The sequence below is a fragment of the Atractosteus spatula genome, chromosome 9, assembly GCF_055471065.1.
Source record: "Atractosteus spatula isolate fAtrSpa1 chromosome 9, fAtrSpa1.hap1, whole genome shotgun sequence".
In the NCBI taxonomy this organism is placed as follows: Eukaryota; Metazoa; Chordata; class Actinopteri; order Semionotiformes; family Lepisosteidae; genus Atractosteus; species Atractosteus spatula.
Window position 1 is genome coordinate 6,508,956 of NC_142714.1, and position 281,444 is coordinate 6,790,399.

The 281,444-nt window shown below is 45.3% G+C and overlaps 14 protein-coding genes, 2 non-coding genes and 2 pseudogenes across 23 annotated transcripts in view; 12 read left to right on the forward strand and 6 right to left on the reverse strand.

The window, feature by feature from the left end:
- The first annotated feature begins 6,838 nt into the window (after window positions 1-6,838).
- On the forward strand, window positions 6,839-10,855 carry LOC148828014 (acyl-coenzyme A thioesterase 2, mitochondrial-like). Its single transcript, XM_088925952.1, has 3 exons — window positions 6,839-7,492; window positions 8,128-8,330; window positions 8,461-10,855. The coding sequence occupies exons 1-3, from the start codon at window positions 7,024-7,026 to the stop codon at window positions 9,061-9,063; spliced, it is 1,275 nt and encodes a 424-aa protein (XP_088782078.1). The 5' UTR covers window positions 6,839-7,023; the 3' UTR covers window positions 9,064-10,855.
- Window positions 10,856-14,259: 3,404 nt separating this feature from the next.
- LOC148828015 (acyl-coenzyme A thioesterase 1-like) lies at window positions 14,260-16,763 on the forward strand. Its single transcript, XM_088925356.1, has 3 exons — window positions 14,260-14,915; window positions 15,538-15,740; window positions 15,871-16,763. Exons 1-3 carry the CDS (start codon window positions 14,381-14,383, stop codon window positions 16,471-16,473), a joined length of 1,341 nt encoding a protein of 446 aa, XP_088781482.1. The 5' UTR covers window positions 14,260-14,380; the 3' UTR covers window positions 16,474-16,763.
- Window positions 16,764-18,672: 1,909 nt separating this feature from the next.
- LOC148828016 (acyl-coenzyme A thioesterase 1-like) lies at window positions 18,673-23,531 on the forward strand. Its single transcript, XM_088924428.1, has 3 exons — window positions 18,673-19,478; window positions 20,897-21,099; window positions 21,216-23,531. The coding sequence occupies exons 1-3, from the start codon at window positions 18,890-18,892 to the stop codon at window positions 21,816-21,818; spliced, it is 1,395 nt and encodes a 464-aa protein (XP_088780554.1). The 5' UTR covers window positions 18,673-18,889; the 3' UTR covers window positions 21,819-23,531.
- Window positions 23,532-23,638: 107 nt separating this feature from the next.
- LOC148828017 (acyl-coenzyme A thioesterase 1-like) lies at window positions 23,639-27,232 on the forward strand. Its single transcript, XM_088925953.1, has 3 exons — window positions 23,639-24,755; window positions 25,604-25,806; window positions 25,928-27,232. Exons 1-3 carry the CDS (start codon window positions 24,191-24,193, stop codon window positions 26,528-26,530), a joined length of 1,371 nt encoding a protein of 456 aa, XP_088782079.1. The 5' UTR covers window positions 23,639-24,190; the 3' UTR covers window positions 26,531-27,232.
- Window positions 27,233-34,511: 7,279 nt separating this feature from the next.
- LOC148828018 (acyl-coenzyme A thioesterase 1-like) lies at window positions 34,512-36,554 on the forward strand. 2 transcript variants are annotated; one of them, XM_088926099.1, is made up of 3 exons: window positions 34,512-35,088; window positions 35,628-35,860; window positions 35,952-36,554. In XM_088926099.1, exons 1-3 carry the CDS (start codon window positions 34,512-34,514, stop codon window positions 36,552-36,554), a joined length of 1,413 nt encoding a protein of 470 aa, XP_088782225.1. The 2 variants fall into 2 exon arrangements, with proteins under 2 accessions (XP_088782225.1, XP_088782226.1); XM_088926100.1 differs by having other exon boundaries at window positions 35,658-35,860.
- A 2,358-nt stretch (window positions 36,555-38,912) lies between these two features.
- Window positions 38,913-41,732, forward strand: LOC148828019 (acyl-coenzyme A thioesterase 1-like; annotated as a pseudogene). The gene is made up of 3 exons (XR_016091715.1): window positions 38,913-40,002; window positions 40,632-40,834; window positions 40,941-41,732. The product of XR_016091715.1 is annotated as an acyl-coenzyme A thioesterase 1-like (transcript).
- Window positions 41,733-44,725: 2,993 nt separating this feature from the next.
- LOC148828020 (cytosolic phospholipase A2 zeta-like) lies at window positions 44,726-57,417 on the forward strand. Its single transcript, XM_088925452.1, has 20 exons — window positions 44,726-44,946; window positions 45,536-45,608; window positions 45,980-46,116; window positions 46,430-46,561; window positions 47,446-47,486; window positions 47,800-47,842; window positions 48,786-48,840; window positions 49,122-49,273; window positions 49,668-49,811; window positions 49,952-49,986; window positions 50,219-50,354; window positions 50,711-50,847; window positions 51,412-51,634; window positions 51,961-52,078; window positions 52,340-52,477; window positions 53,169-53,276; window positions 53,791-53,976; window positions 54,257-54,423; window positions 54,799-54,985; window positions 56,346-57,417. Exons 1-20 carry the CDS (start codon window positions 44,830-44,832, stop codon window positions 56,561-56,563), a joined length of 2,547 nt encoding a protein of 848 aa, XP_088781578.1. The 5' UTR covers window positions 44,726-44,829; the 3' UTR covers window positions 56,564-57,417.
- Window positions 57,418-57,458: 41 nt separating this feature from the next.
- On the reverse strand, window positions 57,459-114,780 carry sptbn5 (spectrin, beta, non-erythrocytic 5). The gene is made up of 73 exons (XM_088925451.1): window positions 114,741-114,780; window positions 110,879-110,995; window positions 108,810-108,977; window positions 107,797-107,913; window positions 107,179-107,336; window positions 106,467-106,695; window positions 103,261-103,895; window positions 102,659-102,797; window positions 102,036-102,259; window positions 101,440-101,593; window positions 100,913-101,113; window positions 99,827-100,033; window positions 98,887-99,067; window positions 98,570-98,706; window positions 98,086-98,295; window positions 97,761-97,913; window positions 96,572-96,702; window positions 96,003-96,254; window positions 95,573-95,860; window positions 94,676-94,916; window positions 93,876-94,015; window positions 93,624-93,723; window positions 92,968-93,138; window positions 92,438-92,602; window positions 91,834-92,060; window positions 90,663-90,849; window positions 90,074-90,274; window positions 89,630-89,746; window positions 88,916-89,082; window positions 88,572-88,704; window positions 88,024-88,169; window positions 87,315-87,429; window positions 86,765-86,875; window positions 86,105-86,284; window positions 85,270-85,473; window positions 84,132-84,281; window positions 83,605-83,709; window positions 83,215-83,406; window positions 82,813-82,968; window positions 82,263-82,454; window positions 81,617-81,712; window positions 81,069-81,187; window positions 80,675-80,789; window positions 80,140-80,253; window positions 78,857-78,978; window positions 78,540-78,702; window positions 78,030-78,218; window positions 76,531-76,608; window positions 76,058-76,230; window positions 75,848-75,938; window positions 75,148-75,294; window positions 74,283-74,420; window positions 72,609-72,865; window positions 71,998-72,184; window positions 71,391-71,603; window positions 70,930-71,126; window positions 69,848-70,052; window positions 68,966-69,142; window positions 68,182-68,337; window positions 67,047-67,264; window positions 66,482-66,671; window positions 65,888-66,064; window positions 65,054-65,161; window positions 63,739-64,380; window positions 63,428-63,499; window positions 63,030-63,116; window positions 62,813-62,904; window positions 61,533-61,709; window positions 60,206-60,313; window positions 59,608-59,756; window positions 59,161-59,247; window positions 58,566-58,712; window positions 57,459-58,423 (listed from the first exon to the last, which is right to left on the reverse strand). Exons 2-73 carry the CDS (start codon window positions 110,987-110,989, stop codon window positions 58,299-58,301), a joined length of 12,411 nt encoding a protein of 4,136 aa, XP_088781577.1. The 5' UTR covers window positions 110,990-110,995; window positions 114,741-114,780; the 3' UTR covers window positions 57,459-58,298.
- A 1,277-nt stretch (window positions 114,781-116,057) lies between these two features.
- On the reverse strand, window positions 116,058-136,074 carry ehd4 (EH-domain containing 4). Its single transcript, XM_088925084.1, has 6 exons — window positions 135,668-136,074; window positions 133,121-133,297; window positions 128,527-128,624; window positions 122,278-122,690; window positions 120,432-120,596; window positions 116,058-119,251 (listed from the first exon to the last, which is right to left on the reverse strand). Exons 1-6 carry the CDS (start codon window positions 135,895-135,897, stop codon window positions 118,694-118,696), a joined length of 1,641 nt encoding a protein of 546 aa, XP_088781210.1. The 5' UTR covers window positions 135,898-136,074; the 3' UTR covers window positions 116,058-118,693.
- Window positions 136,075-136,874: 800 nt separating this feature from the next.
- On the reverse strand, window positions 136,875-137,152 carry LOC148828023 (signal recognition particle RNA; annotated as a pseudogene).
- Window positions 137,153-137,874: 722 nt separating this feature from the next.
- On the reverse strand, window positions 137,875-137,948 carry trnai-aau (transfer RNA isoleucine (anticodon AAU)). Its single transcript has one exon. It is a non-coding gene; the product is annotated as a tRNA-Ile (tRNA).
- A 351-nt stretch (window positions 137,949-138,299) lies between these two features.
- On the forward strand, window positions 138,300-138,372 carry trnak-cuu (transfer RNA lysine (anticodon CUU)). Its single transcript has one exon. It is a non-coding gene; the product is annotated as a tRNA-Lys (tRNA).
- A 560-nt stretch (window positions 138,373-138,932) lies between these two features.
- On the forward strand, window positions 138,933-149,161 carry znf839 (zinc finger protein 839). The gene is made up of 8 exons (XM_088925183.1): window positions 138,933-139,992; window positions 140,655-141,623; window positions 142,344-142,571; window positions 142,664-142,756; window positions 143,336-143,488; window positions 144,636-144,764; window positions 146,918-147,062; window positions 147,403-149,161. Exons 1-8 carry the CDS (start codon window positions 139,018-139,020, stop codon window positions 148,407-148,409), a joined length of 3,699 nt encoding a protein of 1,232 aa, XP_088781309.1. The 5' UTR covers window positions 138,933-139,017; the 3' UTR covers window positions 148,410-149,161.
- Window positions 149,162-149,282: 121 nt separating this feature from the next.
- Window positions 149,283-152,093, reverse strand: cinp (cyclin dependent kinase 2 interacting protein). Its single transcript, XM_088925184.1, has 5 exons — window positions 151,985-152,093; window positions 151,533-151,710; window positions 151,088-151,220; window positions 150,725-150,854; window positions 149,283-149,665 (listed from the first exon to the last, which is right to left on the reverse strand). The coding sequence occupies exons 1-5, from the start codon at window positions 151,989-151,991 to the stop codon at window positions 149,463-149,465; spliced, it is 651 nt and encodes a 216-aa protein (XP_088781310.1). The 5' UTR covers window positions 151,992-152,093; the 3' UTR covers window positions 149,283-149,462.
- Window positions 152,094-152,116: 23 nt separating this feature from the next.
- On the forward strand, window positions 152,117-183,609 carry tecpr2 (tectonin beta-propeller repeat containing 2). 4 transcript variants are annotated; one of them, XM_088925186.1, is made up of 22 exons: window positions 152,150-152,317; window positions 153,355-153,424; window positions 153,685-153,782; window positions 154,152-154,402; window positions 155,099-155,227; window positions 156,184-156,315; window positions 156,499-156,656; window positions 157,221-157,533; window positions 157,726-157,858; window positions 158,081-158,575; window positions 159,039-160,000; window positions 161,310-161,493; window positions 162,350-162,523; window positions 165,400-165,580; window positions 166,830-166,971; window positions 167,306-167,546; window positions 168,430-168,519; window positions 168,832-169,065; window positions 176,437-176,585; window positions 180,843-180,984; window positions 181,269-181,418; window positions 181,833-183,609. In XM_088925186.1, the coding sequence occupies exons 4-22, from the start codon at window positions 154,184-154,186 to the stop codon at window positions 181,988-181,990; spliced, it is 4,386 nt and encodes a 1,461-aa protein (XP_088781312.1). In that variant the 5' UTR covers window positions 152,150-152,317; window positions 153,355-153,424; window positions 153,685-153,782; window positions 154,152-154,183; the 3' UTR covers window positions 181,991-183,609. The 4 variants fall into 4 exon arrangements, with proteins under 4 accessions (XP_088781311.1, XP_088781314.1, XP_088781313.1 ...); XM_088925185.1 differs by lacking the exon at window positions 153,685-153,782 and having other exon boundaries at window positions 152,117-152,317; XM_088925188.1 differs by lacking the exon at window positions 153,685-153,782 and having other exon boundaries at window positions 152,117-152,317; window positions 157,224-157,533.
- Window positions 183,610-186,187: 2,578 nt separating this feature from the next.
- ankrd9 (ankyrin repeat domain 9) lies at window positions 186,188-187,909 on the reverse strand. Its single transcript, XM_088925189.1, has one exon. The coding sequence runs from the start codon at window positions 187,297-187,299 to the stop codon at window positions 186,448-186,450; it is 852 nt and encodes a 283-aa protein (XP_088781315.1). The 5' UTR covers window positions 187,300-187,909; the 3' UTR covers window positions 186,188-186,447.
- Window positions 187,910-202,064: 14,155 nt separating this feature from the next.
- On the forward strand, window positions 202,065-243,268 carry rcor1 (REST corepressor 1). 2 transcript variants are annotated; one of them, XM_088926061.1, is made up of 13 exons: window positions 202,065-202,538; window positions 202,646-202,705; window positions 220,617-220,697; window positions 229,535-229,587; window positions 231,692-231,853; window positions 233,158-233,276; window positions 233,481-233,559; window positions 233,667-233,717; window positions 236,124-236,327; window positions 237,617-237,694; window positions 238,304-238,361; window positions 238,512-238,747; window positions 239,664-243,268. In XM_088926061.1, the coding sequence occupies exons 1-13, from the start codon at window positions 202,373-202,375 to the stop codon at window positions 239,703-239,705; spliced, it is 1,389 nt and encodes a 462-aa protein (XP_088782187.1). In that variant the 5' UTR covers window positions 202,065-202,372; the 3' UTR covers window positions 239,706-243,268. The 2 variants fall into 2 exon arrangements, with proteins under 2 accessions (XP_088782187.1, XP_088782188.1); XM_088926062.1 differs by having other exon boundaries at window positions 236,124-236,381; window positions 239,664-239,732.
- Window positions 243,269-245,888: 2,620 nt separating this feature from the next.
- Window positions 245,889-281,444, forward strand: part of traf3 (TNF receptor-associated factor 3) — a 37,067-nt gene continuing 1,511 nt past the window's right edge. The window contains exons 1-11 of one of the 2 annotated variants that reach the window (XM_088926000.1): window positions 245,889-246,264; window positions 265,819-266,087; window positions 266,955-267,006; window positions 267,320-267,424; window positions 269,145-269,309; window positions 272,080-272,160; window positions 272,639-272,713; window positions 273,173-273,265; window positions 277,416-277,556; window positions 278,495-278,669; window positions 279,754-281,444. The exon at window positions 279,754-281,444 is cut by the window's right edge and continues 1,511 nt beyond it. In XM_088926000.1, coding sequence (XP_088782126.1) covers window positions 265,822-266,087; window positions 266,955-267,006; window positions 267,320-267,424; window positions 269,145-269,309; window positions 272,080-272,160; window positions 272,639-272,713; window positions 273,173-273,265; window positions 277,416-277,556; window positions 278,495-278,669; window positions 279,754-280,325 — 1,725 coding nt within the window. In that variant the 5' untranslated portion in view covers window positions 245,889-246,264; window positions 265,819-265,821 and the 3' untranslated portion in view covers window positions 280,326-281,444. Of the gene's footprint in view, window positions 246,265-262,418; window positions 262,556-265,818; window positions 266,088-266,954; window positions 267,007-267,319; window positions 267,425-269,144; window positions 269,310-272,079; window positions 272,161-272,638; window positions 272,714-273,172; window positions 273,266-277,415; window positions 277,557-278,494; window positions 278,670-279,753 lie in introns of those variants that run through there. The other variant, XM_088926001.1, reaches the window with a different exon arrangement.

The following is a 281,444-nucleotide window of genomic DNA, read 5'->3' on the forward strand; positions in this document are numbered from 1 at the left end:
TATCATTGACCAGCAGTATTTCTCTTGTCATCATGATTACCTTATGAAGAAGTTATGTAGATTTCCCGATAAAGGAAACTGACCCTATTATGAAGACTTTACAAAAATATTTATTTCCTGAGGTATAGATGCCTATCAGGAATTTAGTGACGTACACAATTTGCAAATAGTAAAGTAAAAAATTATACAAGGACAGTCCCACTTGACTTTACTTTAGGTTAAAACTATTGTTCCGTGTCACGCTAAAGATGTTTTCGTGTCCTTTAAATCCATTGCGCTTCTATGTACAGTATTTACAGTATTTACAAACTGTATTTACAAACAAGGTGTTTCAGAGGCCTAACATTCTGATCACCCAGAGAACCCCAGACAGCTACTAACCATTCAATTCATAATGCCCACAAAGGCCACATAAGAGATGAGCTGCCTTCTAACTAAATGCAATACAGCCTGCAGTTAAATCTCTTTCTCTGCACCCTGGATGACAAAAAATAAATGGGAGCCTATCTGTCACGATCGCTAACCCCTCCTCTTAAGGGCGCTCCAGCCCTTCCTGTTACGGATTCGGTCAGTGAAACCGAAACCAAGTAGTGAACCCACTTGCGGGAGCCGACAGAGACGAGTCGTGATCCTAATACCGTAGCCGAAGAAGAGAGCCGAGAGTCCAAGGGAAGCCAGTGATCCAAACCGAGAGGGACTAGCCAAAGCCAAACCATAATCCAAAACCGTAGACGAAGGGGAGAGCCGAGAATCCAAGGGAAGCCAGAGAACCAAACTAGAAGAAAGCAACCGAAGCCGAGCCGTAATCCAATAGACGTAGTAAAAGGGGAAAAACCAAAGTCGGAACCAGAACAGTACGAGGAGGTTGAAGGCGTAGCGCAACTAAGAAGCTCGAAAGGGAAACCAATACTGAGCGAGGAGGTAGGGAAAGACTAATGCTTAAATACCAGATGAGACGGAGGTGTGGTGGTGAACGCGTACCGTGATAGGTGGACTGATGAACTAAGGCTACGCCTTCTTCTGCTTCTTTCGTTGCCGAGAGGCAGGGATCGTAAGATTACCCCCCTCTCTATGGGCGGCTCCCAACGCCCTAGCTGGACGATTAGGGAAATTCTGATGGAAATCCCGGATCAGGTTTGAATCCAGTATATCTCTTTCCGCTACCCATGACCGCTCCTCTGGACCGTAGCCTTCCCAATCCACTAGGTATTGCAGGGATCCATGAGACCATCGGGAATCTAAGATCTTATTTACGGTGTAGGCAGGAAGTCCATCAATTACACGAGGTGGTGGGGGTTTTTGTTGCGGTTTAGACAGAGTGGATCTGCGAAAGGGCTTAAGGAGGGAAACATGGAACGTAGGGTGAATCCTGAGGGTAGGAGGCAAGGCCAGCCGATAAGTTACAGGGGTAACCTGGGTGAGGACACGAAAAGGGCCGATGAACCGGGGAGCAAGCTTGCCAGAAGGTTGCTTTAGAGGAAGATTGTGGGTAGATAACCAGACAAATTGTCCACGTCGAAATCTGGGTACGGTTCGACGGCGCCGATCCGCCGCGGTCTTCAGCCGAGCTGCAGTGTGAAGAAGGGCGGCTTTAGCCTTCTTCCAGAATTCCTGTAGGTTAGTGATATATTCTTGAACAGAAGGAACTTCTGTGTCCGGTGGGGAGTCCGGGAAGAGAGGGGGCTGATAACCTAAGGCACACTTGAATGGTGACATGCCGGTCGAGTATACAAAGAATTATGAGCATATTCTGCCCATGGAAGCAATGATACCCAGTTATCTTGGGTAGATGAGATATATGCCCGTAAGTAGGTTAGCAGTTCTTGATTCATACGTTCAGTTTGACCATTGGCCTGCGGGTGGTAAGCTGAAGTAAGCGAAACTGAGGCTCCCAGTGATTTACAGAAGGCCTTCCAAAATCGTGAAATAAACTGGGGGCCCCTATCGGAAACAATGTCTTTAGGGATGCCATGAAGACGGAAGATATGCTGTACGAACAGGTCTGCTAGTTCCCTAGCTGAGGGCAAGGAAGGTAGGGGAATAAAATGGGCGGATTTCGAGAAACGATCTACTACAACCATGACTGTCGTGTATCCTTGGCTTGGTGGAAGGTCAGTAATGAAATCAACTGAGAGGTGGGTCCAAGGACGGTCGGGGATAGGTAAGGGTTGAAGAGGGCCTGCCGCCCTCATCCGAGAAGACTTGATCCGGGAACATATTGAGCAGGCTTGGACATACTCCTTGACATCTTTAACCATGGTTGGCCACCAGAAATCTCTAGAGATGAACTCCAGGGTACATCGGAATCCAGGGTGTCCGGTGAAGCGGGAGTCATGTCCCCATTGCAAGACAGAAGATCTGACTGGGGTCGAGACAAATAACTTGTCCTGAGGGCACTGAGGAGGTACTGTTTGTCCAGCCAAGGCGCGTCTAACTATGACTTCTATGTCCCATCTGACCGCTGCCAGGAATCTACCAGAAGGGATGATGGGTTCCGGAAGTAGTTCAGCCTCAGGGGGGTCGTGGATCCGTGAGAGTGCGTCAGCTTTGATGTTCTTAGAGCCTGGAGTGTAGGTGATAAGGAAATTAAATCTGTTGAAAAAGAGGGACCATCTGGCCTGGCGAGGACATAGACATTTGGCCGATTGTAAATACTCAAGGTTTTTGTGATCTGTGTATATCAAAAAGGGATGATGAGCTCCCTCCAGCCAGTGCCTCCATTCCTCCAATGCTAACTTAATAGCCAGAAGCTCACAGTTACCAACATCGTAGTTCATCTGTGCAGGAGATAACTTCTTAGAAAAGAAGGCGCAGGGGTGAAGAATCTGTTTTTCTCCATGGCGTTGAGAGAGAACAGCGCCCACACCATGGCCAGAAGCGTCCACCTCAACGACAAAAGGCAAAGAAGGATCAGGGTGTTTCAGGATGGGGGCGGTGGTGAAAAGGTGTTTCAGGTGCTGAAATGCCTCTTCTGCTTGAGGGGTCCATTTACCTTGTCTGGGTCCTTTGCGGGTTAAACAGGTTATGGGAGCAACCACCGAGCTGAAGTTTCGAATAAACTTTCTATAGAAGTTGGCGAAGCCAAGAAACCGTTGTATGTGTTTAAGGTTCTTGGGTGTGGGCCAATCAGTAATAGCGGAGACTTTACTTGAGTCCATTTCCACCCCTTCTGGAGAGATGATGTAACCTAAAAAGTGAATCCTAGAAGCATTGAAAGTGCACTTCTCCAGTTTAACATAAAGTTTATTCTTTATGAGCCGGGTGAGTACTTCTCTGACATGTAGAACATGATCCTGGAAGGTATTAGAGAAAATTAGAATGTCATCAAGGTATACTAAGACAAACCTTTGTATCAGATACCGAAAAATATTGTTAATAAAGGTTTGAAACACTGCCGGGGCATTTACCAAACCAAAAGGCATGACCAAATACTCGTAATGTCCATGGGTTGTCATAAACGCTGTCTTCCACTCATCCCCTTCCCGAATACGGATTAAATTATAGGCCCCCCGTAGATCCAGTTTAGTGAAGATCTTGGCCCCATGCACGGACTCAAGTGCTGCTGGGATTAGGGGCAAAGGGTACCGGTTTTTAATAGTGATTTCATTAAGGCCACGATAATCAATACAGGGACGGAGCCCACCATCCTTCTTTTCCACAAAAAAGAAACTGGCACAAGCAGGTGAAGTAGATGGGCGTATAATTCCAGCCTTTAGAGAATCTTGTATATATATTTTCAGGGCTTCAGATTCCGTATTGGAGAGCGGAAATATACGACCCTTAGGAGGAATAGATCCAGGCAAAAGGTCTATGGCACAGTCATAGGGTCGGTGGGGTGGGAGAGCCAAGGCCTCTTGCTCATTAAAGGCTTCCTGTAGATCAGAATATTGGGGAGGTATCGTAGGAACGCCAGAAGGGGGCGTTTCCGTAAGTGCAACTCTTACAGGCAGACGACAGCACCTACCAATACATTGGGGTCCCCAAGTTAAAATTTCTCTACGGGACCATGAAATGGTAGGGTCATGCTGTTGGAGCCAGGGAAATCCTAGTACAAGAGGATGTGATGGGGTCTCGATGAGATAAAACCAGATATCTTCTACATGTGTGGCGCCAATTTGAAATCTTATTAGATCAGTTCGCCATCTTATAAGTCCTGGAGACACTGGAGAACCATCAATAGATAGTACACGAAGAGGAGGAGTCACCTGGGTCAGGGGAAGTTTCCAAACTTGAGCTAAGGAGACGTCGAGGAAGTTCCCCGCTGCCCCCGAGTCAATAAAAGCTAGAAGTGGGATCTGTTTATTACCCCAAAACAAAGTAGACATAATAGACAATCCTGAGGAACACTTAGAAGATTGAGTCAACTCACTCACCCCAGGATCTTGAGCAGTTGGGAGGCGCCTCAGAGACGAACATAAGGCAGGGCAGTCAGCTTTAAAGTGTCCTAATTTTCCACAGTACATACAGCAGCCCTCTCGTCTGCGTCTCTCTCTTTCTTCAGGAGTTAACCGGGCGTGGGCAATTTCCATGGGTTGTTCTGAGTCTAGAGTGTTGGTAGGTGGTGGCCGAGGAACCTCTTGTATCTGTGTCTGAGACCTTTCTCTATTCCTCTGACGAAATCTAAACTCTAACTCTAACACCTGGGAAATCACTTCCTCCAAGGTTCTGCCCGACTGTGGCATAGTTACCAGGTGATCCTTTATTTCTTCACATAATCCTTGCAGGAAAAAAAAATTTGGACCTCATTATCCCAGGGAGTCTCTGCTGCTGCCACTTGAAAGTCTATGGCATAATCCTGTGCAGACCTGCAGCCCTGACGGATAGATGAGAGGCGGTAGGCGGAGTCTTGACCAGCTGCGAAACAACAAAAAACGCCCTTGAATTTCTCTAGAAAGAGATCATAGTCCTGTACCTCAGGAGCCCCGCGATCGAGTAAGGCAGTAGCCCATTCCAGAGCACGGCCAGTTAACAGAGAAACTACGAAGGCAATCTTGTCTTGAGGAGAAAAAAAAGCTACCGGATGGAGCCTGAAAACTGCGCACACTGTGCCAAGAAGCCCCGGCATTTTGTAGGGTTGCTGTCAAACCTGTCAGGGGGTGTGAGTGGAAGAGGTCGAGGAGGAGGTGTAGAAGCTGGCGGAGGCGGAGCCGAAGTGGCAGCTCCAGCGTTACTTACACTATTACCAGTAGGCGGCATTGCCGACAGGTGCGCAGAAATCTGTTGTACGGAAGCCTGTAACTGGAGTAAGGCTTGCCAGTGCTGATCCAAAACCGAGCGAATCTCCTCTTGCTCCGCTGGGTCCATGTTAAGAGACTCAGTATTCTGTTACGGATTCAGTCAGTGAAACCGAAACCAAGTAGTGAACCCACTTGCGGGAGCCGACAGAGACGAGTCGTGATCCTAATACCGTAGCCGAAGGAGAGAGCCGAGAGTCCAAGGGAAGCCAGTGATCCAAACCGAGAGGGACTAGCCAAAGCCAAACCGTAATCCAAAACCGTAGACGAAGGGGAGAGCCGAGAATCCAAGGGAAGCCAGAGAACCAAACTAGAAGAAAGCAACCGAAGCCGAGCCGTAATCCAATAGACGTAGTAAAAGGGGAAAAACCAAAGTCGGAACCAGAACCAGTACGAGGAGGTTGAAGGCGTAGCGCAACTAAGAAGCTCGAAAGGGAAACCAATACTGAGCGAAGAGGTAGGGAAAGACTAATGCTTAAATACCAGATGAGACGGAGGTGTGGTGGTGAACACATACCGTGATAGGTGGACTGATGAACTAAGGCTACGCCTTCTTCTGCCTCTTTCGTTGCCGAGAGGCAGGGATCGTAACACTTCCTTGTTCTGCCCCATTGTCTGCACCTGGTCCCTAATCCCGCTCCCCCTTAAAAGCCAGACGCGGACCTTACTCCTGGTTCCTCATTGATTTCCACATCATGAGAGCCTGGGGTCTTGCTGCGTCTGGCTCCGTTATGCTTTTAACTTTCTGTTCCTAGTTCCTGGTTCCCCTCGGCGGTTCCGACCCGGTTCCTGTTCCCCCCCCCTCCGGATGGATCGTTTGGCTATGGACTTCAGCCCTTGTTTCTGATTTCCCGTTTGGATTTCCTACATGGATTGTTCGCCTGGATTCACTTCCCCTGGACACCTGCACTGCATGGACATGCCCCCCGTCTCCAGACCCATTTCCTGCATGACCATTTTTCCCCTTGTGTCTTCACTATTCTGGATCATGTCGTCCGCATAGGGCCCGGAAAGAACTGTACGTGACACTATCTCCATATTCTAGAAATGCACCCACAAGCAGGAAAGATGTTTCTAACTGAGCTATCTTTTACCCTAAAAACCCAAGATCCCTAAAAACACAGAATAGCAAGCTAGCAAGGTTTAAATACTTAGCTCCAGTCAGGTTTTGGTAGGTTTATTGATTTGTAAGTCAAATTGAGTAGGCTAAAGCAATGTTTTCATCAGTACCAAGTTCAAAGTCAGTGAACGATGTTGCTGCTTTTCAGCCACTTAAGAACAGGAGTCTCGGCAGGAAAGTCGGCTATTTTCTGTTGTAATGGAAAGTTACTGAGAAAAAGTGTTTTATCCTAAAAATGTTGTTTACAGACAGAGCTGTGCTGCAGAAGCAGCTGGATACTTAGAACAAAGTGGGATAGCACCTGTCTTCCACTCATCCCCTTCTGCTGCTTGAAGAAGGGAGTATGAGAAACTATTTGAATAACTGCTCTTCTTTGCTTAAAGCAAAAACCTATAAGGAATGGAAAATTACTGCTTTGCCTGTCCTTGAAGTGTTGCATCATCTTAAAAAAGATATAAAACAAGGGCTCTTCCTGCTTGCTTTTGAATCAGCTTTCACTTCTCTGCACAGACGGTCGATGGCTTTTTCCCATATTGCAATATGAATAAAGACCTTACTAAGTAATCGAGAATACTTTCTGTGGCTCCTTTATTCTAACCGCAAATGTTTCCATGACACTGTTTCCATTGGACCTGGAAGCGTTTTTTGCACATCGGTACAAGAGCGACCATGAGTCCGGTCAGAGTTAAGGTGGAGCCCGACTCGAAGTGCCTGTTTGACAGACCCGTGACGGTGAAAGTGAAGGGGTTGTCTCCTCACCAGCCTGTCACTCTCCTGGCGACTCTGACGGGCGACAAGGGCGACGTGTTTGCCTCGGCCGCCCTCTACCAGGCGGACGAGAGGGGTCTGATAGACCTGTCCAAGTCTGCGTCTCTCGGGGGTGATTACACCGGGGTGCAGCCCATGGGCTTCCTCTGGGCCCTGAAGCCCCTCAAGCCCCTGAGGAGACTAATGAAAAGAGACATGGCCACCCCGTTCACAGTGCACATCGCCGTCCACGGTCAGGCTGCAGGGAGTGTGGAGAGCACCGCCCCTCCGCTGGCCTCCTGCCTTCATGAGCGGAGCTTCCTCGGGGAAGGAGTGAAGAGGATACCGGTGAGAGAAGGACGGATCCGGGGGACGGTCTTTCTGCCCCGCGGTGAGTGTTTAGAGTTAAAACACAAAGTGGGAATTAGTGAAAATAACCTGGAAATGGTAAAGAGTTTTTAAAGACGTCTGCAATAGAGGGTCTCAGCAGTTTATAAATTCCTGTATATAAATTGTTCTAGGATGGCATAAAAAGGGAAACCCACTGACTTGAAAAACTTACTGCTCGTAGTAACAAATCCTTAGGCTCAGGATACTGAAAAATTAGTTTTGTTAAATTCATCAGATTAGCCAGATTAAAACATATCCTATTGTTTAATTAGGCTACGATGGCTCATCCATATACCCAAATACTTAAAGTTTTATAGACTCTGTATAATCTAAAGATTTACCTACATCATTTTAGAACGCCTAAGACTTGTTTATCAAATGTTTAAATATTTTAAGGAACAAACAAGAGTTATTACTAACATTAGTTTATTATACTTTGGATGAAAATGTCTATATAATATATAAATGCAAGTAGTATGATTTATTATAATTAGTACTATTATTATTATTATTATTATTATTATTTTAGACAAAAATGTTACAATAGTTATATAAACAGGTGTGTTAACTTTGCACATCTGGGTGGCTATTTGTATACTGTAACAATGTCAGAGCTGATGGACAGGTTTTCCTCAGGAGACGGTCCGTTTCCAGGGGTGATTGATCTGGGAGGAACAGCTGGAGGACTTCTAGAGCATCGAGGATGCCTCCTGGCCAATCACGGGTTTGCCACAATGGTACTGGCTTACTTCGGGTTTGAGGACCTCCCACAGAACTTGGAGGAATTCCATCTGGAATACTTTGAGGAGGCTCTCCACTTCTTTCAGGCAATTCCACAGGTATATCTGCATACAGATGTGCACACAAGCCAAAGTATTATATTTTCACTTATTGGAGGGGTTTTCATTTGGTTCAGAATACTTCAGTGCCCCCTGACATGACACCTTTTTATCCTTTTAATTCCTCCAGGTGAGGAAGAACAGCGTTGGTGTACTGGGCCTCTCTAAAGGAGCTGACCTGGCCCTGTCTATGGCTAGTTTCCTGAGTGGTATATCTGCAGTGGTCAATGTGTCTGGGTGTTATGCTAATTTCCAGTGGCAACTGCATTACAAAGGCACAACCCTGCCAGCGCTAAAGTGTTACCCAGAGAAGATCAAGGTGGATCAGGCATCTGGCTTACTTAATTTCTCTGAGGCCTACGATGACCCTCGTGATCCAGGATGCCAGGCAGTAGTGCCCATAGAGAGGGCCAGTGCCCGGTTCCTTTTTGTGGCAGGTGAAGATGACAAGGTCTGGAATGCCAGTCTGTTTGCCAGTGAAGCTGCAAAGCGTCTGATCTCACATGGCAAAGAGAGGCCAGAGGTCCTGATTTTCCCTGGAACAGGACACCTTATAGAGCCACCATACTTACCTCACTGTCACTCCTCCTTCCACAAGGTGGTAAACGCCCCTGTACTGTGGGGAGGCCAGGCTGAGTCCCATGCCTTTGCCCAGGAGGAGGCCTGGAGAAGGATCAGGCAGTTCTTCCTGGATAATCTAGGAGCTGCAGGAGGTAGACAGAGCAAGCTTTAAGTTTAGCCATGTTAGAGAGTATAGATGATCTAATATCAGTAATATCGACAGCTATGCTACAAAAAAGGGCAGTAAATTCACTGTGTTTATGTATAAGCTATGGTAAAAATATTATGCATGTCATTTATTCTGTATATATAATGGATCTTTTCATGTATGCCCCCTCATACATGTGCATTTGTAGCATAAAAATGATCTTGTTATGATCCGAATGAAACATGGAAAAAAATAGTATTTAAATTAGGTTCTCTTCATATTATCTTTACTCCGCGGAGTGTTGCTGGCTCAGGAGTTGGACACCTAAAACATAAATGCAGTCTTTCCAGTATACCACCATTTGTTCACTGGCTGGTTCCCTGTTGAGTGACGCCAGAGGCTCAGTGGTGGGGGACTGACCTGAGGTGGCAGCGGCGAGGGCGCATACCCACGTGAACCTGAAAGCGATACAATACACAAGGACATGAAACTATTATAACATGATGGCCCACAGTCCCATACTGTACCTTGAGTGGACCCCATTCCTCACACTCTACATGATGCCCATAGATCATTACAGCACAGTGTCCCCCACCATTATAAACAGCTGTTACCTGTTACCTTAACAGTCTGAATGGACTTTTTGTGTTTAATACTACATGTACTGAAAGTTGGCAAATGAAAAGCATTTTTTTTATTTCACACACATATGTGATAGAATAGCTACTCAAATCCCCTGATGTCCTAAGGAGATGTTCTAGCGCAGAAACAGCCAGCCTGAGCACTTCTCTTCCATGACACTGCAGGTTTTTAAACCTTCCTATAAATTACTACATTAATCCTTAATTGTCTAATTGGTGCAGCCTAGCAAAGACTTACAAAGGAATGGTAGAATCATTGCTGTGCTAAATCAGTTATACTTTGTTCACAGCAGTGTTACAACCACTCTTATAAATGCAGTGAGTTTATTTTCAGGCGTCTTTTTACTGGGGCCCTGGGTTCAATTTTGGGCTTCTGTAGCTATGCTACAGAAAACCAGAAGAGGGCAGTATTTTCTGCCATGTTTGTAAATTATTCATCGTGTTTATGTATACACTGTGGTAAAATATTCTTCTTCTTTTTTATAAAAGTTATAATAATTGCTTACACTTATATAGCGCTTTTCTGGACACACCACTCAAAGCTTCACAGGTAATGGGGACTCCCCTCCACCCCCACCTGGATGATGCGATGGCAGCCATAGTGCGCCAGAACACTCACCACACATCAGCTATCAGTGGGGAGGAGAGCAGAGTAATGAAGCCAGTTTATAGATGGGGATTATTATGAGGCCATGATTGGTAAGGGCCAATGGGAAATTTAGCCAGGACGCCAGGGTTACACCCCTACTCTTTTCAAGAAACGCCCTGGGATTTTTAATGACCACAGAGAGTCAGGACCTCGATTTTACATCTCATCTGAAGGACAGCGCTTGTTTACAGTATAGTCCCCGTCACTATACTGGGGCATTAGGACCCACATGGACCACAGGGTGAGTGCCCCCTGCTGGCCCCACTAACACCTCTTCCAGCAGCAACCTTTGTTTTTCCCAGGAGGTCTCCCATCCAGGTACTGACCAGGCTCCTACCTGCTGAGCTTCAGTGGGTTGCCAGTTGTGAGTTGCAGGGTGATATGGCTGCTGGCAGTATATAATTATATATTATATAATTATACAGTAGTGTATAATAGTTTTTTTATGGTTGTCCCCTTAAACTTGTGCATTTGTAACTAAAATGATCTTCAAATGATTATTATGAACCATTAAAAATATGAAATGACGTTTTCGCTTTATTATCCTTCAGTCACAAAATGATGCTGGCTCAGGAGTTGAACACCTAAAACACGAATTTAATCCTTCTAGTACACCCACTGTTCACAACATGTATTTGCGATGAAAGACAAAACAAGTTCATATTAAAGTGTTGTTTTTCTGTGCGGTCTGTCCAATCCTGGAATATACAGTAGTGAAAAACATTTGTTAATAGTGTAGCGTTTTCGAGTTCGCGCAGAATAAAGGACAAGTGGAGACAAGACGAGAGAGATAAGCTTTATTCTCCCATTCAACCCCACACAGCTTTTACACACACATAAGGGAACCGACGGAACACTACACAGCTTAGGGTTGTAATTCGTTAACAGAAGACTATACACTAACAAAGCTACACAGGACACTTAAACTACTATAACACTATTAACATAAGCAGGGTCAGCTGCTGGTCATCGTGCTAACCCTCAGACTCCCCCCCCCCCCCGGCTACATCTACCAGCCTGCTTCGCGGTACCCTGAGTGCCTAGGTGCGCTTCCACCACACCACCGGGCGAGGGCGCTACACTAGTAAAGTACAAATAAATGCAATAGGAGTTCGACTTCGCCTTTAAAACAACTGTTCTGCGTATTTACAACCTACAAAAAAGTTTAAAGTAAATAAGCGACGATGTTGCTTTGTTCGGGGTTCTCGGCAGGAAAGTCGGCTGTTTTCTGTTTCCATTGGACCTGGAAGCGTTTTTTGCACGTCGGTACAAGAGCGACCATGAGTCCGGTCAGAGTTAAGGTGGAGCCCGACTCGAAGTGCCTGTTTGACAGACCCGTGACGGTGAAAGTGGAGGGGTTGTCTCCTCACCAGCCTGTCGCTCTCCGGGCGACTCTGACGGGCGACAAGGGCGACGTGTTTGCCTCGGCCGCCCGCTACCAGGCATTAGGGGACATTAGTTGACAGTTTCTGGAGAAGCCGCGTATGCTACGAGCACCATCAAACTGGGGGATTACAGGCGCGGCCTGAAACCCAGGAAGCTTTTCAACGCAGCCTGTGTTAGTGTTAGTGACCAGCTCTAACTCTCACGGTGATGCACAGATTTGTTATTAACAGAAACAATCGATTCAGACAAGTGTAATGGTGGAAATAAAGAATAAATACTTCAAAAATGTCAACAACGGGATAGCTGAAAGGTAGAGCGGTCTTCTGCTTCCATCGTAAAGTAAACGATAATAAAAACCCAGCAGGGAAATTGTGTGGAGCATACCCATGAGAGAAGCACCAATTCCGGCGATAGTCTTTTAACCTGCCGGTGTGTGTTTACTTTAGCGATAAAACAAAAAAAATTGTGAAAATAAAAAGTGGCAGTAACTCGGATATGCTTAACAGTTTATATATATTTATATTAACATATTTAATTGACTCCCTGAACATGAATGTGCTATTACTTTACTAAACAAGCAAGTGCTTTATTTGAAAAGACACGATAGATATATACTGTATATAGACGATTACGTGATAATTATGCTAGATATAACCTAATGTGAAAACAGGAGGAAAGCTAACGTGCATAAAATTGAATTTTCTCGGCTGTTCCTTGTCTGGATGTAGTTACAACGGGGCAAACACTAGAGGTCGCCACGAAGACCCGGTTGAGTGTATTAAGCTCACCCGTGTGTAAATAGTTCGCGCTTGTCATTGATCGTTTAATGGTATTGGAATGTTTACAGGCTCATGTGGGCTTGCTTCTCAGTGAAAAGAGAGTATTGTAGGAGGGAGATTTCAGCGACGGAGAAGAACATGATGTGGCTCTGTTTAAAGAAAGTAACATTGCAGATACGAGATTTAAAAAAGAGAACTTTGTCTCAGACTCGTCAGTGTCTAGTCAAAGAATCAGCCCAACTCCTAAGAAGGGCTATGGCAGTATTACAACCCTTAAAAGAGTAACTGAATTAAATTATTTAATACCATGTCCCCATGTAAACTTTGTACACATTAGTGCTACAGCCCACAAGTCTTGTAAATGGAGTGAGAATCTGTCCAAGCGTCCTTGACCAACAGTATATGAGTATATGAGTGTACCAAACAATACTGTCCACTACACGCCTGCTTACCAGTTTTAAATGAGTTTTTATACATATGTATATTTTTATTGTTTCTATATAAGCCATGAACTAAAAACAATAGCCTCTCAAAGTTGTTCATATTTAACATGAAATGACCTTCATGTGATTAAACTGAATCATTAAAATTGTGTCCTCAGTTGATTGTTTTTCCTCTGCAAAATGTTGCTAGTTCAGGTGTTGTTCAGATGTTGTACACTAATTCAGTCTTTCAGGTATATTCACATTGGTTCACAAGTTTTATGTGTGGTTATTGTCAAAGTCTTACAAGATATCTGGAATAGTTTGTAATTAACACAGTGTTCCATTTAACCTGAAACGCACTGTCCCTCTTAATCTGTTAGAATCTGTACACTGTAAAACAAAAATAAATGAATTGCATCATCCATCATTCACAAGCTTTGTACAGTATGTGGCTAAAAGTCCAAACAGATTTGGACTAGATATCTAGCATTTTGCTTAGTTAACAGTGTCACATTTATCCTGAAAAATGCTGTTCCTCTAATCTGTTAGAATCTGGTAAACAAAAGTAAATGCCTATACAGCCACAGCGCTTGATACTTACCAGAAATGATTTCTCCTATTTTATGAAAAATATGATTTGTACAAATAAATTACATTTCTCAAAACAACACGATTTCCTTAAGCAGAAGGGGTGTAGACTTCCAGATAAGGCAAACTGCTCCTATTTATTTCTTTGGACAAATGCCATGCTAGAATTTTATGACGTACACAGTTGTAACTTAAAAAAATACAGCCAAACTCTTTACTGACTTTTCCCGAAAAATAAACTTTTCCATGTACCGCTTCGACACTTTGTTTTCGTGTGGTTTCCGTATTTGTATTTTAAATTTTCTTTTATTGATTTGTAAGTCAAATTGAGCAGGCTAAAGCAATGTTTTCATCAGTACCAAGTTCAAAGTCAGTGAACGATGTTGCTGCTTTTCAGCCACCTAAGAACAGGAGTCTCGGCAGGAAAGTCGGCTGTTTTCTGTTGTAATGGAAAGTTACTGAGAAAAAGTGTTTTATCCTAAAAATGTTGTTTACGGACAGAGCTGTGCTGCAGAAGCAGCTGGATACTTAGAACAAAGTGTGATAGCACCCAACTCGTCAAGGGCACGGGATGTTTTAACAAAGTTTATCTCTGTTGCTTGAAGAAGGGAGTATGAGAAACTATTTGAATAACTGCTCTTCTTTGCTTAAAGCAAAAACCTATAAGGAATGGAAAATTACTGCTTTGCCTGTCCTTGAAGTGTTGCATCATCTTAAAAAAGATATAAAACAAGGGCTCTTCCTGCTTGCTTTTGAATCAGCTTTCACTTCTCTGCACAGACGGTCGATGGCTTTTTCCCATATTGCAATATGAATAAAGACCTTACTAAGTAATCAAGAATACTTTCTGTGGCTCCTTTACTCTAACCGCAAATGTTTCCAGGACACTGTTTCCATTGGACCTGGAAGCGTTTTTTGCACATCGGTACAAGAGTGACCATGAGTCCGGTCAGAGTTAAGGTGGAGCCCGACTCGAAGTGCCTGTTTGACAGACCCGTGACGGTGAAAGTGGAGGGGTTGTCTCCTCACCAGCCTGTCGCTCTCCGGGCGACTCTGACGGGCGACAAGGGCGACGTGTTTGCCTCGGCCGCCCGCTACCAGGCGGACGAGAGGGGTCTGATAGACCTGTCCAAGTCTGCGTCTCTCGGGGGTGATTACACCGGGGTGCAGCCCATGGGCTTCCTCTGGGCCCTGAAGCCCCTCAAGCCCCTGAGGAGACTAATGAAAAGAGACGTGACCACCCCGTTCACAGTGCACATCGCCGTCCACGGTCAGGCTGCAGGGAGTGTGGAGAGCACCGCCCCTCCGCTGGCCTCCTGCCTTCATGAGCGGAGCTTCCTCGGGGAAGGAGTGAAGAGGATACCGGTGAGAGAAGGACGGATCCGGGGGACGGTCTTTCTGCCCCGCGGTGAGTGTTTAGAGGTAAAACACAAAGTGGGAATTAGTGAAAATAACCTGGAAATGGTAAAGAGTTTTTAAAGGCGTCTGCAATAGAGGGTCTCAGCAGTTTATTAATTCCAATATAAAAATTGTTCTAGGATGGCATAAAAAGGGAAACCCACTGACTGAAAAACTTACTGCTCGTAGTAACAAATCCTTAGGCTCAGGATACTGAAAAATTAGTTTTGTTAAATTCATCAGATTAGCCAGATTAAAACATATCCTATTGTTTAATTAGGCTACGATGGCTCATCCATATACCCAAATACTTAAAGTTTTATAGACTCTGTATAATCTAAAGATTTACCTACATCATTTTAGAACGCCTAAGACTTGTTTATCAAATGTTTAAATATTTTAAGGAACAAACAAGAGTTATTACTAAGATTAGTTTATTATACTTTGGATGAAAATGTCTATATAATATATAAATGCAAGTAGTATGATTTATTAGAATTAGTACTATTATTATTATTATTTTAGACAAAAATGTTACAATAGTTATATAAACAGGTGTGTTAACTTTGCACATCTGGGTGGCTATTTGTATACTGTAATAATGTCAGAGCTGATGGACAGGTTTTCCTCAGGAGACGGTCCGTTTCCAGGGGTGATTGATCTGGGAGGAACAGCTGGAGGACTTCTAGAGCATCGAGGATGCCTCCTGGCCAATCACGGGTTTGCCACAATGGTACTGGCTTACTTCGGGTTTGAGGACCTCCCACAGAACTTGGAGGAATTCCATCTGGAATACTTTGAGGAGGCTCTCCACTTCTTTCAGGCACTTCCACAGGTATATCTGCATGCAGATGTGCACACAAGCCAAAGTATTATATTTTCACTTATTGGAGGGGTTTTCATTTGGTTCAGAATACTTCAGTGCCCCCTGACATGACACCTTTTTATCTTTTTAATTCCTCCAGGTGAGGGAGAACAGTATTGGTGTACTGGGCATCTCTAAAGGAGCTGACCTGGCCCTGTCCATGGCTAGTTTCCTCAGTGGTATATCTGCAGTGGTCAATGTGTCTGGGTGTTATGCTAATTTCCAGTGCCAACTGCATTACAAAGGCACCACCCTGCCAGCGCTAAAGTGTTACCCAGAGAAGATCAAGGTGGATCAGGCATCTGGCTTACTTAATTTCTCTGAGGCCTACGATGACCCTCGTGATCCAGGATGCCAGGCAGTAGTGCCCATAGAGAGGGCCAGTGCCCGGTTCCTTTTTGTGGCAGGTGAAGATGACAAGGTCTGGAATGCCAGTCTGTATGCCAGTGAAGCTGCAAAGCGTCTGATCTCACATGGCAAAGAGAGGCCAGAGGTCCTGATTTTCCCTGGAACAGGACACCTCATAGAGCCACCATACTTCCCTCACTGTCACTCCTCCTTCCACAAGGTGGTAAACGCCCCTGTACTGTGGGGAGGCCAGGCTGAGTCCCATGCCTTTGCCCAGGAGGAGGCCTGGAGAAGGATCAGGCAGTTCTTCCTGGATAATCTAGGAGCAGCAGGATGTAGACAGAGCAAGCTTTAGGTGCAGCTATATTGAAGAGTCCAGATGTTCTCACTGTTATTATGTGTGGTGTGAATTGTTTTTCCTGTATCATGTTACATAGCTTACACCAAATTGATCCATAGGTTTTAAGTAATGAGTGACTATTAAATTGGATCATGATGTCCTGCTGTTTGGTGTTTGGATGTATCAATATATCAACAATGTGATATGATCTTGAAATATTAAACATAAAAACTTCAATTCAGATGTACTTGAACTTTGTGGCTTTTGTAAACATGTAAGACAAATAAAATTTCATTTTAACCAAACTGTTGAATAGATGACTCTATTTTTATACATTAAATGTATTAAAACCTGAAATAATGAAATACGCCACATCACTGTTTGTTGAGGAGCCTTTAAAAAGTAATGATGTTCTTTTCTGGTCCTTGTGGGGAGGAGTTCAACAGGCAGGTTTTAGAGTCATTTATAATGGGTAAACACTTGGAAACAGTGGTATTATAAAACAATTAAGTACAATCAATTCAAATGCAGTGATTCAGGGTCCAGGGAAAACCAGGAGATACTGAGACCATGCAGGACCAGGAGTGAACATCACAATGCATCGGGAGGATGTGAACCTACATGAATGGAGCAACAAAAACTTCTCCAGGAATATTCTGGACCTCCTGATTCACCTATACCTATTCTTTCTGTAATACCACATGCAGTACACGAGTTTGCTACAGTGATCATACGTTTTTAATATTTGGTTCAATGGTAGTATGATCTACATGAAGTGCCACATTCTAACTTTTTAAATAGTTTCTTCTATAATCCCACATCACACTCAAGAAATATCCACACCACACCAGTGGGTCAGGTCTCACAATTAGGAAAGCCTGTTCACATACACGGGCATCAAAATATTATAACATGACAGCCAAGAGTCCGGTCTCAGTACTGTACCTTGAGTGGACCCCATTCCTCACACTCTACATGATGCCCATGGGTCATTTCAGCAGATGTCCCCCACCATTATAAACTGCTGTTACCTGCTTAACAGCCGGATTAGACCTGTTGCATTTGGCACCACATTGATTAAAAGTTCAAAGCTGAAGAATAACACCCTGTAATTTTCAATAAATACTGTATGGTAAAGAATTGCCTACAATATAACCTTCAAATATGGAAAAATGTAAAGAAGCCAGGAATTCTTTTAGAAAATATAACTACTTTTTGGATTTACTTAAAATGTTATACTTACCTTTTTATTGTGGAATGTTTGAAAATGAGAATTATCTCAGTTGCAAATTGATTTTGTTTTCAAAGTCCAAACTTTCAAACTTGTCTCTCCCCTCTCTCCTCTTCTTCTTGTTTCTTGTTGTGATCTTATGTTGTGTGTTTCTGTACTGCTCAATAACACTCATTAACCTAAACCTTACCTAGGTACGATATACCAAGGTAAACTTTACAGTGGTTTCTGATCAAGGGACCCCCACATTTCAACAAACATCCTCTCTGCTTTCAAGCTAGAAGTGTTCACTCTGCCAAGTGTCACAATCTTTATCTAAAATCTTAAGAGACCCTTCTCTTTCACCTAAAGCTGTAACAACATCTTCAAGTGTCCTTTATGGGCCCAACACTACTACCTGCTATACTACGGAATACCAGAAGAGGGAGGTATTTTCAACCATATCGTTTCTTGTTCATCGCGTATACAAATATTTTGTGCCACAATACCGCCTCTTGACTGTTTATATTTAATAGAAAATGTACTGCATGTGACTGATCTGAATCCTTAAAAGTAGTTTAAAATCACGTTCACAGTTGATTGTTTTTCCTTTGCCAAATTTTGCTGGCTGGGATGTTTGGATTTATTGCATGATTTCAGTCTTTCAGGTGCATCATCCATCATTCACAAGCTTTGTACAGTATGTGGCTAAAAGTCCAAACAGATTTGGACTAGATATCTAGCATTTTGCTTAGTTAACAGCATCACATTTATCCCGAAAAACGCCGTTCCTCTAATCTGTTAGAATCTGGTAAACAAAAGTAAATGCCTATACAGCCACAGCGCTTGATACTTACCAGAAATGATTTCTCCTATTTTATGAAAAATATGATTTGTACAAATAAATTACATTTCTCAAAACAGCACGATTTCCTTAAGCAGAAGGGGTGTAGACTTCCAGATAAGGCAAACCGCTCCTATTTATATATTTTGGACAGATGCCATGGTAGAATTTTATGACGTACACAGTTGTAAATTTAAAAAAAATAGTCACTCTTTCCTGACTTTTCCCGAAAAATAAACTTTTCCATGTACCGCTTCGACACTTCGTTTTCGTGTGCTTTCCGTATTTGTATTTTAAATTTTCCATTATTGATTTGTAAGTCAAATTTAGCAGGCTAAAGGAATGTTTTTATCAGTACAAAGTCCAGTCAGTGAACGATGTTGCTGCTTTTCAGCCACCTAAGAACGGGGGTCTCGGCAGGAAAGTCGGTTGTTTTCTGTTTCCATTGGACCTGGAAGCGTTTTTTGCACGTCGGTACAAGAGTGACCATGAGTCCGGTCAGAGTTAAGGTGGAGCCCGACTCGAAGTGCCTGTTTGACAGACCCGTGACGGTGAAAGTGGAGGGGTTGTCTCCTCACCAGCCTGTCGCTCTCCGGGCGACTCTGACGGGCGACAAGGGCGACGTGTTTGCCTCGGCCGCCCGCTACCAGGCGGACGAGAGGGGTCTGATAGACCTGTCCAAGTCTGCGTCTCTCGGGGGTGATTACACCGGGGTGCAGCCCATGGGCTTCCTCTGGGCCCTGAAGCCCCTCAAGCCCCTCAAGCCCCTGAGGAGACTAATGAAAAGAGACATGGCCACCCCGTTCACAGTGCACATCGCCGTCCACGGTCAGGCTGCAGGGAGTGTGGAGAGCACCGCCCCTCCGCTGGCCTCCTGCCTTCATGAGCGGAGCTTCCTCGGGGAAGGAGTGAAGAGGATACCGGTGAGAGAAGGACGGATCCGGGGGACGGTCTTTCTGCCCCCCGGTGAGTGTTTCTTAAGGGATACAACAATACAAACTGAAAATAAAAAAATAAAATGACTTGAATGGCGTTAAAGTTTTGTAAAAGTTAATAGTGTAACGACTACGCCCCCTGTGAATTAACTTGGGTGACCAGACGTCCTCTTTTTGAGGCCTAAAATATCGGTCCGACCGCGATTTATAAAATTCCAAAAATTGTCCGGGATTTTGTTTTGCTCGTTACTCAGACTAAACAAACACAGGCCTACATTTTTTCGTTCCTTCCATACATTACCGGTAGATGTTTTGAACTTACACGCAGCGTAGCTTGAAAAGGGTTTGTGTGTGTGTGTGGCTGTTTTTATGGCCATGAGAAATAACGATGCTTAACTCGTTTCAGTATATCTCAGAATGTTTCGTTAAAATTGATCATTTTTGCAACCAATGAGGGCTTCTCCTAAGTTATGATGTCTTCATTTTAAAATAAGGCTGTATTTTTGGTTTTTCCTTGTTTGCCATTATGGAAGAGAAATGGCAATCCTGCAACTGTTTAAAAGTTTACTAAGAAGTTTAAAAATAACTAGAGTTTAAATTGATTTTTTTTTCATTATAAAACGTCATAAAGATTCATTACTTTGGAGGATTGTGTCGAGTGTCGATTTCCCCCCGTCCTCTTTTTTGAAAACCAGAATATGGTCACCCTGCTTTAAGCTCAGCCGACAAGGTCCTTGTTGTGTGTCGCCGGAGACCCGGGTTCGAGCACCAGCGGTGCAGGACCGACTTGAGATATGAGCGGCGAGGGCACATGCGCAGAGAACCCGTATCCGTTGAAATAGGGACGTCTAGTACGGTGCATATAAAATGCTGGTTTAAATTGCTCTTAGACTGCATAAAAAGTGACCCAATGACAGAAATACAACCCATTTGTAGGAACAGACCTCAGGCTCTGGCTGCAGAAAAAAACTAGTTTTGCTGAATTCATCAGGTTTTACAAATTAAAATGTTTTCTAAGTTTAAAGTGAAGTCATTTTTCAACCACTTAATGGCTTGTTTCCTGAGTGGTACTGTATATCTGCAGTGACCAGTGTATTCCCACATCATTATAAATCCTACATACATAAGAAATCTGATAATACCTATACTGTTTTTTTGTTTGTTTTTCAAATTTTCTAATATCTAACAAATAAGCAAGTGTTATTACTTAGTTTAATTTAGTGTATGTGTACTGTAGGTGATTTAAGATACTTGAGATGAAATTATCTACAAGAACATATTATAATGTATGGTAATATTATTCTTATATTCTTTTTGTAAAAAATATAACAGCAGTGGTACTGCTATAGTAGTAATAACCCTATATTTACCCTATAGTAGTAGTATAGTAGTAATAACCCTGTTTGAATACTGTATCAGTGTCAGAGCTGATGGACAGGTTTTCCTCAGGAGACGGTCCGTTTCCAGGGGTGATTGATCTGGGAGGAACAGCTGGAGGACTTCTAGAGCATCGAGGATGCCTCCTGGCCAATCACGGGTTTGCCACAATGGTACTGGCTTACTTCGGGTTTGAGGACCTCCCACAGTACATGGTTGAATTCCATCTGGAATACTTTGAGGAGGCTCTCCGTTACCTTCAGGCACTTCCACAGGTACTTGTATATCTGCATGCAGATGTGCACACAAGTCATGGTAATGTATTTTGCATTTATTTTTCAACCACTTCCACCAGTCTTGACTTGACATTTTGTCTGGTTAATTCCTCCAGGTGAGAGCGAACAGTATCGGTGTACTGGGCAACTCTAAAGGAGCTGACCTGGCCCTGTCCATGGCTAGTTTCCTGAGTGGTATATCTGCAGTGGTCAGTGTGTCTGGGTGTAATGCCAATTTCATGTCCCAATTGCATTACAAAGGCACAACCCTGCCAGCACTGATGTTTTCCTCTGAGAAGATCAAGGTGGATCAGGCATCTGGGATATGGAACTTGTTTGAGGGCTATGAGGACCCTTGTGATCCAGGATGCCAGGCATTAGTGGCCATAGAGAGGGCAACTGCTCGATTTCTTTTTATTGTGGGTGAGAATGATCAGCTCTGGAATGCCAGTCTGTATGCCAGTGAAGCTGCAAAGCGTCTGATCTCACATGGCAAAGAGAGGCCAGAGATCCTGAGTTTCCCTGGAACAGGACACCTCATAGAGCCACCATACTTCCCTCACTGTCACTCCTCCTTTCACAAGGTGGTAAACGCCCCTGTACTGTGGGGAGGCCAGGCTGAGTCCCATGCCTTTGCCCAGGAGGAGGCCTGGAGAAGGATCAGACAGTTCTTCCTGGATAATCTAGGAGCTGCAGGATGTAGACAGAGCAAGCTTTAAGTTTAGCCATGTTAGAGAGTATAGATGATCTAATATCAGTAATATCGACAGCTATGCTACAAAAAAGGGCAGTAAATTCACTGTGTTTATGTATAAGCTATGGTAAAAATATTATGCATGTCATTTATTCTGTATATATAATGGATCTTTTCATGTATGCCCCCTAATACATGTGCATTTGTAACATAAAAATGATCTTGTTATGATCCGAATGAAACATGAAAAAAATAGTATTTAAATTAGGTTCTCTTCATATTATCTTTACTCCGCGGAGTGTTGCTGGCTCAGGAGTTGGACACCTAAAACATAAATGCAGTCTTTCCAGTATTCCACCATTTGTTCACTGGCTGGTTCCCTGTTGAGTGACGCCAGAGGCCCAGTGGTGGGGGACTGACCTGAGGTGGCAGCGGCGAGGGCGCATACCCACGTGAACCTGAAAGCGATACAATACACAAGGACATGAAACTATTATAACATGATGGCCTACAGTCCCATACTGTACCTTGAGTGGATCCCATTCCTCACACTCTACATGATGCCCATGGATCATTACAGCACAGTGTCCCCCACCATTATAAACAGCTGTTACCTGTTACCTTAACAGTCTGAATGGACTTTTTGTGTTAAATACTACATGTACTGAAAGTTGGCAAATGAAAAGCAATTTTTTTATTTCACTCACATATGTGATAGAATAGCTACTCAAATCCCCTGATGTCCTGAGGAGATGTTCTAGTGCAGAAACAGCCAGCCTGAGCACTTCTCTTCCATGACACTGCAGGTTTTTAAACCTTCCTATAAATTACTACATTAATCCTTAATTGTCTAATTGGTGCAGCCTAGCAAAGACTTACAAAGGAATGGTAGAATCATTGCTGTGCTAAATCAGTTATACTTTGTTTACAGCAGTGTTACAGCCACTCTTATAAATGCAGTGAGTTTATTTTCAGGCGTCTTTTTACTGGGGCCCTGGGTTCAATTTTGGGCTTCTGTAGCTATGCTTCTTCTTGTTTATAAAAGTTATAATAATAATTGCTTACACTTATATAGCACTTTTCTGGACACACCACTCAAAGCTTCACAGGTAATGGGGACTCCCCTCCACCACCACCTGGATGATGCAACAGCAGCCATAGTGCGCCAGAACACTCACCACACATCAGCTATCAGTGGGGAGGAGAGCAGAGTAATGAAGCCAGTTTATAGATGGGGATTATTATGAGGCCATGATTGGTAAGGGCCAATGGGAAATTTAGCCAGGACGCCAGGGTTACACCCCTACTCTTTTCGAGAAACACCCTGGGATTTTTAAATACCACAGAGAGTCAGGACCTTGATTTTACATCTCATCTGAAGGATGGCGCTTGTTTACAGTATAGTGTCCCCGTCACTATACTGGGGCATTAGGACCCACATGGACCACAGGGTGAGTGCCCCCTGCTGGCCCCACTAACACCTCTTCCAGCAGCAACCTTTGTTTTTCCCAGGAGGTCTCCCATCCAGGTACTGACCAGGCTCACACCTGCTGAGCTTTAGTGGGTTGCCAGTTGTGAGTTGCAGGGTGATATGGCTGCTGGCAGTATATAATTATATATTATATAATTATACAGTAGTGTATAATAGTTTTTTTTATGGTTGTCCCCTTAAACTTGTGCATTTGTAACTAAAATGATCTTCAAATGATTATTATGAACCATTAAAAATATGAAATGACGTTTTCGCTTTATTATCCTTCAGTCACAAAATGATGCTGGCTCAGGAGCTGAACACCTAAAACACGAAGTTAATCCTTCTAGTACACCCACTGTTCACAACATGTATTTGCGATGAAAGACAAAACAAGTTCATATTAAAGTGTTGTTTTTCTGTGCGGTCTGTCCAATCCTGGAATATACAGTAGTGAAAAACATTTGTTAATAGTGTAGCGTTTTCGAGTTCGCGCAGAATAAAGGACAAGTGGAGACAAGACGAGAGAGATAAGCTTTATTCTCCCATTCAACCCCACACAGCTTTTACACACACATAAGGGAACCGACGGAACACTACACAGCTTAGGGTTGTAATTCGTTAACAGAAGACTATACACTAACAAAGCTACACAGGACACTTAAACTACTTTAACACTATTAACATAAGCAGGGTCAGCTGCTGGTCATCGTGCTAACCCTCAGACTCCCCCCCCCCCCCCCGGCTACATCTACCAGCCTGCTTCGCGGTACCCTGAGTGCCTAGGTGCGCTTCCTCCACACCACCGGGCGAGGGCGCTACACTAGTAAAGTACAAATAAATGCAATAGGAGTTCGACTTCGCCTTTAAAACAGCTGTTCTGCGTATTTACAACCTACAAAAAACTTTAAAGTAAATAAGCGACGATGTTGCTTTGTTCGGGGTTCTCGGCAGGAAAGTCGGCTGTTTTCTGTTTCCAGTGGACATGGAAGCGTTTTTTGCACGTCGGTACAAGAGTGACCATGAGTCCGGTCAGAGTTAAGGTGGAGCCCGACTCGAAGTGCCTGTTTGACAGACCCGTGACGGTGAAAGTGGAGGGGTTGTCTCCTCACCAGCCTGTCGCTCTCCGGGCGACTCTGACGGGCGACAAGGGCGACGTGTTTGCCTCGGCCGCCCGCTACCAGGCGGACGAGAGGGGTCTGATAGACCTGTCCAAGTCTGCGTCTCTCGGGGGTGATTACACCGGGGTGCAGCCCATGGGCTTCCTCTGGGCCCTGAAGCCCCTCAAGCCCCTGAGGAGACTAATGAAAAGAGACGTGACCACCCCGTTCACAGTGCACATCGCCGTCCACGGTCAGGCTGCAGGGAGTGTGGAGAGCACCGCCCCTCCGCTGGCCTCCTGCCTTCATGAGCGGAGCTTCCTCGGGGAAGGAGTGAAGAGGATACCGGTGAGAGAAGGACGGATCCGGGGGACGGTCTTTCTGCCCCCCGGTGAGTGTTTCTGCAGACATAAAACGCAAGAAATGAGACGATAACTCGAGAACGGTTACCTTTCTGTGGTCGTTAAAGAGAACCGCAGAGGGGGGTCTCCTCATTATATTAAATACGGTTTTAAAACTGGTTATAGCCTGAATGTACAAATAGTGAAAACTACTGACTGAAAAACAGATTATTCATGGTACCAAATCCTCACGTTCCTGCTGTAAAAAACGTATTTAACCCATTAAAACAGGCTATGATTACTTTTTGACAAGTGCACCCCATTAAACAAAGTTTACACACTGTACATAAAAGTAAGGATTCATCATAGCAATTTGATGATACAACTTTTCAAGTTTACATACTTAAAAGAATAAGCTAGAGTTACTGCTAAGTTTAGATCACTGCAAAAGTAAAGTGCTTTGAGTTGATTTGGGATGAAAAGCACTGTACAACCTTAAGGAATTATACTTCAGCACTACTGAAGGGATCTCCCCCGGTTTTCTTTTGCATAGAGAGTGGGGCATACAGTAAATAGAGGCAGGAGACTGGAACTACAACTCACTCGTTTATTATCTTTTTCAGGTACATGGGCACGCTAGTCACTCAGGAAGGAGAGGCCAGGAGGAGAGAGAGAGAAGAGAGAGAGAGAGAGAGAGAGTGTAACAACTGCAACTGCCCATTTTGGGGCTTAGATGCCAGAGAGGGTGGGGAAAAGCAGAGGGCCCCCCTATTTATAGAAGAGGGGAGAGAGGAAATGAGTCTGCACTTTTTCAACAGTCAAGGTCAGGTGTTCAGGCTCCCAGGCAGTATGTATGCTGTAGATAGCAGCTCAAAGCTGATGGACAGGTTTTCCTCAGGAGACGGTCCGTTTCCAGGGGTGATTGATCTGGGAGGAACAGCTGGAGGACTTCTAGAGCATCGAGGATGCCTCCTGGCCAATCACGGGTTTGCCACAATGGTACTGGCTTACTTCGGGTTTGAGGACCTCCCACAGTACATGGTTGAATTCCATCTGGAATACTTTGAGGAGGCTCTCTGTTACCTTCAGGCACTTCCACAGGTATATCTGCATACAGATGTGCACACAAGCCAAAGTTCACTTATTGGAAGGGTTTTCATTTGGTTCAGAATACTTCAGTGCCCCCTGACATAACACCTTTTTATCCTTTTAATTCCTCCAGGTGAGGAAGAACAGCGTTGGTGTACTGGGCATCTCTAAAGGAGCTGACCTGGCCCTGTCCATGGCTAGTTTCCTGAGTGGTATATCTGCAGTGGTCAATGTGTCTGGGTGTTATGCTAATTTCCAGTGCCAACTGCATTACAAAGGCACAACCCTGCCAGCGCTAAAGTGTTACCCAGAGAAGATCAAGGTGGATCAGGCATCTGGCTTACTTAATTTCTCTGAGGCCTACGATGACCCTCGTGATCCAGGATGCCAGGCAGTAGTGCCCATAGAGAGGGCCAGTGCCCGGTTCCTTTTTGTGGCAGGTGAAGATGACAAGGTCTGGAATGCCAGTCTGTATGCCAGTGAAGCTGCAAAGCGTCTGATCTCACATGGCAAAGAGAGGCCAGAGGTCCTGATTTTCCCTGGAACAGGACACCTCATAGAGCCACCATACTTCCCTCACTGTCACTCCTCCTTCCACAGGGTGATAAACGCCCCTGTACTGTGGGGAGGCCAGGCTGAGTCCCATGCCTTTGCCCAGGAGGAGGCCTGGAGAAGGATCAGGCAGTTCTTCCTGGATAATCTAGGAGCTGCAGGAGGTAGACAGAGCAAGCTTTAAGTCCAACTATATTTGTATATTGTCCTATATACATAAAATGTATGGGCTTTGGTTCTTTATGACACCTTAGCCATTTAGTACCACACTGCACTGCTGGTGGTCTGTACGGCAAAGTGAAACATATGTCATCTTATTTACATAATGCACTACACATTTTTCTCATAAATATCTTCGCAAAAGCAAAACCTTGCCAAATAGAGAAAACAATATTTACTCACCATTTTTCTGCTTGAATCCGTGAAAACATCCGCTTCTAAGAGGGTAAGATTCACAATTAACCTGTTGTGATTTTGGCTGCACCGATAGGCAAAAAAGCTGTCACTCAGTGAATTCTGACCACTCTGAGACTTTGAAGAGGTTTACACATCGCTGTGGTCACTGCTTGGCTGTAAAATGAGTTATTTTGCTTATGCCTGTGCATCACGTGAAAAGTAAACAAAGACTTATCTGTTTACATTTGTGTCTTATCACATCGTTTTCTTCTTTTTTATAATGTTATCATTATTTTATTTTGGAAGATAACCATGTGAGGACCTGGCTTTACAAAACCTTCTGCAGAATTTTTTGGCTTTGTTCTATCAGTTTTATTTATAAAAATGTCCGATTTTCATCCAATGTAGTAGATGTGTTGTTGAAACCTTACAAAATAAACTGGGCCTTTTTATGTGCTACTTGAGAACGTGGCTTGACAAAATGAAAAGCATTTGTTGTTGTTGTTTTTCTGTTTTTCTTTTGGATATTTCTTTCTAGTGTATGTAGGAGACATAAAAAATTGATGTTTTGACCTGAAGCCCAAGGGATTCGTTTCAATTTAAGACTTGAACTAGGCCTTTGCTGTCTGTACTTACAAAGTTGTTACAGTTGTATTTGGGGACATCATTCCAGGCAGAAACTGCCTCTGGAGATCTATGAAACATGGATTACTAAAAGGGTAGAAGGGTGGTAAGCTCACCCTTAACAGTTCTATAGGTTTTAACCAAGAATTACTCATTTATATCAAAATATCCTGCTGTTTGGCCTTTGGATGTGCAGTGCCAAGAAAAAGTTTGTTCAGCCCCTTAGAATATTTATATATTTGAAACCTAAAATCCTTAGAAATAGTTTTGTAACCCTTTCCAGAATAATGAGCACCAATAACTCTTTTCCAGAGGTCCTCAGAGATCATGACATGAAAGGTTTCCACAAACCTGTATGGTGAGGCCAAACTCACGACATTTCGTATCTTTATATAGGGTAAGGCATTCCAAACTCAGCCTCCAAACTCATATCTATGTAATTATTTAAACAGCCAGTTTGCTCATTCTAATTATTCCCTTGACAGAGCTAATTAAATTAGGGGTTCACTTATTTTTTCACATCTCTTGTACCTTGATTACACATTGTTAAATTCATACATCATTTTATTTCAAGATACATGGAATTGATTACTATAAACCCTACAAACACGACCAGTTTTCCAAGAAGCCAGTTAACCTACCAGAATATTTTTGGACTGTGGGAGGAAACCAGAGGAAAGCTATGAGAACCCAGGGAGAACATACAAACTCCACTCAGATAGTAGCCCAAAATTGAACCCAGGGCCCCAGTGCTGTGAGGCAACAACTGAACGTTGGCTAAAGAAAAACAATTTCTTATTTCAAATAAATATGTGATAGAAATGAGCTGCTGGTCTTATTTTATCATTAAAAGAAGAAAATCACATTTACCAATAATAGCAAAGAATTAAGAATTATTTTTTTCAGATTGTATGTAAAAACTGAAATCTCTTCTATATTGCCAGTTATCGTATTTTAAAAATGCCCCTTTCCCACTTCTCTCATCTCAGTTCTAAGAGGAGAGGTTGAACTAGCAGGATGGTGAAGGAGACATTGTGGCTCTTGAATGACGAAATGGGGTAGAGCTGGGGAATGATCTCACATCATCTGATGTCCAGAGGAGATGTTCTAGTGCAGAGACAGCCAGCCTGAGCCCTTCCCTTCCATGACAGTAAAGGGATTTGAACCTTCCTATTACTACATCAATCCTTGATATTGCTACATCAATCCTTAATTGCCTAATTAGCCCATGCTAGTAAAGACTTACAAAGGAAAGGTAGAATCGATCTGAATACCGCTGTCTTAGTGGATACTCCTTTGTGTTGCACTAAACCAGTTAAGCTTTGTACACATCAGTATCATACTGGCTCTCGTAAATTGAGCGAGTTTATTTTCAAGTGTCCTTTGCGGCCTTGCTAATACCTAAAGCTGTACTACAGAAAACCAGAAGAGGGCCGTATTTTCTACCATATCGTTTGTCAATTTTTCATCGTGTTTAAGGATACGCTGAGATACAAATATTATACATCTCGTTTATTCCGTACGTATAATTGTTTTATGGTTGTCCTCTTAAACTTTTGCAGTTATAACATTAAAATGATCTTCATACGATTACGATGAATCATTAAAAAAAAATTAAGTTTTCACTGTATTATCTTTCCTTCACAAAATGTTCTTGGCTCATGAGTTTGAAACTTGGGACATAAAATTAGTCTTTCTGGTTCACCAACATTTGTTCACGACATCTGTGTGCAATGGAAGAAAAAAACAGTTAAAACAAAAGTTGTTTTCCTGTGCGGTCTGGAATACACAGTAATGAAATACACTTACACAATAGTAAAGTACAAATACTGTAAATGCAATGGAGTCTGACTTCACCTTTAAAACACCTGTTCTATATTTTGTTTTGCAATGTTTGACGTATGTAATAATTGCGTCAGCAGAAAAACTGCATGTTGATTGGTGGAGGGCTGAGCGGGAATAACGGTTGCTCAGGGTCACAGGCCATAGTGAATGTAGGAGCTAACGGGTTCGGAGTAACAGGCTAAATAATAAAGAGTTTGTTCGAGTGTCACATCGTCGTCCTGGGTTGTTAATTTCTACACTATACGTGTGCAAGAAACAAGACATGGTGTCAGAATAAATAGGATTCACGTCAGGACAAAAGATTTAAAATGAACGTCGCTGGAATTCCCGCACCACGAATGGATTGGGAGGCGAACAGCTGCCCGGGGCTTGGCTCAAATTCAAGCAGCGTGTGGAGCTGGTGTTTTCGGGTCCGCTCAAGAAGACAGGACAGGAAGAGCACTGCAGTACTCTTCTCCTGTGGGTCGGAGAAAAGGGCAGAGACATATACAACACAGGGACACTCGACGAGAAGGCGGCAAAGGTACTCAAAACCTATTATGACCGTTTTGAAGCGCACGTTAAGCCTAAAACAAACGTTAGATTTGCTCGATATAAATTTCACGAGAGAGTACAGGGAGCTGACGAACCGTTCGACCAATTTGTAACAGAGCTGCGGCTCCTTGTGAAAGACTGTAATTACTCTGATAGCGAGGAGATGGTAGGGGATCGCATCGTTTTCGGAATATGTTCACCGAGAGTGAGAGAAAAGCTGTTGGATGTTGGTTCTGAATTGACGCTAGACAGGGCCATAGACATCGTTAGGTCTCACGACTTAGCGCAAACCCAGCGAGAGCGCAGTACTCGCATTTAATCGGCAGTGCGCCCTGCCAGGGCTGAGAAACCCGCCCGAGCAGGAGACGCTAGACCGGAGTGGGGAGCAAAGTGCCAAGAAGAGTGTGGCTACTGCGGAAATAAGGCTCACGGCGAACAGGACGTTTGCCCGGCAAAAGGCAAGCAGTGCCTAAAATGTGGAAAATTTAACCACTTTGCTAAAGCGCGCCGCTGCGAGGGAGAGGAGTGCACTCCGTGGCAGAGAATGAAGCACGCGATGAATCCGAAAACGTTGAGCTGTACGTCGATTCAGGGTCGCACGAAAATAGACCTCTGACATTGAACGGATTTTTGTAGACATTAAAATAAACGCACAAAAGGTTGTAAAGTTAAAGTTAGATACAGGTGCTCAAGTTAACGTCATTCCTCTGCATGAATATGACAAGTTTAAAAGTGACGTTGTGCTACAGCCCACATCTCGCAGACTGTCAGGTTATGGCGGCGAGCAGCTTGCTGTAAAAGGCGCATGCACCCTGAAATGCAAGTACAAGGACAGAGAAATGTGTCTGGACTTTTATATTGTAGACACTCATGCACCTCCAGTATTCGGACTAAAAGCATGTTTAGACATGGACCTTATTAAATTAGCTTTATCTGTGACCACCCCTCCCACTGAGACAAAGCCAATCTTACAAGATTTTGCAGATGTCTTTACAGGAATTGGGCTTTTTGCAGGTGAATGCACTATCCACCTCAAACCAAATGCAGTTCCTGTAGCATACCCACCGAGACGCATACCTCTTGCACTGCGGAGCCGTCTTAAGGAGGAGTTGCACAACATGGAGAAGTCCGGCATCATTGCCAGAGTCACAGAGCCAACGGAATGGGTTAATGCACTTGTGGTGGTGGAGAAACCTCACATGGGTAAACTCCGAGTATGCCTTGATCCAAGGGATCTGAACAAAGCTATCAAACGTCCACACTACCCCTTGCCAATGTTTGAGGATATTACACCAAAGTTGGCTGGAGCACGCTATTTCAGTGTCCTGGATGCTAGGTCAGGTTATTGGGCTGTCAAGCTCACAGAAGAGTCATCAAAACTAACCACGTTCAACACGTTGTTTGGGTGCTACAGATTCCTACGCTTGCCCTTTGGGGTAATTTCAGCTCAAGACGAGTTTCAGCGGAAAATCGATGAGACATATGAAGGCCTCGAAGGCGTTACAGCGATTGTTGATGACATCTTGGTCTATAGGAGAACCAAGGAGGAACACGACAGGAACCTTCGAACTATGCTACAACGGTCCCGAGAGCGAGGAGTCCGACTCAACCCAGAGAAAAGCACAATCTGCGCCACTGAAGTCAGCTACTTTGGACATCTCCTCGCCGTGGATGGGATAAAGCCAGATCCGGCTAAAATCGCGGCTGTGAAGGACATGGAACCTCCCAAAGACAAAGAAGAGCTTGAAACAATACTAGGCATGGCAAACTACTTAGCAAAATTTGCCCCTAGCCTGTCTGATATCAACGCCCCACTGCGTCACCTCCTAAAAGAATCCAGTGAGCTTGTTTGGGATGCGCAGCAGGAAAAGGCTTTCCAGAAGATGAAGGACCTTATCACAAGGGAACCAGGTCCAGTTCTGGCATACTTTGACCCCAGCAAAGAGCTCCGACTTCAAGTGGACGCATCACAGCATGGCTTGGGTGCTGTTCTGCTACAAGAAGGCAAGCCCATTAGTTATGCATCTAAATCCCTCACAGAAAGTGAAACAAATTATGCTCAGATCGAGAAAGAGTTATATGCTATCCTGTTTGGATGCAAACGTTTCCATCAGTATGTCTATGGTCGTCACATTGTTGTGGAAAGTGATCACAAACCACTGGAATCCATCATGAGGAAACCATTAGCAGCTGCACCCCCTAGACTACAGAGGATGATACTACAGCTCCAGAGGTATGACCTCACAATCCTCCATTGCCCAGGGAAGAGCATTCCTGTCGCAGACACGCTCTCCAGGAGGTCACTATCCTGCCAGGACGACAACCTCAGTGAAGGAATGGATGTGCAAGTGCACACAGTGTGCAGCAGTCTACCAGTGAGCGACACAAAGCTGAATGAAATACGCACAGAAACTGCAAAAGATGCACAGCTCGCAAAGCTCAGAAAAACTACAGGAAGGATGGCCAGAGGAGAGGAGAAAGTGTCCCCAGAGCATTATGGAATTTTGGAATCACAGACATGAACTGTCACAGATGAATGGCATCCTTTTCAAAGGTGAAAAAATCATTATTCCTGCCTCACACAGAGCAGAGATGTTGTCACGCATTCACACAGGGCATATGGGTATGGAGAAGTGTAAACAGAGAGGCCGTGACATCATGTTTTGGCCTGGGATGTGTAAACAAATTGAAGAAATGATTGGTAAATGTTCCATTTGTTTTGAATACTGCCCAGCACAGGTAAAAGAGCCCATGATCAGCCACTGGATACCAGACAGGCCATGGCAAGTTATAGCAACCGACCTCTTCACTTGGGACAATAAAGAGTACATGGTTACTGTGGATTACTATAGCAGGTACTTCGAGCTCGACAGGCTTTACAGTACCACGTCCACAGCCGTAATACATAAGCTGAAAGCAGCTTTTGCCAGACATGGCATCCCAGAGTCTGTGATATCCGACAATGGCCCCCAATACACATCTGCCGATTTTGAAACATTTGCTAGTGCATGGGGATTCACCCACATTACAACAAGCCCACATTATCCTCAAGGTAACGGCCTTGCAAAGAAATGTGTGCAAATTGCAAAAGCCCTGATGGAAAAGGCCAGATCTGAAAAAAGAGACCCTTACCTCAGTCTCTTAGAGTACTGGAACACCCCAATTGACAACTTCAAATCCCCAGCACAGCTACTGATGAGCCGCCGCCTGCGTTCAATACTCCCAAACACCAACCAGCAACTTCAGCCCCAGACCATCCGCTACAAGGATGTACTTGCGAGGAGGACACAGAGGCAGCAGCACCAGCAAAGGTATTACAACAGGTCAACCAAACCACTCCCTCTGCTGCAGGAAGGAGACATTATCCGCATCCAGGAAACCGATCGATGGAAGCCAGCAGTCGTCATTCAGCCAGCCAAAACTGAGAGATCATATTTTGTGCATACTGCAGAAGGTCGGGTGTACAGAAGAAACCGTCGCCATCTGCTCAGCACAAAAGAAATACACAGTGCGCACACTGACACAAGCTTTGTGTCACGATCGTAACCCCTCCTCTTAAAGGGGCTCCAGCCCTTTCTCCTTCTGCTTCATTCCCTGCACCTGTTTCTTGTTCCAGCCTCCTTCCTGTCCCCCTTTAAAAGACATGCCTGTTCCTGTTCCCCTTGCCGGTTCCCACCCGGTTCCTGATTTTAATCTCTTGTTTTGGATGGATCGCCTGGCCATGGACTCTAGCTTGTTTTTGGATTTACCGTTTGGATTATTTTTGGATTGTTTGCCTCGGCCACACCTCCCCCGTGCACCAGTGCACTTTGGACACGCCCCCCTGTTTTCATCCTCGTATTCCTGCATGACTTTTTCCCCAGTGTTTCCTCACTATTTTGGATTGTGTCATCCGCATAGGGTCCGGAAAGAACTGTTTCGTTACACTTTGACTGTGATGAGCAGTGCAACCCCCAGTACACAGACGCTGAACCACTGATCCCAGAAGTGCCAAAGACAGATTCACACTCCACCTATTACCGCACTAAATCCGGATGCATGGTGAAGCCCAGAACCATACTGGACCTATAAATGTAAAGGGTGTAGGCAGATCGCTGCCCTAATAATAATAACAAAAAAATTGTAATTGCAACTGTACTGATAATGTTATGAAAAGTTTTGGTGGTTGTTATTGAAAGGTTTTAAGTCATTACGTAGGAGTTGAAATATACTGATGTCAGCAAGTAGCTGAGTGATAGCCATGTTAAATTATTGTAAAGAGTTGTTTGATTTTATAGCGTTATGATCCTGATGTTAAGTGAAGAGCGCAGTAAGCATTGCTTAACCACATTTTTGCAAAGCAGAATAAGAGGTAGTTATTCTTGTGTGAGTCATTAACTCAAGTTAAAAGAAAGGAGATGTAATATTTGTGTGGGTCAGCAGTGAAACTGCATGTTGATTGGTGGAGGGCTGAGCAGGAATAACAGTTGCTCAGGGTAACAGGCCATAGTGAATGTAGGAACTAACTGGGTTCGGAGTTACAGGTTAATTAATAAAGAGTTTGTTGAAGTGTCACATCGTCGTCTTGGGTTGTTCATTTCTACACTATACGTACAAGAAAGAAGACACGTAGTATCTTCTGTTAGTTTTTTCCCCTTTTATTTTTTTTTCGTGTCCTTTAAACAACTTTTACCCGTGTCTGTTTTTCGCACTTTGAGGCCACAGTAGTCTCCGCTTGGCGGTTCGCAAAACAACACGGCAAAACAGTTCAAAGTCCATGAGCGAAGATGCTGCTTTTCAGCCACCTAAGAACGGGAGTCTTTGCAGGAAAGTCGGCTGTGTTCTGTTTCCATTGGACCTGGAAACGTTTTTTGCATGTCGGTACAAGAGTGACCATGAGTCCGGTCAGAGTTAAGGTGGAGCCCGACTCGAAGTGCCTGTTTGACAGACCCGTGACGGTGAAAGTGGAGGGGTTGTCTCCTCACCAGCCTGTCGCTCTCCGGGCGACTCTGACGGGCGACAAGGGCGACATGTTTGCCTCGGCCGCCCGCTACCAGGCGGACGAGAGGGGTCTGATAGACCTGTCCAAGTCTGCGTCTCTCGGGGGTGATTACACCGGGGTGCAGCCCATGGGCTTCCTCTGGGCCCTGAAGCCCCTCAAGCCCCTGAGGAGACTAATGAAAAGAGACGTGACCACCCCGTTCACAGTGCACATCGCCGTCCACCGTCAGGCTGCAGGTAGCGTGGAGAGCCCCGCCCCTCCGCTGGCCTCCTGCCTTCATGAGCGGAGCTTCCTCGGGGAAGGAGTGAAGAGGATACCGGTGAGAGAAGGACGGATCCGGGGGACGGTCTTTCTGCCCCCCGGTGAGTGTTTAGAGTTAAAACACAAAGTGGAAGTTAGTGAAAATAACCTGGAAATGGTGAAGAGTTTATAACGGCGTCTGCAATAGAGGGTCTCAGCAGTGTATGAATTCCTGTATTAAAATTGTTCTAGGATGGCATAAAAAGTGAAACCCACTGACTGAAAAACTTACTGCTCGTAGTAACAAATCCTTAGGCTCAGGATACTGAAAAATTAGTTTTGTTAAATTCATCAGATTAGCCAGATTAAAACATATCCTATTGTTTAATTAGTCTACGATGGCTCATCATTTTAGAACGCCTAAGACTTGTTTATCAAATGTTTAAATATTTTAAGGAACAAACGAGTTATTACTAAACTTAGTTTATTATACTTTGGATGAAAATGTCTATATAATATATAAATGCAAGTAGTATGATTTATTATAATTAGTACTATTATTATTATTATTATTATTATTTTAGACAAAAATGTTACAATAGTTATATAAACAGGTGTGTTAACTTTGCACATCTGGGTGGCTATTTGTATACTGTAACAATGTCAGAGCTGATGAACAGGTTTTCCTCAGGAGACGGTCCATTTCCAGGGGTGATTGATCTGGGGGGAGGAGCTGGAGGACTTCTAGAGCATCGAGGATGCCTCCTGGCCAATCATGGGTTTGCCACAATGGTACTGGGTTACTTCGGGTTTGAGGACCTCCCACAGAACTTGGAGGAATTAGATCTGGAATACTTTGAGGAGGCTCTCCACTTCTTTCAGGCACTTCCACAGGTATACCTGCATGCAGCTGTGCACATAAGCCGTTAAGTCTTGCATTTGTTTTCAACCACTTACCCCAGTCTTGTCGTCTTAATTCCTCCAGGTGAGGGAGAACAGCGTTGGTGTACTGGGCCTCTCTAAAGGAGCTGACCTGGCCCTGTCCATGGCTAGTTTCCTCAGTAGTATATCTGCAGTGGTCAGTGTGTCTGGGTGTAATGCTAATACCATCTCCCTGCTGCATTACAAAGGCACAACCCTACAGAGGGTGACGTATTCCTCTGAGAAGATCAAGGTGGATCAAGCATCAGGGTTATGGAATTTATTTGAGGCCTACGACGACCCACGTGATCCAGGATGCCAGGCAGTAGTGCCAATAGAGAGGTCCAGTGCCCGTTTCCTTTTTATTGTGGGTGAGAATGATGAGCTCTGGAATGCCAGTCTGTATGCCAGTGAAGCTGCAAAGCGTCTGATCTCACATGGCAAAGAGAGGCCAGAGATCCTGAGTTTCCCTGGAACAGGACACCTCATAGAGCCACCATACTTCCCTCACTGTCACTCCTCCTTCCACAGGGTGGTAAACGCCCCTGTACTTTGGGGAGGCCAGGCTGAGTCCCATGCCTTTGCCCAGGAGGAGGCCTGGAGAAGGATCAGGCAGTTCTTCCTGGATAATCTAGGAGCTGCAGGAGGTAGACAGAGCAAGCTTTAAGTCCAACTATATTTGTATATTGTCCTATATACATAAAATGAATGGGCTTTGGTTCTTTATGACACCTTAGATGTTTAGTACCACACTGCACTGCTGGTGGTCTGTACGGCAAAGTGAAACATATGTCATCTTATTTACATAATGCACTACACATTTTTCTCATAAATCTCTTCGCAAAAGCAAAACCTTGCCAAATAGAGAAAACAATATTTTCTCACCATTTTTCTGCTTGAATCCGTGAAAACATCCGCTTCTAAGAGGGTAAGATTCACAATTAACCTGTTGTGATTTTGGCTGCACCGATAGGCAAAAAAGCTGTCACTCAGTGAATTCTGACCACTCTGAGACTTTGAAGAGGTTTACACATCGCTTTGGTCACTGCTTGGCTGTAAAATGAGTTATTTTGCTTATGCCTGTGCATCACGTGAAAAGTAAACAAAGACTTATCCGTTTATGTTTGTGTCTTATCACACTGTTTTCTTCTTTTTTATAATGTTATCATCATTTTATTTTGGAAGATAACCATGTGAGGACCTGGCTTTACAAAACCTTATGCAGAATTTTTTTGGCTTTGTTCTATCAGTTTTATTTATAAAAATGTCCGATTTTCATCCAATGTAGTAGATGTGTTGTTGAAACCTTACAAAATAAACTGGGCCTTTTTATGTGCTACTTGAGAATGTGGCTTGACAAAATGAAAAGCATTTGTTGTTGTTTTTCTGTTTTTCTTTTGGATATTTCTTTCTAGTGTATGTAGGAGACATAAAAAATTGATGTTTTGACCTGAAGCCCAAGGGATTAGTTTCAATTGAAGACTTGAACTAGGCCTTTGCTGTCTGTACTTACAAAGTTGTTACAGTTGTATTTGGGGACATCATTCCAGGCAGAAATGGCCTCTGGAGATCTATGAAATATGGATTACTAAAAGGGTAGAAGGGTGGTAAGCTCACCCTTAACAGTTCTATAGGTTTTAACTAAGAATTACTCATTTATATCAAAATATCCTGCTGTTTGGCCTTTGGATGTGCAGTGCCAAGAAAAAGTTTGTTCAGCCCCTTAGAATATTTATATATTTGAAACCTAAAATCCTTAGAAATAGTTTTGTAACCCTTTCCAGAATAATGAGCACCAATAACTCTTTTCCAGAGGTCCTCAGAGATCATGACATGAAAGGTTTCCACAAACCTGTATGGTGAAGACCAAACTCACGACATTTCGTATCTTTATATAGGGTAAGGCATTCCAAACTCAGCCTCCAAACTCATATCTATGTAATTATTTAAACAGCCAGTTTGCTCATTCTAATTATTCCCTTGACAGAGCTAATTAAATTAGGGGTTCACTTATTTTTTCACATCTCTTGTACCTTGATTACACATTGTTAAATTCATACATCATTTTATTTCAAGATACATGGAATTGATTACTATAAACCCTACAAACACGACCAGTTTTCCAAGAAGCCAGTTAACCTACCAGAATATTTTTGGACTGTGGGAGTAAACCAGAGGAAAGCTATGAGAACCCAGGGAGAACATACAAACTCCACTCAGATAGTAGCCCAAAATTGAACCCAGGGCCCCAGTGCTGTGAGGCAACAACTGAACGTTGGCTAAAGAAAAACAATTTCTTATTTCAAATAAATATGTGATAGAAATGAGCTGCTGGTCTTATTTTATCATTAAAAGAAGAAAATCACATTTACCAATAATAGCAAAGAATTAAGAATTATTTTTTTCAGATTGTATGTAAAAACTGAAATCTCTTCTATATTGCCAGTTATCGTATTTTAAAAATGCCCCTTTCCCACTTCTCTCATCTCAGTTCTAAGAGGAGAGGTTGAACTAGCAGGATGGTGAAGGAGACATGTGGCTCTTGAATGACGAAATGGGGTAGAGCTGGGGAATGATCTCACATCATCTGATGTCCAGAGGAGATGTTCTAGTGCAGAGACAGCCAGCCTGAGCCCTTCCCTTCCATGACAGTAAAGGGATTTGAACCTTCCTATTACTACATCAATCCTTGATATTGCTACATCAATCCTTAATTGCCTAATTAGCCCATGCTAGTAAAGACTTACAAAGGAAAGGTAGAATCGATCTGAATACCGCTGTCTTAGTGGATACTCCTTTGTGTTGCACTAAACCAGTTAAGCTTTGTACACATCAGTATCATACTGGCTCTCGTAAATTGAGCGAGTTTATTTTCAAGTGTCCTTTGCAGCCTTGCTAATACCTAAAGCTGTACTACAGAAAACCAGAAGAGGGCCGTATTTTCTACCATATCGTTTGTCAATTTTTCATCGTGTTTAAGGATACGCTGAGATACAAATATTATACATCTCGTTTATTCCGTACGTATAATTGTTTTATGGTTGTCCTCTTAAACTTTTGCAGTTATAACATTAAAATGATCTTCATACGATTACGATGAATCATTAAAAAAAATTAAGTTTTCACTGTATTATCTTTCCTTCACAAAATGTTCTTGGCTCATGAGTTTGAAACTTGGGACATAAAATTAGTCTTTCTGGTTCACCAACATTTGTTCACGACATCTGTGTGCAATGGAAGAAAAAAACAGTTAAAATAAAAGTTGTTTTCCTGTGCGGTCTGGAATACACAGTAATGAAATACACTTACACAATAGTAAAGTACAAATACTGTAAATGCGATGGAGTCTGACTTCACCTTTAAAACACTTGTTCTACGTATTGTTTTGTAATGTTTGACGTAGTATCTTCTGTTCGTTTTTTCCTCTTTTATTTTTTTTTTCTTGTGTCCTTTAAACGATTTTTAGCCGTGTCTATTTTTCGCACTTTGAGGCCACCGTAGTCTCCGCTTGGCGGTTCGCAAAACGACACGGCGAAACAGTTCAAAGTCCATGAGTGAAGATGCTTCTTTTCAGCCACCTAAGAACGGGGGTCTCAGCAGGAAAGTCGGCTGTTTTCTGTTTCCATTGGACCTGGAAGCGTTTTTTGCACGTCGGTACAAGAGTGACCATGAGTCCGGTCAGAGTTAAGGTGGAGCCCGACTCGAAGTGCCTGTTTGACAGACCCGTGACGGTGAAAGTGGAGGGGTTGTCTCCTCACCAGCCTGTCGCTCTCCGGGCGACGTGTTTGCCTCGGCCGCCCGCTACCAGGCGGACGAGAGGGGTCTGATAGACCTGTCCAAGTCTGCGTCTCTCGGGGGTGATTACACCGGGGTGCAGCCCATGGGCTTCCTCTGGGCCCTGAAGCCCCTCAAGCCCCTGAGGAGACTAATGAAAAGAGACATGGCCACCCCGTTCACAGTGCACATCGCCGTCCACGGTCAGGCTGCAGGGAGTGTGGAGAGCACCGCCCCTCCGCTGGCCTCCTGCCTTCATGAGCGGAGCTTCCTCGGGGAAGGAGTGAAGAGGATACCGGTGAGAGAAGGACGGATCCGGGGGACGGTCTTTCTGCCCCCCGGTGAGTGTTCTGTCACAGATAAAGATAACCCGAGTACACCAGCATGTAACTGTTCTTAAACGAGAACAGAATAATAGTTTATTAAATGCTCGTTTAAAACTGCTCACAGCCTGAATGCTCAAGTAGAGATTATTAGTGGTAACATATCTTCTGGCTCAGTCTATAAAAAAAGTTATTTTACGGTTTAAGCAGGCTGTGATTACTGTTTTAGATCTGCACAGTATTAAACAGAGTTTAGGTATGTAAACACCTTTATAAAGGGCTTAAAAGAACAAACACTAGTTACTAATAAGTTTTGATTATGTATATGTAAAGTACTTTGAGTTGCTTTGGGAAAACCACTTTACAACTTTAAGGAATTATTTTAATACTGTTCTAATTCTTGGACAAATGAAACGTGCAAGAAAGATACACAGTTTGTGTAATCACTCAGTTTTCTACTTTATGCTATGGGATACTTGAGATGAAAATATTTGAAAGCAAGGCTTGTATTTTATTGTACTATACTATAATTCTACCAGACAAAAATGTAACAGCAGTTGTACAGTTTAATGACTCATGAAATGAACATTTCAGTGCTTACTTGACTACCGTAGCAGTTTGAAAGCTGATGGACAGGTTTTCCTCAGGAGACGGTCCGTTTCCAGGGGTGATTGATCTGGGAGGAACAGCTGGAGGACTTCTAGAGCATCGAGGATGCCTCCTGGCCAATCACGGGTTTGCCACAATGGTACTGGCTTACTTCGGGTTTGAGGACCTCCCGCAGAACTTGGAGGAATTACATCTGGAATACTTTGAGGAGGCTCTCCACTTCTTTCAGGCACTTCCACAGGTATTCCTGCATGCAGCTGTGCAGATCAGCAATGGCTGGAGTTTGGACAGATGTTTTAAACCACGCTCCCTAACTTCACACCTTTTTGTTTTCTTAATTCCTCCAGGTGAGAGAGAACACTATTGGCCTACTGGGCGTCTCTAAAGGAGCTGACCTGGCCCTGTCCATGGCTAGTTTCCTGAGTGGTATATCCGCTGTGGTCAATGTATCTGGGTGTAATGCCAACTTCCAGTCCCAGCTGCATTACAAAGGCACAACCCTGGAAGCACTGAGGTTTTCGCCGGAGAAGATTACGGTGGATAAGGAATCAGGCTTATTGAAGTTCTGTGAGGCCTACGCAGACCCTCGTGATCCAGGATGCCAGGCAGTAGTGCCCATAGAGAGGGCCAGTGCCCGATTCCTTTTTGTGGCAGGTGAGGATGATCAGATTTGGAAAGCCAGCCTGTTTGCTACTGAAGCTGCAAAGCGTCTAATCTCACATGGCAAAGAGAGGCCAGAGGTCCTGATTTTCCCTGGAACAGGACACCTCATAGAGCCACCATACTTACCTCACTGTCACTCCTCCTTCCACAAGGTGATAAACGCCCCTCTACTGTGGGGAGGCCAGGCTGAGCCCCATGCCTTTGCCCAGGAGGAGGCCTGGAGAAGGATCAGGCAGTTCTTCCTGGATAATCTAGGAGCAGCAGGATGTAGACAGAGCAAGCTTTAAGTCCAACTATATTGGAGAGTATTTGTTCCATAGTAACCATTAGAATATCTGTATTCCTTGAGCCCCAGCTGTGGCTTCACGCAGCTGTATTTTAAGTGTAATTTCTTTTACATTATTCTGATTTCTAAAAAAATTAATGACTCATTAATGTAGTTTTTTAAAAAACATTAAAATTCAATTTGTGTTGAATTGCTGCTATTTTGTAATCGTATTTGTTCTTATAGTTCAGAAGGAGGTCATACCTCAGTTCTCATGATCTCCGGCTCAAGGGTTTAAATACAAGTCTATATCCTAATATTTGCCAGCAATCTTTGTGATAATTCCCATGTGCTCTCCTGAAATTCCTGGTCCTCTGTTTATGATTGTCGATGTTTATAAATGCACAAGGTGCAGCTCTCAGCATGAGAGGAAGTGCTGTTGTGCCTGTCACATGTCACCCCTGACGTTTAAAAAGTGGTTTCTTGCTGCACCTTGCAATAGGTCATGTTTCATGCCTCTAAGCAGAACATCAGTGTGACTAAGACGGGGGAGATCATGCTGTAAATCAAGAGGTTTACCGCAAGCTAATAAACAAGTCACGTCTTGTGACATTATATTAATTTTCAAAAGGATACAACTAAGAACTGGAGAAAAAAAAAGTGAAGTCTCAAACCTAGTGTATGTCCAGGATATATAACTTTGATATACATTATAATAGCCATGGCACCTCAAATAAGGAAAAGGCACTACTGTAACAATGTAAAGAGAAGTGTTGTTTTGTTACTGTAAAGGGTTTTTTTTTTTAATTCTCTGCTGTGTAATCTGTTCACTTCCACTGCACTACCCTGGGGGCTATTGGAATGAGTTGGCATAGCGCTTCTTCAGAGAAAGTATCAAGAGAATACAGTGCCAGGGTTCCGCCCACAAATGTAAGTGTCCCATGACATATGAGGGTACTTGCAGCTAATTCTGGACTCTGTGATGTGGATCCATTTGCCTTCTTTTTCTGGTTAGGAAAAGCAGCACTCACTGTGGCAGTATCATTTAGCAACCCCATCCTCAGAGCTCATGCACAATATATTCAATACTTTATATTCCCATAGCCCCTTCTTCCTTATCAGTTTCTCCAGAATACAGAGCAAGTTCTAGCACGTACATCGAAAACAGTCCAGTAGTAACCCGTTCCTCCAGTGACTATACGGTTACCCACTACTTCATAAATTGTTCAGCAAAATGTACCTTTATGATGTGTTGAAGTCAGTGCAGTAGTTTAGTAAAATCCATAAATTGCATAGCACACTAATTAGACTCCATTGCAGAGTCTGCAATCATTTCTAGTTCTCAAATCCATGTTATTTCAGTTTCGAAATGATCCAGGCTACCAAAAATATTTGCATTTAATGTGTGCATTCATTTTTATAGGAACTGAAGACAAGTCTAAATGACGTTTTATGCTGACTTTTCTACAGTTTTCTGAGAGATTAAGTACGTCTGCTGAAGAGTTGACATGCAACTGCATGTTTATGCCAGAATTAGGGCTTTAGTGAGAGATGATCACTCAGATAGCCCTCTTTAACGCTGTTAATGCTAGTTTGTTAATGCTTATTTGGTTAGTTCTTGTGTATTGAAGCAAAACTAATTTTCTAACTAATTAAGGATTAGAGCACATTCTAAACAATTCTGTTTCAGAAGACACTGAATCCATTTTTCACATTGCTTTTGTGCGGTGCAGTTGCTGACATTGTTATGACTGTTGTAACAACTAAAGCATTGAAGTTATTTCAACTGTGGATTATTAATTGGTTCACCCCAATTGGTCTCCCCCCCCCCCCCAAATCAATGAATCAGTACCCCAGATCCCACCCTTAACTAGCGAATCAAACTGATATTTACAAACAGAATTAGAAAGAAAGCAGACAATATGGGCTTTCCAAGAAATTCACACTGCAAACACATAATCACCATCTCTCCACACATAACCAAACCTGAAAAACTCCAGCCACTACAGAACCTAATAAAAAATATTATTCCATACTCTTCCATGCCAATAATTTTATTTTCTTCTCCTTACATTCAGGGGACAATCAGTCTTTAAGTGTTATAAACTGTTATGCTGGAAATTAAGTAGTCATGCTTAATGTTCATTAAGTTATACAGCTCCGTATAAAGTTAAAAAAAAACTTTTGTCATTAACGTGAGTCACGCCTTTTTAAAATTCTTCACATACACTGGAAATCCGTGTTTGTTTTAAAACAACTAAGGCACTTCCACCTGATCAGATGAAACTAAATGCTTTCCAGTAAAGAATTTCTTGAAGACAAATTACAGAACCAAACCATTTACGTAGCCTGCAATAAAAACCACGTTTGTGTAAGAGCAAAACAAACCATAGTGCCTCCACTCTGCATTATCCATTTCATTAGTGGGGACTCATGTTCTGTTCAGTGGCCTTCAGCAGCAGCCTGTTCAAGATACAAAGTTTCACCTCCCAGGCTAGATTTACATTCTATCTTAAAACATACCTGAAACCTGGCTTTCCGATCCTGATCCTGGACTCTGCCGTCTCCTCAAAGCAGCACCACCTGAGGATCTGGGAGAAGATTTTCAATTGGTCCAATCAAGCCAGCTGATTTTGCTCATTAAGAGGTAAATTGCACATCAAAGGCCTCTGCACATCGGTCCCTCTCCCCCCTGGAAAGAATCACACACAGCAAACCAGTTAACCTGCCAATAAGGGACATAAATGGCAAAATCAAATAAGTCTAAACCAAAAGAACAGATTTAATGTACAAAATTGCAAACAAAATCGTACACAGACATAAAATTACACATACAAAACAAAAGTTATTAAATCATCCAGAAGTAATTGTGTCATTATTTTTTATCCTTATCCACTAGATTAGTGATTATTAATTATATCTGAGGGAACCTCTGACCCAAGGGCTGACTTTCACACCAGGCTGGTGCATACTAAATCACTTTCTTGAAGTGAATTGAACAGGCTGCTCTTTAAAGATGTAGAACTTGCCATCGTTTAACTTCACAGGTTAGTTATTTTGAAAGGCAGGGCAGAAACAAGACCACATGATGCGACAAGTGTTCTTCATTCCAATCTCCTTTCTTGCAAAAGTTCCCACTGTAAGACACGCCTCTGAGAGGGTGGGTGGGTCTGGCTTTTTTCACAGGCAGTGAGCGTCGGCCAGTTTGTCAAGGGAAACTGGGCGCTGAGCTGCACATGCCTGCCCTTTCTAGCTTTCCAGGCTGCAGATGTCGGAGGAGCTGAATCCTTCAGTAAGTGTCCCTTGGCATGGGTCCCCGAACTGCATTTCAAAGGCTCGCAGCGCGGCTGGTACCAGTGTTTGCTGCTGTTGTTGCCAGGAAAGAAGATAAGAGAGTACACAAACCACCTGATCCTGCAGCATGGGTAAGAAAGTGAGCTGTAACCTGGCCAGGGAAACTAGGACTTGGTCTTTGAAGAACTGTGCCATTCTTTAACTGATTCTGACTTGCCTGTGAATCTGTACTACTCTACATACTATACTGTCTTTCACCTCTTGCTCTACACATGTAATTCATTTGGAGATCCTGAGAACCTTTACCTTTCAGCACTTCCACACTACTGTCTCACCTGTCTGTCTCTGGCACTCCCTGTTGTGTTACTGTACGTCCTCCCGCCCTCTGGAGCGCCGCTGACACAGGTTCACCTCAGATGCTTGCAGAAAATGTTTCTCTTGAAGAATTTTACGATAAAATTTGCGTTTAGCAAAAGTGGTCAGTCCTTATTAAAACAACATCTACCAGTAAGCAAATATAAAAGCATGATAAAATAATTAATGCTGCAAATTATTTCTTGATAATACGTATCAAATCTATTTGAGAATCTAATCTGTGTATTTTACTGTAATTATGAGCACCACCTCAAAGTTTGTTTTATGCTCTTTCTAGTTGTTTCTAAACAGTGACATGAAACATTTGAATCTTTTTTTTTCTTTTTTTTATCTTTGTGGCTCTAGAGAGAAACTGATCCCTTTTGGAATCTGTCTGTAAAAGTCCTCCAAGGCAAAAACATTCCCAAGCATGATATCTGTGAGTTATATTAAAGACTCCCCAGAATACTGTATGAATAGCATTGAATGCATTATGTTTATATCATGGGTTGTAATTTTTTTAGTTATTTTAACTTGGTTCTACCAGTAAATGATGTGAACTGCTTAATTCCAGGGGTACCTGTATTTTTGTATTTCTGTGTGTCTCATGGAGAGCAAGCTGGGGTATGCGAAAAGACAAATTCCTAATGCAAGAAATTGTATATGGCAAATAAAGTGATCTTATCCTTTAATTTCTTCATGTAAAATGGCATAAAACTTTTAGTTTTGCTATATGGATTCTTAGTCATAGTGCTTTTGTATAGTACCACTGGCTGCTCCTTGATCATGTGCACTGTCGCTGTTGGTTAGGGTCTCAGTCAGATTGCTATGTGACACTCCGGCTCCCCACTGCCTCAGCCAAAACCTACCGCACCAAGACTGTGGCCAACTCCAGCAATCCTGTGTGGAACGAGACCTTCCACTACAGAATCCACAGCCGTGTGAAGGTCAGTATCTCCAAAAACAAGACAGTCAGGGACTCAGGGGAAGGCCACACATATTTAAAACCTGCTTTCCATTTCCTGGGTTTCAACAGTATTAATGTTCAAAATGCTCTATAAAAATGGGTTTATAGACAGAGGTTCCCTGCAACACCGCTCATTCGGGGACAGAAAGAGCCAGGGATTGTTCAGTGTGAGAATTGTTTCTTATTTAGACCTGGTCATCAAAGACCAGCTTGAAAAGTGTGGACAGGGCCAAACAATTGAGACGTATTTCATATGGCTGGCTGTGAAATTTTCTTCTCTTCTTTCTTCTTAGAACATTTTAGAGCTGAACGTGTATGACCAGGATTTGCTTCCCCGAGACGATCTGTGTTCTAAAGTGCTGTTTGACATTGATAACCTTTCACCTGGGAAGACGGAAAAGAAAGTCTTTGTGCTGGACCCTGAGGTGATTTTTCTGTACCCACAGAAAACCACCAAAATAAGCTTTCAATTTATACTTCCTTTTTTTTAAACAAAAGTTTAGTATTTATGGTCAGATAAACTTTTTTTTATTATTTAGAAAACTATTAGATTAATTCTTGATTTTATGTTTTTGTTAATTTAGCTGACACCAACTCCAAACTGACTTACATTTGTACTTGTGGGAATTCTCCTGCAGTAATTTTAGTGAAATCCCTTTGAACCAAGTACTACTGTAGCAGCAGCAGGAGCAGCTCACAAGAGGATTTGAGCTTGGAGTCTTCCCATTGAGTGTAAAGCCCTAAACAGTGCTCCATATTAGTAATGCAAAATTAAACTGCTTCTGCAAACACTGTGCAGAGTCATGAGCATTAGAATGTACTGTATGTGTTGCCTTATTTTCATGGAAATAATTCTTTTTTTTAATTAAGATGTTTGTGGTCAATAATGTGGTCATTTTGCCATCTATAATTAACTGTAGGGTGTTCAATACACATCTACATACATTAATGACTTTACTGTGAATGTGGGTTTAAGCATACTTGTTTCTTTGTGGGTATCATCTACACCTTTATACAGTAGGTCTTTTTGTTCTTTTTCGGAATTCATGCTGACCGCAAAACTGAGGCGAACCATCTTTTCCCTTTAGCACGACATTTGTATATTTTATAAAAAGGAATGAGATGAGTCGTCTTTTAATATCACATCACCCCCAACAAACCAATAAAGAAACTAAAACCAGCATAAATAAAATAATTTAAATGAGTACCATGTTAATGACATCAACAATATGGGATAAATTAATTAAGGAAATATTTAAACGATTTTTCGCATGAATAGATCTCATTCAAGCTCTTCCATTCCTTCCAGAGCAGAGACGAGCTGTGGGTGGAGTTTTCCTTGGAGGAGAGGTGAGTTCAAGGGGAAAAAAAACATCATGGGAAGTATGAGAGGGCAACAAAAGAACAGTTCGGAAAGATTTACAAATGGCATTGCTGTTTAAAATGAAAAGCAACAGTCCCTATTTTGTCACTGAAGGAGTCTTTAACAAGGATTTGAAAAGGAGTCTCTAGTATTCAGTGCGCTGTCTTCATTCTGTTCGCTCATCGTGTCCCCTGTAAGTCACAGCCCAGTTTAAAATGTTTAAGCTTAATCAAGGCCATGCTTAAGGACTGACAACCTAAAACAACAACAATTCAATTTTAATGTCTTTGTTTTTTGAAGCAATGAGCCCCCAAGCCAATATATCACTAATGGAGTACTGGTGGTAAGTGTTTTAATCTACAATTCAGTGTGAGTTGGTTTAAATAAAGTTTTCTCGCTTTTTTGACACTCATTGATTTGGATAAACTCAAAACATTTGCACCCACATTAACTTTGTTTAAGCCCTTGTCATTCGCTATGATGTCATTCATCTGAGGGTCTTTCCAGTCTATAATAGAAAGATGAACTCTGCCAGATTTGATCATAGATGGAGCTGTGTCTAAGCCTGATTAAATCTTTATCTCAATTACGTTTTCCTTTTTTTTTTGACACAAACCAAATAGGAGCTGAATTCAATACACAAGGGAACAAATTTCAGACTGTTCCCACTGTGCATGCAAAAGAAATAAATTTGATTAAAGTAACCGCTGTGAATATGGCTGCTGGCTGCAGAGTTAGTATTTTCAGCCGCGTGTAACTGAATGTGTCCTTTGTCTACTCTACCAGGAAAAGTGACTAGAGCCATTCAGAGAAAGCAGGTTGATAATCAGGTGGACTGACACATTCTGCCTAATCTGCTTTCTTTCAAAATTCACTGTTGAATTTCTCTCACAGCCTAGTGACAATATATGTGGTTATATTTCACTAAGATAATCTATATACCATGTATAGTGAGAGACATTTTTAAAAAGCAGTAAATGCCTTTGATTCCAGTACTAATTTACTGCATTCTTAATGCTACCCTCTGTGTGTGTTTTCCTTACTATCACAGAAAAATGTGCAGATACCCCATAATCCTGTTACAAACAGCTTTAATTATGTGTGCCTCAAGAGTTCTGTTTCTTGCATTGCTGAGGTTAATCAGTGCTTGTTTTGCCATTAATTTAGCAAATGCGCTTATAGGTTGGTGTGACACCGATACAGCTTTAGCAACTGCAAAACCCATTGGTGCATATTTCTGCCAGTGCATAATTACGTCTTGACCGAAAGCATTTCTGTGTTTTTAGGCTGGTCCTTTTTCACTTTTGGAGGTCAAAGTGAATGAAAAATGGTTTAAAGACGGTATGTGAGCAATATATACAGGAATATTTTGTATGTTTTTATTTATATATACAAGTGAAGGAGTTTCCATTAATAATATAAATTCTCACTAAAATTAGTTACTTCAGTGGGTTTGCATCATTGTGAGCCCACAGCAGTGCGCCACCTGTCTGTGCTGAAACAAATCAGCAGTTTTAAAAAATTTTTTTTTCAATTTCTAATGAAATTACATTTTTTTAAATTCCACATTTAAGTGCTTTTTGAATTGCCTGTGAAGCCTTCAGTCGTGTTTATTCCAGCAGATAAAGATGTGGTTCTGAAGCTGACGGGAGCGTACGAGGAAGAGCAGGTTGTGTTCCGTCCCTCTCAGATGTCCGGCCCTCCCCAGCCTCTCACCTTCTACATTAATGGAGACCTGGAAACAGAGCTAAGGGTCAAGCTCACCTCAGCCAAGGTGCTTTGCGTATCGCAGACGTTTTATGAAGATTTTTGTGTACCATTTAGCTGATAGCTACAACTGTGAAGTTTCTAGCTGAAAGACGACCGGACAGGCATCTCAGTCTTTGCTGAATTTTTAAATAAAGTAATGGGTGACATGTCTAACAGTTACAAATCAATGTACTCAGTTGTTACCCCCACGGGAAATGGAATAATATATTTTTTCTTTAAATACTGTATGCCACCACCAATTAATTTTGTTATGGTCGTACTTTTCAAAATGATTGAAATTGATTAATACAGTGGAACACTTCACATAAATATCTTGGTTTTCTTTACTATTCTCTATGATTGAATTGGAGTTACAGTATGTCCTGAAATGCTGTACTGATGTATCTGTTCATCCCTAGACAGAAGACATCAATGAGGAAGATGAAGATGAAGACCAGGGAGAAGGAGAAGATGAAGCTGAGGATACCTCAGGCCTGTCCTCTGTGCTTGTGAAGTCTCTCCCAGCAGGGCAGGAAGTGTTGCTGTCAGTTCCTGTAGGAGAGGTAACCGCGTGCTCCAACATTCTTCCTCTGAATTTCCATCTCCACTCTCCCAAGATCTTCTGCATCATTCTACTTGAGTTACTTGAAACTATTAAAAAAATGTGGGTAATATCAGTAACTTGGTTTTCCCCTGTTTGTAGGAAGACATCGATCTTCAGCTGAGGACTAAAGATTGGTAATTTTTTTTAACCTTTGTGTATATTTAAAATAAAAATCAATAGAGGTAATGATACACATCTTTAAAATACCACCATGCATTCAACGTTATGTGTAACACGTGAGTTATTTTAGTTTGAATAATAGATGATGTATCTTATTTAACAATGCAAGGCCATGTCAGTTCACACCATGCGGTCAGAAATAACATAGGTTATTGTCTTTCTCTGCGGTCCCGTGTACACGTGCAGTTCAGAGGATCTTGATGTGCGTCTGAGTTTTGATATCCCAGAGGAAGAGAAGAAGTTTCTGGAGAAGAGGTCTTCAAGGGTGTGTCAGGGCTTTCAAAGAGCACTCCAGCTGAGTAGCACACCTGATGCCCAGGAGGTACTTCTTGTTTTTCTCCCTGTTTGTAATAAATTCAATTGCATTAACTGAGATGGCAAAGGTTTTTACTATTGGAAAGAGAGCAGTGTGTGCACCAGCATTGGTGAATGGTGATAATAAGCATCATATTTTAAAATCATTGATTGTGGCATGCAATACCTGCCTTGATGTGAAAGTAACAGTGCCAGGCAGAGTGGAATGTTTTAAAAAGACATTTACAATTGACATTTACATTTGAAATGAGCAGCTGGTATTCAGATGAGGTTTTGAACAAATATGAACTCATTGTCCAGATGTAGATTGTCTATACCTATTTAGCAGATTTCCTGTCATGATCATTGCTCCTTTTTCTGTAGGTTCCTGTGGTGGCAGTAGTGGGATCTGGGGGTGGGACTAGAGCAATGACTGCATTTTATGGATGCCTGAAGGGGCTTCAGAACCTGGATATTCTAGACACTGTGACCTACATTTCTGGGGTCTCAGGTTCAACATGGTATGTATTCACACATATACATTACATTTTTAAACAATATCTTTTTAGCAGCTGTTGACATCGCAAAAAAGTCAAATCTGGATATATTTGCTTAAGATTTCCAACTGATGCCACCACTAAGCCATAAGTAACTAACCAGCAACACGATTGCATCTACTAACCAGCAAATATTTTACACTTTCTTTCTAAGCTATAGCTACTGTACATAGCACATAAACTCTGCGTTGCCTGTGACCCAAACAAAAGAAAAACCAATTAAAATTACAACCAATTAAAACCAATTACAAAGTAGTTAGTCTAGCACAACTCAGAAGTGAGATGTTCAGGATACCAGCATCGCAGGTAGGAAGGAGTATTTAGGTTCAGTCCTCTTGGCTTGAGTCTGAAATCTGTGGTTCTGTTTATAGAGTACCACTATGCTCTTTGATTGCCATCAACAGACATATAGCTTTTCACTTAGGTTTTCAAGAGATGAATTTTATAAACTCTTCGTGCACAGAGGCCCAAGGGTAAATATTTTAATAAATATACACTTTCATGATGAAAATGCTCAACTCTTTTCAGGGCCTTGTCCAGTCTGTATGCAGATGCTGACTGGTCACAGAAAGACCTGCAAGGACCAATCATGCAAGCCCAGTCTAAAGTCTGCAAGAGTCATCATGGAGTGTTCTCTCCAGCACAGCTGAGTTATTACTACCAGGAGATCCAGCAGAGAAGACAAGAGGGCCAGCTCGTGTCTGTAATTGATTTGTGGGGGCTTATTATTGAGTATTTCATTCATGGGAAGGTAAATGTTATTCTAAAATGTCCTTGGTATGGAGAGACCCTTAGTGCAGATGGTTTTTAGAAAATTATTTTTTTTCTAAATGGACAGCAATTATTCTGTCCTTTTTTTTATTTTAATTTGTTAATTTGTTGTTTAATTTAGGATAAGATGTATTTAACAATGGCAACAGCAGTTGCAACATTGAAGGTCTTCAGTTCCCAGGAATAAGAATGGTCTGTTTTTCTTTGAACGTCACTGCTAATTTATATTGCAAAGGTTAAAAGCATTTTTGTTTAAAAAATACCTTGCAGTATCCTCAGAATTCCTCATTCCTTCTTCATCTACAGAAAGATCCTCGGACGCTTTCCAATCAGCAGGAGACAGTAGCACAAGGACAAAACCCCTACCCCATCTACTTAGCTGTCAACATGAAAGATGCAATTAAGGGAACAGCAGATACAGCTGGTATGAACCTTTTCAATGTAAAACTTATTTTTTAACAAGACCTTAAGCATGTCTGTTGCAAATTAATTACAGTACATAATCTGTCACAAATATTAGTAGAAGTCTGGCGTTTATTTCTTTAGTTTTAGAAGTGGAGTTCTGAAACTCCTTTTGTTATCTGAACTAAAATGTATTTTTCTTTCAGGGAGTCAATACATACTGTAGCCTATCTGTTGTATTCAATCTAACCATTTTAACTGTAAAGCCTCTTATACCTCTTAGAATGGTGTGAGTTTACCCCACACGAGATTGGGTTCCCCAAGTATGGAGCATTCATCCGCACTGAGGACTTTGGCAGTGAGTTCTACATGGGTCACCTGATCAAGAGACACAGTGAGACACAACTGACCTTCCTGCTGGGTGCGTGTGTTTTTGCTGTATGTGGTAGCACCCGGTTTGGATGTTGATGATGAATAATGCACTTTGTGAGAGTAATATAAATTTGCATTCCTTTAAACTGTCTTTAAATAGTTTCACATACAGTAAATTCATACACACAAATGCGTGCAGAGTAGCATAGTGTGTAAGTGGGCACAAGTCCCTGCTGCACGTACCTTGTCCTTTACCAGTCCACCTAGCTGTGTGATTGGGGACCAGCATTTCCTGGGGGTAGGATCTGCAATGGACTGGTTTTCTATTTGGTGTGGGGGCGGTGAGAAAGAGAGTCATGTGCTGGCTTGGCCACGAAAAAACCAGTATGAGCTCAGCCTCGACGAGTCACTGTGGCTCAAATACTATCTGCTTGCCTAAACGCACACTTGCAACTTGTGGGTTGAAGTCCCCATTATTACATTCTCTGCTTCGCCATTTGCGTTTCTGGTCTCAATGTACTGTAGAAGTGACTCCACGAATTCCTGCAGGAATTGATAACGTATGAAGGTATGTGATCACATCTGTAAGAGGAAGTAATTCCATTTTGAATCGGAACAGGCTTCTCCAGCTTGCGTACAATATTCAAAGTTGTGAAGTTAGAGCTGCGGCTGAAGGGGCGGTTTGAAGAATTGGTGTGCCCTTGTTCACCCGTTTGCTGTGTATCTTCTATTTGCTGCAGGATTATGGAGCAGCATCTTCTCCTTTAACCTGGCCAAGGTGTGGAGCTCCCTCACAGGCTCTGTACCCACCTGGATGCAATGGCTGAGGGACGCTGTGCGAAAAAATGGTATTTTTTCTGGCTTTAATCGTCTCACATCTTTCAGAAATGCTGAAGGAATCTTTACAAAACCTGTCAAATGTTTGCTGTACGTTTTTTGTTTCTTTTCACAAACTGTAACCAGCTCAGTTTCAGAGCTATTCTAGTAGCACCATGGTTTAAAACTATATACAAAGTTCCATAATATTTTTAAGCAGACCCTATCAGTAGGTTTGTAGAAAACGGTTTAAAAAAAAACAGTAGAAGATCTCCCAGGGTTTCACATCACTTGCAGGGGGGAAAAAAGGAAAGAAAAAAACCTTTGAAACACCTGTGATTTCTATTTTGACTTTATCTGTTGTATATTCAAATCCACAAAAAAATCAAGAGATTTGTATGGCACTATGTAGAACAATTCCTGTCATCCTGGTACAATCCAAAGCAGTAGAGTGCTAGACTGAAATCATGAAATCATGACGCGCCACATCCAAGCCAATTTAAGGTTTTCATACCAGTGTTTCTCTCTTACCACCACTCCCACTAGATGAGATCAACCCCTTTGAGCCAACTGCCTTAGACACCTACTTCATCTCTCCAGTCAATGACCTTGCCGAAGTACTGAATGGCTTCCTGACTGACAGGCCAGTCATTGGGCAGAGCTACAATTTCCTGCGAGGGTTCAGTCTGTACTGGGACTACAGTCAGAACAGCAGCTTCATGGCCTGGAAAGGTATGTGATGGAATGGAGACTTGGTCTATTCACGTCTTGCCCTTTCCAGTGTCAATTTGTTCAATCAAGATGCTTATATATTACGGGCAGATAACAACCTGAGTGTTTCCTATCCTCTGGACTGCACTGTTGCATGCTACAGAGGCTTATCACATTTGGTGAACTTTGAAAACTCTGCTGTTTTGTTGCTCACTCATTTCACATCGGTTGACGTGGAGGAGCAAGAGCTTTTGGGCTGCAAAAGTTTGGCTTTGACTAACAGTTTGGTTCTGCTAAACAGACACCCATCCAGACGCCTTCCCTAACAGCCTGACACCCTCCGATTCTAAACTGCACCTAATAGACTCAGGATTCGCCATCAACACGGGCTTTCCGCCTTTATTCAGACCTCAGAGAAAGGTGGACATCATCCTCTCCTTCAACTTCACCTGGGGGGACCAGTTCAAGGTAATAGGAGCCGAAGGGAGGGACGGGTGTAGAACCTCTGTAGAAGTGTGAGAGGAACCTACTCAGAACCAAACCTATGAGTGCAGCCATTTCCTCATTTTCAAATGGCTTGATGTCAGTGGGTTTTTCCCCCTGTTATTTTGTCAGAAGACCCAGAAGGAAGAAAATAAGGTACCAAGCAGATATTGTTTTCCATATCAGTCATTTCAAATGTGTGTCTTATTCCTATGCAACAATCTTTTTTTTAACGTGATTTAGGTCATTTATTGTCGATTTCACATTGAGCATCAACAAGGCAGAAAAAAAAAGAAATGAATCTGTTCATATAATACTTCATAGTTTTCTTTTAAAACGTCTCTTCGTTATTCCCTCTAGGCTCTGAAGCTGACGGAGCAGTATTGTGCTGATCATCGCCTGCCCTTCCCACACATTGATCTCAGTGGCTTGGAAGGACGCCCCCTGCAGGAGTGTTATGTGTTTGCAGATGACCATGATCCACGTGCCCCCATAGTGGTCCACTTCCCTCTCACCAATGCCTCCTTCAGGGAATATCGGGCTCCTGGTAAAACGGCTCATTCTTCCTTCACTTCAACCAGACGCGTTTCACAACAAAGGGGACTGCTGGTGGTCGCATAGACAGTCTTTTACCCAGATTCATATTGGAATTCCGTAACAGGTTCAGAGATTAACAACACTCGGGGAAAGAAGTCCTTTTTGTGACCTTTCATTCCTGATATTTTTTTCTCGATGATCACTCGTTAATCAGATAAGGGGGATTCAGATGGAGTGATAGCGTGAGTGAAGACTGTGCAACTCTTAAAACTAGAAACTCAAGCACATTCGTGATAAGAGACGCTGGATTTCAGTTCTTTTCGTTTCCACATCATGTACCTAAGCACTCCTTGGCCATGCTCTTGACTCGGTGAGAAGGGAGTACGTACAGTGGAATATGTGATAGGAGGAAGAGCTTCTGTAGGAAGCCAGCATCTTGGATCACACCTTAGTTGTGGTGTGGCCTTGGACCAAGATGGCAGCTGAGGGAGTAACTGAAGACAAGGAGTAACTGAAGTTAAGTTATACAAGCATAGGCTCCTAGTGAGGAGCAACCAGACGAGTGAATGCAGTTCCACTAGAAGGAAAGGAGCTCTTGGGATAGGCTGTTTTGTATTTACCCCTGAATTGATGAGAGCCTCGTAAAGAGGGACTTAGTGTTTTCTGCATCTAGACTTGAGTTGAGTTATACAAACCTGTCGAGTTGGCTGCTGCTTTAGGGACAGCAGTCTATTCCAGACTGAATGGGATCAACAGGGGCTGTGAGAGGAAATGAGAGGGATTCTCCTAGTGTGAGGTCATGCAGCTGGCTACGTAGCTGCTTGAGAAGATGCAGCAAAAGATGTTATACCGACTGCAACCACAGGGGCTGGACAGATGAGCTGAGTAGTGGCTTTGTTTGAGTTCCCAGTCCTCAGTTAAGAGGGAGCAGCACACCTTAACACTGTGACAGAGAGAGTTCCAAGTAGATTGCACTGTGCAGTCATAACCACTGCAAACAGACATGCAGGCCAAGATATGCAAACAACATTGACCAAGAGTTAAAGTGTAGGCCTCAAGAAGTAAACTCTCAGAAGGACAGGGGAGGACAGAGTGAAAGGTTAAGAGTTATGAGAGAGGAGAAAAGGGGAAGGTCTGGAGAAGGAAGAGGTCTGCTCATTAGTCCCTGAGGGGGACTGACATAAGACCTTGGAGAAAAATAGCAGAGTCGCAACACGATGTTAACAACATGGTGTTGGACCACGAAAAATGGAAAAACGCATGGAAAAAGGTTAATTAATCACAGTAAGCCAAGGGCTAGCATTGCCTCAGCCAGCTAACCTGGTACTGACTCCTTACAGCAAGTGGACATTGGTCTCCTCTTTTTGAAGGTGTGAAGCGTGTCGGGGAGGAAGAGCTGAAGAAGGGGGAGGTTGACGTCACCAGCACAGCCTCGCCATACAGGACGTACGACATGAGTTACAGCGCTGAAGAGTTCGAGCGGCTCGTGGCACTCGCGGCTTACAATGTTGTCAACAGCGAGGAGGTCGTCCTGGGGGCACTGCGGCAGGCACTGGCCAGGAAGAGACTCGCAAAGGCGGCATCATAGTCTCTAGCCAAAGGAATCAGTCTGGCTTGTGATTAAGGTCAGCTGTTTTCACCACATCGCTGGGATCTTCCTTGAGAAAAATGTTACCTCATTATTACCAAACGTAGTGTTGAACTCTCACATGTGATTTGGAAACCCATGACTGGGACCAAGGACTGTTTTTGACTCTGTCTTTCTCACGCTGTTTGAATGTGTTCCTATATTTAGGAGAAGATCATCTAAACTCAGGAATGTCTTTTTTAAAAAAACTTTATATATTTCCTCAACAATGTAGTAATATTCCTAAATCAATTGTCTGCTGATATTTTATAAAATATCAATAGATTTTTTTCACAAAAGAAAGGCAGCTGATTAACCACCATTTGAGAATATTAAGCTGCTCTTGACTGAGTTAGTAGTTCCTATGACTGTGAAGGAGTCATTTTAAGTCATTAGAAGATCTTGAAACATGCAAATTGATCACAAATTGCTGTAACCGTTGCAGTAAGAAATTGGTGTCCCTCAAAAATACCTGGAGATATAAATGCACATTTCGTTTAAAATCCTAATTTTTATGAATAACTGCTCTGAACTTTTTGAAGTATGTGCTTATAAAACTGAATATACAATAGGGTGAGGTTTTAACAATTATATAAATTAGATCACACTTAAAATTGTGATATGTACTGTACAGTTCTAGGTTCATAACCAGGATGTTTCACATATTGTAACTGGAGTGGGTAAATGGTTTTAGATTTCTTCTGGAAGGGACATAAAATCAATTATAAAATCAATGTTCTGCAATCATGTATTAGATTCATATTTTGACTAATAGAAATCCACTGTCCACCTTGTTTATTAAACATAAAAGAAAACCAGACATTTTAAGCATTTGAAATCTCCTTTGTATCTAGTAGCTTTTTGTAATTTCTTTATATTTACAGGTTTGGTAAAGTGAAGTATAAAACAAAATAAAGTGGTGTTTAAAGGCTTCAGTACCTAAGAAATCTAGATTTAAATCAGAGCCATGCTTTACTCTTCTAAACCTGATATTAAATGATTTGGTTTCCATCATCGCCTCAAGGTTTACAGTTTTCGTCCCAAATGCAATTTGTGTACAGTAATGTTGTCAGTTGAAGAATGCTTGTTATATTCTTGCCTCAAGGTATGCAAAAGAAATGTGAACATTCCTTTATAATTAGTTAACATGTACAGTATGCAGCTTTACAAGTGGGGAGCCACAGTTACACTTTGAGGTCAAACATTACACAGCCCATCTTGCGATAGGGTTATTCTTGCCAGCTAATATTATATTGTCAGTGTTATACAAGTCCAATTTGTTATAGAGCGATGTACTTTAAAGAGAGAAATCTGAATTGAGACGTGCTAATTGCGTTGCCATGGTTTGTAAAAACAATTTCCCAGTCATCGAAGATTTCACTTCCTTTCACGTGGCAGGTGGATACTCTGCACACAGTGACAAACTGCCCAAGACATTCTTGCATCGCTGGCCCTAACCCCTTATCCTTTGTTTGTCCAACATTTGTCCAAATCGTGAATTTGCAACTTGGGCTAAGAGGAAATGGCATTGAATGAACACGAATAGTCACGGCCAATCCAGGGACCTTTCGTACTTTGCAGCGATTCGTCCAACAGGTGCTGAAACACTTGCGTTGGTCCAGATTCCCGTGGGGCTCTCTGCTGCCCCAGGGGGTCCACTGTCTGTCAGTGGCCCCTGCGCCCTCAAGGTGAGCAGTCACTTCTTGAAGAGCTTTCTGAAGACATTCTTCTCTTTCTTTTGCTTCTCCTTGGTGCCGCTCTCCGCCGTGTTGCAGGAAAGGCTCCTCTGTGCAGGAGTCGCAGAGGACTGGGGTTGGCGCTCTGTGATGGAGACACACACATTGTCAGACGTGGCTTGGGCGGAGCTATTGGAGGAGCCGCCTGGAGGGCCTCCTGACTTGGTGTTCACAAGGGCAGCCATGCAATGTACAGGAAGGTGTCAGTGCAGAATGGCACCGGGTACCTGAAAGGCTGTGCGCTCTGTCCGGAAAGCCCTTCAGCTCCCCTCCCGCGGGGTAGTGGTGCACATTGTAGTAGGTATGGGGGGGCTTGGGGGGAGGTTCCATCTCCATGGCAACTTCGGCACCGTCACTGGATCCCTTCTCTTCTCCTGCAGCCAAAATCACATCGATTACCATCAGCTCTATCGATTATTAGGAGATGTTATTTTTTTTCACCTTATGATATGTACGGTTCTTCATAGTTTCAAAGATATTTTTCATCTTTTTTAGCCACTCATGACTTAGGGTTCTCTAAGGGCATGCTCTGCGATGAGGTGTGGGGATAGTGGTGCTAATGTTTTTCTCATTGCAGAAAGAGCTCTTTGCAATTAACTGTTGTTTTAATCGCCAGGCAGGAACAAACCCACTTCTCCTAGATTTTACAGTACCTGTTCACTGTAGCTAAGCTACAGCTCCTGTCATAAAGTAGCCCGTGTTACACCCTAGTCCAGGGAAATGCTGCAGTCCCCAGTACAGCACCTAACCTCTGACCCCAGAGTGGCTGAAGGAGACAGGTGGGCTCTGGGCCTGTTGAAGGCACACAGGGCAGAGGCTGACCTGCTCTGGAAAGTGGGGGACTGGGAGCTCTCCTTTTTGTGGGTCCTTCCACAGACTCAGCGAGGATGAGATCTTCATTACCTACATCTGCAACAAAACATCTGAGGTTAAAGGGATTCAATCCCGCAAGCTCAAATAACTTTCTTTAGTTCTTCCAATCCAAAACGATGGAGGCTCTGACGAGGAATATCCCATTCAGTAACAGCATCCTCCTCTCCTGAAAATGCTGAGGGTATATGAAATCAAACCGTTCAGGGTATTCTCACCAGTTAATTTTATTCAGTGTAATTTGTACCAACTATATGAGCCAAGATGCCGCTGGAACTACTTCAGCAAGTCTCCTGGTCTACCGATTCAGGATGTTTTGAGAGCTGTAAGGTCTGTCAGTCTCATGGGGCATTTGCTGAATTCCCAGCCATGGATTCCTGGTGCCAGCACTGAGCCTACCTGTGCCCAGAGGCTCCTGGAACAGAGGGGTTTCAGCAGACGCCGTCTCCAGTGTTGGGGTTGTGGTGCCAGTCTCTGAGTCTGGCTGCCCGCCAGCAGGAGGGTCTGAGGGCTCGGCCAGCTGCTTCATTTTAAAAGACGGGGTTCTCCTATGAGGCCAGACATACATGTAGAAAGTACATTACTGTAAAAGTAACCTGGGATATATACATATCTGAAAAAATGGTTCTGGAAACGTAACATAACAATGCAGGGCATTTAACATCAAAATCAGCAATAACATAGACTAGTGCAATGGCTCTCTTCCTCTCCCTTATCTTCTGGTACAGGTATGCCAGTCTTTCAAAGCTCTTTGTGCTGATATGCACTTACTATCTGGTATACTTCTAAACTGTTTGAATGACTTAAACTTCCCTCTGCAGGATAAAGACAATACTCAGCATCAGGTCAGGTGAGCATCCATGATTTCCCTTGCTGGAACAAATAGCTTGGAATTCGCCTTGGAAGTGACATAAGAGGCAAAGGCATGCTGGAAAACTGGCGGGACAGGAGACGTTCGCACGTCAGAGAGCCCTGTGGAGGGGCAAGGCAGTCATACCGGGGCAGGATGTCCTTGCTGCTGCTGGGTCTCTCTGCAGCAGCGCCGGGGCCTGGTCCCCTGGAGGCATGCTCTCCTGCCGCAGGGCGGGGACGCGGGAGGGGAGCCCTGCAGGGGGGGCAAGAGAGCTCAGGCATGAGGCAGCCGGGCGGCCGGCGCTCTCAACAAGTACAAACAGGAGAAACGGCGATACACATCTCTGAGTTTGCATTGTGTGCAAAGACTTGAGGTTATACCGCCGTGTTGTCAGACAAGTTATGCTTTAGCATTCTGAGAGGCAGGGCTACAAGAAACAAGCCTTTCCAACCTGGGGCTTGTATTTCTCAAACTCTCTGGATCAGCACTTTTCATCTCCCTTTGCATATGGCGTGAGGCAACTGTTGTTGTTTTTGAAACAAACACTTTAAATGGAGAAACAACCCTGTTTTGAATGTTGCTAACATTCCTGCCATCAACCATCTCTGGTTAATTTTTTTATCCTAGGTTTGCTGGTTCAGAAAGAAACATGCAGCCTGGTTGTAAAAAAAAAATATATATTTTTCGTCTTTTCCCACAATTCCACTATGAGGAATTCAACCTGGGAAAATTCTCATTTTCCCTTATCTCTTAAAAGCAGTGGAATAGATGATAAACAACGCTGCCTCTGAACAGAACCACTCACATTACCTGTTTATACTGTACCCTCATTTTACTCAGTAATGTTTATTTTTATATAGATTATATAGACACAGATAGGTTTCAAGCAAGCCTTAAACTGCAGCCATTTAAGTACTTCAAACAAATAGGTGAAAACCACAACTGGGTAAAATATCACTCTACCATTTTTCAAAAGATAATTTAATATACAGTAAAGGAACAAGTAATAGGTTTATTGCAGCTACCCACCCAAATTAATATACAGTATATGGATCAACACTGTAGATCAGGACTGTGGACAACTGTTTTCATATGAAAATACAGCTTGTGTAAAGTCTACAAATGCAAACAATAAAGCAATGCATAAAATAGTAGCAACGCACTCTGAAATGTTTTAACTTTAGTGTGGAAGCAAAACCAAATCAAAGATTTCTCCCTCTTACAGCAGCCTTCTATAATCCGACTCCCCGTGTAATACATTAGATGTTCAGAAATTCATTTAGACGTGCAAGTTCTCAACAGGCCCTGTAATCACTGTAACAATGAATCACTAATGAATCACTAATAACTTTCTCATTAAACACAAATTGGCTTTGAGCTGGTTTATTTTTATCCTTTGGTCGTTGCATAGTTATACATCAAAGCTTGTACTTGAGCCCAGCCCTACAGAGCATGTGAACCAACTCCTCACCTGTGCAGTGTCAGGCCAGTAGGTGATGTGGGTGACTGTGATCCATTGACATTGCTGTGGGAGCTGTAGCTAACAGGACCGGCCTCAGGGATGGCACTCCGCTGAAGTCTCTCGACCCAGCACTGCAGCACCTCCTGGCTGGGAGCTGAGAAGAGGTACTGACTGCTGTCACTCAGCCTGAAGGACAAGGACACGACAAGCTTTCTTAAGAAGAATACACAGCTCTGCCTAAAAGGCAATCTTCTTTCTATTGCACCTGAGCTCTTAAATACCTAGTTGATCCCAGGTTTATTAAAATCTGGTAGACAGGGAGTCCTATCACAAAATTAATCTTACTGGGGCTCCCAATTGGTTCAGTTTGCTAGGGTGCTTTCTAAAGTGCAGATAGGGCTCGTTGACTAAGGCAGTTTAACCTGGAACACATCAGGAGTCAACTGCAACCAGGACTCTCCAACCAGCAGAGCTCTACTTACAGAAGTGCTAGTGTACTCAGAGTAGGATAGGATTAGTTTGCCCAGGCTCTTGACCCCTGGTGTTACTGGTGTGGCGTGACCCCTGCAGCATCATTGTGCAGCTCTGGCGGTGAGAGACACACCTCTCCAACAATCAACACTAAACCTCCACTTGGGGCTGCATAGCCAGTGACATGTTTATGGGTGGGTGGGGCAGAGGAGTCTGCCTAAATGTGATCATCACTCCCCTGTGTGCGATTGCAGGGTTCATAGCTGAGAGCCAAGACAACAAACATAAAATAGTCATATGCTCATACTACTGGGTCCAGGGTATGGATGTAATTTGAGGGCAATGAGTGCTATTTTAAATATTAGTAAAGGTCTTAAGACACAGACATCCAGTAAAATGGTACAAAAAAGTCTAACGATAGGTAACAATAAAATATGAAGTATATTTAAATATCTTTCATGTGCGGAAAGCACACTTTTATTCATTGAAGAACTATGTGGGGTAAGATGTCACAATGTACGTAAAAGAAACAAGAAGTTTGTTATACATATGATTTTAATGGAACTTTGTGGTTAATTATACTGTGCTTTTTTTCTTTAAATCGAGCAGGAGGCCTTCCGTGATCAAAATAATGTATTTCAAGGTACCCTCAATGTAAATTGCTAATATTCACTGTTGATGAGCAATATAAGAGTTGTAAGAATTTAAAATCTTGTGTAACCAATTAGGTGAGTAAAATGTGCATTCTAGAGAAATGAGATCAGATTCTACTGTATGGCATGCTTTATTTTTATTGTGCCTTAAATTATTTGACTCACGTCAGTCTGAAGACATAGTCCTTCTTCTTGTGGTTTGGAATAACATCACAAACTGCTCCCACAGTGCAAATAGGAGGCAAGCTCGAAGACTCCTGAAACCAGAAGGACAAGCTTAATGAAAACCGCTGAAATACTGGAACCCAAACACCTTCTGCAACCAGCTGCAAAATGAGAGCTGTAAAATGAGAGCTGTCCAGTCTGTAATTCTGAGCCTTACCGTGGTCGCTTCCTCCAGATCTCTGTACAAGATCAGGGTGTCTGCATCCAGGACAGTGTAGAAAAAGCCCCATGGAAGAGCAGAGGTCTGTGAACACAAGAGCATCAGCTGATGAACAAGACATTCGTAACTGCTCACTGTAAACGTAGTGTATTTCATATCGGGTACCAACTTCCACTCGTGGTACAAAGGAATTATATTTCTTCTGCTAATCATATGTGCACTTCACTGCTGTTTTCCAACATTGTTCTAATAGCTCCTGCAAAGCACTGATTGGTTGTTTGATAAGTACAATGCCTGTGTTCTTATTATCAGAATTTAGCATTTTTAATTCACCTGGAGACAGAGAACATATACAAGAGAGACTTGGCTCTTTTTTCCGCCTCTGCAGCTCTTACCTTATTCCCATCAGCAAGAAGTTTCTGTTTGACCTCCAGGGGTCCCTCCAGCTGGGCAATGTCACTGTCCTGCTGTAAGTAGTGAAACATTGGAGTCCATTAACATGTTTTTAAAGGACGCAGTCGACGCTCCTCTCCTTGAAAATAAATCACAACCCCTCTAACATTTAAAAGGCATTTCACTGCAGTTTATGCGGCTCATAAGTGCTACCATTACCAAAACCGAAAGGCGATTCTGATTTTGGGCCTCAGATATGCTCTCGCTACACAAGAACCGCCTAAGTGACACATGAAGGCCGTCTCTCACTCACCTCTGATTGCAGAGCCTTGTCTTTGGGCGGCTCTTCTCCTCCTCCGTCCAGAGCCCTGGGGCGACGAGGCAGCGGAGGCGGAGTCGGGGAAGGGGATTCTGGGGGTCCGCCTCCCGGAGAGGGAGAATGGGGCGCAGGAGGGCCGAGGCCTGCTGTGGACGGCAGGGCAGAGTGGCGCGTGGCACCGGGATGAGACGGCAGTCCGGGCGCTGGGGGCGGGGAGGAGAACGAGCGAGCGAGGCCGTGCGCAGGAGAGGTGGGGGGTCTGGGATTTGCTGGCAGGGAAACGGGGGACTGCGGTACTGCCGGCTTGGGAGGGAGAGGGGGTTTTTGAGGGGAGGTCGGGGAGGGGGCGGAGCTGTCTTTCGCAGCGTGGAGCCCCAGCGGCCTGGGGGGGAGAGAGGGGGGTGTGGCCTCCGCGGGAGACCTCAAGGAGCGCCGGACGGGAGACACGACGGTGTCTGTGTGGCTGGATCTCGGGGGCTGGCTGCGGGGAGGCGGCAGAGAGGGCAGCTTGGGCGTGGGAGACTTGGTGGTTCCTGCAGGGCGTCGGTCCGACAGCTTCCTCCGCAGAGAGGTGACCCTGGTGGGCTTCGAACCCTCGCCCTCCTGGCCCTGGAGCTGCTGCAGCCTCTGCTCCTTCTGTGGAAAAGCGTGGGGGGCCACACAGCAAGCTTACAATGACAATAAAGAGCTTTTTTGTGAATAAGCAAACTACAGGTTAGGGTTCATTTACAAATGTCTACTGAGCACCAACTCAGAAACACTATATTATTAGGAACCATTACATCAAGAGCATTTAAAGATAAAACATAACTATTTTTTTAATACAACAGCAATGTCTCAGCTGGGATATGAACCCAAAAGATTCCAGTAATGAGCCAGGAACCCTGATCACAACTCCACACTGTTGCACATTATTAGTGACATTTTTGAGCAGTTCTCTATAATTACTAATAAAATGCACTAATAGGTCATGTGGGGAGCTGCATCAGCATGTGTAGGCTGCAAAGAAACAAGTAATAGGTTTATTCCAATGTTGAAAAGAGAAGAAAGGAAACACAACATTTCAGCTGTGGAGCCTTCTTCAGGTGTCAGGTGTCTTCTTCACAGGCTCCACAGCTGAAACGTTGTGTTTTTCCTTTTGTTCTCTTTTCAGCATGGAATAGACCTTTAAATGCACTAATATACTGCACATTCTGAATTCTGATGATAGTTTAAAGATGAGAAATGGAAGATTTCGTGTAGTCTTGCTTTTGTGCACATCACTCTCTGTACTTCTGTCTCACAGAGCTGCACCCCTCACAGTTCTCACCTTGGTCCTCTTCTCCTCTAACTGCTTGAATCTCTCCTCCTGCGCAGTCAGCATGGTCTCCAGGTCCTCCTGTCTCTTCATCAGCTCCAGGACGTCAGGCACCGAGTCCTGTGAAGAGAAACGTCCCTCTGAAGCCAAAAACTATCAAGGGTTGTATGTGTGATTCCAATATTCAAGATCCTCAAAGGCACTGACCAAGTTAATGACCCAGCAGACTTCAGCAGAATCAAGAGCGAAACACACACCGGGAGATACAGGTGGAAACTACATGGAAGTGATTTAAAACTGAGAACAGGAGGCAGTTCTTTATACAAAGAAGTGTAAAGAATTGTGAGTCTGGAACAAGGCATCCAACACCATTGTTGAAGCCAATACCCTGGCCTCCTTCAAGAAATGGCTGGATGAGATCTTAAGATCAGGGAACTTTTAACTACAAAACTGGCTAAACAGGTTGAATGGCTTCCCCTTATTTGTGACTTTTCTTTTTATCTTGCACTCAGCAAACTAATATTCTTGATGAGGTTGGCAGATTCGCCTAGATCTCTCTGTGTTTAATCTGTACTATCCTGCTTTGCAGTGCTAGTGTCATACACCGTAAATGTGGTTTTTAGTTCTTCAAAATGACTTAAGTTTAATTCAAGGGTCACGTAACTGTACAAGGAATTAGAAAAATAACACTGACCTAAGCACAAATGCAGCTATATAACACTATGACATGTTTCTTTGATATTTCCCAGCCTAAGGGAAAAAACAAAAGTGCAGCTCGTGTAATCATGCCTCTGGTTCTCTCGCAGACCGCTGTCGAGCACCAGAGCGGCCCGGTCCCCAGCTCACCCCGTAGACGTCGTCACTCAGCGTGGCCTCGTGGGCGTTCAGCCACCGCTCGGCCTGCTCCAGCCCCCGGCGCAGTTGCTCGACCTCCAGGTCCTCGTCGTACAGCCTCCGCCGCTCCCTCCAGCCCTGCTCCAGCCTCTCCTCCAGCTCCGCCAGCTCCGCCAGCTTCTCCTCCACCTGCAGGACAGGGCAGGGGAGAGAGGCCCCACTCTCAGTGCTCCTCCTCTTCACTGTATCACAGTGTAAGGCTGATCGAAGCAGTGCTCAGCCTCTCTGCTCCGGAAAGACCAATCTCTAAATGGAATTGTTTTTTCAGACAGGGCACTAGCAACAAAAAAGAAAACAAGGGGAGAGTTTTCCCCCCATTTCCCTATCAATTCAAGCCCTGGTTGCAAAGAACCAGAGGTACTGTCACATAAAATAAGGATTCTCTACCCAGCTGGCTCATCTGGGCTTTATATCATAGTGTACTCTTCTATAGCATGTTCATTATCATTCCATATTGTAACTGATCGCCAAGGGAGTCTTGGTATCCTCTGCATCGAGGAGTCCATTTTTTTTTCTTCTTAGGCAGTAATTCTAGTTCGGTGTTACCTCCTCACTCATGAAGTTCCCACTTTCGATGAGGCGGCGTCCTTCCTCCTTCACAGCCTGTGATTTGTCAAGCTGCCTGTCAATCTCGCGGTGGTGCTCCTCGTGTCTCTTCAGGTGCTGCTCGATGTCCCCGCCTTCCCCGCTAAGCTCCTCCCCCTGCACCAGCGACAGGCTCTCCTTCAGCCAGGCTCTGCACAGCAACACAAGAGCTCCTGAGAGACGGACACGGCCGGCATCGATCTCAAAAAGCCAATATACTAAATAAAGCATCCGGCAACTAATGTTTAATTAAGGAGTATAAACTGATATTTTATTATTCTTAACCCCACATTGAGGCAAACTGTGTTGCTTTAATACTCAACAAGTACTCAACAATCCCTTTTCTTTTTAAATACTGTACATTTTTAATCTGAGAGCTTAATAGTAAAAGCTCCAAATATATGTATAAGATTTATTTATAGAATGTTAAATTACCAGAAAACCACCTATATGGACAGCCCAAAAGACAGCTGTAACTGTATGAACCCCGATTTTCTGAGTTGTGTGCAGACCCAAGAAGACTCACACTAGCTCCCTCCAGTCAATGAAGTATCTCTGCGCAGTCTCGGCTTGGCCCAGTCTCTCTCTCCGCACGCTGGCTTTCCTCTGCAGGCTCTGCCAGGCCTCTTCCACCTCCTCCAACCTCTCCTCCAAGCTGTCCCTCACCTGAGGATACCTGTGGCCCAGCACAGCCCCCTTCTCTCGCGTCCGGGACACTTCCTCCCCGATAGCGGCGAGGTCCCTCTGCAACAGCACCCTGGGAGTTACTGACCGTACCTCGTGCCCTCCGTTCACAGCTTCAGACACTCAGTCACCAAAAGCTCATTATTCCTCCTGACCCTGCACTTGTTCAGTTGGCCTTTGAACCTGTTCTAGATCTAAAGTCTAATTCTTTAGGACAGTCTGTTGAGTTCGGAGGAGTTGATAATGTTGGGGGGGTGACACAAATTGCTCAGCCTATATTAACAAGCAGCCCTCATCAATATTTCTGGCATCACACAACACTGATTGAATCTAGAGTCACATTCATGAGTCTCCCTCCGCTAGAACACACCTCCAGAGCTCTCCACAAGAAAGGCGGGCTCTGCAAATTTGCTCAAATGAGGAAATTCCCCCAGCAGACAGTTCAAGAGTCAGTGCCTTTTGCAGAGTCAGAGCCATTGCACTGGAATTGCTTCACCCATCCTGTAGCTGCAGGTTTCTCTGAAAATCTCATGCTCTTCTTACAGCCCTACAGTGGTGCACATCATTAACAGTCCCATGCCTCAGAACTCACCTCACCTCTGCACTCTGCACTTTTTACTTGATTACCACATATTTATTGTCCTGTGTATTTATTGTCCTTTATTGATTGGGATATGTTATTGTGCTTCATTGTACTGTCATTATGTATTATTATTATTTAGTGTGTTGTAATGTACTGTATACATTGTGTGAAAGTGTTCTTTTGTACTGTGCACGTCCTGAGGGAACAGCGTCAATACGAATCCCAACGTACATGTACGTCAGGCAAATAAACTCTTCTCTCTCTTTTTTCCGGCCTAGGGTGCAGTTTTGCGCCTCACGCCGTCCATTTTTGCCTGGCGTCAAAATACATCCCCCCATCGGCCCCCAGTTTTCCCCTGTATCTCCAGGCGCCGGCGGCCAGCGGGCGGGCGTACCTCCAGGCCGTCGTGTTGCCGCAGCAGGGCCCGCACGCTGAGCAGGTCGTGGCCGTGGTCCTCGGCGCCCAGCCCGGCCTCCTTCTCGCTCATCCAGCCCTTCAGCTCATCCACGTCGTGGTCAAACTGGTGCACCTCGCGTGCAGACCTCAGGTTCTGTCAGGGGAACCGGGCACTGTCACCTCGGCCCTGGCCTAGTCATTCAGGACCAGAGCTCCTGAGGCTGAACACCCCCAGAGGGGCGCTCTCCAGTCCACAGCTGGACCCACATCGTCTCAAAAGGCAGCGCATTTAACATGTACGGAAGCATCAACCCAAAGTCAGTTTCTTTGATTCAGAGAAATATTTCCATGATCAAAGAACAGGGGAGGTTAATCCAAATCAATCCTTATTAATAATAACCATTATTTTGTATAGTGTATTTCATGGCCTATCACATCAAGGCTCTGTACAACAACATAACCAAATAAAATAGGTATATACAGTATACAGTAGATATAGCTATACATAGGTACATGTTAAAATAGCACATTGTACATTCTTAAAAGCTAGAGTATCAAAATGAATTGTAATACGGGATTTTGATTACTTTCAAGATATGGGGTGTATATGTATAACTTAAGATATAAAACTAAGTTTGATTACCAGTTTGAACTACCCTCTGTCCATATTAAGTCATTCATGTATCCTGGATGCTGTAAACCCAAGCATTATCTGCAGATCAACAACATAGTTGTGTTCCAAAACAAAACTAGATGACACTCACTGCTCCTGGTGTCCTTACCTCAGCTCTTGCCTCTATGGTCTGCAGCAGCTCCTCCCACAGCTTGCAGAGCTCCGCCTCTCTCTCCTGGCACTCAGGTGACCTCACCTTCTGTCCCAGCTGCAGAACGGACCTCACTCTGCTGTGACCCAGTGTGCTCACCTCTGAGGAGAAATCTTCAAACTTCTTCTGCAGCACCTGACAAAGACAGAAGAGGTGATTTCTACAGAGAACACATTTTCCTGGATTTCATCCTGCTTCAGTCTGTCACAGGGGAATACTATTGCTTTTTTCATCAAAAGTAACTTTAGGAAACTGTTTATTAATCTGTATATCTTATACAGTATATAAACATACTGCCTCCGGAGCTTGCTACAGGATGTTGTCTGCCATGTGCAATGAATTGTAAACAAATGTGAACAAAGAATCCACTTTGTTTTCTTCTTAATGTGTTCTTTGTCATCCCTGGCTGTTCTAAACTCCATCAGTTTATATTTTTTTTACTCCTTCACACCATGACATCTTTACATTTGCAGAGCCTTCTATATTCTTCCTAATGGCCAGTCCTCAGTGTTTCCCCTCTCTGTTCTCACCTTCTTACCCTCTTCCGAGCTTCATTTTGTAATGTTTAAGAAGACGACGTCTCAGCCACGCTATGAAATAGCCACCCTTTCAGGGAGAGCAATAAGAGTGCAAGAGAACAAGCTGAACTGAAGCTTGGCCAACTGATTTTACTCACTAATTACAATAATACCTCTTCCTTCATGACCATTTCTAGGCCACGGAAAGAATATAAACATGAACACTGCCATTGCCACTGACAAGTGTACTGGCCGTAGGCCTCCTGCTTCAAACTGATTTTGAGTCGCTGCACAGCAAGCATTTATACTATGAGTGAAGCACCTCCACATCCTCCAGGTCCTGGCCGTACTCCTCAGACTCTGCTGTGCTTCTCTGTGCACTGAGCCAGCTGGCTAGCTCACGGGCCTCCCTCTCAAACTCATAGACCCGGCAATGCTCCTCCAGTGCCGCTCGGCGCTCTGCGGACAGCTGCTGCAGACTCTGGTACTGGTCCCATACGGGCTGCAGGCTCTCATTCACCAGATGGCTGGAGAAACAGGAGCAGAGAGCAAGAATCAGACAGCTTTTACTTATTGGTGCTGGATTGATCTTGATCAACCCAGTTGCTTAGGAATATACAGAAAAAACAGAGAGTATCTGTAGAGTGACAGCATTAACCTTTTGGTACCACAGACCTGCAAAGATGATTTCTGCCTGGAATGATGTCCCCTCAGACATTTTGTAATATCTCTGGAAGTTTATGGAAGAAACAGTAGAAGCCTAGTCTGTGGCTTAAATTCAAGCTAACTTTACATTCAAGGTAGTTCTCACGAAGGAAGAAAAACCTAATGTTTTTGCCCCATATTGTTGATGACTAGGTAATGGAATTCATGTCAATATTGCTCAATGAATAAAGAGAGTAAAACCATATCTATATTTTAAAGATCTGACATGTAAAGTATTCTGATTCTCATCCAAAAATCCTAAACACTGGCCAACATATTACCAGGTGGTTCCAGAAAACACTGCTGCCATCTACTGTGCTGTGGGTTGAAAGCAACTCATTTTTTTCTTTGCAAAATCATCTTCAATCAAGCTGTACGTGATATACTGTAGAAAGTCCTTCTTTTTTGTCTAGAGGTATAAAAGTCGCATAGTGATGATTTTCCCCTAGTATTTTAACTACAGAAGAATATTAGAGAATAGAAAAAGTAACAAAAAAGAGAGGAAGCCATTCAGTAATTAGTAGTCAATTGATCCAAGATTCCCACCCAAACATTTCTTGAAAGAAATCAGAATATGGGTTTCAACAACGTGCGTGTGTAGCTTGTTCCTCACTCCCACATCCCAGACATTTGATACTGAGTAAGATCAAATCCGTAATTCTGCACTGCACAGGGACGGACCTGGGGGTGTTATAGTACCTATTGGGATGCCCATAGCGCTCCAATTTGGCTCCAGTCTCCTGCAGGGACTCCAGTTTGGGACGTTGGCTTTCCAGATCCAGATCCACAGAATCAAGTTTGCGGAGCAGAGCCTGGGTCGATTCCTCGCTCTTCCCATAATCCGAGCACTCCAGCGCCGGGCGCCGTTCTTCCATCCACGATCCTAATTCCGACAGCTGGGAGGACAGGACACAGAATGGGAGGGAAGACACGCTTGCTGTGATGACAACAGAAGACTCCCATCAGAAAAATGAATCCAATAGGTATGTAACAGGGGAAAACACAAAATACAATAGAAAGCTGTGTGCACTTAATACCGAGGATTTCCATGTAGTCCATAAATATCCACAATGTCATCGGCTCCTGCAGTCTGTACTTGCCTGTGGTGGGAGCGTTGGGATTGTGAGTAGAGATATGTGGCCAGGTCAATGACCAGTTACCTCAGCAAGGAATACTTGGATTTCCAGAGCCTCCTGCAGCCCCCTGCCCCTGTGCTCTGCCTCCCTTCTGAGGCTCTCCACGGCCTCCTTCAGCTCTGCCAGCCTCTCGCGGATCTCCTTGGAGGCAAAGTGTCTGCCCTTCACCATCGTGTTCCCGGCCTCCAGCACCGCACGCACCAGTGGGTCCCTGCTGGCTATCTCCTCCTGCAGCGTCTGCACAGACGGGGGGGGTGAGGGAGCATGCAGAGGAGCCACAAGCAGAGAGCAGTGCAGCAGGAGTTCAAGGGAAGTCAAAGGAATAACCGAATTCCAAGCCCTAAAGATTGTTGCCCACTAGTTATGGACTGTAGCTGACAGAAGCAGCATTTTCAAAACCATTAGACAGTTCATAGCACCTGAATGTATTTTCAAAACCATTAGGACAGTTCATAGCACCTGAATGTATTTAGACAATCTCGAGAGCGGCAGGCCCATTTTCCCAATAACCTGTGAATCATGCATTGTTTACCACACGTTTATTAATTTGTCATATTTCCCTGTACTGTACTTTCTTTAGGCTAATCCCCAGATACCAACAACACTCCCCCCCCCCCCAACTGTCACTCACCTGGTGTTTCTTGAGCAGCGTCTGGGTGCCGTGTAGCGAGCTGCCCCAGTCCTGGGAGTAGGCAGAGGGCAGCTTGTCTCTCACCCAGACCAGCTCCTCCTCCATGTCCCGGTACAGCTGGAAGAGGAGCTGCCACGCCTCCAGGGTCTCCCTGCGGGCCTGAAGGGGCTCAGCCAGGCTGTTATATCTGCAGTCACAGACAGGTGGCGCACTCACAGACACAGACAGCACCAATGCTCTGCCGCAGAAGACTTCTACATCCCACACGTATAAAGAGATTTCACCATATGATGTTATATGTCAATTATCCCCAGCTGGGGTCCAGACATCTTTGGGGCTGGCACCAGAAACTTGGCTCTTTGGCCAAAGACAACTAGTGCCATGATTTCGTAATCGGCTTGGTTGTCGTGCATGGGAATGTTCAGTGAGGATCTGTTTTCCTCAAGTACCTCTGCATTCTTTATGATTCATAATTAAAAAAACGGTCAATCGTGTGTTTTTATTTCATCATCAGCTCGGATTGGGTTTACTGCCCTAAAGCGTGGTCCCCCAGTTAGAAGAGATTGAGAACCCCTCGGTAACCCCACTTTACACAGGCTCTGTTACCATACCGGTGCACGGTCTCCCCCACTCTCCTCTGGATCTCCTCAGCCAGGAAGTTGCCCTTGGCACGAAAATCTTTGGCTGCATCCACCAGCCCCTGGATCCTCTCCACGTGGCCCTCCACTCCCTCCTCCAGCCCCTGCAGGGCTTTCAGGAGCCGCGAGACCGCGGGCAGGTCACACCCGTTGTCTGCGTTCAACAGCTCGGACTCCACAGAGGCCAGCCAGTCCTCCACATCTTCCAGGGAGCGCTGGAACTGCAGCGCCTGAGGTCAGGGAGAACGAACCAAGTTTCTGTCTCGGTGGAGCGAGTCAACCCAAAATAGATGCATTGTTTCCCCAACGCTTTGTAGGTGCCACTGCACAAATCCCTTATAGGCGCTGACTCCATAAGCACAATCCGCAGTGACTTTTTGCACAACACCCAACCCATTTTGAAACTGGCTATGGCTCAGCTTACAGCTCCAGGGGACGAGTAAGAACCTGCAGACAGGCACCTCCAATGCGCTCAGGTGTCACAACGACACACGCTGCAAGATCCACAGAGCTGCAGAGCCGGTCAAGCCGGGAGCAGAAAGCTGCCAAGAATAACAACTACACAACACTAGGCAGTACTTCCTATGCAGTAAATTAAATATCAGACTCAACCACGGTACAGCATGCTCATGGTCACAGAAGGACATGAGGTTCCAAACTGGAAGACAGCAAGCGTAGTTTCCACAGAAACAGTGTGGGGTTCCAATTAAATACAATGTACACACTCCTTTTACAGACAGTAGCTCATTTATCGCTTAACATGTCAACGTGATCACCCTCTCAATTTCAGGGTGTTGGATAATTTTAAATACTTAGCAACAGCTTCACTTCGTGATCCCCCAACTCTTACTCCACATTCACCCAAGAGGACACATCCCACAATGTGAAGACTTCTGCCTTGGATGATCACTGACGTCATCGTCTTCTAGTGCTATGTCACAGGCTGGAGCTACTTCTATCACTAATAACACATTGCATTTATATAGTGCATTTCATCTCAAAGGATCCCACGTTTCACACCAACACCATATTTCATTTGCTGCTGAAGTGCAGCACCAAATGGATGAAGGACAGCAGTCATTGTGTGCCAACAGCCCATCAACAGCAGTTCAGGTGGAAAAGTGACAAACTGAAATTAAGGAAGGCCTGATAGTACAAGCCCAGAGTTTAAATTTACCATGACCCCCAGGTAAATATTATTAGATTTGAGAAAAGCATTAACTGGGATTTTTAATGACCAGATAGTCAGGACCGTGATTTAGTGATTTATTGGAAGGATGGTACTACCAACCGCACGGCTTCCCCAGTCACAATACTGGGACATTACATGGGAGACTCTGGTTCAGGGGGAAAAGAGCCATGTACTGGCCCATCAACACCACTTAAAGCAGCAACTGGTTTTCCTTAAGTGTTCTCCCAGCAGTGACCAGGCCCAGGCTTGCTCAGATTCTAGAGTCTGTGGCTGGGAGGTGGTAACACTGCTGTCATGGAACAGCCTGAGCTCTGAGAGAGAGGTGTCACTTGTGGTTGATCCTCTCAGGAGCCATTGTATGCATTTTCTAAGAGAAAGGCTGCGTTCACCAGGTCAGGGGGATAAATTCCATTCCTCAGTTCAGGTGTTGTTCCTGTGTTGTACTGTGTGAGTACCTCATAGGCCTCCTGCAGCCGAGACCTCTTCTCCTTGCAGTTGCTCAGGAGTTGCTCCCAGCTGCCCTGCAGGTCCTGCAGTCTGGGACTGATCTGATCATGGGCGTAATGGCCAGATCCCAGCATCCTCTCTCCTTCCTGCAAGAAAACAACCCAAGCAGCATGCCATTTATACCATTACCAACGTTACTGTTTTCAGTAAGAGGAAAGTGCAGCATTCTGAATCACAAGCTGTGACAGACTGAAGGTAGAGTGGCCATTCATAACCATGCAATGCTCCAGGAGTCAAGTACATTTTTCCCCAGAGATTTTTCTCATTTTTATTTATAACGTCTATCTGTCTGAGCACAGTAATTAGTTTCTGGGATAAAAGCAATGATATGTAAGTTAATTACCATGCATGTTTTTAATGCAGGGATAATGGCTGTAATGGCTCTGGTGCTTGCTGAAATGCTGGTACTTCTTTCCCATTTCATCACAGTCGATAAATATTCATTAAGTCAGTTACTGCTTCTATTGTCTGTGTTCACCGACAGCACGTAGGCATTTTGTCTGTATCGACAGCATTTTGATACAGTAACAAAAACTCTGCCTATCTCTAAACAAGAGCAAAGTGTTTTTCCAGGCAATTTTGCACTTCAATACATTCTTAACCTTAAGACTTTGATTTTTATGATTTTACCTTTTATAGACAGTAGTAACGTCTGGAATATGGGTCATATTTGGAAGCATCTTCTGCTATGTGAAAAATAGCCCGATGCAGAAAACAGTAGGCTTGTTCTTTTCTTTTTATGAAATGCTACAGGACCCAGACTGTAAGGGGCTCTGTGAGGGTGAGGTGCTGTTGGTGAGAGGTGTGCTGTACCTTGGTAAGAGCCTCCACACGGTTATGATTGGCCAGGATCTCAGCCTCAAAGCTCTGGTGTTTCTGCAGCTTGGCCTGTAGGTTAGTAGGGTCTCTCCAGCTCTCATCCAAAGCCACTGTGTTCTTCTCACTAAGCCAGGAGCACACCTGACAACAGCAAGCACACTCGAAGATCAGAGCTGCTCATCTATGGAGGTTACATATTCCCCCACACAGGGATTACACATGGAGACACCTTCTTGCTGCTTGGAAATGCACAGTGTATTACATACTGTTTACTTGATTCATTCCCATAGACGACCCTCAGGTGAACAAAATTAAACAAAAAGGTGCTGCATCATTGTGAGCTGTAACTGAAATATGACTCTTAACACAGGGGTCATGAAAACAGCTCTATTCAAAATTAAAAAGCTGTGTGCTGTGATGAAAAGAGATCCTTTTCCTGCATACTCACAAAAAAAGGTCTAGTACCATGAATATCAGTTCGAGGAAAAAAACAAAGAGATCATTGATTCCATTTACTGTAAGCTTCAAATTGCAAAACTAAAAAAATGTTTTGTTATTGAACACTTCCCACAAACAGGTCACGACATTTTGTGGCATTGAATAGTGACACATAATGCAAGATGTCATGAAAAAAACAACTGTTTATACTCATGGATATCTCACTGACGGCAACACCCTCTGGCCCCTTCTTTACCTCATAACTGCTGCCCAAGAATTTCTGGAGCTGCAGTGAATCCTCCAACCTCCTCCTGCGAATTGCGCTGCTCTCCATTAACTTCTCCTTCCTGCAAGACAGAAGAATCCAGACAAAGCTTCAGGAGCAGGGCTGAGACCTTTAAAATGGGCCCATAAAACACGCATGCCCTGACACAGACTGACAAAGACTGTTCCCTGGGACAATCACCTGAGCAGCACTGCTTTACTCTTGCTCTGAATGTCGCCGGAGTGGGGGTGTCGTTTCTGCACAAGCTGCCGAGCGGATCTCTCCACTGTCTCCACGTTGTCAAGCTGAGCCTCCACTGCCTTCTCGAAAAGGGCATGCTTCCTCTGGAGAGTCTCCACCCCAGACAGGGAGTCCTGGACAGACACAGCTCACACCTCACTATGGCCACATGCTCATACTGTAGCTGAACTCAAACGTGTAGTTTTCGCATCCCTTGCCTTACTTGGAAAAAAAACAGTACTTTCTTGCAGACTACAGAGGTTTGTCATATGAAGATGAGCGTGCCCAAACATATAATTCACGGAAACTCAGTTTGACAGGACAAGTTTTTGCAAAACCTGCATCTACTACAGAGCTTACAACAAATCAGACTGAACTAGCATTTTATGCAACAATAACAACAACAACAACAACAACAACAACAGACACGATACCCCAAGGTCTTCATTGGCCAGGAAGGCCTCCTTGTTGCTGAGCCAGCTCTCACACTGTTCCACACAGCCATAGAAAACCTGCAATCAGGAACAGTGCAAGCGCTTTGACACATGCATGAAAGAAAGCTACTAAATTACTAACATCTTTCTCCTGATCACACTCATTTTTTCACCCACTTTATATTTAATACTAGGGTGCTGTGTAGCATAGTAGGTAAGTCCTTCGTCATCTAACTGAGAAGTTGTTGGTTCAAGCCCCAGCGACAGAGACTGCTGTTGAGTTCAGTGCTTCTCTCTGGTTGCCCAAGTCCAGCCAGCTGTATAAGCGGCGACTAGCGTTGCTGAGGAATCCCTGTGCTGGACTAGTAGGAGGTGCTTTACTCCTACTTAGTACCATGGAAACCAAGATGGCCCGCGGTTCTGGTGTGAACTTCATCTAGTTTTATTCAATATATAGGAACTGTTGTATCTGATACTGTAGCAGAAGCTGTATTTGACATTGACGAGTTTTAATTCAACTTCGTGAACATTTTTCCCAAGTACCGTACATGGAGCTGGGGTTCGAACTCTAGTTCCCAGTACAAGGGACGGAGTCAAACATAACCTGCTTTTCTTCTATTGTGGCATCATAGGTGCAAATCCAATCCTGTACCAACAGAGTACAGGTGCTTTAGTCTTGTACTCTGACAAGTGCCACTGTGTCAGACAACTGACACTTCTTGGTCCAGCACACCAAATAGTGATTTTGTCAACCAATGTCTTTGATTCAAGACTAAAGCACCTCCTACCTAAAGTGATTTGAAAAGTGAAAACCACAAAAACTTGAGACATCCGCAGCTCAGTGATGCCACACTGTGGCAATATCCCAACGGTACAAAATATCAGTGTAATTCCTGTACACAGGTTTATTGTGTTAATTAAAAGCAATTTTTGTATTGCATTACTACTGACAGAAAGTAGATACAATTATCATTTCTCAAGGTCTCCCTTTCTTTTCTAGGCTGATCATAACTTCTTAATTGTAAGAATCCTGGGGCTGGTTTTTGTTTCATTATTCATTGCTGCCTCAGTCAGAACTACTCCCCTTTGATTTTAGAAGATGTCCTCTCTTCAGGGAAAACAGGCTTTTTTGTGCATATATGAATTTAGAAATAAAGGAACTTTGTTCACAATCCTGGGAAACAAATTACATTATTTACTTTATTGTCTGCTTTTACAGATTCATGCTATGCAGATTCAAAATATGGGGAATGTCCAGGTTTTAGTTTTCCTATTTTATTATACACTGTTCCTATATAGAAAATATGATATATTAAAAATAAAATGAATTGCCTGAATTGTATCAAAGGCAAGCATTCTGAAATTGATATTTTATTGTTGTTTTTCTTAAGTAAATCCAGACCAGGGTTTCAAAAGATCATCGTCGGATTCAATATGCACTACAGGTGGGGTAGCTGGCTCTCTGTGGTTTTACTAATGTCTGCCCCTGTAGTTGATACCTGGAGCTCCAGAGCCTGATCCAATTTCTGGCTACGGTCCTGCCAAACCCGGTTCAGTCCAGTCCGAGCTTCGTCCAGTTTGCTGAGTGCTTGACGGATCTCTGAGGATGCATAGTGACCAGACCTGACCAGACGTTGGCCCAAATTCTTCACAGAATCAAAGCGGTCTCCACGTGCATCTATCTCTGCCTGTAATGAAAGACTTTTTTTTCTCAATTGAAGTGTCTCAAACTAACCAGCTGTCAGAACAAACAGGACATCACATAGCCTACCATGTTCAGGGGTGAGACTTGTGTTAAGAAGCGTACCCATAATTAAAATAAGTTCAATACCTTGTTAAAAATTATTCTGTACATTATTATCTACCTTCCCCTGGGATTTCCATACATCAGATTAAGGTTGTGAGAAGTGTGAAAAGAAATGGCTTTATTTCAAAGCTTAAATACAGCAGTGCTATAACTAACCATGAGGTTTAACTCTGAGTGCATAACCACTGGCGTGTTTTCTTACCTTTGTGTTCTGGTGCTCTGCAATGAACTGCTCAGCTTCTGCCTTGTTCTTAGGCAGCCCACTTTCACCCATCTGTGTGGTGACTTTGAGGACCCAGTCCAATAGAGGGCGCTGGTCTGCCTTGAACAACTGCAGCTGGAGAGACGCCTGCAGCTTCTCTTTCCTGGAACAGCAGGAAGCTCCCTTATCACAATTCCTGTGCTAAGCACTAAACCTCTCTTTTTGCATATCTCTGTGTCCAAGTGAAAGTGCAAGATAGAGGTACACAGGAAGGACTTGAAACACATTCTCAGCATCTGCCCGACCTGCTCTCCTACCTCACTTTCGCCTCTTTCTCCAGTTTCAGCCAGGCATCTCTCATCTCTTTCTGCTTTCTGTTCAGCTTTTCTGCCATCACTGGCTGGGTCTTCACCTTGGTCTTAGCCTCCTTCTCCAGGGCCTGTCACAGCAAAGATGATTCAAAGGAACTTCTCCACACAAACAACAAAGTGGCCTCATAGCTAATGCTACTGCCTCACAACTGCAGGGCCCTGACTTCAATTCTCTGCAGAGGGCACCCCGTTAGGAATTTTCTTTAGAACATAAATAGGTCTTGTTTCCTTGAGAACAATTGATAAGAAACCCATCAAACCACAGGGATTCGTTAATTTCAGGTGCTTCTAGTACCCAAAACACTTCTGCCTCTTCTCCTCTTTCTGTAAAATGGAGAATGTTGGTCTTCCCCTGCCTGAAGAAGTTTTCTCTATTCATTCTTTTTAACTTCTTCTGGGTGCTCCAGTTTCTTCCCACTTCTCAGAGACTTTCTTGTTAGGTTAACTGAACTCTCTAAATTGTCCCAGAGTGTGTGTGAGTGTTTTGTGGGTGTCCTACAGTGTGCTGGTGTACTGTCCATGGTGCAGCACACTACTTCCTTGCACCCCCTCCAGGATAGTGTCGGGTTTGCTGCAACCCTTGCCAGGAGTAAGTGGTTTTCTGATAATGGATGGATAGAACTGATATAAACCAGTGGTCGAATTACACATGTCCCACTGCTGATTCAAGATCACTTACTGTACGTTAGAATCTCAGGTATAGGGATGGAGAACAAGGATGAATTTGTTTAAGGTAACACACGTTGAGTTGGTACCAGAGCCAGAGCTCAGATTTGAAAACTCTTAGTAATTATCCCTTTACTTCAACACTGGGTTGCTTACCCCTCATTTTGTCAACTGGCCAACACCTCCCTACAAAGGCATGCAGCCATAAAGGATGCAATCCCAGATACAGTAAGGAAATTACTCAAGACGTTTTGCAAGAGTTTACAGCTCAGAAGGCAGGAGGAATTCTGGCCAGTTGGTTTCAGCTGAGCCACTAGTTTGAAAGGCTATGATCACAGCGGAAGTGTGGTCTTTGCCCCCCAGATATGCAGGAAAGGGAGTCGCTGTGGGACATCTAGTGGTAGTGAAGTAAGAAGAGGACAAGCTTTCAGTTCTGAATTCAGATGTGGTTAATTCGTATAGCCTTGCAACTATAAGAAGGCACTATTTGCACACATCCAGCAGAGCCGCTATGTCACTGATAGGGAGCACCGTGTTCAGCTGTCTGTCCCCTCAATACACACCGCTGCTTTCTCCTGGATGATGCCAATCTCTCGCTCGGTCTCCTCGTGCCGACGAATCAGGTTCTCCACGCTCGGCACATCCTGCCCATAGTCCAGCCCTTGCATGAGCAAGCTCTGCAAGGCGCCACAGAAAACCCCATTAGACATGCCCCTGCATGGATCAGTGACACCACAGGAAAGGACACAGACCGCCAACACGTGTTATACAGAAGGTTCACTAGAATTATTACAGCTCTTAATTGGTTGAATGAGTATCTTGACGTATTCATAATCTTGACCCTTTTTGTTGCTCGCAGTTGCAGCACCAGAACAATCATGCTGGGAGTGGGCTCACATTGTAATTAGGGGATTCAATAAAACTCATATGGTCTGCATATATATACTGTTACACGCGTTACATTCAACTCAATGCTGTTTTGTTACTTTTTGCTGCTGCTGTTGCTGTGTTGGGCTGTGCTGTAGAATTGTCTCATCCTTGTTATGCTTGCCAGATTACAGGACGAGATGTAAGCTCTTCCTTGCCATGTGCTCTCACCTTCTCCCCCGACCTCTCCCGGAGCTCCTCCAGCTCTCTGATCAGCGCATGGACCTCTAGCGCCCCCTCCAGCTTTTTCCTGTACCTGCTCAGGTTGCCGTGGAAACTGCTCCACCTTAGGATGAGAAACCCAGGTTAGCTGCAGTTTTTCACCCAGCTGGAGCATCAACAGGACATCTGATAAATGAGCGGAAAGCTTGTCTCTGTGCTGCAGGGTGTTCCCACATGTGTGTCACAAACATTCTGACAGCACAAAGCAGACAACCGTCAACTGTTCGCCAGAACCCTTTGCAGTCTCTGGAGAGGACTCATTTTCAGGGTGGTTTCATGATCAAGACAATTTCAAGCAAGAGGCAACAAGAATCTGGGGGCTGCGGTGAGTGATGTTGATTACCTGTCATTCATCTGCTGCCTGCGCTGGCGTACAGTGGTCACTTCCTCTTTGTGCTGTCTCTCAAGCCGCGCAGCCAGAGCATTGATGGCCTTGATGTGGGCATCGTCCACTGTTACTTCCTGTTGACACATCAATCATCCCCTCTGCATAACAGGCTTTCAGAGCCGCTCCTCCGGGACTAAGACAAGTGTCTGAAGCAGAATCCTGCTCCCTATTTACAGCCCTATTCCCTTTGCCTTCCTCCCCCTCCCTTCTTCTCTATCAAGAGGAAATCTTCAGATACACTTCCGATCCAGTGCAAAGCAAGGAACAGCGTTATCACATGTAATGCACCAGGCTAATTCACAACTTTGAAGTTTGACGTTATTTAAACACTTCAAAGGAAGAAACACTGCAGTAACACAGATGGACTACTATATTCCAGAGGCTCTTTCTGTTGCTGCCTAAGGATTGGAACGCATTCCCAACAATCAAAAAAGAGGAGGGTAGTGACAATCCAACATACGGCCAAATTCCACACTCCATGTCACCCCAGACCCCACACTCACCCCAGAGCCTGTCCCTCTGAACTCATTGAGCTTCTTCAGGAGCTGCAGGCCATGTTCATAATCCTCTCCAACATCTCCCACATTTATCATCACCTCCTGATGAGACGAGAAACAGGGAGCGGGCAGGAAGTGTCAGGGAGTAACACAGAAAAGAACCGGCATTGGCAGATAACAGACAGAGCCCATGAACAGAATTACAGAATTTAATCTCAATTTACACTGTTACTGATTTTTTCCTCTTCGAATTTGATTTAACACAGAGCTGTTTGAAACCGTGGAAGGTCAGACATTGAGTGCTTGCTCCACTGACCACATAAAAAAACTCAAATCTTAGCAAACCTTTGTTGAAAAGGGGGAAAATGTTGCGCTCAAACCATTTTCCAGAGCTACGGTGCCTTTTGGTTTAAGCAATATATGCCTGGTCTCTTGAAATTATTCCTGCAATGTCCATGCATGAACAAAGTCAAGGCCTTTGTCCTTGAATACCATAAAGTGGTTTTGATTTATGATCCTCTGCAAGGATTTGAGCTCACAACCCCCTGAACTCCATATTTCTGCTGGAGTGGAAGCTCCTAAGTGGAAGGTTTGTTGTCAAGGTCTTTATATACATAGAATTTTATTCACGCAGGGCCACACATCACAATACCTTCTGTCGGATCCAGGCCTCCACCTGATCCACCTTCTGCAGAAACTCCAGGAAGTCCCTATTGTCCTCTAGCACCTTTCCTCTTGCTGCCACTGCCCTCTTCAGCGCCTCCCAGTGGTCATTAAGCATCCTGGCACCCCGGCGCACCTCAGAGGATTTGGGATGGCGTAACGTGACCAGCTCTTCTCCTGTCTGTGGATTGGACACCGATCAGTTTGGTTAGAAAACACAGCTTATCTAAGAAAGGTCTGTCACAGTGGCAGTGACATATCAGAATTTTTCCAATTAAATGATTTTAATATTATTGGGAAACAAATCTGAATAGATTTAAGCCCTTAGAAGCCAGAGTTAAATTGTTTAATTGATTAATAGCTGTTCATTTATAGCAAAGTGTTCCAAATCCTTTGAAATAACTGTTTTTAAGAAAAAAAACGAATGAATTGGGCCTCACTTGCACTTTGCAGAGTAAAAGACACATCCTGTCTTTGATCTTAATATCAGTCATGATCAGATTATGGAGCTTCCCAGTCTCAATGAATAGTTGGCCAACCTTCAGGACAGAAGTGATGATCTCCTCATGGGCCAGGATCTCTGCTTCGAAAGCCTGGTGTTTCTGCAACAGCTTCATCTTAACCTGCAGGTCGCTCAGGTCCTTCTTGGAATCATCCTGCATCTTCTGCATTCTCTCTGAAATCCAGCCCTCCGCCTTCAAGAACCCACGAGAGTGAATGAATGAGTGGTAAAATTTATCAGTGTCTGCCACTGCTCTTTAACGTTTTAACATTAGTGCGGGTCCCTCAGGTTGGTCTACTGACATAAAACCAATGGCATAAGAGCATTAAAACAAAAACAGAAAAGGAAGGTTAGAAATGAGATGAAGCCATTCTACAGATCTTCATATATGCTGACTACAGTATGTGTCTTCTTGCCATTAGCATACTCTCCTCTGTACCTCTGCCAGGTCTCTGTTGAAGACAGAAAAGAGCCTGGCTGTGGACAGCTCCTCCCTGCGTCGTGCGGACAGCTCCTTGATGCGACTCCTCCTTTCCAGAACAGCCTTTAGCTTGTGTTGAATGTGCGCTGCATTCTCCTTTTTAACGTCCTCTTTCTTCAGCCTCTCAGCTTGCTCTTGGAGTGATCTTACCTGAAGAATGAGCACAGTAAACAGTAGATACAAATATCAGGCTACTGCAGGATGTCCACATCAGGCCCAAACATGACAAAATGTGCCTGCTGCTGATTACCAGTCATGTCCTGCTCATTCCAGTGTGTTGAGGAAAGAGCACAATCCCCTGGATTTAATGTTTCTGCTTTTATAACAAAATAAAAAGTTTTGTCTGACCTTCTCGTCCTGGGAGCTCAGCAACTTTTCGAAGGCCTCGTGACGTTTAATGAGCCTCTCTGTCTCATCTACCGAAGCTCCAAGATCGCTGCTTTTCAGGTGGATCTGAAAAGATAGGATAGGCGGGTACTTCAATTACCTGACTACAGTACCTGAAAGACAGCTGTTTCTCCAAGGGACTTAGAGGATGTTTCTCCCTCTTTACAAACACGGTTTTTCACTGTATTTCTAGAGCAGCTCCCTTGCGTTTCCAGTAATGAGATATGTAATACATCAGAGATGCAATGAACTAGTTTCAGAATGAATGCAACTTAGACAACTTGTCGGAACTTCCTGAAGTTTGTGAAAACAAAGGCTTTGTCCAGGCTTCGTAAATTGTATCCCCAGTTACAGTAAATGTTTGTCAGTGGCCTTACAGAACTTTACCTTAGTTAATCTTCATACATATTTTTGCAGTTTCACCAGGTAATTAATCCCACCTACAGCCACATTTTCTTGAACATTTCTAGAGGTAGCTATAGGCTGACCTCCTGTGTGTTCATGAGCTTCTCCATGTGGGCAATGTCTCTGTAGAAGACCTGCTCCAGGTAGGTGGCCTCCAGCCAGAGCTTCTTCCACTTCCAGTGCTCCTGCAGCTTTGCTCTTTCCGCATGCAGAGCTCCGAGCTTGTCCCTGATCTGCAGGTGAAAGAGCACTGGGAGTTATCAGTCTCCAAGAAACAGGCGGGAGAATGAGTGGAAATATGGACAGGGGTGAGTGTGGGGAGCTGTATCAATGCACAAGGTGCAAAGGAACAGGCAGGGTTCTGAAGGGTTGAAAATTCTTCCTCAGTACACCATGTTCAGCAAGAAGAAACAGCTACTGATAAGGCCTGCAGACACACAGAAAAAATGTGTTTTGAGAATCTCAAAGGTTATTTAGAGTTAAAGGCCAATTATAACCACCTGCTTGTAGAAAACATTGATAGTTATGTAGACATCTCCTGATTAAAAGGAGAGGTTTGCTTAACCAATAGAAATTAAGTAAGATTGAAGTTTTTTTCTGTTTGAGACTTAAGCTCTTTGTTTTCCTTATCAAGTAAGTGTATAAAAGGTCAACTGTAACTCTTCTTTTTGGGAAACATCTTCCTAATTACGTTTCTCCTCAGCCGTTTACACAATGAACTCCTTTTCTGCTTAGCAAACAAGGTCTTTGGTGGATTTTTACTTTACAATTCCATGACAAAATGTAAATCAGAGAAGAAAAAAACACAATGGTTTCGCTCTGGAGCTTCTTCGGGTGTGTGAAATGAATACCTCCTGTTTTAGAATTCTGGGTTTGAGTTAGAAATAGAAAATCTGAAATGAGGGGTAACCCAGCGAAGAGAATTCTCATTTGATAAACTTATCACAATTTACTTAATGAACTTGAACTTGAACTTTATTGCCATATGTAACCGGTACTGGTACAATGGAATTCTTACTTACAGAAAGTAAGAATGGAATTAATGGAATTCTCTGTTACACAATTATGATTTTAACTGATGCTTGCAAAGTCATTGCATGTATACTGCTACTATCCAGGTGACCATTCATCCTCAATCTAGCCATACACTGAGGATTAAATGTACATTCTGTCAGCCATGGGCCGAGATGATCTCCTGGTGTACAGCGTCACATACAGTACCTCCTTGGGAGCAGGAATCTCCTCCTGCAGCAGCTCCTGGCCCATTGTGACTGCCTGGTGGAAGGTCTCCTCACGGGCCTGTATCTCAGCCCAGAGCTGCTGGTGCTGCATCAGCTGCACGTTGCTGGTGGACACGTCTCGGATGGACACCTCTGCCTTCATGTAGCTCAGTACCTGAGCACACCAGAGGAAGTAGTCCTGCACCTGGAGCACCAAGTGCAAAAGAGAGCAATAAGAAAAGGAGAAGAAGCAAAGTACAACTGTGCCCCACTGTTCCTTCAAAACCAGCCCAGTGAACACCACTTCTCTCATTTCATGCACTTCAACCACCCACCAGCAGTGATCTGCAACAGCAGGTCTTAACACTGCTCAAAAGGTGATCGAAGAAAGTAGGTGGGGGTTAAGATCTCCATTTTGTTTCAAAGCAATTAGTTGCCCATTGCAGTAAAACCATTCCACTCCTACCTTTTGACTTATTTATTTACTGGCTTTCAATTGTACAGCACTACTGTTGCTTCCATGGATGTTGCTTTATAAATCTATGAGATTATGTTGTGTTGTATCGCATTGTGTGGCCATGATGTTGACGTGACATTGCATGGCAACACAACAATCTCACTTTCCCTCAGCCCTTTCATCTCGAGTGCTGCTTTCCCGCCACATCGCTCACTCCCACCTCCCAGGATGTGACGCCAAATGCGCTGATCTCCGTTTGGGAGTTTACAGACGGCACGCCCTCCTGGATTCTCAGTCCCTCTCCACGGCAGCCCTGCGTCCCCGCCATGCTGCGAGCTCGGCCCGGCCCGGCCCGGCCCGGCTCTCCTGTGCCTCTCACCGTGTTGAGGAAGCGGTAGCGGCGGCTGGCTTGCTCCAGATCCTCGCGCCGCTGCTCCACCCGAGCCCGCAGCTTCTCCCAGCGCTCCACCACTGCCTGCTGACGGTCCTGCAGCAAAGAGGCCTGCTCCTGGGAGCAGCGCTCCAGGATGGGGTCCACAGAGTCCAGCAGCTCCTGCAGCTGACAAACAGAGAGACAGAAAGCGTTACGAACGAGAGGAGGCCACCGGCCCGTCCAGCTTGTGTGGTACCTAGTAGCTAAACGATCCAAGGCTCTCACGTGTTTCTAGAAAGACGCCAGAGTGATGGCTTCAGCTGCAAAGCTGAGCAACTTGTTCCAGACTTGCACTCACATGGGGGTAAAGAACTGGCTCCTTTTTTCACTTTTACTGTAAATCTTTACCTACAGCTTTATATTGAGGGCTCATATTTACAAATTTTTAGATTTTTTTTTTAAAAACAGTGCAATATTAAAAGGTATTTTGCAGAATAATTAGGAGTTATTATTTTCTTCCAACCAGAGATGTAAAAGAAAATGCACCTTGTTTACTTCCCCAGCGGAGTTCAATGTACTTCTTATGTAAATGTTAACTTTTTACAATGCTGGAATATTTTCAGATTTGACAGCTCTGTCCTGTGCTCTCCATGGCCACTGAAGTACCTGCTGCTCGTTGCCGGCCAGCTCGTGCTCCAGCTCCTCGTGCTTGCGGAGCTGCGCCAGAACCGCCCTCAGGTCCTTCGCAATGTCATCAGGAATGCTCTTGTACTTTTCCTGGAGGGAGGAGAGTGGCGTTGCTTTAAAACCGTATTGCTCCTGAGCAAATTCTCAGAATCAGCTCTATGTGCTGGAGATATGACTGTCAAGGATGCACACTCCAGTGGTCCATGAGACTAGAACCAGAACATATCAGCTTGTTACAAAACTGTTACTGTTGCAAACCTCTCACATGTACTGTACCTCCTTCCAGCCCCTTTCGGACTCATTGTATCACGTTCTGGGCACAGTATCATCAATCTGGTTCATTCTGGATAACAGTCACAGCCCTGTCCATACTCATTTGCTTGATATCTCTAGAAGCATGCAAATATTTCCCCAAAGAGCTACTTGATGTTCTTCAGGCTCAGATTGCATTTAGTGGGGTCTGTCCTCCTATAGATGCCATAACTCCTTTATTTGGCAGTGCCCTCAGCCGAGCATCACCCAGACTGACCTCTATGTGGTTCAGGGCATCTGTCAGGTCTCGGTAGAATCTGTGATATTCTTCAGCATCCTGCAGCTTCTCCCCTCGTACCCGGGCCAACTCTAGCAGTTCCTCCCAGGAGCGCCTGGGTGAAAGAGATTGCACAGCAGGATGGCATTTAAAAAGAAGAGACCTCTAGCCTGGTGCTATGAGGCAGGAGGTGGCTGTTATTGAATTCTGCGAGGACAGAGCTCTTTCAGAGAGAGGAGGCAAAAGATGTTTAAGAAGAAATGTCTAACAATTAAGAAGCAGATTCAGTGTATAGATTCAAACATACATAACATACAGACCAAACCACAGGTAATTTAAATCCAGATTAAAAAGCAAGAGACCTATTATCTTCTACTGTAAATGCAGAAAGTGTATGAGTTGACCTGTTGCTTCTTTCCTCTCCCAGTAAAGCAGAATGTTAACATATATATTGCACATTAGGCAGCAGTCTTATTTTAGAGGACATTCAATAGAAAACGCTAGTGTATATTTCCTGCTCCAGAAGTGAAGTCAGCGAGTCACAGCCACAGTATTGAAACAATACTGGCAGGGAATAATAATTTGCCAGCATTGCACATGAAGCATACGAGCGGTCTGAGCAGCTGGGCCAGGCGTGAGCATCTGGAGGGGTTTTCAGTCTGATTACTGCACGCCTCCCCGGGGGGTCAGCACTTGTACTGTACTCTACCTGAGGCGGTCCTGCAGCTCCTGAACCTGGCGAGCCTGCGGGTGCCCGTGCAAGATAAGCGAATCAGCAAGTCCCTGGCAGCTGTGTACCCTCTCCGTGCCCACCTCCAGCTGCCTCTGGAGCACATCGAACTTCCCCTGCAGGTGCTGAAAGAGATTGCACAGACACACAATCCCCCCAACATTGCATACCATTACTGTCAGCAGATTATGCCATTCCGCCTGCTACTTAACCTTGATGGATAAATATAATTCCTTCTTATTGAGTCATAAAGACAGTGCAATAACACTGCATTACAGGAGTCTTTCAATTACTGTTTCATTGCACATGATGTCTAGCAACAGTTTTGTTTTCAAAGTAGTTATGCACTTGTCACTGAGCTTAGCCTTCTCACACAACCTGATGAATTCCTGGTTTCAGCACATTCAAATGCCACTATGAGCAGGACATCAGCAAGGTGACTTCTGAGGCAGCAGAAAGATCACAGACAGAAATCATTAAATGTTTCGGGAATCTTTTTCCCTTCAAGGATGGTAAAATTGCCTCACCTGCACGTGGTCGTAATCATTCCCATAATCCTCGGAGGATGCAGCCTGTCTCTCCTGAGCGATCCAGTCCTCCAGCTCCCCGGACTCGCGGCTGAACTCGTGGAATCGGAACGCCTCCTCCAGTCGCTGGGACCTGGACGGAGACAGCAGGCACAGGTGGGAAACTTCGCCAGCTCAGTGCCATGGAGATCACTGGCATCAAGGATTTAAATGCAGAACTGTGATGTATTTCTACTGGTTCAATCACATGCAGGTTAAGTGAAATATTAAATTAAGATTTATTTCACACTGTAGAATAATTTTATTTGAGATAGACTGCTGGCTAATGATTTCGCTCGCAGTACCTGATTGCGGCGAGGTGCTGCAGTTTGCCCAGCTGGCTCTGCAGGCGGTCCTGAGGCCAGTCCACCTCGTCGAAGCCCTTCTGCCCTCTCTCCTGTGAGGCTCGCTCCGCCCTGTGACGCAGCTCCCCCACCTGCTCACACAGCGCCTCGACCTGCCCGCCGACCACCTAGGACACAGGCGGAACTGTCACTGCCACACCCTGAACCTCAGCGCTCTGCAGCCGAGGCCCTGTGGCTGGCGTATGGCTACCCTGGTGTTAATGGTGTTAGTGGGGCCAGTAGGGGGCGTTCCCCCTGTGGTCTGTGTGGGTCCTAATGCCCCAATATAGTGATGGGGATGCTATACTGTAGGCACTGTCGTTCAGATGAGATGTAAAACCGGGGTCCTGACCCTCTGTGGTCTTTAAAAAATCCCAGGGCTTTCCTCAAAAAGAGTAGGGGTGTTACCCCGGCATTCTGGTCAAATTTCCCCCTGGCCTTTACCACTCATGGCCTCCTAATAACTCCCATCTCTGAATCGGCTTCATCACTCTGTTCTCCTCCCCACTGAGAGCTGGTGTGTGGTGAGTGTACTGGTGCACTCTGGCTGCCGTCGCATCATCCAGGTGGGGCTATACACTGGTGGTGGTGGAGGGGATCCCCATGACCTGTAAAGCGCTTTGAGTGGAGTGTCCAGAAAAGCGCTATAGATGTGTAAGCAATTATTATTGTTACCTTGTGCTTCTTGATGAGGCTGAGAGTGGCCTGCTCGTTCTTGCCGTAGTCATCGCTGCTGACCAGGGGCAGCGTTTCCGACACGCAGGCCTCCAGTTCGGCGGTATCCAGCACAATCTGCAAGCGCGGGGCCAAAAGGGTTACTGACTCCCATCGACACAACTGACAAAGATCAAACAAAGGGGAGGCCAACCAACTGTGTGGAAAAGGTTGTAAATTTTTAATAAACATCAAAGATGGAAAGTCTAATCCTCTAAAAGCACCAGAAAAGACAAGAAGACATCCATTCAGAGGAGTTTCCTGAATACACAATAAATTAAAGGACATTGTTCAGTGTGCTGGATTTGCTTTCTCTATAAGAACAAGGGCATGTTCTAACTCTGCAATGATGGGAGAAAGCTCCAATCTGATTGGCTGAGGAGCGGAAGGAGGGGCGTGTCTTACCTGCTGGTGGGTGACAGCCCAGTGGAGACAGGAAGCCCTGTCCTCACAGGCTTTCTCCAGCTTCCCCCATTCCAGCTTCAGCTGCCGGCTCCTGTCCAGAACGTCCTCTGCCCTAAACTGACTGGACTCGGCCATGATGCTTCCCTTCTTCAGCACGCGGCTGACATGCTGCCTGTGGGCGTTCACCTCTGCCTGCAGGTCCTGACAGGACACACAGGGGCATGGTAACAACTACAATTAGCTCTTGTATGCCAGCCAGCACCTTGTACTTTATTGGGGTGCAGACAGGTTTTTGACATTGAAACAGTGATGAACTGCACAGTATATGCTTGATTGATTTTGATTTTGGTTCAGTAATTCTACTTCTACAGTACCTTGTAACATTTAAAATGGAATGAAAGTGTCTTAGAATTCCAATTCTGAGTGAGCATCCCTGTGTCTCCAACATCAGGGAACGCTACTATTCTTTGCATGATTATGTAAATACAACATTAAAAACTCACAAGTGCATGAAGGTATGTGGACAATATTGCGATGTGTATTTATGGACACTTCTAGGACTTGGAGGTCTTTAAGGCAGGTCTGATACCTTGTGTTTCTGCAGCAGGCTCAGTGCGCTGGCCAAAGATTTGCCATAGTTAGTGGAGATGGCCAGAGGGAGGCGCTCTGAGATCCAGTTTAGCTCAAAGTCCACGTCATGATAGTATTCAAACAGGGCCACGGACGTCTCCAGCTGGGTCCTCCGGTGTGCAAGCGGGCCCTGCAGAGACTCAAACCTGCAAAACACAGGAACAGGCGCATGCTTCACATTGTCTGAGCCCAAAGTGATTCATCACTCAAGCTTGCTTGTTCGTTAGCAGATCCAAAGATCCCATCCAGCCATTTCTTGAAAGAAACCAAGTTATCGCCATCCACAACATAGCACTCGATTTTGCCCTTTGCATTTACTCCAAACCCTCCATCCTCCTTCTGTTTCTGCATCTGCATCTGCTTTTGTATCTGCATCTGCTTCTGCGTCTGCGTCAGCATCTGTATCTGCATCTGCATCTGCTTTTGTATCTGCATCTGCTTCTGCGTCTGCGTCAGCATCTGTATCTGCATCTGCATCTGCTTTTGTATCTGCATCTGTTTCTGCGTCTGCGTCAGCATCTGTATCTGTGTCTGCATCTGTATCTGTATCTGTGTCTACGTCTGCGTCTGCATCTGCGTCAGTGTCTGCATGTGCGTCTGTATCTGCGTCAGCGTTTGCGTCTGTATCTGCATCTGGATCTGGGACTCAGAAGTGAAAAACTTGCTAGGGAGATTGTAAATGGAGCAAATTTATTAGAGAAATCCCTTTACCAGCCTCTCACCCATCTCACGGCTCACTCACTAACTGTTACACCACGGGCACTTGGCTCTTGAATGTGGCTCCTAAGCAATGAGGACTTTTAAATTAAAAAAAAAAAGGTGAAAGTGGCATGAAATGTAATTTCTTTTTAGGAAGGAAAGGGTTGACCAGCTTGCTCATGGCAAAACTGTGCTTTTCGATGGGGTGGAAATGTGTTGAAGTTAAAATGTCAACCAACAGGACAATAATAAAACAATACATGAGATAAGGGTGAGTATTGCTGGGAGTTGTAGTTGTAGTTTTATTATGGTAATAGAGGGAATTTCATCTATAAAGCATTTTTCTCATGTGTAAAGCATACACACTTAAAAGTGTGACGTGAGGAGTGAACTCTGTTAAAAGAAATCGAAAACCCTGTGTGAGGGCTCACCATGTCAGGTACTTCTCTGTCTCCTGCAGGATGCGGTCGGAGTCAAAGTGGTCCGTGGCCATGCTCCTGGCCCGGGTGACGATGGCGTTCATCTTGTCGGCGAGCTCCTGCGCCTCCTTCTCCAGCTCGCGGTGCTCCTTCAGCAGCTGCCGGCTGGAGCGCAGGTCGTGACCCTTCCCAGCGTCCTGCAGCATCCTCTCTAGGGCCTCGATTTTCACCCTGGCATCCTGGCAACCAGAAGGGCAACACCGTACAATAAGGCGGGCGAGGAGCTGTGTCCGCAGTGGCGTGCACAGGAGGCAAAAGCAGCAGATAAACTCAAAATTCCATGATGGAAATTACAAAAAAGAAACATTTGGCTGCTGAGCCATTGTTTGGGCGAACCTGAAAAAATATTATTTGACAATACTTTTGGCTCTAGAAATGGTAAAATTCAGAAGGCTTGGACCCCAAAGCACATGCACTGCTATTGAAGGAAGAATAGCAATACAGTATGCAATACATTCTTTTCCTGTTGGGCATATCTAGTGGCTCTTCAGAGGTTGGTCTTTGACAGAACCCTGCTTTATGGAAGCTCTTAGAGGGGAAGTCAATTGCTGCTGACCTGCAGCAGCTCCATCAGCTGCTCCTGCTGGCCGGCCTGCCTCAGCTTGTCCCCCCTGTCCGTCATCTTCCGCTGGAGCTCCTCCCACCTGGAGCACACCTCCTCCGTCCTGTCCTGGATGGCCTGGCGTTGGTAGTGACCCTGCGCCAGCAGCCCCTGCCCCTTCTGACGCAGGAGAGGAGCAGAAGGATAGAAACAATGCCAGCAACCCAAGTGCTCCAGCGTTCTTAAAATCAGACAACAGGAACAAGAACAGGAAAGTACAGGATGGCCCCAAGTGCATTGTTTTTTTGTACTCTGACCCGCCACTCCCCACCGGCAGCATGACTTTGTAACCGGTCAGTAAAGTCGTGCTTTCTCTCAAACCTGCTTGAGAACACTGGCCAACCCCCCAAACACACACTCACACACACACACGCACATGGGAAGCAGTTGAGAGACCTGCTGTGAGGCAGAGAGGCAAGAATGGGGAGTGGGGCAGGAGAGAGGAAGAGAAGTTTTACAAAACAGACACCGTTTATCATACTCACTTCTTTCAGCTTGTCCACTCGCACTTGATTGGCCAGCATCTCTCTCTCGGCCGCCTCGTGTCTCTTCAGCTTGCGCAGGACATTGGTGGGATCGCGATACGACTCGTCCTCAGCGATCTTGAACTTCTCGTCCATCCACATCAGCAGCTCGCTTGCATCCCGGTTAAACTCCTGTGGTTAACACACAGGCGGCAAACACACACTCCCATCAGCAGAGGAGAACACGCCAAGAGAGAAGTCAATATTGAGACCTTCGCAGTTTATCAAGCTTTAATAAAGGATGAAATAGTCTGAACCGTTTTAAATTTGTCTGATAATTACTGCATATTGTTGGTAGAATTAATCCTTCTTTTTATTGGATTCTTGCCAGATTCTCTTAATCGCAAAAGTGTTTGTCTGAATGCAACATACGTTTAAGAATTATTTTATTGTGGTTTAGAAACCACTTTACTAAATGCATTCTAATTATGGATAATCTACTTCACAAATTAAGGGGAAAATGTAAAGCAGGGCGTTGAATGTAGTTTTTCCTTCTCTGCGGAGGAAGTCTTGTGACGAAGTCACAATTCTGACTATTTTTTGCAATATGGGAATGCAGGAAAGAAACTGGGTTCAAAAGACATCTTGTGTGACAATTCCAGGCAGGAAGGAAGCACCTGAAAATGCTTCGAGGCCAGAAGCATCGTCTTCCTCTGCTTGCTTCTCTCTCCCAGTTCATCCCTCTTCTGCTGGATAGCTTGCACCCTCTGCTGGATTCTGTAAGGAAGTACAGCCATAGCAGCACATCTGTGGTCCTTAACCCCATTAGATGGAAAGCCTTCTATATATTCTACATAATCAAGACTTTTAAATTATTTTCCCTACAACTTTGATGTTCAGAAAGTACAGAGGGAAGGCTGTGTTCTTACTGTTTGGCAGCGAAGTGGCCTTTGCGAGTAAGCTCTTTGCTCCTGTCCTGCAAGAGTCCTATCCTCTGATCCAGTGTGTTCAGCAGACTCTCCAGCTCCTCCTGTCTCCCAAGTAGGCTGTGGACACTGTCTACGGAGTCCTACACACACAGACAGGCACACGTCTCCAGCCACAGTGTCCCACACATCATTTACTTCAAACCAGGCAAAGACAGGGTTACATGCTGCCCTAAACCTGTGCAGACAATGAACTGCCATTATGTTAGAAACAGCAGATTCCAGGACACTTCCCTTCATCCCATGAGAGCAACCCCTGACCCAATCTCTATACTCAGGGGACAACGGAATAATGCTCTGCTGAAAAAGAGAGCCATCATGCCACGAAAACGTCTAATGAGATACTGTACCAAGCAATGTGAAACAATGTGAAACTACGATCAGAAATAGTTTGACTGCTGAACGAAATCAAATGTGAATCTTGCAGTGTCTTTGAATTCCCTGGAATGTATGAAAATCCCATTGTTATTGTGAAGCAAAGCATTTCTAAGCTGTGCATTAACCTCAGCATGTTCAGTTGTTTATTTCTCCACTTTGCTGGCTGGTGAAATACAGATGTTGCTGAGTAAAGCGGGCTATGACATGTTGTGGCTTTCCGAGCTTGGAGCTGAAATCGTCCTGTTTTATTTCAAGGACTGAGCAGAACAAGAAAAGAAGTAAAAGAAGTCAATCCTTCGCACGACCCCAAGCCCTTGCCGGGGGTTTGAAGGACAGGTGAACGGGCAGGTTCTCGTGGAGCTCACCCCGAGATCCTGCACTCTCAGCCGGGCCCCGTGGCTCGACAGCGCCGCCTCGATCCGATCGGCCTCGCGGTGAAACGTCTGCAGCTCCGCTCCTTCCTCCAGCCGCCTGTTCCTCTTCACCCACAGTTTGTCCAGTCCGGCCCACTCGCGTGCCAGCTTGCCCCATGTCTGGCGGACCTCGCTGGCGCTGGCCGGAGAGGAGTGGCCCAGGGAATTCCCGAGCTCCTCCGTCGCCTTCATCCTGACAGGAGAGACACACAGATGCGTCACTCCCAGGCCTGTGCATAGATGTAACCCAAATTGGACAGAACCTTAGACCATCCTTAAGACATGTTGTATGACCTGCATTAAACCAGGTTACATTTCTGTATCCAGGAGTGTTGAGATATAGTCTCTAATATGCGCACAGGTAATCTTGCTAGCTATCTCCATACATTGGAGACTTGGACTTAAATTTCACGTCTGGCATCTATTCCGTGGTGCCAAAGATACTCGTACAGCATCTCAAGCGCTGGACCTTCTCAATCCATCTCTGAATCTGAGGATATTTTCAATTGTTTGGTTAACTATTTCTGCTTGATACTGGCACTTGAGAATATTGTCCTGTCCTGTTTTGTTATTCAACTTTTTTTACTTCTTTCTATGGTTTCTTTGTTTACTGTGCAGCAGTGGCGTTAGGTCTCTTGTTCATCCTTGTAAATGAGAGTTTGTTCTCAACCGACTTATTTTTTTATATTAAAAATTAGGGTATTTATTTGTATATCAGGGAAACGGAGATTTACTGGGAGCTCAGTTAGATACAGTTGAAAACAAATTTTCCCTTATCCGTGATGGGTTCTAACATGACTCAAGTCTTTTCAGGAGCTCTGTTATAACGTACTGCACCAGACCCCTCACCTCTCCCGCTGGGAGTCCAGCTCCTTGCGGAGGTCCTGGTTCTCCTTGAGCAGTCTCTGGGCAGATGCCACGTCGGAGGCGCTCTCCTCTCCACCCAGCTGCTCGCGCATGGCCTCCGCCCACAGGAGCAAATCCCGGCTCTCCTGGAGGAAGCGCTGCCTGCGGACGCCCTCGTCCAGCTTCCTGTGCCTCTGCCTGGCCCCCTCCTTCACCCTCCCCAGCAGCCTCTCCAGGCTGCGCACCTCCTCCATGATGGCTTCACTCTCAGCTGGGCTTGAGTCTTTCTTCCTGCCGGCAGGACAACAGACCCACAGTTCCTGGTTACTAATTACGCTTGAGGGATTTCAGAACACAAACAGTTTTCCTGATTAAGTATCAATTTACCCCCATTTACATTGCACCAGTTGAACATAATTTTAAAAACACTCACATTTGGGCTACATTTTTCAGGTACTCAATCTTCCTTTCTAAAGCTTGGATCTCACGTTCAACCTGCGAGTGTCTGCGCTGCTCTGTCTTCAGGGCAGATGACGAGGTGCCCATGTCAGGGCCGTCCAGCTGGGTCCTCTTCTCCTCCAGCAGGACCCGGGCATCCTGACAGCTCTGCAGGAAGGACTTGACATCTGCCTTCCCCAGCAGCTCTCGTGCCTTCTCATCCTTCAGCTTTTGCATTCTTTCCCACCTGTCAATCAATGCCATACATCAGCATCATAAGGAACACCTCTTCAGCCAAAGTGAAATCAGAGCGGACCACAGCAGTCCTGCATCTGGACTGAAGCACTGAGGCACTGTGGCATGCTTTTAACTTGTACTACAAAAATGAGCTGTGGTCAGATGGACATCACTCACCCGATGGGCTTCACTTCTGCTCTTGGAGGCTCCTGGAGGAGCTTTTCCAGGTCTTAACCTTCATATAAGACACGCACTGCTACGGTCCTCCAAGACCAGGAGTGAATAGCAGTGCTGAACTTACTGGACTGATCTCCCAGTGGCTCTCACCTGCGGTTGGCCTGGCTCTGTCTTGACAAGATCTCTCCCTGCTTGCTGTGCCCGCTCTTCACCAGCTCCTCTGCCAGCTGGGTGAGGCCATCAAGCCGTCCCTTCCCGCTAGCAAGCTCCGTCAGGAAGTTCTGGATGACAAGGAACCAACAACACAACTTGTACTGCCAACGAGCCACTCTGGATGTTACTCTGGCAATCAACATAGCAGCAAGCAAAGCCCAGCATGCCTGTTTGTTTCTTGGCTTATTTAGAAATAATAGGTTATGATGTCACTTTTTGTCAGCTCTATTGTGGCATCTATTTTGAATCTTTCTATAAAGCACAACCATTGTTTACTCTATCCAGCTTCTTCAGAGAAAAAAGGCATTATTAATCTTCCATCAGATTTGTTTCTTATTGTCTATGGTGTTTGAACAATAAAGAGCAGTGCTGTACAATGTGTTTGAAAATGAATGAATTACAATATTATATTGTAACGCAACGGGGGCTCAGGCGGGCGCCCTTGCCGCATCAGGTCGGCCCCACACCGTCCGGGGCTCGAACCCGGGACTTCCGCGTCTCTCTGCAGTGACCCAGCCCCGTGAGCTAAAGAGAGATCTCTCTACAGCCCAGTAGCTGTAGTCCTGCTATCACAGGGAAGGGCGGTGACGTCACCTGCTCTGGTACGCCGGCTCTTACACAGTGTCTGTCGGCCGTAAGCGTTACACTCTCCCCCGCTTAAATCGCCGTCCCCGGCGAAGGGCTATCCCACCCCGCTTCTGACACCAATGTAACGCAACGGGGGCTCAGGCGGGCGCCCTTGCCGCATCAGGTCGGCCCCACACCGTCCGGGGCTCGAACCCGGGACTTCCGCGTCTCTCTGCAGCGACCCAGCCCCGTGAGCTAAAGAGAGATCTCTCTACAGCCCAGTAGCTGTAGTCCTGCTATCACAGGGAAGGGCGGTGACGTCACCTGCTCTGGTACGCCGGCTCTTACACAGTGTCTGTCGGCCGTAAGCGTTACAATATATACAATGAAGATAGCATTTAATGAGGTGGTTTTATTATTCCATATAAAACCGACAGCTTTCTTAAATACTGCTCAATTTGAAAAGTAACCACATTAGAATTATTTTTCCTAGGAGATAATTTTAAAGTGTAGATTTCTGGAACCCCAACGCATGTTAAAAGTTGTGAGATTCTTTTACCTCATACTTGACCTGCATGGCCTCCACATTCTCCGAATTGGGCTGGAAAGTGTTGAGGACATTCTCCTTGTCATCCATCCAGGACTCGAACCCATGGCAGGCGCTGTAGAAGCGGTGCAGCCGGATCATCTCCTCCAGGGCTTTCCTCCTGGACTGTGGGAAAAAAGATTACCCATCCAACAGGTACTGTTTCTCCAAAACTGTCTTCCACCTTAGAGGGGCTCCTTTCCCATCACACAACACAAATAATGTCGGATCTCTCTTCTCTCCACCAGCACTGACTTTGGCAATGATCCATGTAGAATGCACCTGAATCCATGCTCACCTGAGCCAGCCTACAGAGGCTGTGGAAGTCACTGTCAAGGACACTCTGTGTGCTAGCGATCGTGTCCTTCTGAAAGTGTGGGTCTGGCACTGAGGAGGATTGGATCTCTGTGGTCCCGCGCCGCATGGAGCGACTACGCCGAGGCCGGCTGACCTTCTGAGGTGGGCTCTCCAGAACCCCATTCTTCAGAGCTGGAGGCACAAGCTGCACCTGGAAACCACAGTCAAACCTGTTATACATCACACCTCTGTCAGGGCAACATGAAAGCATGTTCCTCCTGGCAAACTGAGAGCTGGCCAAAAGATCAGAACAAAAGAAAGGTTACAAACCGTTTGGTCATCTTACTCCTTTGGTAATTAGATCTAATTGATCCAAGAATAACCAGACATTTCTTGAAAGACATTTTGACTTTTATTTGCTTGATCTTCATCTTATGTGCTGAGTCCTAAGTGATTCACTTTCAATGTTACACCCATGTCCTCACCTTGGCCTGGAGCTCAGTGATGTAGAAGACAGGAACCAAGAGTTCATGACCCCTGCTGTCCTTCACCAGCCAGCTTTCCTTGTTGGGTTTATTCAAGACCTCTACCATCTCTCCTCTGTCCAGAGTGACCTTCTCACCTGGGCACAAAACAAGCATGCAATGAGATGGAATAGTTCATTTTCTCCTTAAGATAGTAAAATAGTTCATTTTCTCCTTAAGACTCAGACCAATGCTGTTCCTCTCCTACGAAATCAATGCTCATCATCAGTTTTATAAAACACACAAAAGTGCCTCTACTTTTTGGGAGAGTGAATTACCTCTGTATTTGAATCTGATCTTGGCCTGACCAATGTGAGCTTGAGCTTCCTCCTGCATCCTGGGGGCCACCTGGGTGACCCTGCCTGCTCTTCGGGTTGCAGGCCTCCCTCTTTCAGCACCCTTGTCTTCATCCTCTGAGGATGGGCTGTCTCTTGCGTTCTTATTCTCCTGGGGCTCTGCCTGCAGTGATTGGAGAGGCCCAAGGAATATCATATTTGCTGCCTTCATGAATGATCTTAAATCAATCTTCTGTGACAATTATACTCCTCAGCTGAAGAACTCAGTTCAAAACATGATAAATGCTTCCTATGGACAGTCAAAGTCATTGATGCCTTTCCTATAAGCTACATGTATTTAAATGCAGTTATTCAATGACATTCTGATGATCATGATACCAAACAAATAACAATCCTAAAAAAGGCACAGTTCATTGCTGATCAATTGCTGTCATAATGATTCCATCCTCAACTGAAGGATTATTTGCATACAGAGATGATGTCTCAGTTCTCAAAAGCAGAAAGACAGTGATAGCATATGTATAGATTAAACAGCTTTTTCAAAGCGAGTAACTGACCCTCCGTGGACAGGGTGGCAGTGATCTGTTCAGATGTTTGTGGAGGAAAGGAGAAAATGAACTATTCCATCTCTTACGCAGTGTTTAATATGTGAAGACCCTTCTGTTGTGCTATTTATACCAAAGTTTCCTCACCCTTTGGTTTAGATGTCCATCAATTGCTGTCTATGAAAAATCTTTAACACTATGATGATATAAACAGTTTATAAGGCCATAGGCATCCCTTTAACCTATGGAGTAGCTGAATATTTCTACTGCTTTTGTGATGAAATTAAACTATAACTACTCTCCCTTTGACTTCATAAAGCACTCCTCTGCCCATAACTGCTTAAACTGGACACACACACCCGCCTTGAGTTACTCACAGTGAGAGGAGCCTGCAGGGCGGCGATCTTGGCCTGCTCTCCCAGCCTCTTCACCTCAGAGGCATATGCTACAACCTCCTTTTCCAGCCGCAGATGGCGCTGCAGTAGAGCGTCAGCACTGGACTCGTCCTTCCCACAGTCCTCAGTGGTAAGCAGAGGCTGCCGCTCACGCAGCCAGGAGTCCGCCTCGTTCACGTCAGCAAAGTACTGAGGGGAGGGGGGGGGGGGCCAGACATGGCTGCTCAACCACCACAATTAATTGCTTACTCTTACAGTACATAGCGCTTTTCTGGTGGGGCAGAAGGGGGCCACTCCACTCAAAGTGCTTTACAGGTCATGGGGGTCTCTCCTCCACTACCACCAGAGTGTAGCCCCCACCTGGAAGATGTGCCAGTACGCTCACCACACTCTCAGTGGAGAGGAAAACAGAGCGATGAAGCCAATTATAGATGGGGATTATCAGGAGGCCATGATTGGTAAAGGCCAATGGGAGAATTGGCCAGGACTCAGAATTCTTCTCGAGAAACACCCTGGGATTTTTAATGACTACAGAGAGTCAGGACCTCGGTTTTACGTCTCTTCCAAAGGACAGAGCCTTTATTTTTTACTCATTGTGTGAGTGGGGAGAAAAAACAGAGGTAATTTCCTTTATTTATTTTTTAACTAGAAAACAAAATGTCAAGGCCAGAGAGAACATAAAATCCATTGAATTAAGAGGAAAAAATGAATGAATTATTCTTTATACCAAAGAAATGTAGTATGTAAAATATGATGCACCAACATTTTACCAACATTACATTTATACCAACATTTTTTCCTCTTGCTTTAAGACACAAATGCAAATATTGATAATACAAGGGATGATTCATCTGTTAAAAAAAAAAATATCGACTTGCAAATAGTCACCAAAAAGGCACAGTTCCATTTTTTTTGTGGTTGGCTCTTTGTCTGATATATGATATATGAAAATGAATTAATGAGAATTAAATAACCCATTTCCATCCACAGCCATAGTGCTAAATATATGAAAGACAACCTTACTTGCAGTTGTATTCAGACCATCTCTGGGGTGAGGGATCAGGTTACCTGCTTGATGATGCTGGCAGCCTGCAGTCGGGTTTTGCGGTTGGCTACTTCGTCTTTTAGCTGCTGCCACTGTTTCTGTAAGGCCTCAGTCCACTTCTGGATATCCCGCTCACTGGGGTGCCTTTTCTTGCAGAGGTTCTGACCTCTCTTAATCACAGAAGTGCAGAAAGTCTCATGGGATTGCACCTCAGCCTCCAGAGCCTGCAGCACATAGGACAGTGAAATTCGAAGGAGCAAGACAGACAGTGAGTTGATCTGAAAGATCCTTTAACAAAAGGTGAGTGAAGGAATTCTAATACACATTTAGTAGTGAAATGGGTCACCAATTTTTTACAATCATGCGTGTGATTTATCTATGATGAAATGTAAATATCCTGGTCAGATATGAACTAAACAGAGTATTGTAATTGATATAAATACAAACAGGTGCAAAAACACCCCCTATGCTGGCATTGAACAAAAACCCTCAGCTCACCAATATGTTAATGCAGTGTGCAATCTCTGTGCTGAAAGGTTAAAAACAACACCTTGTGCTTCTGGATGGTGAGGAGGATTTGGCTGAGGTCCCGGCCCAGGGTGGCTGTGCGCACCAGCTGCCACTTCTCGTAGATCCAGGATTCCACCTCCTCACAGTCCCGGAAAAACTCAAACAGCTTCAGCTGTTCTTGCAGTGCCTGGCTCCTGGAGTATGTGTATAGTTTTTTAATAGATAAAATAAATTTGATTTTTAATAAATAAATAAATCCAAAACAGGAAAGAACTAAAAAAAAATTAAGGAATACGCTATGATTAGAATGTGTATACAAATTTGTGCATATATGTATTAAAGATACAAGAGCACAGAAGGTTTCTAAAAATAATACAGTACAGTACAGTAATTGTAGTTATATCAAGGAGTCACAGTACAAGCATTTATTCTTATACCAACAGGAGCCAATTTGACAAAAAAGAGGTCATCATTAGAATACATGAATAGCACTAAACTGGATATAATGGAACCCTAAAAAAAATGAAAAAACAGCTTCTTTAGAGTTCTAGATGAACTAGAGTTTTTAGTTTTTTTACCTCCTATCATTGTTGTATAATAATGAGCTCATGAGATGGACGAATCATGCATGCTCACCTGTTCTTGCTCTGGGACACCAGGTTGTGGTACTGGGTATTGAGGGCTTGTATCCGGGTCTGGACCTGCTTAGGGTCACTGTGCCGGCCTGCTCCAGCCTGCCGGCTGATACTGCGCAAAGTCTCTCCGTGAGAGGTGATCTGGGAGTCCAGGAGGTCCTGCTTCTGCAGCAGTGCCACAACATCATGCAGCTGCCTCCCGACATCTGCCGAGCTGGCCTGTACCTAGGAGGAGAGAGGGACACATCACTGGGAAGGAGACAAGGGTCTGTGCAGGAAGGCTCACAGAGATGGGAAGGGACCAGACCTGAGCAATAACACAGGCGGGAGAATATAGTCAATAACAGGGCTCTGAGCGAGCAGGTCAAATTAAAGCAGGATGTGAGGCAAGTAGAGGTAGACATTAGATATACACCATGGAGGCAACTGTATTGTGTCCTGACCCCCAGGAATGTGCTACATATCATCCAGGAGCACACAGGCCAGTGAAAAACAGAACATGAGATGGAATTGAGAAAGTGGAGAGGAAAAGGGGTAGAATGGATTTCTAGGGTTTTCCTAAATAGCAAGGATTTCAGGAGGAGTTCTTGACTGGGATTTGTTCTGAGCATCATCATTCCATACCTGTAGCTCCTGAAGGTCCTGGGACACCACCTCAATGTCTCTAAACAGCTCCAGTGTTTGCACTGCTCCCCTAAGGCTCTCCTGGTGCTTCTTCAGCTGAAGGAGGAGATGTCTCCAATGCCGGTCAATTTCTTCCTGCCTGCAATACATAAGCAGAAAGAACCTTGATTTGGAAGGCAACTAGTAGGTCTGTGAGAAATGGTCACTAAGGGTTTAGCTCAGAAAAACGGTGTATAGTGTTCTCTTTCTGAGAGGCAAGGGAGAATTCTATAGGACAGACATTGATTGCTTTGCATGTTCTTGATTTGTTTACCAAAAATCTCCCCACAGGTATCCTTCAGTCTTGTGTCTTTCTTACTTGTAAGTTCTTTTCCTCATGCCGAACCCAAATTAATGTATTTTCTTCTAAGCCCTCGTTGCTCTTATCTCTCTAGTCACCCGTGAACCAGGGAGAAAGGAAGAGAGACAGACTACTCTCCAGGTTTCAACGTAAAAACATCAGACCTAAGAAGCAATCTGCAATATGAAAATATCTCATGCATCTTGCTGGTGCCACATAGCTTATGGGGGGTATTAAGAAAACACACGGAGGCAGCTCACACCTCTTAGTGATCTGGACCTTGCTGTGATAGTTTGCCTTCTCGATGATGGCGGCCATGTCGCTGAGCGCATGGAACCTCTGCTCGCGGGCCTGGACGTCTGTGTTGAGGGCCTCCAGGCGGCGGCTGGCAGCTTCAGCCTCCTCCAGGGAGCTGAAGGCCCGGAAGTCCTGCTTGCGGAGGAGCTCCACGGTGTCAGCCAGGTAGCCCTCCCTCAGGGACGCCTTGCGGCCGAACTTCTGTGCCAGCTGTTCCAGACGCTCTAGCTTCAGCAGCTCCCCTTGCAGGGCGCTCTCCCGCTCGTGCTCTGCTTTCTCCAGCAGCTTCCAGTGCTTCTCCACATCCCCCAGCGTCTTGCCTTCAGGGGGCATGTAGGCCTTCTGGTTGTTGGCCCTCAACTTAGTCTTCAGGTTGAAGAGAAGAGCCTCGATGGCTCCCCTTTCCTGGTATTTGGGCGGCTTCTCCACAGTGCGGTATGTCTTGAAGACAGCGACCAGCCTTTGCATGCCATGTAATGAATTAGGGAAGAAGCGGTCGTTGAGCTCCATCACTTTGGTCTTGATCCACTTGAGAAGCTCTGACACCATCCTCTCATACTGCAACTTCAGGTCGTCAATCTCCTTCAGCAGCCCCACAATCTGAAAGAGGAAGAACAAACACAATGGGCTCTGTTCAGCAAAGGTCCCGTAAGCACAGATTTTACAAGCAGAGATGCAGACTACATCTGTACCATCAGGTCTGGCCGAACAATGAGGAGAATTTTAGCCCAGGTACAGGTGAGGAGCTGTGGAGTCTTCCTTTAAACAACTTGTACAACAACCACAGGATTCCAGGCTGAGAAATGCTTGGAAACAAAACACAATCACAGTCAGTGAAAGGCATTAGTATAGACTGAGCATGGTGTTCCACAGCATTGTGTGAAGAGGCAATCAGAAGACTAAAAAGGCATGTCACGCAGCACTGAGACAGAGGCCAAGATAACATTTTTTGTCAGCGATTCTTGAAAAGTAAGCAGTGCGTGGAGGAGCTCATAGGGGAGAGAAACTGTGAGAGTTAAGGGAGAGCTCCGTTACAGCACTGAGGACTGAGGAATGAAGAAGCAGCGGGGGCTCTAACGCAGCGCACGACAGGGAGAGGTTGTGCACACCCACCCTGCCAGCGATCATGGCACCTCTCTGTGGCCAGATGGTCACCTCCCGCATGTGCTGCCACCTCACCCACTGGCTACTGAAGCTCCCATTGAAAGCCATCATGAGCCCAGTGATGTTCCATAAGAGAGAGGCAATGAGGGTCCTGCAGCCCAGAGTGCCAGCCGTTCTGCCTCAATCCTACTAGCTGCAAGTCATGCCTGTCCTTCTCCTGCAACCACCAGTTTCATTTATTGTGCTGTCCCATTCTGACTACACGTAGAAGACAAAAAGACTTCAAGGCTTTATCGCTGAGCACAATGTTCATCTCATAAACATCCAGCATCTGAGTGTCTAGAGCTTCTCGATCTGTGCCTCTGGTATTGCAAGTCTTCACCATCACGTCTGTCTGCGAATTTATTTCTTTGCCCCTTTCTCGGTCTTCATGCTTCTCCACAGACATTTCCCTCCGATTGTCTCAGACAGCAAGTCGGCAGTCTCCGCAGTGTTCTTGCTGGCTCCTTCCTGTCTCGCTCACGCTCTGTGTCTTGAGTCCTTGCTGTGGCACCGCCACTTCTCTCACCCTGCCTGGCCTGGGAGTCTCCCTCAGCACAGCTCCCTGTGGTGATCTCTCAGTGTGTGGGTGAGAGGGCAGGCTTGCCGTCCTCCCATTGCTCGGCTCCCTGCTGTGTCCGGCCTGCTCTGTTCTGTGTCAGAATCACAGAGTGTGTGTTTGTCTGCTTTTGAATGTCCAAGCTAGAGCTGATCTGATTAGCAGCTTTCCTTCCCTCTATTAAATCCTCTAATCCACAGGGGTTTCCTTTATTAGAATCTTCTACACAGGGACGGGAAAGATGCACTCAATCAGTTGCGATTTCGATACCCTCTGTTTGCACTAAATATTTACAGTATTGTTTAAGAATATACTTGTACAAGAACAGATATACTGTATTGCAATATGAATGAACAATGCTCATATATACTCTATACAAGCACAAATGTTTGTTTTATTTTTTGCCTCAATGAAAACTGTCCCCCATTAAAATATTTCAATTGGCTATAGAATTTCCTCCTTTTCTGTGCAAAATCCTACAATCTCGATTCCCGGCCTTGTCGTGAGATTTTGAGCTTTTCCAATCTCTACCACATCAAACCTTTCTTCTCAAAGGTAAAAGGGCTGGGTGCCCTGTTCTCCTGCAAGTCCCTGTGCCCTCTGTGATCAGCATCCATGTTCTGCAAACTCTACTCGACCCCCCTGTCCTGCAGGAGAATTACAAAGCCATGCAGAGTGAAGTCATTCCCCAGAGGAGGTCTGAAAAGCTTTCGCATTGTTACACTCAGCCCTTCCTGCCATAAATGTAATCCTCAGGGTAGAAGAGGGGGGGGTTCAGAGAAATTTATTCCACATTTCAGCAGGTTGTTGAAAACCTTTAAAAGTTCAGATTTGAGAAATGTATGGAAACTAGACCTTTCTTACCAGTTCGAAAGCCCTTGTTGTCTTGAGTGTTTCAGAGATACAGTAATAATAATTATCTATCACACAGTGCGTTTCACCTCAAAGGATAGAAATACTTTTATATATGGGTGGGGCCTTTCATCCACCTTCATCTGGGAGATGTGTGGCAGCCCTTCTGCACCAGCGGCCCCACTGCTTCACCGACTGAATAAAAGAGGGACTTTTGGGAGGCCAGACTGTGTAAGCCATGGATGGAATTTTGCCAGGACAGCAGGGAATACCATCCCTGCTCTTTTATAGGATCTTGGATCACCAAGAAATCAGGACTTTGGTTAGCATCTCATCTGAAGGACAGCACCTCCAAGAGCACCATACTGTCAACATACTGGGGCAGTGGTTTGGTAAACACACCTGGAGAGAAGAGCACCCTCTACTGGCCCACATGAGTTACATCAGCCACCTGGTTTTCTCATTAGCGGTCTCCTATCACAGTGCTGAACGAGCACGCCCTTGCACAGCTCCCGAAACCTGACAAAAAGAGGTGGCAAGGCGGCAGCGCGGCGGGGTGAGAGGTAGTGGGGCAGAAAGCTGTGTAAACCACACTGGAAGCGCGGCTTCCTACTGACCTTTGCGATCCTCTTCTGCCCGGTCTGACCCTGTTTCATCTTGGAGAAGTAGTGGTAGAAAAGGGACACGTAGGTCATGATGGACTTTTCGTCCGGCTGGGGCACCGCCACGTCCTCTGCGTCGAGGAGCCGCGAGACGCCCAGCTCTCTCTCTGCCACGCCGAAGGCGTGGTTCAGGTTCTGCAGAGCCTGGTTCTGCCGGAGCCGGCTGTAGTCAAACAGGTCAGGCCTACAGCGCAAACACACACACGAACAAAGCCAGGTTTGAGAAAGAGGAGGACGAAAGCAGGTAACTGCTCCACACACCCCTCCTGATTTTTATTAAAGGTGTTGTGTATGATCTTTATGATGGTATGACATTGCACACATAGACATCTGGAATCGAGTGCTGGTGCCATTCGCAAAGGAAATGCAACCCAGTGCATCAGTGTATCACACAAACCTGTTGCCAATTTTACAGGTGATAATATAGTAGAGGGAAAGTTAAAAGCAACGTCAAAAAATGTCAAAAATAGGAAAAGTCAAAAGCAACGATGTACGTTATGTTCCCAGCTTCCTTATCAGAGCAACCGAAGCACAAGGCCACATTCATATATCACTGAACGTCACGCCAGGTTTACAGCAGTTTTATGGAAGTCAAGTGGTGAGTATTTATAGACTTGCGTTGTAAATGAACTTGATCGGAACATGGTTTCCCGGTGAGCGTCCTTACCGGTGAGCGTGGATGAGGGCGTTAAAGGCTAGGCCGTCCCTCCAGCTGCCCGAGAAGTCCCGCACGTCGACACTGGGGTACCCCGCTGTCCTGCGCTGGCACCAGATGAGCAGGGCCTCCTTGGCAGAGCGGCGGGCGGCACTGGCACCAAACTCATCCTAAAAATGGCAGGCGCCAGCCATCAGGTCCCTCCCAAGCCTGGTTCCACTTTTCATTACATCTGCACTCCACGGAAACTGTGAGGACCTCTTTTGCGTATAGTGTTGAGCACGTTCTCACACTACAGTATCTATAAATCTGCCAGAAACACTTATAGAATGAGCCAGGTCATATGTCCTTATTTTTTACATGAGTAATATCTACAACAAATACCGTATAGTGGTAGTTAAAGTGAAATTATTCCATTGTCATCCCATTGTATTTTTTTCTTTTTGCAGTGTTCTTACAGTTACCGCTCGCAGTTAATGAACATACAGTAACTAGGGCATTCTCATACCACATAGCTATATAGGTATAAAGGTGCTGTATATAGGTACTGTATATAGATACATGAGCAGTATTCCCCCTGCAGCGCTCGTGGTGGTAATGTGAGTATTCCACTCTTTCTCCTCTCACTACCTCTTCTAGGGTGATTGTAGCAATCTGGAAGCGCAGGATGATGATCCAGATCAACCCAAGTATCAGTGTCCGGTCCCCATCAACGATATTCTCTGGGCCAATCAGATCTACTTTAATCTGGGGAGAGAAGAGGGACCCGGGTTAGAGACAGCACTAGGCTGAGATTCGGCACCACTGAGACTCCAGCACGAGGTCTTGGAGTGCGAGAGAGCAGGCACGGGACACCAAGACATTTAAATGTCCTGGCTTCAGCGAAACTGAATAACTGAAGACCGATGTGTGGAAGATTACAGTTTAAAGTTGCTTCATGATGGAATTCATTTAATGTTCTTTGGAAAGGGCGGAGCTATGCAAGTGTAAAATGCACAGTCTATCTGCTAATTTTACTGATTTTATGCATTTTAACTTGAAACTTCTTAGGAAAATATAATCATTCAGAAATAGAGAGTTCTCTTGGTCCATATGATGAATTGGTACAACATTTTAATAACCTGTAATTGTTATAAAGGATATTCAAGTGACAAGTCTAAAACATTTTAGAGAGGGGTTAACAACAATTTATAAAGTTAAAAATTCCCATTGTGTTTGCCTTTAAACTATTTTTAATCAGGACCACAGCCTAGGTGGAGGAGCTCTGTACCCTGATGTGATTTTTACCATCTTAATGTAATTAGTTCATCTTCTGGCATGGTGTGAAAGTGCAACTCTTAAGCGGGGTTTGCAAAAGAAAAAATAAATGTAAATAGAAGGCTGTTTGCCAGTTGCTTTTATACAATCCCGCGTAATGTCTTTGTAGACACAAGTTACATCACCACTGTGTACACCCACATTAATCTGATTTTACTAAGAGCAGCACAGTTACGGTTGTGGTCAAGATGACGGCTATTCACTGTTCCAGAATAAACAGCAGTGATTCACAGGCAATCAAAGATGCCTTAAACACAAAATGCCAATTTAAGAGCTCTGAAGGCGCCAGTGTCTTGTCCCCTTGGGGGTCTCAGGTTGCCCCACACCTTGGTCTTGAGGAACTTGATGGCTATGCCGTTGTTCTCCAGGTAGTGCACTCTCATGTCCCGCTGGCTGGGGGTGGGCAGCTTGACCTCGGAGATGAGCTCCAGCAGGCGGATCAGGTAGATCCCAGTCTTCAGCTCGGTGTATACATCCTTGATGACGATGTGCACCTGGTGGAGAAACACGCCCACCATCACTAAGGGACCAGGGGCCGGTCCACACACATGCCTCCTGGCTCTACCCAAGCGGGGAGAATTAGCTCAGGCCCACTGGGGCCCCAGATTTCATCCCATGATTCCCACCTTTCAGAAACACTTCATTAGTTCAATTATTTTCTGACTTCGTCTACCCAACCACATTCCCCAGGCCTTTATCACTCAATAATTAAAAGAGCCCTACTAACCCCGCAGGACCGGAATATATATGATCCCAGTCCAACTGGAGAGCTGAGAGATACTGTGCCAGTATCAAACCCCTGAGAGTTTTAGAACATTTGCTCAGGAAAGAAAAGAGGAGAAATATGTCAGCAGCTCACATCTTGAAAGAAAGACAGAGAGGGAATCAAACGGTAACAGCCCTTGTGATTCTCTGACAGGGCGTTTGGGATTAAGCCTGGGTTGTGATTGCTCTTATTGCACTCTTTGCATTAGGAGGAGTGAGGGAAGCCAGATGACTGTGCACAGCTGTGAGCCAGGCAGCACAGCACCATTCCCTGCTCATGATCTTTAGTCAGAAAACCATTCAAGCCCTTTCCGACCATTCAGACTCTTCAAACTCCCATCGTCGTCTTTCCAGCAGACTGTGACTCAGCACAGCTCCACCCCAGTGATCTGTGTTGACAGCCTCCCTCCTCAAGAGATTTTATTGTGATGTGAGGGAGTATACAGAGAGAATTACAGTTCTCACAGCAGATGATTTACCAAATTTACGAGGTCTCAGTAACCTTTTGCTGAGGCTCATAGGTGACAGGGGAGAAAGAACATCTTGACAGTTATGTACCTACAGCACCACTGTAGAAATAGTTTATACCAGTATCAAAGTTCAACACGTCCGGGTCTCTGTACTTACAGCACCAGGTAATAGCATACTTACTACTCCATAATTTATATATATATACAGTATAATGACTTGGTACTGCACATATAGTATGTACATAATGCGTATTCTGAATTGATGAAATCTATTCAGTCAGCTGACTATAGCAGTTCCACATCTGAATGTTGCAGAAGTGCAATTAGATTCAATGCAGTTACAGTATATATTTCTTGAACTGCTGTATTGTATGTGCTATGTTTCTCATAGCAATACAACTGACACAAAATATTTTTCCATTGGAAACTTTCTTTATTAATATTAAATTTAACATGAAAGTATCCACATAAAATATAGAAGTCATGAAGAAATATGGTCTAGGAGAAATATACATAAAGAGTATTAACACTTGTTTTTTAAAAGCTTGTTTTTCTCCAAGGCAGAATCTGTTCCACTGTTCGTAAGTCTAGCCAAGCACAAAAACAGAATTTTCCCAAGCTGAATTTGAGTGAAATGACTTTCAGGAAAACAAGTTTTTCTCTCCTCATTTTATTCTAAATCAGAATGCTATGAATATCTTCCTTGTATGTGTCTGTGCGTGTTCGAGTGTGTACAATATGTGTGTGTGTGTCCATCATGGTGCGAATTACGGGGGAACTAGGGGGAGCTTAGCTCCCCTGAATAAGGCACGAGGTCCCCTGAAGAGACCATTTGCAAAATTTTGGGGGGTCTCTAAAATACAGATGGCACAGACATAGAATCAATTTACGCTAGTCTGAGAGGGAGCCTTAGTAACGTGGGTTTTGATGAGTTTTTGAAGAAATCTCTTTCACGCGTGATGCGTCACCCCCCAACCAGGGGTGAGCTCCCCCTAATGCCAAGATATAATTCCCACCCTGGTGTCCATGCATGTGTGTGTGTTTGTGCATGTGTATATGTGTGTGTGTGTGTGTGTGTGTGTGTGTGTGTGTGAGTTTGGTGCTTGTGGATGGATATGTATGAGTTTGTGTTTGGGTGTGAGACCAGCCAGGTGACTCACCCTGTTCTTGGAGAAGACATTGTTGATCCAATTGGTGTAGGTCTTCTTCTGAACAGCCATCCTCTGCTCCTGCAGCTCCCTGATCCTGCCCTGCTCATACTCCCCCTCCATCCTGCCCTTCCATGTCAGAAGAAACAGAAACACATTAAACATGGCAGTAACACTGGGAATTGGGCGTCTGTAGGACTCTTTCTGTTCATCGTTCAACAGAAAGCCTGTACTAAAATTGTTGAGTTAATTAAGGTTCCAGAAAAATTTAACAACTGATCATACAAAAGCATGATTCCTCACGTTCCTTTGTACCTCTGATTCAGCAGATACATAGATCTGCTGAGCTGCAGAGGTTGATGCAGATTCAAAAACAAGCCACACGGTGAGGATATATTCATAACTACAGTACTAAAAGGATACGCTCCTTTTTCAGAAAAGTGAGAGAACTGCACTTAACCCTTTGGTGTTCCTGTTAGTTTAGCTTATCGGCCTCAGTAATCTGACACCCTTTCTTCATGTGAAAAAGATTGCTGCACATGGTGCTTGTGTGAGAAAACTATTCCATAGCTGAACCTTGCTCTTGAGGAAGCAGTCCAGTGTGAATTTAGCAAATTGCTGGTATATGAGCTGCATTTATCCTTGGAATTGAAAAAGCAGTTTAGAAATGCAGTGAATCAAGTATAAAAGTATTTTGGATTCTGATGTTTTGTATAGAACATATGAGCAATTCATTTCTAGAGCTGGTTTAAATCTGTAGTGTTGCTACCACATTCTATCACATTGTTTTTCTGAGTTAATGACAAAGAATTTGCAAAACATGGTCCCTGGCTCTCTAAAACTGAACACATTTTCTCACTCAGTTAAACTCTTCTCATCATGTCTGTAGAGATCTGCTTCTGGGCCACAGGCTGATTCTTGAATGTGAAATAATTCTTCAAAAATTTCCCTACAAATGAGTTTGTTTGCCTTCCTTTGTATCATCTTTGCTGTGCATGTTTCAGCCTGCTGCTGCGTGGGAGAGAGGGTTTATATCTCTGTTAACATCTGTGCTAGTTCACTCTACTGTACAGACCTAGTTCCTTTCCAGTTCAGGCTTCCAAATGTTCTTGTGCTGAAATACAGCAGTTAATAATCTGGTGGGTGTTGCAGTTCTCTGTCAGATTGTGTGTTTTAAAGCCAAGTTTTGACTTTACTGACAACTAAGTTCAAACAACCAACAGCAGATATTAACAATTCCATTTACACCAATTACACCTGCAATGTATGTATGTAAATTAAACTGATGCTAAAAATCAACACTCATTTTCACAATGGGGCTTCACATGAAAAATATACAAGCAGAGGTGACTTCCATGCTGAAAAGCAGAAAAAAAACTTTCTGGTTGTTGAGCATTCTTCAAGTGTATCATAGGGGTTCAGAAATGTTTTTTTTTTATTCTACTTTAATCTCCTGTTGAAGTTAAATTCTACTTGTTCCTTTGGAGATGATGCAGGGTCCCCACTTGAATACATAAGCATAATGCTGTGTTCCTACTCCCATGGACTAGGTTGTCATCACTAACATGCAGTGTGGAAGGCTGTGTCTTGGGCATCTGAATGAGGTGTGCTCGGTCGTTCATGTGATTCAAGCATCAGGAAGATTTTTGCGTTGCGAGTCTAAATGAGGTGTGCTTGGCTGATCGGGTCTTAGAAATGGGTCAGGAAATGTGTTTGTGTGTCAGCTGTCGGGAGGGGGGTTAATGTGCTGTTCTGGTCACTCAGGTCCTGGTGAAGCTGACTGCCCTCTGGAATGAGACACTGGTGACGCTGCTGTACCACAGGAGAGAAGCTGGCAGGGACTCTGAGGACAGCAGAGCCCAGAGCCAGATACAGGCAGGATTCGGAGAGAGTCAGGAATGCTGCCTCTCTGATTGAGCAGGTGGCTTTTGTCTCAGATGGAAAGTGAAAACATTCCATCAAGGAGCTGTTAGAAACTGGAAGAGCAAAGAGCAAGTTGACATGAAATACAGTATCACCTCTCTTTATTGTTATGTGGTTTTTGAACTTGTTCTATAAATGTATTACTGTTTAAGGCCTCTATCAACAGAGCAATTTTTCATTTGTGTTGGACAAACTTGTATCCAGCCAGTGGAGATGAAGTCACTTTGAATACTAACAGAGAGATCCTCTTTTTTTTAAAGTTTGGGGCTCACTGCACATCTGGGAATCTGATCCAAAGCCCAGTGACAGATCTTGGCAGGGGGGGTTCCTCAGCACAGCTGTTTGGGAACTGGACACTTCGGGGGGAGGTGGGGGTCGGAGAATGATGTCTCTTTTCCACTTTCCCATCTGTCTTTACAGCAAGAGCCAGCGAACCTTCCCCACTCTTTTACAACATGGTGACGTCATCATGATGTCAGCCTTATCAGCGTTTTCACATGCCATTGAATAACAAGGCACCCTCCCTGAATATAAAACTGCCTTTATAACCTTATTCGGGGAATGCAGTGGCATTCCTTGCTGTGGTGGTTAAAGAGTAACTGGGTTACTTTATCAGTAATGTTAATTAGCTGTAGGAATCTACAGTGGTAGTGGTCTGGCAGACAACCACAGGGCATTCAGACTGATGTCAGAATTTGAACTGTACAGTGGACACATTTATATGGAATCTCAATGAATGATGCTTCTTGCCATCAGCTTCTAATTTATTTAAATTATGTGATCATCTATCAAATATATTTCCAATGCAAGGAAGCTACATCATTTGAAGGGCTATTGACTGTTTTTGGGCCTAGGTTTTTAATATGGGTATGTTACTGTAATAATATTGGTATCTTTTTTTTTTTAAAGGCTGAAAATATTCCTTCAACCACCCTAACCTGAAAGACAGTTCAGCAGTGCTACGCAATGTGTCAGATGAGCCAGACAATACTGCATCACTGGTTTAATTAGAGAAGTGTGCTGCTGGTAACCCAGCCCTGAAATCCACCAAAATGTTAAATATGAAGAATGCAAAGAATAAACTTGGAAAGGTTTCTGTGTACTGTAAGATCTGAATCCAGGACCATGGGAAATTAAACCAAATAGCATTCACACAAAATCACAATCACAATGAAAAATCACACACCTGCAGACATGAGATAGCCTAGTGAGATACACTGGTTTCTTTTGCAGGTGGATATTGTACATTTTAGGCATGTTGTCTCATGGTGGGTGTGGTGGTGAAGCATTAAGAAAATTCCACTGATGGATAAGAGACCCGTCTTACATCCTAGATTTCAGAAAAGCTTAAAATGTCTTTGATCTATGAGACCCAAATCAGAGATCAGTATCCCTGTTACACACCGAACATTGCAAAGCTCCGAGAGCATTGCTGTATGCAAAGAAAAACAATTTGCATCAAAAATGCAGAAAAACCTTTAATCACAAGTTCTGTTTCCCTCTACTGGTTTGTTTTTTGCTATAGCCGAGGGTGTAGCAGATATATCCGTTTCCTATGACATAACAGTGGAGCTCTAACAATCAAATTAACCCTCTGAGACACCCCAGCAAATTGCGCATTAAACCACCCGCAGTCTTGATCCCATTTTGGAATGGCACCTTCACCAATTCCCAATACTCGCTCTTCCCATGCCTTAATAATACCAACAAAATCCCACAGAGGCCATAGGCATCCTACCTTTTCTTTTAAGCGGGATTTGTCACCAATAAACTCAACGGCTAGATCAGAATGTAACAGCACTTCTTGGTAACTGCTGTGTGAGCAAGTCAATCAGACATCAACACAGACTTCCATTTCCATTTCATTCTGTTTCTTATGTTAATTCTTGATGGGCCCACGATGTATCCCACAGATCAAGGCATTGAAGCAAAGAAGAATATGATTGCTTACCTTACTTTCAAAGAAACCTGTCCTTCAAAGCTCGTTTAGCACCTGGCATGCAAATCTGAAACAATCCCTTCATGAACTTGTCTAAATGTGTCTCCCTTTCATCTCTTTCTGTCTCACCTTGGAGTTTCCTCCAAGACCTGTTCCAGAGAGCAGTCCAAATCAACTCCAGGGGAGAGGAAGAGTGACCTTTGAGAGCAATCATGGGAAAGGCTTTAACAGCTAGCACCCACCCCCTCCTCACCTGACAGCGCTTACATGACAGTCTGGTTAAAGGTTACAGGAATGGCTGTCGTGCTGGGCAGATCTCAATACACTTTTTGGCATACTGTACGTGCTGAAATCAGCAATGCACCAAAGAAGATGTAATAAATAACAAGCCAGAATTGCACTTTGCCTGTATATAACATGTGACAATTTAGTGTCAGGGCTAAATGGCATACATACTCAGGGAGCTCCAGCATGTCAAGAGAATAGCCTGTATGCATCATCGATGTCATTGCTTTGCAGGGAGAACAATGTATCCGTAAGGAGACAAACTGCGATTCTCTGGTACTATAGCTCTCCACTAAACAATAACAAATCTGTTGTGGGTATTTTGGCCTACACCAGACTTTCAGTGATAACTTGATTTTTTACCCAAGTCAGACATCAAGATAAAAGCCACAGTAGAGCAAGCAAGACTAGCTCTGTTGTGCTAATCAAGAGATGTCTTAGAAATTACAGGGGAACACTAGAAAGCACCAGCGTCTGGCTAATACGTTGATGTTTACTGGTAGGCATGCTCTTATACTCTTGAACCAGGATCAGAAGCTTTGGGCATTTAATGGCTAATGCCGGGTCTGAAATTGTCTTTATCTGCAAAGGCAATTGGAACACGGGAGTCAATTAAACCCTCATGCAAACACGAGCATTTTCATTTCCACCTTCTCTGCAATTCACAATGTCATGTAGTTGCACTCATACTCATCAACAGCAATTTCAGAAATATGTCCCTTTTACCAGTATTATTAACCGAACTCTTATTTCATAATTCCTCAGACCGTATTCTCGTGCAGAGCTGTCTGGTCCTGCAGCGTCTGCACATCTCCATTCCAGCTCAACTCTTAATGAGCTCGTTACTGGCTTAAACAGACCAATCCAACAGCCTCTCCCAGCTGCTCAGGTGCTGCTGAGTTCAAGAGACCTAGAAAACTCACTGAATCACCAGCCTCTCCAGGACGAGAACTCAACAGCCCTGTTCCATTGCACACTTTCGATAGGTTACTGTACAGGAGAAAAGTTCCCCCCAGATTAAAAAAAACGGAACAAAGACCAAAATGTCTTGAACCTCTTTATTATTATAAACTTAAAATATCACACCTTTTTGTTCTCCTAAAAATATACACTTTATACAATATTTCTCTAAGTTTCAAATGAGCATTAACAAGACTTTGTAACAGTAACATCACATTCATCTGGCCCCTTTCTTAACAACTAGAAGCTAGGAAAATGATTTGAACACAGTGAGGAAGTTCCAAGGAACAAGGAATAGGCTGTGTAACAAGACGCTGAAGTGGGGTGTGGGAAATCTGCTGATGTATTGTCTTGACTGCAATTTCCTATACTCTGACCAGTGCTCAGTTACAGAACCCACACGTCAAGACTCACAGCTGAAGGAGCTGTACAAATCCACACCCCAAAGATTCTGGAACAATGTGCAATAATGATCAGACTAAAAATCACTTTTGTAAATAATGCAAGACCAAAGTGACACCCAGAGAAGACACAGTATACGTGTGACAACTTACTTACTGAAGGTGATTGCCACTGACCTAGAATTCCTGTGCATACTACTTTGACCTGGTTTAAATAATTAAAAGAAAAGGTGTTAAAAAAACAAGGCACAAGATTAATTAAATCCACCGAACCTAAAGCAATAACTGTGCTGAAGGTCAAACTAGAAAAGAAGTGCGGGCTTTTTGGATGAAAATGTCTACCTTCTTCATAAAGCAGTGACACACTGATTTGAATTGTCCCAAAAGTCACTTAATGGACACAATGGTTTTACAAGATCATGATTCAAGGACCTGGGGTTATTGATTGCAATTCAAGGCATCATGGGAACCTCTGAGGCACAATCTTTTTGAAAAAAATACATAAGGCAATATCTTTACATTTTTTCTCTTAAAATGGGTGTTTTCAATTACATACCCAAAAATCTCCGGTGTCTAGATCTTGTTTTTATAATAAAACATTCTATAAATTAAAAAACAAAAGGCGAAAAATACATTTGAATTGCTCGTTTTTATCTGTGTTCTGGTACATATGTACAGTAACTTTATAAGTATTGTATGCTCACACACACTGACACAAAAACAGACTGAAGAACACCAGGTTAGCTATGAAAGATACGACACCTTTGCCTTTCTCTCTTCAGTGAGATTGAGTATAATTTCACCTTTCAATATATTCAGAATTATACTATTATTGCACATAAAAAGACAGAAAGAACAGTGCTATGTCAGTTTTGTGTATCTGTGTGGCCTCTTTCCTGATACAAAAAACATAGTCCCCCTTTAACTGAGAAGACAAGCTCTACACACTGTGTGTCTACAGTCCTGATCTTCCTTTCCATTCCCAAACCTGACAGTCTGCTGAGTGGCAGGTGAGTGGTTCCTCCCAAAATCCCCATAAACAAACTTCACTTTATTAAAACATCCTAAAGATGACCTACAGGTTTCTGCAGAATTTTGCTAATTCCCAGAATTGTGAAGTTCTATATAAACATTTAGTTTTTTTTCCTCAGGGTTAATGTTAACAGGATACCAGACTGTGAAAATAAAGCTACTGTCATAGTTTGGTGTAAATGTGACAGTAGACACTTTCTGAAACATATTCTGAAACATCAGCCCATCACAAAAACAATTTTCCAAAATGTGCTTCCCTGTCTTACTGTAGGTTTAATAGATGTTTAAACTATGATAAATACAATACTGTGGATTAGTAGAATATCTGTGGGTATCCATGGATATTTTGAATAATCCATGGCTGCTGTGTTTAAATTCTTCAAGGTAAAGACAGGTAAAGTTTGCAATAACATATAAAGGTTTTCATCAGTTTTCAGTTATTTGTAGAATAATTAGAATAAAATTAAATTCACTTGTTTTTCCATTTTTCCAGATGTAAAGCATAAACCTGCCATTTTGCATGACCTTAAACATTCTTAAATCACAATATGAAAAAGGATTTATATTTAGCAGAACAAAAAATGTGTTTTTTGCTGTAGAAAATCTGTGATCCAAATGCCTCAATGCTTATGATTTTCTAAACGTTCAACCTAATAAACTGAAGTGAAAAAGAAATCTTCTTAGACCAGCGATGTCCAGGCCTGGTCCTGGAGGCTGCACTCTTCAGGTGCTGCTCTTTTAAAGAGACCTAGAAAACCCACAAACACACCAGCCCTCCAGGACCAGGGTTGTCCATAGACAAGGTTATCCTTTCACTGTTTCACTGGCTTAAACAGACCAAACAGACCAAATGCAAACCTCATTTAGATAATGTAAATTAAAAAACGTTCTTTCTTGCACTCTGGGAATGTTCGTGTAGAACTCTGTGCCAATCTCTCTCTTCATCTCCTGACCGCCACCTCTGGATATTAACAATGAGGTACTATACACGACTTTTACAGACAACAGCCAGAGCACAGATGTTGCTTGAAGATCAATGCCTCACTAGGCTTCACCTAGTATCAGCAATCCAGCGGGAAGCATGATACTATGATGCACTAACCATAGAGCGGGCACTCTTGATAATCCTGGAAGCATTGTCCATTTCAATTTTATTCTCGTTTTTTTCCCTAGCGGCTGAACTCCGGTTTTGCACTCACAGTTCAGTGGCTACACAGGTCGGCAATGACCCAGGGAGCTCGGAGGCTGTGTGGCACGTCAGCCCCGGCTCTTCTCGATACGCCCTGTTTATTCTTCCTCGTGGTTGAAGGGAGAGCCAACTATCAAGTTCTTCCTGTGAGCTGGTGGCACGAGGTGGCTGGGCAGCTCACTGGGCAGCTCATAGCCCTCCAGTTTGATCTTGATGAGGTGCTGCGCCAGGGCAAACTCCTCGTCGTCCAGCATGCCGTCCTTGTCGCAGTCCGCCAGCTTCCAGATCTTGCCCAGGACGGAGTTGGGCAGCCTGGAGCTCATCATCTCCTTCTTGGCGTTCATGCCAGAGATGCGGCCGTTGATGGGCATGAGGGTGTAGAAGATCTCGTCATACTTGGGCTTGTCACGGCTGACGATCCAGTCCTCGGCGTCGGCGCCCGCCCCTATCCCCTCCCCGTAGCCCTGTCCAAACGGCCCGTCCTGGGAGCCTTCGAACGCCCCCCCACTTACGACCTGCGTGGGCTGCTTTCTCTCCTCCTCGCGGATCATCATCATCAGCCCCGAGATTTTACTGGCCAGCATTTTGTCGACGGACTCCACCAGCTTGGTCTTCAGAGAAGGGAACTTGCTGAAGTCGTAGTGCTCTAACTGCTCCTGTTAACAACACACACACACACAGAGGCACAGAATTATACCTTTTAAACTGATTTGAGAGCCTTCATTCACAACCATTTAGAGTTATTTTTTTCATCATTGCTCATTGATATATTGTTCACTCATTAGTTTTTACAAAGACTAGTCCCAAAATCATTTCTTGCTTAGTTGTGCTGCATCTTACAGTGCTGAAAACTTCAAGAGCATAATCAAGATTCAGAAACACCTCCTGATCCACTGTTAGCAGACAGCTGCTTGTTCCTGGGAAGGGTTGCAGCAGTCCAGAGCCTGTCCCAGAAGAATAGGATGTAAAGTATGACTGGATGGGACACCAGTCCATTGTGAGATACAAACACAAGCACAATCGAGAGACACCACCTAGCCTAACTTAGCTCGCACGTCTTTGGTAGGTTGATGAAACCAGAACCCCACACAGATACAGGAAGAACATGCATACTCCACACGGAAAGATCCCCAATCTATAAAGTTGAACTCGGGACCGAACAGCTGTGAGGCAGCAGCACTAACCCAACATACAGAACCATCCTGCTCTCACCCACAGGAGCATGGCTGTGACAGCCACTAGATGGCAGTGGTGAACACACTTCAGATGGTTCACTGAAGTCACAGAATTTTTATAATTATTTTACTTTGATTTCTAGGGTCACTCTTACCACTCTGGACTCCCAAATTACTTGTAGTACCTCCTCATTTAACAGTAATTTCCCATTGCTTGCAGCTGACAATTTAGAAATTAAAATGTTCACTAAAACTGGAAGCACAGATACAGAAACTCTGGATCTGTAGATGATATAAAAATCATGTTTTTTTCAGTTTTCTTACGTTGGGGGTTTAAAACTTTGCATGAGACTTTGAGAAATCAAGACCCTTTTACCTTGTGCAATTATGTTATGTGTGTTTTTACACAGCGTGCAATGGTGGTTTGGACCCCCTTCTATTAGAAATAAGAAATTTCAGTTTAAGTTTACAAGCTGGTACAGCCCATAAATTGATCTGGGAAATGAGATCACGGACATTTCCTATAGGATGCCGGTCAGCCAGCCTTAAGCAGCTGTGTGCTGGAGATGTATCCTCACTCCATCCACTCCATGTCTGCTTCATACAAGACTTATGCCTGAGCCCCCTAGTTCCAAAAGGCGGCACAGAGCAGAGCTCTAACCTGCATTTTGATGACATTGGGGAAGTCCCCGGGAGAAATATGGTGCTCCCTTTGCAGCTGGACATAGATCTCTGGCAGTTTGCTAATCAGCTCCTTTTTCTTATTCTCCTTGCCGAAGAGGGACGGCATCTCCTTCTTCAGGTGGCTGATGATGTAAGCATGCACCTGCAGGAAACGGGAAGGTGAAACCAAACCTGGTGAGTCAAGCCAAATCTCCCACACAGACAATACTGTGAGCCCCAGAGCTGCTAGCAGAAGAGAGTGGAAACCATTTTACCATTGCACTGTGCTTCGGAAACCTTTAACAGGCTACAAAGCCTGTTTCACCCCAGTATTTTATTATTAATGGAGATGACAGTCCTATCCACATCAAAGCATGCACATTTGCACCTAGGTAGGAAGAAATCCTAGTAAAGTATCTGACTCAAGGGTACAGGGGCAATAGCAGATGCTGACCTAGAACTTGCACGTCCAAGTCCAGAGTCCTAGTCAGTGTTCCACACTGCTCCCCGTTTCCTGCAACTAGGAAACGTCCCACCCACATGCTCTTTTCATTACTTGCAAACTGATCGCATCAGTTCTGACTAAGGATATCAGTAGGTGCTCTAGGCCTAGTTCCAGATCCTAGGTAATAAAGGGAAAATATTCTTGATTTTTGTTTGTTTTTGATTCCTTGCCAAAATATGTAATCCTGTAATATCTTCCATCTATAGAAAGGGCTCTGTGCTTAAACAAATGTGTTTCACAGTTATTGAAATCTCTGGGGGGAAAAAAGCCTTCCAGGATATCCTAATCAGTCTACTCCATTACCTGGGTCACATGACCAGCAAGCAACAGGAGGCAGTCAAAGTAAACACAACAATCAAATAGAGATCAGCTGGAAAAGGTTTAGGTTAAGGCAAGAAAGGGAAATAACAGAGAGAAACAAGAGCAAACACGCTGCCCAAAATGTCAAATCTTTGCCTTTCCTGTCTAAGAAAGAGTTACACTCTGGGCCCCCGAGACCAGGCAGCCCTGCCTGCCAGCTGTCTCACGAGGCTGGGTTATCGCTGACGGGCCACAGCAGCACAAACACCAGCCGAGCGCCTGGCTGCCGGCCGAACTGAAAAACACTCCGGAACAGATAAGAATGGTCCACCTGAGGGCTCCCGAAGGGCTCAGCTTATGGAAAAAAGTCAGTGAATGTTTAATTTTTGGAACAAATTAGACGGGAAGAAGCAGGGGAAGTGTCTACCTGGCAGCTGAAGCTCAAAAATAACACTAAAAAGTGCCGTTCTTTTTAACAACACAGCTTAACAAACACAAAACCAGCAGGGTCCGTGTATGCTTTCGCACATCGTAAGGCTATGCCTGTTATCTTACTCTGGGTGCAGCCCACTCTTGTTTTGAAATGTTTAAATTCCCCAGAATGTTGTTGTCAATACGTGTCAAGGTTTCGCCAAAACGATCTACATAAGTGAAGCAGCATGAAACACTTGACTTCCAAAAAAAAACACTCCCCCCCAACCTCATTTCTGTTCTACTGGTGCAGAGATAAGAGCTTGTCATAAGCTCCCACAAGCGTGTCAGCGGCACACAGCTAGTGCCTGCCCTAGCGAATCCAGCCCAGAGACGCCGCGCTGCCACCAGATGATAGACTCTGGTTTTGTTTAAGGTTGTTGCTCAACAGGTTCCAATTAAGAAACTGGTGGCAGGAAATGGGAAGCTCACCTCCTCCACCGCAGAAAACAAACTCTGCAGAAACCACGGCAGAAAAGGGAGTGCACAGCTCTCATCTTTGCATACTAGCGGGGGGGTGGAACTGTTAGAAAGGGGGCACCGAGCTCTTGGCCCGCGCGGCTGGTACCTTGGCGAGCCTCGCCCGCTTGATGAGGTCGTTGAGCTTGCGCAGGGCAGCGTTGCGCGGCAGGCTCTGGATGTCGCGGAAGAGGTCCTGCGTCTCGGCCTCAAACAGGCGGCGGTTCTCGGTGTTCTGCAGGGGCTTGGCCCAGTAGGAGCCCAGGTAGACCCGCACCACCTCGGGCGTGTTGATCACCTTCCCGAGGGACCACATGAGGGCGCCGTAGACGCGCATCAGCTGCTGCGTGTCCACCTGGTCGGCCTTGTTCAGCACCACGCGGATCTTGTCGTCCTGCCCGCGGAAGGCTTTGATGGCCTCCGAGAACTCGTCCGAGATGTCCAGCTTGTGGGCGTCGAAGAGCAGGATGATGCGGTCCACCCTCTCGCCGAACCACCGCAGGACCTCCGAGAAATTATACCCTGCGGAGGGGGGGGGCGAAGCACATCTCGTCACAGAGCTGCTCGTTCTTCAAAACATGCAGGATCTCTTTCGTCCAATGGGAAATTTGGCCAGGACTCGGTGTTAACACTGCTATTCTTTTCAAGAAACGCCCTGGGATTTTTAATGACCACGGAGAGTCTGGACCTTTGGTTTTACATCTCATCTGAAGGACTGCACCTAATTACAGTATAGTGTCCCTGTCACTACAATGGGGCATTAGGACTCACACAGACCACACGCCCCCTACTGGTCCCTCTTTCAGCAGCAACTTTAGTATTTCCCAGGACGTCTCAGTGGGCTGCCAGGTGTGAGCTGGAGGATGATGGCATATTTTAAGTACTTTTACTTAAATAAAATTGGCATTGATTTTTGTGATCTCTCCTTTTCATACCTCTTAATAGACTGTCCCATGCTGCTTTATCATAGGTAATATTCCTGCCACCCATTTCCTAACGACTTCATAAACAGGGTCACGGGGGAGCTGAAACCTATCTCAGCAAGCAACGAGTGCAAGCCAGGGTACACCCTGGACAGGACGCCAGTCCACCACAGGGCAGACACACACTCACACCAGGGCCAGTTTTCCCACCAGCATGTCACGAGCATCAGGAGGAGAACATGGAGTGAACATTCTCAAACACAGACCCCCACAGATAGCACCACAGGTCCGGAACTGAAACCAGGGCTTCAGCACTGCCAGGCAGTGATCTGAACCACTGTGCCCCCACGTCATGCCACCTCTTAGAACTACTCTCCAGAGACTGAAACACCTTCTGTTCCAAAGCGATTTTCATGAGAGAACACCCTGGGAGTACACACCACTCCTCAACCCGTTATGAAGAACATCAAAGCAGTCTGGTCTTTTGAGCTTAACACTGATCTGCTCCCCTGATGCAAAAATAAAAAATAAACTGTGTCACCTTACACTAGAGCAGTCAAAGCCAACAGCAGAGCAAAGAAAGTTTAAATAGCAAACTAAAAAAAAAAACTAAAAATAGCAAACTAAAAAAAAATTGAAATCCTACTAGAAACATTTGTATTTGTTGCATTTTCAATAACTCTCAGCACACCCTGGACTTAGTTTGAAAATCGTTTATAACTTGAAGATCAAAATGAGCTTGTCATAGGAAAATAAAAATTCCATCCCTCAAAACTTTTACTTTTGTTCCTTGAGGGAGACAAAATTGTCACCCTGTTCATTCATTCCACACCGAGCCAGCAACGCGAGTCTCGTTCTGCCAGACTATGTCGAATTCTGTCTGCGTGTGACATCGCACGTCACAGCTCTCTTTCACACACGGAAGCGGTTCCCTTCCCAATGACAGGGCTTTTCTGTATAAAACAGTGTAATTACCACACTCATTCTGCTTTGCAATGGTTTACACCTAGCCAGAGGATACATATGGGTAGCTGGGCCAGCTATTTCGCAGTGTCAGCAGATAAAACTCTTCCATTACTAAACCCTCAACCCCGACTTCAACGCTACAAAATTTCTAATGATTGCTTTCACTTCCAGGCTCATGATGATGAGTCTCTTAAATATTTAAATGTCCAGACAAATGCAGAAAAACAACAAACTTATGTTATCTTTAATTCAGCTGTGCGTTAGCAGGAACACCAGAATAAAGTTTCAATTCTGAGATACAGTACACACACCTTCATATCATATCAAGCACTAAGGCAAGAAAGGGACAGCATATCATCTGAACACATTTGAGTGAAACAATAATTTCAAAGCATTTTAACCAATACTCTGGAAAGTGTGCCAGACCATAGGCAGTCCATCCAGTTCTTTGAATACTGAATAGTTTTTGACTCCTCCAGAAAGATCAGAAAGAAGATTCACATGAGCTGGCCCGCCTAACATAAAAGGCAAGAAGAGCAGCTGAAAACAAAAAAGCTAAACAAATTGCAAGTGCTTCCCACATGATTTCCTTAAGCTAATAAGAGAATAATATAGGCATTATAGATACATGTGCATCAGAACCAGTCGCATCAAGTCCGTGTGTTTTGAGGCAGTGTTTCTTAACCATGGTGCTGTCAGGCGGGAAAGTCTGAAAAAAGCACATGTCGGAATAATGAAGCCTGTCATTTTCAACGCCGTGGGAATCTCTACGACAGGTTTCTACGGCAATCGGCACTCCTCTCCTTCGAGCGTTTGTACTTGGGGTTCACAGCTTCAACAGCTGTCCAAATTCCACACTTGCAATCCGTCATCTGAAGTGAACCTCTTGTTCTCGGCGCTCACTGGCAGCCCTCGCACGCTCCTAGGCAGCAGAGCGACTAGTGCAGGGCTCAGCCTGGAACGGCTTAGGAGCCGATTCAGTGAAACAAGCTGAGTGAAACATAGCCCAGGTGCGGTTACCACAAAAATCTGCCACTACTATATCATTCCCCCACCAAAATAAAACACCTGGGAGGAACAAAACAGGCTCAATATCTATTATCTTAATGAATCCACGACTTAATTAAAATTAAAACCATGTGTGTTGCTTTACATACAAGTATGTAAAGAATGCAGATGAGATAATTACACCCAACTCTTGATTAATTTGTTCATATCTGAGACATACATCAGCTGTAAAGATGACTCTCAGTTCCTAACCTCCAGGAGACATAAATATACATTGATTTGCTATCTGAAATTATCCTGTCATTAATTTAAGCTTTCAAGGTTATGACTGTTCCAAAAGCATTCAATGATGGTGTTCAGCATCTGCTTATCATTCATCATACCAAAATGAAGGATATTTATAATATCCATTAAAAATATAAGAATACACTGCACTATGGGTATCACAGACCCTGCATTTATTTAATTAAATACAATGACCAACAACATGAAGTCCTATCATTTTTGTTACTTTTTTAAAGGTTACAAATAACAAGGAAATAAACACTAGCACTGTTTGGACCTATTGTATACCAAACCCCCAATTACACCCCATGTAATTACAATTCTAAACCCAATAATTCAATAATAAAATACTTGACACCTGGTTGGCTATTTACAACAAGTAGAAGCAGTATGGCGGCCCCTAGTGACAAGTCAGTTGTAATTGCAGCCCCTCCTGAAGCTGGACTCCCAGAATGGTGTTTAGCTCTGCAATGAGATGCATCCGATTTCAACTTTATAAGCTCATATATAAACCCAACAATAACTCCTGGCTTGAAAAATAAACGCATATACTGCCTGAAATTTAAAATAACATGATGCAGAGGCTTGAGCCCAGCATAAAAGTACTGAGAAAATGTGTTCAGCATGGCAATAAGTCACGAAATGAGGCGGTTCACACAAGGTAAGAAAAGTAAAATGTTTCTATGATAAAAGTAATAATAGGTCGGAGTGTCCTGTAGGACAGATGGACCATGAGATAGAAGATCAGTTTTCTCATGATTTCTGGATTCCTATGGGGAGGGTGCTACTGGGGACGCCAGCTGATGATTCAAAGCATAGTTCATTGTACAAGACACCGCCTGTGGCATGATGTCATAATACTTAGCAACAAGATTCATTTTGACTGATCTATTCCTTCTGCGGTCTCTGCCTATCGCATTTCATATATAAAAAGGAAAGGAGTGAACCGAATAAGAAAGCTCTGAGATACAGAGTCCTTCTTATGATTAAGAAGGAAACAATTCACTGCTGAACCGACAATTTTTTTAATGGTAAAAAACCAACAGAAATTAAGGTGACTTCTCCTTTTCCCTTCCAGTTCCCTTTCTTTCTTGAAACTGAACAAAACTTTGCTACTTTTAGTCATCAAACCTTTAACCTCACTAACAGATGTCAAAGTTTCACACATTTTGGAACAGCTTCACCTTTGTAATTTTGGTACAATGTACTAAAATAATGGCAACCAAACCCATCCCAATGAGCATTATTGTTGAACAGTCCAGGATTGTTCACTGAAATTACATTATAAATGACTACATATTATATAACACATCAGGGGGGAAGCTATAATTCTAAACAATTACACCTTAAAAAACTGTTTATTGCAAATTTAATTGGCTGATGAAATGTATCTGAAGTGATTTAAAGTTGTACGTATTTATACAGATGTGTGTTTTACAAAAGTAATAGGGGTGAAGGGCCTTACTCAAGGGAACAGCATTATCTTACCCAGAATTTGAACCCAGAGTCTTACAATAAGTAGAGCACAAAACCAGGACAGTGAAGGATAAGAATTCTGACTTGTGAATGACTGCTTCCAAAGTTTCACTTTTCTCAATGCCTGAAACTTCCCAACTGAGAAACTATGGAAAGCACCTCAGCACAAAATCTGCCCCACTAAAAATATCCCATCTCTGCCTTCAAGTGTTCCACTTTTGCAATATGAGGTTTCAGAATTTTTAAAGCTTTGATGCTTCTTTGCAAATATGCTAGGACTGCATTTTGAAAGAGGAACCAGATCACTGATTTAAAAAAGATGCTCTTCTGCCGTTAAATTGCATTTATTAATCCATGCTTTGTTTCACTTCTGTTTTCACTCAAAGTTAATGCAAGAATGCTGACTGTTCTGCATGGAGCCCACATATAGATCATTTTAGGAAATGCTTTCACCAGCATTATCAAATTAAGGTTCCCTGAAACATAATTACTGTTCCTCTCCCCTTTTCTGAAATAAGGCATATGGCACAGACATAGCTGCAGAGCCCTCATACACACTTTCACTGAAAACAATACCGTTCTTTAACCTACTTGAATTAAAGTCACCCTTTTCGAGACTAAATCTCACACACTTAGTCAGTTAATTACCTAAAAAACGTTGAAAAATATTTTTATAACTTCTGACAAAATTAAAGCCAGCTTGAAGTTACTCATACAGGATATCACATTTATCATAAATTGTTATCATACAGAATATCTTATGTTGCGCTGACTTTATATACTCCAATACTACACTTTCTTTCACTTCAAGCTGGCAGGGTGATATTATGGAATCAACATTAACAGCTAGATCACTTCTGATGTAGCAGCAGTACAACAAGAAACTACTACAACCCACTCACTACACTCCTCTGAAGACCACACAATTAAAACATCTGACAAACTATCACATGAAAACAAGCCATCCTAAAGATCAAGCTCAGCCTCATTTGAAGTATGTCCCTCTGTCTAGTTGGAAACCTTCTGTACAAGGAGTAGGGGGAGAGAGACACTGCGGTTGCTCTGCACAACATTGGGCAAGTCCTGGAGTTTATCTGGTTGCTCTTCTACGGACCGATTCTAAAGCAACAATATCTTTCCTATAATGTAGCGACCAAAAGTGTGCACAGACGTCTCAATGAGGCCTTACGGGTTTGTTGCAGAATCAAGCCTTTTGATTTAGATTTGACGCTTTGACTAGTGAATTCACTACAAACAAGACAGGCTGAACGGCTGCTTTCCTCATTCTGTTTCACTTCCTCCACCAACAATAGATCTCTTCTAACAAAAGACTAACACCCCACCTGTTGCCCAGAAATGCAAAAAAAAGTAAAGATTCTTCTTAGGTTCTTTTTGGACACTGCATTAAAATACTTTTTATACTGTGGTACTTTCAGTCTGTATATACCTATGCACATTTTGTACATATTTGATCGTTTTACAGTGACTAACTATTTTATTTTGTCTTGCTGTACTCATTTTAATTTTTCGTCTATTCTGATGTCTGTTTTTGCTTGTCTTGAGCTGGGCTGCTGTAACACCTCAATTTCCCTTCGGGATCAATGAATTCTTATCTATCGATCTAAAGTTATTTAAAGAGCAAAAGATGGAAAAAAAACAGTGCCAAGAGCTAAAGCCCCCCCCCCCCCCTCCTCGCTCACCTCGACTGATGCGCTGCTTCTCTCCAGAGAGGATCCCTGGGCTGTCGATGATGCTGATACTCTGCAGGACTTGGTTTGGCATCTGGGAGCAAATGAACCTGCGGGCATGAACGAAGCAGGGTTATTCCTGGCACACTGGACAGGGCTGGGCCTTTCTCCAGCAACACACAGCAAAGCGTAAGAAAACCAGACCAGCCCATCAGACAGGCATTCAGGCAATGTGAGCACATCCTGAAAGATCTGGAGATGTTGGACGGTGGCGGGTACAACTTAGATTCTTTTAAGAAGCTGCTTCAGACCAGTTGGACAGAATAACCCAGTAAAGGTAACAGACACATAGCAACTTTATTAGCTCATTTGAGACAACCATAGCACAGGAGATCAGCTGACAGTCAGCACTAGTTTGCAGCAGGGGATGAAAATGAAGAGATCTATTGGTCTCGAAATGGACACATTTCTTGATAAGCTCATCACTTCCCATTTTGCATCCATAGTTTAATTTTGAACTGTCTGTGTGTCACGTTTTGAGCTTGTCTGCACTACTGTGAGCTCCCAGGTGTTTGCTCAGCTTTGAATTTTATCTTCACATTTTTGAATTTTTATGTGCTGCTTCTTCAGTGTTTGCTCATCCTCCTGTTCTGGCTTTTTCTTCAAACCTGACCATGAAATTATCAATGTTACAAATATGTGTTTTACTGACACATCTCTTAAAAATCCATGGACAGAGTACAGCTCGTGTGAAAAGAGTGAAGAAAGGAATTTAATTGAAGGACTGTGTCCAATTTAATTGGAGTTTTGGTCCCACCTTCTCTTCTAAGCTTTTTGTTTACCCATACAGGACTAATGTCCTGCACTATAGTTTTATCTGGTACTTTAAATCACTTAATCACATCTTATTGATTAGAAACAAAAACATTTTAGGCAGTTTTAGGCAGCTCAAAAGCATGTTGATTTTGCCTTTGTGCAAGGTTGTATTATTTTAAGGTCCACTGAAGGCCTGTCCAGTGAAAAACAGGTCCCCTCTACTGCAGGAGATGAAAAGATCTTCTGCACGAACATTGTCACCACAGAGCTTCCTTACATGCATGCCATGTCATCACTTCCCCTGACTCGTGCAAGACAAGGATCGACAAGGGATGCAAGCGAGCAGCATCTTGTCCTGGAAGAACCACGGTTCTCTTGCAGGAGACTGTGAGCTCTGAGACACTCAGAGGTCCTACCCAGTTTCACAGGAGCTCGGGAGCTGCTCCAGAAAGCAGGGCCTCAGGGTGGGGGGAGAGGTGTGCCTGTGTGGTGCTGTGCAGGAAATGGAGCCGGGAATGAGTGTAGCTGGAATTACGGGAGGAAAACGGATGTGTGAGAATCTACAGCAGCGCAGACTGGAGTCTCCATTATTTAGGGGGAAAAAAAGGCTGTAAAACAATAGAACCGAGTGACCTAAGTAACGCTTAGGAGTTTGTGCTAAATATAAGCACATCTGGAGGACCAGGTTTCAATAGCCCACTGGGGTCCTCAGAGGGGCCTGGCATCAGAGACAAGACACTTGAAAACCTTCAGGAAGGGGCAGGAAAGGGAAAAGGCATCATTGTCCTTGAGCCCTTGTGTTTTTGTTCCTTATCACCCTTGTACTGCCTATCCTCATTACCCTGTCTGCAAAACTGTGTCTGCCTGGGCAAAAAGGCAAACTGCTTTTTTTCCTCCCAGATTCCCTTATACTGCGTGGACTCCCCAGCTCCCACATATTCTACTTTTAATTATTTCAGCCCAACAGGATTTGGCTCATTTCAAGGTGACCTGGGTTATTACATATCAGGAACCCTGCCTCCAGATTTTGCTCATGCAGTGGAAGGGAACAGCACAGTGTAGCTAGTGGGTTAACGTCTGGACTCAAAACCCACAGGCTGGGCGACACTGCTGTCAAGAGAAGTACTTTACCCTAGTTGCTCCAGTCCACTCAGCATAAATGGGGAATAACCAGCTGCATGAGTGTGGTGGGGGGTGAGTCACACACTCCCCAGTCTGCTTACAGCTATGGAAACCAGGACGAACTGTAGCCCAGTTTGCCTGGATGGGCTCTGGTATGGACCCTCCCTTTCATGAGCAGTGGACATCAGAGGTGACAAGGCCAGACACTCGAGCTCAAAGATAAAAAGACTTGCAGCGATACCACCGCCTGTTTTAGGAGAGCGCTCGCAGTTAAAGTGCATCTCCTTTTGGAGTGATGGTGAGGACCTAAAAATATTCAGAACGTCAGTAGCTCCATGAAAAAAAACTCTCCGATTGTCCATTGTCAAGTGCCCATCCCTTCTGAAGGGGAAGAGATATAATTTCCATGTTGCTATTATGCGCTCAGAATTCTACTGAGTTTCCATGAATAGCCTAGCTACAATGTACCTACTTGAATGTCTGATTTAATGACCCCACAAAAAAGCTTCAGGACGAAAGTATTAAAAAAGCCTTTGACAGGCTAAAAGGTCCTGGTTAACACAAGTTAACACAACCGTTGGAGAGCTTATAGATGACAGTCTGATGTTAGTACTTATTTAAAATAAATTGTACAGATCTACCTTGCCTTCAGTACTAAAAAACACTGTTACTGAGGTTTAAATGTTGTGTTTAAATCCTCAGAATAACTCTCAAATAATAGAAAACGAACTATGACTAATCCACATGCTGGCATGCAAGTATCTCGGCAAATCTTAAACGCTGAGCTTAAGTATCTGGCCTTGTTTCATACCTGACCTTGGTCTTCCAACACACAAATTATGAGCAAAATCAAAATCCTGAAGCAGGGATTTTCCTGGATTTTGGTTGGTTTGGCACAGAATGACCCACTTCCAGTCAATACAATTACAGTACTGTAGTCAGAGAAAAGAGATGGTCTTTTTCAGGCAAGTCAGAAGCTCAGTTTCCTGTGTCCAAGATAATGTGCCCTGCAAAATACACCACCAACCTTGTGACCACAGTTCTCTCCAGCCAATATTTCAAGTTTACATAACAGCCTTTGTTTATTTGTTAGGTTTACTGTTGGAAATGGTTCCTTTTCAGTGTGTCGTCTATGTGCTGGTTATAATCTTTCAGAACATGAATTTAAAACCCAAGTATGTATTTTCCGCCATGTGGATAAGATTTTTTTCAGTAATTTAACAAAACAAACTTAGATCTTTTGCTGTTTTTGTTGTTGATCTCTGAATTTTCTCTGGTCTTCTCTCTGTATTGTTCTGTTGAGGTCCTAGCTGTCCCTGATCAGCACTCTGACAGAATCTTCACTATTTATCACCAAGGGAAAAGACTGCTCAGATAACGCTAAACATGAGCCAGTCTTTTTTAAACTATCAATTGCATTCCACTGAGAAAGGGCAGGAAACAGCAGAACCGGCCAAGAAACATACAAATATACAATATAAATATTATATACATTTAATGATATATATAATAATATTACGTTATATCATATTCATATTATATATTAAATATATAATATATATTTATTCTTATATAAATATAAGAAACATACAGGTTATTCTGTATTGTTGCACAATGTACTGAGAGTGAGTTCAATTAATTGACAGAAAAACAAATACCAAGATGTAAAATGTTAAACTTTTATTTACCTTTCCACCTCCCCCCACCAATGCACTGAGAGGTGGGGCCTGTACAAAGCACTGCGTATGGTCAGGCTATAATTCAGCTCAAACATAACCTTGTAATCTAAGGAGCATTTCGCACATTAATGCTTTTGCCTGCTCTTGGCTTTGTGACAGGCTGTGTGTGGATCACTGCGCACTGTGTCAAACTAATTTACAACGCCTGAGCTTTGACGGTCCCTCCTCCCTGGCACAATTCAAACCCCGTGCAAACTCTCATTCTTGGTTGTTCCAGAGCTGTACAGTTTGTTTTCTGAATACCACATTTCAGGATTTTTTCAGATCTCTTTTTTATTAGACCTTTTATTCATTACCCTCTCTTTTCCTCACTGCCACAGCGAATACTATTTTTTCTCTCCATATAAAAGGCCCCTTTTTTCTCCGGCTAATTCAGTTCACTGAGCCAGCTTCTCATGTCATTTCTCAGCCACTTCCTTTACATATAAATGCTGGCAAGACCAAGGCCACATCTATACAGAGATAAAAATAACACCTTTGCGCTCTGTGCCAGCGTTAGCCATCGCCGTTGCCACCCATGTGAGGTGGCCGGGGTACTTCCTCTTCAGCAGGAAGTGGCTCAACTCCGCTCTCACATGCCCTTGGTCTGACAGGAAAGCTAAGCAGGAGACTTCAAACACTTCAGATGACAAGAACTAACTCTGGATTCTGGACATTCCTTTTTGAGGAGATGGCAATTTGCCTTTATTCCACCACAGTATATGCTCGGGTATGAAAGCAAAGGACTAAATGAAGTGCCTTCACAGCCACACTGATTAGAAGTGAACACGTGTGCGAGAACAATGGGCCATAACTCAGCCTGCCCTTTCACAGAAACACCCATTCCGCTGAGCGGAGACCAAGCACGGCTCACTTGATGTTTATACACAAGGAACGAGTCCGGACGCCGAGGGCGGGACGTGAGACTTTTGAGGCACATCCTGACTCACCTGTTGAGGAAGGCATTGCCGAAAGCGTTGAGCTTCCGAAAGGGTTTCTTGGGGTCGACGACGAGAGCGTTCCCTGGAATGATTCCCTCGTTCTCCCCATGCATCACCGCGATGAAACAGTCCGTTGTGGGCTCAGGTCCGATACGCATGCCCGGGAAATCCTCTTCCAGGAGGTATCTGCAATGGAAACAGCACTCAGGCGGAATTCAGTGAAGTCACTTGGAAAAACTGGAACGCTGAAGTTTAATGGAGGGGCAAAAATCAATTTTTTTTAACACCTCCAAACCCTCTTCTTTTCCCACAAAAATGTCTCCTTGTTGTTCACATTTTCAGCTGATGGGGTGTTTCAGAAACTAAGAGGTTAAGTTAATCCTCTGTCCTTCTTTACAGAGGAAATTAACAACTGACGCACAAGGGAGAATAAATATTATGATGAATAGACACTGAAGAAGTGTCACCAGTGTGCCTGTTGGTCTGCACAACAAGACAGTGACTTCCTTTCTGCTTCCACTAACAATAACCCTGTGACACCAATGACCCGTTGTTGAAGGACTTGATAAACACTTCTCACAACAACAGTTGGGAGAGGATGCAAAGAAGATTTCTAAACATAACACTCATCTGCTGTTATTTTTAGAAAGACAAATCTTTCCTTTTTTTTCCCCATGTCTACCTGCATTTCTCTGCATTGTGAATATCTGAAACACTTCAGGGGCATGTGTGGAAACAAGTCTTGCCGTCTCGAAGAAGAAACATTATGGGGAAAGAAATTGCAATTGCAGACAAAACCATTAAAAAAACAACAACTCCGTTTTCACATCAGAATTCAAAGGATTGAATTCGTCACCAGTATGAAAGGGGTTCACACAGACTATCATACAGTACTTCCCTTTTTCCAATTCTTTAATTTCCACCTTACAGAGGCCAGAGAATTAAAACAGTCATGGTTTTGTGCACCCCTTTGCAAAATGTTTTCACCTGGATTTGGTGGATGGACTGTAGGAATGGAAGACTGAATGTACTATATCATGTCACGCAGACTGCAAAAGAGTACAAGCAGGCATTTGGACACGCTTGATAGTGACTGTGGCACTTTGAGAAGTGTGGAAAAGTATTGTGATGCCAGCAGGTGCTTAATGGGAGTTTATTGGAACAGACATCTGTGGTTTTATCTTATGCAAGAATAGAAAACTGCAAGATGCAGGAGAAATGAACTGCAAAACACAATGAACAATCTTTGAAGGCGGATGTGACTCTATGTGGACAGGGATGTGATTCTAAATCTGTCAGTAATTTATGTAAGCAGTTGGTAGCAGTTTCAGTGTTTTTTTTTTACATTTTCAAATTGCTGAGCATGTCCAGAAATATATGAAACAGGCTGGTTAGATAAATTGAACTATGGTTTCTTAACACCACTCTCAGATTCTAAGACTTATGTATATATCAATATATTCATAAGTTTTATAGTTACACCAAAAGGCATTAACAAACACAGCAACTTGTTGTTGTTTTTTTTCCTGGACTCATCTGTTGCATTTTTAACTTGTAATATGAAATATGTATTTATTTATATTATTGTATATTATGCTGCAGTCGTATTACTCTGGGCCGTCTTTAACAAAGATTACTGGAAAAAAACACCCCCAAGACCTCATCACCACACCTTCGTGTTTGTAGATTAATTTTAGTTCAGGTTCGCTGAAAGACTTCCGCGTGCACAGATTCTAAACGCGGACTGGCTAAGATCCGGTTCAATTACTGCAAAGGTTTTGTTAAGCGCTCCTCCCATATTGACTCATCCAGAGTGACGGTGCGAAACCAGGATGGAAAAGTACTGGTAATTTAACACTGCACGAAAAGTTCACAGACCCCTGGTAAAAGTACATTTCAGCTAAGTCTCGAAAAGAACATCTCTATATATTTCTAAAATTCGGACGCTGGCGTTTCACCTTGAACCTGCACACGGTGAAGGTGCATCTCCGTTTCAGTGCGGTTTGTAACTCAAGAGACAGGCGGTTTTCTGTTCATCCAGGCTCCGGACACAGTCATAGCAACCAGGAGGTTTACCAACCGGAACGTGGGCACGATCGACCCACTAGTGCATAAGGAACGGTAATGCACACGTGTATGAACAGAAGCTTTAAAATGCGTTTCCTTTCCACACACACTCCCCCCCAAACACCCCTCAACAATGATGTCAACAGTTCAAATAGCTAGAATGTCTGTCTTGCACTCCGAGTGCAACTACACAAGTAAAACGCGTGTGCATCATATGAATAATATTTTACTGAATCAAAGAAAAAAAAAGGGGCACAAGTTGTGTGACTGTGGTCATCTCCCACCCACCCCCAGCGCTATCAATCTCCATTGATCAAGACCGACATCCTGCAAACTCGTACTGTGATGCAAAAACAACAGGGAGACAACCCAGGAAAGCTGTCGCCAAAAAGCGATTAGCGACGTTCTTCTTTTTTTTTTTTCCATCCCTACATCGCACTAAGTCACCACCATCTCCCGGGGTGTCACTGTTGTTAGAGGGTTACCTACCTGATGAAGGTGGTTTTGCCTGTGGAGTACTGGCCCACGAGGAGCACCATAGGCTTGCTCTGGAAATCCGCCGGCTCCAGGGCCGGAGAGTGGAAATCGTGGAAGAGATACGCCTCTTCCAGGGGCAGCAGCTTCTTGGTGTAGAGAGCCTGCAGCCCCTCGGTGACAGTTTGGAACATCTCCCCGTCTTTATTCCTGCCACCTTGCTCCTTGTTTACCCAGCTGAACATGGTGATGCCGCGCTGCTGGGGGGGGGGTCGCCGAAGTTATGGGCGCTGTTGCTTTCTTCCGACGCGACGCGACGAGTGGCACCTCCGAGCCGCGCTCTCCTGACACGGCAGCAGGCGAGTCCGGACAACCTCTCTGGCTCAGCCGCTCACCTACCCCCGCCGCCCCGACCGACTCCCTCAGACGTCACGCCGCCTCACGCAATATTCATAGGGAAGGCGCGGCAGCAAGAGTTTCAGACAGGAAAAATGCGTTTTTTTTATTTTAAAAAAAAAAAGACATGCTTCCATTTGGGGAAAAAATCCAGCTCAGCGCCACCTTCCGATAGCGACGGTGTAGAAAATGACTCTGAGGCTTTAAACATCCCCGGGGTTTTTATTATAGCGAACGAAATGACAGGGCCAGAAAAATAAATATGAAATTAATATCTGCATTTGGCCTTTTCATCAGCAGTGAAATGCAGTGAGGGGTGCGGTATTGTACTCTAATGCTATTTTTAAAAATCTTTTAGCATGTGGTCAAACCCGGTGCGCTTCCTCCACTGCTATGCTGCCATCTTGTGCACGTCTAAGAAAACAGTGGGACAGGTGCGAGCCTGGACAGTTGATCGTCTGCGCCCCCCTGCGTCAGATCAAAGTATTGCATCGCATTCATTTTACTATGAGATCCTGGACCGTCAAGTTAATCGCCAAATTCTAGCCTTTTGTTGTTGTTGTTGTTGTTTTTTAATTAAACATCCACATAACCCGTGAAATTAATTAGAAACGACGCAAGTCACACATCTTAATTCGAATTTACGTTAAACCTTTGGCTTTGAACACGTGTTCATCTTCGACACAGTCGTGGTTCATTCATTACTAAGCAGATAGCAACCCAGCATCCTTATGTTCATGTATAGAGGGGCTGGGCAGGCCTGGTTGCCTGTAATTGTGACAGGCGTGACTTTGAAAGAGGGGTGCTATTAGGGCACTGAGGCAGCATTGCAAACGTGCGTGAACACAAAACGCTTAAGTACTACACACTCACAGGCGCGACCCCACTACCGGGCGGTACGGGGGCTCTGACCTGCTCCGGTTCACTCCTCCTCAGGCGACCTGCCGCTCCCGGGCTCCCCCAGGAGCACCATATCGATACCGGGCTCAGCGTGGACACCCGGTCGACATAGGCCACCACACCCCAGGAGACCTGAGCTCAAGCGCTCTGCCAGCCCCAGCCTCCTAGCAACTGGGATTATAAACACACGCCACCGTGCCCGGCTGAAGCGGGCCTTTCAGCGAGCTGCTAAATGTCTCCTTCAGCGCGCTGTGACGCACTGTGCGTCTTCTTGTACTGTTAGGAAAGTGTCAGAGTTGTTCATTAAGCCTCTTGCCTTGCTACAACAAGGGTGCGAGTTCGAATCCGCGACGGTCCGGCTGATGTAGACAGGTCGCTTTTTGCGGGAATTTAAATACAAAAAAAGATAACATGACATTAAGAACGCTTTCTATGGTTTAACCTAATATTCCCTCGATGTAATTGCTTGTTGTATTTGTTTAAGTCCGACCTACTTTCACACTCTGAGTGTGATTTAGGGATAGTATTTTTCCCGCAGCCGGCAGAGGAACCCCAACTGCTCCAGGGGCGCTGTACAATAGCTGAGCTGTGACCCCCAGCTTCTCTCCCTGTCTGAGTGTCTGTGTCTCATGGGCTCTGCTAAAAGACGAATTCCTAATGCAAGAAATTGTATACGGCTAATAAAGTGATCTTTTTCTGGGTTCATTTTAATACCCGTGTTGAACATTTTAGGAGAAAACGGTAATCTAACAGAGACTGTGCAACAAAATGTATTGTTCTTTATTGAGCCCGGTAATGTGTCATTTTTATGGATGGGGGTGTCTCAGTTTAAAATAATAATATAATTTTTTAAAACGCAAAAAAATAGTAACATTTTGATTGTAATTGCATGATTACATTAGGCAATATTTTAAAAACAGAAACGCTGGCCCGTACGGGGATCGAACCCGCGACCTTGGCGTTATTAGCACCACGCTCTAACCAACTGAGCTAACCGGCCGCCTTTTCCCTGTCTTTCACGTTCACTTTTTAACTTTCACTTTCTCGGTTTATTTTCGCTGCCAGGATTCGGAATCAGATGCATTTCAATTAACAACGTTTTGTGATTATTTTTACACGTACCAGATATACAAGGCATTTCTAAACTTTAAATTAGCTGCAGGAGTTTAAAAAAAACAAGCCTTACGCTCTGACCTACGATCAGTGAACGGCCCATATCGGATACGTCTGGCAAAGGAAAGTTAACAAGTTGAAACCAATGCTCTACAATAAATCGCAATATTTAAAATTCAGAATCTGACACAATTCTAAACATAGTAAAAGCTGTATTTACACTCACACACAGAAGACAGCCCGGCTAGCTCAGTCGGTAGAGCATGAGACTCTTAATCTCAGGGTCGTGGGTTCGAGCCCCACGTTGGGCGGGATCGTTTTTTTGTTAAAAAAAATTAAGGCTTACAATTTATTTTTTATCACACTGCAGGAAAACTCGTCTTTCATATGACTTTTTGACAATGGTATGCATCAATGTAAGGTGTCGTGATTTTCACAGTCCGTGTCATGATTTCTTTTGCATGTGTTATGTAAAGTATTTCTGTAACAACTTGTAACTATTATCACGAATCTGTTTTTTGAAAAAACATACTCCAACTGGTTGACTTGTTTGGAAACACCGATTCTGGTTGGCGCGGACCTTTTTTTATCGTTCGTAACTAGTTATTTAGAAGAAAAGAGTGTCGTTTTAAAAAAATACTGTACGCAGCTAATTGCATTTTCATGGAGCCCTTCGTCTCCCGACTGGGTCTGCGAAATGACCCTCGCAGGAGCCCATACCCGACTACTGCAGCGAGCTGTCGTGACGTTTATAAAAGGCTTCGGAATGCGAGGTTACATAGTCTAATTTTCGTAACATTTTCAATTAAAATCACCATCCACCACTCTCTTTTTTCACGTAAATTCTCCTCTGCGACTCCGGCGCGGAAAAAAAAAATCCGTCCCGAGTTATTATTTTTTTTTGTTTGTTTTGCTATCAACTCTTCCTGCCTGGGGGGGGAAATACTCCAACCAAAATGGCGGACAAGGAGGACGAGAGCAACATGACAACGGGAGCAACGGAGGGGGACGGCAGCGGCCGGGCCCGGTTCCACGTCGTCGCCGGGGTGACAGAGGCGATGAGCGGGGTCCTGGCGCCCCAGGAGGCCGGGGACGAGAGCGGGCCGGGCAGCAACTGTGTGGAAGTCGGCGTGAAAGAGTTGGCGGAGACTCCGGGCATTTCTGAGTACTTGCACGTCTCTGCTGGCGGGGGAGTCCATGAGGGTGCTGTTATCGGGGGCACCTGCCAGGTGGTTAGTGCATTTACAGCCGGGGACGGACTGCTCCCCGAGGGCAGCATCATAACGTCGTTCGTCGAGACTCCCGGTGTGGAGACGGTGACCACGACTGACTTCACTGCCGTGGCAGGTGAGCTGGTGGACACCCTAGCGCCAGCCACCAGCACGATCATATACGTCCAGCCGGACGGCAGCTTCGTAGAGGGGACGGGTTTAACCCCGGAGGAGCAGCAGCAACTTGTGGAGCAGCTGGCCAGCCAGCAGCTGGTCGAGGTGACGGAGAACGAGGCGGCTCGCATCTTTGAAACCCAGCAGCCAGCGCCGCAGTTCCCGCAAATACCCGCTCCGGCGCCGCCGCCGCCGCCGGCTGCTCAGTACATCCAGCACAGCGCAACTCTGGCGCCGGAGGAGCTGCAACAAGTGATCGAGCAAGTCGCCAAGTCGCAGCAGTCCGCCGGCCCGCCGCAGCCGCACAGCGTGGTGTCCCTCGTCCAGCCGCCGCCCGAGCCAGCCGCGCCGGAGCCGCCGGCCACCTGCATCTCCCTGGAGGCCGGCTGCCTGTTCCCCGGCGGCGGCGGCCCGCTGGAGCTGGCGGCCGGCGCGCCGCCCCTGGCCATCATGCAGAACGCGTCCCGGCAGCTGCAGCACGTCGCCAAGCAAGTGGCGCTCCAGCAGAGCCAGTCGCAGAACGGGACCCGCCTGATCCAGAAAAAGGTACGGGGCTGGACATCGCAGCGGAATGACGGCTGGTGGTGGTGGCGGTGCGGGACAGACAGCGTTTTGCATTTCAGGCGGCCACGTTCAGTGTCAGTGCCTCGGGCCCTCATTTGCGTCTCTCTCATTCGCTGTTACGTTTGGCACCTTCCTCTGCCCTGGGGAAACCGAGCGTGAACACGGTGTGCTATTCATGGTGGCGGGCAGGTTTAAGTAAGTGCCAGTCATCTTGAAACCGTAGTTTGGATGGCAGTCCTTGTATTTGGGTAGCAGCCCTGTAAAATCGGCACAAGTCCTCTCTGTTTAAATGGAGAGGCACTGAACTCGACTGAAACTGAGGCTTTAATAGGTTTGAGCTCTAGCAGCGCAGGTAGGCTGCAAAGGAACAGGTAATGTTCAGGTTCACTCCATGCTGAAAGGAAGAGAAAAGAAACACTACGTTCTAACTGTGGTTCCTGCTGGAACCTGTTCCTTTACTTAGAGAGGTTGCTCTGAGGTTTTGTTCGATTTTTAAGAAACATGCGAAGTTTCGTTTGATTCTAAAAATGTTTTATAGCTGCCAGTGTCGGGCCTCTGGGCAGAGTTCCAACTGCGGCAGCTTTCTGTTTCGGGTTGTTTCCCTTGCTGGCGTGGCACGCTGACCCTCTCCTTCCTCCCGACAGCAGCTGGAGACCATCCGCATCCAGGTGCGGAGCCAGGCCCTGCCCGAGCCCAAGGAGAGCCCCCTGCCACCCTTGGCCGTGTTCCACCCGAAGAGCGTCGCCGTGGGCCAGCCGGTGCCCAAGCTCAGCGTGACGCCGGCGGTGGGCCTCGGCGGCCCGCAGATCATCCACATCCAGCCCGTGATGGGGGCGGGGGCGCCGCAGCAGTTCGTGCTGCAGAGCTCCGGCGAGCCGCCCATCCAGCTGCTGGTGCACCGGCAGGTCCCGGCGCGCGCCGCGCCGCCCCCCAGGGCCGCCCTGAACGGCAGGGCCCCGAGACCCGGGGCCCCGGCGGCGCCCGCCCCCGCCCCCGCGCCCGCGCCCCCAGCCCCCGACAGGAAGGAGAGGCAGCGGGAGAAGGACAAGGACAGGCTGAGGAGGCCGCAGAAGGTGAAGACGCGGTCAGGGCGCATTTCCAGACCCCCCAAATACAAAGTGAAAGACTACAAGTTCATAAAGAGGGAGGACCTGGCGGACGGCCACCAGTCCGACTCGGACGACTACTCCGAGATCAGCGTGGAGGAGGAGGAGGCCGAGGAGAGCAAGGGTGACACGGCCCCCATCAACTTCAACCTCAACCCCAAGGCCTTCAAGTGCGACACGTGCGAGAAGGCCTACATCGGCCGGGGGGGCCTGTCCAGACACTACCGACTCAATCCCGCGCACGGACAGATGAAGCCGCCCGCGCAGGCAGCGGCTGCCCCCCAGGGTGCAGACGGTGCGGGCGGTGAGGTGGGACCCCCCACGGGGAACGCTGGGGGGGCGCCTGCGGCAGAGACTCCTGTTCATGCCACACCGACACCGGTTCCAGCCTCGCAGGCAGCAGACGGCAATGAGCTGCTGCCGCCAGGGCCACCTGTGGCCCCTGCAGAGGGTGTCGACCCGGTAGTGCCACTGTCGGAACCAGTCGTGGCACTGCAAGGGCAGAAGGTAGGTGACCTGCGGATGAAAGACATGACTGTTAATGGAACGGAAACACCAAACACGTTCAATCATCATCAGTTACAATCTAATGACGAAATACAATATCGGGAACCTTAGAACTGACGTGAATAAGAAATGTCAAATGCGGAGGCCGTCTGCAGGGTGGAGAGATGGGAATATTAGTATGTGTAATGCATGCTTTCTCTATTAAATAACTGGGATGGTTTGTAGTGTGGGAGGTTAGTATTAGGAGCCAAAGGAAGTTCGTTACACCTCAGGCTCTGAAGCCTTGTGGCACAAAGGAATTAGTTTTCCAGCTTCAGGTTGTCTTAGTTAAAAAAGAGGGCTGTATAAAGAACTACAGAGATTTGTCTGATTTTTTTTTTATTGGCAAATTTTGCTTTATGCCTGGTCATGTCTTGCACATGATAAAGACAGAGACTTAAAAGGTCAGCATAAATGTTTTTATTAAGTCCATGTTCTTTTTCAGGATAAAAACCTTGTGCTCTTTAGCTAATGTCACGTAGCCACATGTCAGTAAAAATCCAACACTATATGTCCGAGACATTAAAAAGACATTTTGATACATCTGTCTGTCTGATCCCCGTATGTTTGATATATGCACCTGAAAACTGGAATCACTTCCAGCATGAGGCGTCATGATTGTCCATGAAGCCAACTTGGTGACTGGGTCAGAGCTCAAGGCATCATCTTTTTGTTGCTTAGGCTGACACCCCCCTTTCAGTACAGCCTGCCCCGGGTCCAGGGGTACCGTCCTGCGCCGGGCCGGGGAGACCACGCGGTCCTGGCCGACCCAAGGGACCGGGCAGGCCAGGGCGCCCCAAAGTATCAGGCCGTCCAGCAAGAAGAGCCAGGCCTGGTCGGCCCCCCAAATACCTGGGAGGAGTTACCACAGAACAGCAGGCACAGAGGAGAAGAGCCCGATTGAAAGAGGTAGGCGAGCCCCGCCGTGTCTTTCGTTCGGGTGTCTGCGTGTGCCTTATGTCAGCCGGTTGGCTAAGGACGCCTCTTTCTGTCTTTGTTAGATCTTGCAGCAAAGTGACACTGAAGAGCTCATGGAGATGGCTCTGCCCCGCCTGGCAAAAGTCATGACGGTGTGGGAGTTTTTACTCATGAAGGTAATGGAGGTGTTTCGGACTGGAGCACCTTTTGGAAATCTTACGCTGTCTTGTTATAGAGGATATTTGGTAGTTACTGAATTGCAACTGGTGTTCTCTTTTCTTTAATGGAAGCTCTGTGTTTAAAAATACCGTAGGGTCTTGATATCTGAGAATTTAATGTTCGTGAATTAGCTTATGTCTTTTAACCACACCTACAGTATACTTTAGTACATTACAGAACATTTGGCTGTTCTCTGCACCGAAGCCTCACGCATGTGAAGACCCAACTGTAGATGAATTGGAGCCTCCTAAGTGGTAGTAAAGGAGCATGCTCAGTTGCAGGTTTGGCTCTATGATCCAAGCAATGTGGGTTCGAGTCTAGGTCATGTCACTAGACAGCTGTGTCTAGGATTCCCCAAGTGACCGCGCAGAATTGCCTAAGATCCTCTGCAGATAGGGTAGGATTAGTGCTGTGCTAGGGCTCTCTTAAAAAATAAAGCAGTTAATCCCAGTGTATGTTGTACCTTTTTTTTTAAACTTTATTTTCACCATGGCTAAAACCAGCTTCAGTTCTGCTGTGCACCGTTTCCGTCTCAGGTGGAGAAGGGGCGGCCCTCCAGGCCTCACTTTGCAGATGTGTACAGGGAGTTCGAACAGCTGCACAGCCAGGTGAAGAAGATGGCGCAGGAGCACTTCGGTTCTCCTCTCGGCCCGGGCCCGCACACCCCTCTGGAGATCAGAGACCCAGAGGTAGTGTACCAGCGCAAGATGCCCCTTCCCTCCAAGCACAGTCACACACAGGGAAGAGCATGGTGTGTCTATCGCCTGGTGTAACAGAAAAGAGATGGGCAGCTTTTGTGTGGCTAACTCCTATTGGAACATTAGAAAGGTTCCAAAAAAAGAGAAGTTGACCTATCTAGCTTGTTTCGTTTTTCAGTAGCTGATTGACCTCATCCAACCAGTTCTTGAAAACAAGACATTGGTTTAAACAGCTGGCAGAGTGGCTTGTTAAAAATACACGAGATTATCATTTCATTTCAACCATTTCCTTCACTGGGTAGAAAGAGATCAAGCAAGAGTTGAATGAGCTGTTTGCAGTTTTCAGATTGACAGAATGGCCGTCTGCTTGTCATTTGTCACTTAGAGCTGTCATTTACAGCTTTCTATAACTTGTCTTGAAGGATGCAGTAGGTGTCATGTAATCCGACAATCCAGTTTAACAAGGTTAAAGAAAAGAAAAGAAAGGTAAAAGGTGGGGAGTAAAGATGCTATTGCCAATTGTCATATTAAACACAAATAAAAAGATATTTTGATATGAAATATAAAAAGTACATTTGAGATGCAATAAGAGTAGAGAGAGTAACATGCTATTTACATTGAGTTAAAATTTTCAAACTTAAAACATTGTGGCTCTTTATCTCAGCATACCACGTTAAATGAACCTTGTTGGACAGTTGGATACATTTAAGCATGTTGAAGTATTTTAATACATTTCTGGGTTTGTCACCATCGACAGTGGGAATGGAGAGGTGACTGAGTGGCACAGGGAGAAGCTCATCTAGCAGAGTGGGAAGGTGTATGAGGGCGGTAGAGGCACCTCAAACAGAACTGTAACCCCTTAACTTGTTGAGCTGCTCTAGACTCTAGCCACCCCTTTTTCTGAAGCAAAGGGTCTCGGCTCAGCTGAACCTTCAGACGCTCTGCCTCCTGATCCCCACCCAGCCTCTCCTACTCGTGCCCCCCCCCCCAACCCGAAAGCCGACTACCCCTGTTTATGCATAATAAAAGGGGGAGTATGAATGATTAAGCTTTGGGACATTAGAATGCACAGTTTCAGTGACTCATCTGGATCATCCATTGTTAGATGGCTGAAGAACTAACAGTGTAATTTCCGCAGGTGTCCAGGTCCTTGGGCATTGAGGATCTTGTGAAGAAGGCCAGGCTGCAAGGTCCAGCTTCTGTGGTACAGCCAGCACTAAGGGTCTGCAAGGAAAATAATCTTTCAGCGGGCAAACGTCTCATGGAGGTAAACTGCTTCGTCAGAAAACGGAAAAATAATTTGTGTTCCGCCTTTTAAAAACCTGCGAAGTGCATCAGATTATTTCTGAGATCATTTTAGCAGTCTTGAGGTATTTGTGTCAAGTTTTACAACAATCTGAAAGCATTCTTCTCCTGGGCCCTTTTTATTTTTTATCATTACTCTAAATTTCCTTAACTTTTCTGGTGACGAAGCCTTGGATTTTACCATTCAGAATTCTGACAAATGAAGACTAATTTCATCTTTGAAAAAATACTTTTTATAGTAAAGAAATTATGTTGTGACCAGACTTTTTCTAGTGATTTTGTTTTCCATTAAAGCACCCATTATACACTGCCGGAGGTTTTGCCATTTACGTTTTTTTATCCTGTGCACATTTTAACATTTTGTTACCGTGGAATTTGAAATTATGGGCCTGAATGTACAGTGCCTTGCGAAAGTATTCGGCCCCCTTGAACTTTTCAACCTTTTGCCACATTTCAGGCTTCAAACATAAAGATATAAATTTTTTATTTTATGTGAAGAATCACCAACAAGTGGGACACAATTGTGAAGTGGAACGAAATCTATTGGATTTTTGAAACTTTTTTAACTAATAAAAAAATGAAAAGTGGGGCGTGCAAAATTATTCGGCCCCCTTGCGTTAATACTTTGTAGAGCCACCTTTTGCTGCGATTACAGCTGCAAGTCGCTTGGGGTATGTCTCTATCAGTTTTGCACATCGAGAGACTGAAATTCTTGCCCATTCTTCCTTGCAAAACAGCTCGAGCTCAGTGAGGTTGGATGGAGAGCGTTTGTGAACAGCAGTTTTCAGCTCTTTCCACAGATTCTCGATTGGATTCAGGTCTGGACTTTGACTTGGCCATTCAAACACCTGGATACGTTTATTTGTGAACCATTCCTTTGTAGATTTTGCTGTATGTTTGGGATCATTGTCTTGTTGGAAGATAAATCTCCGTCCCAGTCTCAGGTCTTTTGCAGACTCCAACAGGTTTTCATCCAGAATGGTCCTGTATTTGGCTGCATCCATCTTCCCCTCAATTGTAACCATCTTCCCTGTCCCTGCTGAAGAAAAGCAGGCCCAAACCATGATGCTGCCACCACCATGTTTGACAGTGGGGATGGTGTGTTGAGGGTGATGAGCTGTGTTGCTTTTACGCCAAACATATCGTTTTGCATTGTGGCCAAAAAGTTCGATTTTGGTTTCATCTGACCAGAGCACCTTCTTCCACATGTTTGGGGTGTCTCCCAGGTGGCTTGTGGCAAACTTTAGACGAGACTTTTTATGGATATCTTTGAGAAATGGCTTTCTTCTTGCCACTCTTCCATAAAGGCCAGATTTGTGCAGTGGAAGACTGATTGTTGTCCTATGGACAGACTCTCCCACCTCAGCTGTAGTTCTCTGCAGTTCATCCAGAGTGATCATGGGCCTCTTGGCTGCATCTCTGATCAGTCTTCTCCTTGTCTGAGCTGAAAGTTTAGAGGGACGGCCAGGTCTTGGTAGATTTGCAGTGGTCTGATACTCCTTCCATTTCAAGATGATCGCTTGCACAGTGCTCCTTGGGATGTTTGAAGCTTGGGAAATCTTTTTGTATCCAAATCCGGCTTTAAACTTCTCCACAACAGTATTACGGACCTGCCTGGTGTGTTCCTTGGTCTTCATGATGCTCTCTGCACTTTCAACAGAACCTTGAGACTATCACAGAGCAGGTGCATTTATACAGAGACTTGATTACACACAGGTGGATTCTATTTATCACCATCAGTCATTTAGGACAACATTGGATCATTCAGAGATCCTCGCTGAACTTCTGGAGTGAGTTTGCTGCACTGAAAGTAAAGGGGCCGAATAATTTTGCACGCCCCACTTTTCATTTTTTTATTAGTTAAAAAAGTTTCAAAAATCCAATAGATTTCGTTCCACTTCACAATTGTGTCCCACTTGTTGGTGATTCTTCACATAAAATAAAAAATTTATATCTTTATGTTTGAAGCCTGAAATGTGGCAAAAGGTTGAAAAGTTCAAGGGGGCCGAATACTTTCACAAGGCACTGTATAATCATGTTTGGTGGTTAATCTGGTTATGTTGTATATGTATTTATTAAGTACCCAGAAGTAATTTTTTTAATGTTTATTCCTAGCACGAGAGCGAAAGCTCATTTCTGCCAGCAAAAAGGATAAGAATAGAAAACTCAGCTGTAGAAACGAATGGAGTTTACCTTAACCAAAACGGAATTCAGAATATTGTGAAAGAAGTGCAGTTAACGACTGGGACTGCTCAACAAGGTAAAACATACTGTAGTATTTGTTTTACACAGAAGTATATTTTGTATGAACAGCTTTAAAACACATTACATCCATTCTTCAGTGATTTACACATAAATCACTTTCAAACAAAAATCTGAAAAGTTAAAGGATCTTCTCAGATTCAGATTTGATCCAATCTTTATTATCCAATTATTATCAATCCAATTATTTTCACTCTAAGTTGTAATAACTGCAGTCGGAATGATCTTGATTCCTGATGCATGAAAATGTACTGTACCACTTTGAAAAAAGATGTTCACAAGTTAGTGTCGTTACTGCTGATCAGTGTTTCATCACCATAATGCCTGTGTTTTTGCAGGCACTATTCAGGCTCAGAACGAACCCAGTGCGTTGTCTCAGGGGCCAACAGTTGAACTAAATGGATCTGCTGTGAAGGGTGCACTAGAAGTAGACCCCAGTAGCAGAAAAGCACTGGAGACAGAAAATGGGTTTCCGGTCTTGGAGACTAGAAATGAACCAGCTAATGTGCTGTTGTACCAGCCAGTGGAAGTCACTCTGCATGGTTCTCAAACCGAGATCCAGAAGCAGGAGGAGCTGACTGTTTCGGAGCAAGCGGTGGTCTTCACAAGCCTGGAGAACGACTTCACGCCCGAGGAGCTGGTTGAGGAGCACTTAGCTAACACTGTGAATCACGAAGTCATGGAGGTTGAACCAGCTGGAGGAATGGAGGGGGATGTACAAAGTGAGCAGGAGAGTGGGACAGTTCTCTTGGCGATCCCCCAAAACGACCAGCAAGCCGGCAGCACGAAACCTTCGGAGGTGCTGAACGATTCTGACATAGCAGATCAAATGCACCAGCTAGAGAAGGCACTTTCCAGGGATGTGGTGCCTTTGGACCATTCTTACCGGACTCACAACGCAGAGCCTAGGGAGGCACACCAGCAGACTTTAGCACCTATCCCTGCTTCAGACAGCCTGCAGAGTGAGGCCGAGGGCCAGCCAGAGGGCGGCCTGCAGGTGATGGAGGAGAAGGGTTTGACGGTGGAGAGCGTGGAGCAGAACGGCAGCCTGGAGCACATCATATCCGTCGGGGGAACGGTCGAGTTCAAGCTCTCGGACGCAAACCAGGAGCTGTTATCTCAGGGTCATGAGCAGATCTTCATCCAGACATCGGAAGGCCTCATCATGCACCACTCAGGAGGGGATATAGCATCGGAGCGCATTCTGATAGTGACGGATACCGACGGCACCACCATGCACATCCGTGCTCCTGAAGGTGTCCCCTTGGAGACGGTGGAGGCCCTACTGGGTATAGAGACAGAGGGACAAAGCGAAGGTATCCTGGTTTCAGAGACTTCCCAGTGAGCTCCTACTCAGGCAGTGCTGAATCTCAAGGGTAGAATGGCAAAATTGCCCCTGTAGCAGACCTCTTGTGGGAGGGGCTTTTTCAGCATACCATCATATATTTTTATAATCTTGACATTCAAGCTGAAGACTTTTAAATTATTTGTACAGTTTATTTCATATGTGTGTGTACAATGCTCAGTGTTTCTCACCATTGTTGAAAAGGTTTTCTATGAACCCCTCCTAAAATATATGTACATATGTATAGCTTATTATACGAAGAATTTACATACCAATTGAGTTAAAAAATTGCACTATTTTTCTTATTACTTTTTTTAAGGGTACAAATGTTTGCCAAATTGTTTTTCACTGCCTTTGATGAATTAATATTATACCTTGAGACCCCTTCTCAAAGAGAAAATAAACCGCAGTATTGTTTTATACTGGTGTAAGTCTTTATTTGCACTACTTTTCTAAATTTAAGTTTTAGTTGACAGATAATTCCTTCCTAATATATTTTCTCACAACTATTTATCTTCATACTTAAATTAAACTGTGAAATAAAAAAAAGTCTTAGCTGGTTATGGATGTTTGTGTTCACCCTTCCATTTTAATTAAAAGATGGTGTGCATATTTTAAGACATTAACAGGAACAATTCCTATTATTTGAAGTTTATATGCTGTCGCTTATATAAAAGCAGTGTTATTGCTTTACTCTTAACTTGTGACGTTTTGGTTTCCATTATAATAAAGATCTTTTCTGAGCTTTTGAAAGGATGAGGGCCTTGAACATGAGATCAAGCAGTCTAACTTCTTTCAAGGTTTCAAGAAAAATGTTCATCAAAAGTATTTGTTTATACACATTAATGGCCCAGTTCTCAGGTAGAATTGCCATGGCACTGTGCTCTGTTTAATTCTCTGTGAGCTTCCCATGTCACTTCACCCTAATATCGCATAAAATTACACAAACAATTCAAAATGAAGTAGTATATACTCATTTCTCTGCCAAAGGAGAAAGGATGCAGTTTTTCCATCTGAAACTGATGACGTTTAAGATAGGTCCTCCAGTTTGCTTCACAGTGGTCTATGCCCAGTCTCCAGCAGCATGCTTTCTAAAAGAACCTTGGTGTTGTCCTCGATGTATGGCTGATGAAGCCAAGCTGACAGATGAACCAGGGAAAGACTCCGGTCAGCTGTGTGTGCAATTTCTTGCACTATTGTTTCTTTAAGGGTCAGTTCTTGCTCATAAGATTCCAAAAGTTTTGAGGAGACGTCATCTAGAGAGAGGGGGGGGGGAAAAACAACTTTTACAGCATTCAGTGGGTCTTGATGGACACTTTTATAATTACTGTTCCAGATTATTTTTTTCTTGATTTTAACTTCCACTGCAGCCTTTTGAATTGTTTTGTGAAGCATCGCTTCCTTTTCAGGCCTGAAGAGTGAAAGCCTGATGGTACTGGATTTATTGCACAGTACATTTACATCTGCTCATGTAAAAATCAATTCAGTTTTCACCCCACAATTTCAGGAGCTTGGCAAGGCAGCACAGGAGATTAAAACAGGAGAACCTCAAGTGTAAATAATGCTGCCAGTATTTGTTTTTTTCTTTTATTTGCACGCACTGGATCTCTTAAACTTGCACTTTTAATGCTTTATTGAAAAAGCACACATGAAAACGGAACAGAACATTAAGAAACTATATGGTTTTTAACTGCTTTATCCAATACAGGGTCGTGGGGAAGCCAGAGCCTATCCCAGCAAGCGAAGGGCTCAAGGAAGGACACAACCCGGAGAGGACTCGCAGACATGCACACACTCACACCGGAGGCAATGTTCCATAAGCTTGGATGTGTTTGGACTGTGGGGAGAAACCCACATAAAAATCACAGGGAGAACATACAAACTCCATGCAGATCGCACCCCAGGAACTGAACTCGGGGCCACAGTACTGCTAACCACTACTCCGTCGTGCTGCCCACTTTTAGTAACACTTGACGTTTGATGACAAAAAACAAGCTGTAGAACTTTATAAACATTTTTGCTCTGTAAAGGCACACGGTAAAAGGGCATCCCGGAATTTCAAGTTAACTCGAACTAGTTAAGTATTAACTACAAAAGAGGCTAGGTCAGCCAAATAGCCAGCTTCTGATTGTAACCTTTCTTGTTTGCACAATTAAAAGTAAGTGAACAGTAAAAAATTGTCAGAAACCTATTCTATAAAAATATGAACTTTTTTCTGCAAGTATTTTACATTCTTACAAGATGAAGTAATTTGGTCTAGCTTGGTTCAACAGCATATCCCTCATATATACAGTACCGATTTCATCTTAACTCACCAAACTGTGCAGTCGGCCAAGTATGAAACAAAGGGCTTTCTCTTCCGGCATCTCCGTGGTGAAATGTTTCCAGTGCACATATGCCTTTAACGGTAGATGACAGCTTCCTCATTTTTGATACAAGGTGAGTCTGGCCATAAATGGGAACAAAATGAATCCTGTGTTCACACTTTTATCATGTTTTCTTTGAAATTAGTTTATGTTTCAGAGTTATATAGTTTTGCATATATTTAGTCAGGGACCCGAGCTAAGGTACTTGCAATGTAAGTTCTGATATCATGTACAAAATGTAGCAGTCCACTTTGAGGGATGTACATGAAATTGCAATTCCGACAAGACTGCAATATTAATGCTCTTACAGACCATTTTCTCCAAGATCCTCAACAGCTCAGTGCACTCGTCCTGCAGTTCCTGGTTTGGTTCGGGTGCAGCAGCAGATTTTGGGGAGACAGCTGAACCATCACACTCCAGTTTAAATTCTGAGTCATTTTCTGTTCTAGTAAAAGCAGACAGGATAGTAAAAGTGGACGTGTTTTTTATTACTAGAATAATAGTTAATATAAACAATACTATACAAACACTAGACTAAAAGTACATATTACTAGAAATTAAGGGTATGATTATTTTCATATCTGCTCCTTATACAGTACGTTACACGTCACTTTTCTTACAAAAACCAAATTAATTTATGGATCTCAATTTTCACACGGGAAGGTAAATTTTCTTAAACTAATGGGTAATAACACAATGAAATGGCAATGCACCACTCTCTATTGGAGATGCCAAATGCATGTAGAATAATACTTACATTTTGCTTAGTTTCAGGTTGACAATTTTGTTTGCAATTGTAAAACCTTCATCATTTAATCGGTCCCATTTCAGAATGAAGTTGTGCCAGTCAGCAGCATTGTCCTTTATCTTTCTTGCACTGTTAGTTGAAACAGGTCTTCTAACAGATGCTGCATTCCCTGAACTGTTCACTGAAACTTAAAAACAGAAATCGATTTAATCGGATTCATAGTAAATTTCTAAAAAAAACTGTATCTGAACTACATTTAGATATATCTGACGAAACAATCGGTTTTGCTTGCTCTCATATTTACCTGCTTTCACTGATATTCAATTAACTAAAACCCTAAGTACATAAATCGGCATGAACTCTCGAGTAGAACATAAAAAGGCTTATGGTTATTTCAGACAACTACTTTGTACAACTCTTTGACAGACTCCGAACTCACGCACTATTAAAAAAAAACTAACCTTCCATGTCAATAATTTTCAGACGTAATACATAAATTTATTTCAATGCTTCTCCCCGATGTAAGATCAAGCATGTTTACTGTAGGAAGCGGCCATATTGAAGACGTAGTTCTACGTCATTTCCTGATGTCAAATGTCAACCAGTCGAACCTGTGATGTTGATGCCTTGTTAAAACAGAGCGACTGGGCTTTCTGGTAACAACAAAAAAAAGAATTTAACTGCTGCTTTTTTTGTTTACAGTTAATAAAATGAACGTACACAACACAATTAAATTGGCTGATTTACAGAAAGAGAGAGAGAAAAGGTATCCAATGTAATGTTCGCGTTGCAACGTAAGTAAGAGATAATTTCGTTTTCTTGTAGCGTATTCTGCTAACATAGCCCTGACACTGTTCAGTGACTACACTAGGAAAGCAGCGTGTTTGGCTTTGTTTAATATCACTTTTTAAACCAAAATAATAATACAGCGTGCATTAAAAACAGAATTGAAAGGTACAGAAACCGGGCCTTTGTTAATGGTACAGTACTGGGCGTTTAATTTTTAGAGGCTCCCAGACTGTGTTCGACAAATTTCTGTTTTGTTATTGTAAGGAAACGGCGTTGTGAATGCTTTTCCTCTCACGAATATACTCTGTGGCCAGCTGCATCTTCTTTCATAACGCTCTTTGTCACCATTCAATATGAAACGGACCGTCAGCTGTGTGCATTGTGCTGTGCTTGGTGTCTTGGTGGTACCACAGTCCGTAATCTGCCTCTAATTCACTGCATTTGCAGTGACTTTTCAGTTCTGGGCGTCGGCGATCTTATTATTGAAAATGCGTCGTGACGATAAACCCCCAGTTGTTTGTGTTGCTGTGAGCCTTCTGAGCGTGTTTTCATAAATATAGAAATAACTGGCTAGACAGGACTAGTGATGGCCTCAGTTACAGAATAACGCCTGAAACTTGGTTTTGTTTTGTTCTGATTATGTAGAGGAGATAACGAGATTTCAGAAGGCAAGCCGCTGGATAACTCTAATTGAGTGACAGTTTTAGGGAATTGTCTTCAATTTTCTTCTCTTTAGTGTCGCTTTGTACACATAATAAGGCGAAGTAGAAAAGTCTGAAGGGTTTTTCGCGGGTCATTTTGTTTGGACTTTTTATCAAATTGCGTAGTCGAAAAACATTATTATAGATTAAGTAGTGGGGATGTATAACGTCTCTAATTAAAATATAGGCCTAACATAATAACCTTAATTGTGTTAAGTGTATTTGAAAGCAGTTGGTAAAGACGGGCTAAGAGTTCAGTTATCTGTGCACAATGTATGCATGGCGCCTAGTGTGCAATACTGCAGGGTTTTGCATGGTAATACATTTGAAATAATTGTCAGGTTTCAGGATTTCCAAAACTGGTCTAAATGGTGTCCTTCTGGAACCCAGTACCCGTGCATTTCTGATTCTGTGAGTATGATCAAATACTTTGTTCTTGTTTTTCTAAGCTCTGATTTTCGTGTGCTTTCCTTTATATGTATATGTAGCATTTTAAAAGCGTATAAACAAAACCGTTTGTTTGAATTAATAATCTGTGCAACATCTGTGTTCTTTTGCCTTATAAAGGTACTGTATTTTCATCTTCACTTAACTGTAATAGTATGAACAATATAAAGTCTTAAAATATATATATATAAATTAATGCTCAATTTGTTTTATTGTTTGTCTAGATGTAAATAACCTGAAGGAGTGAATGAACAGGGATGATTGTTATTTTTCAAGGAACGGACCAGAACTGTTCAGTGCTGCAATCTGAGCACTCACAAATGTAATTAAAACCCATGACTGCAGTGTTGCATATCTGACAAGTAGCCTAATTAAGTCTAATTTCTGCTAGATAAATTGATGCAAGGAGTTGCTTAATTGTGTTATTAGTTCACAGAAGATTTTGGAAATGAGTAAATACAGCAATTACCTATTTTGTGGACTTCTGTGATGGAGATATAGGTCTGTCTTTATCCATCTTGTTTGATATACATAGAGGAACTGACCTGGTTTGATTTTTTCAATCTGCTGGGCTCTGTTACTGCTGTTCACCTTCACCGACGGCTTTTGTTCTGCAGGTGTGTGTGTGGGGGGGGGGGGGGTCTATGTCGGCACTCCACTCCCAGCCTCACGTCTTCTGCCCCTCTCTCAGCGTCTGCTCCAGCGCCACCCTGACTCCCCGCCATGGCTGCCCAGGCCTCGCCTGCCGCCCTGAAGGAGTTCTGCCCCCTCTATTACCTGCTGAACACCATCCCCGCCAAGGTGCAGAAGGGGTTTCGCTCAGTGCTGGTCTACCTCACCGCGCTGGACGCCAGCAGTGACTACATCGCTGTGGGCAGCAGCATTGGCATGCTCTACCTCTACTGTCGGCGGCTCAACCAGATGAATAAGTATAACCTAGAGGTACGGCGGCGCGCTGGGCGTGTAATTACCAGAGGTCCCGATGGCACTATGATTGTCCCGTCTGTTTGAATACTTTGCGTTGCTTTGTCTTCAAAGTGACAGATTCTCTTCCCTGAGCTCTACCTAACCCTCTCACCCACAAAGTGCTGCAGGTGAGGTCCATCTGTATTGAAGACCATGACTAGTTCTGTATTGCGTAGATTGTTAAAATGGCGTATCCACTGGAAGATTAATGATTTAGTGGGACTAAGTGTTAAATTATAAAGGGAATAGATCTTTTGGGCTGCTGGTCAGCTGTTGGTGCACCTTGTCAAGTAATACACTTAAAAATCAAATTGACATGAGGTCAGGTTGGCTCTGAACATCTTCTGCTGTTGAATTGTTCCTTACGATTGTCCACTAGGGGGCACTGAAGCTTTCTCTCACAGCAGGTTGGGGATTACATACGCCACAGGCCCTCTGGGCTTTTTCAACTACAGGCCCAGGAGACTTGAAGGTCTTTCGGTTCTCATTCCCCCAGTCCTTTAATTAGTTAATTGAGCTAAGAGTTTGACTCTTTGGAAATGCGTCCCATGGACAGTTGTGTTTTCAAGCTAATGTGTCTTACATATAGCATCGGTGTAATGCTGATTCACGTGGTTTGAACAGGAGAGAGGTTACTTTCCACTGTCTCAGTGTGGTGGCGTGTCCGTGCAGGGCAAGACCGAGGCCATCACCTCCGTGAAGCTCCTGAGCTGTTTCGATGACCTGGTGGCAGTGGGCACGGCCTCGGGCAGAGTGGCCCTCTTCCAGCTCGTCTCTCCTCTTCCCGGGAGGAACAAGCAGGTCAGTACACTGCAAAGTGCTCAATAACACTTCAGCACCCCGGCTTCTCCATCAGTCATGAGTGAATGACAGAGAGTGGTAATTGAAATGGTAATATTTGTGCAAAGCATGCTTAGTATAGTGTTGCTGGGGGGAGCGGAAGCACTGTGGCTAAGGATCAGCACCTGTGGCTGGAAGGTTGCCGGTTCGAATCCCCCGGCTGGCAGAGGAATCCTACTCTGTTGGGCCCCTGAGCAAGGCCCTTAACCCCAGCTGCTACAGAGGCGCCGTATAAATGGCTGACCCTGTGCTCTGACCCCCAGCTTCTCTCTCCCCATCTGTGTGCCTGTGTGTCTCATGGAGTGGAAGCTGGGGTATGTGAAAAGACAAATTCCTAATGCAAGAAATTGTATATGGCCAGTAAAGTGATTTTAGTCATCTTACTGATCTTACTCTTACTTCTTGGGTATGTTGTTGCCTCAGTGGCTTAGTAGTGGTACTGTGTTAATCTGTATCATGTTGCCCTTTTAAATTGAGGCGCCTTTTGGTAATAATATGATGTGGGCTGGTTCGTGAAGGTTTATATCTCATGATTGCAGTAACTCTTCATGGAGTAGTCATGGCTTCTTATGCACGTTTCTTTTTTTTTAAACTTAGCCTCTTTCGATGATATATCTTTTCAAATTGGGTCCACAGGCTAAAATATGAGCCGTGAAACCAAGGCGAGGAATGAAATGAACACAAAAGATCAAGGCAACTAACTATTCATGGTGCTTCTGAACGTTTTGTAGCTTTTGTATGTGAGCTTGGGTTAATTTGCCACATTATTTGGCAAGGTGTGCATTCATTTATTGAAAGTAAGCTGGATAAGCCTTTCTGAAGGACCAGTGTGCTGAAGACTTTGAGAGCTCCCACAGTGTTCGTGGGCATGACACAGCTGGGTCGGTGTGCCTGTGATTTCCCTCTCTGACCCACAGCTGCGGCGCTTTGACGTGGTTGGACTTCACAAGAGCACAGTGACAGCCCTTGCCTGGAGTGCAAACGGAATGAAATTGTTCTCCGGGGATGACAAAGGGAAAGTTGTCTATTCTGCCATTGATTTGGACCAGGTACAGCTCCCGTTCATTTGCTGATCCCAGTCTGGTCGTTTAAACAGCACTGGGTGTATGAAGCCTGGTCAGTTTGTCTCCTCTTATTCCTTCAGAGCATGCTGCGTGCTGCTCTGCTGTAGGCACCTGGTGCAGGCTCGCCTAATCGAGCCCTGTCTCTCTCTGGCTCCTCTGCGTGTGCAGGGTGTGTGCAACCCCAGCGTGCTGCTGGAGGAGCAGTCTGCCATCGTACAGCTGGAGTACAGCCAGAAAGTTCTGCTCGTATCCACACACCAGCACAGCCTGCTTTTCTACACCGAAGAGAAGGCAGTCCAGCAGGTTGGAACAAAGCCCAGGAAAGGGTATGGATTCTTGAGTAAAATTAACATTTGTTGTGGGTTTCAAAACTGCAGTTGCCCTTGTTATAGAAAACTGCAGTATGCTAGTTATTGTGTTGATTCCTAACTGTTTTATTGATAGGAAGTATAGGCTGGCCTTCTGTATAGAAAGTACAGATGTTAATATCATGCCTCATGTGGAAAGGTGCAGCTAATTGGAATGTAACCTTGGTTATATTTGAAAGAAAAATGCTTAACCCTTGCATGGGGGGGGGGGGTTATTCCTTGTGTGAAGACCCTGTGTTCAAAGTGTCACAGTGATCAAGGCTGTTTCCTCGGTGTTCCCAGCAGTAATCTTCAGGAAGACAAGGTATTGGTAGAGATGTGATGGTTTACCTGTGTGCAATGTTGAATTGAGCCTCAGGGGCAGTCTGGGAAGCTTGGGGGCTCTGAGAGGTTCCCAGCGATTCAAGAACATCTCTCAGGCCAGGCCTGGACAGACTCCAGATTGTCAAAAAGAAAAACTAGGGTTGCACACACCGCGTACGGATCTCAGAAGCACTAAGTTGCGTTTGTGTTTTTCTCCAGCAGTGGTAAATTTGGGGCTTGCTTCCACCCCGGCCTGTGCAAGCAGAGCGACCTGGTGGTTTACGCTGCCCGGCCAGGCCTGCGCCTGTGGAAGGCGGACGTGCAGGGCAGCGTGCAGGCCACCTACATCCTGAAGGACGTGTTTGCGGAGGGCGTGAGGCCCTTCGAGCTGTTTCCGCGCGCCGGCAGCCATGCCACCGAGGGGTACCGGCCCGCAGAGAGACAGCTGGGCCTGCTGAGCTGCTTCCTGCGGGAGGGCTGGGTGCTGAGCTGGAACGAGTATAGCGTCTATGTGCTGGACTCCCTCAATCAGGTGACAGAGCCCACACACACGCACACACACACACACACACACACACACACACACGGAGAACAGTGCCAGACCCGTTTCAAAAGATTGAATCTATTGTGTAATTTTTATTTTCCAGCATAACAAAATGAACAAAATATCATCTGCTAAAGGGACCGCAAGCATTAACGAATTCATTATCATCATATTTGACAGGCTGTCGTCGGTGGTCTGGAGGGGTCCGGAGACATTGTGTCTGTGTCATGCACAGACCACGAGATCTTTCTTCTGAAGGGGGACCGCGACATCATCAGGATATCCAGCAGACCCGAAGGCCTGGCTTCCAGCGGTAAGACTGCCGCAGTTTAGTCGCAGTCAAACTGTGGATTTCAATATTCAGAGTGTTCAGACCAGAGACAAATAGAACAGAATGGAATTCCTTTGCGTTGTTTGTTGTCACACATAAGTACACACAATTTTATAACTGCCCCAGCCAAAAATCAAACAAAAAAATGTTCATGGTACTTTTTGTATATACTTTTATGCGTCTCGTACATTCTCTGTCCACCAGTGTCTGATGTGCCCTTGCGGCTGAGTACCCCTACAGCCACCGCACCCCAGATGGTCCAACCCACTGGTGCCGTAGAAACTGCCCAGCCGATCAGAACCATGTCCATCATCGCGGAAAGCAGGGACACACAACCAGACGGCGAGGAGGACTGCAGGAGAGAGGGGGGGAGAAAGGAGCAGGACTCGGTGATAGTGCTGGAGAAAATTGAGGTGGCGTTAGGTGACCCCAAGGGTGCCCCACAGAGGGAGCAGGCCAGTGAGGCCCTGCTGAGGGGGGGCTCGGGGACCAGCGAGTCCCGAAGCCGAAGCAGCTCGGTGACGTCCTGGGACAGTGCCCTGGGGCTGGGGGCCGCGGTGGAGCAGTCTGCCTCCGAGCTCTCGGTGGAGGGGCTGAGCTCCTCCACCAGGTTCAGCACCGTCAGCACGGAGGACTTTGAGCAAGAGCTGGTGGTGAAGTCCATCAGAGTCAGGAAAAAGAAGAAGAAAAAGAGGCACGGTAAGATTTTTTTTTTACTCTTTTAATTAGCATTTTTATCCTATTAAGAGACGATCCCAAACTGGGGAGTTTCAAGGCTTTTCGGAATTTGGTGGTGAAATCGGAATGATGACTTCCTGAAAGAGCTGTGCAGATGTTATGGGAATCGTTTGGTTCTCCTTTGCTCCACATACTGTTAAGATTAAGTGAACGTGTGATGCACGAGACCAAGCTATCATGCACAGCTGTGTGTGGGTCTACTTGTGTTTCTACTTGTACCGGTGCTTTCTAGCACATATACCATCACTAAAAAGTATGACCAGTTTTATAATAGGGCAGGGATCTCTGTAATTTAATTTTAAGATAAAGCATTGATTTCAAGGTCGGTTTGGTGATTCAGTAATGTAGGGAAAAACGTATTCCCGCCCCTGTCGAGGTGCTGTTTTTTTGTATGACTAATTCTGTGTTACACCTTGCTGGACAGACAGTGGGAAAAGGCTCTCGGACCACAGCAGCTGGTCCGAGGGGGTGTTCAGCCAAGACGCCGCGAGCGATGGCACCACCACGCCGGTGTGCGAGCTGCTCTCGGACCGCACCAGCCTCCTGGGCAGCAGCCTGGACCTTCAGAGCGCCGACTCTCCTGACCGGGAGGGCTCCGTGAGCGGGGACTCGCACAGCCACGACCCCTTGGCAGTCCTCACCTCGCCTGAAGTCACGTGCACTCGGCTGGAGGAGCCGCCCAGCGCTGAACTCCGTGACCTTCCTGCGGAGGTGCTGGAGCTGGAGGCGCCCGTTTCTCAGAGCCGTGAAACTTCAGACGTGCCGCTCGCAAAGGCCCCCAGCTCCTCTCCTCCCTCCCTGAGCCTCCTGGAGTCGGATGGCCAGGAAGTCACTCGGAAAGACCTTGTAGCTTTGCAGTCTGAAAGCAACAGATATGCGCTTCCGGGTCAAGGTGCAAAGGTCAGAGGTTCGATTCCAGATTGTGATGCTGACGCTCTCCTTGAATGCAACAGCCTGAACACGCAAGCCAACGCTGAGAGCGGTTCTGGGGAGGATGGCTTAGTAAGGTCAGAAAAGGATGAATCGGAGCCCCATGTGCTACCCAGCCACGCACATGATCTCTCTGCCTTGGATGATTTTGGGCTGCTGGGTGTTGGTGGAAGTCTGGAAGCATCTGATCAAAACTTAGTCACCCCCTACCCAGCTCTGCACGATGTCATAAGCCACGTCTCCACGCTCAGCACCAGAGCACAAGACGCAGAGCTGCAGTGCATCTCCAGCGACGAGGAGGATATCTATGCCCACGCAGTGCCGCACTCAGCGTCGGATGCCAGCCTGGTGGAGCAGCCCTTACTGGGCACAAACCTCCAAAGGCTCATCGATGGGCACCGCTCAGACGCAGCAAAATCAGATCTGGAGGATTCAAGCCTTTTCAAGTCTGATCAGGTAAAATTTACTTATACTTCCATTGTTGCTCCAGAGATGGCAGATATAATGGGTATCATAAAAAGCATTTCTGCTGAAATAATATAATTGGGGTGGAAACAGTCTGGAATAATATTTTGAAGTTCCTTACTTATTAGCAGAAAAAATATATTTTAATTGAATAGCATTAGCCTGTTCTATAGCTTTTGCAATCGCAGCCGCACACTTCTCTTTTCAGCATGGAATAAACCTTTACTTGTTCTTTTGCAAACAAAGTTAAGTTAGATATTGGCTAATCGTTGGAATAGTGATACCTTTTTAATTGGTGGATAAGAGCTGTCTGTAGTAACCTAGAATATTTAACTCTGTAAGCCTCTTTTTAGCATACTTAACTACTGTGAAATGGAATATGTTTAATTATACAATTGTGCATAGTTATGTATATAATTATGCAATTATACAAGAATATTAAGAGATAACTGTGCTTTTGTCAAAGTCATGGATGTTGGTCCTTGAATTTATAAGCAGAAACGCTGTCTGAAACATTTTTAAGTTTATACCCAGTAGCTGTTCTTCTATAGCTCCCTTGGGGAGGTTTCTGCAGAGGATGCATAGATTGTGAAGGCTTAGCTGGCAAGGCATGGTTATATAGAGTGGTCATGGATATCTGCTTTTCTGCAGCAGCTCAGACAGATGTAACTGCTGCACGCTGGCGGGAGCAGGGTGATGTGTGACACAAGAATAAATCTATTCCTTACATTAATTATGTAGCGCAGAAACTTTATATTAGCTTCACCTGTCAGGGTGGGTGTTCAGGCTCTGGTGGAGACTGTGAAGACCAAGTCACTGTTTCAGGCTGGTGGGTCTCTGCCCCATATTAGCCCCGCTGATACATTAGCTAAGGAGTAAGGAAAGGAAAGAAGAATGCGGTCCTGTGTGGTGATTTTTCACTGTGCTCCACTGCAGTTATGTCACAGTTGCTGAGCGAACTCAGCTGTTGGCTGCTGGGATTAACTGTGCACAGGCGCACACATTTAGAGCACCCAGCTCTGTGGAGCAGGTGCAGCTCAGCCATACCCCAAGTCCACTACCGAACGGCCTCCTCGAATGTCATGTTTTTAAAGATGCCTCGAAAGGGCTTCCGTTGTCCCACCCAGCTCTGCCTTTCCTTCCTGCAGCTGCTGCACTGACAGTACACAGCACCGCTGTCTATTCGCGTGTCTGTCTACTCCTGTCCTGAGCACGGGCAGCGCGGGAAGCTGTTTTTACACTGTGTTGTAAGACTTGCTGCAGAAGCCTCCTGTCGCTGTGTGTTCACTGTCTGTGTCAGTTTGCAGAGAGCTGGATGGGCTATTCCGGCCCGGGCTATGGGATCCTGAGCCTGGTGGTGTCTGAGAAATATATATGGTGTCTGGACTTCAAAGGCGTGCTGTACTGCAGCCCCCTGCCCAGTGCCGGGCTGCGCTGGCAGAAATTTGAGGACAGTGTCCAGCAGGTGGCAGTGTCACCTTCAGGTGAGACTTGTTAGGAGTATGATTGATTTATTATAATATAATCTATGGGCTCTTTTCAACAGCATTTGGAATTAAGTGAGTTGTTTTTTTTCTCTGAGTTTTTATAGCAGCGAAAGCCAACCAACATTCATGATGACATTTTGATTCGAAAGCGTTATACCTGTCGTCAAGCTCTTATTTTTGCCTTTAAATTTCGTCTTTTGGTTCTGTAGCATTTTTTTAAAAAAGGGTAATTTCATTTCTTATGCGTTCCTCACCAAATAATCATTAAATACAAACAGCAATATTACATTATAAATGTCAACAAATCTTTCAGTAGATGAACCGAAATGTTCAATAATTTTTTTTATGTTTTCCTATTATTTTTTAGTGGCACGTGGTCAATTCAACACTACTTTAGTTTAAGTGGCATTTAACAGTTGATTAATATTGAACTGTGGTACTACTTTCAGTGCAGCCCCTTAGGAGAACGTTATGTGGTTTTGTAGCTCTTATGAGTTGCCATAAGAGAGTAAAATGTACAGGAAACAAATGTTGCTTCAGAGCATAATATAATCATACTCACACCTAACCTTTTTTGGCATAAAGGATCTTTTTTAAGTGAAAAATAACCAGCAACAGTTTGGCTGCATTGCTTTAATTAAAAGAGTGCTTCTTTTCACCATCTCCTACTGCTGGTGTCTGCACATCTTGCTGTTTCAGCACATTTTTGCTTCATCGTACTAATATTTTGATCTTTTCCTCTGTGCGATCCTGAAATTTTGTTCTCCTAAAAATAATTTCCTGGCATCTGTGCGCAAGCGGGAAGCAAGAGGGAGAGAAGCTGATCGTGAGGTGCTGTTTCCCTCTGGTTCAGGGTCCTTGCTGTGGAAGGTGGAGCAGAAGACTAACAAGGCATTTGCCTGTGGAAAGGTGACCATCAAGAGCAGGAGGCACTGGTATGAGGCCATCCCTCAGACTGCCTTTGTGGCTCTCAGTGATGATACAGCCTGGATCATCAGGACCAATGGAGATCTCTACCTGCAGACAGGTGTGTCAGTCTCAGATGCCCTCTGCCTTTCTCTGCCTCACTCACTATCTCCCTCCCAAATGGATGACTACATAGTTTGATTGGATTTTACACAGCAGTGTGCCCTATATTCTGTTGACATCTTTTATTTAGGCCTGATGTCTTAAGTTACGTTTAGGTAATCCTGACACTATAAGAAAAAGATTATCCGTTTAGTATTTCAAAAATCAAAAATTAAACTTCTTTATACTTATTTTAAGTTGTTGTATGTTTATACTACAGTTCCGTGTATTTATTTTAATAAGTATCAGAACATTATATTTTTACTGCATAGTTTTAAATGATTTTTTAATCATTTAAAGACATTCATCCAAAGGAGATAAAAAAATTAAATGAAAGAGATCTAAAAAGCATTATCTAACATTGCTGCAAAATGCAAAATTAAAGTGCATTTTGTTGGAAATTCTGCAATTATTTCTCATGCCATGTTTATTTGTAAAATAATGTTGGATAGCCAGCAAGCACACAAAGTTCAAAAGATACCATTTTCACATAACGAATGCTGTGAACTTATAAAACTGCTCCTGATATTCTCATACAACAAAGTCTCTGCTAATACGCTTAAGGAGAATGAATTTATAGATGTGCAAGGTTAATTTCAGACATTAGTATCTCTTTGTTACATTTAAGAAAAAAAATGTTTTATTTGATCAGTATTTATCTCTGTTACTCTTAAAGTTAATTGTTTTAATGTTATGAATATTTTAAAAAGGACACATAAATAAAGAGAAAAGTACAAAGTAGGCTAATATGAGAAATACATTGTAAACTGTTTTGAATAATAACTATTTTAATGAAACATGAGCCCAGAGGCAGAACTGATTAAATTAAGAACTTCTTTACTGGTGGATATTTTGGGATATCTCAGCATTGAGACTATAGCCTGGAGTTAATGATTACTGTTCTGTGCATTTTTGTACTGAAAGCCAACTTTTAGTTAAGTATAGAAGAAACCCTGTTTTGGGAAAAATAGTCTTTGCTTTTTTTCCCTTTTTAAATAAATGTCCATTTGAGTCCTCTAGTTTGTGTTTCACAATTGATCCTAGAGAAATCCAAATGACTGTCTTTTTAAGATTTTGAAGACTTTAACCAGGTCTTCTGTTCAAGACTAAAAAGTTTCAATATTTTTTCCTGTCAGTGTAGCACATTCCTATGAACACAGGGGTGTATCTGGTTTCTCTCCTCTGAACGGTTTCCACAGCGGTTTTCTTTTTTTGCTTGCTATAATAATATAGTGCTTAATTTGAGTTTACTTTGCAGTATGTTATCTGGAAGGTACAATATACTGTATGAATCTTTATTCATATTCGCCTGCAGAGAGCACTATTTGTCTTAAATTCCAAATCTCCAGATTTCAAATGGTGAAGTACTGCGCTGCATGGTAATAAAACTCCCCACACCTTTCCAGGAATCTGAATGTCTGTTTTTCGTCATTTGCTTTACATTTGTTAAGATGTGTATTCATCGGGAAAAAGTTATGAAGCAGCACGTCTGGAGATCAAGTGGTTCTGCAGCAGTACCTGGTTCTCCTCTAACAAAGAAGGGTTTTGGGCCATCGAATCTCACAGGGCTGTAGCACAGGTGACCCAGCTGGAGGTTTAAGCTGTGTGATGCGTTGTTTTATAATCCCGCACTTGCTTGAGCCCTCTCTGTTCGTTGTTAAGTATGTAACAAAGACAAACGGGTCCAGGAGCGGAGTCCCAGAGGCCTCCGTCTTGTTCCCGCTCCAGGATGAATTCTGCTGTCATGCCAGCCCTAAGCTAATACTGAGAGCTGACACGCCACTCGGAAAACAGCACCCAGTCTTCTCTGTGCCTACTGTCCTTTCAAGCTTGCAACCCGGAGTCAGAGAGCAAAGCACAAGACCAGGCTCTGCAATACAAATCTCTCAAGCTCTACTGAACCATCCTGCAGCCCCTAGAGCTCAACTGACTTGTCAATTCTGAGGACAGCACAGCCATGGGATTCAGTTGTACTTTGCCATCTTGTACTATATTACAAGAGAGAGGAATCCTCGCTGGGAATCTGTTACACACTTACCAGGACAACCCACAGTGTCTTTTCAGGGTGACAGTGCTAAAGACTTCCGTTCAAAATTTAGACCTAAAGATCAGTGCTTTCATGCTGTCACTCGGAATAAAAAGAGAGAGAACTAGATGTTCTTGAAAATCAGGTAGTGATTTACAAGAAATGTTTGATTAATGACTAATTGTGGATCAGACATTTGGATCACTGACAATTCGTGTTGACGTACAGTATTTCGAAAGGGGTTTTTTAAGTTTCAGATCACAGTGGGTGTGTGTAATGAAGTCAGTCACTGGATGAGTGCGTTTAAAGAGTTCCTGCCAACCCCAGGCCCTTCGGGTGCGCCCAAATTAAATACAGGAAGCTTTCCCCAGCTACAGCCCTGGGACAGATCGGCACAGTTTAAACCAGGAAATAATTTGGTACAAGAAAGAGGCTCTGCACTGTTTAATGAAGCAGTGCCCCTCAAATCAGTCGATCGTAATTCCACCTCGGATAGTGTAGACTAGCTCTTATTGTAGTCCATTGTAGTCCAATAATTCACGTTATTTAGGAGTGGAGACAAGCGCACATCTTTACCTTTCCTCTCATATGTAGTCTAGTGCTTGATTTGCACCATTTTAGCTCTTCAATTGACATAAGAAAATCATGTGCAAATTTCATTCAGTAGCAGTAAAGGCTTTACAAATCTCCCTTTGTGTGACCTGGGACTAGACTGCAGTCCCCAGCTGCTGCACGGAGCAGCCTATAGAGGTATCTAAACATCCCGAGGTGCCTTTGGACTGTGACGCAGTGCTGCTGCTCCTCCACAGGCCTGAGTGTGGACCGGCCCTGTGCCCGGGCCGTGAAGGTGGACTGCCCGTGCCCTCTGACCCAGATCACAGCCCGGGGCAGCGTGGTGTGGGCGCTGACTGAGCAGCGAGGTGTCTTCTACAGGGAGGGGCTCAGCAGCTTCTGCACGGAAGGAGAGCAGTGGAAATGTGACACAGTCAGGTACCCGTCAACGCACAACGCTTTAACCTCCCTTGGGCCTGGCTGGGCCTGGCTGGGCCTGGCTGGGCCTGGCTGGGCCTGGCTGGGCCTGGCTGGGCCTGGCTGGGCCTGGCTGGGCGAGAGAAAGCTGCAATCCAGGGTTCCCACACCTTTCTAGTCACTGGGTAGAAAGTGGAGTGCTCAGGAGCTCTGCTTTAAAGACTAGAAAATATGAAAGGAGATTCATTCTACTTTATAGAACTTCTCTCTTTCATAGTAATGATTTTAAATATCCTTTGGGGAAAACCATTTTTGTCTGCTTTTATAAGCAAGGTGTAACAGTCCTGTTGCACAACGTACGGCAGGCCTTGTTTTGGGGAATTTTTGTGCGCTTGTGCGGCGTTGAGCTCTTTTTAATCCGCTTAAGTGCGGTTTTTGGTCCTCAACCCACCCCCTCCCTGTTCGAGAGAGGGACTCTGAAGCTGCGAATTACTGTGCTTTCGTGCTCCTTGAGCTCTATCTCAACTTTTAAAGCTATGAACAGCAAGAGATAGGGGGCTGAATGACTGGAGAAGGGAGTCTCCTTCTTATCATTGGAAAGCAGTCATTCTGCTTTTTCAATGCCAAGTTTGAAGCAGTTGAAGTTTATATGTTCAAATTCTTTTAAATAGTGCAGGAGTGTCTCAATGGTATCTTCGGTATTGGGCCAGTGTTAGTTTATTTGTGTTCTGGTTTCTGTTGACATACAGAGTTAGTTAGCAAAGGAACAAGTAAAGGTTTATTCCATGCTGAAAAGAAAAGAGACACAACATTTCGGCTGTGGAGCCTTCTTCACAGGTGTGAACAACCTGAAGAAGGCTCCACAGCCGAAATGTTGTGTCTCTTTTCTTTTCAGCATGGAATAAACCTTAAATTGTTCTCCTTTGCAGCCTACACATACTGACTCAGCTACCTACTTGAGTTCATACAGAGTTGTTTTTAGGTGCATTTAACATCAAATTTTTTTTTTAGTTTGAATATGATCTTTTTATATTTTATTTTCTGAAAAAACAGTGTTAATGTGTATACCACAGATGTTAAGTCCTATATAGGAATTTCTGATATGCCGTCTGTAATAAAGGTGGAATATAATTGGGGACTTCCTGGTATGTATCATGTTGCTTGAATTAACATTCTCAGAGGCACACGAATTGCAGCTGTTGTAGTTGGATGCATAAGTTTGTTGCCTCTTGCGGCGTGTGCCTGAGCAGTGTGTCTCTCCTCCCCCCAGTGAGAGCCAGGGCTTGGAGCCAGTGTGCATTGCCCTGGGAGACCACAACACCGCTTGGGCTCTGGACACAAGCGGGAACCTGTGGTTTAGGACGGGCATCACAGCCCAGAAACCACAGGGGGAGGACGATCACTGGTGGCAGGTGGGTGGACGCCCAGGGCCTTGCACTGCGGGCTGCAGTACAGTCTTGATGGTCGGGCAACTTCTGTCTGTGACCTGAGTTCAGAAAGGTGGATAGATAGGAGCTGTGTGTCGTATGCGCCTTTTTGCGTCCAGGCACTACACTGAGAGATTGAGATTGACCTCGGCCTGACTTTTAGACCTCAGACCTCTGAGACCCCGGTGCTAGTCACTGGATCTTACAAGAACGTGCCCTAGCTGAGTGACATTGTTTTGGGTGCAAGAGCTCCCATCTGGCCGCTACCCTTCCAGCTGGGACAGAAATAAATAACGCAGTTATTTCTGTGTCCCGTTAGGTGAGCATCACGGACTACGTGGTCTTCGACCAGTGCAGCCTGTTCCAGACCATCATCCAGGCCACGCACAGTGTGGCCTCAGCGGCCCAGGCCCCAGTGGAGAAGGTGGCGGATCGCCTGCGCGTGGCCTTTTGGTCCCAGCAGCCCCAGTGCCAGCCCAGCCTGCTCGGCGTCAACAGCAGCGGCGTCTGGATCGCCTCTGGGAGGAACGACTTCCACGTGGCCAAGGGCAGCCTCATAGGTGCGGCTTTCAGTTTCACTCGCTTAGCCTATCTGAAGCCTGCATTGTCTGTTGCCCTAAAGCCCCGCGCTAATTAAAGGAGTAGCCTGGGAAACGGGTTAAAGATCACCGCTACAACAAAACACTGGTGGCTTGGTCTCATGGATCACGCAGGGCCTGATGCAGAAGGATCATAGTTATACCATAGGCAAGCGTGAATGTGCTGTGGGGAAATTGCATGTTTCGGGAATGTCAGAATGCAGAACTTTGCTACAGCAAACTCTTTAATTAGTAGGATGATAATTAGTAGGATCATTTAAAGAAGGGACGTTTAACAATGTGAATGAGCAAATTGGGAGAGTCATGTGGTTCAATATTCAACAAGCTTAAATAGTCCTGCTGCAAGTGGTGTGAGGCACTGAAAGAATAATTCATGCCTTCATTTCATCATGTTTTTTTGGCTGTAATGCTTTTATATATGCTTTGAAAATCATACTTACTGTCTTTAATGAAATGCTACAGGTCAAATTTAAATAGGAACTCATAGAATTCATCATATAAGTTCCTTTTGCATTTATCCTTATACAATACAGTTGCCAAACCAGAGAGAATTAACTAGCAGAAAAAACTCCCACAGCTTATCTCTGAAGTTTTATAATTGTTCACATCTTATATTATTGCTAATGTTCACTCAAAGCTAATGTTCTCAATTGGAAATATCGTCGCCGTGTAGCAGTAGCAGTCATTTGGAAAATGGGGTTTTTCAGGAACTTTCAACTATTGTTAGTTTTGTCAGTCGTGACGAAGTTCAGCATTAAAAGCAAAGTTGTTCGAGAGCTGCGAATGAGAAGGAAGAGTCCGCAGTGTGCAGGACGTTACCCGTTTTCCATTTGCGATCCTGCAGGTACCTACTGGGCCAGCGTGGTGCCGCGTGGAACTGCGTCGGCAGCCAAGTGGGCCTTTGTGATTGCGTCGTCGGCTCCGGCTCAAGAAGGTGACTGTGCGTCGGTCCTTATTTAAGTCTTTAAGGCCCAAATATTTATTTTGGCTTAAAAAAGTAAGAAATGCTCGTGTTATAGGCCACAATTCATTCTGACTCCTCTGTGCAGCTCAGTTCTGCAGCCCAGATTCAGTTCATATGCTTTCTGTACTGGAGTGACCTTTACGTTTGGGCTTCATTATTACCCTTGTTATTTAACTGCCTGAACTTCACTTGGTGATTTGGTGGTTTGTTCAGTAAGCCTGCAGCACAGTGCAGAGTCCTGTCTGCTGATGTGTCCTTTGATAACCTCATTCGTTGTTGTAGGGAGTTTTCTGTGGTTGGGCCAGAGCTGCAAAGACCTCTTCTGTATTAGCGATCAGTGCCCACAGTTCCGGCCCTCGACTGTGCAGCTCCCCCCCGAAGTGGAAATGGTGCATCTGTCAGCCTGCCAGGATGCTGTGTGGGGTCTGGACACAAGGGGGCGAGTCTACATCCGTACCCTCTCCAAGAGCTGCCCCACTGGCATGCACTGGACTCCCCTGGACCTCAGCCAGCTTGGTAAGGAGAAGCCTTTTCGCTTCCCTGTTTGTTTCATGTCTCTGCAAAACATTTGCTCTAATAATACCCGTGAGGTCGAAGGAAGGGTTAAAAAACTAACACATTGGAGCGTAATAAAAGAGCAAATATGACCGAGATCTTTTGTGTTTAGTGGTTTTCCGTTTTAATCATTTCGTTTCATTAAAGTGCAAGAGAGATTCCAAGAGATCAACCTCAAAACCTTCCCTTAATGCTGCTTGTTGCCCTGATTTTGAAAAGCTCCTTTACAGGAGCAAAAACAGTTTTGTAGAACCGAGGCGCTTCTTAGTTTTGAATCACATGAAGCAAAACCGCTATAAAGGTGTGTCCTGTTAGTGGTTCTGTTTGTCTTCATCACAGCGTCTTGCATAGCAAATGTCAGTACAGTGTCCACGCAATGCATGTACTCTGTCTGAACCTTTGATACCAGATGCCCGACAAAGGGTCCTACATGGGCACAATCAGGATTCCTTACAGTGTTAAAAAGCCCTTCTGTGTGCTTAATACCACACTGCAGTTCTAGATAGGAAAGAATTTTTTTGCTGTTTTCAAATGAAACACAGAAGCAAGTGATTGTGGAAAATTAGGCTGCTGATTCACCAGTGGAGTCTGCACTGTGAGCGCTACTCTCCAGCTGAGGCACAGACAAATGGATGGACTTGTTTCTCTGTCCTACATGGAAGGAGCTTGCTCTGGATGAGAACCATAACCCCTCTGATAATGTGAAACAAATATGTAAAAAAAAACAATAAATAAATAAATCAGCACTTCTCAGCATATACCTAAAATTAAAAAAAAAACATAAAACAAACTCCTCGTATGGGTAGTGCAGTCTTTCTTCCTTTCTTCACAACTGGTGAGTGAGCTTTGTTAGTGAATTTTGCGCTTGGGAAGCCAACTTGTGAAACATAACTCCTGATAAAATATGCAGTGCAAGACAACTGAGCTGCCCAGGCATAAACAGGTGTAGAAAATCAGGGAAGGTACAGTACATAGCGTACAGTATATTAAGGAAATTTGCCTTGTTGTATCCTGTATGGAGCTAGGAGCTGTTCTCCTAGTACCATTTGCAGTGGATTTTATTGAAAGCCAATGACATTACCCATCGATGAAGCTCAAAGATGGACATTATGAGCGAAACAATGCTCCTTCATGTGTCACTGACCACAGTTTTACAGCTTTGAGGGAGCTGTATACTGCGTGTTGAAGCAATTCCTCTGAACGCTGCAGATAAGAGCAGGCTTGCCATATTCCATATGGGTTATGGATGCTAATGAGATTTTTAAAAATATTTATTACACAATAATTATTTGTTGCTTTACTTGAATATCTCTTGATGATGAAATTCTGATTCCTTCGCACAGCTGTTTTTGTTTGCTCATGCTTTAAAATATCACAAATGCAAGCATTCAGTTTTAAGTAATAAATAGTTATTATTTATGTAGCTTTGTTTTACAGTTTTCTAAAAGTTAAGCAGAGGCTGTGAGTTGCAGTAGTCATTAGCTCATTTGTTTCTCTCATAAATTGCCAGCCTCATTGGCTCGTTTTCATTCATCGCCTCTAGTTGCTGCAGCCCCGATTTGATAAGTGAGGGTTCAGCCTGCAAGATCTACCTGTCCGCTAATGAACCACGGGCTCTTCCAAAGTCTGTGGTGTGACTGCAGATTTTTTCAGCTGTAAAAATATATGCATCTGGGTGATGAAGTGGCGGCCATATGAGATAAATGACAAAGTAACAGCCCCAGTCTTCCCTTCTGTGTTGCTTGATAATATCCCTGTTTACAGCATCTATATTACATAACTGAGGAGTGAGGGGCAGTAATTGTGCAAAAGTAGGGAAAATGTTAAAGAAAAGAGATCAACTTGGGCTTTTTATGTTTCTTCTTCACTGACCTTTAAAAAGTGAAACGGGTGTTGGCGAGATGCTCCACGGGCCTATTGTCGTCATACCTACTTTCTGAAATTAGAAAAGAAAGGCATGGAAGGGGAAAATTTATGTGAAGCTGAGAGAGAATAGAAAATTGTTGTGTATGCCCAACATTCTCCTACCTGCTCCCGAGACCGTTTTCTATACTTCTAGATAGGTGACAGGTGTTACTGTGGATCTCGAGTTCCTCCATGTAAGGCAGGAGGTGTTTTTAGAATTGGCAGTGTGTCTTCCAGGTAGCGTTCAGGACTGGTGCACATCTTGAAAGTGCATTCTGCAGCTCTGTTCAGGTTCCAAGTGCAGTCCTTCTGATGCATCTCCTAGTGTATTGCATTACTCCAGTGGTCTGACCTGCTTTTGAAGGTTAGTAGCTCCAGAGTTACTAACCTGACTCTGGCACATCCCCTTGAAGGCACCGATTAAAGAAGATCAGGGTGTTTGTGATTAATGGCCCATGTGATGAAACATTCTACTGATTAAACCTCCTGCATCAGGGTACACCTTTTCCGATCGAAATGTAAAGCAATGAGTTCTAAACGCTTTGATCTAAAAGTTGTTTCTGCTTTCCATAAACATAAGTCGGGGGGGGGGAAATATTCAGGAATGGCGCTGCAAATGACTAACCCCGAGAGCTCAGCCCAAAGCAGAGTTATGTTGTTGATGAGGACTCTGAAGTCAGCAAAGTCAGCCGTTGTGAGAATGAAGATCTTGTCCCCATGCCAGACCGAGAGGACTGTAGAGAATTCAATACCCCCCCACACACACCTCACCGGGGGGGGGCCTGAGGAGAGATTTATTTTTTGACACACTTGGCCTGCTTACGTAATGGATATTTGGGATGCAGGGTTACACGCAGGTTGTTGTGGGGCAGGCGGGAGAAGGTCAGGGGGCAGGCGCAGGAATGAGCAGAGTGGGTGATATCCGACACCGCGGGGTACGAACTGCGGCGCGCTGGCACATCGACACATCTTGGCAAAGCAGCCTGGGCCACGTGACGGGTGCACCCAGGGGTTCTCCACTCTGTAGAAAAGCAGAACAAATAATTCTGGTACCAAAGAAGACAGAAACAGAAGCGCATCTGTAGGGTAAAATATTAGACCTCTACTTTCTGTGTGAGCTGAAATGCAAGCAACCAACTGAAGTTAAATGAAGAATGATCTGTTAGCATAGAAGCATACTTTTTAATATATATGCCTAGAGTTTAATATATCAGGTGGGGAGCTGCGTCAGCATGCGTAGGCTGCAAAGGAACAAGTAATAGGTTTATTCCATGCTGGAAAAAAAGAAGAAAGAGATCACAACGTTTCGGCCGAGGAGCCTTGTTTCCTGTGCATATCCTGTATTTGTAACTGCATTTGTTTGCTAATCCATTTCATGTGTTTTGTAGCGGGGAGGCTGCACAGGTAATGTCCTATGCAAGTCTGAAAGCCGACTGCTTACTGTGATGATTGCTATCGTGGTGACAACTGGGGGATTGATAGCAGCTGAGTTTTTAAACCTGTTTTAGGCCCCGTCTCATAAGCTAATGATCGGCCCATCCAGGATTGCATAACTGTACAAGACGGATACTCACTTGGAGATTCATTTCTGTGTTTTACCCTGCAAAGCTCTCTTCAGTTACTGTTCAGTACTAGAACTTGTTTACCACTTCTTCTATGCAAAACTCAATCTATAAACTGCAGTGTGCTGGAGTATCTAGTGACTAACGTCTCTGGAAGCTTGGGAACTTCCTCATGATGAGGATTAAAATAATGATTACATGTTCAGTTTGGCATGCCTTGCTGATGTTTGGGCATACCTATCCTTTCAATTGCTTTTGTGTTCCTGTTTAATTTTGATTACGTGTACCTTGTTGCTCGAAGGTTAATTTATGAAGAATAAACTACATCCATCAGACTGTAAGAAATCACGCTGGATTACAGAGAAACCACACACTAAAGTGCTTGGAGATTTTGTAATTGAAAATCCTGCTGGCCTCAAGCCCCACAGAGTCCCAGGTAAATTAATTCATGAGTCACCAGAATCGCTTTCCGAAATCTCTCAGTACCTGTCCCAGATAGAATGAGACTGATTAGGCTATCCAGATTGAAATATGTTTCTGAGTGCAATTAAATTACTCACAAGCTCTTGTGGTTTTGAGAGAGCATGCACTTGACTCTCAAAGGGATTTCAGTTCTTCGGGCTGAAGTGTGAAACAACGGCTTATCTTTGCTCTCCAAGCAACATGCCTTTGTAAGAAACCCCCTTCATCTAGGGAAATAATTCTCTCCCCCGCTGTTTCAGCAGGTCTTGCTGTTCAGTGCAGTACACCAGCTTAGGCAGTGTTCCCAAACGCCTTTGAAGCTCATCTCAATAAAACCAGCTCTATGAAGAAAAGTGAGTTACGCAAAGATTTTCAGTTCCTGTTGAGCCAGTCCATTGTTTGAGATACTCACAGAAAAACAAATGTTGTGTTGGTTTCATTAAGCCCATGTGAGGTGCAAATGTCAACACAGCACCTGGAAGAGACTATGAGCAAGACAGCGCTACCCTGCTTTTGGCTGGTCTCTATCCCCTGCTATTGGGATCATCAGGTATAAAGAATGTTCTTGCTAGACAGCAAGTTCTTCATCACACTGTTGCCATGAATCATGGGCCAGCAAATCATTTCCTGGAGGATCAGAATCCATCACGTTTTTCTGCATAAATTGTCAGTGGCTTAATGCCTTGGCAGCAAAACCATCTGAGGTGTATTTGGACCACAGTGATTTTTCACAGTTCCAGTGTTTTACGTTGATTTCAAAGTAGAATTCTAACAATCGAGAAACCCTGCTAGACTAAAGCCCTTGAGGGTTTGGCAGTGCTACTCTGTGTCACTTCTGATCAATCAGTTTTGAAGGGAAGTAAAAATTTTAATTGGGAAGTCCCACCTGAGAGAGAGAACTAATGTAGAGGAAAATTAAATGACAGCCGCAGCACTGTCTTTCTGTTAACTGGCACAGTGTCAGTTTTAATAAATTGTTATGGATGCCTTAAAAATTGAAAACGCAATTGTTGTGATCTGAACATGATTGTTGACTCAATCTTTGACAAGGATACAATCTTTTGCCAAGATTCAAAGTTGCTGTTTTCAGAACATTTCAGGGTTCCTTAAGTCAATTGCCTGCTGTAGCTGTGGATTGCTTCTGTCTGTTATAAAGGTCTAACTTGACATTGAGAGCTCTAATTAAGCTCATATCTTTAATGCTGCACTGTTTAACAAACTCGTATCCCAGCCGATGCTTCTGGCAGAAATTGCAGTGTTCGTTTCTTACGTCTGTTCAACCAATGACCTGTTTGACCGGCACACTCTTGTCTGCTTGAGATAAAAGCCGATAGCCTTCTAAGGCACACAGAGCCTGCACCCACTTCTGAGAACAGGGATCATGTTTACAGTGATGTGATTATAGCTGTTATACCTGGATGTCTGACCCTGAAGCTCTGAGAGACGGAAACGGAGGGATTGTGCGTGAATATGTGCATGAGTGGGAGGGTGAAGTGGTTTGTTCTGACTCAAGTGACCGAGTCTGTCTGCATATGCATTCCTTCTCTGTGTGTGCTGATGTGCTGCTTTGTGCATTTGTCTTGCATTTTTGTGCATGTGTCGGAGGGGGCGTTTAACGCTTTCAGCTGAGCCCCTGCAGAATGTACTGTGTTGCAGTGGAAACTCCTATTAATAGATTTGACTTGACTTTGTAAGAGGAGGGGTGAGACTGCAGTGTTTGGAAATGCACTACATAGAAGGAATCCCTTTGTCCTTTTGAGCGTCACAATGGCACAAAATCCAGTCTGCTACAAATGATGAGTGTAGATGATATGCAACACACAGTGACTGAACGTCATCAAAAAGAACTCAAACTTTTCTGGATAGCTCTCTGTAAAATTACTATTTTATTAACTAAAAAAATGTATTTGTGTGTGCATGTATATGTGTTGTGCTCAAAGGCAAAAGATCAAGAGGTGTTGTGCAATGAGGTACAATTTTTCCTGTGGAGCCAGTAGGACAAACTGTTCCCAAGCTATTGATTAGTTACAGAGGACTGGAATCGAATCAGGCCTCTTTGCTGTACAGGCATTAGGTGTTGCATGTCAACTGAGAAACTTACCCGTTGTTCCTCCTGAAATAGCCAAATAGCCATCAGAGCATTAACCTCATGGCCTGCCAGTCTGTTTCTCACATTGAAGTTTAACACGCAGCAGCGCCTGGTTCAAACCAGGTGGTTGACCAGTCTTGCACACTGCAGTTGCCAGATGCTGTGGTGTGTTACATAAGCCACACAGTCTGTTACAGAGTTTTATAGCTGGAACTGATTTTTGATTTTTTTTTACTGCATCAGATTGCTTCTATATTGAATAAGGCATGCAGCTCTGGGACTGAAGTTTCTGTCCCAGCCCCCCAGGTCCTGGATGGGACACTGGTCCATCTAAAGGGCAGACACTCACACACTCACAACAGGACCAATTCTCCCAGACGCCAGTTAACTGGCAGAACATACAAACTCCACACAGACAGCACCCCAGGTCTGGACTTAAACCCAGTGCCACGAGGCAGCACTGCTAATAACCCTCCCACTGTGCCACCCATTCTGTTGAAAATAATAACAAAATATCATATCATGAATATTCTGCCTTATTGTAGTTTCCTGTAGCAGCATAGTTGTAGTATCTAAAGCCTGCAGCTTAAGTGTTGTAAAAGAATGAAGTTGCAGTTACACTGGTTCAGTAACACATATTCCAGTAGTTATACTTCACATAATGAGGCATCCCATAATTTACAGTTCATATGTAAAGCTCATCACAGTCTTTTTGATCGGTAGAAAAGATACAGAAGTTTATACTATATATATATTAAGTTCAGCTTCCTGGAAAAAGATTTTTAATGTGTATTTTGTGTACACATATGTAAATATGTTCTTTGGAAACAAGATGTTTGTGCTGTCTACAAAGAATGTAGATAAAGGATCACTTGTGAGGGCAAAGCAGTGGGAAGAGACTCTGGTGTAAAGTGTTAAGCTCTCAGAGCCGAGGGTAATTCGACAAATCTTGGGGATGAGAGTAATCATGGGCTGGAGCTGATTCATAAAGTAGCAATGCCTCACAAGCCCAACCACCACAATCAGCATGTTGGAAATGCATGAATTCAGAGCCCTGCTGTACCTGAAGGACTGGGACCAGACATAGTGGAGTGGTCCAGTATTCCCACACATCCTGTGTATTTACAATTAATACCAACCTGCTGCAGAAGAGTCGGCTTCTGTCTCAACATGATGCTCAAGGCACAGGCTGTGTTTTGATGCACACCAGACGGTGTTTGCGCTGAGGATCCTCATTTAAATATGGCAGGTCTGCATGCTGTATGTGCACACTTTGTTACGCTGGTGCTCAGGTGTTGTGCTTTCTGTTTGCAGGCAGGGTGAAGCTGTCCAGCCTCTCGTGTGGCAGTCAGAATGTATGGGCCTGTGATGCCAATGGGATGGTCTACTTCCGGGTGGGAACCCAGCCCCTCAACCCCAGCATGATGCTGCCTGCCTGGATCAGCATTGAACCCCCTGAGCAGGTAAGCATGGGCTCCGTCTTCTCCCTGGATGAGCTCGGCAACATGTTTTTCACCACTGTGCAATGACAGTCTTGCTGGACATTATGACTCAGCGCTGTGGCATGTAACTTACTGAACATGTGCCCAAATATGCAACTGGGTAAAGAATAATGCTAATACACAATGACAGTCTTGCTGGACATTATGACTCAGCGCTGTGGCATGTAACTTACTGAACATGTGCCCAAATATGCAACCGGATAAAGAATAATGCTAATACACAATGACACCAAGTCTAAAGCACGGGAACACGAAACAAAAATTAAAATTGTGCCATGCACAGAAAATACGCAAGAGTTGTTTCCTAATAGTGGAATAGAAATAGCTGCCTGGATCACATGTTGTTTTTTTTCACATTAGTTCTGTTCTGGCAAAGTACAGGAAGAAAATGATGTTGGTTATTTGAAGCCCCCGTGGTATAGTTGATTGACTAGGGTTTTGATACAAGTGTACTGGAAATAACTCTAGATACAGCCGAGATCTTTAACTTCAGGGAAGCTCAGTCGTGCATTTCCCCTGCCTGACAGGTAGGCAGTAGGTTAGAGGTCCTGTTTCAGGAGGTTCATTCCGTCTGTGTGTGTTTTTGTCTTCTGCAAAATAAACTATAGGTACAGCGGAGCATGTATTTTTGCTGCCCTTATGGAGTCGGCAAGAGTCCTGCTCTGGATACAGTAAAAATAAGGTTTCCCAGTAATAATGAGCTTTTCTCCCATAAGTGTCTTTTTAAATACTGAGCTTTAATCCTCTAGCTTGTGCTGTGTGATTAACACCGCACAGCAAGTTGGGGCTTATTTCCGGCCTGCTAGGTTTAGGTTTCTTTTGTACAGAAATGAAAGCTGTGCTCCCCTGCGCTAGTGCCAGCGCCCATGGGTGTGGTCGAAAGCTACGGCATGGCCCTGATCGCATTCCTCTTTCGCAGCCGCCGGCTCCTGAACGCATGTGCTTGTCGTGTTGGGGGGGGGCTGATCGATTGAACTCAGGGAGCCACGGCTCGGGAAGACGTCACTGAACGCGTTCCCCCATACCGGGAAAAATTATTTCGCAAAAAAAAAAGAAAAGTACTGATTTTGACAAGAATACCTCTGAACGGGGCCTTTTCGTTTCCATTGCGTTTCCTGTTTCCTGTCCCTTTGTAACGTCTTTATTTTCCTCGTGAGGAACTGTCATTTTAAAAATATTTTTAATACTTCCAAACTATGAGGAATTTCTGCATTTATAAGCATTTATAAATTTAATACCATACATTTGCTTTGTGTGTAAAAAAAAAAATCCATTTCACCCTTATCAGACGTCAGTAATACTAATGGAAAAGCTGAGATTTCATCTGATGTAATTTTAGCTTTTTTCATTTACTCAAGTGTTTTACTTTGAAACAGAGTTCAACTACATGTTTCTTGTATTTTTTTTTACAAAATATGGTATTTGTTTCCCGGAATAAGACACCTCAGGTCTGTTACACAATTAAATTCTACTTCTGAAATCCCTCTCATACAAACCCTCTTACTATGGCAAGATGCTAATTATGATTTTCCTGTCCTGAGGGTTCGTTTACAGACCACATGAATCTCGGCCCTCTTTTAACTCGCCTCGACCCAGGAGTCTGTTTGAGAATGATGCTGCGGCTCCTTTAGACCCAGCAGTGCACGCCACGGCGAAGTGTGTTCCTCAGCTCGGTGGCAGGCGTTGTGATCCACAGATCAGGTCCCGTATTTGTCATGCACGCAAACCTGGACTTCTCGGTTGGTTTGTTGCCATTTCCAGGACAACACAAGAGGATGTTTTTCTTGGCCCGGTGTCTTATTTGTGTCCTTATTGTAATACACCTACATTATTCCCATCATTCGTTTCTGATTTATTTATGTTTTTGGCTGCTGCTACTGCTGTTCTCCATGTGCATTTTTCATTGTTTCTTTTCTGTTGCATTACATCACGTTATAACTATCATTCAGTTACGGAAGGTGGCTTTGCTCTTCCAGCTGTGTGTGGCCCATGTGCCTTCTAGCTGGCCTGCCACAGAGCACAGAGGTGTGATGGACTCTTCAGAGTTTTCAGAATTATTGGGCCGCCTCTTTTTAAATTGTATTCACATTTTATAGAGCATTTCTCTGCCCCCTTCCCCCTGTTTGCTTCTTGCCATCAGTGCTCATCAGTTTCTTGCTGTTGTTAAGGAGAATGTGTTCCTTCGCATTGTGCTCCTGCTAATGAAGCTATTTGCGGCATCTTCGATATCCAGTGATACAGAATCTCCATGAATATGAAATGACTTTTGTTTCTCTTTGCTGAACCTACGATTGCGCGCACATTTCATTTTGCGTGTTCCTTATTGTGCCAGGAGCTTGGGGGTTATTATCCGCTGGTCCGCTCTTTAGCATCCAGAAGTCAAATTAAGATCCTGGGCACTGAGGAGTTTCTTGGTAGGGCTGGTTTAACGAATTACAAATGTGTCCATTTCTGAAATATATATGCCCTCATTAAAGCTTGCTGTTTGACAGCAGCTGTCCTGCGCAGACAATGTTTCGGCTCAGAAATCATTCGCTTATGATTACGATTCCATTGTGATATGTTATTAAATGACAAAGGAACCAAATCATAAATAACAAACCGTCTGATAAATTGACTACGGAGTCCAGGACAAGTCATGATAATGCTTTAGCACTGCGAATGCTTTAACTCCAAACCAACTGTTTTACAATTATTCAAACCTATAATTCTCCTCAAGCTTGTCAGAAGGTTGTCAAAGCTATTCCCATTTGATTATGAGCTCCTGTAAGCACTTGGAACATTTCCCCGGCTGTCAGAAACCACATATGGCAGAGCAATCCTCCCGAAGATGTGTTTCCACTGTGTTGACAAACTGGGGGCCTCTGTAAGGTCACTCCCACTCCAGCACCAGCCCTGAGTCCGATTCCCTTCCCACTGAGGAAACTCACATTCTCACAGGCTTATTGAAGGCTAACGTGTATACAGTGGGTCGATTTCTGCAAGGTTTATGTCAAATATTAAATTGTCAAAGCAACTGATGTAACTTGAAAGTGTTACATTGTTCCATGTCAGAGTATTTCGTAGTAACTCTTAGTTTTCCCTTTAAAAAGACGCCATCCTTGTGATGAAATGTAAAACCAAGGTCCTGACTCCCCGGGGACATAAACAACCCCACCCTTTTCAAGAAACACCCTGAGGTTTTTAACCTCGATCTTCTAGCCAAATTTCCAATTGGCCCTTACCAATCATGGCCTCCTAATAATCCCCTCTATGAATTGGCTACATTACTCTGCTCTCCTCCCCACTGATAGCTGATGTGTGGTGTGTGTTCTGGCGCACTATGGCTGCCGTCGCATCATCCAGGTGGGGCTGCACATTGGAAGTGGTGGAGGGGAGCCCCATGACCTGTAAAGCACTTTGAGCGGAGTGTCTAGAAAAGCACTATAGAAGTGTATGGATTATTTATTTATTATTAATGCAGTATTATTGTGAAATTCTACAATGTCAACCCATCAGAAACTGCCACGTCGCCTCAGGACAGATGTCCATATAAATAAATAGTTGCCATTGTAGACGTTGGAATAAGTGGTAAACACTGGGACTATCGCTGGACCGTCCAGTTTTTGCTAAGTACTATATGTAAGGCTGTTTTGGATTGATCAAGAAAAACACTCCAAAACTGACAGTTCATCAGTCTGTGTATTTTCAGGTGGTAGGTGACATTCCAGTAGAGAACCTGTCAGATCTTGCACGTACAGGTTTTAACATTTCTTCGGAAACTGTAACATGTACACATCAGCACAGGTCTCGGTGGCCGTGGAGCTGCTTGGAAACCTTTACTTCATCCTTTTGGTTTCCTTTCTTCATTCAGGAATGGCTTCTGAGCAAGTACACGCCCACTTGGAAGACTTTCTGATGGGTTTCATTAACAGCTCCATTGTGGGATGTCAGTATAGTACTGTATTAGGAAATAATAATTACATTGTTAATTATTACACTGTAGCTGTTTAAGCCGTGGAGCATAATTTTCATGACATACTGTGCCCACTTTTTCCACTGTTCCTATCATTTTTTCCAATACTGTACAATATCTGAGAATATCAACTCTAAGGGACTGAAACGTATTTTTTTCTATGCAGTGTGTATTGCAGTTTGATGCAGATGTTTTTGACTGCTGGATATCTTGGAATGGGTGACCTGCGGGCAGTAAATGTCTCGCGCTCGTTGGTCTTGCAGCCGGTGGGGGTGCACCTGGTGAGCGTGTACACCAGTCCCAACGACAGGATGCTGTGGGCAGTGGACAGCCGAGGATACGTGCACGTTCGGACCGGGATCACAGAGGAGATGCCGGTGGGAACAGACTGGGAGCATGTCCCAGGTAATTTTGCTGGAAAGAAGGAGCGAGCCTTCCAGGAACGATCAGCAGAAAGGAGAAACATATGCAGATCTAAAGCATTTTTTAACACAGAAGTATGCTTCCAGTTTTTAGATACGAAAGAAAGTGTTGTTAGCCAGTAGTTAACATTTGGAGGGCATTTAGGGATATATGTTAAGTTAGCATTAATAAGTGCAAGCTTGCTACAGTCAATAAGACAGCTGCTTTTGGGAGGTGTAATACGTGGAGCCTGCTTGCACTGTGGTATTCCTCTCGTGCTTTCACAGGCCTGCAGGCGTGCCAGTTAGCAGTGAGTGCCAGGACTGTGTGGGTGCGTTGCCCCAATGGAGATGTAGCCCGTAGATATGGCATCACAGAGAAGAACCCAGCTGGAGACTACTGGAAGAAAATACCAGGCCTGGTCAGCTGTTTAACAGGTAAGCTACGCAATGTTTTTGAAGTCCATTTCGAAGGTCTTCACCGTTTTCCCATCTTTCTTTACTGGGACAGTATTTTCCTGGAACTGTATGAGGCATAAATGCACAACAGCTGAAAGGATGCACTAAAAAGTGTAGCGGGAAAGCTTGTTGAGACACACTTGTCAAGTCTTAACAAATAAAGGATGTAAAAGCTAAAAAATGTCACAAACATCCCCCCCCCCCCCCCCTTGCCTTTTTCAATTGAGTTTTGTAGTGATCCTCTACAGCTGAAGAAAACAGATATCAGAAAGGGTTTTCAGCAGATTTAGAGATGCTTGTCTGAATGCACTCCTTGCACAGCGAGAGCTACTGAAATGTCTCCACCCCTGAACACGCAGTAACTTCAACACTGGGCCTTGTGTTCCTCTCCAGTCACCCCAGTGGACGAGCTGTGGGCAGTGGGCATGACCGGCTCTCTGATTCGCCGACTGACCAAGGCGTTCTGCCACAGCAACAGCAGGTCAAAGGTCAGCATGGCCTCGTCGTCGCTGAATGGCGAGGATCCAGAGGACGAGTGGGAGGTCATCTAGAGACCCCACGGGCACCTGGAGGTCCAGGCATCCTTACTCTTCTGTATACTGAAAAGGTTCATCGGCCTCTAATTTATTAATATGTTTAGATTTTACGTTCTCTTTTTATATATGTATATAAATTAACTTCTGGTATCTTTTATTAACTGTGCGTGCTGCTAGTGGTACTGTTGGCTGTGTGGACCTGTGGAGTTATGAGTTGATCACAAGAATGCTGATTGCACATGTATTCTGTGCTGTTCAGGACACTTGCCTGCCACAAAGAGAGGCTGTTGTGAAATTCATTGCTACAGCTTCACTGATTCTATCTTAACAGTCTTCACACTCCCCACTTCCACTCCTCCCGTTTCTGTGCGTATCTTTCACCTGTGTTTTCGCAGGTTATCAGTTTAACCTTTCTTTGCCTTTTAGCATTTTGCTCTGCTAGTTGTAATGCTTTTGCCAGCTTTCAAAAATATTTTTAAAACAACCTGATACATACAGTATAAAACAACCCAGAGCATATTTTAGAAACTTGTAAGGTTGATTTGAATCATCTTGGGAAATGAACCTACAGTATATGCATATATATTCACCACACTGGGCGCTTGCACAGAGCTGTCTTCCCCTGCATTTTCCTTTACTCTCTTCGGATGACTGGACTCACCTGTGAGAAACCGGTGATTTAATGCTCTGCAGGGGAGACTGCCTGTGCTGTAAGAAAAAGCTCTGATATAAGGTAACACACTGGACCTGCAGGGGACAGAATGATGAATGTAATGCCTTATTTCAACAACGCATCTAATACTGAGCTCTAAGGAACAGAGGAAATCTATTTTGCACCTTTCTGCATATTCGTCTGCATAATAGAGTGAACAACAATTATGCATATCTATTGGTCCTATAAAACACAATGTATAAGCTTGTCTAATCTGTTTTCTTTTGCCTAAGCCTTACTTTGTGCACTTTAGCAAGAAAGATGCAAACACTTGACTTTTCATCTTGCACTCTGTACGTCAGTGTCAATAATATTAGATATATCCACTTTCTGTTTTTCCATAAGTACTGTACTCTTGTATTAATGACAACATGAAGGGAAATAATGTAAGCATAATGAAAACAGATAAAATAAGTGTACTGGTTTACTTGTTTCCTATTACACTAATGTATATACTGTAGTTTGATGATAACTGTACGTTTCATATTTAATTAGTTTTATAATGAATACCTATAATTTCCAACTTGTAACACACACGTGTCAAACTTAATTTGACTAGCTGTGATTGGTGAGCAGGAAATACAGCTTGTTGGTGTTTGTTTTTGAGCAGATCTGCTGTATTCCAGTACTACAGACAAAGAGTCCAGTCTGCACTGATGCAGCTCTGGGAATGAAACCTCTTCACTTGTTTTCCTTGGATCTTCTCCTTTATTAAGGAGAGGCAGGAGTGAGCTGCATTTAAAAACGCGACGTTGCGAAAATGTTTAAAATTTGTCCTGAAATTTTGTGAAGTATCTGCATTTTCACAGGTCTGGTATTAAGTGGGTAATGATTTTAATATTTTATGGGACTTTGTGTTATCAGTTTAAACAAATCCCTTTTGTTTCACAAATAGATTTCTGAAATAAATGTATGAAGGGTCCTAGCTTTGTGGGTTGGGCTCAGAAGAGTCCCATTTTTTTTTTACCTTTCTTCCTCAGTTAACACTCCTTCTCCAGGTACACACTGTCACCTGTCCCCTTCCACACACACGCTCCAAAATCTTCTCAGCTGCTTTCACTGTCTGAGGCCTTGGGTGTGTGTCTGGCCCAGAGAGACCAAGCACCCTCTTGTCATCCTTGTAAACCGAATGGGTCGTGTGGCTTTCAAAGGAGTACTGAGACTGGTGTCCTGTGAAGATCATCCACATGGCTTTGGTGTTTTAGATCCTGTTCTGGCTTTTAAGAGTGGGAGGAAAAAAAATAGAGACTGAAACGGAAAGAGTGGCGCTTCGTGTCTTCTTAGGAGCGGAGGCAGTTTCAGCCGGTGTGTACGGGCTCGGGGGGCTGTTTTCTCTGAATCGTGCGATTGGCAGTGTGCGTGCTGGGTGCGTGCTGGGCGGCCGGTCCACTGTGGCTTGTTCCAGACCTCGCACCTCGACCCGCTCCGACAGCCGGCCCTGAGGCTGAGGCTGAGGCTGCTGCGTGGATCTCGGCACCAGCTCCCACTCCCGCTCCCACACCGCGCGCTCACTCGGGGAACGTGTGCACGTTCCACGACTAGAGAGGCTGCGAATGAAAGGGCTTGATTGACTTTGTTCGATCCACGCTGTGACGGATCTCCGCAATAACGTTGTTTCTCGGTGTTGTCGTGCTGTTGAGCCGTTACTCCCTTTTCTGGGGCTGCCCTCTTGGGGCTGTCGTTTTCCTTCGCCTGCGCTTTAGTGAAGGAAGCCTCTTCCTTCGTTTCTAGGAAAAAGGGACTCGCGATGTAAAAGAAAAAAAATATTAAACCTAAAAACACATAAATAATGTGCATGTTATGGATATACGTGTGTGTGTATATATATATAAAGAAGGCTCTGTAGCCTTAAAAAGAAGACCCGGTAGCGGTATGGCCATAATGGGTAGGCAGGGGTCGAAGAATGTTATTTACAGGAGTGCGAGTCCTATGTTAAGGGTGCCTGCTAAATGTCACTTGGTAAACTGCCAGTCCTGGTTCTTCGTGCCTCAGCTGATGTTATTTATCACTCTGCTCGTGTCGCCAACACGCCCACGGCGTGTTCTTGGTCCCCGCGTCCTTGCGAGCTGGCGGCGGCCGACAGTCGAGGAGCCCTCTACGGTCCCGTTCCGGAGAATCGAAACTCGTTTTCACTGGCACTCAGGTGACCGGTGAACGGCCGACATCAAATGTACAAGATTGTAAGCTCTTTTTTTTTTTTTACCGAATTAAAAAGTTCTAGTTGGCGTTGTTTCCTCTCCCCCGTGTTTGTTTTATGAGCAGGATTTTTCTGGGTCTATTTCTTCTTTGACCAAAGCAACAACAGAAAAAGAACAATAACGCTTTTTGTTGTTTGCTCACCTCCCGGATGCGAACTGAGAGGTGAAGGCTAGTGACTATGGTACTATAGAATCGGGTGCCCCTGACTACGAGCTACGTACAGTATGCCTCCAGGCTTCGCCACATCGTCTGACACAGAAATATGCAACACCTGGTAGGCAGGGGTTTCCTTTTTCTCTCCAGTAACAAAGCTGAACCTGAGCAATGCCGGGGAGGGGGACTGTGACAGTCCAGACCAGTCTGGAGTTTCCATGACAGCCAATGCATCACTGCAAAACACTCGGCTGTGCGGTGCGCGCATAGCAACTATCCCCTCTCCACCGGTCTGGGCACAGTGCGCTTCTTTCACACGTGTAGAGGAAAAACAAAACTCCTACGTGCTTTAAAAAAATCGAATCCATTAAAGCGATCTCAAATTCATTATACATATTTAAAAAAATATGCTTGGCGAGTTGGTTTACAAAAATCTTTTAGCATATAAACTTATTTAATGTGACCCCTAACACTACACAACCTCTGTGCAGTCGATAGAAGTTCTAACTGATTTGTTATTCCGTTTCATTCATTCGGTGTTGCCTTTGTGCTGTCATGTTGTGACATCGGTATGTGTACAACCTTGTTTGTTGCATTTTCTTTTTTTTTTTAAATAAAAAACCTGCGCTGACACCGCGCACAGCTTTGTGGTGGATGTGTCATGTGGGCAGGGGGGGTGCATCCGAGAACAGGAGCGCCCCCGCCAAGCCCCGGAGCTTGGTACCGTACTGTAAATCAACAGCGTATCAGCTTTGTATAGGGATCCCTCTTTTCTGGCAGCTGGGATTGTAGAACAACTAATCCGCGACATTTAATAGTGACTCAAGACGGACTCCCCCAGAATGGAGCTCTTCCCTCCGGAAAATAGAGCACGGTGCTTTTTTCCTACTTGTTTAATCTCGCCTTTCTTACAGCGATGTCCGTACATAGCTGAGGGATGCCGCTTGTGTTTGCTCTGGTCGTCCGTTAAAAGTGCACGTTTGTCCTTCCCGTCGCTTGCGGGAGTAAGATGCGAGATGAACCGCAAAACAAAGTCGCTGAAGTACAGTATGTGGACTGGCTGTGATGTGCCGATGTGTTCTTTACCAGTAGTTCTTTAGTTGTTTAGTTTAGTTGTTTTTGGAAAATAACACCCCAGTCTAGAGATGCTCATTTCAAGACCTTCGTTTTTATTAAGTGAATGACAATTCATTATTGCTATCTATCACAGGTACAAAGGCAGTGTAGAAGACTATTGTGCATAGGTTTGGTTTTGCCTTTATAATAAATAAATAATACAGGTTAGTTCCTTATTTACAGTCAAACCCAACCACAAGTCAAGCCAGAACTTGGCTTCTTACAGTTTCTGATACCCGTACACGTTTTTTTTTTCTTTGTAAAAAAAAAAAGTCTTTGAGATTCCCTGGATTTACTGCAGCCTGAAGTCCAGAGGTTTCAGAAAGTCGGGCAGCGGCAGGGAGTCCAGGTGCTCCGGGGGAGCGGAGTGGATGAGCGCCTGCATGGCCCGGACAAACAGGGACGTGGGCGCCGAGCCGGACAGCCACTGGAACGCCTGCTCCCCGAGCCGAGCCCGCCACCGCCCGGCGTTCTCCAGCAGCTGGCGCCGCCCCTTGCAGCGCAGCTCGGGCAGGAACAGGATGAGGTAGCCGAGGCAGAGGCGCTGGAGCCGCGGGTCCGGCGCGCCACGGCTCATCTGCGCCAGGAGGCTGTCCAGGGGGCTGTTGCCCTGCGCGTCCGTCACGCAGGGGGACGCCGAGTGTCCCAGCAGCACGATCAGACACTCCGGCCGCACCAGCTCGCAGGCCAGGTGCAGCGGGGTCTTGCCGCCGTCCAGGTGAGCGCAGCCGCGGCGGTTGACGTACCCGAGCCGCTCGCACTCCCCGAAGCCCCTGGCGGCGGAGAGGATCATCTTGAGGATGCCGACGCGATTGTAGCGCACGGCCATGGCCAGGTGCGGGGCCGTGGAAGACGGGCAGCAGCAGAAGCTCTTGCTGGGCGTCTCCAGCGCGGCCACCGAGTATCTGTTGAGCAGATAGCGGGCGTAGGGCTGGTGGTCGTGCACCAGCGCGTAGAGCAGGGCTTCCGATGGGGAGTAGGCGCACGCCCGCCCGTCCTCCTCCCAGTGAAACACCTCCATGGTCCGCATGTCCTCCAAGACCCACACCGCTAGCAGGTCGCGCACGGCTCGGTAAAACGCGAAGGAAGATTTCTTGCAGTGTCTTTCGGATTTGTAGTCCAGGACCCTTACGTCCCAAGGCATAGCGACCGGCCAGCTGTCAGTGCCCTCCTCCGGGCTCTGAGCTGATCAATGAGCGATTTATACTCACTATTACAATGCACACAGTAATGCTATTTTCCCCGTCTGTCAAAAGCCCTGTTTTAGGGTTTTATAACACTTTGTTTCCAGTCTGTTTTAGTTCGCTTTGTATTTTGGCAGAACCAAAACAAACGCATTTATCACGCGTTTGTTGTTTTGTTGTTGTTGTTGTTTTTTTGCAGGTATTTTTTTTGTTTTGCTTTTCTGTGTTCTAGTTACTGGATCTTTCGCATAACGTATAATGCTCTATAACCGAGAAACATCTCCTGTTTACCGCAGCACAACGATGGCTAAAAGAGGTTACCGTTTTTGGTTATTGTTGCCTGCTTGTCTTTGCTCTTTTCTACTTTTGAAGCTCTACGGATCAACTTTCTAGACAGGCGCAGTCCTCGGAAGTGTGCTGCGTCTGCAAGCCCAAGCCTGTGACAACACTTAAGAACAGTTGTATTTAAACGGAAAAAAAAATACCAGGCGACGCTATGCTAGGTTTTACAGGGTATTTGCAAACTCTTTGCCGTCGGTGACCCAGTCAGAGCAGCAATTCTTCAAACCCCTCTGTTGGGGCTGAGCGCAGCTTTTATTCCAACGTGCTGGAGACCGCCCCTCCCCCACCGCCACGCTCCAGCAGCCGCCTTCCCATTGGCTGCTGTCTGTGGCCCGAGTCGTACCATTGGCTGAAAGAGGGAGGGGGGCGTGACCGTTCTTTTGCGTCAATGGAGTGCAAAGTTCCCCGCAACTTTTCTCCTTGAAAAGCGCCGCAGAGCTGCCCGGGGTGCCGTCACCGCGGCACCTGCTGTCGGGTGAAATTCTCCGGCACTGGGAACATTCAGAGCAGGTCAGCGTGTAGCGGGGGAGGGTCTCCTCATCTGATATAATAAGATACTCTCCACATAGGAGCGAATAAAAACCAGCGAGAGTCGGGCGCCGCGCTAAAGGGGGACAAATTAAAAACACAATATCTGTTCGCCTTCCTTTCCGATTCGGGTTAGGAGTGGTGAAAGAGTTCCAGTGCGAACGCCTGTATATCTTTATCATCAGCCCGCGGGTTTGAAAGAGGCAACTACAGTAGGTCAATCGGCACAACGGATTAGGGCAGGAAATGAAACAGCAGGGAAAGAGCTGTGAACATCGCCAAAGCTTCGTCTCAGCAGCTCTGCGGGATCCGATCCGCCCTGGCGGTCCTCTGGTGCCGCAGCAAGACCTTCATTGCTGTCCCCGGCTAAGGGACAGCTGACGTTTATATTGGTCACGGACTATTATAATATAATAATCAACTTTATTTTCTATAGCGTGGTTTCTCAAAGCGCTTTTAGGATAATTATACCAGCTATTTTCCCACGACTAAACGTTACTGCGAATATTTTTTTGCATTGCAAAAAATAGCAGTATGTGTTGGGTTTTTTTTTTTACCAATTGTACTGTTATGTACCCTAGTAACGTCTCTTAAGACATTTTGCGTGGAGGCCGAGGGAAGGGGTCAGCGCGCGACCCGGCCTCCTCGCCAGCAAGCCGCGCGTGTCTCGCTGTCGCCTGAAGAGAGAGGTGGGCGCGCGTGTCCGCGGCGGTGCGCCAGTGAGGCGCCGGCTGCACGCGCCTCCAGCCTCGAGCCAGGCAGCGCAACCCCGGGGTTCTGTCTCCATAGAAACTGGGCTGACGCCACCGGTCTCGCGCTGGGAAGGAGGAGGCCAGAGGCTTGTGAGAGTCCCGGCGCCCTCGCAGTTAAGAGCTACCCCGACATTTACATTTAATCCGTTAATAAAATCATTCTAACAGGAGCTAACATGTCTACATCGGTGACATGCTGCCGAAAGGAAGCTCTAGCCTAGAACACGAGATTACCGAGGATGGACAGATAAAATAACAGACGGTCGGTAAGAAAGTGATGTCTTTCGTTTAGTGCTCATTTAGTAAAATAAGAGCCATTACTTTCCGACCAGCATTCATATATTTTACGTCTGGTAGGAAATGTTCGCCAATAAAGTTTGCTTTTCTTTATTGGCCATCAGGCAGTACAAATAGAATACATATATGGGTAAAATGAAAATTTACCAAGATGAATGTATTCTTCTTTAAAATCCCTATTAACAACGCATTGATTAAATAATTGAAGGCAAACATATGATCAGTTTTTAGCCAAGTTGTTCCACAAACTGAAGGAGTTGAAAGCGCGAAGAAAAAGTTTAACCTTGAGCAACGACGCCCTCTTGTGGACAGTCCGGTGCGGTGTATCTGCTTGCAGTTCAAAGTGAAAATCATCCTTTCTTTAGCTATGTGGATGAAGGGAAACAATGTTTTTATGGCCAGCATTTTATTTATTTATTTTTTTAAAAAATCATGAAATCAATAGACACTTCAGTAGCCGAAAACAAGGATACACAGTAGTGCCTTAATGAAGTAAAAAAAAATACTGTAAACTCACAACATACTGTAATACTGTAAACAGCCCTTTTAGTAAAGAAGCGCCTCCCGTTGGCATTGTAACTACTTCCACGTAGTTTCCCCTTCTGTCCCCTGGCGATTCGTTTAATGTCTTATCAGAATGACTATAAACCATCGCCGGCGAAACGTGCAGGGTGGGAGAGGCGATGGTGAAATGATTCTTTCACTCGTTCACCAGCCTCCGTAACGCGCGTGTGTTTCCTTCCCGTCATCCGCCCGAGCGCATGATCTCCCGGCTGAGTCGGACACGGGTGCGAGTCGCTAGGAGGGGGCGCAGGCGCGGACTCCTCCGGGCTGTCCCGGGGGGGGGGGTTTGGGAAGCTCATGGGATACATGACGGACACATATCCCACACGCGGACGGCAGCAACGTTTCTAGTTTCTAGTTTGCTCCGTTCCTCAGCGTACCAAAATGAGTCGTACCTACTGGGTGTCACAGAATTCAAGTGAAACAACAATGGGTCTGTCTTGATCTATTTCCCCAGTGCTCCCTTGCGGGTTTTCCTTTGCTCCTACATGAAAGTATTCCTCCAGCGCAATAATTATTTTAATCTATTCCAATTTACTAATGACTTGTGCTAAATGAATTAGCCTCCGGTCAGTTGAATTTTGTCAGTTTAGAAACTCGTCTAGGCGGCTGGGAGGAGATCTCTAGAGACCCCTGCTGGAGCGCTGCGGTACTGCAACGGAGTCTGACTGAGGAAAGTCCCGAGCAGAGGGGCTCATCCAGCACACTGTACCCCTGTGTGAGTGTCCCTGCCTAAGACTAAGACTGTCCCTCGCCTCAGACCACAGTCAGGCATGCGTGTCATAACTAGGTCACCAGAGGGAGCTACTTTCTTAGTGATGGAATCAGCTGTATAAAGTTTGGAGCTGTATTTCCAGTAGAGGCCTCGTAAATTGCAGCAATGTGCACAAAGGGAGAGCAGTAAGGGACAGTGACAGATGTGTGGATCGCTGGCATGGGAGAAACACTTAACTGTGCACAAATTAACGTGCAGAGGCCTTACAGTAAATGTAAGGACTGTTCCCAGAGACCAAAAAAAATATATTGGGAGACAATCTTTCCTGAATTGCTTCAAAATGCACACAACCACCTGAAGCGTTTCATCCCCACCCGCAGGCGAAATCTTAACTTGAGTAGCACCTGCCGGCCTTTAAATCAGCTGAACACTGGCATGGAAATATTCTTTGACGAATGGAGGTTAGTTAAAAGTCTGCAGCTGCTGAGAGACTGGAAGGAAGGCAGGGGCGCCCCTTTGCCCGGCTCTGCTGCGCGGGTGCTGCCGGTCAGGACCGTGTCTGCGGTGCTGCTAGACAGGCCTGCCAGACAGAGGGGTTAGGGGGACTCAACTTCAGCATCTAGCCCCACAGCCGTTACCTAGCAACAGTGGAAGTACGGGCAGGGCGCGGGGAAGGTGCTGGAGAGAGAGCATGTGATGTCTAGCTGTATCTTTGATGATCGTTATTGGCGTTCCGGCTTCTCCGAAGCGCTGCACAGACTGCGGACATCTCCGAGGCCCAGAACAACAAGAACAACAACAAAAACTATTTCTTGTTTGGTTTCCACTGATAAAGCTACTCTGTGCCTTTTTCAATCATGAGCCATATGAAAGAAACAACGCCTTTGACCGAGTGCAGACGAAAAGTGCAGACCTGTTCTGATGTGTCTGTGTGCATTTCGGATGGCGCGCTGCATTCCCTTACAAGTGTTTTTTTTTGTCACTTTTTTCGCCTATCAATAAAATGCCCACCCGTCTCTTAGAAATTACAGGATTCACTTTTCATGTTACCTTATCCCACTCCTGTTTCTATGGTAACTCTGTGAGACTCGGAGAGACAAAGAGAGACAGACAGGGCTTCCAAGGACAGAGAGTCTTGCTGGCCAGGGGGGAGGTGTGTGTGTGTATGTGTGTGTGTGGTGGGGGGGCAGATAATTCTGATCCAAACAACAGTGTTCCTCTGTGGACACTTACTAATTCATGGCTCACTACAAAACTGTGCGCTCTACAAATGCAGATAACTCCCTCCAGGAGCAGTGTAACAAGTCGCTGTCTCATCACCCCCGTGCTCGTCTGCAGGAACTACTCGTGCCGCAGATCCTTATTGTTCCTAATACAGCAGTGCTCAGGCCTTTTACAGTTTGTGCTAACCTGCAGTTATACACGCTCTGACAGGTAATGCGGCTTGATTTTAATTGTTTCCCCAGTTGGGATGAACCGAAACTGAAATCTTGTTTTATTACTCGTCAGGGTGTGTTACTGTGATTGACCCCATCGAGGGAAAGACAGATACGGGCAGCTGTGCATCTTGTTGTTTCTTCTCTTTCTTATTTTTCTGATTGTACCTTTTTTATTCTTATTTTTTATATCAGTTACGACTGTATATTTTGTATTTGGTTCTGACATTTTTTAAGTTGATATGGTCGTACCCTGGTTTCGGGTGGGGAGAGGGGGATGTCGAGGGGATTTGTGACTTGGAAACAGTGTTGGGTTGTTTATCTGGTAAAACTTCAATAAGACGATTTGAACTAGAAAGGCAGAGGTAGCCACAGCAAAGAGGGGGGGGGGGGTGATGGATTCCTTTCTGGAACGCTGAGAATCACAATATCACCACATCAGTTTCACAACATCACAGTGTCACTACGTCACAGAGTCACAATGTTTCAATATCACAGCATCACAATGTTACAGTGTCACAATGTTACAAAGTCACAGCATCACAGTGTCACAACGTCACAGTGTCACAATGTTACAATATCACAGCATCTCAATGTAACAGTGTCACAACATCACAGTGTCACAATGTTACAATATCACAGCATCTCAATGTAACAGTGTCACAATGTCACAGTGTCACAGCTAGAATACTGAGGTGAAGCAAGACTGATCAAGTCTCAAACTTGACAAAAACAGGAAGATTTTCAGAAAAAAAAACCCACTATGAGCTAAGTTGTGTCACACCCAGTACATAGTGGGTCATATAATCCAGTTCAAAGTCTGACTATTGTCCTCTACTAACCTGAACAACAACAAAACTCTCCTTGGCCAGGTTGGCTCCTCCTGTGTATTTAATGAGGGACCAACCATCAACACTGTCTCATCAGGGGGAGCTCTGCGGTGTACGCCTACTGGCGCTGACCGAGGAGACAGAGGAGCAGGAACAGAGGTCCTCCGAAATACTGGATCTGGACAAGCACAGAGAAAGCTGCCACAAAGCTGCGCGCAAACAGAGTATTAGTCTGTACACACAGCTGGTTGTATGAAAGGACCTTAGTCTAGTTCAGCTGCAAGAACAGTATGAATATTGTGAATTAGAACAGTCCAGGGCAGTGAAGAGTGTATCGGATAATGTAAATGGGGCTTAATGCTTTTTTAGGCTCCCTTCTGCTCTAAGGTAAATTCGTTTACTTCCAATTAGCAGGGGAGTGTAAAGCAAAGGTTACCTCCATTTTAATCAGAAGTCAAAGAAGAAGTAAAAGAATGACAACAACCGAGTACATGCTGATGAGTTCCTTAGCCCCCCCCAAAAAAAATATTTTCATAGTTTCGTACGTTTACCGCAGTTACAAAGCAAGCGTTAACCAACCATTAAACGATATAATGTAAGGCTGCACAACCCATCTCTCCAGACCTCAAAGAGTCTTTTTCCTTCCTATCTCTCGGCGGGAGACGGAGAGGGGTGCAATGCCCACCGCCGTCGCAAGGTGGTGCTGCGGAGGGATGGTGAGCCGACTTGACACCAGTGTTCGGGGTTGCTCAACCTGTCGGCGCCGGCAACTGTCGGGGATATAAAAAGCAACCGGGGGACGTCACAGGCGAGACTTGTCCCGCGTTGCTGCAGGCCGGGGATCCTGCCTTCCGCACACCCGGCAGACACCCCGGCCTGGCAACAAAGGGACTTTGCTCACATGTTAAAAAGCTCTCTTGGACGTCCGTCGGTTCACGTTACGCGCACTCTTTTAATTTTTATTTAAAAAAAAAAAATCTGCATCGATGACATCTAATTTTTTTTTTAAACACGCGTTTATTTTTTTAATGTTTTTTTACGAGGGGTCTCGTTGTTGGCAGCGCGTTGCTAACGGTAAGGGATGCTGGGAAAAAGAAAAAAAACGGCAACTGCCGAGTTATGGAGGAGACGATTTAGAACTGAGTAAAATTTGTAAAAAACGTGTGAAATTCTCAGTGAACCCTGCCCGAAAAAATCCGTCCCCTATTGTGTATTGAGCCCTTAATCTTTGGCTCAGAGAGGGCTTTAGGTCGTTTCATGGGGTTTGAAGCGACTATCAAACTACCAAACTCTCTGCAGGGGTGCAGGGAGAAGGCCCATCGCACAGCACAGGTTCCCAGTCCGCCTCGTTAAAACCCACAGCACGACCTGATGCCCATGTCTTGTATTTGTAGACACGATGGCCTAGTGTTAACCCAAAAAACCCATCAATATTGGTCTTTTAATTGCAGCAAATCCTCATTAATGACCTGGGATTACAGCCCCTACTTGTACCTTTTTAGGTCTTTACTGCTCACCAATAAAATATCTTAAGCCATTTTTTAAATGTTGTTATCTTTTTTTTGGGGGGGGGAGGGGCAAAGTTATGGCTGCAGTCGGTGCTTTTTTTCCCCCACTTTAAATGGGGCAACAAGAAGCCAGTGTTTCAGATGCAGTGGTGCTCCTGTGGCCGGGGGAAGGGGTGAACGACGGCCCAAGCTGGAGCACATGTTTCTCCAGACCCGAGACACCACGCCCATGCTCCCGAGACCGCCCACCACCCCTGCCCCCCCCTCAACCACCCACCCCTCCTCTCTGTCCACAGCTGCCTGAAACGACTCTCGCCCTGCGCGGCCACTGGCTGTGAGGACGAGTCGTGCAGCCGTTTAGCCAAAGGACAGCTTCCCAAAGTCAGCGCCGGTGTCCACCCCATACGGTGAGCACTTTCAAAAATCTGCACGGGGACCGAGACACCCAGCTGGCCTGGCCTGGCCTGGTGTGAGCGCTCACCTCCACATCTGTTTCTTTTTCCAGACAGCCGTATCTCAGAGCACAAGGGGAAATGTCATGGGATCACTGTCACAACAGGCCTGCAAAAGAAATATGTTGATTAGTTGATTTTTTTTCATTTACAGAAAAACACAACTGTTGCATAGGCTCCAGGCAAGCTTGACCCAGTTTCTTATTGGGCAGTAAAATAATGGATAGCCGAGGAGGTAGTAAAATGGACTCTGCCACTGCTGATGTATCCGAGACCAGAGTGGATTGAAAACAGCCAGACAACAGACCTCCTATGTCTCCGGTGCCGAAGTCTGCACTATCTGTTTACTGCATTGGGTTGGTTTGCTTTTCCAGACCATTGTTTGAGGGGTTTTTGTGTGTGTGTGTGGTTGAAAACATTTCCTCCTCTTGTCACAGTGCTGGTCAGGGAAAAAATATATTTTTTTAGTCTACAAAGTCGTCTCAATTCGCAACCTCATATTTAAAACAAATCTTTCAAAACATACATTTACTCTTTCAAAGTGTACAGATATACTTCCTAAATAAAGAAGGAATATAGAAGGAAGAGATGGTTTCTGGCATCATCCACTTAGCTTTCTTTTACCTGAAGTAGGAATTGCAATATTTCAACAAGGTACGCAGTAATTTTCACCGAGTTTGAACATTTGATTTAATTTCAAATATACTTCAAATATTTCAACATCACTTTGAGTAACAGATAATTCTCTCTTTGCTTTCATTGTAACTGATCAGTACATTTGTCCTTACCATTGAAGAAATTAAATGCAAACTGAATGCAAATATAACCTCATTCTCTGTTCAACTGAAGGCAGTGACAACATTAGATAACACTGACATCACAGCTCTGTGACTGATAGAGTTCATAGCTGTTAAAAAATAAATTGTTTGTTTTTTAGTCAGTGAAAGGATTGCGTTCAGTAACTGTGGGAGGTTAAAGGTTGGATTTGTTACAGTATATATAAAACTGCTTATAATTTCATTGTTAATTGTATTTCTATTGCCTTTCTTATAAACTGTCACACTAGATATGCAAATGCAAAAGATTAATGGACACATACATATCACACCTGAAGAAGGCTCCACGGCCAAAACGTTGTGTTTTCTTTCGTCTCATTCTTTTGGAATAAACCTATCACTTGTTCCTTTACATATACATACTAACAAACACACAGCACAGGAGCACAATAGAAAGAGTGGGTGAGGATGGGTGTGGGAGATGACAACGCATGTCCAAAGAAATGCAAATCTGGGAGACAAAAAGCCCAGGAGATGCCTGAAAGTTTGAAATATGTAAATGAATGAAGCTACGAGCAAGTGGGAAAAGAACACCAGATACTGTAGGTCAGGATCACCTCAGCCAAGCCTCAGAACTGATAGGAAAAGCTTAGAGGTTAGTACCTTCAATGCCAAATTTGAGGTACTGTCTGGCTTACAGTGAAAGACACCAGGTAGGTGAGTTAGCATGTCCATCCCAGTTCACTGAGAGCTGCATTCTCTTGTTGTACGTTTAGACAATTTTGTTGTCTGTGGAGACACCCGGGTGTAAAGATAAGGCTGTGCACAGCAGCAGCCTTAAACCGTATAAGGGTTACGGCTGTTGTATTGATTATTTGAACGTGTGATTGCTTGTATTGTTTTTTTTGATGGGTTTTAAGAAAATGTCCCACCCTCCGGGTCCGTACAGACAGGATTAATGATAAGCAGCGTGCAGCGGAAGAGACACCTAAACAAACCGGGGGAGTATGAGAGGTTCAGCAAATGGATGACAATGGCAGAACGCCCGAGGAAAAATAAATTCAGAGATCTGCTTGAGACTCATTTGGAGGAAAGGATTGTGCCTCACATCTGTTTAAATATAAAGCATGGTGGTGATGATGATGATGAAGAAAAAAGTAAGAAAAAAAATATGCTACATCGAACAGGCAGTGTGATAAACTCTAAAATTTATCATTAAAAACGTACGCACCATTGTCACTACAACCCACGTAACTGAACGTTAAATGTGATGTACTGTACTTTGATTGATTTCTACAATTTTAAAAAAAAACACCTTGTTTTCAGGCAGGAAAGTGTCTTGCTGTCCAAGGTTGCTGGGATTGTTCTGTCCCGAGGGACCTTGGGCAGTCTGCAGCGTTCTCTTCTCACGCACTGGGGCCTTTATTCCACCAGCTCCGGGTGGAGCACTGGAGTGCTGTACCACCGAGACAGACCCTCGCTTGCTCTGTCAGTTTCAAAAGGAGGAAAGATTATTATGAGCTGTAAAAAAAAAAGGACGATTCTTTATGTCATTTTGAAAGAATGTGTTGTTGACACTTGTGACCACAAGCACTATTTTTTATGAAACAGAGGTAGGGAGATATTGTTGTGTTACAGTTATTGTGTCTTGCGTTATTTAAGGTGATTGGTAATAAGCTACCACATATTTCCAGCGTACTGGGTTTGTATAAGGGACGGGCAAACATCCAGAGTTGGGGTAACATTGTGAGTAAGCGTCATTAGAAAACTGTATACTGGGAAAAAGAGCAACTGCGTGTATTTGTGTGAGGTGAAGACTACTGCTCTATCAGTGCTGTCTGCTCCTGCACTGTGCTGCAATCCCTTCACTTTTTTCTGTTGTGTTGCTACTGAAAATGAATCATGCACTGCACCAAAAATGTGTGTGAGTGGTTTTGCCTTTGTTTAACCGGGAATTGCTAAAACAGGTTTAATAAATGTAAGCAGTTAGCCTGGGGCACAGGGAGCACCTGTGAGCACCTTGCTCTGGTCCTTGGAGCCCCTGCTTGTGTATCAGATTCGTAGTCATGACTTATACCTGCGCAGGACTGGAAGGAAACAAAATAAAAGATTTCAGCAAATAATTATGTGCTAAATCAATTTTCAACATGTTTACATGAGAAGATACCAGAAACTGTTGGTAGTGTTAGGAAAGGTTACTAAAGGAATTACCTCTTTAATTCAGTAAGAAACTGGGGGAATTTAATTTGAAGCGAAAATGTATTATTTTACACAGTGAGTGTATTACTAAAGTAAAAGGATAAATCTTTACTTGTTCCTTTGTAGCTATACACATACTATAGAGATCTTGTAACGGATTACATAAAACTATTTCCACCCACATCATGATCATTTTAAAAAGGAATACCTTGCACAAGTAACTCTAATAAATGACTCTTAATAAACTCATCTTATGTCTGAAATCAAGTCTTATATTTTCCTAAGCAGACAGAGCATGCATGCTTTGTTCTGCTACATCGTCCAGACAGATTTGCCTCTGAATGTTTGCATGTGTTAAAGGAACATATTGCTGAACAGACTACGGCAGTATGTCATTTAAAACCAGTGCATTCATCAACACCCAACATGCTGAAATCCCTCAACTGCTTTAAGTTCAGGCAGCCTTCGTGAAGACAACTCCAAGATCATGGAGCAAAATATCCTTTTATTTTCTGTATATTGTACATATCTTTGAAACTGGAACCTATAATATTGACTGAGATCTTAATTCATATGGGTTTGCTAGTCCTAAGGTAAGTTGGAAATTTCCCCAGAACCACTTTGTGCACAAGATTACTCCTGCGTTTCTCTGTACTTGATGAAAGAGATGTCCACACTACTTGCTTATACAGTTTGCAGGGATTTGTTATACATTTCAGTGCTTCATGACAGAAAGCTTGGTGTTCCTGAGTCAGTTGTGGCAGCATACATGTACGGGATGTCACCATAATCGACTATTAAAATAAGCACATGCCATAACATTTTCGGTGTTTCCAATGACAAAAATTATGATTTGTGTCTAATACAGAATCCTAGCTTTTAGTTTTAATTATCTTGAAAGATTACTTCCGGGAAATTTTGAAATTGTTGTATTTTTGAAATATAACAAAAAAAAATATTTCTCAGCTTTAATGCGTTCTGTGTGTAGACACTGTAGTGTTGTAAAACTTCCCTGAATTTAAAAATAATCACAACCTTAGTTAAGTGCTTAGTACTGAATGATATTAAAATATTTGATCAGTTTTTAGTAACCAGTTCTAATGTAGGGGTTAAAGAGTACAGTATAATATCATTAGCCTACAACTAAAGTGTGTGTTACTTAACCTCTGACCTGTTTTATTGGAACCGATAGTTTTTCACGCTCTTTGAATTATGAACTTCAGACATGAGGAAAAGGCTTAATGTGACAAACAGAAGACATCTCTATACAGAAACCTAGTCTTGGCTAGTCTTGAGAAGGAGGAATGAGATTGCTTGACTTAAACAGTCATAGAATGCAGACTGTCATGGCAAAGGTTAGGGGGATAAGCGATGAGGTTAATAAGGTTCCCTTCATGCTCAACACTGGAATGGATAGATGTACAGGGTAACTGTCCAGTCAGCATGCAGCAGTCTACTGCAAACCACTTCTCTCACTTGATCAAAGGGATATACTCAAGAGACAAAGTTCTTAGGTTTCCACCTAGGCTTTTCACACAATTATCACTCAGAATGCAGTCAAACAGAGAAACTGAAACAACATTTGTTAGGACATTGTCTAATGTCTAATTTCTTATGCACCACATGATGTCTGGACCTCTGTGATCATTCCTGTGTGTATTAAGCTATAAGACACTGTCATGATTCATGTCAGATCCGTTCATTGGATCCTGGGAGCCAAGTTAATATTTTTTATTGTAGCGAAGCTTCCAAAAAAAAATAAAATCACAGTTTATGCAATCAAATTTCACAGGCTATTGCAACTACATTACATAGAGCAGTAAGTACAGGGACCTACTGAAACGAGGGATAAACCAGAACCTATTAAAGTCAGACATGTGCAGAAGGAGTACTACAACAGACAGAGAGGGAGCTGGTGAATCGACTTACCGTACATATGATGACAACGTTAATGTGTGTGCGTTTTGGGACTAAAGAGGGAGGTCTGTTCCAGCAGCAGTCTTAGGAGGTGCAAGCGATCGCAGCGGTGAGTGACGTACGAGGACTGAAACGCAGCCCTGCCCCCAGCCTACCTGCACTGACAGAGCACACAGCTTCACCACAGAAGCCTCTGTTCTCAAGGCTCTCAGCAGCTCACTTCCTCCAGTTTAAGGGGAGCTGTGAGAACAGGCTTTGCCTCCTCAATATAGCAACAAGTTCAGCTCGATCTAGAGAAAGGATGCTGGATTAACCCCACACATTACAGAAAGGGGCCCTGTGATTTATAGTATTAAGTAGCAGTAATACAAAGTTTGTATGGTTCAATTTCTTAGGTCTCATAAACGTGTCTTATTAAAAATAACCAGACTATGGCTAGCCGATGACACTGGATTTTATATGTCTCCCTCTCCAAAAGTCATAAAAAGATGCTTTTTTGCTAAGGTCGGGACTTCTATAAAGTAATCTTAGCCTGGCCTTCCTGGTAAGGCTTTTGGGAAGCTTGGGTTAAAATGAGAAATTTCCTGCCATCACAAGTGAAAAGTTACTAAACTATTTTCGGTGGTATATTTCTAAAAGAAATTATAATTAACTACGATTATGCTGGTGTAAGTTTGAAAAGCTGATATTGCCTATGCCAACATTGTGGTGTCACGCATGTTTTTTTTCACCTGGGATAGCCTCTGCTTATCATCATCACGGGGGAAAACTATTGTGTGATTTCTGGTCTATGAAATATCAGCTGGGTGAGAAAGTGCGTTGGATCATCTTTGTTCATGATATTTTAATGTTGTAAAAGACTGTTAAACGTTTAAGCTGTAAAGATCTAAGGCGAACAATCGACTAAAGTTGACTAATTTGATGCTTGCTATGTCTGGAGGAAAATGCAAACGGCCAGCAAGGAGTGTTTACAAAAAAAAACGTAGATTGTATCAAAATTAAAATGAAATAAAGCTGCCAGTGGAAAGCTTTTGAAGAATATAAGTAATGGACATTGAGCCAAGTCGGTAAGAGGACGATATAATACCGAACAGTAGCGGGGCAGACTAACGTGACCACTCCATTGTGTTCCATGAGCTCTTGGAAACAATTGGTGTCGTTTCAACTCGTAAAATGGTGTCGATTTCATCCCTTCACAACATGTCGTTTGTCGGTGTTTATGTGACGATAAGGGGATCTTCTCGTTTTTGATCGGTTTAATTGATTACGTTACAACCTAAACAAGCAGGCGCTGTGAAAGAGTCTGGTAGACAAAACGGGGTTTGTAATCGCAAGAATAAAAATGACAAAAATTGTTTTTTTTTAAATATTAACTTAACCGTAAATCACCCAACACCGTTTTAATGTAAGGCATGCTAATTTAATTTAGCAGGCAATGACAACAATAATGCCTTTAAATATCTGCAGAAGCAATCTCTTGTTAACCGATTTAAAACGCTGGGATTTGAAAGACCTAGTTGGCTCAGTTGCAAACTGCTATTGGACACCATCACGACATCGTTTGATAATAGGCTGTGGGACAGATGGGGCAGTAGAGCTACTGTAGTCGGTTTTAGGGGATTCTAGTTTGAATCTATTTAATTAGCTAACGACTAACGAATAAAAACGAAAGGTGACTACCATGTATACGCAGCTACACAAATACAGCGCCTGGAGCCTCAAGTGCATACTTTAAAAATACCACATCGAGTACTGGCGACACAAGATTGGGACATTTTGAAAACTTGTTTTTCAAAAAAGGTTTAGAAGAAGTTCAATATACACCCCCCCCCAACTAGGTTTGCATTTTGTGGACGGTGAAAAGGCTTCAGCAAGTCTATATGTGTACATCATGAAACCTTTGAGAACCACTATATTATTATACAATTAACACCAGATATGTTTTTGCGGAGCGAGTTAATTATATGATCTTTATTTAAAACGAGTCTCATTTAAAAAGTCGACAATGACGGCTTGACGGTCGAATTCGCATTTTATATTGAGTCAGAGTATAGACAATAGGCTACTGTTTGCCAAAAAAAAACGGCATCCAAATATCTAAACACGTTTAGTTAACAGATGAAGGGGGAGTAAGAGACATTTAAAAAAAAACTCCCGACTACTGTCTCATACTGATGGCTCTTGGGCGTTGAATCTCTACTCCCCCCCCTCACCACCACCACAAACCCCACGTACGGGTGCCGGCCCACCTACCCTAACGACGGAAGCGTGGAGACCAGAGGAAAGTGACTGACGGGAGAGCCAATAGGATCGCAAGTAGTCGCTGGAAAAAGGGACTTCGCCCAATGAGCAGCCAGCGAGGGCGGTGCCTACAGGATGGTCCGGTTAGGTTGATTAAGTGGCTCAGTCAGGCGGCGTTAGTGGCAGTGCAGAGCGAGGAGCAGAGCTCTCGGTTTGAGATGAACCTGGAAAGTTTAAGTCTTTTTCGATGCGGTCTGTTCCAATCAGAAACCTCCGCAGGATATGAAAATTAACATCGAAAGTGCATCTCCGAGCTTCTAAATAATCAAAACGGCTATCGTTAGAAATAGTCAAAATTGGGAATTAAACTAGGTGGAATTACCGTAACGCTTTTAAGAATTAAATCGCCGTATATATTTATATACATCTGCATATATTTTTATATTGGGTTTTTTAAAAAAAAAAAACACACACAAATGCCGGCAATGATAGAGAAGGGGTCTTCGGAGGTGTCTGGGAAGAGGAGGGGGAGAAATTCTGCAGCTAACAATGCCAGCAATAGTAAAAGTTTTGCACCAAACGGGAATAGTAGTAACTCCTGGGAAGAAGGAAGCTCGGGTTCCTCCAGTGATGATGAGCACGGTAGGTCAACAGGATGATAGCCTCGAACACCCCCCCGGAGAAGTTGTGTTACTGCGGTTGTTGAAAAGGATACTGCGCCTTGTGACGGGGTTGTGCATACTTTTTAGGTGCAGGAGGCATGCGGGTGGGACCCCAGTACCAAGCCACGGTGCCCGAGTACGACCCCGGTGAGTTGGCGTTTTTGTGTTTTGCTCGGCTAAAACTGATTAAATTGTGACTGGCGAGTGTTGGTAGCCTCAAACACAGCCATTCATCAGCAGTGGGCTGGCGAGGGAGTCGCACTTTATACTTCATAGGCGTGTTTCTTTTTTTCTTATTCTTCGCGATGGAGAATGAAACCCGCGTTTACCCTAAACTGTCGTCCGCTCCGAAGGTCAAGAATGTCGTAATGCTTCAGAACACGGAATAAGAGAGGGGTGGTGGGCGAAAAGGGAATTATCCGGGAATAATAAAAATAAATAGATGTTCTAACTTTTAATGCTCGCCCCTGCTGTTCAAACGCGCGAACTGCAAGCAGTGAAAACGTGTTCTGCAAACGTGCCTGTTCAGACTTCACAGAAATCCTGATGGCTGATTCCACGCGTGCCCGCCGTCGGGTTTCTGCTTTGGTTGTTTGGTCATCTCGGTGCGGGCTCACCCTCGCCGTCAGCGAAGATCTCTTTTATTCGGAAAAACTTTGCGTCCCAGTTTTCCCATTTTCCTCCGCCGCCGCCGCCCCCCCCCTCCTCCTCCTCCTCCCGATGCCCTCCTCCCCAACACAAAGACGGCGCTTCGCTGGGTTAGTTTTACAGTCGGGATGAATTAGCTCCATCTCGGACCTCTACATCCACGCGAATGATCCCCCCCCAACAACAAACAGATATTGCAATAGTGTATTTGTGCAGGAGAGAACGCCATGCACAGTTCGGTATCTGCCTCAGGTTCCGACGCTGTGTTCTGGGGGAATCGAGTGAAATATTAAAACCCGGATCTGCACGGGCGAACTTCGGGGTGTTGAACGATGGCCGAGGGCGCTTTCTCTCTTGGCAGCAGAACAATTAAAACAAATGTTGACTGGGTGGTGGTGGGGGGGGGGGGAAGTGCGCTGGACTGTGCATGAGAGTTGAGGGTTCCGTCTTCTTGCAGCGCCCGGGTTTCACCTGTTCCAAGTAACACCGTTAAAAGACAAAGGCGTATGTGATGCTCTGAGCGGAGTGTGCACCCCGAGGAGACGGGGGCCCAGGGGTATGCAGGAGTGTAGCGAAGCGCCTCGCTGTGCGGTTTCCTCCTGTGTAACTACCTGGTCTTTCTCGTCGCTGTTGCGTTTCTGCTTATATCAAGTCGTGCCGGCTTCGGCCGTGTGCAGCCAGCCAGCCAGCCAGCCTCTCGTTATGTGTGTGTGTGTGTGCGGATGCCTTGAGCAACACGACAGAAAACAAAGGGTGGGTTGATTTTGTCCCTCGTTTGCGTCCCTGCTCGTGGTGGTGCCCCCTCTCCTCCAGCGGCTCTGACGGGGGGAGGTGAAAAGGAGTCGTGAATGTCAGGGGTACAGCAATTTGCACGTTGAGAAAGAAATTGAAAGAGGTGTCGCCTGATTCCTGTGCGCCTGTGTTCCTGAGCCTACCTGAACTGAACGATAGGAGTGAGGTGTGTGTGTGGTGTGGTGGGTGGGCGAGGCGAAAATGGAATAAATTAAGTTGATAGTAGAAACTTCCTCATTTCACAAGCAACGAAATGACAAAGGATTTTCCTTTCCTGGGTTCACAAATCCTGATGTAGCCTTACTTCTCAGAAAATCTTGTTTCAGACAGACTGGTATTTTGTCATACTGCCCCCTAGGCCTGGAAATTAAGGTATTACAGTACTTCAGATCTGTGAGCTAATCGCTGTGGTATAGCACTCGTTGTTTTTTCCGAATAATTAGACAATCCCCGCACAGTATAAACTATGTGAACTTTTGTAGCCGATATTTGTATGCAGCTGGTAGTCGGGAAATATAAAGTATTTTATTACGTGTGGTGAGCAGAAGAGTTCGACCCTAATTTGAGTCATTTTCCTGCGTCGCCACTTCCCCAATCTTTTGTGTCAATTCTAGTCGCTTCTGATCAGTGGCGCTAACTTCTCGAGCTATTTCTTTTCCCACCCTCTGCTCTTAATCAGCTTTGTGTCTGCTGCTGATACAGGTCGCAGCGCTTACTCTCTAGAAAATCGATTACAACACCCCCCCCCCCTCCAATGATTTGATCAGCGGTAGTGTCTGAGGTTTCATCCGTCTCGGAGGTGTTTCAGAAACGTGGTGGGTCTGTGACTGCGCGTCGTGTGTTCCTGCCGAGGAGAATTCGCAATTAGTTTAGCTGTTCGGCTGGAGGAAGGAGTGTTGCTGCTGGGGAGAATCGCAGGCGTCTCTTGGAAGAGTATAATGGATTCAACCTGTGTGTCGCCCCCGTTAATGTGGGATCCAAGCCATTGCATTGTGTTGCTTGTCTCAAGTGCACTGACCGGTGGGGAGGGGGGTTGTCAATGTATGAAATATGTAACGATGTAATCAGATCTTAGCGCTGATTGTGAAGTGTTTGGAGACATGCCCTAGTGCTGTGAGGTATGTAAGTTGTTGATCTGAGAGTTTCAATATCTTAAAAGATTTGGGTATGGGTTAAAACCATACTTAAGGCAGTAATTTGACGGGCAGTGCACATTCATAGTTTTGCTTTTTAAAAAACAAGAGCTACCCCATTTCTTCCGTTTGCCTCCTGTCCAATTTGTGGACAAAACCGGTGAACAACACAAACAAAGACTATCATGCCTACAGCCTACACGGTGATATCTGGTGCATGAGTACGCTTCTTGAGGGTTATTTTTTAGGGTGAGTAAACTGTGCCAGTCACCCGCCTAGCTGCTGTTGTGCCAGGGCTAGGGCTGTTGAGGTGCAGAGCTGTGTGTAGGTTCCTCTGCTGCTGTCGAGTGACTCGGGTGGGAGGGCTCCCTGGTGAGTGGAACTCTCATTGAAATCTAGCTCTTATCTAGCGGGAGTGCAGGCAGGCTAAACGCAACACTTTCTGTTTCTTGGTGTTGTGGCAGCCCTAGTTACAGCCTTTTTTTTTCTAGTCCAAAGTAGTCTGCTGTCTGGGTGGCTTAATGGAACAAATTGATCACTGAACTCTTATTGACTACGTTGGAGCATCTCTTAATAGCGTTGTAAGATGAGCTCCTCTAAAAAGCACAGCTAGTTTCTGTGCTATCTGTCCATTTACATATTCCGAGCTGGAGAAACACGGGATTGTCAGTCTGTGTGACTGCATGGTGTGGGTGGAGAAGTGGATTAGGGGAAAAGGCAGTTTTGTCGGCGTTCCTAACGGATGGTCCCTTTGTGTAAAGAATTCCACACCACTGTTAGAATGATGAAGGGAGGAAGCCAGATGAACTCATGAAACAACTGTCCTCCCAAGATGTCATGAGACAGCTGTCCCTTCCACTTTGTGTGCAGAGATGTGTGCACTTCTGTGGCGACACCTCCTGTAGCCTTCTGCTACTTTGTGATGGGGGTAGAGTCGCTTTTCTTCAACCCTGCCTCCTGTGGCTGGGATGCCCTTTAGTGTGGGCAATAAGTAAAGCAATAAGACGTCTTTCTGAGGCTCGTGGTTGTGACTCTAGCTGAAGCTGTTCAGTGTAAAAAGGCATCCTGACGGCAGTCAACTCCAAAGGAAAAATGTCTGCTTTGAAAAAAACTCGCTCTGTGCTGTGAATGACCTTTACGTTTTTCTACGTTCTGATACCAAGTTGCTTTTTCTCTGCTGTACAGAACTCATTTGCTTGTTCATCAAGGCTAGGGTAAGCAAACAGGCATACAGTTCAGTAGAAGACAGCTTCTCTTTGGAGATGTAAACGTGGCTGTGCTTCGTAAGCTAGAGTTCATTCTGGGGAAGTTAGGTGTGTCTTCAGTTTAGTCGTGAACAAGGAAATGCTTCGTTAAGGTAGACTTGAGCACAAAACCCGTTCAACATAACGCTGACGAAAGAATGAAGGGAAAGTGAATCACCTGGAAGCGTTCCTTTTTGAACAATTTTTTTTTTTGCCCAGTGATTACTTTTACTACTAGTCAATCTGAAATCCAAGTCGTGTATTTTCATGTCTCGGCTCACGGCTGTGAGCACTTGAGAAATCCCGGTCCCAGTTGGCTGGTGATGTGGTCGGGACTCGAACCCGCGTTATCTAGATCACAGGGCACAACCTACACCGAGGGGAGCACCTTTACTAGTTGTATCAATTGAGAGAATGACTCAAAGCTTTCCTACTATAGAGGGAAATGACTTGTCATTTGAGATTCTAGGTTCTCCTGTGTCTGAAGTACTGCTGTTGGTGTTACAGTGCCCTGTGATGTGTCACGATGCACTCATTTGTTTTTATACATCTAAGCCTGTTACGTCTTAACACTAAAGGGAAGTTCTTGATTCTTGGCCAGAAGTTCATATAAGATTGGAATCAAATCAGTGAACAAGAAGTTATTAAAGACTCTGGCCACTGGTTGTCAGACCAAGTTACTGGATTTGTTCATAACTCTTTCCTTATTTTTGGAATTCTTCACTTGGACAAAGTGTAGTTTGTGTTCATGTGGTCTACTAAAGCACGTTTGGGATTTGGCAAAAACGTTATAAGAAAACATCGGTGAACTCTGAACAAGACCGATCTCGTCACTTCCCGCGTGATGAGTTGGGGCTGCTGCTGCGGTAAGGGTTCCCGAGCACAAAGACGCACGAGATCGCAGCCCCTGAGAGGAGAGCTCAGAGTGGGGTCACGTTGATCAAGGGTTCAGCCTTCACTCCTGCTGGAATTCTGTTGGCTGCTTTCAGTCCAGTTCCACCCTGCAGCAGACGTGTTGACAGCTACCCCTAAATCAGACCAATATCAGGCAAACACGAACACTTTCGTTCCTTAACTGCCTCTATTTATAACCAGGTGCCAAAATGCATTAAAGGAAATCTCCTTACATGTTTACGTTAACAGAAATGGTGAAAATAAACCTGTTGGGGAAAATAAGTAGTCACGGGTGTTCAATAAGCTGAAACTTATAAGCTAAGTGCTTTCGGCACAGCAGTACTTGCCGTCTTAAGTTGTTGCAGTTAAAAGGAGCTCTTGGTCTGCTGTTGCTCGTTTCCTACTGATGCCATGGCAGCTTCAAACCAGGTCTGTCTCTGTCTACAGCCAGGCTAGAGAATGCGCACAGTTCCTTCAGGAGTCTCTGCAGCGAGTCGGTTAAAACTGCATGGATGAAGAGGAGATTTCCTCTTGCAGGACAGGTCTTTTGCTTCAGGATTTCTGAGAACCGGGGTCTTGTACAAACTCCAGGGGGAGTCTGTTTTTAAAATGGAACAAGCTGTAAGCAAGGTTTTGCATTGGAATGCCGTTTAGTAAGAATATAATGGTTAGAAACGAGAGGAATCTATTTAGCCCACCTAGCTTGTTTCCATCACATCTGTCGAAGGAAGCCTGGGCATCAGCCTCAACAACATGGCTGGGTAGCTTGTTCCACCCACTCGCTTTAGGGTAGAAAAAGGGCTTCCGTTTAAATGCACTTCTGCTTTGCTTCCTCTCGTGATCTCTAGTTTGTATTTCAGTGTTGGTCCAGAAGCTGTCCACTGGGTGGGCTTTGCCAACATGTTGAAGGATTTTGAGTTCTTGAATTCAGTAAGGGCTAAGACATTAACGGTCATGATTCATGCACAAGTAGAATAGGTGAAGCAGGAGTGTAGCTCTGTAGAAAGTCTCCCTTCCGGGCAGTAAAGGAAGAGTTTTGCCTGTGATGGGGGGTGCCTGTCTGGGGAAGCAGGCGCTGTGTGGGTTACTGGCTGCTGCTTGCAGAACAGGGGGAGAGAGGAGCCCAGTTTCTGAGCAGCGATACCCCAGAGGCAGGCAGCCACGCCAAGCTAATGGAATGCTAGATATGTTCTGCTTGTGGGGCCAGGGTCTCTCTGAAGAGGAAGTGAAGGTTCGTGTGAGCCAATTATAAATAAAAGAGTCTGAGCTGATAACGCCATTTGAGAAGGAGTGATTTCAGTTTTGTTTTTACTCTTCTAAGTCTACATTGTATATTTGTGTAATGTAGTCTTTATCCAAAGGTCCTATAAACATTTTATTAGTCTTCCACAGTATATGGAAAAGAAGACCCTCTTTTGTCCTAGTTATTTCAGCTCTTGATGTCCATGTGGAACCGTAAATGGAGCCTGTCTTCTGAAAGGGCAGTTTACTGTCAGGGTCTGATGGTATTAGAAATGCTGTTAATTGCCCTTTTACACTAAATCAAACCAGTCTAAAACACATCCATGGGAAATATTCAAAGTGGTTGTGTCGCAATGGTTGGATAGAAAACAAAATGACATTAAGTGCAAATATATATATATATAAAGCAGACACTGTAAACCTGCAAAAGGCAGAGCTCACAGCATCAATTAGTTACTTTAATCCTTTGTTTCTAGTTCATTAGACTGTTCTGTGCCAGGTTTGGATATGCTTAATTTCATGTTATAGCAGATTAAATGTAACTCGTCTTTTTGCAATGCGAGTTGCTGTTTCTGCACGACTGAGCTACTGGTCTTTATCTTCGATCACGGTCATGGCTGTTTGTATCTCTTTATGTACTGTATATGTGCTATTGGATCACCTGGGTGAGGGTTGGGATTGCCACCTGGTGGTGAGATGCTGTCGCTGCAGGCAGACCCTCCAGTGCCACAATGCCAGGGTAGAGTAAATGGAATGAGACAGGCGAATAACCTGACCAATCGTAGCCTATGGGCAAAGAAGACTCATCACATTAGAACAGCCATTGAGATCGCAGGATGCTGTTTGGCCCATTGTGAACAGCTGGCTCTACTTTTGTATAGGTGATAGAGCCAGCACTTTTGAACATGGGGGGGCAAATCCCTCTAGTGTCAAGTACACTTGAAATGCCACCTGGAGAATTATAGAGCAATCACGCTGAACTTCAGCTGCGTGTCTTCTTGGGGTTCGGGAGTCAGCTGGTGTGCCCGGCATCCCCCACGCGAGAGCAGTGTGCCATCTCCTCGAGGACGGGTACTCCAAGCCGGAATCAAGACGGCAGCGTTGAACCTCATTCCACAGTTGTGTGCCAGTTCTACAGCTGTGTGTCTGTGTGTGTCTGTGTGTGTCTGTGTGTGTCTGTGTGTGAGAGAATCGGCTGGGTGTCTGTGCTGTGCCTCGCTGACTGCTCTGAGCTCCTGTGCTCAGGGTGAGCAGCTCTGGGTCCAGAGACTGGCTCCACTGGGATTCCCCCTCTGATACTGCAAGACTCCCAAGAGGGTTCGGTTCTGTCACAGCTGTCTGGGCATCAGCCTTCAGGCATGCACGGGTCTGGAATATTATCGGTGGGATTTTTAGGGGTGGATTCCAATACATGTTCTGTTCCTCTTAAAAGTGGCAGCTGCACACAGTGCCGGTCAGTGTAGTGGCGGCGGCGGCTGTGCGCAGTGTCAGGTACCCTTCTGCAGCAGCCTGCTCATTAATAATGCACGGGCCTGTCCTGCTCGGGGCACCGTGCTTTCTCTGATGTGTGTCTGCTGTGCGGATTGATGCAGAGACCCCCAGTGACCCTTCCTACCAGGTGGATGGCGACGAGGCCTTTGATCGTCTGCTCAGGCTTCAGTCAGATTTTCACAAGAGGTTGGTGTATTTTCTCACCAAATAACCAAAGCGTTTTGGCTTTCATGCCTGCACTGAGGGGAATGAAGGATCACTGTTTTTTCTTTAAACTGTGTGCTAGCCACACCGGCGTTCCTCCAGCAGAAATTTTCTTTCCCTGTCTCTACAGAAAATGTCACACAAACTCTGCTGAAGTGAGCACTTTCTTCCTCCGTACCCTCCCCTGCTTATAGTTGGAGCAGGTGCTCTAGTTCAAAAGAATCGGAACGATCTGGTTTAGAGGTTGACTGGCGTGATCGGCCACTGTTTGTCTTGGTGGACGTACAGGTGTCGGGTCAGGTGGGGGTATATTAGTCCAGTGGTCTTACTTGTCTTTGCTGTCGTCTTTGCTGCCCATCACCTTATCATAGCACAAAAACAGAGCTGCAGTTGGGTTAGCTGGCAAGTGAGGGGGACTGGTAATCGTTTAATATGTCTGACAGATCATGTGAATTCCAAACCGTTTTCTGAAGGAGGAGTCCCAGACTAGGAATACAAAAACTTTAACAGTAAGCAAGTCTTGGGTTCCCTGTGCTTAATACTCAGCACCCTTTAAGGTGTTGTGTAGTTAATGTTAACAGATATACTATATTTCATACAAGAGTTTTGCCTAGTGAATAAAGGTCTGTGTCAATAAAGTTTCCACTTGTTTTTATCGTTGTTGACATCCTTCTATTTTACTCATTACAATTGATATGGTGGCATATACGTGAAGTTTATTGCTTCAAAATGTAAGTGCAGCTTTTCCCATTTAGGTGGGTGGATAAGGTACTCTTTCAACTTGTTGAATGTGATTGAACCTGTTTTGTCTTGGAGATTTTTAGAGACCTCACCGAAGGAAACAATGAATCATCTTTGCTACAAGAGCTTAAACGCAGCAGCATGGAAAGAGTTCTCGTATTATATCAACTTCATATGGATGAGGGAAATGTCTCTGCTTAAAAAAACCAATCCTGTATTTGTAACCTTATAGTAAGGGGTTGAAATTAATAGGAGATCTGGCCAAAGTGTGCATGGTATGGTATGTTTTGGGTTTCACAATGCATTTGATCAAGTTCCTCAATGGAAGCAGTGGAAATGCGGTGTTCGAGATAATGAATTTGGATCGAGACCTGATTAATGTACAGGAATTGGGGGTGATGTAATTAGTGGTTTACGACGGGGACCTGCATTAGGACCACTACTCTCCCTAGTTTATTGGGATCATCTAGATTATGGAATAGTCAGTTTTATTGATAATGCCAAAATAATAGTGTCTGCAGAAACTGTAGAGACTGCGAAGAGAATCGGACAGTTCAAGACGCAGTCAAGCACAGTGCGTTACATGCTGGTAGCAGAAACTATACATATGAAGTGGGAAACCAGCAGCTTGAGTCTGCTTCTGAAAACCCTGTTTGAGTGATGAGTATTCTGTTATTCTTGCTGAGAAAATGTAGTTATCGGCCTGTGTTGCTGGCTGCCTGTTTTAGACATTTTCCATATTTGCCTTGGAAGAAATCGATATTGTTCAGCCTCATCTGGAGTCCTTGAAGACGCTCCCCTTTTTGTAGTAATTAAGCTGATTTCCTTGCACAGGAAAGGGTGCTGTTAGCGTTGTGTTCAGGGGGCGGGTGGGGGGGTCAAGTTGCTGCGGTCCCGGCACTCACTTGGGCTGACAGCTACTTTCGGAGGCTTTTCTCCCCTTCCTCTGCCAGGCCGAGACGCTCCTGCCAGCTGGTAGATGGCGTTCCTCAAAGTGACACCGGCAGCGCGGCTTGTTATTCAGTTTGGTAATTTAAATTGTGTGAAGAGATTCTCCCTGCAGAGAGAGCTCCACTGCCACAGAGGTTAATTGGGTTCCACTGCAGACTGTAGACCCCTGCAACGTGCATCTTTACTCTACATGTTTTACACTATAGCATAGTTAATTATCTCATACATTTTCCCCTGCCACTAATTTATAGCTGCCTCTTCTCCCCATGCTCTGTTGCCTTTAAGACCAGCACATTCTACTGATAGCTGAGAGAACTGATAGCTCTTGTACACGGAATCCGGGGTACAGGGCACCCCTCTGCAGTGGGACATATTTCAGCTTTCCCCACAAGGTGCCACTATCATATAAGTACTGTAGGGACCTTTTATTTGAGTATCTGCATGTTTGCAAAGGCCCACCATGGTTTTGTCATCTCAGTTGAACTGTTAGCTAACGTTGCGTATTTTAATATGGCCTTTCTAAGCACATTAAGTAGATGTGCATGTTAAGATTTCCAAGTGGCCCTTTCCCACTGTGCTGCTTTCCTTTAACAATGCTAACATTTAATTACTATTTATTATGTAGGCTGTCAATAAAGAAGCTGGTTTTTAGCGCATTACTCCATGAGATGTTCTGGATAATGGGGGTCTGTGATGATACATGTACTTGACGTGGCTGTTTTTGGATGTTGGCACCTAAGGCATTTCTATTTCTGAGATCTCAGGCTCCGGCCCGTTGCTGCAAAGACCTAGCCAAGCAATTGTACAACAGTATGTGGGAGATCTCGGACTTGGCTCTTTCCCTCCTGGTGTGGCTAGCAGTGCATGCTGTGCCGGTAAGAAAATGAAAAACCCGAATGAGCAAAGAGAAAATTAAATTGCCCCCATCCTGCCCTTCATATAAACCTTCTGGATGCACAGGGTCATGGGTACAGATATTCTTTTCAAATTTGTAATGGCCAGTTTCCCCGGCTCTTTCCACTCTGAGTTTCTGATTGTTAACCCTCCAGGCTGCAGAATGTCAGCCGTGCAGGTGGGGAGCTTCCTGAATGACTGGAGAAGGTGTTCCGCTGGGGTGGTGTGGTGAGGGCTGGCCTGGCAGCAAGGAACAGTAGGCTGGGTGTGGGGTAGGGTGGGCACCTGCCTACAAGCTGCCCACACCCAGGGCACTCCTGTGCGTGTGCCACTGGCACGGACCCCCCCCCCCCGCTACAGGGCAGGGCAGCAGGTGGGGCGTTAATCAGCCGAGAGCAGGCTGCCAGTTCTTCCTCATTCTCCCCTGTGAGTGGATGTCAAAAATGCACAAATGGGTGGGTACAAGAAAAAATACAGTAAGCCCTCGCTGTACGGGTTCTCGTTACATGAGGTGTAGCGATTCCTAGCTGATTTTCACTCTTATTTGCTGTGCTCTCGTAAAGTGTTGCAGATATTTTTCTTTGCTCGCCTCTTGTTGGATGAGGATTTTAACCTTCTATAGTAAAGTCTTATTGTGTTTTTAAGTGCATATAACGCAGGGTTGCACCTAACGTTTCTACATTTGCCAATGACTGACACTTTTAATTAGTGTCCCATAAATAAGCCGGGGGTGTAAGTTTTCCTTCTGGTGAATAATGAACCAGGAATGATGTTTTTCATACTTGGGTCCTGTTCTGTGTTGCCTTAAGGTGAAGCCTAGGTGTTTGAGGGAAGATGTTTGAGTTCTGAAACCAATTGGGCGTTACAACACAGGAAAGAAATGGGAATTTAATTTGCTGTATGGGTTTTTGCCTTTTGAGACGTTTTTGAGGGATTGCTGTAATCTGCAATTCTAAAAAGTAAATAAAAACCTAGGTTACAGCTTAACATATTGTAGGGCGGAAGCTGTGATCTTGTATTGCAGTGGTAATTGTACCATTGGATGGGAAAGGCAAGGAATTGGTTATGATTCCCTAAGAAATCTATGTATTTCCTTTTGTCGTTAAACACCTGTGTTTTTGTTGCTTGTTAGCAACTCGGTTTGGCTTGCAGAGTGTTCGCAGAAGCAGAAAACTGGGGCAAAGTTGGCAGGTTTTTCCTTGGGCAGCTGTGCCGTGCCTGTGTGCTCTGCGCAGAGCTGCGGATCAGGGGGAGAAATCGGTTCTCACTGTTCACCATGCTGGTGTGGGCTAGCTTGGTAACCCCCCTTGGCCTCTTCTGGCAGTCGTACCAGAATACCAGTCGTAGGGTGTGCTGGCAATGGCTTTTGCTGTAACTAACGCTTGTGGTATCAGCTCTGCCTGATGTGTCAACTGCGGTCTTCACAAGTTGTTAATCCAGGCCTCTTTTTCTTTGAACTTGAACTGCAGCCATTCATAACCAAAACTGTGCTGAAGAAAGAAATGGAGTCATTCCACTTGGCTGTTTATCTTCTGCTGCTGGTGCAGCCTGATAGTTGGGAGGTTGTGTGGCACTGGTTTGTGTGTGCTCCTGCCTGGTCCTGGGGCAGTTGAGGATCAGGGCGGTGTGGGTGCGTGCGGTTTTTGTATGTGTGCGTCTTCTATATGGGTTGCATCTGTCCAAGGGGCCCCGTGTGTCCGTGCTCTCTGCGTCTTGGTTGCCGTGCGTCCTTGCACATCTCCCCTGTACATACGGGCTGGCTGTGTTTGGAAAGCGTTGGTATTCCAGGGTGTGTTTGCACTTCACTGTGAGCATAAACATTGGCTCGAGATTCCAGGATCTCAACCGGCCCCTTTTTGAAAGAAGCTAATATATCGGGCCTCAACAGCATGGCTGGGGAGCTTCTCCCCTGCTCCCACAACCCTTTGGTGGGGGACAAAATATGCCTCCTGGTTTCAGAGTTCCACTTGTGCCCTTTGGTAAGTGTTTTTGTTTGTTTCGAAGAAATCCCCCAGTTGTGAAGCCCTGGGATGTCTGCTTGCTCTCCTCCGGATCAATTCTAGGTAGAGGAGTCTTTTGCCATATGTACCTGTACATTGGGATTCTTACCTGCGCCGATCTCTCAGGACATGCACAGCAGACACCACCACACAATGTGGAGAGTACATTACAAAACGGTTCATAAATACCAACAACCAGGACAATAAATAAGTTGTAGAGAACAATAAATATCTGGTAGTGGGGGGGGAAACCCATGGTAGTCTAAGTCAAAAGTGCATAGTGCAGAGGTGCAGTGAGTCCTGTGTCGTTGCACAGGGAGCTGTTTGTTCCACACTGCCATTGTGTAGTGGCTGTTCTCCAGCCTGGTGGCCTGTGCTTTAATGGTGAATAGAGCAGCGGTACGTTTTCTACAGCATATTGGCCAGATGTATTATGCAGGGGACCAGTGTTTCTCTCCACCGTGTGATAACAGTCACCCCCGTCGGACAGCTGCAGGTCCGGCCGGCGGCGAGGGGGGGGAGAGGGGTCAGGGCCGTGAAAGCAGCCGCTGGGCCTGTCCGCTGGAGGCAGCCGAGACTGCCCCTGTGGGGGGGAGACTGGGTCAGTTGTAGAATCCGCCCACCACGGAGGAAGACACGGGAAGCCAAGACAGCGCTTCAGAGCAGCGCGGGACTTGGCACGGCGCGGCACAGGAGAGGAGTCGCTGGGCGAACGAGACGGGGGGGGAGTGTTTGGAATCTTGAAAGATTTAAAAGATTGGCTTCTTAGAGAAGAACAATGGGGGGCTCTGGTAGTGGTCTGTTGGGAATGGACGTTGAAGCTGTTTTCGCAAGCGTGCATGTCCTCTCCTCTCTTTCTCCCCTCCTTTCTTCCTGCTTTTTGAAGCTCTTACAATGAGAGACTTCCTGTGAGAAGGGTCACCCGGAGCTGATTGAGACACCACAATACAGATGCAGTGTTATCGGGCACACGTTGCTAAGGAAGAAAAAGAGTCTGGCTGTGGGTCTGTAAGTGAAGCAATTGTTGTGCTTGTTGGTCATAAGATCACTTTATTGGCCATATACAATTTCTTGTATCGGGAATTTCTTTTCTAATGACAGAGAAGCCAGCTGTTGATGTTGGTTATAGTTCTGCTAATCAAGATGTTAAACCGCAATGAATCATAATTAATGAAATTAAGAAATTTGTGCACAAGTAGTTTGTGAGAGCAACTTTTCGTTTCCCACACATAGGTTAGGGGGGAAAAACAGGAATTTCAATAGCAGAAACTGAACTGGTAGACCTGGTTAATGACTGTTTTCTTTGTTTGTCGAACACCTACAACACGAACTGTCTTTTCAAATATTCAGGACTGAGTGAGGCAAAGAGGTGTGAAAACCATTAGGGAACTGGGAAAGTGTGGAGTGCCTTGAAGCAAACTTTGAAACTGTCGTTTCAGAAAAGCAGGCTTTGAAGGAAAGGCATTTTAAGACGGGGATATGATAGATGTGCAATCGGAGTATTCGGGGCAAGTCTAAATATGATTCATTTAAAGCGCAGAACAGCTTAATCCCGAAATTGTAAATAAAACAAAATGGAGCTCAAATGAGTCAACATTCAGCTGAAACCAAAGTAAGGGAAAAGAAAGCACTTCATAAAGTGGTTAAAAACAGGATCTGGATAAAGAAAAGGAGCGCTATGAATCTGTCTGTCTCTCCTAACCTTAGTTTGTCAAACTTGAGAAATGTAAGTAAAATGTCTTTTTAAATAAACAATAGATGGTTATGTGTGTCAAGAAAACTGCGGTAAGCTTTGTTAAAATATAGATCTGTTACTGAGCACTTCAGAAATGCACTTTTAATAGCCACTCGAATGATAGTCTTGGGGTTGAAAGATTTACCTGTTTCTGGAGATGGTTGCTGGCAGTCTTGTAGAAATATTGGGGGTGCCCAGACCCATGGTTGAGGCACGGTTTTTAGCAGGCAGTAGTCAATAACTCTTATAATAGTACTGTTTCCAGCAATTCACAATACTGTCTGAAATAACTGCACAACGTCTACCTAGTCTTACGATCTCAAAGCTCAGCCACCAGCTTTGAGCTGATAAAAATCTCCCTTGCTTGAACGCTTCTGTAGATAATAGCTAGTGCTTAGTTTTTTTAGTTTTCTTGTTTTCTTTGTTGCTCAAAGAAAGTAAACAAATCTATATCTTCCAATTTATGATGTCAAAATGTTTTGAGTTTGAAGTTCTGGTCGATTTAAAAAGGTTTATAGATTAAGTCCTACTGAGAAGTATTCTGTAGAATGTCTTTTAGCAAGATGTTCACTGTGGGTGTTTTTTCTTAGCAGCTGATAGGGTAGCGCTCGTTAATGTTAGTTTGTTTTTTAGCAGTCCATTTATGGCCTAGTGTTGCAGGACAAAACAAGACAAGCCCAGCTGTGAAACCTCCGGAGGCTAGGCTGCTTTCCGGCTGCAGGATTGCTTGGCTATCGAGTCCAGCACAGAGCAAGAGCTTGCTTTCGTTTAGAAATGAATGATGGCTCCGAGTCTGATGTCTGTTCTGTACACAACTGCAGCGTTTCTCAACATTTTCCACAGCCCACGTTAACTATAGAAAATCGTGATGCTCCTCCCCTACTTATGTCACCAGCCCGAGCACATCATTAATATGATCATATCCAGATATATTGATTTACTATTGTCCTACTCCCCACCTCGCAACCTGTGTTTGTGTAATTGTGGCCGCCTGTCTGCTCCGAGTGACGGTGCCTTCTCCTGCTGCACCCCAAAGCTCTGGAATTCTATCCCTAAGGATATCAGTCACCTTCCCTGAGCACTTTTTCCCCCTTTTATTTAACTGGTTCTGTCTCTGCCCCTTTGCTATCCTACTGTCTTCCAAACCCTCAATGTCATTACCTCTTCGTGCGGTGTCCTTGTTTCTTGCTGTCAAGTGCTGTGAGAAGCCACTTTTAAAATAGTTTATTATTATCAGAAGCGGAGCTTCTCTCTGTTTGATGCGTTCGACAGGAAGTCCATGGTCGGTTCTCACCGCTACACGTGGAGCTCGGGCCCAGCTGCTCTCGGACGTTCTCCGCTTTTGTTTTTCCTGTCTGTCAGACTTTCAAAGGCTGAACTAGCTCCCCCCACACAACTCTCACGTGACTCATCTCCGAGCGTGGCCCCTGTCCCGATTGTTGTGGTGCGCCGTCGCCTTTCGGTCACTCCATGACGCTCGTCTGCGGAAGTGATATTGGGTTTCTTAATTTATTTCTCTCCTGCGTGACCTTTCCAAAATTCCTCGCCACACTCGGCAGCGTCTGGAGGCTGGGCTGTGAGACACTGCAAAACTGCTGTCCTGCCCTTCCTGCTCTCCTGCAGCCTGGCTGGACTGGAATCGCTGGTTATGTAAAACAGCACTGGCTTTCAGCAGGCGTGGGGTCGATAACTGTTCACACTGGGAGCCTGTCTCAGTGACCGTGGGCTTTTCTCACCGGCCTCATTGTGAAGTGCTGCAGCTGCTGTGTGCCTCTCGCAGTGTCGGCGGCGTGGGGGTGACTGTGGGCTTAGCCCAAGTCCCGTCGTCCTGTCTTACACAAGCAAGAGGCGTCTCTTTCACCCTAATGGACGGCGCCCTCATTACAGGTGGGGGTTTGAGTGTGGGATTTGAATTTTCAGCGAGCTGTACCAGCACACGCCTGTGCATCAGGTTTCGTAGCCTGAAGTGTGAGGAAGACATTCAATCCAGAAGAGAACAATTGAGCACTTGAGCTTTTTTTTAGGGGGGGGAGAGGACTCCACATTTGGCAGTCTTGGGTCTTCACCTTTTTTTTTTAACTGTAGCCACGTTGATGTTTCCAAGGTTTTAAAGTCCTGCCTAAAGACATGAACAATTGCGAAGCTGTTGGAGATTCGTGTGTTGAAAGGATGCATTGTATCGGGAGGAACTACAGTACAGCTGGGTTTGCTTCTAAATGAGCGATTTGCAGCCAGCTTGCCAGCTACTCTTAAGTGGTGTAAGCTGTAATTCTGGAACGTGATTGATCCTAATTGCTTCAGAGCTGGCTGTGGATGCCATTGCCTGTGCTCTCTGCTGTCCGTGTCAGTAGCTGCATGGGCAGAGCACAGTAGCGCTAAAGCCAGTGAGCTCCAGATGTTTGTTTCTGGGAATGTCGTCAGGTGAACCTGTGCGCTCTGTCACTCACAATGAGTGATGCACTGCCTTCTTCCCTCTAGACACGAGTGTCCTCTTTAAGCCCAGGCTGTGTGCTTGTCTAGTGATGCACTGACGTGTGAAAAGTAAAACCACACAAGCCAATGTACACCAAAAGTGCGTAATGCAATATGCCCTTCCAGGAGCTCAGGAGCTGTGCTGTACTCCCAGACGGCTCTTGTAGTTGATGCCAAGGCTGCTCTACAGTGATGCTCGGCCTGCAAACTTCTGTCAGCGGCTCCTTCTCAGGTTTCCCCTCAGCCAATGGGGAACTTGTGCTCTCGTCCTCGTTTTCCCTCCCTGAGAGAGAGAGATTTCCACCTTGAAAAGTCCCTTGGCTGAAACTGTGCACCCCACCTGCAAGAGAAAAGGGGGCCGAGTGTCCTCTAATCTTGCTGATGGCAGCACTAACAAACAGCAGAGGGTCTCGTTCTATTTCGAACCCGGAAGTCTGAACCGCGAGCCCTGCTGGCGGTTGGTCCCGCAGCCTCACGTGGCCTGTCTGAGAGGTGGCAGTGGGGCACTGCAGATGGAGGGCTTGCAGGGCAAGCTGCTGCTTTCCCCGGTATTAATGATGCTTCCCTGTGCGCCGTGAGACGCGGCTTGAATTCAGCCTTTTTCCCAGCAGTGGAAATGTATGTGCTTGCTGTATTGATGTGGCTGTTTGCAGTCGGGGTTCTGCAGGTAATGATACCAGGGATTGGAAATGGAGCCAACGGAGGACTAGGACCCAGGTATTGGTATGTGGGGAACAGGCACATGGCCAAACTCCTGCAATGAAGTTAAATTGAATCTTATGTAGGGATGCAGATAGGACTTCCAGCTGGATAGGGGCTTCATCCATTCCAGGTGTTAAATGATGCGGGTGCTGGAATTTTCTACCTTGGGCCTTCACTTCTAGTTAATTTGTGAAAAATGCAGTCTTGGCTGCCTTGCGTTTTCTCCTTCATCGTAACTGGATTTGCAGGAACCCGCGTCTCAGAAATCCTGGAATTGATCATCCTGCTGTGCTGTGGAAGTCTAATTTGGTTTCCCTGAAATTGCACTTGGGAGCATTTCTCATTTGAGAGCGTTTCATCTTGTGACTGCTGTAATAATCCATCCATTTCACTGGGTCTTCTAAGGAGGACACTTCTTGCACATATACATGCCGTTGGGCTTTTCTATAAACCAGGAAGGACCGGACCAGCTCTGGAGAGCCCGATATGTCTGTAGATTTTAATTCAAGCTCTTACTGACCTAAATCAGCTCATTAGTGGACCAATTGACCAAATTCACTGAGCTCTTCAGTTGTGCTGCTTTAACAAGACCTAGAAAACATGCAGTCAGTGGCCCTACAGGACAGGATAGCCCAGTGAAATTTGTCTCCAAGCAAGCCTTAAAAATTGTCGCAAAAGCAAACTGTCCCTCGTTGGAAAGCTTAAAAAGACAGATGCTTGAGCTACTGAAGATGACGGAAGCCAGGGTGACTCAGGGCGACTTTCCTGTTCTCTTTTCTTCTGGGCTTCAGCCTCTCAGACGTGTTTATTAACGAGCTGTCTCTCACGGTGACGAAGGGGCTCTGTGCGCATGCGAGGGTCCGGGCGGTGACACTGGAGTGTGAATTTCTGACTCTGTTGCTTGTTTCCCCACAGAGCTGGCCAAGGTCTGCCAGGAGAGGGAGAACCTGGGAATGCTGGTGTGGTCTCCTAACCAGAACCTCGCAGAAGCCAAGTGTGAGTTAACAGTTTCTTGCACCTGCCTGCTTACACGCCTGGATCCGCCTGAGCTGCACTGGGGATACGCTCTAGGGGGGAGCAGGGGGGGTGCTGAAAGGTTTTAAGTGTGGGATGTGTAAATTTTGCCGATGGTGTAAAGAAACGGAGCGTTTTGGGAGTGTGAGGAGGGCCAGCTTTCTTAATTTTAAGAATTACACCATCAGCCTCTGAAGGTGTGTGGTGACAACACTTTGTGCTTGTGAGGTTTGTGCATCTGTGTTGGAAAAATTAGTTTTAATACCTCTTTTGAAAGTCGGGAGATAACAACCTCCTCCGGTGTCTCTCCGTGCCAGGGAGACAGACGTCTCAGTGCCAGCCTGCAGCTTTACAGCCTGTTTGTATGAGATCGGAAGCTTAAGTTAAACCCTTATTGTTAAAAGATTTGCCAGTACAATCGGCCAGCACTTCTGTGTGCTCGAAGCTAGTACATGCTGCATGGGCCCATCGTGTTTCTAGTGCTTTTCTGATGTTCTGAGAGCAGTCAAAATAACTCCCACGTGTCTCGTAAGGACTAGACTAAATTGCATTAGCCCAGAACACCCAATGAGGAAAGTTACCAAAACCTGCGCCTTTTATGTGTAGTATCCAGACTGAGTCGGCCCACACAGTTAACCAGCCCCAGTGAGCAGGCTTGGAGAGAGAGACCTCAAGCACATAAACAGAGGGCCGTAAACTGGGTGAAGGAGGCAGGGGCCTGGGGACACAAGCAATACGGGCTGCCGCCTCGCCAGTCACATGGTTGTCTGTTCAGTAACCTGACCTCAGGCCTGGTGCTTTGGAACAACTGTCAGGGGGCTTCCTCCCTGCTGCAGCTGAGGGGGCAGAGAGTGGTAGTGTTCTGTGAAATGGCTCTGGTGCCCGGAAGGGGTTGGGGTTAAGGAAGGGGCTAGAGCCGGCAGCACTGGGGTGAAGGGTATAGGACTGGTGCACAGCTCGGGTCCTGGATCACCTTAGTGTCTCCAGGGTTTTCCTTGTACCTTAGCTGATCATCAGCCAAAACAGGCCAGTTTAACACTTTTCAAAGGTGTGCAGTTTAAAGAACCGTAGAACCATGTTTCCCAGCCTGTTCCGATGTCCCACCGAGTCAGCACGCTTGACTAAATCTAAAAGCCCCGCAGTGCACCTTCCCCCTCCCCAAGTACGTCACTGGCATGAGCACGTTATAATAACTTACCACCGCATGACTTGAAAATCACCCCCCACCAGACATGGCGGAGTAGGGGAATTTCACCAACTGAGAAATGCTGACCTAGCAAACTGCTTTCTCCAGACCTGGAGTTCAGCTTTAGAACTGAAGCTGAGGTTTGGGCCCAGGATTGGAGTTGGCAGCAGCTTCGCTTTTTGCTTTTTGCTCAGGATCCCGCGTTAGCCTGCAAACTAGCTGCTCTCCAGTTCGCTGCTGGGGTTCAGACGCTTTTCAATGCGTCTTCTCCAGAGCCAAGCATCGAATACGCTGTTCTCTGAACTGACCACTAGAGGGCAGCCTTGTGCTGCTACTGCCATCTGCAGCTCCAGTCCTGTCGAGTCACCCTGATATGCTGGTTTTCATTCCAGCTGAGCTCTGTGATTTAACTGGATCACGACTTGCCGTGCTTCTCGACAGCATGAGGTAGCCTGTAAAACCTGTCTGCACCTGGGCCGGGAAGGGTGGGGGGGTGTCCACAACTGGACACCAGTGTGAAAACATGGACCTTGCACATTTGTAAAAATTTCTGTTGGGCATTTTAAAGGTGAACTTCTTTTGCTGGGTCACTGGGACATTAATTTTTGGTGTGAAACTAAAGGGCTTGGAGAGGGAGCCATTAAAGTCTATTTGCTGTGTTCTGAGGCGCTCTGGAAGTGCAGCTGTCTTGCCTGTCATGTGGTGTAGTAACCACCAGATGGCAGGTTTCCTCTGGGGACACGGAGGCCCTGCTGCTCGGCTATATTCAGCCTTTGCTAAGTACTCAATCTGAGAGTGAAGTGGGATTGCTTGGAAGCTGTTTTTCTCCTTTATTTTTAGACTCTCTCCACCATTTATATGTCCCCCCATTTGGAGTCACCGGTGCCCAATTGAATCAGCTGACTTTCTCAAACCCTTTACCGTCGTGTTTGGTGGGAGGGGCGAGGACTGTGGTGAGACCTGTACTGTGAGCTTTCAGGTACCCAGCCTGGCACGGGGTCATGGGTGATACAGCTTAGGATACCCAGGTCGTCTTGAGCTTGCCCGCCCCCCCAGGGGCGCGATGTGCTTGTTAAACCCTGCCCCTGGCTGGCCAGCGAGCTGGCTGCGCCTCCTGTGTCCCCCAGCTCGGTCTGCCCTGCAGGCGAGAGGAGCCATGCGGCCCGTCCAGCCCGTTGGCTAGCGAGCAGCCGATTGATCACAGTATCTCATCCAGCCGGAAGCCGGGATAACGGCTTCGACGGCGTGGCTGGGCCGCTCGTTCCACGCTCCTGCCGCCCTTGGGGAAAAGCTTGTGCGCCGTCAGTGGCGTGGACTTGGCAGGTGGTTGAGGGGAGTGGAGGCGAGGCGGCCGCCTGCTCTGAAACGTGCCGCAGCAGAGCGGGTCCTCTCTCGGGGGGCGCGGGGGGGCGTCTCCCCTGGGCATGGTGCTGTCCCTCCGAGCTCCTCACCGAAACCCCAGTGCTGTGAGCCGCCAGGTGGGCGCTGTACCGGTCCCTGGGTGAAACCGATGTGTGTGGGGAGTTCATAGTCACCGCCTGGGGGGGGGGAGAGAACTGAAGGTCACGTCCTGTCTGTCAGGACGTAAGAAACTTTCTTCACGGCAGTTTGTCTGGAGAGTCGAAGGGGGCCTCTGGCTGGGTTTTGAACTCCAGTGCAAAGCACGCTTTGGTTTTTTAAGCATCGAGTAAACCTGGATTTCACTTGCAAAGCTAAGCCTAAATGTGCCGTATTTTCTCTCCTTAAAATGTACATTTGTAGCTTAAATGCTTACAGATTTTGTCAGGAAAAGTTTTTTTTTTCCTTGTAAAAGCAAACGAACTCAGCCAAGCCCACGTTTACGAGGGAATGTCCTGTTTATTTAAATTTGGCTTTAAACCTAGCTCTAGAATGTCACATCTGCCCATGAGTTTGAAAAAAGCCGTCCCGAAAATAGGCAAGCAAGCGTGGAAGACCTGGGAGAGGCGTTCTTCTTTTTGCTGGTGGATGAAGATTTCGGTTGACGAGGTATCAAGGAGAAAAATGGGGAAAATGCTACATAAAAAGCTGAGAGAGGTTGCAAGCAATTAGAGACTATGTGCATTTTAGTCGTCTTTCTCATCTGGTTTCAGATTTATTGTTCCAAGTCAGAATGCTGCTTTCTGAGGAATCCCAGCGAATAACCTTGAATCACATTTTCATCTCGCCCACGTCTTGGCATAAAAAAGCACCACTTTTATTCTCCGTCTTGAATTCTGCTTGTCCTTAACTCATTAAAGTCATACGTTACTCCTTGTTTCTCACCATTCTCATTTGTAACTATAGACTGTGCTATGGGTGATTACCTTTTGTGGTTTTTGAGCCCCACACATGGCGAACACCCTCCGATCTAAAACATTGTAGCGCACTGGACTAGATGCTGTTGCCCTCTCTGAGATCTGTAGATATTTGGTATTGCCGGGCAGCTGAATTTCTGAGCTCTTTTAAACCAGCAGCTTTAACTCCAGCAGCAATTTTGCAGGCTAACAGATTTGTAATGCAACTAAAGCACACAAGCATGGACATGGAAGACCAGGCTCATTCCCTTATGATGCTTGATAAGTTATTGCCAAACTGGAGGACAGGTTGAAGAGCATTTTGTTCTGTGCCATTGTGGGACAGTGAGCCAGGATGCATTTTGTAGTTGAAAAGACCATTTTTTCCTTTAAGCACCTATTTCCAAATAACAAAAACTCATTCCTTGGGAAGACCTGGAGAGACAGAGAGAGACGGAAGGGCATTTATTGGAGTGATCTTACTTTATAGAGTGCAGCAGCAGTGTGCCACCTGGCATTTAAACTCACAACCTTCCAGTCCAGAGCCTCTGACCACTGATGCTCATGTGCTGTTTATTAAAAAAATAAGGCAAAAGCTTGGATCGGGGCTGATTTTCAGGGTCGCTGGAGTGGCTGCTCTGTAGTGCGTGATTCACAGACTGTAGATGCCCAGAATCAGGTCATCTGTGAATGATTTAGCACCAGATTCCCCACGATTCTCCTGTTGCTCGCAAACAACACAGGCCTCACTGGAAAACTCTATTATCCACTGGTCCCTGACTCACGGAGCAGGATTGTACAATGCCTGAGCAATCTCAAGTGAATTTTGAGGGTGATAGCGGGCCGGGTGTAGACTTTTCCTTCCGGTCCCTGTGGGAATCGGGTTAGTCAAATCTGCGCTAACCCTTCGGTGCTGTACATGAGGCAGGCGGGGGGCTGGTTCTAGGAACCGGGGTGAGCCTGCAGTGTCTGGGAGGAGATGGTGATGTGTGGCCAGTGCAACACGACTGCACTTCCTTTCCTCTACATGGTATTTGACTGGAGTTCCAAGATTTCAAGAAGTTCTCAGGAATCGGATCACTTGGGTCTGACCCGGTTTTTCTCTGACTTGGAAATTGGTGACATTGAATGCTTTCAGGGGAACTTCCTGTTCTTCAACGATGCTCAAGTCGAGCTTCTGTTTGTTTCTCGCGTTTCGGGAGGCTGAGCGGTTTTATCCTGTTTATTTGACAGGGACACTGCATTGTTTATCCACAGTTGTCCTGCAGGAAGTTGTGCTCATTTCCCACAGGGATGATTTCTAGCTGAGGTCCCTGGGTGGGTATGTACTGTAGAGGGAAGGGAAGAGAAAGGGCATCTGAGATTAACTGGAGTGGGGCTGAATTGCTCATTAGAAGGGGAGCCACGAGGTGCATCAGTGAGTGATCACCGGGCCTGGTGCCCACTGAGCGAGTCGAGTGACTGGGGGTCACGGGGGCGGGGTGTGTCAAAGTGCCCCCCCAAAGCAATCAGTGGTACCTCGGATTTCTCTGCCTCACAGCTGTCCCAGCTTACAAATTGAATAACTATCCCCCTTTCTCATATCGTTAGTTGAATCAAGTTGAAATGATTCATCTTGCACCACTTTACATGTAGAAAAACCACCCATCAGCGCAATCTATCGAAATTGATACCTATGCTAGAATACTGTACATATCATCATGCTACGAGTTCCAGCAAGTGCATCGTCACATTCTGAAAGCCTCTGTATCCTGGTAACCTGAAGCTGCTGGATTCCGATTCATTGACTCGGTTCCTTTTTACCATCAAAGGGGATGCAGAAAAGGCCACCCTCTCCTCCCACTCCCCACGCTTTGAATTCTGTCGCCAGCGCTGACTCAGCGCTGCCAGATTTCCTTTCTCGAAGCTCTCGGTGTGTGTGAGTTACTCGTGCAGCTCAGATCTGTTGAATCATCGATTCAGCATCTTTCCAATAGGTGTTATCTTAGTATTTTCAGCCTTATCTGGTCAGAGGTTAATTCATAGAAAGATCTGATTGGGTTGTTTTCAGCTGCTCATAATAGCCAGCAGGTCAGGGTGTTTATGCCACAGAAAGTCCCCTTGGCTGTCAATCTGTGATGAGGTCTGTAATCTTCTTGATAAGTGACATGATGTCCTGTGTGTTGCTCTGTCTATGATGAGTACAGGGACTTCACAGCTCAGTTGTGCAGAGTAAACCACCTGACTTATAGTTTGACACCTGACTGACGCTCAGTCTCTAAGTTCTCTGAACTCTTTGCTCTGTAAAGCCTTTGAGTTTTTTCGCAGGAAGTCTTTTCTTTCTGACTCAAATGTCTGAATACCTTCAATACGAATTCTGCATTAGCACCTTTGCTATTTTATGTTCTCCCTCACATGTATTTAGCCTTCTCTTTAAATACCCCCCACTGGTGAAATGAGGGCAGAGCAGGGGTTTCTTCTGGCCCTTGAAGTGGAGACACTTGTCTTGTTCAGGGCTCATAAAGAGTGAGTGCTTTAGCTCTGGGACAAGGGAGAAATGTGTTCAGTTAAGTGAGTTTAGATACATATGATTTCTGAAGTATGGAGTATACAGAGTAATGAAGTACGGAAGACTGGTTTCAAGCCAACTTCAATAAACATATCTGTTGCCGTCAGGAATGCATCTGCCGACAGTTACTTTTAATAAGAGACTTTAACCTGACAATCAAAGGCATAAAGGAGTGGGAATCGAGTACTTATTGAAGGACTTGGTGATGCTAGAATTCAGGAGTGGAAGTGAGCTATGACACTAGGGTAAAATTCTGGTGAAAACCATGATCAAACGTTTAAGCTAGGTAAGATGTGGGAGTGCAGTCTGTACACGTGCAACTGACCTCGAGTGACGAGGTGTTCTTAACAGTATCTGCCTTTCCAGGGAGATATGAAGCTTTAGCCCGAATAAGAAAGCAGTACAGGGCTCTTTCTGGGAACATTTGAAGTGTAGATCAAGTTCACGTTTGTCATTATACTCGTATATGGTATAACAAAATGCTATTTAGCTAGCTCTTAGACGATAAGTAGTACAAAAAAACAACAATAAAATTGTATAATAAAAGAAAGACAGAGACAACAGGCAGTGTGCAAAAACAACAAAAAGGTAACAGGTAATGTGCAAAACAACATCAGATGTGCAAAAACATGCATCAGCAGAATGAAATAAAAGGATAGAAATTATGGGAAGTGAGCTTTTTGACATGTAGGGTAGAGGTAGATTTCAATGTGTGTTTGAGTTTTTGGTAAGAAAGAAGGCACTGTGAGGTTCAGATCATAGGTGAGAGGTGAGAGTGAGAGAGGCTGGGAGTTTAATAGTTTGATAAAAACGGTCTCCGAGTCTGGTAGTCCGGGCCTGAATGCTCCGGTACCGTTTTCCAGGTGGTAGAGGGTCATACAGTCTGTAGCTGGGGTGTGTGGGGTCTTTGATGATGCTTAGAGCTTTCCTCAAGCACCGTCCGTCATAAATGTCCTGTATAGATGGGAGGGCAACCCCAGTGATGGACTGGGCAGTTTTCACCACCCGCTGTAGGGCTTTACGGTCAGCAGTACTGCAGTTGCCATACCACACTGTGATGCAGCCTGTTAGATGGACATCTGGACACTTGTCCTGATCTAAGGAAGTTTTTTTTAATATACCGCCCTTGTTTTGCATGTTGACTCTGGGCGATACAGTGCTTTTAGTCCTGCGAGAATGAGCCCGAGTGCTCCTTGTTCAAGAGCTGGGCCTGCCCATTGTAAGTAGTGAGACACTGCACTGGTGGGTTATTTCCACTGTGGTCAGAATGCTTGGTTACTATTCAGTTTCTGAGACCGAACCGGTTTACGTAAGATTTTTGTTTTCTGTTAGAACTGTAGACCTACATCAGAAATAAGGAGAGAGAGAGAGAGGAAATGCACTCGGTGTTCTCTTTTTCGAAGTGTATTCCCCTGGGCCGGTTTGAAGGGGGGGGGGGACCAGCAGTCGCATTCGAAATGGAGTCCGCAGTGTTGAGGCGCGTTGCTACTGAGCTCAGACCAGCCTGGCTGACTAACCTCGGTAAAGACCCAGACCTCTGTTCTTAGAGTTGGAGACGTTTCCCGATAGGACTTTTTTCCATTCTGTAGTTTATTGCTAATCCCATTCAGCTTATTTCTTCATATAGGTCACCAAGGTTGTCATAGCATTTCTCAGTACATGCACAGTGGTGTTTTTGTTTTCCAGCATTTCTGAAACTCGGCAGTCAAATTTTGAACTCGTTTACCCAGCCTGTATCACCAGTTTCTAAAAACAAATGTTTTGGAACATGCGGCAGACTGAATCTGGGTTATTTTGGTAAACCACTGAAAATGGTCCACATCTGACTACAACGCTGAACGATGCCTGGTTCCAGACACATCTTTGCTCTTCATTGGTTAATATTTAAGGCTTATTACTGAACTCTGCAAAGGTGGGGGGAGCATTTGAGGGGTAGGTTTTGCAGGTAGCATGGAAATGTTTAGTACCTGATCGTTCACATCATTGGGTTTTTATATTTACTAGCTTCACTTTCGGGAGCGCCGCTATCTCATCACATGGGTAAATTTCCCTGCTGTGGCTCGCGGTCCTGTGTGCAAGATCGAGACCAACATCCCTGACGTCTGAAATGCGTCCTCTGTTCAGCACAGGGCGTTGACACAAAGAATCAACAGCGTCAGATTGGCAGGAGTGTTGAAGATGAGCCCTTTCCCTGCGCCTGCCCGTGTTGCGTCGCGGGTGCTAGCGTGCAGCAGCTCTCGAGCGCGCTGCCGGGGCCAGCTGGAGCAGTGAAACCAGCGAGCTCTGACAGCGGTGCGGAGCTGCGAGCGGATGCCGCCTGACTCGGGGACAGCCCCTGGTGTTCTGGGGGGAGGCGTGAGCTGGGCTGTGTGGGTATGCCAGACCTCTTGGAGCACGCACGAGCCGATCCCGGGATTTCCCCCCCCCCCCCCCCCCAGGGTAGGAATTGGACAGGTGGAGTTCTGCATTTGTGCTTGTCCTCACGCTGCCGTTATGTGGGGAGTCTCTGGTGCCTCTAGGGCTGTGCTGAGAAAGATGCACCACCTGGAAAAAATGGGGAACGTTTTAGCTTGTCGTCCTTTTTAAGGCTGGAACACAAACTGGTTAAAATTTGAGAGCTAGTCTTTTAGTGCATGGCGAATCCACGAGTTAGCAGCCAATTCTAGCAGGTGTCGCCCACGCCCAGGTGTGTGAGGGACTGATGTGTGATATCTGTACAAGGAGGCATCACTTTGCTGAGTTGCCAGTCTCTAGCACCCTGTCTAACCATCTTGTTTGTCTTGTATTGCAGTGGATGAGTACATTACGATTGCCAAAGAGAAGCATGGCTACAACATGGAGCAGGTGACAAAAAATTTTACTCTCAACCCCCCCCCATGAAACCCTTTCAACACTTGTGGTGCTTCAGTTATAAACACAATAAATGCATACATGTGAAAAATGTCTTTGTGTGGCTGATCTCCCGTGACAACAAAGGAAAAACCTTCACCTTTTTTGGGATCCTCTGTGTTGTGGGTGTCCCATACAGCTGCCTGGTTTAAAGGGCTGAGCTGAATTCTCTCCTGAGAACCTGCAGTGCTGGTTAGTCTCTTCCCCCCCGGTTTAGTCATTCCTGTTCCGGGGGGCTGGCAGGACTGCATCCCTGCAATGACACGGATATCAGGAGAGCGACTTTGTGGCAGTAGAAGGCCCACACCTTCTTGTTTCAGCCCATGCCTGCATGGCAGAGCTGCTGTCTCGCTGGGTTCACAGAAACCCGCTCCAGCCCTGGCAGTCGTGCGCCGTGCCGGCCAGCAAACTCTCTGGGCCTCTCGCTCAAAGGGAGTCGAAACATTTGTCTATGATTTTTGTTTTTGAATCTCACCCCCCAAAAAGGGGGAACTCGCTCTCTCACCACGGTTCTGTAAATATTTACAGGCCAACAAACGTAAAACCTTGTTGTTGGATAAGATTTGACTTGGCCCCACAAACCCTTGTTGTGCTGGGTTTTGCTCTTTTGAAGTTCTCCGGCGTGAAGTTTGAAGTTATGGGCGATGGGCCTGGAGCATGGCGCCAGCTATTGATACATCTGTTGAGTTCTTTCATCAACAGCCCTTAAACCAAAGCAGGTTTTGGCGCACATTAAATAGAAAAGGTTTTAACTAATCCTTTTCAGGATGTTGGATGATTTGATCTTTTTTTGAATGCTTCATCATGGTCTGCTTCCTCATTTTGCCATGAGTCACATTTACAGGTTTTGTGTATCATTTTGCAGTAAGATCCGAAAGATCTCAAAGTGAGAATATCAAGGACATTAAAATCATAAGCGCTGAGGCTGTTTGTCCCATTTAGGCCTTTTGGTAATTAGTGGCCGATTGATAAAGGACCTCATCCAGCTGTTTCTTGAAAGACGCCGGGATATTGATGCCAACATCATGGCTGGGTAGTTCCCTACTACCACAATCGTAAAGAAGTCCTTCTCGTTCTGTCTTAAATGCACTTCCACATTGTTTCCACTTGTCCTCTCCTTTCTTTCACTGGACTTTATTCTGAAGTCCATTCATGTGGGTTTTGTCTGTTCCTTTAAGAATTTTTATGTACTTGGTTCAGAGATTTTTCCAGAGGAAAAGATCAGTTCCTGTCACTATGGGACATGCCCTCAACCTCCAGAATGAGTCTTATTTGCTCTTCACTGCACTGATACCAGAGCAGACGTCTTGTTTGTAAGGCTCGTTTGCTCCAATCCTCGGCCCAGTACAGCTTTCTGTTCAGACTGGGCAGTCTAAGATCAGTCCCAACCCATTTCCAGAGATGGGTTGGAATGAAAAATCCTAAAGCTTGCATCCTTGAAGATGTAGAAGTGATGTACACTATTGCATAGATACAGCAGATGAATTCAGAACTTGTACAGTCTGGCTAAGGACTTTCCTCTCCACTGCATGTGTTGAGCAGGGGGTCCCATCCTATAAGATAAGTATTCTGGGATCCTTTGGGGACGGAAAGCACTTTATTAATAAAAGCAAAGAAAACTGAAAAGTGTACATTTTACTCATTATCTGGCTTTCGTTAAAGTTTCTAATTTTGAAAAGGCAAGCTGTATAGTGTAGGGCTGTAGTGTGGAGCGATGGTTAAGGTTGTGGACTCGTGTAAATGCAGGTCACTGAATAAAGGCATCAGCCCAATTAATATTTAGTGTCTCAAGAGCTGATGATATCCGATTGGTAATCAGTCAGGGCTCCCAGTAAGTACTTCTCTTGGGAATCCTGACCATCTCAACTTTTAATTAAACTACCATGAAGTGCTTATCGACGCTCTCATGTGCATAGTAAAGACAACGAGGAGATCTTCCATCATGCATGTCGGGGCAAAATGGCTGTGCTGGACTGGTCAGGGAGGTTTTATGTCATGAAATGCCAGTGCGTGTACACAGCCTTCATGTTCCAAACCCCTTTGCTCCGTCTCTCCGCAGGCTTTGGGGATGCTCTTCTGGCACAAGCACAACATTGAAAAGTCCCTGGCCGACCTGCCCAACTTCACGCCCTTCCCCGACGAGTGGACCGTGGAGGACCGGGTGCTGTTTGAGCAGGGCTTCAGCTTCCACGGCAAGACCTTCCAGCGCATCCAGCAGATGGTGAGAGGCGGCCGCCAGCGAGGGGCCTGCGGCTGCACCTGTGGCCCGTGCTCTGCGCAGGCTGCGCCCGGACTTGAGCCCGGACAGGCGGGTGCCCCTTCCCATGGCCCTGAGCCATAAATGCCAGATGTAACCCTGGCGATAATCAGCCTGACCATAATCAGTCTGGCGATTAGGGCAGCCACGTCGTGATTCACATTCTCTTCTTGCAGGAGTACACACAGCACTTACACAAGCAGCACGGGGGGGGGTTGTTGTCCTTCTCAAATGCTGGCACATTGGGATGAGCCCCCAGGAGGAGAATCGAGCTCCATGTAGCACTGCGGAGCCAGGTTGTCGGCAGTGACTACAAGTGGGGTTCTGTGGGGACGAGGCTCTCTGGTCCTTAATATCTTCCTTAGGCCTCCCCACTGAAGGGTCTGTTGGACACGAGCAGTGCCTCATCCTGCACAGTTGTGCCACACTCTGACCCACCAGTGTCAACGCAAAACCTTGATTCATGGTTAAAGTAGGGGTTGGTTTTATTGCTGGGGAGTCCCCCTGCAGTGTTGCTCCAACGTGGCAATGTCACCACAACGTTCTCTTGATAAGGGGGGGGATGTTCCTTTCTGTGCTTTTATTCCTTGATTTCTCGCCAGGGTTGACGTGAAACAGATTAAATTACCCCATCACCAGTGCCTGATCAGCTCTCCCTAATTAGGAGAAGTGTTTATGCGACAGTCAAAGCCATTAGAGAGCATTGCTGTCAGTCATGAATCATTTTATCAGGATAACATCAAAAGGGTAAAGGATTTTTATTTTCAGAACATGCACGGATGTTGATGGGTTTGATGATGCTCAGCATGTCTTAATGCTGTTTTTGATGATGGGCAAAAATAAACCCAACAACCATAAGACATTTCCTTCTCTTTAAGCTGAGATTGTGAAAACCAAAGAACTGACATGCAAGTTAAACAGGTTCGGGAGCGCAAGGTATCAGTGCAACCCATTTCCTGTCTGTGTGCTAAGAGTGTGAGTTATCTGCAACACTGCAGTGTAATCACTACTTTTTTGCAGGAAACCTCAAGGAAATACTACAGTAAATCAAGAAGTCACTTATAGCCGCCATGCTAACCTTGTTATACACACCCCTTTTTCCTGTAATAGACTGGTCTGCAGAGAAGAGCTCGGAGTGTGGTTTCTGTACACTACTAGCTGATCTCGAGAGCAATGCCACAAGTTTCCCCTGCTGCACGAGTCTCCCGATCAGTGGCGGGTCAGGACTGGTGCCCCTGCGGTGACTGTGGGCCTGTCTTCATTTGCAGCTGCCGGACAAGTCCATCGCCAGCCTGGTGAAGTTCTACTACTCCTGGAAGAAGACGCGCAGCAGGACCAGCGTGATGGACCGCCACGCCCGCAAGCAGAAGCGGGAGAGGGAGGAGAGGTGAGGAGAGGGCCCTCCCGATCCCGAGCCCCCAGATGGGAAACCTGAACCTTGTGCTGTCCTCCGTCAGGAAACATCCCTTCGTTCGACTCCTGCACAGCAAAAAAATGTGGAAAATGGGTGCAGATTTTCTGTTTCTGCGGGGTAATCATGAGTCCTTGCAGTTGGGTAAGGCTGTTTTGTGTTTTTTTTTTTGTCTTGCAGCGAAGAAGAAATGGAGGAGAACAGTGGCAATAACCCCAGCGATGCAGAGTGTGACGCGAATAAGGAGGAGAAGAAAGAGGCAAGGAAACCTTTTTTGTTTCAGGTTTACTTTTGGGACATTGCAGCATTGTTTTCTGCCTTTTTTTTCCCCCTCGAATTTTAACAAGTGGCGGTGTTGTTCTGCAGAGTGCAGCAGGACCAGAGAAGCAGGAGCCGAACCCTGTGGTGATCTCCAAGGTACGCCCTCGCCGTCAGGAAGGGCTTCGCTGCGCTGTTTCCGACTCCAGCTTTGCTCTTCTCCAGTCTTTGTTGAAGAACTGCGTCTGCACCACTTCCATTTCCTTGTCTCGGCCTGCAGTCTGCAGAGTTAGTTGAGCTCATGCAGGATACGTCAGTTGGCTCGAAAGGTGCTGACGCAGTCAGGCTCTTTGTTTTGAAGAAATGAGTGTCGCTGGCATGCGTGTGGCTCCTCTGTCCGGCGAAATTCCTCCCCCTTGGCAAGTACAGGTCCAGGTACTGACGTACATTCCCTGGCCCGTGGGTCTCTCGGTGTCTCGGGAAGAGACGGAAAAACCTGAAATCCGTCAAGAGCCCGAGACGGATGCGTGAATGTGCTGTCTCCTGTGACTTCTCTGTTGGTGTGAAGTTGCAGATCCACTTTGTGGATCCCGAGGTGGGCAGAGTCTTTCCTCGACTTCCTCAGTGTAAACCTGCCTTGTCATGCCTGCAAAATCCCGGCAGGAACTGCGGTTCACGGAGACGGGAGGAAGTCCTTGTGACTGGGCGGTGTGGGGGAATCCCAGGTGGCGTTTCAGTTTCATGTCCCGTTTTCCCAAAAACCATGGCTGTCCTGCAGTTGTCCACCTCATTTTGAAATTCAGGCATCTGGTTTAAGGTGTCTTTTTCATTTCTCTTCTGGACTTGGCTGGATTTTAATCTTGGCTAGCCTGGAAGGTTGAGAACATTGTTGAATGAAACAGTCTGGATATATAGCACAGGACATTTGTGCTCTGTGTTCCTTATTTAGGACTTTTTTCCCCATTTACAAACAGTGACATTTCAAGCAAGCCTGTGGTCACGGCAGCTGCAGTGTGGTAAAGCGACCAGGGTTCTGGACTCATATCTCGAAGGTTCAGATCCCAGATGAACACGGCTGTCGTACTACAGTAAAATACCCAGCTTTACATTTAGATACTGATTCCCCTGTATTGTGCTCTGCAAGGTGCAATGTTAAAGACAAAAGATGAAAAGATCCCTTGGAACTTTTCATAAGCCCTTGGTAAATTCCTCTCCAGATTGTCGAGTCTGGCCTCCCTAAAGTTCCCTCTTAATTCTTGATCTACCCTGTAGTTGCAGTGGGATGACATCTGCCCATCACACAGGTGGGGGATGCCCTTCAGTGTCAGGGCACTACAGTAAAGCACCATATAAATGCAAGATTTCAATCATGACTGACCATACCGACACTACTTAACTCTGTTAATTTAAATGTCATGAGATTACCCTGACTGTATTGCTGAATACTCCTGAACACAGTCTCAATGTTACTGACTGCTGAAATCTGACAGATTCCAGAATATGTTGGACATGTTCATCAGTCATTTCAAGGTAAAAACACATGAGGTCACCTTGCAGTTCCCCTTCACGTGTGATATTACATGACCTGTTGTAGATTTTGGACAAACCATGATCAAGTCAAAACTCATCCACCTGTTAAATGCTTGGTGGAGAGGCTGCAGTAGAATGACAAACTTGTAGTGCCTTTTTGTAATTGGTGGTTGTGGGGGGGGAGATTTGTTTTAATCCACATATGAACATAATGGTTCTGCTTCATTTGGTTTTGAAGTGCCATGCTTCAATACACAGGATTTGCAGTTCAAAACCATGAACTGTGGTAAGCAAAGGAAATAGCAACTTTGGCAGTGCCTGTATGTACCGAGAGTCATTTCTCAGCTTCCCTTCCCCGAGTGGCACACCTGTAGTCACTGGGGAATTTAAGTTTTGTTTACACTATGAGCATATCTAGAAAGTCCCTTCTCAACTTGTTTATGAAGATCCGATTAATCTTTACAAAGTTTTACAGGCTTGGAACAAGGGGAGAAGAAAACATTTCCTTAACCTTAATGTAGAACCAAATAAAACTTGGGAATTGCCCGGCGTGTCTGGGTCACCTCGCCAGGTCAAGGAAGTGCAGGACCAGTCTACAGCCAGGCTGTCCAGCAGGCGCCTCGCCTCCAAACCGGTCGTTTACGACCTCGTGTTGCGGCTCGAGCCCTCTTCGTTCCTAAAACTAAACACGAACAGCTTTAGCTATTAGTATGTGAACCGATTTCCATGAGGTCATTGGACCGCTCCAATGTGGAACCAATATCAGCCCCAACCAGTTGAAGTGTGAACCAAAGAAGGCGGTGGACTTCTTTTAGAATGGCACTCGGTCTTGAGCATGTCCCGAGACCCCGTTGTTCTGTAAATTAAAAAAAAAAGTGGGAAAACATCCCACTGCAGTTCATAAAATGGCTTCATTTGCTTTGAGAGCTGGAGACACTGAAGTGTGGGTTAGATCTGTTGGGGGGAAGGGTGTCTTTATTTTCTCGCCCGGCCTCTGTCCTAACGCCTGCTCCTCTGCTTGCTGTGCCCCTGCAGCAGGGCAGCCCCGTGGAGAAGCCGGTGCAGGTGAAGAAGGAGCCGCAGGTCACCCCGGGCAAACACCTGCACAGGGCCAAGAAGAAGCCCCCCAAGGGCATGCACCTGTGCCACACGGACGTGCAGGCCATGTCCGGCAGCACCACGGCGGCCGTCAGCGTGCTGCGCCAGCTGGACATGGAGCTCGTGTCCATCAAGCGGCAGGTCAGCCCCCAGCTCGCGCACGGTGGGGCGGCAGCAGGGCTGGGAGCCCCTAGGGTGGGTGTGGGTGTGGGGGGTGGGGAGGCGGGTGGCTGGGTGGGACATGCACCAGGCAGGTGGGTGGTTGGGCAGTTCTAGGGTGCAAAGGCAGCACTGGCGCTCAAACTGGTGTGACGGGAATGCCAGTAGATTTGAGCCGCTTCTGTTATAAAGCTATAGTTGTGCTCCTGAAAGACACTGCATTCCAGAAAACCATGCAGTGGGATCCACTGGTTCAGTGGGAGTTAAGGGGTTAAAGGGTGGAGAGTTCGGATTCACACTGCTATAGTAATTGCTCACATCATAACGTCACATCGTTTGAGTGTATTGCTTCTACATACATTCAAGCTAATAATGTGCATTGGAGATAACTTCAAACAGTAATCTAATAAAATAAGGCATCGGTATTTACATCGCTAAGCAAGGAGGAATTCTGCAGTGGAGGATAGGCAAGAACATTTTTTGTAAGAAGCTTTATTAGTACGCACAGATAAGCCTAGTAGTGTGAGTATCGCGTTCATTTGTTTCTCACATATTGCTTTATAACGTCAAGCTTTTGTTCAAGAGTATTTTTCTCTTTTTACTGGCACCACACACACCAGCAGACCGCCTCACAACCTGGACTATATATGCGTTTCCAAAGAATGAGAATGTAGTAGCTGAGCAAAGCCTTCCAAGGGAGGCTCATGTAGTAGCATGAGCAAAGATGCACAACACTGATGCGTGTGCAGGTTGGACAGACTGAAGGCAATGTGAGAGAACACGCCAGCATCCTGAGTGTGTGTCACTACACTGGGGCGAGTCACACGAGTGTATTTACTCAACATGTGTGACTACTGCTGGCATACTTGAGCATGCTCCTGCACAGTGGACAAATCATTCCCCCATAAATCAGTCACTTTATAGCCAATTTTGCATTATAGCAGAAATGAGTGTAATTTCCTCATTACGTGATGGACATCTTTGCAAGCAAGGCACGGAACTGCAGTTTTTTCTTTTTTTAACTGAGCTGAGTGCAAAATCTTTCCTGTGCATCACGATCAAATGAAATCTGCTTTCAGTAAGAGAATACTTAGGTTGAGACCTGTCTGTAATACTAGTGGGAGAGAGGGGTCAATTTAAGAAAAGTTAGAAGAAATGTACATGTTTTTGTGATGGGTGCATCTTTGGCCTTATTTGCAGTTTGAAAATACCCAGCTCTGCTTTGGCCCAAGTAGTGGAAATGTTGCAAATTTGTGAACCTTTCTCTGCAGATCCAGAGCATTAAACAGACCAACAGTGTTCTGAAGGAGAAGCTGGAGTCTGGAGTGGACGAGTACAGGCTGCCGGAGGTATGGTATGCTGCAGTTTCCCATCATGCACAGCCCTGCGAGGGTGAAATGAGCTGCTCTGAGACCCTGTACTGTGTGCTTGCAAGCCCAAACTGGAGAAGACAAATGGCTGGGCCTCGTACCATAGTTCTCCGTGTCGGGCTGTCTGGCATCAAGAGCAAGCAGTAGCAGCAGGGTCATTTGAATGCAGCTGGGCTCTGAGGCAGTTTTCCCAACCTTGCTTCTGCGTCTTGACTTGCATCTTGCTTCTGCTTCCACCTCTGACTTAACAAAAAACCAGGACAGAAGTATCTGTAAAAGCAGATCAGTTGGTTAGAACTTCATACTACCCCTTTTCCACCCAAAAATGGTGCAAAATAGACTTAATCCTATATTGACTTTTTTGTGGTTGCAGCAAGTTTTTTGTTTTATCTGTTACTGTAATCGCTCTAACAGTACACAGTCCTTTACTCTGTGCCCACAGTGCCGTACAGACTTGCAAGGTAACCTGACTGTTAACTGCATGACTCTCCCTTTTCCTTTTTGATGATGCACTCGCTGGATTGGTGTGCTCGGTCCTGTGGCCTTAGACCCATGCAGTCCTGCATTAACCCGCACCTTCTCTCTCAGGTGGCTCAGAAATTCAATGCTCGCTGGACGACGGAGGAGCAGCTCCTGGCTGTGCAAGGTATTGTCTTAGCAACCCCTATAAACGATCTACTGTTTTCAAAACTTGTTTGGATGCGGTCAGACTTCAGATGCCTGCACTAGATCTGCAAGTGAGTGAGGGCGCGCGTTAAAGAGCTGCTTTTTGTCTGACCTTCTGACCCTCCCCCAGCGATCAGAAAGTACGGGCGTGACTTCCAGGCCATCTCCGATGTCATCGGCAACAAGTCGGTGGTGCAGGTGAAGAACTTCTTCGTGAATTACCGGCGGCGCTTCAACCTGGACGAGGTCCTGCAGGAGTGGGAGGCGGAGCACGGGGACAAGGAGGCCAACGGCAGTGAGGGCGAGAAGATGGACACCTCGCCCGACGCCTGCGCCACCAAGCTGCCCCCCGAGGAGCAGGAGGAGGTAGCACCCCCCCCCCCCCCCCCGAAGCCTCAGGGCTTCCCAGCGCTGTGATAGGATCCCCCTCCAAATCAAAAATACGCTCAGCTTTTCTACATTTTCACTCCACAGGCTGCAGTTTGTTAAACCCATATGGGCAATGAGTCTGTAATATTCCAATAACTTCTAAACAGTACAGCTCTCAGGCCTCTTGTCTGTACAAAGCCATGGTGCTGTAGAGAAGGAATGATGGGCTTATTGCAGGACTTTCTTACCACATTAAAGCCATTAAAAGAACTTCATATTTATACAGAAAAAACATTGCATCACCTACTAGGGAATTGCCCTTACTAGCCTAGGGGTTTGGGGCCTTGGGCTAGTGAGATAGAAGCACATGGTCCAGACTGTGGAAACAGCATATGACTAACTTCTTCTATGAACTTGGCTTCATGAATTTGAGGTATTGTGACTTCCCAGAATGTAAGGCTTGATCATTAAGCACAAAGATTCTGGTTTTGGGAGACGAGTTTCTGTATCAGCCAGATGTTTAGCTTCAGTGCAACGTGGTTCATGGTGGGTAAAGATAGCGATGCTGCTCTGTAAAAAAAAAAATGCCGCCATGTTTCTCTCACTGCTGCACTGTTGCAAAGCGTCACAGAGCTCCGTGGGAGAGCATCCCCTCTCTCTGCCCTTAAACATGCTGGATCTCTGTGGTGCTGCGTTCCAAACCTGCACCCTGTGAGCTGTCTCCCTAGCCTTGCTCTTTGTTAGGGTGCAGAAAAACAGTTCGGTGGAGCAGCCCTCAGAAATGATGCACACGTACAAAGCCATAAGCAGCAGGCAGATTTCCAGTCTCGCAGGTCCCGATGTGAGAAGGGATTTCCTGCCGCGGTGTCTGCCGCTCGCCCCCGGCACCTGACGAGCCCGCCTTGTTTTGCAGGTCTGTCCAGTTCTGGATGTACGATACCCCTCGGCGTCGTGAGGCCAGGAGCAGCGGGGGGCCCCCGGGGGAAGCTGCCCTGAGCTCCCTCTCTCCGTTCAGTTCCTGTTCCGAAGGCCAGGCCGTCAGGGCGCGGAGGGCAGACCCGCCCGCTGACCCCACCCTCCGCCTGGGGCTCCCCCTCTGGACCAGCCGCTGTCGCCAAATAAAAACCAAAACCACAACGGCGAGTCAAGAAGACGGGGATCGCGCAGGCGTGCGTCCTCGCTGTCGTTTCCGTGCCGGCCGGCTTTCCTTTCATCCTTCCAGCTGCCCCCCCCCCCCCCGGACTTCCTACCGTGCAGTTGCGGTGTCCGCATCGGTCTCCCAGCAGCTGCCCTGCTGCCACTCCGTCTTCAACCTCATCTCGCACGCTTCTCTCCCCAAACCCGCGACGAGCAGGGCAGACGCCCCAGGACAGGGCTCCGGAGAGGAGGAACTCGGGGCGCCGCTCCCGGGTTTCGGGGGTTTCCGCTGTCTTCCGCCCGGAGCAGAGGGCGGGAGACCCCGGGCTGCCTCTCGTGTCCCCCACCCCCCCGTGCGCGCACACTCCCGGATCGGGGACGGGAGCGCGGGCGTCGCAGCCCGGCGAGCCCTGGCGGAGTTCCTGTGCTCTTTCCTGGCCCTCCTGCGACGAGGCCGGGGGCGGGGGCGCAGGAGCAGGGCGGTGGGGAGTCCCAGGAAGTCCTGGGGGACACGGGGAGAGCGCTGCAGCTCTGGGAGGGCTGTTTAAGGGGAGGGGTTCCTTTCCTGTTCCCGGGAAGTTGAAAATGATGTGAAACGACCACCAGGGCAGGGGGAAGGGGCGGTGGAGTGTCCCGGAGGAACATCCCTGACGTTATCATCCGTGCTGCGCTTCTCCCTGTTACTTTCACTGGATGCCCGCTCTGATCCTGTTGCTCGGACACTTTATCCTTTTCTATATTTTTTTTTAAAAAAAAACTGATTCTTACTGGTTCCACTCACCTTACAGACTGCTGATTTTTTTTTTCCAAAAGCGTGGCTGTCACTGTACTAGTAACAATATTATTCTATATATTTTTGTTTAACTTTGATATTTTATTAAATAATGTGAATGCCATATTTGTATAATATTGGAAATGGGATTTTTTAAAGCATTCTGTATAATTTATTGCATACATATACAATAGTGTAATCAAAGCCTAGCTCAGAGTATACCTTATAGCCTAAAGGAATTAGGGGACAAATTATTGCCTTTTTATTTTTTTTATTCCATTAATATTTTATTTAAACCTTTTCTGTATAGTTCTTTAATTTAGCTCTTCCATGTGCATTTTTTCTAAAACGTTACTTGAAAGTTGGCATTAAAAGTCAGAGGGACCTGGACTGACGAGGAGATTAGAGCTTGCTGGAGGCAGCACGCAACACTTAATGCCCCGTTGCACAGGCTTGTGTGACACGTTGACTCCTGGACTTTCATTAGGTCCATTGTCTGCCCATCTTTACGAAGGTTCGGTCAACCTTTTTCTGTATGACTTTCTTTAGGAGGCCAAGTGGTCTTCACAGTTACTCTTCAGTTCGGGTGTCCTTCTTGTTGAAAGTGGATTGAGTAGTTTCGAGCTGTTGCCCCCTGGTGGACACGGGTTGCTTCACATCCCACGGGCCTCCGGTCTGTGAAATCATCAGTTACAGCACCACTAGGTGGGTCTGTTAGGGGCAAGCGTTTTGCTATGTGTTTTTTTTTCTCCTATTCCCTGATACAAGAGTAGGATACAATGGTGTAGCTTATAAGATCCCAAGAGCGCGCTAGGAACTTAGAATTAAACTCTCTTCATGGCATTAAATGCTTCTCTCAGTGGTAAAACCACAGGCCTGACTGACTGTCTGGAAATCCTTGACAAGTTCCGCTCTGCACGAAACCAGCTTTAGTACAGTTAGTGCTGTTTTTTTTTATCTCCTCACCATGACGACCTTGCTCTCGGAGCGTCTTCAGAAACCGAAAGGGATGGACAGGGACTTGAATGGAAACCTGGCGCCCGCGTGCCAGTCCTGCGGCAGTTCAGGGGGGGCGTGAAGGGTTAGCGTGGCTCTCGGAGGGCTTGCGGGGAAGAGAGCTCATTTTTGGGTGGTTCGGTTTTCTTCTTGCGTGGACCAGTCCTCCAGCACTGAGCGGTCATGCCCTTCTCATATTGTGGGCTTTCAAAATCCCCATTAACTTCCATTCACACTGAACTATTACATAGAATTATGTATGGGCAGGATTTTTTAAGAGCTTTATTCTTAAGTTACCCAGGCAGTTCTAACAGCTTGATTGCTGTTTCCAGAGGCCTCAGGCTTGATTGCAGGCAGGCAGGCCCACGCTGAAGGGCTGTGGAGTAGCAGGGGCGGGTGTGGAGACTGCAGCGGAAGGACACAGTAGTGGCTGTGGCTGGCATTGCCCTTGCAGAGAGAGCGGCTGTTGGTACGATGGCCTTTCCGAGCTGCACCGACGAGGTCTGCCCTCCAAACGTGCGCATTGAGATCCAAAGTGCGCTCTGTCCTCCTGTGCCGAGTGGCCTAGTCAGCAGGCGGTGTGGTCCTGGTCCCACTTCCGTTCTGCCGTGGTGTGTTTGCAGCGAGTGCTCATCTTGTGTTGGGAGAGACCGATGGCCAGACTTGTTGCTCAGCTGAGAGGGGGCTAGAGCCTGTCTGATCTCCTCCGGACTCTTGAAAGAAGATGGCTCAGCAAAACTAAGCTAGGAGAAGAATAGCTGAAACTAGTCCGCGATGGACAGTGACAACCATCACCATTAAACCCCCTTTGAAACAGACCCTTACTGATAAACTGCTACCTTCTCCATTTATTTAGATGCACCTGGTCTTTGCAGCTTCTGACAGGATTGGGGTGGAACTTTGCACTCTATAGCCAGTTGTTTAAATGCAAACACCTGCTGTTTTTTTATCCCATGTTTAGTGGATTGTGCGAGTTGATCAAATACCTCCTGTTGCCTTAACATTTCTCAAACAGTGCACATGTTGCACATCATGGACAGTTTTATTTCCATTATAAAATGCAGTAGCAGAACTGCAGCATTAAGGCTGGATGTACTTCTGCTTCTAAGTTTGCAAATGAATGCAGGAGTAACTCCAACAGTGCATCACATTTATTTGTACGCGTGTACTCTGCAGGGTTTTTTTCCCATATAATTTGTTGTGTTAAGTGAAGCTTGCCCCTATAGTAAATTGGAAAGGTTTGCGTTTTGAAGGGAATTGTTGGTGTTCTTCAGCTTAGTTTCATTGAAGGTTTATGTAACAATCCTGTATTCATATACCGGCTCAGAGCTGGCAGTCTGTCCTTTTGAAGCCATGAAATTTGACTTAAATGCAGCACATTTGAAGCACAGTTCATTTTACATAAGGAAAGCCCGGTCTATGCATGCTGTTGTGTGAGAATGAGTGTTTACATTTCTATGCTTCTGGAATTTATAGAGTTAAGTGTCTGGTTAGATAGTTTTAAACATATTTGAACTTCCTCTTAAGGTTTAATATGTAATTGTCATTTGTTTCAATTTTTTTGGAAAAGCTATATTAAAACTGTTTTGAAATAAATGAGAAATGACCTATAACCTTGCATGAAGGAATGTTTTTTTTTTGTAGTTGGTTGTGATAACCTCCTTTGTTTCATTTCTTCCTTGGTTCTGCAGAAATTCCACAGATTGTGGGATGAAAACGACGAGGCTTTGTCATTGTTTTCTGAAACTAGCGTTGATTCCACGCTGAAAAGCGGAAAGAAAGGGACGCTGGGTCTCGACCGCCTCATCTGCGATTCTGCTTTCTACTTGAACCACCGTGAGATGAACATCTGCGTGTTCCTTTGCAGCAAACCAATCAAGTTTGACCAAGAGACCCCGACACCAGCGAACGTGCACACCATCATTCAGACCCTGGCAGTTCCAGGACCTCGAACCCAGGTCCCAGAGTACCACAGTCTTTCCTGCTTTACATATGCAGCGCTTTTAGTGATCACTGAATACAAGATCAGCAAGCAGGACCACATCGCCAGGAATGACAGCTGTCTTCAGGGACCAGGGCTGCTGGTCTGAGTGGAAGTTCAGGGTGCGAGTCTTTCTTCCAGAGCACCTTCTCTCTGCTCCCGGAGGGTCACAGAATCGTCTTGTTTTCTGGTCTCTTGCCCTCCTGTTCTGGGTCCGTCTTCCCAATGTGCGCCGCCCTGCAGTTTAAAAATAGCTCTTCCACTTTTGTTTTTGTCTGGGGCTGAGGGATGAAGAGGCAGTGGGCTTCCAACCCAGAGCCGTTTAAATGTGCTGCAAACATGGCAATTACTGGTTTGCTTCAGAAGGCGATGCGGCTTAACTTCTGAAGCCATGTATTTTAAAAAAAATAAACACAATAACATTGCCTTAGACAATGTTAAAAATATGTGCTGAGTTGAAGTATTTTGGAGGAAATTCATGTCAAGCATGTAGGGGCTTTCCTACACTATGCACCAGACAGACTGAACAAAGGAAATTCTCTACAGGATCTTTTAAAAGTGCTGAGCTGCTCTATAAAGAAGGACTTCAAAGGCCTTTATTCAATATCCTTTTCTTGCAGGTACCCTGAACTAAGACCATACCTATGTAAGCTTCCCTGTTGTTGCTTTAAAATTATTTTGCCACTATCTCAATATTGAGTTGACCTTTGAAGACCTTCGTGCGGTAGCTGGACACGAAGTGTTTTTTTTCCCACATCAATATAGTGAGCATGTGCTCAATCATAAGTTTTTCACATGATATTACCCTACATTAAAAAGTTTTACAGCTATTTAAAATATAATAAACGTTTCTTTCAGGCTAGAGTCATAGCCTTACGGGCATTCATAAACGCATCGAGTTATCATCCCGTAAAATATCCAGAAATGTGGGAGCGATCATGGGCTGGTTGCTTTCTCTATTATCTGTGACTTGGTATCAGTCGTTTTAGTGTTTTTTTCTGCCTGGGTGGGCTTCTTTAATTGTTGATCTGGAATGACATAACATCAGAGAAATTTGTTTGAGTTGGTAAGTAAATGCAATACATGAACCGTAACCCTCCACACGCGGTAAATGATGGGACTCGCTTCACGAGAAAAGCCTAAAAAACAAAACGAGGAAGATTTGTGTGTTTCGACGCAGCCAGTTTGTGGAAATTAGCTGGATTTTACTTTTTTCTTAAATAGGTACTCGTGAACAGCATCACGTTATCATACAAATACGTTCTCTTCATGTGTTTAGGGGAGCAGATCACCAGATAGAGGGTTGTCTTTAATATACTCAACTTTGCATTAAAAAATTAAAACGCCAGGGTACGGCGGTTCATGTTTACGGGCCTAAGCACCGCTTTCAGGAGTCGGCACAGGCGGCCTGACTACTCGTCTCTGCATTTTCAGCGCTAATCCAGAGCCGTGCCCGCGTCTCTGTAAGAGCTGACTCACTTTTTTTTGCGGGCTGGAAGGACCCGCTTCTTGCGTGCACACCGCGCTCGGCGCAGCTTGTCCGAAAGGCGAAGGGGCAGGGACACGAGGGGACTACTGAAACTGCAGGTAGTCCGGTTTTTTTTTTTTGGCCGTCCGCAGGGAAGAGCGTAGCCCCTCCAGCCGCTGCACCGTAAACCCAAGTAAGTGTGGTTATAAATGACCGTCTAAAGAGCCGTGTTTCTAATGAACGCCCCGGAACAGTTTTTCAAACGGTGTCCGGCATTTGGCAACCACAGTAGACGTTCGGCTGACCCTTGTGGCTGAGCCGTGGGGTAATGTCAAAGATTATGGGATTTCTGTGCTCAGAAGCCGTTTCGGATCGGGTGATTTGACGTCTACACTGATGGGATAAAATGGGTTAGTTTCAAGCGTTGTATAGGGCTTCCGGCTAAATTAATACACAATATACAGCCAGCTGTTAATTCGCAGCGAACATCCCAGCAGGTCTGCCAAAAAGAAGAAAAAAAAATGTTTCCAACAGCCTGCACCGTCCGGGATACTGTAGCTTCATAACACGCGAGCGAAAATTAAAATACGTTACAATGTACGTATACGTGCTCCAGAGCTACAGGTCAAAGCCTGTTCATTTGAACCTGTGCAACAGTCCTCCAGATTGTTGTTGTTTTTTTTTTAGTGAGGGTTATACTATCTAATAAAAAGTAGTAGCGAGGGGGGGGGGGGAGAAAAGAGTCCAGTGAAATGCGATGGGCGGGTTCAAACTGACACATGCCTTTTTTTTTTTCATGACGGGGATTTCCAGAGGAAGTCAGACGGTGGGGCTTTCCAGCAGACTGAGCGCTGACAACACAGCCACGGAGATGCGCCGCTGCTGCGTTCAATATGGGGGATTTTTTTTCTGTTTGTGCAATGTCTTCACTCTGCTGTCACACACACGTCCAACAATGGCACCGATGAATCAGTCCCGTCCGGCAGCGTCTTTAAAATAGAAGACTCTAGTTTCCTTTTGATTTGACCGTTGTGTGTGTGTGTTTTTTTTAAAAGAAAAGACTGCACATAACGTTTAACCGGGACTCGTTATATAAAAAAATTAAAGATTGGTCACAGAAAAGCAGTATCGAGAAGGACGACGTCAACGATCTCTTATATGTAAGTAATCACATCGATGTTTTTTTTTGAAGTTTCTGTCATAATTCTTCGCCAATATTTAAGACGTCGGTTTGTTTAAAGTACCTGATTTGGTCTGAATGTCACTATCCCATCCATTTTAAAAATGAACCATGTGTGGCGGTCAGCTTTTTAAAGGGACAGTCTCACTGTAACAGAAGCCTGTCTGAGCATTTGATACATTGTATTTTTTTCAGTTTGCGTGATGAAAATGGCCTCCTGCAATGTACTTTTAACCTTCTTTTAATCAGTTTTATTTCTTATAAGCGTACTGCGTGATTTAGTGCTGTTTTTGAACGAATCGCGAGTTACCGACTGTCCCCCTTAAGATCTGACTTCACAGTATCTCATTCATTAATTGCAGGGAGTTGGTTGTTATGAATTGTTTCGGTATATGTTAGGTAGTTTTCATCTGGGGGATCACTCAATATCGATTAAAAAATGGTGTCTAACTATCATGTTGCATCCGTAAATTGTAACAGGGTAAGAAATATAGTACATGGATAAACAGACCATTTTAAGTTTCTTACATAAAAATGCTTTATTATTATGAACTTTCTGTTCCAGACAGTGGCTGTAAGAGATTTATATGGGGAGCAGTGCCATTTTCTGACTCGCAGAGGAACAAGCTGAGGTTAATTTCATGCTGAAAAGTAGAAAGAAGCAAAGCATTTCAGCTGGAAAGTGTTCTTCAGGAGGGAAGCCAAATTGTTGTTTTTCTTCTACTTTTTGCCTTGGAATTAACCTCTGCGAGGCTAAAACCAATTCAGAGAAAATAAACAAACCATTGGCCTTTGAAGGTTTTGGAAACAGAAAAAACCCAAGATATTGTGATTTTAGAATGAGTGGCGGGGAAGCACTGACATTTTCACACAAAGCGCCGTCTGTTTCAGTCTCCGTCTCGGCTGCCTGCTGATTGATGGAGCACAGGACTGGTGTCTCCCATTACGCCACTTCACTTGTCCACAGACCGCGGTTTGAGTGAGGGGTCCACCGGGGGGCTCCCCAGGGACATGCAGGCGAGGGCTCTTGGTGTGCAGCGAGTGGGCCGGGCCGGGCCGGGCTACAGTGACCTCGGGCTCAGCTGTCCCCTGCACAGCTGTGCCAGCTGGGTTTAGATGCAGGATGGAGTTTACCAGGCCCCTTATATTGTGGTCTGCTCCCGGCATGCACACCAGCGATGAAACCCGTCCAGTTAAGAGCTGAAGTAGTTCAGCCTGGTCATCTAGAGCTTATTCAGCCAGTCAAATACAGAAGACTGTGGCCTTGCAGAAGGCCGTGCTCCCAGGTGGGGCTGAGCACGCAGCAGTGCTCCGAAATGCAAGAGCTGGGCTTTCCTGCGATGCCTGAAACTTCCTTAGGAAAGTTGTGCCCGCTGTGCTTTCTAGAGTCCTTCAAGTGCACATCAATGGTCCTTTAATTGCTATTTAGCCTGGACGCCTCCAGGTGTGTGGACTGTAACATGCTCTATTGTATAGCTATTGTATTATATAGCTATTGTATAGAGTGTCACCAACTGAGTAGCAGCCCCCTGGACGCTGCAAGAGTCCCTCTCCTTCGGGTGCTTCTGTCCTGAAAGAGACGGATATAGGGGGCTCAGAACCCCGAAAAACCTGCTTCCATTTGTTCTGTGTGCTTTGATCAGGAAAGTCCCCCATCTTTTCTTTAATCTCCGTCGACGGTACCTTTGCATATTTGAAGAAGCTTAAAGAAGAGTGGCCCCAGAGGACATACCCACCATTCACTGGCTCTTGTGTGCTCTGCTGCAGAAGGGACCCAACTCCCTCACCCGTCCGCTCTGTTTTTTAAGAATGTTCCACCCCTGGCTCCGTTCCCACACTCTTTCAGCCTTGCTGTCACAGGGGAAGTACAGGACCTTTGGGCTCTTGATGGAGCTGCTGCTGCTGATGCTCCTCCTGAGCTGGGAGGTATTCCCCTTCTCCAAATGAAAGCAAAACTCCCTGCGCCGAGCAGAGACAGGCTGCAGAGCAGCACATCATAAATAAGTGGCAAGTTAAAACTAGATAAAAGCCACCTCGTAATGAGTCGCAGTTAAATCCTCTGGGACAAGTTGCAACAGTAAGTAGACATCTAAATTATTGCCCTGTCTACGCACCCACAGACACACACATATTGCACGTTATGAAATTCTTTCTGTGCTTGCAGTGGAAGGTTTAGATTTTCATAGGGCCCACTTCTTGCCAAGACGGCAAGGAATTTGAGTGTAGATATCCAGCAGAAAGTGTGGGATTACACGGGGCGTTTGGACCAAAGCGCGGCTGTATGTCTGGTTGGGAACCGTTCCTTCTGATCGAGTGAAAACTGTAAGAGCACTGTCTCCATGGTTTGGGTCTGGTGCCTCCCTGACGTGGAAGTATACAGTGTGGTTTGCTTTGACTGACAGTGGACGTGTGGATCTCTCCGGGGGCTCGACACACATGAGCACACGTCCTGAGTGTCAGAGCTTTCCTTTCGTTGGCGGGTAGCTGTTTAGATGTTACAGGTTATTTTGATTAAATCACTGGTTTTGAAGATCTTCTCATCATTAATTACGGTCTAATTGCAACAGCAATCTGAACAAGAGCATATAGGGGCCAAAGACGAGCTTTTTCACGGCATGGGGTCTCTTTTGTGGCTTTTATAATTCCTCTCGGTCTAGAATATGATCTAGAGGTAAGTAAAGTGGCAGGGGAGTTATATTACTCCTGAACAGAATATACGGCAACTGATAGATAAAGGAAGGGATGATGGCCAATGTACTGTTGCAGGACTGTGTAATAATTTCTCTGTTCAGCCTTTATCTATTCTTCGTAGATTAAATTCTATACCGAGGGGTATTATAAAAGCAACAAAAGAGGACTAGACCCCCTGTTGTGAAAAAACTTGTCTTTGGCCCCTGTCTTTGCAATCTGAATGTGAAATGGCTTTACTCTGAGAGAGCTGCTTTAACGGAGCTGGTACATGCAATATCACCTCATTTGTTTCTTCCCATGTGGCCTTATAAATTTGGGATGTCTGCAGGAGTACATTCGCCGAAAGCGGAAACTTCGTTTTGAGCGCTAACCTGGGAGATCCTGGTGTGGGGAGAGTAGCTCGCATCCTAGAAGTGTGTTTTCTTGCAGCTGCCTGCCCTCTTCTGCACCTGCGAGAATGTGGCCATGCACATGATGTAGCCTGGTGCTGCTGTATCTGTTGATAATTAAACCCGCGCAGCTCGTAAAGCATGTATCACTGGTGTGGACAGTTTCAAAAGGTCAAGAACCTCGTATAAGTTTATCGGGGGACGGTTGATCAGTTATCATGCATTTTCTTTGTTCCTCCAGGGAAAGAAAATGTACTAAAATGTAAAAGTGGTGAAGTCTAGTCCACTTGAGTGTTGGGCCCTGAGGTATATTAGTACGCAGTCTTTTCCAGCTGATGGCTGGGTTGATCAGCCATGTGGTCCTTGTTCAGGGGACACTGTATAAAGCAGTTTACAGCCAGTTGCAGGAAGTGCGGTGATCATGGCCCGTATCAGTTCTGTGCCACAGTCGACCACTTGGTGAGGTCTCACAGCGAATTTGACATCAGACTGTGGGCCCTGTAAACTGGAGGAGGGCAGGAAAAGGGATGATGTGGCGACGTGGGTCAGTGAAAAAGTCCCCTGGATCCCACAGAGCCTTGGCCCCAGGAGATGTCAGCCCACCTCATTCATTGAGCTGAATCAAACACAGGCCAGGCCTCTGGGAAGACGCCCTGCTGACATGCTGATACAGGCCCTGTTGAGGTCTTCATGAAGGACAGTCAGAACGCAGCAGATGACAAGACAGCCATGTCTACTCTGTCCTCTCAAAACTGGATATGTGACTGGTGCCACTTCTTGGCATGCCTGACTAGTGCAGTGGCACAGTTATGTGGAGTTTTTGCAGGAAGCTGTTGCACTGGTACCCTTTACAGTGCAGTTTCTCATCTCAGCCATATCGCCCGTGCAGAAGGGCCGCGCAGAGTCAGGAATGGCTGAGCTTAACTGTGGCTCCCTCAGCTGATCACGGATATGAAAGAAACATTTTAACCGTAGAGTTAATGTGTTGTGTGGTTTCAAAATGAAGTATTTCCAGAGATCTTTTGAAGCGAGGAGTTCAGATTAGGAAGAATATTGCTGGAACAACTGCACCTCTTCTCCCAGACCCACAGTGGAAAATGAAATGCAGGTATGGAAACTGTGCGATTCTCGAGTTTGTTCTTACTTCTCAGACCATGGTAGTGATTGGAAACTGTCCGATTCTGGTAAATGCTAGCTAGCCTGTTGAGGTATTTCTGACAAAGGCTGGAAACCTGATGTAAGGTGGACTGTAATCGAGCTGCAAACTAGAGCAGCGCTTGGCTAGCGTCTCTGGATGAATTCTGTCGGGAGTCTGGATGAATGGTACTGCTGGAGTTTTCTTCCACATAAACGGCACCCCTCTGCAATGTGGCATGGCACCTTACAGCAGTGCTGGTAGGTGTCACTCCAGCGCAGGGAGAGGAGGGAGCGGGGGAGGCGCTAGACCAGGTCTACTGAGGGGGGTCCACTGAACAAACATGGCCTTTAGGCTGTAAAGCTGAATGTCGCAGCCTTGGAGAGGGAGGGGGGTCAGAAGATGCCTCTGGGAAGAGAGGGCAAAGTCCGCCCGAGCACAGTTAGTCCAGACATGAGTGTTTACCTCCTGTCCCCCTTTGTCAAATCTCAGCTTCTGAGGCTGGTGTCTGGAGAAAAGGGTGTTTGCGCTATAAAGAGGCCTGTGGTTCTCATGGGCGAAGTCCGCCCACGGGGCTGGTGTGTGTTCTCTTCCTGGCGACCTTGACCTTGACCCTGTCATTCCGAGACATTCGCGGCCCTTGGAGCTGTCAACCCCCTGCCCTTGACATCGCTCGTGAGCAGCGCTGCACAGACTCCCGGAGCTGCCATTCCAAGATAAGTTGCCTTTACGGAATACAGCTCATGCACAGGATATGGTCGACCATTCCGACTACTGTGGGAGGTTTCACTGCTGTTCCAGGGATTTAAAAAAAAAAATGCTTATCACACCAAGTTTTAAAGTCTAAATTTAAATCGCAGATGTCTCTAAAAAGCAAAAATCGCTTTCATTGCCTGCCCAAGCCGCCATTAAAATCCCCAGTTTTTGTAACAGACTCGTACGATTGCAAGAGATTAAACATGGCGGTGTCTCACACTGCAAGCCTGTTCCCAGGAAGTTAGAGTCTGTGGTGGCTTTGTCCAGGCTAGTCAGCTCTTGGACGGAACGGGCTGATAGAATGGGATGGACAATTCTAATTCCCAGGTGCTATCTCCAGGGAAGCTCCACAGGGAGGGTTAAGTATTGGAAGCATGTTGTTTAACTTGTTTGTCAGAGTATTCTATCGGAGACCCACAAAAGTTGCTCTATAGCAGGGGGGTGAATGGCGGCTTGCAGATTCTGGTTACGAGCAGGTGATGGGTCATGTAAAGAAGATACTGAATGCTGGTTTCCTGTCCTTCTGAAAGTTTGGCTAGGTGATGAGGTGAGTGAGGCTCTCCCAGCTCTCCGGTCTGTCAGGTCTGTGTTGCCGTGGTTAGCCGACAGCTTCAGCCGAGCGGTCCATTCTGTGGAGAATGAATGAAGAGAATTGACATAGCTGTTTTATCCACACACCTGACTGATGAAATAACAGCGTGCAAAGGAAACATGAAAAAAAACTCCCAGGTTCAGGTGGAAAATTTGTTTGTGCAATTATTCTACCCCTGGTGTGGTAAAAGACAGGAAGGATGTCATACTGTATTTCACACACCGAACAGTGGTAATAACTAGATAACCTAATAACTAGAACGTGTTAATTCCATCTGAGAGCGGAACATGGCCTACAGCTTCTGAACAAGAGCAATGTTCCGTGAGGTTCTTCACAGCCGCAGTCTGAGTAAAATGAAAATTGCTCTCATACAGTAGTCCGTCACCTACTTTGTCCCCGGAGCCCGCATGAAATCTGTTTTTTTTTTTGCAACCCAATTACTGGTTTGTTTGAAATGTAAAAAAATAAGTTATATTCTTGTGTGTGAATCTCGAGCTGGTTATTGAACTGTAGTTCGGTCTGTTTTCCTGAGTTGGGCCTAATTCATGTTTGTTTGCCTGATTTCTCGCTGGCTCACAGCTCTTTATGCAAAGCAGGTGTAAAGCAGGTGTAAAGCAGGTGTAAAGCAGGTGTAAAGCAGGTGTAACGGTGTTAGGATGTATTCTTCTCCCTCTTGGCTGTATTGAGGACTTTTTGGGTACTATAGAGTCCTACACAGTCCTGAACCTCACATTATTTTAGCATCCTTTGCAATCATGAAGTTGATTTGTTCTCAGAATCTGTGCACAACAGGTGTAATGAACGCGATCAGCGTTCACCTCTTTGTTAATAAAGGAGAAATATTTTGGATCGTTTCACATGTGCCTTTAAACCACCTTCCTTCAGCTTGTGCTGTGCGAAGCTCAGTCTCCACGTGTCTGTGGCCACAGCATTGCAGAGCAAGGGAGAGACGCCTCATCACGCGAAACCTTGTCACACCTGGGTGTTGTCCTTACCGTAATCTCAGAGCATACGTTCTGATGCGCAGATTTCCCGTTACAATTGTTTGTCTTCGCTTTGTAAGCGTAAACATGTTCCTTTGGAAAAAAAAGTGTAGCGTTAAATTCTGTGCACTTAGCTGCACCCAACATCAGTATCCTGTGATCTTTCTGTCACACTCGGCAGATGCAGGTGCTGCCCTTTGGACTAAGAGGTCACAAGTTCTTGAAGAAATCTGGATCCTCTCTTTCCCACCCCAGCAGCTGTGTCAGAGCGTTTAGCGTAAGTAGATGCTCATTCAAGTTCCTCAGCACTTTACAGTGTGACTGAAGGTGTGAAGAATTCTGTTTGCTGTGCCCATAGCTGCTTGTGTAGGATCTGGCAGTAGATCCTGTGATGTACCGTGATGGTGGAGAAATTCGTGAGCTGGAGTTTTATTATTTGTATTCTAATAAGAGCCGCAGTGTCTTGGAACAGCAGTAAGGGTATGTGTAGATACTGTACGAGCAACAAGCAATGCTTTCTTAGAAAGGTAAGTGCCCTGTTCCTAATGGACTGCACTGTTCCTCCCATATCGCCAATGTTCCAGAGAAAGGCTTGGATGCATCTTATACTGGAAGGAAATCACTTCACTTTTCCCCAACCAGCACCGACTGCAAAAGGCAAAATGCACCCTGTCTTAATTTATCTCTGGCTATGTTATTTTTCGTGCGCTTCAACAAGAAATAGATTAACAAAAATGATTTTTTCTCATGTGAAAATTCTTACTTTTTAAAACCTGAAGATACAGTATTAAACAGGTAATACGGTAAGAGATTTATGAAAATCACGTGCTTTTACTTGTCTTGTTTTACTTTTCAGACTTCAGACGGTGTGGTCTGAAGCTGGGATTTTGTAAGACATAAGCAAAAGCAATTAACTGTAACAGTTTCTCAACTGCATTGCCTCAGATTTAAATGCACACACAGGAAACATTCAGCCATAGAATAATTTAAAATGGGTTAATTAAAAGCTCGGAGTTTTGCTTTTTAAAGCATGCACATAATATACAGTAAATGTACCATAATTTAAAAAAGCTAATACAATCAAATCAATTCTTTATGCATTTGACCAGAATCCTCAGGACCTGGTAAAGACTCACTGTTGCACTTTTACACATTTGTAGGTTTGCAGCTCAGGGCTGTACAGATAAAATAACATCCGTTACAGAGACGCAGTCCATGGGAATCCCCTGATTCTGAGTGCACAGAGAGGCTTAAAGGTACCAGTATTTACAGACGACACAGCAGTTTATCATGCTAATCTACGGGGATTTGCATTTTGGTAAAATGCTGTCGGTGTTGGTAGGCACCTGTGCCATCCTGTCACACACAAACCCAAGGAACTGCGGATGACTGGGGTGTACGTGTTCTGTTTTGAACACCCCTGCACACACTGCTGCCTGGTTTTTCTTTTTCACCCAAAAAAAAAGGCACAAGTAGGGTTGTTCAGGGAGAATAACAAGGGCAAAACCATTTGGGTTGGGATCTGCAAAGCTGTGCTAGTTTGTGTCTTGCTAAAGGCCGTGGACTCCTTCAGTCCAGACACTGGACTGTGGCGACAGGCTGTGGATGGCTCTCAGTCCACAAGGCAGAATTGCCTTCTACATGTGTATATCCTGGCTACCAAGCATGTGCAGCTAGCCACACCGCCTCTGTTGTTGGCCATGCTCGTCTAAGAGACTTCGCGGTGGGTGAACGGACGCCCCTTTCCTTCTGTGGCACCGTCCTGGGAATTGGATATCCTGAAGGAGAACGTCAGCGCAAGGCGTCAAAGGGAGAGAGAGAATTCCTTTTCTGCCCCTGAGTCATTAACATTTTTTTCGTTTTAAGTCAGTAGGAAGGGGAGTTGCAGTCCCTTGTTTAGTCTGGGCCATAGCTCTGTGCTTGAGCGAGTACTGTAAAGACAAAGTGATGTGTCATGGTATTTCCAGGTCCTGTGGCAGTACAGGGTGTGTTCCTCTGAGCAGCTCTGCGAGAGTGATATTTTGTCATGCGCAACGTTGCAAGCGGAGGGGCTGTCAGCCCCTGGTCGGTTCGAACACCGCTGCCTCCCTATCTCCCTCTGAGGCGGAAACTCCTAACTATCCTCACGAGCGGTCTGAAGCAGATGTCTGCCCGTGCTCCTGATAGTAGTCAGCAGCGCTGGTTTTATTAAAGGGTACGGCTTCCCATAAAACAACAAGCCCCTCCACCTGTATCGGTGTCGAGATCAGCGCTAGGACTGGGTTATTGGTCCCAGAGCTGCGCAGTGCTATTGAAAGTTAAGTACAGGCCAGGAAAACCTGGACCAGGGTTGTGCAATTATCTGTGTGTCATTGTACCACTGCACTAAGAGGGAAATTTAAAACAACAGCCATGATGAAAGAAAGTGCAGGTATTCCTCAATATTATGCCCTTTCCTAGTCCCACACTGCATTTTGCCTCACCAGTGGTGGACTAGCAGTGGAGTGTTGCACACTGTTTAGCTGAGCTGCCCCTCCAGCCTCTGCTGGCCCAAAACCTGAAGGAAATACCGCAGGACGTCACGAGAGGAGTTTTCTGTCTTTTATTTCCTTCACCTGGGGGGGGTTGTTTATACTTCCTGAATTTCTTACAGAAAAAAAAAGAAACGGCTTTGTTGTTCTCCTGACTCGGGATCACAGCTGATTAATTTTACTTCTCATAAAAACTTTCATTCCTGGAATCCATCGCTTCACATAGGCTTCCTAGTGTGTCATCTAAAAAAAAAAACACAGCAGAAAGCATTTAATCAGTGATTGACTTTTATCTGTCTTCTGATTAAAAATCAGAGCTAGTTGGCATAGAGAACGATTTCTAGACTTAATTTCAGACAAACCAAGGATTCTGCTGGACGGCGGGACTGGAAGTAACATTTTTACCATTTGCAAACGAGTACAAAATGTCTCTTTATTCGGGGCGTGCTGTTACTTAGTGTTTGCATTCTATAGGCAAAATATGGGGTATGAGCCATCCCAGATAGCCAGCCTGTGTAAACAACTGGATTATTGTATTACGGTAAACCCTCAGTTTTTTATTTATCTAATCAAATCTGCTAAAGGGAAATTCTGTTTGTAAAGAAAGAAATAACCGACTTTGCACCAATAGTAAAACAAGGTCAAATAAACTTTTCAAAAAGGTTTTAAAACTCAGGGATATCAATGGTGCCCTATAGGAGTATGTCCATTGCTGTTTGTGTTTGGTACGGACTTTATACGGTCTGTTAATGACACATGAACTAAAGAGCTTGTGCTTTTAGGACAAAAGGATGGAGGAACAATTGTCATTAACTGTGTCGATTGCACTTGTAAAAAGAGTCAAAAGATCCATAATGCACATGTTGTATATAGTGTTTATATATACTTTTCATATAATATTGTGTTTGGGGGCTGAAAAAAAAATAATTCGTGATTTAACGGGCAATGAACATCCACCCCCCCCCCGTTAATCCATTAAGCCGAGGCTTTACTGTATTTCTCCCTCAATAGCTTTGACTTCACACATGGCTGAAGGTAGGCTGGGGGGGGGGTCGGGGTCTTTTGTCATTCTGGCGACGTGCACGCGAGGGGCGGAGGTGACTCAGCGTTGCGGGTGATGGTGAGGGAGTGGCAGAAAAGGGGGGATAGACCAGGCCTGCCAGGGTCTGCGAAACGTCGTGGAGTTACAGAGGTCACTATTCCAGGGCAAGGGGGGTTACCTGTCATTCGCAGAAGTCACCCGCGCCCCTGAAGTGGCCACTCGCTAACTCTTCCGCTCTTGTCCTGCTCTTGTTGACGTCTGGCGTTGCCGCGGCTGTTAAACTTGGCCTCGGAATCCAGGTCTCCATGGCGACGAGCCTGGAAACCACACACACTCATATTATAAGGAGAAAAATGATTCTGCACTCTGGGGTTTTTTTTTTTTTCAGCCTCTGAAAATACGAAGTAAACCAAAACTCTGGAAAACATCGTAAAATCAAGAGCTCTTGACATGAGTGATGTTTTTTTGGAATTACTGCAAGCGCTGTTACAGCATGTAGTAGGAACACCAGGCTGAATTATTATACTAAGCTAATGACAACAAAGTTTTGTTTAACAGGTACACTGTTTCACAGTTGTGGCAGGAGTTTGGTTGGTTTCCTATAGAGCCATATAAGGGTTAATTGGTTGCTAGAGAACCACCAAACTCCCCCCATAAGGACAACTGCCCAGTTACATACACCTAATTAACAACAGCTTCAAAGTGTCCATAAGCCCTGATACAGGGGTGCAGAAATTTGGTGGATATAATAAACAGAGCTTTATGTAGGATTCTAAGAACATAAGTACAGCTAAAAATGAAAGCCGGCCATTCTAACCCATTTGATGGTAGTCAATTACATTCAGCCATTTTGTGAGAAAAGCTTGGGTATTGGCCTTGTAACATGGCTGTGTAGCTTGTTCCATACTCCCACAACCCCTTACATGAAAGAAGTGCTTCCTGTGCTCTGTCTTCCACGGGCATTTTCCAAATTTCCATTTGTGTTGTCTGAATTGCCACTGTATGTTTGTGGCACCTTTTTTATTTCACTCCTTGCCTGTTATTTCACATTGTATTCCAACAGCGTAGATTGAGCGTTTGAGGGTGCTTTACAAGCACCTCCACGAAGGTGTGATCTGCCTTGCAGAGCTGTGGGAGGCAGGAATATCCTTTGGGGTGTTACTGGGATCTAGGAAGACCGTTTAATGGGAAGAGCTGAGTCCCCCTTTTTCTTAACTTTAGTAACTGCGATATGGCCTGGCTGCCAAGGTAACCACCAAAAGGTAGAACTTCTTCCTGTCTTGTCAGTGAAGTGTGTCATGGTTTCTTTCTGGAGGGAAACTGAAATGAGGTAAGCAGAACAGTCAGCACTGCAGGAAACTTTTTTTCTGCTCTTGTTTTGTTTTCTTATTCAGTGATCTGAAAAAGGGAGTCTTGATGTCTTCCGAGTTCTTTATGAATGACAGTGCACATATCCCGAAATCTAGAACTGTACAGAGTAGAATGAGACATTGAAAAATAACTTTTTGTGAAGAGGAAGGTAATTTAAATTTAAGGTGTTTTTTTTTAAAAGCTGCTAACTGTATTAATAAGGAAAATCAAGCTGAAGATAACTCTGCATGTGCTTTGCTACTGCTGACTCACCTGTAGGCTCTAATCAGGACACACCACTGCACTTGAAATACTCCTTAAATGCGATTAAGTGTTTTTGAAATGAAAGGCTTCTGAGTGCTGACATGCTACTCTTCCCAGCACGTTTACAGTCTAACTGTTTGATTTCTCGAGGAGAAAAGGAGCTTTAACTTGTGTAACACCTCACAGGTTCCTACAGGCTTGTATGTCACCGGTAAATTACATTCAACCTCAGCCAAGCTGTGAAACTTGGATACCTCTGTGACTTTAGATCTCTATAATTCTGGCATATATCCATATTTTATGGATAAAGAAATTGAGCACCAGGAGAATAGTAGTGGTTGGATGCAACGCAAAAAAGCTTTGGAAATACAGGCGCTAATTGTTCTTTCCCATGGAGATTGTACACGCACACACAAAGCCTTTGGAAAGCTGCCTCCCCGTGAAAGGGACTGCTGGCTTTGTAGTGTCCCGTAGATCTCTCTTCCCCGTCTGCATTGTATCTCTGGGGTCTCGGGGGCTAAACCCTACAGCGCCTCTTGCATCTTCTGCACGGATCGCCGCGCCGCGGTCCCCGTCTTGCGGGCGCGCGCTTCCCGCCGAGCCCGCGGCGCTCTCCTGCCTCGCGCACGTGCACAAGCGGTTCAGTCTGCCGCCTGTGGGCCGCAGCCGCAGGAGCCAGCGCCAAGTTCTCCTCGGTGCTGGTATTCCCCCTGCCTGCCTGCCAGGGATCCTGGAGCCCAGCCAGGAAGCCTTTCTTTTTCTTTTTCTTTTTTTTTCAAGTTTGCTGTAGCGGCTTAATCTCTTGGTTTTGTGGTTTTCCCATATACTGCACTTGCAGCGCAACGGCAGAAAGGTAACCGGTGCACTTTGTTGAACTCGGGGGAACAAGCCGGAGGGCCGAGGGTCTGTTCTCGTTTGTGTTTTCCCAATGAGAAGTGGAAAGACTCCGGGGGGCTCTCGACAGCGTGGCTGAGCTGAAGGTGAAGGACAAAATGCCTGCCCTTTGACTGGCCGCTGCTAACCCACCCTGTTACCCCCTGGTACAAGAACGCCACTTGCCATCTGTGTGCCCTGAGTGGAAATTGGACTAATTACTTGATCTCTTGGCTTCTGTTTACCCCTGAGTGTTTAACGACTAAAGGAGCGAAGATAACTAGAAATCCTGTGGGATCATGCTGCCACTGACCCACAACATTGCCAGGCCTGGTCCACATTCCAGTTGCTCTTCATTTCCGGTTACTTCATACAGACCCTACATTTAATAGTGGTGTGCTTGACTAAAGTTTGTCATCCTTCTCAGTGGCTGGAGAGGTGCAAGCTTTAAACTGCGTATGAAAAAAAAGAGAAAGCTCTAGCAGTTCAGGGCTACAAACAATAGGATTGATTAATCAGTTCAATCAAGTAGGTGGGGGGTTTGAAACGAAACCCATAATGACACATTTAGACATTAAAAGAGTTTCTCTTTTTCCAAAAAAGGAATGCGGAATTGCGTGTTGTCTCCACACTCCCAGAGAGCCCTCTGTCCCTCCCACTTTCCCCCCGCTCGGATCTGGGCGCCTCAGGGAGCATCGTGCCTGCAAGTGCACAGGAGACTTCAGAGGCTGAGGTGTGCCCAGAGCTCTGAGCCCTGGTCCACCTTATCCCACCCTACCCTCAGCGGGAATCGCAGTTGGCTAGTAATCTGACCCCGGCTTAAACCCCTGATCCTAAAGTCCAGCCCCTTGGAAGGCCCTGGAGATCTTTCCTGAGTTTCATTTGAAGCTCCCTTGTGACGCGTTCATCGGGATCAGAAACCAACAGACCCTGGGTTGCCGGGACAGTGAGAGCCCTTTTCCTTCCTTGATCTCTTGCTCTGTTGTTACACTAGCCACTGGAACAAACAAAGTTGGTACATACTGTACCAACTTCTACACCGCCACGAGTCCGTTGTCATTCTGATGAGGTAAATTACTGATGGGCGGTCCGTTGCCCTGCTCACTGTAGAGAACCCCCCCCAACAGGTCTGTGCCTTCTGCAAGACGTCCACGTGCTGATATATCTTTCTTTCAGAATTTTGTTCGGCGTTTGATGATCGTAGTGGTTTGCGATTCGGGGCGTGATTCTCATCTGCGCTCCCCTCCTGAGCCCTGAGAGAAGCGGAGATAGGGATGTATAATTCCATGGAATTTGCACGGGGTTGGGTTCATGCTAAATCAACCGAGGGAATGGGAATGGAATTAACTGAATAATCGGATGTTTCTGCTACAGCGGGGGGGGGTGGTGAGCTTGTTGGGCCAGTTTTTTTTATTTTGGTTATCTTGGCAAAAGCTTTCAGGGACTTTACCAGAAAGGCTTGCTTATTTACATTCAGTGATTATCGTCTTGAGATGCGTGACCCAGGCAGGGTTTGGGGAAACCTCCCTTCTCTTTCATTTTGATCCTGTTCCTGGAGGGCAAAAGGTCGTAATGCAAAATGGCAGGAAAAAGTGGCGTTCTTACTCTCTTTTTTTGCTTTTCTTAAAAAAAAACACCTTTTTGGTCCTTTTGAAAATAATTTGCATACACTTGTGCGCGTTCTGAGAACGAGTTACGAAGGCTGTTCTGAAATGAGTAGGAGCCCAGGGATTCTTGGGGTGTTGCATCAGCCAGGCCCGAGTTTGCACATGGCTTCTCTGAAGGCGTCGGAGTGCTTTTCTTCTGGAAGAGGGGGGGGAAAAACAACAACAACAAAACAGCGGTGTCAGTTGTGTGTTGAAAGAGAAACCCGAACAACCTTTTCTCTTTCAAACCCCTTTCTGGAAAACGAAAGGGCAGGAGTCCCGCTGAAGGTCCTGTCCTGGTAACAGCGAACGGAGTCGACGTTTTACTGTATGGAGCAAAAGTGAAAAAACATAACCGGCCGAAACAAGAGCTGATCCGAGCCATCGGGGGAATATTGGAAGCAAATGTCAGCCAGATCAGTGCTGAAACGCAGCTGCAGAGACACCTGTCTAATTCTGGGGGCTTTCTGATGCTGCATGTGGTCTGGTATTTATTAATGTGACTTCAGTCTTGTGTGTTACTCTTGTTCATTTCAGGAGGCTGCTCTGTTCCTTTATGAGGCAGCTAAGGGATGTGGGAGGGACGGGGGCGTGTTGTGTACATGTACTTCCTGTAAAATGTCCTCGGCACTACTGGAGTGTGTGGAATAAAGGACGCTCTAGGTTTAATGCAGGAGGGAAACCTTGAGATTAGTGAAATTGAAAGCACAGTGCGCCTGCCCAGCCTGGAGATCCCTTTTTCTGTTATTGCTTGGAAACCACCTTTTCACCATTCCCGGCTCTCTTTGGGGCTTTTCATGGAAACGCACCCCTTTTCCATGAAAGATATTACAGAATTCAATTCTCCTACAATATGTCAGCAGTAACTAAATTCTGTCTGTTACAGAGCTGTACTGGATTGCTTTTGGACAGGTGCAAAGGTGTGATTGCAGGGTAGGACCAGTGCAACTGCCCTGTGCAGTATTGACTACTGACTGTGATTACTAATTAACACAGTGTTTGGGAGCCTCGTTTATATACTGGGCAATCATATCTCTGCCCTTCTGCCCTTGTAGTAAGACGCGTACATTAAAAGAAACTGTTGGCACACAACAGGTAGAGGACCTGACTGCTTGGAATCTCAATATTGACAGATATTCCTTCCATACTGTAAGGAGTCTTAATAGCATAGACTGAGCTTTGCTATCTGGTCTGTTTCAGGGATTGTTTAGTTGTTTTTGGAGGTTGAGAGGGGGACTTTGTTTAAGTGGGTATTTTTACACACACGAATAGATTGATATGAGAAAAGGGCAATAGTCTGGAGTCGGGGTTGTACTTGAACTGAATCATTTGAAAGTTCCTGTGCAAAAACCCAGGCGGTCTTTTCTGTAAAGAGAAATCGTGCGTTCCGTCAAACTGCAGATGGACATTCCTATTCCTGCCGCGCTCAGGCCACAGCGAGCAGCCGTAGTGTCAACAGCGAGGCAACTTCTCCCTTTAGGTGGAATTTTTTCTGCTATGCGCTGTGCAGAAAATTAGGGACTTTCCTCAGCAGTGAGATAAAAGTGGATGGAGACCTGATCCAGGACCACATTTAGCATGTGGAGCTGCAGGAGCACAGCACAGTGAGAGCTACTGGAGGAGATTTCTGTCTGAAGGTTGCCGACCTGGGCTGGAATTAAAACAAAAAAACAGGCGCACAGATAAAGATCCGACCTTCTGTTGTTGAAGTCAACATTTCAAGGTCTCCTGCCCACCTGCCTCTTTGATTTGCTCTCCACCACAAGCAAAGCCTCATCACAGAAATAGAAATATCTTTGACAAAAGAGAAGAAGGAGCAGGAGACGGGGTTCAATGACCGGCTCAACTTAGTCCTGGGAGAAATGCAAAAGTGTGGTGAACCGACAGTCAGTTGAGGATCTGGGAGCTAAAATGGAGTCAAGCAGAAGAGCGTACTGGACCGCGGGAATGTCTGTGCAGGGCTCTCTGGAGCCCGTTGGTCCATCAGACAGTGTGGCGCGTGCCCAGGCTGGGCAGGACACCCTGCAGACTGGGCTGGGGGTGAGTTTCTCAAAGTACCGCAGGCTTGTTCTGTGCCCCCTGGGTGCTCTTTGTCCTCTGGCCCAGGCAAGGCACTTCTTCCGGGTGATGTACTGTCAAGAGTGAGATTCACTGCCTGCCCTGCGGATAATGGTGTTTGTGCAATTCAGTGGATGCCAACGCATTTTGTTTCCCTTTGTGGAATCATTATTGTGCTGTTTTTAGAAGAGACATAAAACCCTAGTTCTCTAATACAGATTTCATAGTTTAGTTGCAGCAGCTAATGGAGGAAACAGCACTGAGGTGGCGTTATGGGGAGGCCTGTGGGGTACAGGACACCATGTGCATTGTGAACCCCTGCCTGTGGATCAGATGAAGTTTGACGTATCCACAGGTCTGTGCCCTGTAGTGTGACTGTGGGAATAATGGGACCAGACACCTGAGCGAGATCAGGGCTTGCACTCCCGTGCAAATAAAAAAAAAATCGGGCGAGACTGATTAGCTCTTTTGAGGGCCCATGTAGAGTCCAGTAGGCTCCCTACAGAGTGTACAAAAATGAATTTCCTAACTGTTATCTTTCTGCTGGCACTTCTGTTCACTATACTTTTGTTCATTTGGAAGACGCTTTTGTCCTAAGTGACTCGGCCGCTTCCCGTCAGGATGCAGTGGGTGCAGGTACCGTTAGCAGAGCTCGGATCATGCCGGCCCTTGCCTGTACGCAGGACAGTGAGCAGAAGAGCACTGGGTCAAGGCTCTGGCTCTTCCCGCCGGGAAGATTGTGGGTTCGCATCCTTCCTGAAAACAATTCACCCCCAACGCAGCAGTCGACAAAGCCGTAAAAATGGGGATGAGCTTTGCTGTGTGACCCTGCGACAGAATAGCATGCTGTCAAAGAGTCGCATCCTTTCTGTCTATTTCTACAGATACTGGGATAAGTTCTAGCCTGCAACTACATTCATGCTGTTTTAGCTAAGACAGTAGAGTGGTGAGAGTAGGTGTTCTATTTTAGGCTTTAGAAGACAACCCTAGTAGTTGCTGCTGAACCTGAGACTTTCATTTAGCCTTTTGGAGGAAGACTGGTGCGTGCGCATTTACAACTTTGTCTTGGCTATTCGTGCGATGTGTCCCTTTCAGAGGCTGCATTGTACTGTACTCTTGAAACTGCTGGTAAGATTGTAGAGACAGCTATGCTCCCATCTGTATGACTTATAGCGCTGTAAAATGTTAAAAATTGACTTGAGTTCATGTTTCCTCTAAGAGCCCCCTGACTGCACTGAGAATGGTTTTAAGCCTCATAGCCTGAGTCACCTTTCCTATCTCCGCTTCGAGTCTCTTCTGCCCAAGCGCACGGTTTTAAAAATACACTTGTGTTTATGCAGAATATAGATATAGATTATTTTCTCGTTCATCAGCGGCTTTTAAATACCAATCCCGTTAAGTGCACGAGATACAGAGAGTGAAGTCGTCTGGGCGCTGAGACCGAGATTCTGTTGCTGTTGATTAGAGGTGTTTTTTCGAAAGCGATGCAAGGGATATGCAAATGCAGCAGCCCGTAAGGGGCACAGTGGATAGAAATATGAAATGTCACTCACGCACAGGGACAGGCCATGCTTCCTGTCTGAGTGGAGAAAGAGTGCTTCAACATTATCTCCAGTGATTTACTGTAACAGGTAGCTTCTCTTCTGAGCAAGTAGTGGGAAGTACGTTCTAGCTATCATTTCAGTACTCACATTAGCAAAAAAAAGAAATAATTAAATGTCAGGTACCATGCCCTGCTGCAACATTTTTCCTTCCCGTAGGTTTACTGGCAACTTGTGCTCCTACTGGTGATGAATAAGAAATTCCCCTTCCACCATGGAATGGGTCTGTGGGTACAGAGCTTGCATGCTGGTTATGCTTGGCCAGAGCTCTCTCTGGTGAATATTAGGATTTAGCTGATGCCACGTTTTTCTCTCTGCCTGAAGTTAAGAAACATGAAATCTGTTACAATACAGTATGAGGCCTTTTGGTCTTTCTAGTCCTTTGGCTAGTTATTAGCTAAATGATCGAAGGATCTCATCCAGCTGTTTCTTGGAAAAAAAGCTTCTTCCATCATCCCTCCGCTCTTTGGGTTAAAAAGCACTTCCTGTAATTGGTTTTAAGTACACTTCCACGTAATTTCCAGCTGTGTCCTGTGGTGCGTGTTTCATTCTTGATTCTGAAGACGTCTGCTGAGTTTGACTTTGTCAGTGCCCTTGAGGATTTTGAATGGCTTGAATTGTGAAAAGAACTGGAGTTCTTTAGTAGTTAACCAACCCAAGTGCTGTAACAGAGCATTGACACGAGTCGTCCTTGCCCGAGGAGTTGATGTCCAGTATCTCTGCATAGTCAGGTTAAAGACTTAGAAATGCAACAGTCTTGCTTGTAGTCCAGTACCTGAACCAGCAAGAGAATGTCCATGCAGCCTGCAGGAGTGTTATTTCCAGTTACTCGCAGGGCCTGTCAGCCCGTACATTAATCAGAACTGGGATAAAATTAGCAGCACGCGTCTATTAATGTAAGGTAGGGTTTTCCCGGGGCAGGATTTTTTTCAAAGTCATGGGGTATTGATGTGGCCTAGCAAGAAAGAACATATCGCATTTAGTGTGGAGTTTCACAACCAGAAAGAAGAACAGTGTGGATTCTTTACACAGGAATGACACAGACCAGTTCCTCCAGTGCTGTCACAGCTTGTTAACATTGAATAAGTTTTTTTCCACTCTCTTTACCCCACCCTGTCTGCAGGTTGGCGATAGTGGCATGGCCGCTGTGAACACAATAGATTCTGCTGCTGAACAGGTGTTTTCAGATGCGCTTCGATAGCCTGTTCATCTTATATTATTGGATGACTAGAACAGCATTGCAGGCGCTGTAGTTCTGTTTGCTGAATAATCAGATCCTCAGAGATGAGGGCGAATGCATCACATCTCTGCCTCGCCTCTGCACACCGCTCTCAGTCACCCTTCGGGCGCGAGGAGGTCCCAGTTTGGTTCTGGTTCTGGTACTGGTATGGCATTCGGGGTTTAGTTCAGAGACGTCTTGCCCCGTCGATGGGAATGTATCCCCTCTTGCGGCTCTTAGACCTGACACTAGGAAGCCAAGGCCCGTGCACGGAGACGGTCTTTCTGTGCACGAGGATAAGGTGCAGGCGCTTCAGGTCAAGTGTGCCTCTTCGTTGAGGGTGTCGCCGGTAGCCGTCTCGTGTCAGAGTGGCCCATGCGAGGGGGTTGTCTAACGCAAAGCCGCTGGTGTGCCGTCGCCCGCAGGTCATGTCATCGGGTCGGAATGCGGAAGTGCCCCGCGAGCTGCAGGTGCCCCTGCACCACCGCCTGGCCTCCCTGCCCAACCAATCCCTGTCCCAGCGGGCCTGGGCCGAGCCGGGCCTCCTGCCCCCGCACGGCGGGTTCCGGGACCGCTTCGTCCTCCCGCCCGAGGACAAGTACCGCTGCGAGTCCTGCCGGCTGGTGCTGTGCAACCCGCGCCAGACGGAGTGTGGGCACCGCTTCTGCGAGACCTGCGTCACAGACCTGCTCAGGTGAGGGGCTCTCGCCGGGCGCTGCAGCTCCGGCTTCGTTGGGGAAGGCTGGGTGTGTTTCATCCATGACCTGACACCTGTCCACTAGCCTGCAGTGTAATACTGGGGGGGTTTCATTCAGAGCTTTTGGTTTGTGTGTGTGGTCGGAGAGCCAAGAAGCACACGTGCACACGTGCGCTCTTTACTGTGCTCTGCGTGAGGGACTGCGTGCTCCTGCATGGGTTTTTATAAAGGTGCTCGTAAACACAGACGATACCCAGTGGATACCGTCTGAAGCCTAACGCCGGACTCCAGTTCACCCACTCGGGATCATGCTGTCTGCATTTCTAAGGAAATGATGCATGTTGTAATTTCCCTTTCATTCAGTTTTTTTTTTCCTGACAACATCCCGCTACAGATTTCTGAACAAATTGCTTAATTTGTTTCCATAGCCTATTGCTTTTGCTTTTATCCCAACTTTGCAATTAAGAAAAGTACAGGGCTCGATCTGAAATACGCTGGTGAAGATGGCAAAGGAGGAAAGATGCACAAAAAAGGCCCTTACATTACAAGAGTATTAAGTCTGGAGAATGTGAAGTTGTCTCAAGTAGACTGGACATGAGATCCTGTGAGGCTTCACTGGCCTCTAGACCTGAACTCGGCCTGCAGAGGCCTGCAGGTCTCCAGGGATTTGTAGGTCTGTTTTAGTCATCACCTGCGTAAAGCACAGGGAGAAATGTGCAGTTTGGTCAATATGGAAAATAAGTGGTTCGATAAACGACCGCTTGCAGTGGAATTAAGTGACCCAGAGGTCACTCAGTGACCAGGTCTGCTCACCACTGCGGTAGAAATATTGCTCTAACAACAATTACCATTTTTCTTTATCAGCAAACCAAATGCAGTGTGCCCAGCAGACGATGAGCCTTTGTTTGCAGATAAGGTAAATACTCTACGCCCGTCTCTGTGTTCCTGCAATATTATTAACTTATCACTCTACTGTGATGTAATTATGCTTCAGAATGTCAAATATGTGCAAAAATCCCCCTTTACTTAAAAAAGCATTGAACCGCTTTCGTAACACAAGTTTTGCATATGTATATGTATATCATAAGTATCTTGGAATCCGCATACGTCCTGAGGGTTAGAAGCTATTCTAGGGACTTCAGTTTAGTTGTTCGTTTAATTACTAATAAAAGGTTTCTATTATGCTCGAGTTCCGAAAGTTGTATTGACGTTCTTATTTGTTTCTCCAGATATTTAGGGACGTGTGCTGCCATCGAGAGATTATGGCACTCAAGGTGTACTGCAGGAGTGAAAAGAACGGGTGCAAAGAACAGATGAGTTTACAAAACGTTATGGTAAGTTCTGTGCTTTCATTAGCAGTCTAAGATCGCTTACAGGGTGGGAAGAGGTCCAGATTGGGACATTAAGACGTGGGAGTTCTCCTGGCATGGCAGAGGCATTCCAGGTTCCAGACTGAAGAGGAAAATTAGAGGCAGACTGAGACCCTCTCTTATACCTTGTATATTGCATCTGTGATAATTTCACACTTATTCCAAATGTTTAGAGGGTACTTGACATCTACGTACTGCAGAGAGTTAAATCAGTGTGGCTATTACCAGTGGATTAATGATAAAAAGAAATTTTAGAAAAACTTTTAGTGCAGCTTCAGCAGCAACCATAATGCAAGCGCCTTCACCAAGAGGAATGGAGAGAAACTTTGGGGGTAAGTGTTAAGATGTTTTTATTTAAAAAAAACTCGGACCACTAGGAATTTGTACACTCATGTTCTTCTGAAGCCGCAGTTTTTCTGTAGCTGTTCCAGGCATCCAACGAAAAGAGCTAATCCATTGTGTTTTCAAAGTGAGCCACCAGATTCTCCCCACCACAGACTGTTCTAGGTTAAGAACCATGTGGTTAGGTGTTGTAAACTCTCGCTGCTGTACAGGTGGTTTTAAAGGGCAGGCCACTGTAGACTCTCATCCCACTTCCTTCCAGCCTGGGCTGCTGAATGTAAAATGTTTTACGTCACCCCCCTAATAAGAAAACTGAATCATTTCCTCTCTAATTATAATTTGTCCATGATATTTAAAACAAAATCCCCTGCCGGTTCAGAGTAACCCACAGCGTGCAGGCTGAGGTTGTGGCAGGCTGGCTAGGTCAGGTATGTCTGAAAAGGTCGGGGTGACTGGAGGGTGGATTTCCCTCTGTTCCTTATCCGGTAAGAACTGGCTGCACCACGCTTTCTCGGGCTGTACAACTGGCTGGAACGAGAAGAGAACCCAAGTACATTTGTAGATTTTGAAATAGTAGCTTATTTCCTTTATCTTACTAATGATTATTAAGTTAGCTCACAAAGTCTTTTCCATTATCACCCGATTGACAGTGCACATGGCAATTAAGTCAGATAGTCTAGATCAGAATCATTGGTGACTTTCATACGGAAAAGACAGATGACGAGGTGCGCAGCAATATAAAATAACCAGGACTGTCCTGATTGCTTCACCATGACAGATTGCTAAAGGAAATGTAATCGGTAATTAATCTGCACCTAGTGGTTTGTTGTTTGTTGTACGAATTGACAGCAGGGCACTGTTTGTGGACCACTCAGCCAGCGTTCATAGGAACAAGAGGGCTCTGACAGATTCAGAGATTCCAGCTTGCAGGAAGGCCACGAATTGCTTTGACAATGAGCATCCAGCTGCACTTTTCCAAGCTAGATCGGTGTCCATGTAAAGATGCTCGTTGCAATTCACAGTTCACAGTCTTCGAATCGGATAGCTGGACATACTGACACCATTTTCGTAGAGCTGGGGGTCAGTCATGGTCACCCTGATGACTCTTCCAGCTGCCGTGCACTCTGCTCTAACAGGGAAACAACCTGCATATCTTTACTTCATATTGAAGAAGACGTCACTCCTCACGATCCTGGGCTCCTCAATTTCCCAGAAGTTCAAGTCAACTCTTTTTCTCGCCCAGACTCTTTTTTTTTTTACATGACGGACAGCGGCAGACTGGAGGGGTATGAAGGGGGTTTGAATTGCCCTCGTCATGTCTTTGTCGTCTTGATTTTCGCAGGAGCACCTGAACGCTTGCCCATATTTTGAAGTCCCCTGCCCCCTTGGTAAATGTAAGGAGAAGATGATGAGGAAGGACATGCCTGAGCACTTGAACTGGAAGTGCAAATACCGGGAGGAGACCTGCCAGTACTGCAAGCGGAAGATGGCGGTCACAGAGATACAGGTGTGTGTGTTATTCTTGCTTTTCCTAGCTAGTGACTGTGTGTGCTTTGTCCTGCTGTTACTGATGTTGATGCACACAAAAGCGACTATACCAAACCTGATGTGAACATATGAAAGAAAATCAAACTGCTGTGATGTAGCATTCAACTTTTTTAAAGCTTTCAGGCCATCCACACCTTCGTGCTCATGGTTACAGAATTCATTTTACGCCTCTCAGATGCAGCAGTTAGCTGAGGTCCTCAGTCATGAAAGATGACCACTCTTAAGAGTGGGGGTGGTAGCCCTGCTATCCTAATCATGTAAATAAAAATGTGATTGCTTTCAGACCTTTTCAACAGTGGTTTAAAAAAAATCAGGAGTAGTTCTGTGGGTGTTAGACGCCATGAATGAGGGTATTGGGGATGCAGTGCTGTGTTGTGTATCGGTGTAGTGGCCTTCCCTCCTGTGCTCACTGTGCAGTGGCCAGGACAGGCCCAGACATTGGCCAAGCAGATGGGCAATGTGTCTCTCCTGGTCGGACTGGCCTGTGGGAGAACAGCTTTGGGTGGAAATGTGCACAGTGGACACTCAAATCTGTCAGGACATCCTGCTGCTACAGTTAACATGGTGCAGATGTGCCATCCAGCTTTAACCTCGCTTAACCTAATTGCTATTGTTATCTACGACACGTGATCCATAAATTGCTTTATACCTAGAGGGATGTAATAACTTTATTCAGAACTACAACAGTGCAAAAGAAAAGGAGCAATGAGCTACACTGCGTTTTTTGAGTTTTATTGAGTTAGGCTACTGGGTTATGCCACAGGGCTTATTAACGTGTTGTGAGACGTTTGGTCTGAGGATCCGAGGAGTGAGGGGAGGTGAAGTAAGGGCCGTGGATTATGACATTCAGCAAAGATCAGTTAATTGGTTTGAGATTTACTAGGTTTTATTGTATAAACATGCGCCTTGTTAAAGAAATAGAGTCATAGACTGTAAAATACGGTAATTGCATTTTGAAATAAAAACTGAAGGAATCTTTATTTGCTGACACCCACCCTACTTTGTACTCTGTGCTCTGGAACTTCCTCTGAACTCCCTGGTTTGATTTTGCAGTGACTGGAAAGGGCTGATAGTCCACTCTGTGAGTAAAGAAAGTGAAACCAGTTTTTTTCACAAAGCAGCTGTTAGAAATTGGTGGGGTATTGCTAGACCAATTGTAGATTTGAGTTCTTATATATTTCTAAGGCAACATCCAGTGCGGTTACCTGACTGCGCGTTCTTATTAGAAGCAGTAAGAGGAAAATAAAAACCTAAAACGGCCGTCTCCTCTGGAAACGGTGCACTGATGTCAGGTAGCTCAGCTGCACAGTCTGGAACCATGTGCTTATCCTTGGCAGATTTCAGTGAGAAGAGGTGAGGGAGTGTTTCTCATGTGCCAGCTTGGAAGCGCTTTCCATGCCAGAGCAGGGTGGCCCAGGCCCTCTGCGTAGGTAAGAGAATGGCAGTCACTGTAGCGCAGAGAGGAAGGAGTTCAATCTGATCGTGCGTTATACCATTATCATTCCTAGCACAGGATTCGTTTTCATGAAAGCCGCCCTGAGGGGATTACCTCCCAGCAGAGGGTATATTTTATAGTAATTCTGAGCGTTTCTGTGCAGAAGTGTGATGTTTCAGTCTAAACCTGCTCAGGATGTTTCTCCTGCTGGCGGACAACCCCCTCCCCTCCCCTCCCCAGCACGGCCAGTTCATTTTAGTGGAGTTACAGGAAAGGGTCCTTTCTTCAGCCTCCCTGGCACCTGCGGGAGGGGTGGTCTTCACCGCGGTACTCTTTGAAGGTCTGAAGACACCATTAAGGTTCAGGCCATGAAGCCCCGACTGAACCTCAGAACCTCTTGAAACCACACAAGCTGGACAAAAACAAGAAACAAAAGGGCACACCCTTCCTCCCGATTGAGCACTGCGTAGGCTAGAAAAAACAACAAACACCATGAAGAAATATGCTGTGCTCCAAATACTGGTTTCTCAGCTCTTTCGTTTCTAGCAGCTTCGCAGAAAATGTCTTCAAAAAACAAGTTCATTTCGGTTCAGATTCTTGTAATTTTGTGAAACCGGTTCATACAAAAATGTAGTGAGTACTCACATTTGTGTACATTGTACTCACAGCCTGAATTACTATAATACAGTTTGTACAACTTCTTGACTGCTCATTGGTGCCTCCACATGGTACACCAGACCTCTTTGAAAAGAATAATATTCAGCTGCCAGGATGTATGTCTGTGTTGTGTTCACCAGCTCCAGAAGCACCCAGAGCGTTCCCTATTGTAGGGCGTTTATTGACCTCATAGTAATAATCCCTTGCCAATTGGATAGTGCTTCTCATCCCAGAGGAACTCAAAGTGCTTTACATGTAGGAGATACCCACCACTGACGTGCAGCCAGCACCGAGGAGATCAGATCTTCACCAATTTTAAAGGACAGAATTTGGATAGGCCAGATCATCAGAGCCTAAAGTCGAACTGAGCCAGAATAGTGGGGCTAACGCCCCTACTCTTAACAACAGGTTATGTAGTCAGGAGCTCAGATAAATGTTGCATCTGAAAGTCAAATCCTCCCAAAGTGTCCTCCATCACCACACTGGGACGTTGGTTTGGAAATTCTGGTCCAGAGGGAAGACTGCCTCCTACTGGTCTACCAACGCCACTGACTGCAGCAGCCTGGCTTTTCTTAAGCATCTCCCAGTACTGGCAAGGCCCAGCTCAGCTTAGCTGTCCCTTTTTCATGTCTTTCAGAAACACAAAGAGACTGTATGTCCTTCCTATCCAGTGCCCTGCCCCAATAAATGTAGTTACACTGCTATTTTAAGGAGTGAGGTAAGTAAAGCCCTTTTCTTGCTTGTCACTGGCTCTACAGATAGTGATATCTGTGGAATTTAGTTCCTCTCTCATAGTTATTTTATATATTAAGTGATGGGTGTAATTTGGTGAGTAGTGAGTGACGTAGTAAGTATGTGGTTCTTCATCAGTTTGTGAGTGATTTGAGGTTTACAGGGAATTGAGTTTGAATGTGCAGAGTAGTAACCTCTGCACATTCATTAATGTAGTCAATTAACAGAGCCATGGCAAATACTAGTCATCAATGTAGTCGTTCAGCATGAATAAAATTGAAAATGACACTTCGGTTCATTTCCTGTGACACATCTGGTCGGTATAGCATAGTGAAGCATTGACCCCTTTTTGAATGAAGTTATTCTTAAAATGCTATGCAATACAGAGGAGGCTCAGTAAAAAAAACGTTTCTGAATCAAATGAATTAATCCAGTGTCTTTTTTTTTCCTCCCCATTTCTCTAGCTCCCTAACCACCAACATGATTGCCCAAATGCCCAGACTAACTGTGTGTTCAGTCGCTATGGATGCACGTTCAAGGTAAAGCAGTGTTGATATGACTTGTTTTTTTCTGGGAGTCAGGGAACAGTTGTTTCTATTCCAATAAGTTAAAATCCCACACCTCACCTCCAGAATGCTGTAATGCTCACATCTTTAAACACGCATTGGACATTGTTACAAGGAGATTCTATTTCCTATGCTTTTGTTGCACCCAATTTTATATATGTGAAAATGTTTTTGGATTGTCAAACGGCCACCATATATCCAGAGGAGTAATACAAAAAGGCTGGTTTAATAATTGAATGAGCAAAAGATTTTAAAAATAACACCCTTTTAAAATCCAGAGGCAGGATTTCACCAAAATTTCTCTAAACTTTGCCGTGGTAATTACTATGAATTACACTTCCGACAGAATTTGTTAAGAATGGGTAAAACAGACCCCCCACTGCCTCTCTTTGGCTCCATTAACTGAGCTCACTGTCTCTTCCTTTCCGGTAGGGTCTCAATCAGGAAATGAGGGCCCATGAAGCCAGTTGTATTTCGGATCACCTCAAGCTCATGGTCACCAGGAACTTTGCTTTGGAAACCAAGGTAAGTACTCGTCTTTCCGACTGCCTCTGCCGGGGGCTGTCCAGTGGGGACACTCTGCTGAAGCACAGCTCTCCCTGAGGATGGCATTTCATGACGCAGTGCATGGCTTGGGGGTAGAGATGTTGGAGAAGAAAAGTCCAACTGTTTTGTGGTTTCAAGAGTCGCGTTTTCTGCTAGCGTTCAGAATGACTTCATCAGCCACCTAATTGAACTCGCTCAAGAGCGATAGTCCTAGCTTATCTAATATGACGGTGCTAAAAAACACAGAACAGTGCATTGTCTTAGTCTCTTCCTCCTGGGGAGAGCCCTCTGATGGGGCTGTCCTTGTGTGCTGTATTTAGAAAAGGGTGTGGGGTGAGATGTCTTGATCTGCTTTAGCGTGCTGAGCCTCTTTATCTTAATGTCATTGTGTTCAGTCTCTTCTGTTTGCGACCTGTTATCTGCCGAAAGGGAGTTATGAAAATATTACAAAACGCTTGTACATTTTGAATTTCTCATCACTGGGCTGCAATGACAGCCGCTACTAGTAATTTCGCTATCTGTGGTTAGGGGAGAGAAAGCGTGTCATGCAGCACATGAAAGATCACCCTGCTCTTTATACAGTTAAAATAAGTTTGCATTTTAATCGGGAAACTCTCGTTTGGTTTGCCCAGGAGTTATTAGATTGCAGAGAAGAGGTGCGAAATGATGATTTCAGCTCAGTCCCGCCGTGCCGAGTGCGATACTACGCTGAGATTTTCGGGAAATGTCTTGCAAAACACTTACTCACCGTGCTAGGGGGCTCGGTGCTTGTTGGTGTTGTTTTAAATAATCTTTGCTTGCTTTGACCCCGTCTTAAAGTAATACGTATGCGGTTAGCATGAATGGAACTCATTCAGTGATCACTTTACTGGATGACCTCTGTACGTTGTTAGTTGTCTGAAGAATCAAGGTGGCATTTTTTCAGAGAGTAGTTTATATGGGCGTTGTTTTGCTGAAACTGCTGAAGAACGGCTTTGAAGGACTCATGTTGATTAGCTGTCCTTGGGGCGGGTGGCTTCTCCTCTTCAGCGCTGCAGAGTGTCATCAGAATGAGTGTGAACATGAGTGTGCGTTCTCTGGGCGCGTTCCTGGTCTGAGGTACGCTCGCTGTTTGAATCACTGGAAATCCCAGGGCCCAGTCTGTGCTTACCAGACGGCCCAGTCATGCTCCAGTCACATGCCCGGGCTGGGAGAGAGGAAGTGCGGCTGCTGTGGAGGTACGATAGAGGAACGTGCCGGACACGGAGCCCGTTCTCCTTTCAGAGGTGTGAAAAGTACGGCACAGCGGTGCGCGCAGTCCACAGTGCCAGACTAGACCACACTGGGGTTGAGTGTGCAGGAAACCATAGAAACTGCTGAGCGGCTCTCTTAAGGAGTTCCACAACATTTATCAAACTATTCTTTCACAAACACCGGTGGTAAAATCACAGGCGGTGTCCAATGGTTGTATGTTTTTCTTAAAGTTGTTAAAGCCCCTGGGCTGATGCAGTGGTTTTCATAGTTTAGAATTATGGCTGATGCTTTCATCCAAAGTGTCTTACATGTGAACCCTGGGCATTTTCCCCAACCAAGGGGATGAAAATCCTGTGTTCACAGATATGCCGATACTTCAAGGGGGTCTTCCCTTTGAGAGCAGAGGCCTCTATTAGCGTTTGATGGAAGATTTTACAATAAATAACAAGAATTCATAGCCTCATAGTCATTTCAATTGTCATGCTCACTTGGGATTTTAAACAGTTTTGGGTCCCCGTTGCTTCTCTTTCCCGGAAGGACCGAGTGCAGGCAGCTGTGCAGGATTCCCAGATATTACCCTTTGAATCCCCCCAGTGCTTGGTGAAAACCTGAAGCATTTACCAGCAGACCTGAGTGTCTTACAGTAACTCTGTGGAAGTTGACAATAACTGAGACATACATTTGCATGAATGAGATTCTCAAGTGGGAAATGAAAACTCCCGATTGGACTGACAAAGATCGGTCTGATGCATGAGTTCATTTCTAGACTACAGAAAGACCTACTTCTCCTTGCCTCTTCCTTCTTTCTGCGGTCTGATGGCAATACTGTGCTGCTCTGCCTTCTGCCTCTAGCGCTCTCCTGAGTGGCTGCCTCGGTTTGCTCTGATATCTGTCACCTAGTCTGTCCTTTGGGACCCTCGGGGTTTACGCATGGAGACAGAAAAACTGAGAAGTAAAAATTAAACAGCAGAGAAAAGAAGAATAGAGGGTTTTTTTCTATCTAAAAATCCCTTTTCAGAAACGATACTGAATGCTAAATGGTTTCCTCTTTTGCAGTTCACTCAATGACAAAAAACTAGAATAATACTCCATTACTAGGTTTTACACAGCCACGTCTTGCCACAAGTCTAAGGGATTACAAAAGAGAAGTCTATTCAATTGGGCAGTAGGGTGTCATGACGGTTAGCCAGCAGCCATATCACTCTGCAACTCACAGCTGGCAGCCCACTGAAGCTCAGCAGGTGTGAGCCTGGCCAGTACCTGGATGGGAGACCTCCTGGGAAAAACTAAGGTTGCTGCTGGAAGAGGTGTTAGTGGGGCCAGCAGGGGGCACTCACTCTGCAGTCCATGTTGGTCCTAATGCCCCAGTATAGTGATGGGGCACTGTCCTTCGTATGAGATGTAAAACCGAGGTCCTGACTCTCTGTGGTCATTAAAAATCCCAGGGCGCCTCTTGAAAAGAGTAGGGGTGTAACCCCGGTGTCCTGGCCAAATTTCCCATTGGCCCTTACCACTCATGGCCTCCTAATAATCCCCCTCTATGAATTGGCTACATCACTCTGCTCTCCTCCCCACTGAGAGCTGATGTGAGGGGAGCGTTCTGGCACGCTATGGCTGCCGTCGCATCATCCAGGTGGGGGCTACACACTGGTGGTGGTGGAGTGGAGGGCTTTGAGTGGAGTGTCCAGAAAAGCGCTATATGAGTGTAGGCAATTATTATTATTAGCAGCCTCAGAGCTCTTCGGTCCTGGGTTCAACCCTGCCTGATCTGCCATCTGTGTGCAGTTTGTCGACTCTTGCCTTCACATGAGCTTTCTCCCAGTGCTGGCTGGGTTAATTGGTGTCTCTAAATTGCTCCTTGGTGATGGTGTTTTTGTGAAGCCTGGTATCCAAGAAGTAGGTTGCTGCCTGGCGCCCTGTGATTCCAGACTCTCATAAGTAGCAGCTTTCTGATAATTGACAGATTTTTTGGTTTTTTTTTGGGGACAAGCCTGGTTTCTAATAGAGGACTGCAAGCATTAACCCCTGCTTAGCCCCCCTCCTTTTAAGTAGTGTTTTATATCTCTGGGTTCAGAGCACTCTGAATCCCCTTCCCCTTTCTCGTGAGAACCCACCGGGGTGTGGGGGCTCCGCTGCAGTCACTGTGGAAGCGTCACGGCTCTGATTAGTGCAGGGGGAGGCAGGCGGGGCAGAAGAGTGAAGAGGGGAACACGCCAGGGGGGTTTAACTCTTGAGGGGCAGGCAGTGTGTGAACCTTCACCTGACACCTGCCGAACAGCCGCAGGAGCGCGGAGGCTGTGGACCACTGATGGGTTGTGCGTAGTGTGTAGTGCGTAGTGCGTAGTGGTGCCGCCCAACGTAGTCCCGCCCAAATCCTAAGAGAAGAGTACTGAATCGATTGTGTAAGTGTTCACAGATTCCTGCAAAGCCTCCCACAGGGTGCTGTAAACATTCAATGAGCAGCACTCCAATACAGAGATTGAATGGTTCTTCTGGATCGTCATATGATTTGCTTTTGCCCCCCTTTAACAAATATTTGATTATTACAGTTGATTTGTTCAGGTGATGCTTTGATCCACAGCAAATTAGATGTGTACTCAGCTGGGTGTGTTGCTGCAGCAGTCTGAGGGAAGGGCCTGACCTGCGACTCAAGCCAACAACCTTCCAGTTAAAAACCCAGAGCTCGGGCCACTGGTCCACACTGCTGGAAACACATGTACTGTCACACCTGTTTCCTTCCTTGCTCTTTTCCCGAGTGGACGTTTGTGCAGTGTTTCATGAGATCTGCGGTGAATCCTTTCACACTCTCTCTTTCTCTCATGCTGTCATTCCTCCACGCACACAAACCTGTAAAGGTCGCCCTAGAATAATGAACGCGCTGGTTGTCGTCTTCCAGATGGAGGATGTGAAGAGGGAGCTTAACGAGCGGCACAAAGTCCTGCCGGGGCTCCACGCTCGCCTCACGGAGATGGAAACGCGGTACGAAGAAATCCGAGAAAAGACCAAGCAAATGGAACTGAAGATCGGGAGCATCCAGGTGAGTAGTGTTATTACATCAATCCGTGCGTGTGTTTTTCTTTTAGGCAATGAGCTTAAATTAAACGTGCAAAAACTTACACTGGCATTAAAAGAAAAAAAACACTTCCCAACCACAGCTCATTTATTCATTGGTGCCTCCAAGCCGCTGTCTGAAATTCCAGGCCCTCTGGGTACAGAGCAGACAGTCGCTAGGTGAGAATCCTGGTTTCCACGGCAACTGCCAGACCCGCGCTGCGGCAGGGGTTTGGCGGAGAGAGAGCTATCGCCTTCCACACCGACACACCCTGGAGAAAGACTGCGCCCCGGCTTCTGATCCAGGGCCAGGCCTGCCTGTGTGGCCTGGTGTCAGGTCTCGAATCCTGCAGTTGAGCATCAAAACAAACTGAGGGATCTGAACGCTCTGGCCCATGTCTCCAGTTGAATGAGCCTTTTATATTTGCCCTCGTCAGCCAGTACAGATCGGTAGCTGTGGAAAAATAACAAAATAACAAACTTGCCATTTTATTGTCGTTAAACGTTTCCCCATTATCTTACCACAGCTGCTCTTGTGAGTCGTAGTAAATACATTTATACTCGTACAGTGTCAAGTTCTTGAAGACCCTCTGTGTCTTCAGCCTGTTCACTTGCGGTGGATCCACCTGAGAATCACTGTGCTTCCCTTCCCCCATCGTGAGCATGTGCGTGGGAGGGAGCGAGAGAGTGCAAACGAGGACAGGCCCGTCAGACAGCTCGCGTGACTCGTGTTACCTGTCTCTGCCCACGGAGGGAGCAGCTCCCTCTCGCTCCCCAGCCCGTGAGCACGTGCACGCCGGCTCGGGGGGAACGCGCAAGTGAGCCCATCGAGGAGAGACTCCCCCTGGTGTCCGTCGGCCATAAGAGCGATCCTCGGCCACGCCGTCTGAGGGCTGTCTTCTTTCCCCCCCCCCCCCCAAGCAGAAGCTGGCCAGCTCGCACTCGGAGAAGCTGCTGGAGATGGAGATGGAGGTGCGGTCCATGCGGATGGCCCGGGAGGAGATGGAGACGCTGCGCGGGACGATGGAGGCGATCCGCAGCCGGGTCACGCTGCTGGAGGGGGGCCGGGTCGTGCCCAGCACCGGCACGCACACACTAGGCAAGTTCCGCTTGACCCAGAGAACGCTCCCACCCCTCCGCTTGCCTCTCTGGGGGGGAGATTTCACATGTGACCCGAGCGTGCCTCTGGCACGCCCAACGAGAGAAACGTGCTGCTCAATTGTTTTTTCTGTACCTACACAAACTCCATAGTGCAGAATCAGGCACCCTGCTGACCTTGTCCAGAACCCACAAAAGTCGGAGAAATCGTAGTCTCGTAGGTCATAGGAGATAGTCTCGGTGTAAATATTAAAGTAACAGAGAACTCATCTCATTCCTTTGAGTCTAGAGTAAAGTGCAGATGGATTGTGTTCTGCTTCTGTATTGTTTTGAGAGTTTTGTTTTAAATAACAGCAGTCCTCCGTAGCATTTCTTATTGCTGAAACCTCTGCAGGAGACCTCTTTTGCCTGGCTTTACAGCTTGAGATAAAGAATTGACCTTAATAGGTAGTGGGTTGCAGTTTCTGCAGCTACACAAGGCGTGACCAGCAAATTCAGTTTCCTAACCCTAGCACTCGGGAGAAAAATTGCTTCTGACCACTGAAGCAAGCGATGTGTTCAGTGAAATGGTCAAGACACCAACATCTTGCAGTTCTGAAGGACCACAGCTGGCCACCAGTGGCTTCATTGAACCGATTGACTAAACTAACTGAAACTCACATGTTTCGTGTGTTTTTTTTTTTACAAAACCATTTAGAAGAGGCATAGACAGCCTGCTGGGCTGTGTACAGGACTGCGGCAGGCCATCGCTGCTCCACAAGTGTTGATAACTTATTTTTGCAATACACATAGGATAATTCTCCACAAATTGTAGTTATATGAAGAAAAAAGTCTTACTTTTCGTACTTTTAGGTCATATATAAATTACAACAGTTTTCAGAGTGTTCAGTTTATTAAACTGTGAACAGCTTTCTTTGTGCCCCAAGCACATGAAATGACTGATTTTCCAATCAAGCATCAGGAATAACTGAAGCCCATACGGCAGATATCCAAGACACTTTGCTGTAACGGGCCCGTGTGTCCTGTCAGAGGAAGGGGGCGCTCATCATCCTCTTGCTGTTTTCTGTTCACTCTGCTGTCCACAGGCACTTTAGAGACGCAGATCTCCCGGCACGACGACATGCTGAGCGTGCACGAGATCCGCCTGGCCGACATGGACCTGCGCTTCCAGGTCCTGGAGACCGCCAGCTACAACGGCACGCTCATCTGGAAGATCCGCGACTACAAGCGACGGAAACAGGAGGCCGTGGCCGCCAAGACCCTGTCCCTGTACAGCCAGCCCTTCTACACGGGCTATTTCGGCTACAAGATGTGCGCCCGGGTCTACCTCAACGGGGACGGGATGGGCAAGGGCACGCACCTGTCTTTGTTTTTCGTGGTGATGCGCGGGGAGTACGATGCCTTGCTGCCGTGGCCTTTCAAGCAGAAAGTGACGCTCATGCTGATGGACCAGGGCTCGTCCCGGAAGCACCTGGGGGACGCCTTCAAGCCAGACCCCAACAGCAGCAGTTTCCGGAGGCCGGTGGGGGACATGAACATTGCCTCGGGCTGCCCGCTGTTTGTGGCACAAACGGTGCTGGAGAACGGGACGTACATAAAGGACGATACCATATTTATTAAAGTGACAGTAGACACCTCTGACCTGCCTGACCCTTGACCTCTGTCCCAGCCCATGGGGCAGCTGTCAGATGGCAGCGCATGCGAATAGAGCAACAGTGGCATAAGGGTGCTCCTCTATCCCACAGGACGGAGGCACGTCCCAGGGGAGAGAAGACCCCAGACAAGACAGCCGTCAGAGGCACTAGGGGACAAGAGCCGGGTCAGCAGGCTACAGGAACACAGCGGATCTTTCACAGGGGTTTGAAGGTTCATCGGTGCTCAAGATACAAGTTAATATAACAAGTTATGCAGAAGAGAGAGAGCTTGTTTTTTTTATGAGATAGTACAGTTTGCTGTCTTTCCCCAGACCTGCAGAGCAGAGGCTGCAGCACACAATCACCGTGACTACCCCTAGAGTTATCGTTAGGGTCCTGAAGGGTCAGGGGTGGAGGAGTGCGGCCCAGTGCATTTGGGACGAGTGGAGTTCTGCACAGCTGCAGTGGCTGTATGGCGAAGGCCGCAGGACAGCCCCAGCAAGAGCGGGTCTCATACACAAACCGGATGGAAGGAAGCTGGGCAAGGTACCCTGAATCGCTGCCATGGAGTCAGCTGTAAGACTAGGGATCGAGCACCGAGGCCATCCTGCGCAGAGCCCAGAAATAACAAACTGTCTTCCATCTGTGCTAAACCAGTGAAAGTTCTAACACATGTGCTCTTAATGTGATGGACAGATCGAGTTGATCTCCACATTATTTAAAGTCAAGACTCTGCAGCTTTTACCTGAGATTTTCATAAACACAATATTGGCCTTTAAAGTGCTGTTTTGTTTTTATAGGCATCTAAACAAGACCTTTGATTATAATCAAGGATAGCTGTACCTTGCTCTTGTTATTAATGAGAAAAATGTCTGAAGTTCTTTTTCAAGGCTTTTTTTTCCCTGTACTTTGGAGGTTTATCAAATTTGAAACACTTCTTAATCCAAGGTATTGGCAATATTTTTGTTAAGGTGTGAATTGTTAACGCGTATATTATCGCAATTCTAAGCACCAGATTTGTTCTGAGGTATCTGGGAGATTTTGAGAATCCTGTGATGAGATGTGCATTGTATCTGTCTATAAAATTAGTTGGCCTTTTCAGACATCTGTATTGTAGAAATCTGGGACATGTCACTCCTTGT

Excerpts from the sequence above, each read along its gene's own strand:
- LOC148828014 (XM_088925952.1), top strand. The coding sequence starts at position 7,024 with ATGAGTCCGGTCAGAGTTAAGGTGGAGCCCGACTCGAAGTGCCTGTTT. Across the intron at positions 7,493-8,127 it reads GACGGTCTTTCTGCCCCGCG|GAGACGGTCCGTTTCCAGGG; the intron begins GTGAGTGTTTAG and ends GGTTTTCCTCAG. Across the intron at positions 8,331-8,460 it reads TCTTTCAGGCAATTCCACAG|GTGAGGAAGAACAGCGTTGG; the intron begins GTATATCTGCAT and ends TAATTCCTCCAG.
- LOC148828015 (XM_088925356.1), top strand. The coding sequence starts at position 14,381 with ATGTTTCCAGGACACTGTTTCCATTGGACCTGGAAGCGTTTTTTGCAC. Across the intron at positions 14,916-15,537 it reads GACGGTCTTTCTGCCCCGCG|GAGACGGTCCGTTTCCAGGG; the intron begins GTGAGTGTTTAG and ends GGTTTTCCTCAG. Across the intron at positions 15,741-15,870 it reads TCTTTCAGGCACTTCCACAG|GTGAGGGAGAACAGTATTGG; the intron begins GTATATCTGCAT and ends TAATTCCTCCAG.
- LOC148828016 (XM_088924428.1), top strand. The coding sequence starts at position 18,890 with ATGTTGCTGCTTTTCAGCCACCTAAGAACGGGGGTCTCGGCAGGAAAG. Across the intron at positions 19,479-20,896 it reads GACGGTCTTTCTGCCCCCCG|GAGACGGTCCGTTTCCAGGG; the intron begins GTGAGTGTTTCT and ends GGTTTTCCTCAG. Across the intron at positions 21,100-21,215 it reads ACCTTCAGGCACTTCCACAG|GTGAGAGCGAACAGTATCGG; the intron begins GTACTTGTATAT and ends TAATTCCTCCAG.
- LOC148828017 (XM_088925953.1), top strand. The coding sequence starts at position 24,191 with ATGTTGCTTTGTTCGGGGTTCTCGGCAGGAAAGTCGGCTGTTTTCTGT. Across the intron at positions 24,756-25,603 it reads GACGGTCTTTCTGCCCCCCG|GAGACGGTCCGTTTCCAGGG; the intron begins GTGAGTGTTTCT and ends GGTTTTCCTCAG. Across the intron at positions 25,807-25,927 it reads ACCTTCAGGCACTTCCACAG|GTGAGGAAGAACAGCGTTGG; the intron begins GTATATCTGCAT and ends TAATTCCTCCAG.
- LOC148828018 (XM_088926099.1), top strand. The coding sequence starts at position 34,512 with ATGCTGCTTTTCAGCCACCTAAGAACGGGAGTCTTTGCAGGAAAGTCG. Across the intron at positions 35,089-35,627 it reads GACGGTCTTTCTGCCCCCCG|TGTCAGAGCTGATGAACAGG; the intron begins GTGAGTGTTTAG and ends ATACTGTAACAA. Across the intron at positions 35,861-35,951 it reads TCTTTCAGGCACTTCCACAG|GTGAGGGAGAACAGCGTTGG; the intron begins GTATACCTGCAT and ends TAATTCCTCCAG.
- LOC148828020 (XM_088925452.1), top strand. The coding sequence starts at position 44,830 with ATGGGTCCCCGAACTGCATTTCAAAGGCTCGCAGCGCGGCTGGTACCA. Across the intron at positions 49,987-50,218 it reads CAGCTGAGGACTAAAGATTG|TTCAGAGGATCTTGATGTGC; the intron begins GTAATTTTTTTT and ends GTACACGTGCAG. Across the intron at positions 54,986-56,345 it reads CAGGGAATATCGGGCTCCTG|GTGTGAAGCGTGTCGGGGAG; the intron begins GTAAAACGGCTC and ends CTCTTTTTGAAG.
- sptbn5 (XM_088925451.1), bottom strand. The coding sequence starts at position 110,989 with ATGGAGGGGGAGTATGAGCAGGGCAGGATCAGGGAGCTGCAGGAGCAG. Across the intron at positions 90,275-90,662 it reads GCCTGCTGCAGAAACACAAG|GACCTGCAGGCAGAGGTGAA; the intron begins GTATCAGACCTG and ends GTGTCCTGTCAG. Across the intron at positions 58,713-59,160 it reads TCCCCCACTTTCCAGAGCAG|GAGAAGAGAAGGGATCCAGT; the intron begins GTCAGCCTCTGC and ends TTTTGGCTGCAG.
- ehd4 (XM_088925084.1), bottom strand. The coding sequence starts at position 135,897 with ATGTTCAGCTGGGTAAACAAGGAGCAAGGTGGCAGGAATAAAGACGGG. Across the intron at positions 120,597-122,277 it reads AGCGGGCGAGGCTCGCCAAG|GTGCATGCTTACATCATCAG; the intron begins GTACCAGCCGCG and ends CGTTTCCTGCAG. Across the intron at positions 119,252-120,431 it reads CCAATGTCATCAAAATGCAG|GAGCAGTTAGAGCACTACGA; the intron begins GTTAGAGCTCTG and ends TGTTGTTAACAG.
- znf839 (XM_088925183.1), top strand. The coding sequence starts at position 139,018 with ATGGCGGACAAGGAGGACGAGAGCAACATGACAACGGGAGCAACGGAG. Across the intron at positions 141,624-142,343 it reads TGGCACTGCAAGGGCAGAAG|GCTGACACCCCCCTTTCAGT; the intron begins GTAGGTGACCTG and ends TTTGTTGCTTAG. Across the intron at positions 144,765-146,917 it reads CGGGCAAACGTCTCATGGAG|CACGAGAGCGAAAGCTCATT; the intron begins GTAAACTGCTTC and ends GTTTATTCCTAG.
- cinp (XM_088925184.1), bottom strand. Across the intron at positions 151,221-151,532 it reads AACCTGAAACTAAGCAAAAT|AACAGAAAATGACTCAGAAT; the intron begins GTAAGTATTATT and ends TGCTTTTACTAG. Across the intron at positions 150,855-151,087 it reads TGAGGATCTTGGAGAAAATG|ACTCACCTTGTATCAAAAAT; the intron begins GTCTGTAAGAGC and ends ATTTATGGCCAG.
- tecpr2 (XM_088925185.1), top strand. The coding sequence starts at position 154,184 with ATGGCTGCCCAGGCCTCGCCTGCCGCCCTGAAGGAGTTCTGCCCCCTC. Across the intron at positions 156,316-156,498 it reads CTGCCATTGATTTGGACCAG|GGTGTGTGCAACCCCAGCGT; the intron begins GTACAGCTCCCG and ends CTGCGTGTGCAG. Across the intron at positions 165,581-166,829 it reads TGGAAATGTGACACAGTCAG|TGAGAGCCAGGGCTTGGAGC; the intron begins GTACCCGTCAAC and ends TCCTCCCCCCAG.
- ankrd9 (XM_088925189.1), bottom strand. The coding sequence starts at position 187,299 with ATGCCTTGGGACGTAAGGGTCCTGGACTACAAATCCGAAAGACACTGC.
- rcor1 (XM_088926062.1), top strand. The coding sequence starts at position 202,373 with ATGCCGGCAATGATAGAGAAGGGGTCTTCGGAGGTGTCTGGGAAGAGG. Across the intron at positions 231,854-233,157 it reads TCCAGCGCATCCAGCAGATG|CTGCCGGACAAGTCCATCGC; the intron begins GTGAGAGGCGGC and ends CTTCATTTGCAG. Across the intron at positions 238,748-239,663 it reads CCCCCGAGGAGCAGGAGGAG|GTCTGTCCAGTTCTGGATGT; the intron begins GTAGCACCCCCC and ends CTTGTTTTGCAG.